At 47.5% G+C, this 259,739-nt stretch overlaps 14 protein-coding genes and 4 long non-coding RNA genes across 33 annotated transcripts; 9 read left to right on the top strand and 9 right to left on the bottom strand.

The window, feature by feature from the left end:
• The first annotated feature begins 44,761 nt into the window (after nucleotides 1-44,761).
• LOC120905593 (transcriptional regulator ovo-like) lies at nucleotides 44,762-76,708 on the top strand. Its single transcript, XM_040316534.1, has 6 exons — nucleotides 44,762-44,949; nucleotides 46,092-47,223; nucleotides 67,449-69,860; nucleotides 69,923-70,506; nucleotides 70,920-71,630; nucleotides 71,723-76,708. Exons 2-6 carry the CDS (start codon nucleotides 47,013-47,015, stop codon nucleotides 71,906-71,908), a joined length of 4,104 nt encoding a protein of 1,367 aa, XP_040172468.1. The 5' UTR covers nucleotides 44,762-44,949; nucleotides 46,092-47,012; the 3' UTR covers nucleotides 71,909-76,708.
• On the bottom strand, nucleotides 62,433-63,769 carry LOC120905962 (RYamide receptor-like). Its single transcript, XM_040317323.1, has one exon. The coding sequence runs from the start codon at nucleotides 63,719-63,721 to the stop codon at nucleotides 62,480-62,482; it is 1,242 nt and encodes a 413-aa protein (XP_040173257.1). The 5' UTR covers nucleotides 63,722-63,769; the 3' UTR covers nucleotides 62,433-62,479.
• Nucleotides 76,709-82,707: 5,999 nt separating the features above from the next.
• LOC120905492 (glutamine-dependent NAD(+) synthetase) lies at nucleotides 82,708-125,477 on the bottom strand. 3 transcript variants are annotated; one of them, XM_040316325.1, is made up of 4 exons: nucleotides 124,924-125,477; nucleotides 101,970-102,007; nucleotides 85,208-85,377; nucleotides 82,708-85,127 (listed from the first exon to the last, which is right to left on the bottom strand). In XM_040316325.1, the coding sequence occupies exons 3-4, from the start codon at nucleotides 85,351-85,353 to the stop codon at nucleotides 82,811-82,813; spliced, it is 2,463 nt and encodes an 820-aa protein (XP_040172259.1). In that variant the 5' UTR covers nucleotides 85,354-85,377; nucleotides 101,970-102,007; nucleotides 124,924-125,477; the 3' UTR covers nucleotides 82,708-82,810. The 3 variants fall into 3 exon arrangements, with proteins under 3 accessions (XP_040172259.1, XP_040172260.1, XP_040172258.1); XM_040316326.1 differs by lacking the exons at nucleotides 101,970-102,007; nucleotides 124,924-125,477 and adding an exon at nucleotides 99,759-99,937; XM_040316324.1 differs by lacking the exons at nucleotides 101,970-102,007; nucleotides 124,924-125,477 and adding an exon at nucleotides 85,517-86,107.
• LOC120905491 (cytosolic carboxypeptidase 2-like) lies at nucleotides 87,361-124,790 on the top strand. Of its 5 annotated transcripts, none has more exons than XM_040316321.1 (16): nucleotides 87,361-87,935; nucleotides 103,510-103,691; nucleotides 110,561-110,713; nucleotides 111,550-112,358; nucleotides 114,329-114,478; nucleotides 114,622-114,928; nucleotides 115,002-115,106; nucleotides 115,168-115,343; nucleotides 115,413-115,575; nucleotides 115,643-115,801; nucleotides 115,872-115,940; nucleotides 120,221-120,454; nucleotides 120,630-121,048; nucleotides 123,251-123,439; nucleotides 123,533-123,850; nucleotides 123,987-124,790. In XM_040316321.1, exons 1-16 carry the CDS (start codon nucleotides 87,905-87,907, stop codon nucleotides 124,480-124,482), a joined length of 3,960 nt encoding a protein of 1,319 aa, XP_040172255.1. In that variant the 5' UTR covers nucleotides 87,361-87,904; the 3' UTR covers nucleotides 124,483-124,790. The 5 variants fall into 5 exon arrangements, with proteins under 5 accessions (XP_040172255.1, XP_040172254.1, XP_040172253.1 ...); XM_040316320.1 differs by lacking the exon at nucleotides 87,361-87,935 and adding an exon at nucleotides 93,352-93,481 and having other exon boundaries at nucleotides 114,640-114,928; XM_040316319.1 differs by lacking the exon at nucleotides 87,361-87,935 and adding an exon at nucleotides 93,355-93,481.
• Nucleotides 125,478-129,758: 4,281 nt separating the features above from the next.
• On the bottom strand, nucleotides 129,759-130,208 carry LOC120906507. The gene is made up of 2 exons (XM_040318239.1): nucleotides 130,121-130,208; nucleotides 129,759-130,043 (listed from the first exon to the last, which is right to left on the bottom strand). The coding sequence occupies exons 1-2, from the start codon at nucleotides 130,192-130,194 to the stop codon at nucleotides 129,788-129,790; spliced, it is 330 nt and encodes a 109-aa protein (XP_040174173.1). The 5' UTR covers nucleotides 130,195-130,208; the 3' UTR covers nucleotides 129,759-129,787.
• A 6,053-nt stretch (nucleotides 130,209-136,261) lies between these two features.
• On the top strand, nucleotides 136,262-137,557 carry LOC120906006. The gene is made up of 2 exons (XM_040317395.1): nucleotides 136,262-137,068; nucleotides 137,145-137,557. Exons 1-2 carry the CDS (start codon nucleotides 136,485-136,487, stop codon nucleotides 137,374-137,376), a joined length of 816 nt encoding a protein of 271 aa, XP_040173329.1. The 5' UTR covers nucleotides 136,262-136,484; the 3' UTR covers nucleotides 137,377-137,557.
• A 362-nt stretch (nucleotides 137,558-137,919) lies between these two features.
• LOC120906005 lies at nucleotides 137,920-139,319 on the top strand. Its single transcript, XR_005739980.1, has 2 exons — nucleotides 137,920-138,094; nucleotides 138,186-139,319. It is a non-coding gene; the product is annotated as an uncharacterized LOC120906005 (long non-coding RNA).
• A 679-nt stretch (nucleotides 139,320-139,998) lies between these two features.
• LOC120906002 (39S ribosomal protein L40, mitochondrial) lies at nucleotides 139,999-141,548 on the bottom strand. The gene is made up of 3 exons (XM_040317392.1): nucleotides 141,414-141,548; nucleotides 141,079-141,333; nucleotides 139,999-140,985 (listed from the first exon to the last, which is right to left on the bottom strand). The coding sequence occupies exons 1-3, from the start codon at nucleotides 141,515-141,517 to the stop codon at nucleotides 140,673-140,675; spliced, it is 672 nt and encodes a 223-aa protein (XP_040173326.1). The 5' UTR covers nucleotides 141,518-141,548; the 3' UTR covers nucleotides 139,999-140,672.
• Nucleotides 141,549-141,895: 347 nt separating this feature from the next.
• On the top strand, nucleotides 141,896-143,047 carry LOC120906004 (cytochrome c oxidase subunit 7A, mitochondrial-like). The gene is made up of 3 exons (XM_040317394.1): nucleotides 141,896-142,031; nucleotides 142,207-142,323; nucleotides 142,415-143,047. The coding sequence occupies exons 1-3, from the start codon at nucleotides 142,020-142,022 to the stop codon at nucleotides 142,556-142,558; spliced, it is 273 nt and encodes a 90-aa protein (XP_040173328.1). The 5' UTR covers nucleotides 141,896-142,019; the 3' UTR covers nucleotides 142,559-143,047.
• Nucleotides 143,048-146,440: 3,393 nt separating this feature from the next.
• Nucleotides 146,441-148,103, top strand: LOC120906003. Its single transcript, XM_040317393.1, has 3 exons — nucleotides 146,441-147,214; nucleotides 147,326-147,431; nucleotides 147,507-148,103. Exons 1-3 carry the CDS (start codon nucleotides 147,138-147,140, stop codon nucleotides 147,738-147,740), a joined length of 417 nt encoding a protein of 138 aa, XP_040173327.1. The 5' UTR covers nucleotides 146,441-147,137; the 3' UTR covers nucleotides 147,741-148,103.
• Nucleotides 148,104-154,264: 6,161 nt separating this feature from the next.
• On the bottom strand, nucleotides 154,265-170,777 carry LOC120905903. 2 transcript variants are annotated; one of them, XR_005739954.1, is made up of 2 exons: nucleotides 170,593-170,777; nucleotides 154,265-166,643 (listed from the first exon to the last, which is right to left on the bottom strand). It is a non-coding gene; the product is annotated as an uncharacterized LOC120905903 (long non-coding RNA). The 2 variants fall into 2 exon arrangements; XR_005739953.1 differs by lacking the exon at nucleotides 170,593-170,777 and adding an exon at nucleotides 169,173-169,934.
• A 2,489-nt stretch (nucleotides 170,778-173,266) lies between these two features.
• On the bottom strand, nucleotides 173,267-201,466 carry LOC120905901 (ubiquinone biosynthesis monooxygenase COQ6, mitochondrial). 2 transcript variants are annotated; one of them, XM_040317216.1, is made up of 6 exons: nucleotides 201,236-201,465; nucleotides 200,724-201,154; nucleotides 174,355-174,636; nucleotides 174,084-174,277; nucleotides 173,727-174,009; nucleotides 173,267-173,645 (listed from the first exon to the last, which is right to left on the bottom strand). In XM_040317216.1, exons 1-6 carry the CDS (start codon nucleotides 201,441-201,443, stop codon nucleotides 173,616-173,618), a joined length of 1,428 nt encoding a protein of 475 aa, XP_040173150.1. In that variant the 5' UTR covers nucleotides 201,444-201,465; the 3' UTR covers nucleotides 173,267-173,615. The 2 variants fall into 2 exon arrangements, with proteins under 2 accessions (XP_040173150.1, XP_040173149.1); XM_040317215.1 differs by lacking the exons at nucleotides 173,267-173,645; nucleotides 173,727-174,009; nucleotides 174,084-174,277; nucleotides 174,355-174,636 and adding exons at nucleotides 187,928-188,304; nucleotides 188,386-188,668; nucleotides 188,743-188,936; nucleotides 189,014-189,295 and having other exon boundaries at nucleotides 201,236-201,466.
• On the bottom strand, nucleotides 179,263-185,242 carry LOC120905902. The gene is made up of 2 exons (XR_005739952.1): nucleotides 183,825-185,242; nucleotides 179,263-181,293 (listed from the first exon to the last, which is right to left on the bottom strand). It is a non-coding gene; the product is annotated as an uncharacterized LOC120905902 (long non-coding RNA).
• On the top strand, nucleotides 190,663-198,712 carry LOC120905899 (transient receptor potential channel pyrexia). The gene is made up of 7 exons (XM_040317214.1): nucleotides 190,663-190,976; nucleotides 193,905-194,017; nucleotides 194,091-194,644; nucleotides 194,707-195,913; nucleotides 197,501-197,645; nucleotides 197,728-198,221; nucleotides 198,305-198,712. The coding sequence occupies exons 2-7, from the start codon at nucleotides 193,991-193,993 to the stop codon at nucleotides 198,683-198,685; spliced, it is 2,808 nt and encodes a 935-aa protein (XP_040173148.1). The 5' UTR covers nucleotides 190,663-190,976; nucleotides 193,905-193,990; the 3' UTR covers nucleotides 198,686-198,712.
• A 2,790-nt stretch (nucleotides 201,467-204,256) lies between the features above and the next one.
• On the top strand, nucleotides 204,257-206,946 carry LOC120906598. The gene is made up of 4 exons (XM_040318386.1): nucleotides 204,257-204,633; nucleotides 204,705-205,128; nucleotides 205,193-205,494; nucleotides 205,580-206,946. Exons 1-4 carry the CDS (start codon nucleotides 204,342-204,344, stop codon nucleotides 206,767-206,769), a joined length of 2,208 nt encoding a protein of 735 aa, XP_040174320.1. The 5' UTR covers nucleotides 204,257-204,341; the 3' UTR covers nucleotides 206,770-206,946.
• Nucleotides 206,947-208,127: 1,181 nt separating this feature from the next.
• LOC120905779 lies at nucleotides 208,128-213,514 on the bottom strand. The gene is made up of 2 exons (XR_005739943.1): nucleotides 213,299-213,514; nucleotides 208,128-213,227 (listed from the first exon to the last, which is right to left on the bottom strand). It is a non-coding gene; the product is annotated as an uncharacterized LOC120905779 (long non-coding RNA).
• Nucleotides 210,599-220,249, top strand: LOC120905778. 8 transcript variants are annotated; one of them, XM_040316892.1, is made up of 4 exons: nucleotides 210,599-211,175; nucleotides 217,734-217,857; nucleotides 218,205-218,490; nucleotides 218,593-220,249. In XM_040316892.1, exons 3-4 carry the CDS (start codon nucleotides 218,277-218,279, stop codon nucleotides 218,997-218,999), a joined length of 621 nt encoding a protein of 206 aa, XP_040172826.1. In that variant the 5' UTR covers nucleotides 210,599-211,175; nucleotides 217,734-217,857; nucleotides 218,205-218,276; the 3' UTR covers nucleotides 219,000-220,249. The 8 variants fall into 8 exon arrangements, with proteins under 8 accessions (XP_040172826.1, XP_040172825.1, XP_040172821.1 ...); XM_040316887.1 differs by lacking the exon at nucleotides 210,599-211,175 and adding an exon at nucleotides 214,056-214,509; XM_040316888.1 differs by lacking the exons at nucleotides 210,599-211,175; nucleotides 217,734-217,857 and adding exons at nucleotides 214,059-214,187; nucleotides 214,270-214,509.
• LOC120905777 (probable Dol-P-Man:Man(7)GlcNAc(2)-PP-Dol alpha-1,6-mannosyltransferase) lies at nucleotides 220,194-224,236 on the bottom strand. Its single transcript, XM_040316885.1, has 8 exons — nucleotides 224,078-224,236; nucleotides 223,727-223,971; nucleotides 223,208-223,608; nucleotides 223,012-223,144; nucleotides 222,232-222,931; nucleotides 221,986-222,126; nucleotides 221,296-221,400; nucleotides 220,194-221,212 (listed from the first exon to the last, which is right to left on the bottom strand). The coding sequence occupies exons 3-8, from the start codon at nucleotides 223,331-223,333 to the stop codon at nucleotides 220,261-220,263; spliced, it is 2,157 nt and encodes a 718-aa protein (XP_040172819.1). The 5' UTR covers nucleotides 223,334-223,608; nucleotides 223,727-223,971; nucleotides 224,078-224,236; the 3' UTR covers nucleotides 220,194-220,260.
• Between the last annotated feature and the right edge of the window lie 35,503 nt (nucleotides 224,237-259,739).

Genomic DNA, 259,739 nt, shown 5'->3' with positions numbered 1-259,739 from the left:
AACAACGGCCGACGTTGACGCGCAGATTGTTGAGATGATCAGGGCGGATCCTTTCAAAACTTGCGCTCGTATCAAGCAGGAGCTTGGTTTGCAAGTTTCGGCGAAAACGGTGTCTCGCCGTTTACTCGCCGCTGGGTTCTGTGCCCGGAGACCGCGGAAGGTTCGTAAGCTGCAGCCGCACCACGTAGAAGCGCGCATTCGGTTTGCCGAAGAACATTTAGCTGCATCCATCTTTTGGTGGAGCAAAATCATTTTTTCGGATGAGTCCAGAATCAATCTGGATGGTTCGGACGGCATTAAATACGTCTGGCGCCTTCCTAATCAGGCGTATCATCCGAAAAATACGATAAAAACCCTAAGTCACGGAGGCGGCCACGTAATGGTGTGGGGTTGCTTCTCCTGGCACGGCCCGGGTCCTTTGTTCCGTATCAACGGGACACTGAACTCGGAAGGGTATAGAAAAATACTTAGTCGTAAGATGTTGCCATACGCCCGACAAAAATTCGGAGACGAAGAGCATTACATCTTTCAGCATGATAACGACTCTAAGCACACATCGCGAACAGTTAAATGTTATTTGGCAAACCAGGATGTGCAAGTTCTACCGTGGCCTGCGTTGAGTCCTGACCTCAACCCGATTGAAAATCTGTGGTCAACCCTCAAACGTCAGCTTAAGAACCAGCCTGCACGTTCAGCCGATGATCTATGGACACGCTGCAAGGTTATGTGGAAACGCATACCCAGAAGCGAATGCCGTAACCTCATCGGCGATATGGCCAAACGCTGTCAGGAAGTGATAGCGAATAACGGTCACCACATTGACCGTTAGAATGTGTTTTCGCTCTGTGGAACACCACAACACCTCCTCCCAACCACCACTTAAACAGTCCTTTTCAGGGCTACCAAATATTTCTGACAAGAACTCTGTCTTTCGGTCACAGAAAAAAGTTCCTATTTTTATGTCCACCAGTGTACCGTCTCCCCCCATTGCGTCCTACCGAAAGGGAAAACGGCGCTGCAGAGCTGGCGACGGCGCGATGTGGCCGTTCGAGTGTCGTGGGGCGAACGGGGAATAGTATATATATGTGTGTGAATTGTTTGTTTGAATTGTTTTTAGTTCCGGGACCAATCCATTCCAATCTTATGTACCAAACCAAGCCCTCTGAAAGCATTTTTTGTTTGTTTGCAACGTGCAAAGTTGGCCCATCTCTTGCGGATACCACCTCCTCCTCCTCCCTTCCCATCCCTTCCGCGTCTCGCACGCACCACCACATGTGCCGATTGCGATTGTACGCGATTGTAGTTAAAAAATATATACATAAAATCGTAAAAAAGTGAGCCGGTACCGAACGATGATAGAACCTGTAGGAAGGAATTAAGCCGCCCGCGCGGGCGTATTTAAATTAATATGAAAGCGTATTTTTATACACAAACTAACTCAATACACCAGAACGCGGAGCAGCGTATCGCGATATTTGTGCGGGTGTGATCGGCAGTGAGACCTGTTTTGACATGTCTTCTACAGCATAATCACAGCGAATGATCTACTATATTATCTATTGTTATTAATAATATTATTTTTTTACTATTAAATACGTGTAATACAGACATGCGTGCGTGTGTGCGTTTCGTGAATGTGCTAATGATTTTATGAAGCGAAAGAAATCGTAGTCTTGTAAGTCACAACTCGTCTAAAAGCGTCCTTTACATTACACAAAAATACTATTTAATCATCAAAGGCATCCAGTCAAAGTCAAACAACGTTACGCGAATTATTATATGCTTAAATACTTTCACTACTTTTAAAGCAGACAGTTAAAGTTACTTTAAGAGTTTTAATGGAAAAAAGCATATTTTTCTGTTGCAAGATAAGGTTTTTATTTCAATGTATCAAAGTCGAAATCAAAGTAATGATAACCCAGCATGTAAATATAGATCTTGTTAGACTGGCTTCCTCAGAGGGTCACAGGTGTTGGTATTAATCAATTTAAGCTGTTATCACAAGAGATAGCTACGGTTATAGTCTTGACCAATTGGTACGATTGACACGTGCAAAATATTAGCTAAAATCGAAAGCACGGAAGCTGTAAGGCTTGGGTGTAAATTAAAAAGCGTAATTTATACATTTTTTCACCACTTTTTGTCTTGTTATGATCAGCTCTTTCTGCTTTGGTGGCGAGTAGCGGAAATTGCTTGGGTCAACCGTCAATACTCTGACTCACAAGCTTAGCTTAACCTTCATTTCTATAACCACCTACCCGGGTATGTTTTGCTTATTCTTTTTATGATAACTTTTTATTGGATTATCGAATCGATCAAAAAAAAAAAAATTAGAATGCCTCGAGAAACATGTTTTAAAAAGAGGTAAAATAATTCAGATTTTTTCAATTTTTTAAATGTGCTTTAAAAAATAAAATCAACTTTTACCCCTTACTTCTACAACCGCCTACCAGGATAGGTAATATATACAATAAAGGATTTTGGTTTCGATTATCCGCTAATTTTGTAATGATATGTGTAGCAATGCATGTACAGTGGAGCGCCGTTTATCCGGGCTTCTCGGGACTTGACCTCGACCGGATAAGCGAATAACACGGATAATGAGTCAAATGATTTATTTTATCACCAATTTCTGATTAGTTCTTTAAAAAAATCCTATTTTTTGATAAAAATAACCTAGTTTTTATTAACTTCATGTTTCTTCCATGATAATATTTGTAATTTGCCATGAATTATAGTGTTTTTTGTTACGATAATGTGCTCTTATAACCGCTTTTTTAAATATCCTCCTCATAACGCAATGTCACCTTATTAATGAACTGTCATTTCTCAACAGCACGGATAAACGGAAAGCCGGATAAAAGGTACCCGGATAAACGGCGCTCCACTGTAATTATATTTATAGAATCTATTCCAAAAGGCTGTTGAGGGCCACTATGCACGGGGTGCAGTGCAAGGTGAGAGTGACGACGGAATCGTTCGAATCTCACCGGGGTCTGAGGCAAGGGGACGGAGTCTCCTGTTTGCTATTCAACATCGTTCTGGAAGGTGTCATGCGAAGCGCGGGCTTCGACATCCGGGGCACGATTTTCACCCGATCTCTCCAATTACTTGGCTTCGCGGATGACATCGACATCATCGGATGTACAACTGCGGCGGTGCGCGAAGCGTATACCCGACTGAAACGCGAGGCCGAGTGATAGAGCCCGACGACGGAAGCAGAGTATCAGTTGACGGCGATGATCTCGAGGTGGTAGAGGAGTTCTGCTACCTTGGTACGATCGTAACTTCGGACAACAACGTAAGCAGCGAAATCCGAAGGTGCATTGTTCAGAGAAGTCGTGCCTACTACGGGCTCCACAAACTCCTGCGATCCAGAAGACTCCAGCAACACACGAAATGCGCCATATATCGCACACTGATTCGTCCGGTAGTCTTCTACGGGTACGAGTCTTGGACTATGCTTACGGAGGACGCTAATGCACTCGCCATTTTCGAACGGCGGGTGCTAAGGACTATCTTTGGCGGTGTGTGCGAGCAGGGCCTGTGGAGAAGGAGGATGAACCACGAGCTTTACTGTCGATGTCAGAAAAAAAATCTGACTGAAACAAAATTCATATCAGCGTCACGTACTCAATTATGATAGTCAGAGGTGAAACTCCGAACGGTTGGTGTGACAAATACATGCTCATGACATGTTTGCGACCATCGCTTGGTCAGTCACTATTTCACGACTTTTTTTTGGTTGTGATCAGTTTTGCAAAATGTCACTGACATCTTCTTCTTCTTCTTTGGCTCAACAACCGTTGTCGGTCAAGGCCTGCCTTTACCTCTTGTGGGTTTGGCTTTCAGTGACTAATTGATTTCCCCCCATAGCAGGATAGTCAATCCTACGTATGGCGGCACGGTCTATTTGGGGCTTGAACCCATGATGGGCATGTTGTTAAGTCGTACGAGTTGACGACTGCACTACGAGACCGGACTCTCACTGACATAGTCATGACAAATTCCGGCTGAAACAAAATCATCTCAGCGTCACGAGCTCTACTGTAATGATCAGCGGCGAGCCTCAAACAGTTGGTGCGACCATCACATGCTTGGTGACATTGTGTGCAACCAACTCTTGGTCAATAACTTGGTCGCGACAGAACTTGGTCAATAACTTGGTCAATAACCCAATAACTTGGGTTTCAGTCGGTGATTATCGCGTTGGTCATGGGAGATTTTCGGTGCTGTCGTGACTATTAATTTCATGATTATCACCGACAGAAAATGTCGAGACCAAGTGAGTGATCAAGAGTTGGGTGCTAAACAAAATGTCACCAAGCATGTGATTGATCCACCAACTGTTTGAGTCTCATCACTGATCATCTCAGTTGTGTACGTGATCTGATTTGAGCTTCGTTTCAGTCATGCGTGTTGGTTCACAGCAGCAGTGTTCACAGCCAGAAAAAGCCATGATTATGATTGCGCCGGCATTAAGCTAAGCTTGTCAATCAGAAACAGCATGTCATGACTCACTTTTATTGACTATCAGCAATGAGCATCAATCTACCACGGATATGGTCATTGTTTTCGTTGGTGAAAATCTCGTGATACTCATGACATTTTGCAGCACTGTTAAAAAGCCTAATTTATTGATTTTTTCGCCATTTTTTGTCTTGTTATTATCAGCTCTCTCTCTGCTTTGGTGGCGAGTAGCGGAAGCTAGAACAAAGTATGTTTCAAAATTAAACTTTTTGTTTCAGTTTCTTCGTTTTGCATCTTGGATTAGCCATTGATTTTTTTTTTATTGAAAAAAAACGTGTGCCTTCGCACAGGCTGACCACTTTATTTTAAACGCAGAAGGAAAACAATCCGAGACGAGATACAGCATGACCGTTTGGGTTGAATGTTGAGTTGCAAGTGTGTTTATTCAAACTAAAAATTTTCGATTTTCGCATCCTTTTTCTTCGAGCATACCACACTTTCGTAGGCAAACTTCAACTGAGGTACTTACTTTGTTGTGCATTACAACTTGCATTTCTTTTTAGAAGTAAACTTTAAACTTCAGTTTGATACCATTGTTTCATTGGATTAGATTTTCACGGATCACGCTATTGACATTGAATTAAAGAACAACAGTTTGTACAATGAAAGTGTTCTTAAAACCGAACAAAAGGAAAACCGAATTTTATTTTTTTTGTAGATTTAGTTTGTTCCAAGCATGAGAATGTTGGTTTGTTTGACGGCTATCATGTTGAGACGCACTGTAACGCAGCGCCATCTGTGAGCCGCTAGTGCAACGTCCTTTCTGGACGTTCGCAGGCAAAGAATTAAGCAGGCAAAGAATCCATCGCTACACGATGGAGCGACACAAGCATTTTCTTGCAGTGCCTCTCAGCCCAACCCCTCCGCACCCTGCCACCACCCCCCTTCATTCCATTTTCCAGGCTGCAGCCTGTTCTTGGCAGGCAACCGGTTGCGTCAACAACCTTCTCTTTCCCCTTGCGATATTTTTTCTAAACCTCCCTCCAGCAAGGGAAGATGCTCCCGCAGCCCAAGAAGAACACCCCTCTTCCCCCCCCCCCTTGCTTGTCTACGCGTGCGTGCAGTCGTAACCGAGGCAAATCGTTCGGCTTGTCGCGAGAGCTACCGGCCAAACAGACGAGCATTTAAACGCGCTAACGACCAATAACAACAATGTTTTTTTTCTTCTTTCTTACTTACATGGACATTCCCAACCCGTCCCTTCCCTCCTGCACACTTGCACTTTGCGTACGTGACAGTGTGTGTGTGCGTGTGTATGTGCATGCGTCAACGGTGATTAACGGGACATTGGCAACACACGAACATCAGCTCGCGACATCAATCCGCGCAAAATCTTCTAGCGGGGTGGTGATGGTGGGTGTCAAATGGGGGGGGGGGGAGGGAGGGGGGGGTTGAGTTCTGTTTATCCTCCCCTGTGTGCATCCATCCCTCGGCTACGGTACGGCTTTGGTCGATGGTTGAGGTCACTCGCCAGCAGTGCCCTGCCAATGTCTGAACAACGCAACGATGGCCATGGTGTGACATCAGACGGCCACGTTGGTGACAAAACGGGCAGGCAGGGCGCGACGGGAAGGTGCCAATGTACGATACGGAACACTTAGATACGTGTTCCGTGAGCTCATAAACATTGCATGGAATCTCATAACTTACTTAACAACTTACCCGCAAGCCCGCTTGGTAGAAGCGGTTTAGGGAGTGTACACGTTACCGGTTAGGCCCCAAAAAAAAGGCAAACTCTGCGCAATTGGAGCACTTCAGGCAAAGCAAGGCACGTGATCTGTGAGCTCCAGAGATTCCGCTAAAGATTCCAATCGGAATTTGGCAAGATTAGACCAACACGTGACGGTTATTGCGCAATAGCGCAACATCAGCGTGCGTAAATCAAATTACAAAGCAACGACGGATGGTGTTGCGTTTGATTGATCCGATCGAATCGAACGTGAACCACCACCACCACCACCCCTAAAATTGGAGTTCGGACTACCTCGTCCATCCCCTGCCGCTCTCCCGAGCACTGCAGGTCATCGAACCCTGACGCACAGTGGCGCTGTTTTCGTTCTCGTGTGATGGCGCATTCTTCGGGCCCCCATCAGCCAGCCCCCCCTATCCCAACGTCCTCAGTTTTTGGCTGGTGCGATGTGTTACTTTTTTGGCCTTAGACCAACCTTTCTCTCTTTCTCTCTCTCTCTATCACTCTATCGCTTTCTTGCGTCCAGAAGCTCGGCAAAGGAAAGTGTAATGCGCAAAAAGGCCCCACCATCCTGCCGCCCTCCCCGGCACCTCGGGAGATGGGCCTAGGAAATTGAAGTTGAAAAACACGGGAAAACAGTTAGCGAGCACACCCGGGCTGTTGTTGTGTTGCGAGGGGATGTAACGTCCAGGATACTGCGCAGAACGTTCCGGAATGGTTACAGGATGGGACAACAACAAACAAACAGCTCGAAACAGATGCAGGACAGCGAAGGTCGATCCCAAAAGGCCGGGCCTGTCCCACATACCGATCGCCATAACAGTGACGTTTGTAAAGGAGAGAAAAAAAAACGGTTGTCAAGAAATGGGCCACGACGGCGCGACGAAGAGGAAAATGAAGAGCCGAAAATAAAATAATCAAAATATAAAACCCCCAATCCAGCACACACACACACACGTTGGTTCAGGCATTTCTCCATCCTCACCAAAATAACAACACCCACCATCCCCAACCATCTACCCACTACCACCCCTAGCAAACAAACGCCCCCCCAAACCCCCCCCCCCCCCCCCAAATGCTCATGGTCAGGTTATCCCGGGGGATCACTTTTTCGTAAGCAAATTATAAAAGCTCACTCCGCCGGCCTTACTCCCGTTCCCTTGCGCCCCCACACCTTCCCCATTTTAAGGTTTTTGTAGTGTTCTCGTAATGTAAACAAATTTGAGAAGTAAGAGAAAAACAACAACAACCCGGGGAAGGCTGAAGGCAAACAAAAAAAAACCCCCATTTCGGGCATGTAGGAAGGGCGAGACAAAACGTGGAAATAGTAAAAAAAAGGGAAGGGAGAAGAAGGTGGGAAAACAAGAAAGGCTTAAAACAGGCGAAGAAAATGGACAGAAAAGACTAGAAAAGCTTAACAAAACGCAATGAAAGAGAGAAAAAAGAGAAAGAGAAAGAGAGAGAGAGAGAAAGAGAGAAGGTAACAGCAAACGAACATGTTCCGAGCGGCCGGCGAGCGGTCGAAAAACAGGAATAAAACAGTAACAGAACAGAACGGAAGTTCGGAGCGGTGCGGCGTGAATCCCGTTGGTGGGAGGGAGGGGAGGCTCACCCCTATGACGGGGAGGGACACGGGGGTAGGTGAAAAAGTGGCAGCAAAACAAGGTACACAAAAAAACTGGAAATAAAAACCAGAATCCAGTCAACTGCGCGCGGCGAGATGGGGAGAATTCTTGTCCACTTCCACCATCAGCTCCTCCTGGGGTCGGAAGATTCGTCGGAATTGAAGAATCTGCTTCCCCTGTTGAGTTTTGTCCATTCCGTCGCTCGCGCCCTCCAACTTCCCCGTTTGAAGTAAACACTGGGAAATAAACCTAAAGAAATGTAGTCAACCGATCGGGGGGAAAGTGGGAAGCTTCGTGTGAGTGTGTTTGTGTTAGAATATTCACACAAGCGCACAGCAGCAGCAGCAGCAACAAAATAAACCATCGCAAGCGACGAACCCTGTGCGCAAAAAAACTCGCACGGCAAAAACGTGGCGCTGGCAATAAAGATGGTAAATAAGTAATTAATTTCCTGCAAGGTGGGCCCGTAGTAGCATAAAAAATATGACAATTTTGGATTCGCTTCATTATTCATAGTGCTTTAGTTTTGTTTTGCTGTTGAACTCACAAAACACACAGACAGACATAAAAACGTGCAGGCAAAAAAAATGAATAAAATGGTTGACTCTAAGGTGCAGAACGCAGGGTGCGTAAGGAATATTGAAATGACGAGGGGGGAGGGGGGGAGGGGGTAGGAGCATGAGTGAGAACGAAACGCAAACACACGGAGGCGAAGAATCTTGATTGACAAGTTGGACTCTCGCGGCGCTCTTCGATTGTAACGGTATATGATTTCATTTTCAAACGAACTCGGTGAACTGGTTGATGAAGAATGCCCTGCGTCGCCGCACGGTCCGAGCAACTTCTTGGGCGGTGTTAGGGAGAGGGTGGTTGGGGGCGTTGTGGAGACGTGTGGAAGAGGGAACGGGCCCGGGTAGAACGCACACACATGCGTGATGAAGCTGCATGTACGCGACTGACTGACTGAGCGTCTCCGTGGGCCAGGCACAAAATGGTTTCCTCCCGCTCCCCGGGGCTAATTGAATTCTTCGGACGGACACTACTAGAAACTGTTTTGGTGGTGACTAACGCCTCCCCTTCACCCCACCCGTTCCCTTTCCTTTGAGGTGAGTGATCTGGTCGAAGGCTACGCAAATGACACAGATTTATATGACGACGTTTTCGGCGTGGCGCTGTAACCTACTTCCGCTCAATATCGTCCTTAGCTGAGCAGTCACTATGGCGGGATGCACTATACCCTCTGGGTCGTTCAACTTGGGGCATATATACGACAAGTAGCTTAAGATCCTGTTACTCTGAGGCCAAGGGTTCTGTTGGATTCCGATCAAATAGGAACTTCCAAGATGTTATCCAACATCCAATTACGATGTGTTCAATCAGATACCTTGTGAAGATTGGATCTGAGCTGAAGATCGCATCCACTTGAAGTATTTTAGTGCGAAAGATGTCCATGAGAAGATGTCCGATCAAGCTGCTAGTTTGTTTGTTGTTGATGTAATTTCCAATGCCAGTTGCGGTCTTGTTCAAGCATCTTTCAAGTCAACGTCGTCTTCTCCGCTATTAATAGCTATTCTATTTTATTGCTTGAGATTGCTAGAGACTGGTCGATGCATCTATGTCAGTTGAATTCAGACTTGAATTCATTTCGGAATAGAATACTACTCAATCTTACTGCAATCTTTGCAAGGATCTGTAGTTACGATCAATCTCAGTATTACCTCAATTTCAATTTCTTGACAAACAATTTTTGTGGTTAGTTGGACATTTGAACATACGATTGTTGAAGACTCAAAGCTCTCGAGACTGGGATTTGCGTGGATTTTGGATCAGAAATGTTTGAAGACGCATATGTTGCATGATTCGGATGTTTACAAACTTTTCTACATTCTTCAACAAAATATCGCAACATTGTGGAGCTTTCAAAAACGCACCCTATTCCAGAAGCTCCAACCATTTTGGGCCATTTTGGGAAATTAGAGAACGGTCTGAAAGTGCCTCCACCATCCACAAACACACCACGTAATTCCCCAACCACCCGGTTCGGGCCCGGGCGCATATGTGTGGATGTGGAGGTAACAAACCTATGCTGATGCTAAGCTCGAACCAACACATACACACCAAAACCACCAGCACATCAATCCGGTCGCATTCTCTCGGCTCCGTTCTTGGGTACCGCTCCTGCGGAACCCGCCGCAACTACGCAGGGTACAGGTTCTAGTCAGGTTCTTGGCGATGATCCACCGTGGCAAGCGGAGAAGAAGCGCAAGAAGAAGAGAGAGAAGAAGAAGAAGAAGACCCTGTTCAGATGTCCGAACCTCCGGTTTGCTTCCACCTTTCCGTCTCCATCGCCGCTGTTGCTGTTACTGTATAACTGTAGTCTCCTCACCTGTGTACGTCTTGCCCCTGCAAGGCACCGATCGTTCTTGTCCTTCCTGCCCCAATGTATCTTCCTTCTGCCCCGTTCTGCTGCTGGTGCCTTCTATTTGGCTCTTTGGCACCGGCTGTGTGCTAGAGCGGGACGAGGGCCTAGGTAGCTCTCGTTCTACCTGGAGCAAGATTCCATTTTTGTTCCTTCCTGGCTGGAAACCCTGGAGCCGTAAAGTGAATAAGCCGTGCGTCCTCTACCGAACCTCTAACCCTTCACAACCCGTCCTATTTATCTTTCTCTCTTCTTCTCTCTCTCTCTCTCTCTCTCCTTCTCTCTCTCTCTCTCTCTCTATCTTATTTTCATGTTCTATCCCACCAGCATGGGCAATCGTTGATTTTCTTTCTGTTCTGTGTTCCCTTCTCCTCCACTTTCCACGTAAGCAAAAATCGAGCAGCTCCACGCTTTGCTGAAGATGTGCCGGGGTAGCACGAACTGGCCATTGGAAGTGGTTATGTGTGTGTGTGTGTGTGTGTCCGCGTGTAAATTAGTGTAAAAAGAAGGGTAGAACCCCCCCGGTAACCATAAGAACACTTCTTCTGGCTAGCTTCTGCGCGACTTTACAGTAACAGTGTGTTTGCGTGCCTGGGATCGGGAATAATGGGGGGGACGGGCCGACGGCGTCAGCTCTCCGCTGATGATGCTCCGTGATTTTTGCCGTAAGCCTGCTAGCGTTATATTTTGTGTGGTTCGTTCTTTCGTATTTTGTGCTCCGTTCACCCGTCCGCCTGCGATGACTTTGCAGCAGTCTCGACGGCGAATATCGAAAAGTTCTTACACAAACAGGCGCGCTTTGTTGCTCGCTTCAGTACATTATTTGATGGAATAGAAGTTAGATTCATTCATAATAGCACAAGTTGTTCTAGGTTTAAGAATTTTCTGATGTTTTTTTTTATGTTTCGTTACGTGTTATGTTAAGAGCTTACGTTAAATGTCACAGAATCATGGTTGCGTGTGGGAAAGTGCACGAATTTGAAATAAATTTACACCTCTCATGTATAGAGACATTATTCCTAAGAAATAATACACTCTCAACACCTACCTGTACGCCAGACAGTGCATTAAATTATAACAATTCTTCCTAACATCAAGCGCTCAAGGAGTTCGTCGCTTCAGCTTTGCTGTCCATCATCGTTGATCGAATTATTCGGCTTACTGTCATGCGTTTGTCACACGACCCCACGTCACTAGTCCATTTCACTCCCTCAGAACGGCCGAGCTCGGAGCTATCTCCCACCCATCACCCCTGCCCCACGAACGGATGACGCATAGCTTCTGGAAATGAAATTAGAAAGTTAACCAAGCCGAATCGTCCGAAAAGCTATTATCTTCCCACAAAAAAAAAAAAAACATAAATAAAAGCCCCACTTGAAGAACACCAAAGAAGGAACGTGCAGACGGTCCATAAAGCGAAAGAATTAAGGAGTGAAGCAGAGTGAAAAAGAGAACGAGAAGAAGAAACCGAACGCTAGAAAACTGCGCTGCACAAAACATTCTCATACTCCGGTTGCCCGGTTGCCCGAGAACCTTTGACGAACGATCGAAGAGGGGTTGGGGGTTCGTCGCCGTCGTACGCATTCAAGTTTTTTTAGTGTTCGTATTCAGCAAACGGGCTTCCCAGTCCCGGGGTCCCGGTGGCCGGCGGTTTGTCCCACATTTCCAATCGTACGCGTCCAGGAAGGAGGAGAAAGCGGGGGCGGTGTTGATTAAAATTCTAAAAATAACGTCCGGCACAGATCGGGCAAGAACGCAAGCCAACCGAGCCAACCGAATAAAAGGGAGAAGAAAAAAAGGCCATCGCTTATGTTTCGGGGGGGGGACAGTGGGAGAATGCACGAAAATGACAGTTCTTGGGCGGCATGTGTGTGTGTGTGTGTGTGTGTGTGTGTGCGCGTACTAGGAGTTCTTTGGGAGGTGGCCTAAAAAATAAGGGGGTTCGTCGCTTGAATGGGGTAGGAGGGCTAGCGCTAAACGCGGTCCACGCATGCGCTTACACTGCGCTTGGGGATTCTACGCACGTCGGCTCGATTGTTGTGCGATTGTCCTTCCCTCCATTCACTACCACCCACCCTTCGAGAGACCCTTTTTTGGGGGGAGTGCGTATTGCGCAACTACCGGTGTAGAAATCGCAGGTCCCGCAAATGGAGCAGGGGGGTCTTTGCCGTCTTGTTGGGGGCCTCGAACCTCGACGCATTGCTTACGCTCATCATCATTACCATCGCCATCAAAGTCGTCAGGCGTCAGCGTGGCCACGTCTTGGCGGTGCTGTTCATCGTCGCCGAAGCTGAACAGCATAATTGGCGCGCGCGTTCTAAAGCCTCTGGAGGGCGCAGCATGTGGCATGTGGCATGTGCCATTGGTTAGAATTTAAGTCTTGTGGTTCTGGATTATACCGTTTCGAGGCACAACTTGCACATCATTTATTGTAGAGGTTGAGCTGGTGCTATCCATGAACACTTAGCTCGCTTATCGCTACTAAAAACGCTTATTACTACAAACACTACAAAGTGCTGTTCCCGGGATTCGTTATTCGGAGTGAGTTAGGATCGCACAAAACAATTCGGTTGCCTCCAGAAAACAACCGAGACATCGCCATCGTCATCTAGTTTTCGATGTGTTACATCTTGTCTGTCAAATAGCGTAAACGTGTGCTTAACAAGTCAAGAGTTTGATGCTCCACGAGCAATAAGCGGCCCTGTTTGTTCTGGAAAATAGTCCTAAATCTATTCCAATAAGACATGAGCGTAGGCTTTATGAGCACAAGCTTTAAATGCTATCAGAACACTCTACGACAGGCATGAGCAACCAGAGCCTTACGATTTATAGATAGCAGTAACTCAATTAGATTACATACAACTGAACAAAAAAGAAACTGTTGAGGGAACAAAGAGCGACACATATGTTCCTTGGGAAGTATGGGCAGTCTTTTTTATCTGACAAGTCAATTCAAAAAGATCCAATCAATAGAAAAAGGGATTTAGAAAAGAATCATAAATTACTATACGAAACATCTTCTCAGAAATGTGGCAACGAAAAAAAAATGCAGGCACTTCTTTCGATTAAAGATAGAATTATGAACTCCAAGGAAAAGAAAACACCAGGAAAACTCATCGTCTTTTGACATGGAAAAGGCATTTGATCGAGTCGACCATACATATTTGTACAAAACCTTGACAGCAATTGGATTTAAAGAAAACTTTATAACACTCACCAAAAAACAAAATTACACAGTATCTACTTCAATATTGTACATAAATGGATCTCTCCAAGGAATACTTCATATAAAAAGATCAGTAAGGCAAGGAGACTCCCTGGCAATGCTTTTATTTACCTTGTATATACACCCGCTTCTATGCAAATTGGAAAACATATGAAACAGTCAGAATGATTTAGTCAACTGCTATGCAGATGACATTTCTATTATCACAACGGATCCGTATAAAACATTCAACATAAAAAAGCATTCGAGGAATACGAAACTGAGTCAGGAGCAAAGCTTAACACGACCACATCCCTTGCAATGGACATAGGAGTAGTCAATAATCACAATCCAATCAACACAGAATGGCTTGAAAACAGAGATAAAAAAAAACAAAATCCTAGGGATTCTATTCACAAACTCATTTCGTTTGACGATGAAATTGAATTGGGAAGCAACAGCACATAAGTTGGCTCAATTAGTAAGACAGCACACAATGAGGGAGCTCAACATCCAGCAACGGGGACATACTAGCCAACGCTTTTCTAACATCGAAATTGTGGTACATTGGATCAGTTATGACAATAAGCAAATACCTTATTGGAATATACCTTATAGGAATATTCATATCCTCTGGGCCAAGTGGAAGGCTTGCTTGCTGGAGAACTTGCTAATACCAGAACTCAAACGTAGAACATTATTGATCAACCGACACCTTGTTGAAAAATAACACTTGCCATTTACAAGAAGATTCTTCAAACAAACAGAAAATCCATCTTAAAACATTAAAGTTCATTAAAGATCTTCCATCATTCTATCCCTGTTAAGTGCCAATAAGAACTGAACTAGCCTATTTAAATGATAGATATAAAAATAATCCTTCAGTAAAAGAAATTTACAAAAAACTGACAGATTCGCTTCCTCTACCACTTATTCAATTCAAAACACCATCACTGGAATAGAACAAGATATGGCGTAATATTAATAATAACAAAATTAATTCATAACAACGAAGCTACAAGTATCTTTTGGTTAATGCAAAAAAATAGAGACAGAAGAAATTAAATTTAAATTCGGAATGAAAACAAACCCGAACTGTGAGAAATGTGGAATTATCGAATATCTCGAGCATACATTTAAAGAATGTAGGATGTTTAAAAACATATGGATATTGTTTACACAAATAGTCAAGGACGAATTGCATATACAGTGGGGCGCCGTTTATACGGCGACTTTTTATCCGGCTTTCCGTTTATCCGTGCTGTTGAGAAATGACAGTTCAATACAAAACTGACATTGCGCTATGAGGAGAATATTTGAAAAAGTGGTTATAAGAGCACATTGTCATAACGAAAAACACTATAATTCCTGGCAAATTTCAAATATTCTCTTTGGAAAAACATGAAGTTAATAAATACTGGGTTATTTTTATCAAAAAATAAGAAAATTTTCCAAAACCTAATCAGTAATTGTGATAAAATGTATCATTTGACTCATTATCCGTGTTATTCGCATATCCGGGCAAGGTCAAGTCCCGAGAATTCCGGATAAACGGTGCCCCACTGTAACATCAAAATTTCATGATCACTTCATTCATCAAACCAGGTGTATAATATAAACAAGGAAAAAATAGCTAAAATAATGTCATTGTTTATCAATTATTTCATGTTTGTAGAGAGATATAGAGAATTTCACCATTGGCAGAGGCAAAAATCAGTTGAAAAACATAATATAGTTAAACAACAAATAAAATAGAATTAAGCAAGTGAATAAGACACCTTTTACAAAAGTGTCAATAAACTGTTCTTTGTTTTATAAATAAATACGTCGGTTCATTGCGTGTACTTCAACTGAAATGCTCAATGAAAAGTCGGCCGGCTATACATCATCGGAAGGATATCTTTTTTCTCCGGAGATCTCGTGAGCAAGAGCACAAACTCGATAGCTGCCAGGCAATTTAAGACAGAATGTACTAAGCAATCATACATGCAAGGTTCATCGTTATATCGTATCGACATCAATAGTAATATGGGCCGTCAAGACAATGTTTTTTCTTTCCCAAATGCCTTGAATCTTGAAAAAGTTGCTCATCTCTGCTGCAAGAAGTTGGATGACAGAAAAGCGAAGGCTATAATATTGGCAACAATATACGACCAGATCAAAGGCTAAGACCGGGTGCGACAACCTTTCCCAACACAGTTCAACACATCCCGGAGTTGTGCCTTCAAATCGCAAGTTTGTACAAATTGTTTGATTTTAAAATTTCTGTCGCCAAACGCATTCTGTCGGGTTGGTTTGCAAACGGTAGATACACCCCCGAAATAAAACCCATTTTCGAGGTAAACCCTTTTTTTGTCGTTCGCAAAATCGATTTGTACGGTACGGTTCTTTGCAATAAATGTTGGCCGTACACTCACCCGCAACGTTTTGCTTCGCCCTGTTGTTTGCTATGCACGGCCACAACGACGATGGCCACAAAACAACATACCGAACACCATTTACAGCTTCTTGTTTTATGACAGTGAACGGTTGAAAGTGTTTTGCCGAAGTAACAAAAAAAAAACCCCATTATAACCCCCTTCTCTCGTCGCGGGAGCTTTTTACACACAGGCAGGGTACACGGCGTGCAGGCATTTCGAGAATGTACACAACCGTTCCCGGTTTAGGTCCTTTTGCGGGCCCCGAAAGGGATAAAGGGGACATACGCATATGCACCCACGAGCACCGATTGATTATCACCAATTTAGGCACCGTTGTTGTGCCGCTCCCTACCCGAAGAACCGTTCCGGGGGTGGTGTTCAGGGGTGTTTTGTTTTGCTTTGATATTTGCAAGCTAAACACAAGGCCTTGTTGATTGATTGTTTTATGGGACACCGAAGGGCCGGGAAGCGCAGGTAGATGCGGTGCTCTTTTTGCCTACACCAAAAATGTTGCCATTTTCTTAATGGAACAGACCAATGGAAAGGATGGTCCCGGGGGTAGCTTTCGAGGCTGTGAACGAAACCGATCCAGGCAGGACACTCCGACAGCCGAGGAAGGATAAAGGCGTGAGGGCGCGATGAGCAGTTGGCGAATCTCAATGGTTCGGCCTGCAACGGTGTACCTCCGTCAGCTACCCCGCTCGATTGTGGAGGACACTTTATTACGTCAGCTGGGGGCGGTTTGTTGATGGGATGGGATTTTTTAAAATTAATTTCAACCCGTCTCTGCGAAGCAGTGCTGCGAAGAAGGTTGGGCGGCCCGTTATCGATTTGTGGCCCCTTTTTTATGAGTCTCAATGCCTGCCTACCCGTCCGGTAGCAGTTTGGATTACTATGAGCTTGTTCTGCTGCCTCTTTTTCTGGTCCTTCGAGCCGGAATCGAGACGACAACAGGAGCGCAAGACACGAACCCGATCAACGCGCGCGCTCGCGCGCCTAACGGAAGCGCGGCTGTTTCTCCTCATCGTGCCTCACATCCGGTGGCTGATGCGTGTGTATGTGTGTATGTTCTTTTATGCACGGCAATTACTACTACCCCCTCATCCCGCCCTCTTTTGCTCAATTTCCTTGTTTTCTTGTTTCTTCTGCGGCTGCTGCGTGGCGAATCTGCGCGTTCTTAGCGCGTTGAAGCCGACAGATTCTTCCCCTGCTTGCTGCTGCTTCTGTCGATCCGTTCCGTTGCCTGTTGCCATAAGCTGTTCTTGGGGGTTTTGCCCGATGTAACAGCTGGATGTAGAGGCGCGCATCGCCGGCCGGAGGGTAGGCGGGGATAAAAATAGAAGCGAAAAGGCAGAGAGAGAACACACGACGTGGAGGAAAAATCAATCAAAAACCCATCGTCTCAGCTCATACCGCCGAAAAAAAAGGGGTAGTAGTCTTGTAGTTTTTTTTTTTTTTTGAGGGTCTTAAACTTTTCTTATTTATCACTATTCAATCCCGCTTCATCTTTCTGTTCTGGGGAGGATTTTTTATTTCTTCACTCCGTTCTATTCCCTTCGCTCGTGTTGGCCGCTTCGTGAAATTCTTCACCGATTTTCATCTTCTGCGGCTAGAATTTCATACCCAGCGGAAAGCTGCTACGTCACAGCGGTTGAATTAAAGGTGCAAATTAATTTTCAACCCAGCAAGCACGCAACAACAGGCAATGAAGGGTTTTTCGGGCGAAGCAGAGAGTGAGAGAGAGAGAGAGATAGCGCGCGCATACGCTCAAGAATGGAGGTTCATTTAAAGCGAAAAAGGTTAGTTAATTGTTGCACGTAAGTTTATCATATTTTCCCACCGAGCGTGGCGAAGCCTTTCTCGGAGCGCAGAGTTTTGATCGATGTAGAAGTTTTGCACCACACGTTGCAGAGGCAGGGGACAGGGAAGCAAGAGTGCGAAGAAAATTCTAGCCCGCTGCTGGTGCTGCAATTCAATCCCATCCGCTTCGTGGGGCTGTGCTGTGGGTGAGAAGATGATGCAGAGCCCACAAACACACCAAAAAAAAGAAAGCAAATGAGAGATGGAAAGAAAAGGTTGGTTCGAATTTCACACACAAGCGTAAGAGTGTAATAAAAGCGCGATGGTACCGTTAGGAAAAGCACCAGCACAAGTTGATTGCAACAAGCCGTGGGGTTCGGCTGAACAGGGGTAGGGCAGTGCAGGGGAGCAGGGGGTAAAAGCCACACAAGACAAGACGTACAAGTGTTGGAAAATTTGGGAAAACACGATGGGAGCTTTGCTTCTTGTTTGTTTTTTTTTTTTTTGCTGCTGCTGCTTCGTGGATGAAGATGACCGTTTGGGCGTTTGTTTTGATTCGAAAAACGAAATCAGAATATTATGGGTACCGTTGCTAGTACTAGGCAGCAACTAACTCTCAACAACCAATTGCAACTGTCGACCAACGAAAGCGAAAATGCTCGACTACATTAAGTTTAAACATAAGACTTCAGACGCTGGCTGCCATAAGCGAGGAACCCATATTTTTCATTAGTCGTACACGATTTGTTTTCGTTTTCTGTTATAATTTCCTTTCTAGTATGTTTCCTACACAAGGAAACAATAACTAACGCGATACAAACAAACTCAACTGTCGGCGAACGAAAACGAATGTTAAAATACATTAATAACTTCAATAGAAACGAAAGACTTGCTGTGCTCGGGATAAGCGACGAACCCATATCTTTGATTAGTATTCCTATTAGATTTTTATCGTGCACTACTTGTACTCACCTTCATGGAAGTAAGCAATATGCGCTACTAGGCGTATATACTATTTTTACTATTTACTTTATATACGTATACACTTTGTACACCAGCCAGATAGTACATTCTAGTAGCTAGTACACGCAACCAAAAGACCATGTCATTTTACAAAATGGCGCTCGCTTAGGATGAGCTACCATCTCCCCCAGGCGCTTCAAAAAGAAAAAAAAGGAATATTTGCTGACGGTGGCAAGCATTCTGCGGCGCGTGACTTCCACTGTTTTTGGAGTAGAATTTTTCCCCCCATCCACCTCATTGTTCGCCTCCTTCCCTTTCTCCTCGCGCTTTGTTTAAATTGGTGTGTGCGTGCATGTGTGTATGTGTGTCTGCAAAAGTTTGTTGCTCTGGATTTCCGCTATTTTCTCGTGGAGAACCGCGACAAATGGCTGGCCCGGCCGGGTTGGCGGAACAGTAATGGCGCACGCATCCATTAAAAAAAAACCCTCCTCTCCCCATTTAATGCTATCCATCCACCCCACCCGCTCCATTTGCTACTAGCTTTTGGTCGTGTGTGAAGTGCGGGTTGGGGTGTGTGTGTAGTGTGTGTAGTGTACCAGACCACCCGGCAGGGGAGGGTAATATTTGCAAGGAAGGGTTTTCGGCAAACGAACCCGAAATTGGCCGCGCGAATGAAAAGTTCAACAAACTAAAGCGCTGCAAGTGAGCGGTAACGGATGTGGAAAGAGGAAGAAAAAGACGAAAAGGAAGAAGAAGAAGAACAGCATGAAGAATAATCAGCATACATACACACGTACGCTGGTGCGCATTTTGTTACTTTGATTGCTTGTTCTGCACGGCTGTGATTGCATGGCAGCATGTGTGAGTATATGTGTGTGTGTGTGTGTGCGTGCGATTTTTTTATTGGTTCGTTTTTAGAGCTACGAACGTCAGTTGTGGACGAATTAATTTTATTGGCAGTAATCAGGCAGACCGCGGCCGCGGGGTTCCCGGCTCGTGTTCTTTGGCGCAATAAATGGCAAAGAGAAGAAGCGGTGCGCGCGTGTGTGTGTGACAATGGACTCGGCAGATGCAACGGTGCCAAGGAATAGGGAAGACAGCGGTTTGGTTGAGCGACCCGAGAGATTTAAGACGATGATTAAAAAAAAAAAACAAAAAACAGAAGACTTTAGTCACATTTTTATTTTGCATTTTTTACCGTTCTGTGGTAGAATTTCATTTTTTTAAATATCGAGTTGGTTGATTTGAAGCAATTGCATTTTACTCCTTAAAGTATAATGTTTGTTCGAAGAAATTCTGCAATTTTTCAACTTTTTTTTAAATATTTTATAGCTTTTTTTACATTTTATAATTATTCTTAGCTTTTTGCTCTTCTTGTTCATGCATTCTTACACTAACATATGCCCAGAAACCGATTAAAACGTTAGCCATCGCGCAATCATTAACAACCTTTAGTTTCAACGAAAGATTTTGTTTGTCTGTTTTAAGCGACGAACCCGTACCTTTAATTGGTCTTTTTTTGTTGTGTGTTTCATGTTCTCTTCCCTGCTCGATTGATTCATCAATATTTACTAGAAGGAAAACTTATTGAAGATGAAAATGTATTTCTACCTTACCAAACATTTAACCGTTTCCTGCACCGCTCGGCTCGCGACCAGCAGCGAAGCAACTGGTGCCCGGTCCGGGGCTGCCCTTTAAAGTTGTACCCTTTGCTACCCATTTACTGCCCCCCCCCCCCTCTCCTCTTCCAACACTTCCTCCTTCACTGTCCACCACCACCACTTGCTTTGGCTCACTTAACTCTCTTTCCGGCACCAGCTGGGAACCCCTTTTTGCGCTTCATTTCTTCCCCCGGCCGCCCGCGACAGACGCGGTCGCGCATTCTCTCGCACACGTTCGCGCAGGAAGTCCGCGCGAGCAGCAACCATACCCCTCCCTCCTTGCCCCATCGGCCAGCTGGCTATACCACTATGCGCGTCTATGTGTGTGTGTGTGTGTGTGTGTGTGTGTGTGTGTGTGTGTGTGTGTGTGTGTGTGTGTGTGTGTGTATCTTTGGATGTGCCAAACTATGTGACGTGGCTTGAAACGTCGATTTCCTTCGACGGGCGAAGAAAAGAAATGAAAAGAATGAAGCAAAAACCCATCAACAAGAACAACAACAAGCCATTCGCATGGAATGGAAACGAAGCGCACGGAACGGAACCGTTTGTTGTTTTCTCAAGGTGGAAGAAATACGATGGTGCTGGGGAGGAGGAGGAAGAAGGGAAGGGGGGGAGGGAAAGGGGGGTAGGAGAGAACGCAAGGGGTAGCAAGAACCTTATGGAAGTGAGTCAACGAACTCGCTGGCAGGCGTGTTCGGCCCAATTTGCCCCGAAGAGCGCGCGAACCCGCGGGGCCGGAACCACTTTGCCACGCCACTTTCGGACGCGCAACAGATGTCGATGGTACGGTACGGGCTGTTGCACGGCGGAGAGCGAGGAATGTGAGGGGATGGGAGTGCTGGAATGCTTCCGGAGTGTTGAAAGGGACTCGCTTCTGCCACCTTCTGCCACATTGCGCGAAAAGGATGCGTCCTTCTGTCGATTGCGGCTTCCGGCTGCTTTCCTGCTGCGTAGGAGAATTATATAAGAAAGCGAACAATGTGCGACGGAAAAGCTGTTACCGTTTGACTTTTAAACAATACAAAAAAGTGCTCTTTCTTATCTACCTCGATACTTGGAAGATCGAAGCAATAGAGCACGTGCTTAGCTCACGCTTTACTAATTGTTGCCTAAGGTATCGTTATTCTTTCATGTACAACTAGCCACCAATGAAAATTCTACACGCTACAACCCTCTTTGTGTACACTGTTTGAACAAACGACGAACCTTTGCAAATCTTCAGCTTTTTGAAAGTTTTCCTCATAAACTACAACAAACACTCTCACTGTATGGCGAAGCAAGAGCGATCGTAAACCGCTCTGCAAACCGTGCAGGTATGTGCAATTTTGCAAAGAAAATAAATATAAAAAAAACACACACAACAACCAACCCGTCAGCACCATACGGGCAATAGGCGACGAACCCGTTGAACGCCAATTGAGCCGTGTCGTTAAAAGAAATGGCAATCCTTGTTCTACAGGCTGTTTTACGACGTTTTCGGTATTGGCATATGCAAAAAATAGGAACACACACACACAAAAAGGAAGATTGCAACAGCACCTTCTACCCTTAGCATAACCCGTTGCCATTCGTCGCCTCGCGGGGGTGCCAACCAAAGGACACTGTTGCTGATTTTGGTTGATCCTTTCACACTGTCGATGCATGTGTGTATGTGTATGTGTCTGTGTGTGTGTGTGTGTGTGTGTGTGTGTGTGTGTGTGTGTGTGTGTGTGTGTGTGTGTGTGTGTGTGTGTGTGTGTGTGTGTGTGTGTGTGTGTGTGTGTGTGTGTGTGTGTGTGTGTGTGTGTGTGTGTGTGTGTGTGTGTGTGTGTGTGTGTGTGTGTGTGTGTGTGTGTGTGTGTGTGTGTGTGTGTGTGTGTGTGTGTGTGTGTGTGTGTGTGTGTGCATCAATATTTTATCATAATTGCCACAGGAAAATCCTTTCCTTAAACCTGCCTCGCGTTAACCTTTACTGTTTCTATGCTGTTGCTGGTTTTTTTTTATGACCGAGGGGAGGTGCAATATATGAGCAACACACTACCCGAGCGGGCGGGTTGAAAGGAACGGCGTAAAGCTTGCCGAAAAAAAAACCATTCCCTTTACGGTATTCGGGCATAAGGGTTTTTTTAGCTGTATTTCTGTTTTTGCGCAGGGTGCATCGTAAAAAGGGTAAAGCAAAGCAGCGAAGCCAATACACGGGGGGGGGCTATACAGTTTCAGCTAGGATCGGTGTGCTGTTTGCTTGATTGTGTCCCTTTTTTTTTTTTGCTGTTGCCGCTAACGACCTACCGCGCGGGCAAAGGTTTGTGTCCTGGCTGCCCGAAAGGATCACGTTACCATGCACGCTAGCGGGTGCGGATAGGGCAAGATTTGGAAGACAGTCGCGACCGCTCACGATAGACGCATACTGCTCTAGAGCTAGAGGTTCCATTCAGCAGCTGGCTGGCTAGCCTGTCCGAAGGACAAACATTTTTGTGGCTGGGTTTTTTTTTATCTTCTGTGACGCTGTTTGCGTTCATCTCCAGCGCTTACCTTTGGCGCATGGTTCTAGACGTGGCAGACGGTAAATGGCAATGTTTGGGCACCCAACAACGACAAAAAAAACTCTTCCAAAACGGGGTAAAACTTCGCTTGGTCGCACACAGCGCCAGCGGTGGCGTGTGGAGAAGGCAAGAACGCTTTCCTTCGTTGCACAAAATTGATAATAATAATCTAACCAGAGGACGCGCTGTGTCGGCTGGAGATTGCAAGCGGGGTGGGGGTGGGGGAGGGTAGAGACCGCGAGAGTGCGGTCAATGATTTCCGCGAACCCGCGCCCGGCTAGGGTAGAGAAAAAAGAGGGGAAGCGAAAGGCAAGCGAGCAAGTCATAGTTTTCCACGGTTCGTCATTTCCATCTTGGCGAGCGAGCAGTCTTTACCGTGCAAAAAGGAGTTTGTGGGGTATGAGGGTACGGGCAGCGGAGTGGATGGCCGTGTAGCTGAGGTTCGTTTTTCACGGCTCAGGTGCTTCCACGGTACAGTAAATTATTTTATTACGACTTTTTTCTTCCATCCGCTCCGCACCTTTGCTCTCCTCTCAAATCCATCCCGGGTGCACGGTGCGAAGAGCAAGCAGGAAAGCCAAGAAGACGACGATAATGATCACGAAGAGCGCCAGAACGCTATTAGAACGCAAATTGGAAGAAGGGGGTAAGGGGTGGGGGGAAAAAAGAACGAACCAAGCTCGAGCTCGTCTAGGAATGGGGCGGAAAAGCTAGCGGAAGCGGCAGCGGCCGCTCCGATGTAGTGAGCTCAATTGTTCTTTTGCGTTTATGTTTTTTTTTTTGCTTCTCCCAGACGTCAGCAAGAACTCTTTTTTCTTCGCCCGGCAGCAGTAGCTCGCCTCGAAGGAAACCGTGGGGTGAAAACACGAGAAAAAAGTAATCTTCTATCGTTGTCTGTGTATGTGTGTGTGTTTGTGTGGGGAGATTTTCAGGGAAGGTGGAATCAAATTCTGGCCAGCACTCGCTGCTGCTCATCAAGTGAATCTTCCCAGCGGTGGATCTGCATGCAATTAACTACAATTCGGCACTCGGAGAGCAGCCTAGGCAGATGAGTGTTGAGTGTCCATTTGGCAACGTACTAGTTGACCGTACGTACCGAAACGTTTCATAAACCGTGCGCAAAATGTGTTTTTTTTTCAATATTTTACATAAATGTAAAACGAAAGATTTCAACGCCATTTCGGGCAGGCGACGAACCTTTTTGCCCAATTGAAGTCTCTCGCGGTTTTTCTTTCTGTATATGCATATACGAAATGGAAAATGGAAAATGTTGATTTTGTGTAAGTAAAAAACGAAGGCGACTCACATTTATTGCTGTAGAACTAGGAACTTGCGCTTAATTTTGCTTTTGCGTTTAATACATTCCATTACTTGTTTTTTTTTTTGTAACTTCACCCTTCAGGCTCATCAAGTAGCAAGTTTTTGCTGTCGTTCACAGCCACGGTTTGCGTGCGTGTTTATGCACAGTTCCCTACCAAGCTCTAGCAGCCTGCGGGAATAACAAAACAAAAACGAAAAGAAGCGAAATGCAAAACATGCCTTCCCATGAGCTTGAGCCATTCTGTATTGTTTGCTAGCTTGTTGTAGATCTTTTCTTTTTTTTGCAAACCAGCTTCTTTCTTTTCCCTCTTTCTCCCGATCGCTCGTTCGGTCGGCGGTCTCACTTGTTCATTCGCCACACCAAATGCGCTGCTAGAGCGAAAAAGGGCAACCGGCAAGTCAACACTTAATTAGGAGTGTAATTAAAGCAGATCCGAATGGTTCTCGGGCGGGCTGGCAGGTGGGTGGGATGAAGCAAGGGAAGCCTGCCCAGAGCCTGCCCAAACCGCGCAACGCCGAGCGCGAGGTGCGCGGAAATAATAAAACCACACACACACACAAACATCATCCCAGTAACGGCGCTTCTCGGGCGCAGGCGAAGAACCCGAGTCGATCGCGGCTTGACGGCTTCACGCTCCGGCTGGCAGCCCCACCAGTTGGCCCATCATATTCATCATCGGCCGCGCGAGCAAAATCGCTGCAGCCACGGCGGCGATTGTGGTAATGAACCTGCCACCCGGGTCCCATCTCTCTCTCTCTCTCTCCGGGCCCCTTCGGTTCAAGATCAACGCGGAGCCTGCATGTGGGGTGGAGCTAGAGCCGAGCCGAGGTTGCGCAATAGTGCACGCGGGCGAACCAGCGGCCGAGCGGCTCCTGCGGGAAAGGCCCCAGCCAAAGGAACGGGGTAACGGGATTTAATTGTTTCGCGCTGCGCGCAAAGAACCGCGAAGCCGTAGCCGTACCGACGCACTCCAGAACTTCCAGCCCGGTGCCATGGTGGCGCTGGGCTTTCTAGATCTTTCCGTCCGCCCGCCCGGCCCAGGGAGCTTCTTGGACCGGAACGATCGTGGAAAGACATTGGCCGCGGACTGGGAGTCCCCGAATTCGGGCTGCTTATTGCTGATTGCCACCGTTTTGTTTGGTTTTACGTTGTTGTTGTTGTTGTTGTTGCTCTTTCTCTCTCTCTCTTCTTAGAGAGTAATAAAAGGCGCCGAGGCGCTCCCTGGGCAATGAGGAACGTCCCAACAGCTTTGCGCAATTCCACCAGCAACAATATGCTTCTCTGCCGTCCAGCAATCCTTCACACGATTTCCAGGGTACGGCGCGAGAGGCAGATCGATCTTTGGGCCGACAAAATCCCGCACCCTAACCTGGTCGATGCGGCGATGCTCCCACGCCAGGGCAAGGCATTGACAAGGGTCACAAGAACGGTGTGCACGGAGAAAGCACAAAACAAAAAACCAAAACCAACGATCCTCTAAGGGCCACAGGAAGGACGCCCGTCCGTCAAGCCGAAACACACACACACACACACACACACACACACACACACACACACACACACAAAAACGTCCTTTTTAGTTGCTGTGGGTCCTGCCTCGCTGGAGAGGCGCAAGAGTCGACGAAGGAAGCAAACAGTAAGGACGAAGGCAAATACCCCGTGCGAGGGCACAGCATCCACACAAACACGGCCACACCTGTTCCGAGTTCCCACGCACAAAGCGCAGCTCTAGCCGCGCGCTGCACAGAAACAAGCAGCAATAGACAACGAACCCCACCTCCTCCAGCGGCAACGGATGGCAAGCGAGTGTCCTGATCGCATCGCGAAGAAATTGAAGAAAGAAAGAAAAAAAAAGATTCAGGATCAAGGAACGGGGCGACTACGATCCAATAACAGACAGGCGGGAGAAGAAAAAACACACACACATCCAACCAATGTAACAGGCCTGCTGTTGTTAGTGCCTGACAGGCACAGCATTAGGATATTCGGTTTTTTGTTGTTGTTGCTTTTCTTCCAGAAGCTGCTTAGGATTCGCAGGATTCCGTTCGGTAGAGGTTTGGCTGGCAGGACATGTACGCTCTCAGGTTGCTTGTTTTTTATAGCTTTTGGTCCTTCGTGGTCGGGTTAGATTTCCACACGTCGAGCTCGCTCGCCATGTGTGCGATGCTTGGCTGGCTTGCGGTTCGTCGCTTCAGGTTCTAAGCGCGCTTCACCGGTGTGCCCGGGTCAAGCGAGCTAGTGAACTTGCGCAATTACCGGCTGTCCAAAACAAGCGAAGTACCGTTTTTTTTTTGGGCCTTCCTTTTTTTCGGTGCTTTGAAGAATATGCACACAACAACCAGCAGCCGCTACGCGACCAAACGGGCGCTTCGCTTGTCCAAATCGCGCGAAACCAAACACCACATGGCACCCCGGGGTAGATCCATTATGGCCTATGGAGGGAATGGGGGGGGACAGGTGGAAGGCAGCATTCCTGGCAGCCACCCCGGTTGACCACCCAGCGCACCCCGAAGGTCACACCACATACACACACACAATGGGGATATTGGCACCGGCAGCATTGGCAGCCTAATGGTGTTGTTGCCAAAAAAGCGAAGATAATAATGCCAAGCGACGAACCCCCGGTGGCATGAAGTGTAGTGAAGTGGGGCGCAGAGAAGTCAGATGAAGAGTCTGGGAATGCTCATCTCTCTCTCTCTCTCTCTCTCTCTCTCTCTCTCTCTCTCTCTCTCTCTCTCTCTCTGTGTGTGTGTTTATTTTTTTGGCTTTTTTCACCGAACGAGCCGGTAGAATTTCCCGTTTTTAGTTTTGTTCTTTCGGCTCGGTTTCCCCGCCAACCCCTTTTTCCCCCCCCTGGATGGATGGAGCAGCGAACGACCGGGAAACAAAGGAAAAAGGGTTTTGTTTTCGTTGCGCGCCTCCATCGAGCGGGCAGAGAAGAGCAGGGGGGGGGATGAGAGCAAAAAGTGCCGACAAAACAGCAAAACAACAGCATACCAAAAAAAAAAAGGAAGAAAAGAACGAAACAAAAAGAACATACAACACACAAGCTCTAACATACAGCAACGAAGCAAAGCAAAAAAAAAACCTACATGAAACACACAAAAAAGCTCGCACACACAACATATGCGTGTAGAGAGTGGAAATGGATGAAGCATGGGTTCGCAGGAACGGTGAAGAACGGGCGCTTGAAGGGGGTGGAGAAAAAGGGTGGAAGAAAAACATCTGCTCAAGCATGGAGCATGATGATGATCATAACATAATATCATCCTCGCTCGAAAATCGCTACTCTTCTACCTTCCTTCCACTCCAACCACTTCAACCCATCCCCCCCTCCATTCCTCTTCCCCCTCAATACCGCCCGACTTGCGCAACATAAAACTAACAATTTTCAACAACAATAATCCTTCCATCCTTTTGTGAACGGAGCGACCTAGAGTGAAAAAGAAAGAGAGAGATAGAGTGAAAAAGAAAGAGAAAGAGAAAGAGAGAGAAAAAAAAGGGAGAAGAAGCGAGAGGCGAGGTGCGATTAGAGATGGCTCCACGGTAGGCTGGCATTACCTATCTTTGCGCCCCATTAGCTGCCCCATCTTCCCGAATCGAAGCTACCAAAAAAAAGGAAACGAAGTAAGAGAGGCACAAACCATACGTTTGGTATTCAATCGAAAAGCGCCCCCCTCTCCCCCTGCTGAAGCAGACGAACAACAACGAAAAAAAAACGGCGATAGAAAAGACACAAGTACCGTAAGTATTTTCATTACTCGAATTATCATCGCGCTGCTGGCGTTTTGCTGGCGTACGAGGAAAAAGCATCCAGTGGAAGGGTGGGTGGACGGGGGGGGGAAGGCCACGGGGGTAGAATTTTCAGTGAACCGAAGTGGTTGACTAATGATGGATGTGTTCGGAGAGGAAGCGCGGAGGGAGCAATGGGAAGCCATTTCCAACAGAACCAAACACACACACACACATACACGTGTCGTGAAAGCAGAAGAGCAGAAGCCGCGGTAGGAGCGTGAAAGCGGGAAGGAAGGAGGTAACATATGGCCGATAGCCAAATGTTGTGCTTGGGGGCTGCGTATTATCGGGCCGTCGAACCATGGCAGCAGGCAAGATGCTGCCGGTGTGCCGAAGTGTCTTGGCCACTGCTTCGCTTCGCCAGGGTGCGACCACGGTCGTTGGGCAGAACGCTTGTGCGCCAGTGCACGGGTTTGCGCATCACAGATTCGAGCGGCACGAACGGAGAGCGGGGCAAATGGCTGCCCAGGGCAAACTGGTTGCTGTACTGTGCAGTGTCAGTAAACCAACGACCTCTACTAATCTCGCAAGCTCATAAAGCCTATTTATTACCTTCTGACGCTGATGGGGGCTGATGGGGAGGAGAGGAGAGGTGTTGGGGGTGTAGGGCAATGTAAGGCAAAGCTATGGCCATTACGCTCGGAATTGATTGTATTAGCTAAATAGCCGGTGCAAGTGCTGGGCGAAACGATATGACGTTTTTACTTCGGTGATGCTGCACGGAGCGGAGTTGGAGGCTACGCTTCGAACAGAACCCGATTAGAAAGGTGCTAAAGCTGAACCTGTAAAAGCCCGACCGGGGAAAAATGACAAACGATGACACCGATGCTGATGTTAAACGCACACTTGCATAGGATTCGATGATGAGTCTGTTACGTCATTGGGAGTGTTTCTTTGAGGAGATTGGGGGGCCCTTCACGATTCTAGTCAGCTTTTTGTATGGAGTTTGACAGTTGGGGGCTGAAATCATGTAAACACTCCATACAAAACCACACATAAAACTAGTCTGCAATTTTCAGTCTAGATTATTCTAGTCTCAAAGCTAGAATTAGATTCGAGTACCTGCTCGAAAAATGGCAAAACAAGGTGGTGTTTACATTTATCCCAAGGTGCATTAAAGAGATCACGTGGTGGAATCTAGAATCAAAGTGTATGTAGTCCAGGTGGTCTCATAGCATGTTTTTTAAAACCAAATTTAAATATCACTTTTTAACAGAATGGGTGAAAATTTTTGTTCAAACAAGCTTTCTTGAGCCATTCTAAAAATCAGCCTTCTAAATTCATGCACCTTGGAATAAGCCCACCTGTATGTTATACACGCTTAGATAGCTGCTCGAAAACTGCTATACAATGCAAACAGCTGACAGGCTGAAATTTCAGCCTACTAACTTACAACGGAAAGGTCCCCATTGTTGGACCTTCAAATTTAGATTCTTATTGACATCTGCCTCTTGCCTGCAGGCTCATTCCTGACTCGTGTGTAGTGAACACACTTTAAAATGAGCTGAGGAGGAAAAACTGCTCTCATGAGGTGAGAAACGAGCTAGCTCTTCCCTCACTCAAATCGAGCGATTTAGCTCTTTGTTCATCTACACATACAGTAATTCTGAGGCCTCATGAGCGACCTCATCTCTTTTCTACATATAATCATGATACTTAAGTGATACTCATATTACAAGTTCTTTGAGGATCAGCACTCATCAATCTTCAATATATTCTGAGATTTCAAATTCCGAAAGAACCGAAAGAATATAGTGTGTCCGATAAAGAAGAAGTTTGATAAAGCTCAACGTCATTGATCGAGAGCAATAGAGACATTACTGTGCAATGTGCTGGTCTAGGACGCCTCCACGCCATCTTGCCACCTCGACGACCTAAAAAGACTTTACGGCCTGGGTCGTCCGTTTCCATGCGTACAACATGGCCAGCCCACCGGAGCCTGGCGTGCTTGATACAACAGTGAGGTCGCCGTACATCTCGTAATTATAGAAGCTCCTCCATTGTCCTTCCACACATACGGGGCCAACGATCCTTCCGAGCATCTTCCTCTCGAACGCAGCTAAGAGGGTTTAGTCAGATGTCCATGTCTCAGAGGCGTATGTGAGTACCGGAACTATATAGGTACTATATAGTCCCAGCTTCGTCCGTCGCGACAGGTTCCTTGAGGTGAACTGATTTTTCAGGCTGTAGAAAGACCGGTTGACAGCCAGCATCCTTACGCGCAACTCAACTACAATGCTATTATCGTTGCTGACCTTTGACCCGAGATGATCTTTCATATCTGTACGTCTCGCTTACGTAAGTTTAGATTTGTTGTTGGTAGGGTCGCTGATGTTGCCACCATCAGTTTGGTCTTTGCCTCGTTTATCTGCAAGAGCCGCAGACCTTTGATGTCTATATCATCAGCGTATGCTATAAGTCAATCCAGATCATGGACTTATAGAAGATGGTTCTCGTAGTCTCCACCCTCGAGTTGCGGATGGCCCTCTCTAGCAGCAAGAAAAAGGCTCTGAAAGTTTTCCATCCACCTGATCTGACCTAACCTGGCCAGAAGATCTGATCTGAGTGGTTGATTTTCCGTTTCGGAATCTACTTTGATAGTTTTCGACTATCTCTTCAACGTGCGGGACAAGACGATCCTGAAGGATCGGGGAGAATATCTTATATGCGGTATTCAACACCGTAATACCCCTGTTGTTGTTGATTCCAACCTGTCTCCCCTCTTGTATATGGGGTAGATGATGCCGAGATTCCAATCACAAGGCATCGATTAGCTATCCCACACCTCAGTAAAAATTTGATGAATGGCACAGCAACAATTAAGTGGATGTCATGGGCCCATATGTAAGCCCACATAACACTCTCCAGAATTCAGTCGTATAGTAAAGCTTTGGACAAGATACAAAGGAAAATTGAAAAACTTATGCAAATATACCAAAATAGCTCCACAAATTCCTTATCACTAGAAAAGAAGACAATGCATAGGATTTAGCGGAAACTGAAAGGTGACAACGTACGATGAAATCCAGCAATAACATTAGGGTAAATGTACCAATAGTGGTGCAATTTGTAGTGGTACCGATGTGTTTTAATGGATTTAAAGTGTCAGAAAGGACATTTTCTGAATATTTTAACACATAGCAATTGTAATATGTTTTATCTTCGCAATCACAACCATTTTTACCATGAAATACATCAAATTTTCAAAAAAATACAAATTTTTGTGACTGCTTCGTTGTACCTATAATGGTGGTATGGTTCCTATAGTCGTCTTATTGTGTTCCTATAGTGGTGGTAAACAAAGATGCATCAAAAACGGTGTATAATATCAATGAAACTTAGTTTAGAAGCTGTTTTCGTATGAATAGCAAAGATTACTGCCATAATATTGGTTTCTTGCGTAATTTGATCGTGAAAAAATGTATAAATTTGATCAATGAAACTATTGACTAAAGTACTGCATCACACCTGTCGTCAACCTACACCCGGAAGAGTGTGCTTGATTTGAAGTCAATTTTTCATTCAGCCATATAAGCGAATTTTGGCCTGTTTTTGGTAAATTTCCTACATAAAACTCATTTCTGTTGCTTATTTTAGTGAGAACAGTACGACATGTCGAAAATATCCTCGAATAAATAGAAAACGACCTGTTTTTATTGATTTTATAACTATAACCACTATAGGAACATGCCTGTTTGGTGTACCTGTAATGGCACTATGGTAAAAAACACTTAAAAATGCATAAATATGGTCAAAAGGCAAATAATTTTAGTAAAACAATAACATTTCATAACAGTTAGGTTGAACAACTAGTAATTGCGTGGTTATGTGGTCATTTAGAACGTTAACAGAAAAATGAGTTTCGTTATGAAATCCTAAGGATTTTGGAAAAATGATAACACATTTCACAAAATAATGGATTTTTCGGTCACTAAATAACGGAATGGCCCCATTTAACTTTTAAAACCTTTGTAAAAGGCTAAATAACATTTCACACTAACGTAAATAACGTAATTACTTGTAATTTGCCGTATGAACCGCTTTTTAGTGCAATACCACCACTATTGGTACTACCACCACTATAGGTACATTTACCCTAATATACCTATCATTTTGTGAGTGAGGGGTACTCAGGTACTACTTGTAAAAGCAATATAACTCTCACCACCGTGCAGCGCTCCATTCCAGACTAGAACCCAGAGGTACACATGCTACCGGTCGTGCATTTGACAGCTGTACCACAAAGACGTTGTAATGAGCAGAGCTCTGCAGCTCCTATACATGTCACACTCCTCCAGCTCTGTACCGTCCATCTGTCTTCACGACTCGTTCTGATGGGGCCGCCTCGAGCGCAGCCACACACGCAGCGCGCGTCTGTCGCAGACGATATTCTCTGAATTCTGAAGGCCACTCCGTCTGCATATTCAACCCCTCCTCCTCCACTCCCCCCCCGCCCCCGCCTTTAGTACCAATTATCTTCCCCTTGTGTGCGTGCCGTCACCGGGACACGGCGGTCCTTCGCACCGGCGGCATCTCCGGATGTCTTGGAGAAAGAAGCAAAAACAAAAAATCTCGCCAGTCGGTCTTCGTAGCTCGTCGTTATCTAATCACACATGCGCTCCCCAGTTTCGTGCGTACAGGGCACGGAAAATGTTGCCCATAATTCCAGACCATTGTGTGCTACCCCCCCATGCATTGCTTTTTGTTTCGTTGATCTTTTTTTGTCTTATTTTTTGTTTTTTGCTCACAGTAGTAGCGTTCTGGCACGCAGCACTGCTCGAATTTCGACTGCCTTCTTGGAGAAGTCTTGGACTCTTGGAGCTAATTATGATAATGAAGCAAGCGCTCGGTTACCTGTTGTCGGGGCCCCGTCGGGCCCCCCTCCGGTCGGGTCCTTGAACTTCTTCCGAAGCTGCTCATGGGAAGCGGCCTGGGAAGCGGTCGATCATCACCGGCCCATCCTTCCCTCCCATCTGCCAGCAGACTGCAGCTGACATCCCCCTCCCCCCCCCATCCCTGGTAGGAAGCTGGAAAGCACGGGAAAGAACGGTAAAGCACTTGACTTTGCTTTTGGTTGGTTCAGAAGTTGCCCCTTCGGCAGCTCTGGAGTTGTAACGTTTGGATGAGATATTGTAATGGCAGTAGAAAAGGGGCGGAGGGGGAGAGGGGAGGAATATAAAACCTGCCTCCGATTAGATACCACACACACACACACACACACACATACACTCGCACAAATACTGATGGTTGATCAATTTTCTAAACATCATCATTACCGAAGCGAACGAACTGCAGCAGCGAAGACGCTCAGGTAGGCACACGAAACGGCAGATAATGAAGAACTTGTTTCCAACAGCATGCACGAAAAGAGGGAGAGAGAGAGATAGAAAGAGAGAGAAACACACACACACATCTAACGAAACGCCCCAAAGCATCGGTGGAGCCAGCTTCTAATGCCGAACGTGTACTTCGTTGCCCCATCGACGGTAGTGTGCGTCTGCCCGTATGAAGTAATTTTCATCGAAATCGAAATGTACCGTTGGTGGGTTCCTCCTTCCCGTTTTTTGGTTCAGCTCGCCATCTTGCCGGCCACAGCTCCGTCCGCTCAGGCCGAAAAACCAACCGACCGGTTCCTCCCGAAAACCGGTCCACCACGGTCTGCATTGGGGCGAGCGCAGGCTGAAAAGTTGTCGGCTACAATCTTAGCCACGTTATTGATGCACCTTAATTAGCAGAGATCCCTCCGAGCGAAGGGTTCGGGTGCTAATCACCGCACGATCCTAATGCGACTAGAGCTAACACTGCCTCCACTGCTCCCTTGCTCTCTACTCCTTGTCCCAGTAGCATGTGTGTTTGTGTGTGAGAGGGTCTCTCTCGGGAGTGAACGAATTCCGAAGGCCCCAGAGGCGACTGCCAAGATTCGGCGAACCGGAACTAATTGTCCGCTCCCCCCTGGACACTGGCCGGCAAAATCTCGGTCTCGGTCACATTCTCAAGATTCGCCACGGTACAGCGCGGACGGGCGAATGACCCACGCGAGCAGCGATACGGTGTGTTCTGCGCAAGAACGGTTTCCCTCGCGTGCAATAGGCGACGAACCCCCTGCGCAGATTTATTTGCGGTGCTATTTACTAACTTTGCCCGGTGGAGTATGTGTGGCCTAGGCCTCTGGGTTCTATGGCCGTAGCTATAAAGCTTAACACCAACCTCCAAACCAAATTTTTCTCGGGCATCGAGTGCTGCGGCAGGAACACCGCTGGCCACCCGAGCGAGGTCAATCTGGATCATTCGCGGCATCTCCGGCCTGCTTGCCTTTATCATTCCACTGTCACAAACCGTCCATCTTGCGGCTTCTGCCTACACCTCCGCTGCCAGGGCCCGACGATGCTTGAAGCCTGTTTTACAGCCCAGTAAATTATACATTCAACCGCGACAGCAGCGACATCGGGCGAACTCGTTTGACGAGGAGTTCGTCGCTTATGGGGTGTCTTCTCGGTCGCTCGAGCGGGCAAGGGAAGCGGGATAGTGCGCTGGAAGACACTTAACAGCAGGATGGTACAGTTTTACATCCCAGCCTCGGCGCAGAACAGACAAGAGCCATTGGATTCTGACGTCTGCAGCTTTCACGCACTCCCTCCGAAAGCCTGCGTGCGCGCGCACACAAATCTCTTTCCCAGGGGAACCACCGTACCGTGCCACCCGAAACCGGAACTCGAATCGAAGAGCTTTGCCTTCCGATCGAATTTCGCTTCCCAGGGCCGGCGCTTTTCTCTCACCCGCGCCTCGTTGTGCGGAAATGCGAATATCAAGCGCTAATAGACTAGCGCGCCACAAAGCGACAAGAGGACCCCGATCGCATTATGGGTCGGCTCACACAGTTTGTGGTCGTACAGACGCACACAACACTCACACACACACATACGCGTACACTGAACAAAGTGCAAAAATGGGAAGAAAAAACGTGAGATCTAACAAGATAATCCACGAAAAATCAGTCTGCGTAGCCGCGCGCGCAGGTAAGCGGGCGCAAACATTGACCTTTTTTTTTGTTGCTGTTGCCGCTCCTAGGAGTGGATGGGAAATCAAGGACATCACGAAACAGGGCTCCAGCGGAATGCCGAGCACACATCCTTTTTCAGACCTACCGTTTGCAGCACCTCCCCCTGCTACCCAACGGTCCCACGAATCCGATCGAATTCGTTCCAGTTTTCTGGTGAGAACTTTAGCTCATCCTCCTCCTCCAACTGGGTCCTGCAGTTGTACCTGCGAATGCGGAAAAAAGGACTCGGTTCGGTTTTGTGTTTTGCTTCTGCTGGTGCCCTTTTTTTCCCCCGCGTGCACACACAACCATCTCGCTTACTTTGCACAACGCACCAAAAAAAAAACAGAAAAGCAACAGAAGAACGGAAGCGAGAATACCTCGGGACCGTGCTGTGCTGCCCTTGCTGCGTTCTGTTTGCGGGTGCTCTTCTTCTTTTTCCTACTATTCGGAGTCCTTTTTGTGGTAGCCGTACCGGGCGGGAGGAAGGAGACGAAACGGACGAAGCAAAAAGGACCTAAAAAAGGTGTCCCAAAACACTCTACAGCGTTGAGAAAAAAAATCCTCATCGCTCGGTTCGGTTTTTATTTGCCTACTTCTGGGCGTTTAGTTGGTCCTTTTTAATCGGTTCTCGATCTTCTTGCTCTCTCTCTCTCTCTCTCTCTCTCTCGCGGTCTTTCTTTTCCCTCAAAATATCCTTTGAGTAGGAGCTTTCGATGCTTTCGGTTGCTCAAATTACCCGCACTCGGTGGAACGATTTTTTGGTTTTATTTTGCGAGCCCCGTCTATTTAAAGTGAAGCTAGCAAACGACCAACTCGGTTTGCGGCAGGTGCAAACGCGCAAAATTTACCCCAACACCCCCCACCGCCCCCGGCCAACCTTCACTTGTGCTATCTTCCGGTATCCGCTTGCGCAGATCGTGCCATTCTGCGCTCGGTGCGGCAGTTTAAATGGCGACGCGGCGACGCGGCTTTTCGCTGTTTGGAAAGGAAGCGTACATCCTGCATCCTTTGCTCGGCTCCGGGCCCCACCCGACTCCTCGCCCATTGCCATTGCCTTTCGTGGTCCGCCGAGCGTGGTTAACACCGCTTGCTACACCCATGATCCGGCTCGAAGGACCAAAACACAACTCGACACCTTCGGCATAAAGCGATGCGCAGTGCGGAAGAGTTGTACTCTGAAAAAAAAACGGTGTACAAATTCAGGTTTCCTCTTCGTCGGGTCCCAGCTGTGCCAGGCCGGGGCTGGGTCGCACTGGGTACCGCCTTTTATTAGACTATTCGTTAGCCCGAAAGCACAACAATCGACGGTTTAATGAAAAATGCCTCCTGTGATTTCCCAAAATTAAAAAAAAAACGGAAAACCAACCGAAATTCCCCGTTTGCATGGGAAAATCGATCGATCTATCTGGATCTCGGCATCCCGATTCCCACACGACAACTGTGCCAACATGTGTGTGTGTGTTTGTGTGTGTGTGTGTGTGTGTGTGTGTGTGTGTGTGTGTGTGTGTGTGTGTGTGTGTGTGTGTGTGTGTGTGTGTGTGTGTGTGTGTGTGTGTGTGTGTGTGTGTGTGTGTGTGTGTGTGTGTGTGTGTGTGTGTGTGTGTGTGTGTGTGTGTGTGTGTGTGTGTGTGTGTGTGTGTGTGTGTGTGTGTGTGTGTGTGTGTGTGTGTGTGTGTGTGTGTGTGTGTGTGTGTGTGTGTGTGTGTGTGTGTGTGTGTGTGTGATGCAATGTGCCCGCTATGCATGCTGGGCACAAATCAAATTGTGCGACCCATTAGAATCGTACAGTTACAGCCATTTATGACCCTTTTTCACCACTTTTTTTTGTTTCTGTTTTGCTGTGGTGCCATCGTTCGGCGTGCTGTGTCGTGGCAGTAAAGTGGCGGCGAAACGCAAATGGCGCCACATGCAAATGCGTCCCGGTGCGCGACATCTGTGCACGGACGGGATCTCGGATACATGGGTTGCCCGTTCCGATTAAATAAAAATCAATCAAGCGCTCGTAAAGGAATAATCATAAACCGGGCAAATTGCAGCACCTGTACGGGCACCGGGCGGCACGTTACGTTAATTAGAATCAAAAGCCCATAATGCCATCGGGCCGCGCGACACTAAACGCTTTGTGCTTCGGGCCGGAGAGAAGTTTTTACGCTCGTTGTTTGCGTTTAATTATGATTAAATCTAGCCCACGCCTGGCACCCAAACCCTTTGCGCTCGTCATCCACCGGGGAAGGGCGAGCCGGTTCTAACGGGTTGTCTGGCAGCGTCTCCAAACTGTGGCCAGAAAATCGAGCGATACCGGTCCTCGGTGGGGCCATTGACAGCGTCGCATTAATTCCACCTCAATAGCGGCTCGTTAAATCCTTACCCAATTATCCCATGGGGGGGGGGGAGGAGCGGGCTTTACGGGTCAGGATGAGCCACTAATGTGCGGCCGCTCGAGGATGTTAACAATCAAGACAATATAACAGTGGACTGTAACGAGCGATCGAGCGATGCCTGCCGGTGAAGATGGAACAGTGCAACTGGGGGCAGCCCAATCGGACTGTATGGACGAGGTACTCACGGCTGCATTCCTGTTCCGAGTGCTGTTACGAACGTTCGAGTGGAAGCATTTCGAGTGCCATTGCAACTATGTCACTGTGCTGATGAAGTCAACAGCAGGAATAATGTTCCAGCAGGCCCATCTGTCACTGGTGGCTCTAGTCGTAGCAACAAACTCTTCTACCGCTTCAAGTTCCTCTCCGACACCGACATCTCTATTACGTGAGGGATGTATTACCGTCGTTTCTGCAACAGAACGACGTCTACATATTATGTAAAATGCATGCTTAATATCCCACATCAAGCTTAAAGAGGCATTGATGGAGCAACCTTGCCTTTGGGAGAGTTTGAAGGTATTACAATGGTTCTTGCACAAAACGGCGCTGTAGTTACAGTTGAAAGAAGCTTTATATAAGAGATGAAATCATAACACATCAATGAGAGATACAAGTAAAATAGAATTTTCAGAAACTGCAGAAAATGTGCTCTGTTCTGCGCAGATCCGCTGATACTTATAGCCTGGATAGCCACAGTATTCTTTAGACTCATAGATAGTGATTGTAACAAGATAGTAGCTTCCGTAGTGTACGATCTGCATACTTCTACATCAGAGATGTCAAACTAGTGGCCCACAAGTTCTCTTGGTGAGGCCCGCGACCGCTTGAGCCAACATTTATTTGTAGAAGCATTTCTGCAAAAGTATGTGATGGACAATTTTTTAAAGAAACAACTCGCATTTTAGCTTCAATCTCATACTAATGTATAAAACCCGGAATGTCCGGAAGTATCTTACCCATCTGTATGTGGTTTGGGAACATGACTTTATTTTTATTTTTAAGCAAAGTAATACTCAAGGTACTTGGTGAAAGGACACGTAAATTCTATAAGAAAAAGACTTGGAAAAATTAACAAAATCACTCAACCAACAGGAATTTACAACGCAAGCTCTTAGCTTTTGTGGCATATTGTTTAGGGAAAGATTGAAGTCCTCTTTAGGTATCAATGCACCTTAGAACATTTTACTTCTGCAAAACGTTTAGAAAACAGATCAAATCGGGTGTCAAACGATCACAAGCTTTCCATGAGGCATCCTACCAAGATCTATGTGATTAGATAAAATACAGGTGGCCTTTGACGCTGTTCTTGATGGCCATAATGAATAAGGATTTCTATGGATATTAGCAAGACGGGAGTAACGGTTACGAAGGACTTGTTTAACACCTTAGACTCCCCGACTGTCACATGAAGATTTGTCCAGGTCTGCACTAGACTGGACGAACCAATATGTAGTAATTTATGGAGCATGGGCAGCATCAAATGTAAGAATTCACTGTTTTTAACGTACGCAAATGCTGTTCACAATTAATACCAACTCAAAAATATTGATAATTAAAATGACACCAATATCCAGATAAGATTTACTATTCTGTATTGGATAAACTAACGTAGCTGGTCGTGAGTCATGACCAGTTTTTGTCATTATCTTTGCGTACTTATCTTGTTAGTTTGCACAAAACTTTGGAAATGTAGGAAATATCAGAAGTCTATGCCACCCTGACTGAATTTGTCTCCTGATGCAAGCGTAACGCACTAAGCGTCTGTAATGATAAATGTGCCATAATCTCAAGATCTCCAGCCGTTCAAGAGCTCCAGCGCTGTTTAATTATACGCTTGATGGTCAGAACCTCGAAAGAGTGAATTGTGTAAAGGATCTAGGAGTCCTCCTAGATGCTAAACTCTCCTTCGAAGAACTAATAGACCAAGTAGTCGCTAGTGGCAATCGGCTACTTGGCTTGATCATAAACATGACGCGCGAGCTTCATGATCCTATGTGTTTCAAGACACTGTACTGCGCACTTATCAGTCCACTGCTGGAATATGCTAGCATTGTTTGGTGGTCAGCATCTACTCGGGCACTTGCGCGGCTAGAGTCCATCCAACGGAAGGCAACGTGCTTCGCCCTTCGTGATTGGCCGCGTCGTCTCGACTACAGGACTGGGTGTTTGCTACTGAGGATCCCGCCTCTCGCCGAACGTGTTGAGCACGCCAGGCTGGCATTTATCACGGGAATCTTAAACCGGAACCATCGACTGTCCCGAGCTGCTTTCAAGGATTCACCTATATGTTCCTGCCAGAATACTCCGTCGCCGGCCAATGCTGGCAGTCGCTGAAACCCGAACAACCCTCTTCTTTGTATGTGCCGTCTACTAAATTCAGCTGACAATATCTATGAGCCTGGAATGACGATAACGGAACTGACTTCACTTTAATGTCTTCGGAATGCGTCCAACAATAATCATATATAAATGTTCTGTTCGTTATCTAATATCTATTGTAAACAAAATTTGACTCGAGAGGTCCTTATAGTCCATCGATTAATATACACTAAACTAAACTAAACTAAACTATGGCTAATTGAAAATATTCTGATACATTTTGTACTTTATTTTACATTACAGATTTCAACTAATGCATCGTAATTGTTATTCCAAAATAAAATGGAACGAACTACTAAAGAACTGATTTTTTTATCATACTAGGCTGCGTCCCGTGCTACTATTTTATGTAGAATTTTGACCCGCGGAGTCAACATTGACATTCTTTATTTTTAACTACCGATTATTTCGAGTCTGGCAAAACTTGTCTCATGACAGACAGTGTTTGAAGATGGAATCATGAGCCGAAATTCGCATGTTGTTCGATCTGCGATTTGACATCATTCGAGTATTGTTTGATATTGGAAAAAGATACTTAGCGAACCTTGTAGATTTTACCCCTAGTTCCTGTCTTCGCACTATCTATTCAGAGATATATTTGGCTTGTAATTTTTTTCCCCCATTCTCAGTAAGTCGTTGAGAAGTGTGGAAGCAGCTTTTTGACATCCTGTTTGGTTTCTCGCTGTGTAGCAATTTTCGTGTAAAAGGGGTGAATAATTCCTAACAAGCACACATTGTTGATGATGTCTGGAGCAGCAACTGATAGGGTCATGGTGATATTTGAGATCGTTTCCGGTAGACTTCCGTTGTAGTGCTTGCGCCAAATTTATATCATGTTGCTGCAGATTCCTCTTCATTTGATGGCATATATGGGGCTATCGCTACACTTTTGCGTTCCATCTTTTTCTTCCATTTACTCCAACGGGTCAGCTGAATATCAGAAGATCATATTCCAGCGGAACAATTTTGTTTTGTCATCATTCTTCGCTGTTTGGTTCTGACTAGATTTAGCATAACATTAACAGTCACAAGAATTGTGCAGCCTAAAAGCTGCTTTAAATCTTTCAAAACGAACGTTGGCTGCAATTTGCGTTGATAATTTTCTATTTTTCCTTGAGAAGGACAATCCCCTCGAGGAAATTTATTTTGAGAATTATTATTTTCCCATTGCCATAGAACTCTTTAATGTACACACCGCCGAAGGTATGACAAATTGTATCGTTGAAGTGTGTATAATCGGGTTACGCCATTACAAAAATTGGCGTTACTATCGTCAAACCATTCATTCAAACCGTTCGGCAACTTATTCCTGGCTGGCAGTATTTCTTCTTTCTTTTCAGTGCAAGTGCAGCAATGCGAGACGTACAACGAGCTGCTGCAGATCGATACGCTAAACTGCTAGAACAAGGCAACCGTCTGGGATCCTGCACCGGCTGCCCGATGTTGTTTGGTTTTTTCCCAACCCCGCGGTCCTCCCCATTCAAATGGATTTTCAAACTCTTGCTCCTTGCTCCGGTAGTACGGTAATTACAGTCTTCCAGCTGATAACGGTGATGGATCTGCGCCACGCTCGCTGCGTAATGTTGCGCTGGCCGGTGTGTGTGTGTGTGCGTTTGCGTCGTGCAGGTGCAAGTGCGACCGCCGACAGGGTGTGTGGTTGCGCCTTGAAGCTGCATCTGCTGCTGGGGAATGCAGGCAGGCGCTCAAGCAGACGCTCCCGCATATGTTTTGCGTGCTAACAAAAAAAAAGCGCCGTTTTGCGCAAAGACAGCGAGCGCAAGGCTTGTTGGCAGGAGTTCGTCGCTTGCTAACATCGCTTGCTGTTTTTTGGATTTAGTTTTTTTGGCGATTGCACGAGCCTCCAAGCGCCACTACACAGCGGGGGGGTGTTGGCCATTGCCGTTTTGTGTGTGTATAGACCCGAAGGTTAGCGCTGCGTGAGTGCGCGTGACACTGAAAATGTGCACCCCGTGAGCGTGAGCGCGGCCGATCACAAACCCACTCCAGGAGTGCATCATCGCGAGTCATCGGCGGCGGCCGCGGCGACGAAGAATCCGCAAATCCCCCTTGCCCCCGCTTCCCGGACCGCCACAACCACCACCAATGTCAACCAGTGTGGCATCGTGTCGCTGCAGAAATGTAAAACCTGTTCCGTCTGCCAGGGCACACAAACACACACACACACACACACACATACATACATGCCGGCACGCAACGGCAAACACGGCCGACCACGGGGGCCACTTAGCCTTAGCCTTCAAACGGCAAAAGGCCACGCGGGCCCCTTGCGAGCGCGTCGGTGTGTGGGGAGAGCGTGTGTACGCGAGCAACAACAGCAAAACGACCCGCACTTGCGCTCACACCCCACGCACACACAGGCAGCGAGCAACGGGAAAGGAATCGCTCTATTCCCCCTGGTGGTTCGGTTGGGTAGGGAGAACGGCTCCGGTAAGGTAAGGCAAGGAGAGCGAGAGAAGATCAACAAAACGGTCCGGTCGTATGCGAGAGTGGACATTGAAAATGGACGGCCCAGCCAACGGTCGCGGTAAAGCTGCTTGAGTGCTTGAGCGAGAGAGAGAGAGAGAGAGAGAGCAAGAGAGTAAAACGGTGCGCAAGAGAGAAGTAGTGAGAGAGAGGGAGAGCGTTCTGATCATTTCGAGGGATGAAAACGTCAGCTATTGCGTGAACGACGCACAGCTCGATCGATACTATCCGCCACCTGTACACGCGTACGGGTTCTGATCAGTTCTCTCTTTCCTCATTTCTCTCTTTCTTTCTATCCTTCGCTCTCTTTTTGCCTGTATTTTTCCTGCTCAGCTCGATTCTTACTCGCCTTGCTACTAGGAAACCTTCGACCGCGTGCTCCTGTGCCAATGAAGGTCCGTTCGAGCGATGCAGCGACGCATCCGAAAAGTACACTTTCCTCGAAAGTCCCAATGTGTTGCCCAGGCTGCCGGCGACATGGCCCCTGCCCAAACACGCTGCTCGCTAGAACGGAATTGAATGGACGCATTCACTCGTCCCGTTCTCAAAGAAGAAACTTAAAACAAAAAGCCCTAATTACACCACCGGCTTCGTTTTGCAGGAACGAGCGTGAGTTGTACCCCCGCTCTACTGAATGGTGAGCGCTGGGTGCATCTTTTTAATCGACAGTTTTGCCACCTATATAGTTGTTTTTTTTTTTTTTGCAACAAGCATTAGCGCGCGTCCCATGCAGCGCGGCCCAACATACGCAGGGGTACGGGGTGCACCATAAACCAGTGGGCTGCAATGTGTACCCCGTTTGCGGGTGGGCTAAACCCAGAAGCATGAAACGGTGCGCACATTAGTTATGCTGAATGGAACTGATGCGCTGTTTATGATCTGCGCGAAACTGGTCATGATAAACGGTGGGATGGCAGGGGCAGGGGCTGCGCTGGGTAGGAAAGATGCTAAGGTAAAAGGCCGGACCGGCAACTTAGCCCGTGTGCGGTTGTAGCCGAGTAGTCGAGCTGCTGCTTTTTGCTCTTTCTATTCTTCCCCCCCCCCCCCCCCCTATGCAAAGTTTTGCTGAATTGGACATTTTTGCTTCGGCTCGCTTTTCACAGGAGGAGGGCGATGGGTTGCAGCGGTAGACTCTGTGCTAAGATTTCACACCTTCTTTTTGCCGCCACCATTGGGAAGGGGGGGGGTTCGGTATGGGAGCCAACTCCGATTGCTGCTACACATGGAACTTTTGGGCTGGCTAAAAATCCAACATTCTGACAACGGCCAAGACAAGAATCAAGTCCAAGCGCGATCGCCACGTTCCGGGTGATGAATTAAATAATCTGGCAATGGATTTGTGTTTTGAAGCCAAATCCATTGGATCCTCCATTGCATTTTAAATAAACCCCACATCCCCAATGCGTCCCAATGCTGTCAGATCTTCCTTTCGGTGCAGCGAAATTCCCCGAAATCGCAAGCCCAATGAAATGCCCAATGTTTGATTGATGACACACTTGCTGGAAAACATGTCTCGAGCAATTAAAGCTCCCATGTTGGACTGAGTTGTTTTAAATACAGTTTTTTTTTTCTTTTTTCTTCGAAAGTCTGGTGCATCGATTGGATGGGTGCACGGGGTGCGATGTTTTGTTGGGAGAATTTTACCAGGAAGTGGCCGCTGAAGTGTCTGCTAGAGCAGACGGTACACTAAAGGAGAACCTAAAACCAGAACTGTACTAACTGCCGTGGGCAAGCCACTACGATTTAAACGTCACTCGCTGACGGCAGAAACAAGTGTATAGGAGCTGTGTGTGTGTGTGTGTGTGTGTGTGTGAGTGTGTGTGTGTGTGTGTGTGTGTGTGTGCAGGAAAACGAGGGGAACGAAGCGAACGAAACGCAGAGAATCCATGCTTGGTGTGCGTGCGTCCATGTATCCATTGTTTCACGCGCTTAGTGTTACGGCAGCTCTTGTTCAGGTGGCTAAAGAAGAGCTTACTTAGTAGCGGCAGAATAGGGGGTAAGTAAAAAAAATCTACGCACACACACACACGCACACATGTGTAAAGATGAACCACGATGCTGGCTTAGTATCGACGCGTCCGCACATGCGCGTATGGCTACCATGGCTAGCGAAGTGCGCACCTTACTAAGCGTGCGAATGCAACAGCGCGAAAGCGCTCTCGCACGTGTGAGGGAGTGAGAGAAGACACGAGCGGGAGAAGGATTGTACGGGTGAGAGCGGGTGCACGAGTGTGCGGGTTTTCTGCGCTGGCTTCCGTTCTAGGTGGCGTGCGAGAGCGAGACGCCCGCACCCGTGTGTCCACTGTGGCTCTTAGTGCCGGAATGTGCGCCGTGCGGCAAAGAGCGAGCGAGAGCGTGCAGGCGTGCGAGCGAGAGCGGGCGAGCGCGCGCGAGAGAGAGCAGCAGCGAACGATCGTGCAGGCCGATCGTACGCCCGAGTGCGAGCGAGCAAGGAGCGCACGCAGCAGCAGCAGGCGGCTTGGCGAGCGTCGCGTTCGGTCGGTGCGCTTCAGTTGGAGGTAGAACGTTGCAAAGAATTAACGCATCCCATCCGCAGCGCTCCCAGGCGGCAGAATCGCTCCCAGGGAGTAACAGGCAGCAGTGTCACAAGTCAGTAGCAATCAGCAGCATCAGTGTGCGGCGTACACAGAACGCCCCCATTGCCCCAGCAACCTCAGTGTGTGCGCTCCCTTTTGCGGTGCAGTGTGTAAGGTAATGAGCCCGTGTGTGCGCGCAATACACAAACCGCTTCAACCAACTCTCTTCACCACCAACCAGCCCCGTTCCGTGTGTGTGTGTGTGTGTGTGTGCCCTTTCTGAACGGGAATCAGCGATCGACCGCGCTGTGTGTGCGTGTGTGTATGTGCGTGTTCTGAAGGCTTGCACGAGGCGCCGTCCCTTTGATTTGGCCAGTTGTGTGCGATCCGTTGTGACATGTGCTTTTTTTCAAGTGCACACAACAGTTGACCTAAACGACGGGGCAAACAACATGTGTGTGTGTGGTTGATGAATGTTTTGCAGAACTCTGGACCACCCGGAACGGGACGCTTTTCGGGCGAACAGGCACAGGACATCGGGGAATGTGTTTTGAAACAAAAAAAAAAAAACAAAGCAAAAAAACAGTGCATCATCTTCCTGTGTTGCGGTTTGAGTGGTTTGTGAAAAATAGAACAAAATAAGAACAAAGGGCAGAAATTCCACAGCAACAAAAGTGCTTCTCCCGTCGAAGTTGTGCGAATTGTTTTTTTTTTTAATATATTAGGCTTACTTGTTCAACACGCGTGTGTGTGTATTTGTGTGTGTGTGTGTGTAAAAAAGTTCCTTTCCCCCTCCGATTCCACATTTTCCTTTCTATTTTTTCAACAATAATTGCTAATCGAAAACAAAAAGAGTTTAAGGACCTTTCAGCAGAAGAAGAAGCGCTCTAAAAGCGCGTGTACCGTTGTGTGTGAGCATTGGAATGTCCCTGTTTATGTGTATGTGTGTTGTCCGATTGGCAAACCAAAAACAACGTAAAAAAACCCCAAACAACAATCAACCCACCTTCCACCTACACCTCCACAGGCACGCTCCTCCGCCGCACCAATTCTGTTGATGTGTGTGTGTGTGTGTTGGTAGTGTTTGTTGGTGTGTGGTGTAGGAAGAGAAAGGACACAATCAAACCGCCTGCTCTTCGTTTCTTGTTTTTGTTTGCTTGTTTGCCTTTTCCCTGCATGATCCCTTCCTTCTCCCCCACCACTCCCTTCCCCACCTCAACATTCAACTATCAACCGTGGGTGGTGGCGGCGGCGGCGGCGGCGGCAGAGCACGAGCGATACTGAGTTTCTTCACCTTCCATGTTCTTCTCTTCACAGTCTTCACAGCGCGCCAAGGATCCACCAACAGCAACAACAGCGTGGAAATTCAAAGCAAAAAACACTCACACACATCAACCAACAATCGATCCCAAAATTCAATGTGTGTGTGTGTGAGTGAGTGTGACGCGCGGGATTAGTGTTTTTTAAATATATTATTTGCGTTGCATTGCGCCTAATGCTTGCGTGCTGCGCCGTGTGTCCTTCCGCGCGCGCGCACCTGTGTGTGTGAGGAAGGAAAGCAGCGCGGAAAGCGAGTCTCTCCGGGAGGCTCCACAAGAGTGTGTACGGGGTTTCCCCCCCCCCAACTTCCACTACACACACTCCCAGTCGGTGGAGTGGAGAAGAGGGGCCATTGTGTGTGTGTGTGTGTGTGTGTGTGTGTGTGTGTGTGTGTGTGCGTGTGTGTGTAAATGAAAAAAGCGCACCAAGAGCATCAGCAACAGTGTAAAAAGATAACACACACACAACAACAACAAAAAAAAGCAAAAGAAAGATAATTTCCCCAACATTGTGAAAAGTTTCTGTGTGTGTGTGCGCGTGTGTGTGTATGCAGAGTTTTTTAATGTGTAGTTGTGCCCCCACCCACCATCGTCGGTGTGTTGGGAAAAATCTGGGCTAAAAGGACAGAGAGCGTGAGAGAGAGAGAGAGGGGTAGGCGAGCGGGCCTGCCAAGGGAACTCTTGTTTTCTTCTGTTGCTGGTTTTTCCCGGCTCTCGCCTTTCCTGTGCAGATACATTTTCCACCGAAGCACAAGGGCTGCGGAAGCTCTGCACTGGCGTGCTGGATGCGCCCCTAACCATTATCGTTTGTGTGTGAGCGAGAGAGAGAGAGAGAGAGAGAGAGAGAGAGAGAGAGAGAGAGAGAGAGAGAGAGAGAGAAAGAGAGTTGTGAGAGCAGCAGCAAACAACAGGCAACAGCATGCCGAAGATCTTCCTGATCAAGAACCGGCTGCACCAGCAGCAGCTGCGGCTGGTGGAGGAGGCGCAGAAAAACACCCACTCCGGGCCGGGCGGCGGCGGCGGCAGCAGCGTGGTCGACGATGCGGTCGGCAGCGGCGGCGGCAGCGAGGTCGGCAGCAACGAGCCACTGTCGCTGGTGTCCCGCAAGCGCGAGCACGACGATTCGGCCGGTAAGTGTTGTCGTTTTGTTTTACCTTTTCCCAGTTTGTTTGGCTGTTTGAGCTATTTAAGCCTTTTTCATGAAAGGGGAAAGAGAGCGGGGAGGGGGAGGGGGGTTGGCATTGAGGCGACATTTAGGAAATATTACAAGAAATGTAAAAATAATCCAGAATGAGGTTTGGATCTCATGGGGATTCGTTCCCGCAGAGAGTGTAAGGAACGGCGGGGCAAGAAGGTCTACTCATTAGGATTTATTCTTTTGTAATAAAATTTTATTTATTTTTTCCATTTTCAATACGTATGAAAATGACCTTGGAATTGCAAATTACGTACACCAAGTGTAAGAAAAAGATGTAAATAGCATTCTCTATCAAAAGCATTTCATGATACTAGGAGAAGACAGTATACGAGAACATAGAAATGATTCATTTCAAAATAGTTTTCAAATGTTTTGGCTATTCTGGTGTGGCTTACCAGAGGCCTTGACTCGTTTGCCAAAGCTCTTTCGTCTATTATTTAGATCGAAATGGTTGTTCCAAAAAAGCATTCTCTACAAAAACGAGTTCATTTCTCTTAGAACTCATCTTCTAACGGATATATTTGAATGAGTGGAGTTGAAATATTGCGGCAAATTATTAACGGCTCAAACGCATATTAAGGTATTTGCCGAGCTGACATGCTGGTGGTTTGATTTAAATTTCGAACGTACCCGCAATCGGACGGTTCCTTCGTGCCCCGTCATCTCGTTTTTTTTTCTTCTCTTTTTGGAATGGAAGTTCCAATTGCTTTTTGTATCGTTTTGATTTGTTTGCAAAATTCCAATTGGAAGTATGAAAGCAAAAACAGTGATAGCGTGTAGTTGTGTGCCACTTAGTCGAAGCAACTGATCTTCACCTTCCCACCTTCAGAACCCCCCCCCTCCCCCTTCTTTTGCTTTTTTGTCCGCGAGAAGGGGTGTCCCCCATACCTTGTTGCGTTCGATGTTGTCGTTTGGTCTAGTTAGAATTTCCCCTGCAAACCCTAATTCCAACGCGAACTACCTTCTCACCATCGCTTGTCTGCCCTTCGCTCGGGCTTCAGAACACAAAACAAAAACAGAAACACGCACTAAGAGGGGCAAACAAAAAAGGCCCCCAGAGTCTAGCTCCACATCAATATATGCAACGCAAGCACAGAAGCACCGTTCGTTCGCGATGAATTCGTTTAATTCCTCTAGTCTCCACACACACACACACACACACACACACAAACACACCCTCCTGGATGGCGCATCTTAATCGCGACCACACAGCGTCCTCCTCCTCCTTCTCCTTCTTTCGTCGCTCCCTGCACGTTTCTCGGCAGGAATAAATTCACGCGCTCAGTCAACCCCTCCCTTTTTCCGCCGTCCTCGGCACTGCGACGGCGAATAAGGTTGGTGTGTGGTGCACCTCGATGTTATGAAATTGTCTTCCACGTAAAAACGAGATGCGGGGGTAATGGGTTGGAGCGAGTGTGGCGTTTGGAAAGGGCGTCGATGCGACCAGATCCAGAAACATATTCTTCTCTGGTCGCCGCCGCCTCATCGTCCGATACTGTTCGAGAAGCCCGTTGGGGAAGATCGAAAAAAGAAGCTCTGTGTGTGTGTGTGTGTGATCATTGAAAATTCAGCACGGAACGAAGCGCCGATAGGGGGGGGGGGGATGGGGAGGGCTCGCGCGCCTACCGTTTCGATGCAATTTTAGCATAATCTGAATACACGTGGTTCAGTGTCCTCGGGCCTCTCCCGATCATACCCCCTTTCCTCTCAATTAAAGCTTCTCGAAAAATGCGCGGCGCTGTGTCCGTTGCTGACTTTTGCTCTCGTTGCGCTTTTATAGGAAAGAGGGGGCATGAGGAGGCTGGGGAAGAGATACGGAAGCGGCACCGGGGTGAAACAGGAATTGTGGAAAGTGTATTTTTGTTGTTGTTGTTGTTGTTGGTTTCTTCGCTTTAGGTCATGTAACAACCGTTGGTCAGAATTTGTGTGTGTGTGTGTGTGTGTGTGTGTGTGTGTGTGTGTGTGTGTGTGTGTGTGTGTGTGTGTGTGTGTGTGTGTGTGATCGCCTTAAAATCGAAATGCAATTGATTTATGTATTTATTAATTTATATTAATTTATGAAATTTTACAAGATATAAAAAAACGCATCACTTGCGAAGGGAAAACGGCGGAAAGCAGCAGCGCCCCGAATTCATGTCATTTTCTTTACAATGTAAATGTGTGTGTGTGTGTGTGTCTTTGTGGCGTTGATGTTGATGAAAAATGCATTCCCTGTCCTCGCGGATTCTGACTTCCAATTGGAATTGAATTGCGTTCGAAGCGCAAAGGTGCGGGACTGATCATAGCCAGAGTTGTCCGCTTGGCCCTCTCTCTCTCTCTCTCTCTCTCTCTCTCTCTTGTTTCCCTTCGCTCGGAGCATGTCCTCAATCTCTCTCTCTCGCTCCTACTTCCCGATCACCTGCCTGCTGTGTCCTGTTGTCGTTTTAAATTCGCTCAGTTCGGCGCTCTGTCCTGCATTTTCCTGCACCGAACATGCATTTGACTTGCACGCCGATGCAAAGAGCAACAAAAAAAAACATACACACACACAAGCACAGTTTGGTTCATTGTGCGACGATTGCACAATCTTGCGCGTTTTTTGAAAAATGCATTTGCGCTTCGGAATAAGAAATCGTGTTTTTGTATGCATTTTGTAACAATAGTAATGTTGCGCCTCGTTGACGACACACACACACACACATGCACAATAAATTTAATTTGAAATTTAACTTATGTGCAATTTGTGTGTGTGTGTGTGTGTGTGTGTGTGTGTGTGTGTGTGTGTGTGTGTGTGTTCTGTTCTGTTGGTTTAAAAAAAAGCAAAAAAAAAAATGAAGAGGAATTTCCATTTCAAATCGAGCGCCGCCGGTGTCGTTGTTGTTGTTTTTTTTTGTCGTATGTAATGGGATGCTGCACACGCATGGGGGATGCATTTTTCTCCTTGCCGAGAGCCGGTCGAATGGTCGGACAGAAGGAGACAGCGAGACAGCAGACCCCGTTACGGCAGCGCTCGAAAAGATGCATGCGAAATTAGCTCGCCGCCAATTCCGTTAGATAATCCGTTTCGTGCGCTGTGCTGGTAATGCATTCTGTTTCCGCTTAAAAGCACAGGCGCCCCCCCTGGGTGCGCATCCACACCGAAAGGGAAACCGTGCAGTGACGGTGTGCAGTGTGCGCTTTCGGGGCTTTGCTTTGTTTTTTTTTTAATTTAATTCAATTTAAAGTCACTTCAAATAATTGGGCAAACTAATAATGCGCAATTTGTAAGAATGGGAAAAAATGGGGAAAAAATCGTAAGCAAAGTATGACAAACGCGGCTGTCTGTTTTTTTTTTTTTAGTGACGACATCATCCCCCACCCACCGCCTGGGCTCCTTTGAGGCAGCTGATTTGATATTACTTTTTATTTTGGTTGTTTTTTGTTCAACCCATTCGGTTTCCACTTTCGTCGCCAATTGGGTTCAAATTTCCACTTTTGCACGCCACAAACACCCCTTGCGTGTGTGTGTGTGTGTGTGTATGTGTGTGTCGTGTGCAAATTTCGCCGCGCGTCAGCAAATAATTGCCCACCAGCGACACAAAAGGCAGCAGCAGTGCTATTGTGGGTTCAGGTTCGTCGCCAGTGTGGGGCCGTCGTTAAAAAGGGTTTGTTCGATTTCCTTATTTTCGCGGGTTTTTTTTATTGTTCTTTCTGCCAGCCCAATGCAAACGTTCCAATATTTCGGTCGCACGTTTCCAATTCGATTCCCCCGTTCCCCCCATTGCTTTGCATCATGCGCGTGCGTGGTGATTTGGGCGGGAGCTGAAGCGGGTTCAGAACGTTTTTCTTCCTTTTGATGCGTTTATTTGTGCGTGGTAGCGCGCGACAACACCTTTGCATAGGTACGATAGCGATGCGTCAGCAAAAAATTGCCCACTTTTGTGCGGAGCGGTGTTGAATTTATTTTCGCTGTGGCGTTCAACTTTTTACACAAACGTGGTGTGTGTGTGTGTATATATTTTTTAAATTCGTCGTTTCTATCAATGCATGCAGCGGAAGGCTTAGTGGAATAAGAAAAGGGGAAAAGCGTGGAAAAACAAATTTCCTTCATTGCGTATTTGTGTGTGTGTGTGTGTTGTGTTCCACTTGTGCCAGCGGTGGAAAAAGTGCCAATTCCATCAATTTTGCTTTCATTCTTTCCGTACGCTTCTTTAAGGCTTTGTGTGTTTAACCTTCGAAATCGGTAGAATATCGCGTGTGTGTGTGTGTGTGTGTGTGTGTGTATGTGTGTCCCGTGTATTTATTTTTAATCCGCTAATTTCAGCTCTCCCTTCTTACCCACGCGCGCAGGTCACCTGCTTTGGATAATGTTCTGATCTACTTTCTCTCTCTCTCACACACACACACACACACACAAACCAAAGAGAGACACCGAGATGTATATGCCATCGTCCACCGTTTGGTCTGGTTCGTCGCTCAGGGTCTCCTCCTTCGCCGACGCGCGCTTACAGCTATTTTCGCTTTTTCGTGGTCGAGGTGAACCCCTTCTACGCACAGCATCTCAGCATCGGCGCGCGCGGCTAGACTAAGGAGACACAATGCACACACGCCAAACCGTGTGCCCCTGGCAAAATCACGCCTCCCCCCACCCCCCCCCCGGGGGCTCCCACTCTTTGCCCCGCTTCAAGATGAATGTATTTTGCGTGCGGTGGCCCTGCCTGCCTGCCTGCCTGCTACTGGCTTGATCTTGATCGTTTCGACGGGTGAGGGTTATTATATCATTTCCCTCACGAACTCGCAAACACACACACACACACCGACCCACAAGTACAGGTGTAGAGAGCACCGTTGAGAATTCGCTCACAAACTCCCCCCCTCCCTCCCCTCCCCTCCTACTCGCCACTACCCTCCCGGTTTGCCTCGTATTACTTCTTCCTCGCTCGGTGCGCGCGTTCGTCGCTTACGCGTCGATTGAAGTCTTTCGTATTTACAGCGCGCGCGCTCGCTCGCCTATGAATCTCGTGCTGGCTTTGTGGCGGGGCTTTGAAGGAAGTGAAGCAGCGTCGTTTGGTGGGAGGAAGGAGGGAGGAAGGGATGGGGAGGGAGTTTGTGAGGGTCGCCAACTGTCACTTGGAAGGAAGAAAGAGCCAAAAGAGTGCGACACAGACGCGGGGGGCTGAACACAGAAAAAAAGCCGCCCAAGGAGGGGGAAAAGGGGGCAACAAGGCCTTGGTCTTGGCATAGATTCTGGCGGTGTGTGTGTGTGTGTGTTTTGACGGACAAAACAGCGCACTGTGCTGTGTGCGTTAGCGGTGTAAGTTTTATGAAGCTTTTTTTTTGGTACGAGGAAGTGGTGGGGGGGGGGGTACGAGATGTACGGTATGTTTATTTGTTCATTAACTGTGTTTTTTGGTTTCGGGGGGATTTTTGTTTTATTTTCGCGAATCTTTCGGTCGCTCCAATTGGAACTGATCTTTTCCGTTCGTGTTGGAAAATTCTTCAATTGGATTCTTCAAATAAAATAATTTTAGGACTTTATAGAAAAAATGACGCTTTTTTAAGCCGATTTTGTGAACTTGTATGTTATTAAGATACTTTTTTCAGTTGACTTTCCCACCCCCCCCTCCCCCCCCCTGCCGCCAACCCGAGAACCCGCTCTCCATCGATCGATTAAACACATCCAACCTGTGCATCCGTGTATCTGTGTGTATGTGTTTGCCATGAGCGGCTGAACAGTTTTAGGTCAGGGTTAACGACTCGCTGCCGCTGTTTTTAGCGTATTCATGGTTATGAGTGTGTGTGTGTGTGTGTGTGTGCTGCGTTTGCTTGCGAGACAAGGACCAGCTTCCGATCCGTTCCCCAGGCCAGGCAGGCAGAGCGACAACATGTACACAGTTAATCGGCAACTAAGCGGCCCTCCTTCTCCCTTGCTGCTCTCCAGGACACTATCGACAAGTGTCTCTTAAGCGACACCTTGATAGAGGTAGCAAGAGAGCGAGAGAGAGAGAGAGAGCGGGAGAGCAAGGCGACAGATTTGCATGCGTTTGCCTTGCGGTTGGCTGGTTAAGTTAAAAATGTTTGCTTTTTGCTTGGCTGTGGCTTGCTGGAGTGGACCTTTAAGGGGGCCCTTGTTCCTTCGACCTCCCTCTTCCCTTCCTTTTACACTGTTTGAAGAGAGTGCGCCGAGAGAGAGAGAGAGAGAGAGAGAGAGAGAGAGAGAGAGAGAGAGAGAGAGAGAGAGAGAGCGGGCGGCTCGGAAACAGCGCGAACCGGTACAAAATCTGCATAATCTCATAACCCAACTGCTGGCCGATCGAGCGTAGAAATACTCCAAAGCTTCTTACCTCGGTCGTGCGGTGCGTGTGTGTATGCGTTTGAGCAAGGAAACTCGATTGATTTATTGGCTTTGTTTGAAAAGCTTTAAAAAATGTTTCCACTTTGTGCAGTTGTTTTTTATGAGTGCTTTACTTTCCTCCAAGGAAATGGGGAGCGTGTTGGACTCTCTCTTTCTCTCTGTCTCACTCTCTCTCTCTCTCTCTCTGCCTCTCGCGCATAAATTTAGTGTAATTTGCAGTATTAAACCAAACTGTCTATGCTAATTCCATCCTCGCGGCTTTGCGTTATGCACACACACACACACCAACACAGAGATGCCGAGGGCCAAGAGAACCCGGATCGGCGAGACCGGTTCGCGACACGTCCGCAGCCCGGTAGGAGGGGGGGTGGCGCGCGGACGGTCACAACGAGCAGCAGCGTGCGCGCGGGCGAGCGCACCCCGAAAATCTAGGTCAAGTTTGGTGTCCTCGCCTACGCGCCTATACTCTCGGCAGCGGCTGGCGGCCAGTGTGCGGATTTTGTGCGTGTGTGCGTGTGTGTGTGTGTGTGTTGCGTGCTCAACACCGTCAACAGAACGGACTTGGAATGGCTGGCACGGCACGCGCTCGCTCGCTTCTGGCGTGTAGTGTGTACCGGGCGTAGTGCGAAGGGCATGCGCACATTGCAGCTGGACTGGAGGGAGGAGGAAGAGGGCTGGGAGAGAGGGCGAAAGGGTTTAATGTTTGTCACCTTCCAAGTCTGACCCACACACACACACAGACGCCCGCAGACGACCGAGCTGATATATGGCGTGCAATGAAGGAGGTAGGAGGAGGAGTCGCAACAAACGCAAAAACAAATGCAAACAAGAAAAAAAAAATCAGCAAGGAAGGGAACGCGTGGAAGGTTGGCGAGGATTTGTGAGTGTTTTTTTTTTGTCATCAGGGCTAGCAGGTTTGTGTGTGTTTGTGTGTATGTGTGTGTGCCATGGGATGCTCTTGAGCATCCCCCCAGCTCGTGCACATCAACAACAGGCCGCTTCTGGTTTTTTTTTTGTTGCAAAAACTCTAATGAAGAAAAGTGTTTAAATTTCGACCGAGCTGCGAAGGTGTAAAGGTGCCCTGCTTTGGTACTAACACAAGCAATTTCACATCCCCCCCCCCAACTGACACAGACAAAACGGCTAATTATGTTTGCAAGTGGCAGAAAGCCTATTGAAAAGTGTGAGTGTTATGTTATTTGTTGCATAATCGCGCCTTCCGCAAAGAAAAGTGCCGTTTTGTATCCCGTTCAATCCTTTCTGTCGGGCTGACGGGGCCTCCCTTCCCATACTCACAACAAGGTCTTTTATTTCCTCATTTAGTCGGCGTGATTTTTTTTTTCGTTGTTGGGATTTTTTATATAATTGCAAAATGTTATTATTATTATTATTTTTATTACTACTTTTATTATTATTTTATTATTATTATTTTTATTATTTGTACTATTATTATTATTATTATTATTATTATTATTATTATTATTATTATTATTATTATTATTATTATTATTATTATTATTATTATTATTATTTGCATTATTATTTGCATTATTATTTGCATTATTATTATTATTATTATTATTATTATTATTATTTGCATTATTATTATTATTATTTTTATTATTATTATTATTATTATTATTATTTTTATTATTATTCATGTTACATTCCGATCGCGTCATCATTCCGTTAAGTGTGTATGCTTCCTTTACTGTGCTGTTTGAGGGGGTACGCCCCCCTTCCTCACGTGACGCAGCGATAGGGGGGGGGAGGGAGCCTTCGTCTTTAGGTCAAGGATTCGTTCGCCTTTTTAAAAAAAAGAGGCAGTTGTTGCTTAGTTAGTAGCGGCTGCTGCTGTGTGGCCGTGAAAACGTGAATTAATCAGAAAGGGAGAGGAGGAGAAAGAGAGACAGAAGAGAGGAGAGGCTTTGGCGATACATTTTATGACAATTTTGGGTTCAATTTTATTTTTACTGTTGGTTTTGTTTTACACTCGGGAGCAGTCAATGTGTTCGAAAGACTTTTCTTCACTTTGTTTGTACGATATAATTAACGAGAGCCTGAAGTTAGTTACAGTAATCCAATTGGAACAAAATATTGTTGCTAAACACTTTCACACGGTACAACACTTGAATGTGTTCAAGAAACCTTAGCTTGAAGCATCATTATGCCTAAATGTCATGATTATGCAGATTAATTAAATTATTAAAAGCTTTCAAAACTTTCCACATTGCAAGAGACGCTTCTAAACATTTTGCACAAATTCTGCTTGAACTTGCATTTGTGTTTTTTTTATTTTAATTTTTTTTTTGTTTCAACGATTGCTTCTCGATCTCTTTTCCATCCCAAGAAGGTTACCCTTTTACACTGTCTGGTTACATAAAACTCTCCAGCAGAAGAAAGGCCGTGAACAAGCACACACACAAAAAAAACGCGCCGGAAAAGGTAAATTTAGCGTTTTATACTCCATTTCGATCTCTTTCCTTCGTTACAAAACCCCAATGGCTGACTTTTTTTTTTGTTTGGTTAAGAACCTTGCCAATGAGCGCGCGCCTGATCCCTCGCTGCCACTCTTCGCCTTTGCCCCACGCCTTCTCACCCCCTCTGGCAGACACTAAACAGCACACAACAACGTTACCTTCGCAAACGAGTTGCTGCTTTTTCCGTATGCTTCTTCTCGCGTATCTTTCTCTCCTCCGTTTTGCTTGTTTTTGTTGTTGTTGGTTTGCTTCTTCTCGCTGTGGTGTGGGGGGGTACCGCTTTGAAATATGTTCCGTAACGGAAATGTTCGCTCGCGCGCTTATTATGTCGCCGGCCGAACGTATGGTAGATGAGAGAGAGAGAGAGGGAGAAAGAGAGCGAGGATAGGAAGAAGAAGGAAAAAATCGCCGACCCTCACCTTCAACCCACGATCGCCCTCCCCATCCCACCCACCCATCAAGATGCATTTGCGATATTTAGTCACGCTTGGGGGGGAAGAAGGCACAAAATTAAAGCACAAATGAAGAGAAAAGGAAACAAAATGAGAGAGAGAGAGAGAGAGAGAGAGAGAGGGACGGAGACTGGTGGACAAGAAAAGGAAGACGAAGGAAACAAAAAAAGCGCACGCCGAGCCCGCTTGCAAACGGTACACCCGGGGTCTATACATCCACCCCCTTCTCCCCCCCCCCCCCACTTCTACCCGAAGAAACCGCTCGCGAAGACACACACACACACGAACGCGCGCTCCCCGCAAGGTCAATATCTTCTAAAAGTTTGACCTTGATAAAACCTGATTTTGCTCTCATCTTGGCGCTGGCCCTGTGTGGTGGAAGGTGGCATTGTTGTAATGTTGTGCTGCAATGCTTGTTTCCCTGTGCCAGCCACTCTCTCTCTCTCTCTCTCTCTCTGGTTCAACATTTGTCGCTTCGGCTCTCGGTTCACCATTGTTGCGACGTCTTTTCGCGAATCATCGCGTGTCGTGCTCTGGAGGGGGGTGAGGGGGGGAGGAAGTTATGCTGCTATTTTGAACAAGGAAAGAAAGGAACGCAAGCACGACCCAGACGCGAGCGAATTTTGCTTCCTTGCGCGTCGTGCAGCGGTTTTATTTATTTTCCTTTTTTTTTTGTGCGAGAGCATTTGTAAATTAAAATGTAACGCTTGTGTTTTAATGCGTTTTACTGCACCACTTTCGTCGTAACACCCAACATCAATCACAGTTGGGAAGAGTAAACTTGATAAAACAGTTGGCGCTTTATTTATGCAGCGCTGACAATAAACTCGCTAAACGATACCAACTGTATTTGAGCTGTATAGCTAGCCAAAGCTGCAATTACAAGTGCATAAAGCGCATGTTAAAACGACATAACAAACGAACGGGCTATGACCAAGATGTGTAATAACGCTCTGCTTTCCTCGCTTGATCGCCCGTTGAAGTCTTTCTTTTTGTACTCTCGCGCGCGGTACAAAGCGAACGCGCTGCTGCTGCTGCCCGTTTTATTATTCCCCCTTTGCTTTGTTGCGTTCTGTTCGCACACTCATCCATACCGACACACACACACGCACACACACGAACACACTTCCAGCCCTGAACGACTTTTTTAAGGAAGGAAAAACATAATACGAAGGATACAGAGAGAAGAAACAGGACACAAATATAACTTTTTCAGCCGCTTTTTCATCTCCGTTTTTTTGCTCTCTTGCTCTCGCTCTCTCTCTCTCTTTGCTCTTCTCCTTCTTCGACGGGACTTATATTTTCAAGCTATGCATCTTCCCATTCCCCCCGTCCCTCCCTCCCTTTTGGTAGCGATGATTCCTCTTGGGCCGTTTCTTTTGCCCACATCGATTGTTTCCTTTGTCGACTCTTCTTCCTCAGCCGCGGTGCCTTCTTCGTCGCGCCGTCATCCGCACACTCACACACACACGGTGTATCGAGATTTATGCTGGTGGGAAGAAGAGAAAGAAGACTAAACCACCAGCCACACACACACACACACACGCGCGCGCGCAGTTAGCTACAAAAATAGACTCAAGCGCGCGAAGAGGCGAGAAAAGCACAGCACGTCAAGAATAAAGAAAAATCAGTTCTACTCAAATTGCTTCCCACATGATGGGCGGCGACGGTAAGGTAAGGGGGGGGGGGGGGTGTAAGGGGGGTGTAGTCGTCCTCCGCTAGCTTTGCACTCAATTTTCATGTGGGATACGTGTGTTCGCTGCAGAGCAGAGAGAGAGAGAAAGAGAGAGAGAGAGAAGGTTGTTTTTGTGCTTTTCCGAAAGTGCGAACGCTTGAGAGAGAAAGAGAGAGAAAGAGAGAGAGAGAAAAAAAGAAGAAACACTATTTTTCTATTTTTCTCCCCCTCCCCCCCTTCTCACCCTTTATGCTTCGTGCTTGTTGGCCGGGTTAACTTTGGTCGGAATTAATGGGCCATGTATTTTCCTTCTATTCTGCTTCGTCCCGGTGCCTCCACCTTCCCCCCCCCCTCCACCCCTTCCCGTGCGAGTGAGTGCTGTGTGGTATTTCTTCCTTTTTTGGTTCTTCTTGCTCTGTGGTAAGATTTCCTCTCCAACGCGAAGCTTTTCCTGTCCACACCCGTTCACCCGTTTGAACCTGTTTGTTTATGTGTGTGTGTGTGTGTGTGTGTGTGTGCCGACGAGGGGAGAGGCACAAGGACGGGAAGCTGAAATTATGAGGAAGATCAGTTTTCCGATCGGCGGACGACGCGTACCGAGGGAGGGCAAGTGGGAAGTAACAGAACGGAAGAGAACAGAAACTTCATTCCTTTCCCCCCCACACACACACACTGTTGTTTTCCTCCCGGAAATGGTGCGCCTGGTGTGCAGGGCGGTGGGAATGTAATGTTATATTTTCCCTTTACCTCGCCCTCTGCTCCATTGTTTGAAACGCACACACATACATCTCATACCATCTCACGCAAGCTCACCAGACTAGAAAATGTTGGCAGAGGAAACCTTTCGGTTCTATTCTCCTCACGTTGCTCAACTGTTGCCGTTCTTCCCTCCCAACCCACTCCCGCTTAGGGTTCTCTTGGATCAGTTCTGGTCCGATGCAGAACAAGTCGGATGGTGTGTGTGTGTGTGTGTGTTTCTATGTATTCTCTAAGTCAGCTTTTGGAGAAGCGCACAGAGAAGATTCCTTGAGAAAATGTTATTTGTTTGGGTTTTTTAGCATGATTTTGTGAGATTTTTTTCTGCTTCGGAAAAAGCACTATTTTTCCCCCGTCCAAAAGCTACCCCTCACCCATTTTCTGTACTTTTTTTTTGATGGTTAAAAACATTTATTCTCGAAGTAACCTTTCATAAACATCATTTGACCGAGCCAAAACCCCTTTGTACTTTGTGTGGCAGCTTAGGGACGGGCCACGGGTCGGCTCTCAGCTCGGACATTTTTCACACATCAGGAAGCGGCTCGAAAAGCTGCTCAACCCCCCCACCCCCCTGCTTCCGCCAACGGACCCACCATCGTGCATAATGAGCAGCAGAAGCAGACGGCAGCGGCAGCTGAATTCCGATGAGCACACAAAAGCCCCTGGGACAGATGAGACAAATGGGGGGGGGGGGGGGGAGAGTTGTTGCGGGGATCAGAAACTAACCCAGGCACAGTTCCGCGAGCTCGTCTGCTTTCTGTGCTGCTTGGCACAAAGGCACAGAATAAAACAAGTCCTTCGAACGGTTCTTCTACGCGCGCGCGCGCGCGAGGGTTCGTCGCTTGCCGTCGTCTTCGGTGCGGAAACGATTCGGTGCGGGCAAAGTGGGGGGCTGAAACTGACCGGAGGGTGGAGGAAGCCTGCGCGCGCTCGCCGTTCGTGGCTAGAATGATGAAAAGTATTGCTGTCCATCTAGAGGAAGAGCAGAAGAATGTAGTTTTATAACAAAGAGAGTGTGAGAGAGAGGAAGATTGCTTTATTGCTATTAAAAGGAAGAGAGAGAGAGAGAGAGGGTGCGATACAGAGAGAACGGGTTTAGTGTGGTGGTAAAGGTAAAGGAAGGGAGAGGGGGTGACAGTTCTCCTTTCTTGATGCAGGTTTTCTATCTGTTTCTTTCCTTCCATTCCCAATCCATCGGCCCGATCATCATCATGATCCCGGTGGATTGGGAACACTCACAGAACACACTCACAGAAGAGTGCGATGAAAAAAAAAACAACAACAAAAACTCACACACAAAACGGCGATCACGCGATCAATGCGCAGGTTCGTCGCTTTACTTTTTAAGGGTTGATTTTTGTGTTCTTCGTTTTGAGTAACTAAAAAAAGCGTTATGGAGAGGGGGGGGGGGAGGGAAGGCGAACCAATACGGAACACACAGAACGCAACAGTGCCGGGGCGAAAATTAAAGTATGAATTCTTCAAACGAAAGACTTCACTGCCGCGAACCACATCCGCCGGCCGCAACAAAAGTCCGCCAGGCGACGAACCCGTGTCGAACCTTTTTTTTTTCTTTTCTTTCTTTCCTCTCTTTTCCTTCGGCGCCTGCGTTCGGCATTGCAGAACAAACGGAACAGAGGGGGACGGCAGTCGCGAGAGCGAGAGAATGAGAGACAGTTTGAGACGGAACGGATCTCGCGTGGATACAGTTAGCTCGGTCGCGCCCGGTGCGTTTGACGCGGGCGCGCGCACTCGCTCGCGGGACCTGATCGTTGTTTGCTACATGGTGTGATGGCCATGTGTGTGTGTGTGTGTGTGTGTGAGCGTTAGCTATGCTTCGCTGAATACCGGTTCTCTTTTTCTCCACCAGCAGCACACCGGCGGCATCACAGCAGGGCACCAGGCACCGTTGGGACGGCGCGCAACCGTGTGTGTTGTGACTGCTGTTGCTTAGCGTTCGTTCTCGTTCGTTCTCCCCTCCCCTGCGCCACCATTGCCCCCAGGCGGGTAGTGGGGTGCTGCTGTTGCTGTTGTTGTTGTTGTTTGTAGTCGGTCGTGTAAAACCGTAGCATAATAGAGGACTGGAAGCAGCACGCAAAGCGGCGGGGGGAAGGTGTTGCGTTCTTGTTCGTGGGGTGAGATATGCTGGAAAGAAGCGAAGGGAAGGAGGGAGGGGAGCAGATAACCTGTACCTTGAGCGGCGGGCAGTGTAATGAGCTGTTCTCTCGGGCGGTTTTGAATCATCGCTGCTGCTGGTTGGTTGGTTCGAAGCGGAACAAAATAATACAACGCACTACGAGAGCGTGTACAGCATCATGGGGGCACGGTGCAGCCTGGGCAGAGGCGCGTTTGAAGTGGAAAAACAAAAGGTGGCGCGCTGGAGAGGGTCGTGGAGGTGGTGGAGCAGCGCTGTTGTCTCATCGTTGTTGCTTTTATGGCAGTGGAAAATTCTTGCACCTCCTCTTCTAATGGGGCCCCCACCGAGGGAAACGGCAGGAAAGCGCGAAGGAAGCGGAGAGGATAATAATCTAAGCAATTTCACCTAGCCGATGGGCAAGGGTGCAGTGAGGGAGGGGGGGGGTTGTAGAAGCGGGATTGAAGAAGAAACAGAAAAGAACAGCGCAGCGTAAGGGCCTTCGCCAGAACTGGACTTTCTTGGTTGGGAGGGTGGAGAGAAGGAAGGGAGGGGTGGTTATATGGGGTCCGTTCTTTTTCTAGCTGCCGGAAATGACGGCAGCAAGCGAGGAGGGCTCATCATCATCATCATCATCATCATCATCATCATCAGCCACCGTCATCATCTGCTGTTTCGAATCCGAAAGGAAGTACACCGAGGGGTTTTAATGAGCCGGGAAGAGGAAGCAAAGGGGAAGGGACAGAATGGGTTTACAGCACTGCGCGAAAGGTTGTTGATCTTTCCCTTCCCAACTACTAAGGGGGGATAAGTTTGAAGAAAAGAAGAAAAACCCGAGAAGATCGAGCACACCAGAGAGAAAGGTGGTCCGTCCACACACTCACTTGACCGAAACCGGACTTTCTTGCACCGTGGACAGGGGAGTTCTTATTTGATTCTACATTAAGCTTTGTTTTTTTTTTTTATTTAATCGCTCATCGCTAGACGTAGTAGAAGAATGCGCGTTTTAGTTTCCAAATGAATGCCACATTCGCACTAATGTTCTCTCACGCAACGCGCAACACGCAATGCAACAAAATAAAAGCGACAATTAGTGGCCGCACTGTCGTACAGCATGAATGGCGCAATCGGTAGGACGGCGGTGCACGAACAGGGCGCGCTGCCGTTCGAGCCTTGAATGGAAGTGTCGCTTTTGATCAGCTTAAAACTGGTTTTTACTTGCCTAAGCGATTTATGGAAGTATTATTTACTACTCTTCACTACTTCTTTCACATTTGTAATAACAAGACACTCAAAAACACGGATACTTTTCAAATGATAAAGAAGGGGAATTGTTGTATTGAACCACTCACTACTACAGTCAACCAAAAAAAAAACCCTATAAATGCTCCTCCTCCGTCACGGATTCAATCTTTCTGCTGTGGGTCGTCGTCAGCTCGACGTTTTCCACTGCTGCTGCTGCACAACACCTTCCTCCTCCAACCGGCAACCGTTCGCTGCTGACCGTCATGCTGGCCCGGTGACGCAGGCAGCAGCCGCAGGTAGTGGTGGTGGTGCGTCCCCTTCTGCACACCACCGCCCGCATCAGCGGGCGCAGCAGCAGCGCCCGAAAGCCGGCCCGAAACTTTGCGTTCATGTAGCAGTAGATGAGCGGATTCAGGCAGCAGTGTGACATGGCGAGCCAGTGGCAGGCGAACCACAGGTACGGCAGCGGCGCCCAGCTCGGGTCGTCCAGCGGGGCGAGCAGCAGCGCATTGAACGGCAGCCAGCAGACGACGAACGCGGCGACCACGGCGAGCGTCATCTGGACGGTGCGCCGGCGGGCCCGGCGGAACTGGCGCCCCGAGGTGGAGGACGGCGGCACCAGGCTGGTGCGGTTGGTGCTGCGGGCCCACACGCGCCACCCGATGCAGGCGTACGTGTACACGAGCGTCGCGAGCGGCAGCGCGAACTGCGCCAGCGCAAGCGTCAGCGAGTAGGCCCGGTCGGCGGTCGCATCGGGCCACACCTCGGTACAGACGGCCTGGCCGCAGTGGGCATGCCAGGCGCTCGGCTGCACCAGCGCGGAGTGCAGCGGGATGGGCAGCGCGGTGGCGGCCGCACCCACCCACACCAGCCCGATGAGCAGCAGGGCTACGGGGCGGCGTGGCGGCCGCCGGCGGGACCGCAGCGGCCACATGATCGCCCGGTACCGGTCGGCGCTGAGCGCCACGAGCGTGTAGGCGGACACGAGCACCGACACGGCCTGGAAGTAGTTGACCGTCTGGCAGAGGGCCGCCCCGAACGGCCAGTACTGCAGCACGAACAGCGACACGGACGAGAACGGCACGCAGAACAGCGTCATCAGCAGGTCGCCGAGCGCCAGGTTGGCGAGGAACAGGTTGGTGACGGTGCGCATCCGCGGCTGGCTGGCGACGATCGCCAGCACGGAACAGTTGCCCACGAGCGAGGCGGCAAGGATGGCGGTGTACGCCAGCCACACGACCACCTGGAACTGGGCGCTCGCAATTCCTTCCGGGATGATCGTGGACGCACCGTCGCAGATCAGAATTTCGTCGTCTGCCGCGGATGATGATTCGTTCCATGGCGCGTGCAACGCGTGCTCGGTGGAGAAATTCATGGCACACACACACACACACACACCGTGTCCCAGTCGAACCTGGGACGAACGACGAGCACGACTGGCCGCGGTTCGGCCGTCGCTTTCCCAAGCAGCCACACAAATCTTCTCAACCGCTTGTTTTTGTCGCCGGCCTTGGCACCGGTGGGCTAATTGGTGTCGCGATGCGCGCAAGGTGCTAGTTGGCGTGCTGTTAGAATGCCCCTTCCGCTCTGGCCAAGGGGCGGGGGGGGGGGGGTGGTGTCCATTAGTCAAATGCACTGTAGAAGAAAAATATCCACTTCCCTGTGCACCACAAACAACTAAAATATTTGCGCAAACTACGAAACCCGAACTAATAACGTTGATTTGATGCGCGCATTGCATAACTTTAGGCGGGTAGTGTAACGGTGCGTCACACGGGAACGGCTTTTTGTGCAGTTGAGATCTCACCATCGCAAAATGTAATGAATGGGGATTGGGAACAAACATCAGCCTCCCCCCCCTCTCCTCCTTCTACTCCAATACACCCCCCCCCCCTTTTTAACACCCTTTTCTTTTGAAGTGTCTGTCAAGCTGTGTATGTGTGATTATGTGACGCCATTTCAAATGGTATTCTACTACCACCCACCTCCTCTTCCCCCTTCCCCCTCCCACCCTCTTTATCGTTCCGATTCTTCGCGGCGAACTTGCAGCCGGGTGCAACGAACTGTAAATGATGTGTGAGAGAGTATTCGCATTCATCTGGTGTGGAGAGGGGGTGGTGTGGTGGTGAGTGGGGGGAGAGGGGAGGATTTAAAGCATTTCTATTAAAGGGACGCGACCGATTCTTTAGTTATGGTAATGTTTAATTTTGAAAAAAAACTAACAATCCTGTATGTGTACATGTTTGTGTATGCGCATGTGTGTGTGTGTTTGTGAGTATACTTTTTTTCCAACAGGGAAAGCGAATCTAACAGGTTGATTATATTGTGAAAATGTTGGCTTATGCATCAATGTAAGGTTGTCGATTTATTTAGATTTTTGTGTTTTTGACGCACACGTAGGAAAAAAACGCACTGGCCACGCTTATTTAGCACACCAGACCGGGCGGAAAGAAGGGGACAGGGTGGGGGGAGGGGAGAAGAGTTACATTGTTTCATTGATGAGCTTTGCGGAAGGGGGTTTATTTTTTTCCCCTTCTTCTTCTATTGTCCCTCCAACCCAATGCTGTTTAACGCGCTTTAAATATTCTGCGCACAAGCATGGCTGGATTACCTTTTTTGGGCTTCGTGCGTGCGTGTGTGTATGCGTAATGGTACCGGCTAGCAGACAGTAGTCGGCTGCTTGTCAGATTTGCATTAGAATATGAATGGAAGAGGTTCGTTTGAATCGTTTTTTTTTGCTTTCTTTCTTCTTGTTTCATTCGTTTTTGTTTTGCCCATCGGGCCCCCTCTTTCCCATCGCCGTAATATTCCAGCGTTCAATACTTCCTTCTTCCGTTTTGAGTGTTGCGCTAGAATGTGTGTGTGTTTTTTTTTTTTTAAATGAATAATAACACTTTTCCCCCCACACACACATAAAATCAAAGCAAAAAAAAAAGCGTTTCCCATTAAAATGGTGCGTGATGGTGGACGACGACGTGTTTGGTGTATGTCATCATTGTCACCTGTTGATGTATGCTAATCACACATACACACACAAACACACTCACACCAAAAAAAAGGGGTACGTCACATACTGCACCGGAAACTATGCCCCCACAAACGACACGCAACAAACGGGCTAAGGGGTCGCTTTTCCAGCGTTAGCGGTAGTGGGTGAAAAGTGTTCACAACCCCCCCCAAAACAACCACTAGCTGGTGGCGCGGTCGCAGCGAATATTGCAGCACGAAAACGTGACCATGCCCCGCGCCCAAGACACTGTGCCGAATTGTGTTTTGCCATTTTCGGGTGGAAATCGATCGCGAATCGTTCATTCCACCGGTAAGGACACGTGGCAAATATGCAAAACAGATACGCTTGTCTCACATTCACAATCTTTCGGCGCACAGAGCGCGAGCGACGAAGCCCGCCCGCCTTCATGCCGAGGTTCGTTCAAGTTGGAAAACGACGGCGACGACATTCCCGAAGGACATTCGATGCAAATTCCGGTTGGATTTCGAGCGGATTCGCCGCTCCACCCCGAAAAAGCGCACCAAGCCGCCGCGCGAACGTCACGTTTCTGCGCCCGAAGATTCCCGCGGTGATGCCCGCGGAATATTCCATTCAACTTCTCCCTGCGTCTCCCAGCCCAGGACGAATGAAATGAAAAGCGAAATCGTAGTCGGTTTTGGGCGGTTGCGTCCGTTGGTTGCGCGCAAGATTTTCTGAAGGAATCTTTCGATTCTCGACCATTCCTTCTCCCACGCACGCGCGGGAAGGACACGTGAGTCACGCGCCGGGGGAAGAAGTGTCGTCATCCCCCGCACTTATTATGCGCCACCCCCCCCTGGAATAGGGTGTTTGCGCAGTCCGAAACATAACATTTCGAATGCAATTATTCCGGCCAGGAATTTGTTCACCGTGGTGTGTGTTGTCTTTTTTGGTTTTTGTTGTTTTTTTTTTCGGTGATGCCCCTCCCCCACTCCCTCTTGGGTAATTTTAATTCGTCTATTCCTGTATGTGTTTTTTTCTCCACACAAGCTTACTGGTTTTTGAGGCAGAGAGAAAAAGAGTTTGTGAATTGTTCTATCCGCGCCCCAGAGAGGTCATGCCTTGGGGAATGCGCGAAGGTTAAGGGGGTATTTTTGGCCCGCAACCTTTGCATGTGACACGAACTTTTGAACCCCTGTTGTGTGTTTTGTTGTTGTTGTTGCATCGCGAGACGCTCAGTGCTTGGAGCCGAAACGCTAGAAAAAGAAAATATACAAACAACGCTACTCCTGGCGGCGGTGTCCCAACCGCCCAACCGTTTGTGGGACCGGCGGGGTACCCCGGCGCGCGTTTTGCACAGGGTGTGAAATGTGAGAGGAATGGGAGAGCTTTTTTTTTTGTTTGTGTCCCTGTGCGGTTGAAGAAAGTAAAACAAAGTGAAGGGAAAAACACCTACTAGACAAATGATTCTTCGTCGCTCGTTCTTATGTGTTTTCGAATGGTTTTATTTTTTTCTTCCTTTTTGTTGGGAATTGTTTTTGAAGAAGTTGTGAAAGGTTCTACAAAAAGGTAGGGAGGACGGTAAAAAAATCCTGGTAAACTGGTAAAAATACACATCCAACACAATCAAATATTCGAATACTGCTTCGTTGGCCGTTCTTAGGCGCCTGACAGTATGCAATATGCATGTCCTTTTTGTTATTGTTTTGGCAGAAGGAAATTAATGTTTGTACACAAATTTGCATGCATTTGGGACTGACAATTGCAGGATTTTCAGGGTTTTCCCATAGATGTGGGACACTTCCTTGATTATTTCTAATGAGAAATAAACTTCATATGTTGGAAATTAGAATTCCTATTGCATTTGTCCCACAGGGGTGTTATAGAGTCCAATTCCCATTACATTAAGTTCATTTCACATAAGAAAGACTCAATAAAGTGTCCCACAGCTATGATAACTCCTGGAAAATCCTGTAACACACAAACAAGTCTGCACTTATGCTTTTGGCACGTGTTAGAGCCGCCAAGTACGAAATGATTGCTTTTAACGTTATTTATGAATATTGTAACTCTAATCAACAACAACTAATCGAACACTTCTTCTATTCTCTCTCTCTCTCCCCCCCCCCCACAGAGCACGACATATTTAGCGAAGAGAACCGTCTCAGCCCACCGTGCCGGAAGCGGGCGGCCTCCCCATCGCTGTCCATCTTTGCCAGTGCGGAGCGGCACGAGGCTGGCGGCAACGCGGCAAGCGCCGCCAACAGCTTCCCCGCCGGTGCCGGGTCGGCCTACAGCAGCACTGCCGGCGGCGGTGCCAGCAGTCTCGCGGCGTACCACCGAAACGCAGCGTTCAGCCTTTACCACAGCGGTCTCACTGCCAAAGAATCGTCCATCAACAACACCGCCGCCAGCCACCACCACCAGCCGCGGCTTTTCATCGGCGGCGGCGGTGGTGGTCGGCGCCCTCAGCCACTGCCGCCCCGTCCGACGGCGGCGGCCTTCGAGAAGAGCAAGGAGGAAGACGCGACCAGTGGCGACGAGCGGCCGGCAGCGCAACGGGCAGTGCCGTTGGTGAGTCAGCGCAAGCAGCAGCAGCCGCCAGCACCGGCCTCATCACCGGTGACACCCACCTCACCGTGCACAGTCCCACCAACACCAACGCCTCCACCGCCACCGCCAGCAACCGAGCAGAAGGATGCACGGCCGCCCACGCCACCACCGCCAGCGGCACCGCCCGTCGCACCACCAGCGACGGCGGCGGCGGTCGTGCCCAAACGGCGGCCAACAATCGTGAGCTCCTCCTCGTCCTCCACCACTACCACCGGCACGTGTCTGCGGGTAACCGAGGGGCCGGCACCGTACATCGGCCCCCGCCATGGCCACGTGCTGACGAACGCGGAACGGAAGGTGTACCCACCGACGCCGCCACCACTGCCGCCCACCAACACCACCCCCGCGGTCGACTCAAAGTCGGCGGCAGAGGACGAGGATGACGAAGAGGAGGAGGAGGAGGAGAAGGAGCAGCAGCAGCAGCAGCAGCAGCAACAGGTCCCGGTGGTACGAGAGGGAACGAGTGACAGCAAGAAGAAGGAGTCGTCCGGCAAGGTAATTGTGCGCGACGAGCCCGTTCCAACCATTCCGGGCGGCGAACAGTACCAGCGCCGGCTGCGACTACCCTCCCCGACACCGCCCCCGCCCAAGGAGCGCGTCCCATCGCCGGCGGTCGTGCGCTGCTCGGTCATCCAGCGAACGCCAGCGGTGCGCAAGAGCCAGCCGGCGGAGGAGCTCCCAGCAGTGCCGGCGGCGCAGCAACCACCGCCACACCAACACCACCATCATCACCATCACCAACCACCACCACCCACGCAGCTGGACGACAGTCCGCGGGCGGTCGATCTGAAGGTGCGCCCGGTGGTGGTGCTGACGGTGGAGCCGGAGCAGGAGCAGCCGATCGACTACCACATCGGTCCGAAGCGCTCGGCAAGCGAGAAGGAGCGGAGCGACGAGCGGGACGAGGAGCGCGACGAGCGGCAGGGCGGGCGGCGCGAGCGGGCGGCAGCCGTCGTCCTGCACAACCATCTGCCACCCTACCATCGGGGTGGGGGCGGTGCGTCGGCGGCTCGAGCCGCGGCGGCGGCCGCCGTCATCAGCGGCATCATGCAGGGGGCGGCCGGGCACGGTCGCTCCTCGAACGGGGGCGGCGGCAGCGGGGGAGCAGGCGGCGGTGGCCAATCGGGCGGCGGTTCCAATGGAGGCGGCGCGGGAACGGGCGGAGGAGGCGGCGGCGGAATAAACTTTTCCGGCGGCGGCGGCGGCGGAGGCGGTGGCGCCCTGGGCGCTGGCGGCGCGGGCGGCGGAATGGGCGGCCGGGATGGTCGCTCGAACTACGGCCCGAACAGTCCGCCGACCGGGTCGCTGCCACCGTTCTACGAGAGCCTGAAGGGGGGCGGCGCCAGCGGCGGCCTGAACGGGTACAACGCGAACGGCGGCTTCCTGACGAACAGTGCGGCCAGCTACCAGCAGCTGCTGAGTTCGCTCGAGTGCGACGGGCAGGATATGGGCGGGACGGGCGGCGGCGCCGGACTGGGCGGAGGCGTCATTCTCGGGCTCGGGTCCGGCTTTACGTACGGCAGCGCGACGGACGGCAGTGGCAACGGAGGCGGCAACGGGCAGCCGGGAGGCGTCAATGGGACGTCGGCGGTGGCGGCGGCTGCCGCCGTTATGAGCAAGCACTGCTCGCTGATGCTGCACAACCACTTCGGGCTGGCGCTGAAGGACGAGGTCGACCTCGGGTACGATGCGAAGGTCGACCCGACGCTGCTGTACGCGAGCGCCACCGGCGATGGAGGCGCGGGAGCGGGCGGTAACGGCGGAAACGGAGGCGGCGGTGGCGGAGGCGGCGGCTACGATATGGCCGACTCGATGATGGACATGGGCGACTCGATGCAGCTGACGGCGACGCTTACCACCTACCCGTCGTCGGCCGGCGGCAGCCCCAACGGGCTGCTCGACGGCTGCCTGAGCTCGACGGCGCGCGGCTGCAGTCGATGCAACGATCTCGAGCTTTCGCTGCCCGACTCGCGCGGCATCGACACCGGACGACAGCGGCGTCCGCGGCCGACCAGCAGCAGCAGGGAGCGGCCGGCTCCCGCGAGTACACCAACATGGCGGCGGCCAGCTTCGGGGCGGGCCAGCAGCTCGGCGGCCATCAGCACACGACGCTGCACTCGCTCGCGAGCAAGTACCACCACGCGCAGGACGGCGGCCAGCCGCCGAGCTATCTGCAGACGGCGGCCAATGGAGGGGCCGGCTCGTACGGCACGTTCCAGCCGCTGCTGCGCTACGACCAGCTGGACAGCAACCTGTCGCTACCGTCGCCTGGCGGCGGCTCGTCGCTTGACTTCGATCTGCACCAGAGCCTGCAGCCGCTGCAGGGCCCGTTCGCGATGAACCTGCAGCTGGCGGCGGGTGCCGCCGGTCAGACCACTCATCTCGGGCAGCAGCAGCAGCAGCAACCGTCGCACCAGCGCTCCGCCGGAGGCGTGCGGTCGCCCGGCAGCAACTCGACCTCGTCCGTGTCCTCGTCGGCGTCGTCCGCAGCGGCCGTCGCAGCGGTGGCCAGCCTCGGTGCGCACAACGTGCCGGTGGCCGGTCCTCCGCCCGCGGTGCTCGCCACCACGATACAGAATGTAAGTTGAAAGCGTCGTATGCTGTCATGTTGCGCCAGTGGGAGTTAGACATATCTGCTTATGATTCAAAACATTCTTAATTTTTCATTACGAAATGCATCAAAGTCGCAATTGCAAGCTTAAAATACACTTTCCTCGTTGTATAACAGTTTTTTGGAAACTGTACTACAGTGTATAACAGTTTTTGAAAATGTTCAGCGATAACATAGCTACTACTAATACACACAAATAGCCTCATATATGTCGTATAACAGTTTTGTGTGACGCGTATAACACTATTTTATGCACCCTAACCGCTTCTGCTGTTCCGATTGTGTCCCGAGCAAGATAAACTAATCTGCATTCTTCTGTCTCATTTTTGAAACATCCCGGCACCACCCCTCACCCACGGTACATTGCCGTTCTCCAAGCAGTTGGGACTTCCGGCCGACTCGGAGCTGCAGTTCGTCAATGGCGGCCACGGCATCAAGAACCCGCTCGCGATCGAGAACGTACCGCTGCGGATGCGCTCGGAGGAGCGGCACGGTGGCAAGCAGCTGTCCGGCTCTGCCGGCACGAAACAGCGCAACCATCACCACCATCAACAGCAGCAGCAGCAGCAGCAGCAGCAACAGCAGCAACAGCAGCAACAGCAGCACCACCATCAACAGCACCAGCAACAGCTGCAGCAGCCCCATCTGCAGCACCATCTCGAGAACGGTTCCGCCAACTCCTCGTCCGCGTCCTCCGTGTCCTCCTCGTCGTCGGCGTCCTCGCCCAACAGCTGCGGTTCGCCCGGCAGCACGGCCACCAGCAACGGCGCGAACGGAGCCGGCACCAACACGGACGACGACCAGAACCGGTTCGTCTGCCGCATCTGCTCGAAAACGTTCAGCCTGCAGCGGCTGCTGAACCGGCACATGAAGTGCCACTCGGACGTGAAGCGCTACCTGTGCACGTTCTGCGCCAAGGGCTTCAACGACACGTTCGATCTGAAGCGGCACACCCGCACCCACACCGGCGTCCGGCCGTACAAGTGCAACCTGTGCGAGAAGTCGTTCACCCAGCGCTGCTCGCTCGAGTCGCACTGTCTGAAGGTGCACGGCGTCCAGCACCAGTACGCGTACAAGGAGCGTCGTACGAAGGTAAGCCGGGTGGTGGAAGGTGGTACCCCTATCAGTTGATCGTTTTGCTAACGTGTTTTTGTTTCGTTTATTTCCCGTTCCCTTCCACGCAGATGTACGTGTGCGAGGAGTGTGGCCACACGACCAACGAGCCGGAGGTGCACTACATGCACCTGAAGGAGAAGCATCCCTACTCGCCCGCGCTGCTCAAGTTCTACGACAAGCGGCACTTCAAGTTTAACAATGCGGCGTTCGCGAACAACCTGCTCGGCTCGCTGCCGATGCCGGTGCACAACTAGAGTGTGGTGGCGCTGGCGTCCTCGTACATGGCCTGCCCGCGCAGCATAGCAGAGCGAGCGGAGGAGGAGGAGAAGGGTTGTTGGGGAGGGTTGCAGGGTCAGGTGAGAAATTATGAACTGAACGCGATCTAATCGGGGGAATGCAAGAACATGAAGTAGTAAAAGGGGAGCTGCAGGTGCCTCGATCGGGAGGGGCAGGGGCTCCGTAAGGCTGAATAGGGAAAGGGGTAGGAGGTGCGTGTGCAGAATAACCAACTATTTATTTCTTGATGCAATATATCGTATAATTCTACAACAAAAAAAACAACGTTAGCCACCTAAGCATATGCTCTACACTAGTGTTTAGGAGAATTAGCTTAGCTCAGTAAGAGAAGATCAATCATATTAAACACGTACACCACGTACATACACATACAGACAGATACAGCGACACACGTAACACACGCACAGCGCAACAAACATGCGAATAGTAGTAATAGTACGTATAGGGGCCTCATTTGCATTTGCGCTCCACTTTAAGGATATGATAGGTCCCGCGGGATGCATTTTTCGTTACGATCTTTTTTTTTTTGTGTGATTTTTATGATTTTTTTTTGCAACCATATTCAACTACTTTCGGTAAATAGTTCGATTATTGGCGACGCGGCACACTGCATCTGTATAGGCGGGCGGGCGTGTGCGTGTGTTTGTGTATTAGTAGCTTTGTTTGTTTACTTTTGGGTTTACGCACAATCCACAATCCAACAATTTTGCAATCCACAGACGGCTTAGTCGAATTAGCTTTCTTCTTTTTGTTTTGTTTATTTTTATAGCGTTTTTTTTTGCTTCTTTTACTTTTGGTGTTGGAGTAACGTCTTCTTATTTAGTGAAAAGGAAGCTAGAGCGAGAACTTTTGTACATAGCAAAGGAAGAAGGTGTGTTTAAGTAGAGAGAGAGAGAAACGAAAAACGTGTATAATGAAAAAAAACTGATTGATTTGTGTCAATTAGCCACTCGAATTTTGCGGGCACAATGCGATTGCCCTGCATTGTTTGTATAATGAAAATAATCGTAAAATTTGCTTAATTAGCCGCGGAAGCGAAACTCGATGATGCTAAAAAGATGAAAACAGATTTCGAAATCGGTAACGATACATTGTGGGAGCTTTTGTTTTACACAGCCCCCCACCCCAAAAGCCGACCTCGGAATGGGGAATGGATTTGTACTTACTTTAAAAGAAAAATGCTACAAAAATGCTATACACACATTTACCTTATTACCAAGCAGGGGGGAAGGAGCAGAAACAGATGAGAATATATGCATTTACACAAAATATCTATACGCAAGTAAAAAACACACTCAAAAAAATGAAGATATACACGCACACGTGCGCAGTCGAAGTGACCGAAGCCGCGTCGCCCAGTGTAAAGTGACGCTAGAAAGAGAGAGCGATTCGCGGAATTAACTAAGGAGAGGAGAGAAAAAAGTCTTGAATATATAAACGAAAACAACATACAAACTATACATTTACAAAACAAAGCAAATACACAATACATTTACACACACAGACACACGTACACACACACACATCTTAGCAAGGAATAGAAAAGCTTAGCTGTTTAAGGTAAAAATATCCGTGGAAAGAGATGCATTTATTTGATTTTGATGAATATTATTTTTTTTCGATTATTGCGAGAGCGACGATAAAGACAGGATGACGAAGGGTGGGTGTAGCGAAGTAGGATTTGAACTTGGGTTCGCAGAACCAAGGAAAAGTCTGGTTAGACTGTAAGGCGCAACTCGCCGCGAAAGCGAGAGTGAGAGTGAGAGAGAGAGAGATTAAAGAAAGTCGAAGAATGCGCGTAAGCTTTCTTCCGCACTTTCTGCTTCGCTCAACTTTAGCATATAATGTAACTCGAAAAAGGCATGTGTAATTTTCCATTCCAATACACGCAAACTCAAGTATGCGGCAGCGGCAGCAGCAGCAGCGCAACTGGAAATATGGATGTGAATTCGTTTTTTTATGTTTGTTTGTTTGTTTGTTTGTTCTGTGCAAAACTTAATGTAATGATTAAACATATTCTCGTTAGTGTTAGGGCGTGAGAGGAAACGATGGTTGAGGCCACAGTGGAGAACCACAACGCAATGTAACGAGGGATGAGAGTGTGTGTGTGTATGAATAAGTATCTGATTATAGCGATGAATGAAAGGGGTCGGTGTGAATGCGGAATTGAGACTCACCTACACAATCGTTACATTGCGTTGCACACGGCCAACCACTAGCGGTGCAGGGCGATGCAAAACGCACAGAACAGTTTGAGAGAAAGAGAGAGAGAGAGAGAGAAAATAAGAGAGAGAGAGAGAAAGAGAGGGATTGTAGGCAGAAATGCAGGCGGTAGAGAAGCGGAAGTAGACAACAGACCTGATCCGGTGGACGGAAAAAGGAAGCGGCAATAATAGCAGACACAGGTTCGAAACGTACGTTTGCCTTGTTTGCTCCCCTTTTGGGCTTTCTCCCCCACCCCCTCCATCGCGGGCAGTAGTAGGCGATAGGGTGGTGGACTGCCCAAGAGGGGGTACCTACGATTAAGTTAAACTCATAGCGTGTAAGTCGGAGATAGGATGCGCAAATCGCGACCGATCGAGAGGCGGCGGAGAAGGAGAGGTTAGCTGTAAGGAGACGAGCCTCGGGGATGCTGATGTGGGCGCCTTCAGTGAGCGAAGGTGTAGCTGTGTGGGGGTGTTTTGCTCAAACACACACACACACACACCTTCGATCACAAAGCGCATGCAAGACAGGGGTGGTGGTGTGCGTTGTGTGTATACGTTTTTTTTTCGCAAAATGGTTGAGTTTTTTTTGGTGTACACAAACACAGAGCCACATGTTAAGATGCGGACTGCATCTGTATCGGGATTGCATCCCAGTTAACACCACGGTACAGATCAGTCAATCGATGGTGAAAGGCTAAGAGAGATAAAGGGAGAGAGAGAAGGGAGAGAGTAGTAGGAGAGAGAAAGAGAGGCAGGAAGTGAACGCAAAAAAAACAACAACAACCACTAGGAAAACATGAGTATAATCGGGGTTTTTCGTGCAATCAACATTATTTTTCGTCGGTGTTGGATTAATTTAGTGTATAGTGTGACAGTAGGCAGCAGCGGCGACAGCGCAGCAACAACAGCAACAACAAAAAAAAAAGAGCAAAAAAAAAGGCAAGAAAAAGAAAACCGGAACAGCGCCGCTGTGTTAATCATCTACTAATTAAGCCGATTTATTAAGTAAAAACGACACATACGCACACACACACGCACACACACACACACATGGGAAAGAGTAGTGTGGGTGGGTGTGGGAGGAGGGTTGCGTGCGGTGCAAAACCAATTTGTGGCAGGAGAGAGGATGCATTTTGGGAGGTGGAGGTGGTTGGGAGTTGGGTGGTCACCCGCCGGACCCCCCACCCCCCCGCCTATGATTGAGTAGCACACATCCTTTGCATGATCAGGAGTGAGAGGAGCGAGAGAGAAAGAGTACCTCAAAGCGCAATCAAATACACAAACACACACACACACACACGCAAATGCATTTATCTCTTTCTCGCTCTCTCGCCCTTTTTTGAAGGAAGTGCGGGGCGCACACACACTCTTAACACATACACACATGCACAAACGCTCAGGAACGGAGGGGAGAGAGAGAGAAAGAGAGAGAGAGAGAGAGAGAGAGAGAGAGAGAGAAGGCGGCGTAAAACACGCGTAGCTGGCTCTGTTTGTGTCTGTGTGTGCGTGCGTGTATATGTGTGCGTGTGTGTGTGTGTGTGCGTGTGTGTGACTGAACGACGAACACGACGAATATCTTATCTTTTAAGAAGTAAACTATATGATGGAGTACCTTTTTATCTAGTTTTGTAAGACAAAGCGAACGATACTATTTGCTAGGAAAACACGAATATTATAACTATGGCAAAAAAAAACAAACAAAATAACAAGAGAACAAACACACCGACACAGATTGCTCTAAAAACAAAAAAACGAAAACAAACAAAAAACATAAAAACATACCACCACCAGTACCAGCCGCGAAATGCAAAAATAAAAAATTATCAAAAAACGAACACACACACACTTAAACCGAATATTACAACTAATAGATGAAACAACAATTATCAAAACAGGAGAGGGGGTGGTGGGAGTAAAAGAATAGGAAAGGCTCACACACATAAGCGCTCCCATCGAAAGAGGGAAACGGAAGATGCAAAATAGTGGAACGAGATTGACACAACTCCGCTTCCGAGTGCTTTCGGGCAAGGAATTCTGCTTCGGTCGTTCAAAAATTTGTTATTGAACAACTTTTTTTTTCTATAATTTATTATAAACTTTCCAACAGTTGCATAATGAAATTTCTCCATTCCCCTTTTCTTATGCAATCAGTCTTTCTTTTTGTCGTTGTTTATCTGTTTGTGCAGGCATTGCCAATTCATGTTGCATTTATGTAGAAAGGTAAAAATGTGAAGAAGAAGAAGAAAAAGAAACAAAAATGAGCGATACAGTCGAAAGGTAGGAAAGAAGGCGGCGATAGTATAGTGTGTATGTGTGTCTGTATGTGGGACGAACGAGAATAAATAGAAATGCCTCACAAAAAAACAGGAAACAAAAACAAAAAGAGCGACTCAAGAGTATGTGTGTGAGTGCCTTCCAGGGCCATGGCTACCAAACCATGAGTAATACACGCTACACCCCTACCCGACCCACTTCCCACTTCGGTTAGTAGCAAAATAGATATGGAACAATGTGGAAATAAACAATCAATTATATGTGTTAAAAATCTTACTCCAGTTTGTGTTGATGAGGAGGTTCACCTCTATTTTTTCTTCTTTTTTTGTGGGTTTTGGTCTTCCGAAACTGTTTGTTGAGAGTCGGCTGTGTATGGTAAGTTGGTTAACAGGAAACTAATTTACCAACTATACATTATAATCTGTTGAAAGGCGTAGATGCAGATAGCAGTCATCTAGAAAGATTGGTTGTCGCACTAACCTCGCCAAATTCTGATCACATTTTATTTTTTCATCAAATTCTTTCTTGCATACCGTATTTTTAATGATCTCGCCATGCTACAACTTACTTACTTATCAGGCGCTACAACCGCTATGCAGCCTCAGGAGTGTTCGAAGTTGCTCACGGTCTCGCGCCTTCGTCTGTCAGTCCGTTATCCACAGTGGGGTCGCCATACGTCCTCGCGTATAGCTCGTCGTTATAACGGCTCCTCCATTGTCTTTCCACACTTCCTCTCGAACGCGGCTAAGTGGGTTTCGTCAGATTTGGACAGTGTCCATGTCTCAGAGGCGTATGTGAGTACCGGTAGTATATAGGTGCTATATAGTCATATTCTTTGAGGTAAACTGATTTCTCAGGCTATAAAATGACCGGTATACAGCTAGCATCCTTGCGCGCAACTCTGCTTCCATGCTATTGTCGTTGCTGACCATTGACCCAAGATAGTTGAATTCTGGGACGACTTCAAAAGTGCGTTCACCTATCTGTACATCACGCCTACGTAGATTCGGAATATTTATTGGTAGGTCCGCTGATGTTGCCACCATCAGTTTGGTCTTTGCCTCGTTTATCTGCAATCCGAGGCTCTCTGCCGCCTGCTCGATCCCTTGGTAGGTTCAGCTACATTGGAGAGCCGCAGACCAATGATGTCTATATCATCAGCGTATGCCAGGATCTGGGATGACTTATAGAAGATGGTTCCCGTAGTCTCCACCCTCGAGTCGCGGATGACCCTCTCTAGTGCCAGGTTGAATAGGAGACAGGCAAGTCCGTCCCTCTGGCGCAGACCTTTGGTGGTAGCAAAAGACCCTGATAGTTTTCCCCTGGCAAGTGACGCTCGTCATAGTCATTCTAACTAGCCTTATCAGTTTGGCCGGGATTCCAAATGAGCTCATAGCGTCATACAGTTTTACACTGGCTATGCTATCATATGCGGCTTTGAAGTCAATGAAGAGATGGTATGTGTCGTGTCTGTATTCAGCCATCTTCTGAAGATCTGATCAGTGGTTGATTTTCCGTTTCGGAATCCTCTTTGATAGTTCCCGACTATCTCTTCGACGTGCGGGACAAGACGATCCTGAAGGATCAGGGAGAATATCTTATAGGCGGTATTCAACACCGTAATACCCCTGTAGTTGTTGCAGACCAACCTGTCTCCATTCTTGTACATGGGGTAGATGATGCCGAGATTCCAATCACAAGGTACCGATTCGCTATTCCACACCTCAGTAACAATTTAATGAATCTCGTCTTCTAGTTGTGCACCTCCATTCTTGACCAGTTCAGCTGCAATTCCGTCGGTTCCGGGTGCCTTGTTATTTTTCAGCCGACGGATAGCCTTTTGTGTTTCCTCTATGCTAGGTGGCAGTAGCATGACACTATCTGCTAGTGGCGTTTCTAGCTGTTCGTTAAACTGGTCGTTGAGTAATTCATCAAAGTACTGAGCCCATCGCGAGAAGACCTCTGGCTGGTTACTGACCAGATCTCCATCCTTGTTGCGACAGCAGGTTACCTTAGGTACAACGTTGTTTCGGTGACCTACCATCGCTTGGTAAAACTTTCGTGTTGGCCCGTACGCCTCTCTGGTTTGCTCGAGTTCTCGCATGTTTTCCTCTTCCCGTGCATGTTTTTTCGAGCGGTGAACTCGTTTCTCTTTGCGTCTGAGCCGTGAATATTCCACTGCGCATTCCCGCGTTCTATGCCGTTGCTGCATTGCTCGGTATGCAGTATTCTTACGTTCGGTCACTTGTCTGCATTCATCGTAGAACCAGCCAGATTTGGTGGTGCCACGACGTGGTGGAAGTATATTTCTTGCACAGTTTATTATTTTTGTTTTCAGAGCGTTCCACCTCTCGCTCGTAGTTTCATATCTGTTCTGACATTAGATTTATTCTGACACTTAACAGACTCGACTGTCGTCGGCGGCTTACTAACACGTGGTCGATCTGGTTGAAAGATTCTCCATCCGGGTGCGCCCAAGTGATCTTACGGATGTCTCTGCGCGAAAATTTTCTACTTCCGATACAACCAGATTGTTCATTGCGGCGAACTGGACCAATCTAATACCATTATCGTTACTGTGCTCATGCAGACTGTGACAGCCAGTGTATTGGCGGTACATTGGCCCCATACCGACTTTTGCGTTGAAGTTCTCCAGGATGATTATGAGGTCATGCCTGGGGCACGCATCTATGGTTCTAGCGAGGCGGCCGTAAAACAGGTGCTTCTCCTCTTCCGCTTTCCCTTCGGTAGGGGCGTGAACGTTTATGAGGCTTATGTTAAAGAATTTGCCTCGCATGCGTAGGGTGCATAGCCTATCGTTTATAGCCTTGTGTGTTGTGCACACCGTTCCCTAGCCACCAAATCTCTTGTAGAGCTGCGAGGACCATGCTCAGTGTGGCTAGAGCGTCATCAAGTTGTTTCAAGGCTCTTGTTACCACTCTGCACGACGAGGACGTGTCGGAATAGGAGTTGGATGGGAGAGCCTATATTATCCCTCAAAGGGATTCGGGTCCCATGCCATGCTACAACAGTCTTCTGTTTTTTTTTAACACTCCATCAGATCATCGGACCTCCTGAAGATTAAAATTGAAAGTATCGTAACATGAGATCAGCCATATCAGGAGGAAGTTCTATCGATCTTTCTATTAGATCCTGTTTAACCCTTTTGTCACGCTCTCATCAGTGTGAGAGGAGTCCTCTGGGTCCCCTGAGCTCTCAGAGGACCTATAGCTTACTCTCTCTCTCTCTCATCATACGAGAGAAAAGATTACATTTCTCTCACTCCTTCCGCTACCTCCTTCGATTGAATGTATCGTAAGGCGTCATCCATCAATTACGAGACGCAAACACTGCAAATTTGCGACCCTCACCCTCAAAAGTGTAGCAAGCTGTACCCGTTGGAAGAAATCGACGTGTGGTATGTAACGTAGCTATCGGACACCACTATTGTTGGAGTTTTTCGCGTTCCGAACAGCTCAGAAAGCTTTTCGTCCTTCCAGCTTGAGTGTCACTTTATGAAAAAGGATACGACGCGATCGTTCGAGGACCCACAAGGAGAGCCCGTACTTCAACTAGCAGCCGTCGAACACTGAGTGATATTTAAACAAAGTTTAACAGAAAAAGGAATTAATAAAACGCATCGACACAAAGCATCGCCTACGATTTGCAGGGGGAGTGTTTCCGTGGTTCGTTTTGTTTCTTTATTGTTGTCTTCGTTAGTAAAATTGCATTTTAAACTACTACGATTTGATGACTGACTTCGTGTGATAGAGTGTGTGTGTGTGTGTGTGTGTGTGTGTGTGTGTATGTGAGGGTTCGCGTGTTGTACTGGGCCAGGGAGCGAAACGTCGCATCCGTAACAACAAGACACACACACACGGTAACTATTATTAGAAGTATATATAAAGCCAAAAAGAGAGTGTGTGTGTGTGTGTGTGTGTGGGATGTGCCTAGCGCGGTTTTTGTGTATCTAGAACTTTTGTTTTTTTGTATTTTTACTGTTCGTTTACGTTCGCTTATTCTACAACAGCGTTCATTTTAAACGTCTCTCTAATGCCGAGTGTGTGTGTGTGTGAGAGCTGTGACAGGTGGTTGCGTGCGCTTGGTTTAGTGCCTTTCGTAAACGCACTAACGTTCCGTTTTAAAGTGATTCGCGTGTTTTATCTATTTAATTTTTTTTTGTTGGTTCATACAGTAAAATTACCGCTACGCCTTTTCCAATTGTTTTCTTCAAACGACCTTAGAATTATGATTTGTTCCCGTAAGTTGTGAAGATGTATTTACTTTCTCGTTCGATTTTTTTTCACTCTCCTCCTTTTTCTCCTCGTATTAATTATTTGTCGCGTTCTTTCCCGCCACCCACCTTTCGAACGGTTTGAATAAGAAGTTTTCTTTTTGTATGCCAACGGTGCGCGGTTAGTGTGAGTAACTTTAAATCTGCTCCCGTCCCCCTTCAATTCCCTAGTTTTTCATCGCCCGTCTCCGTTTTAAAAAGACCATTATCTAACACGATAGAACAACACAAAAAATAAAACCCGTTTTCCCCCCATCCGCGAAAAAGCGGAACGATGGGATGGAGGGAAAAAACAAAATGCAACGGCCGCCCACCAACCTCACGCACCATGCCCGGGTCGCGTTCGGGTGTGCGGAGAGGGGATGGCTGCGAGCCTGGCCCGTGTGTGCGTGTGTGTCGGTGTGCGCTCTCGTGAACGATTTCGGGACCAACTGCACACTACCACACTGCTACTATTACTACTACTACTACCTATCGCTAAACCAGAAGACGCTACGTGTAACTTGCCGTACTTGAGGAGTATGAGGTTTTATTTTTATTTTATTTTTTGTATCGTGCTTTCCCTCTCTGTCTCGGAACGCTTGGTTCGCGGTTGAACGGTACCACTACCTGAGCTACTACACCACAGCGCCGGTTTTTGGACAAACAGCTCCCGACAATTCCCGTGCGTGCGTTCTTAACCTAATCGTCTCTATATAAAAATTATTTAAAAAAATAAAAACAACAGCAACACGTGCCACTAGGTCCTGCTTTGCTTGGAGCGCCTGCAAAGTATGCAACGCGCACTCCGTGCTCCGTGTTTGCTGCGACCCGGAGCTTGCAAACGCCTGCCGTGCGGCAATCGCACACAACGCGGATTGCATACGAACAGGCGCACAGGTGATGCCGATCTAGCGCTAATGTATAAGGTGAATGTTTGTTTTGGTTTAGTATTGAGCACGCGTTATTTAAAGTAAGCTAGCTGTGTACGCTATGTGCCAGGCAAATTGCTGCTTTGGGACCTACTGGGTAAGAGCTAGGCGCGGTGAGGTTTCGACGCATCAACGCGAATGTGGTGACGAACTACTCTGTGACGAACACGTGTTCCTTTTTCAAAGCAGTTGGAAGTGTTGGCTAATGCTCTACCGTACACTAAACTAATTCCGTTATGATGCTTTCCTTTTCTGCATGTGTGGGTGTCTTTGTATTGGGTTATTATGTGTTCGATAAGAATCTTTCCATCTCGAAACTGCGCAAACTACGCCAGGGCTCTGGAAAACTGGTTTGGTTCGTAGTCGAGCGCTCGAACGGTTGGACTGTGTGTGTCCGTGCGTGTTTGTGAGCATGTGTGTGTCTCTGTGTGAGCATGTGTGTGTCTGTCTGTGTGAGCGCGCGCGCGCGTGTGTGTGTGTGTGTGTGTGTGTGTGTGTGTGTGTGTGTGTGTGTGTGAGTGTGTGTGTGTGTGTGTGTGTGTGTGTGTGTGTGTGTGTGTGTGTGTGTGTGTGTGTGTGTGTGTGTGTGTGTGTGTGTGTGTGTGTGTGTGTGTGTGTTTGTGTGTGTGTGTGTGTGTGTGTGTGTGTGTGTGTGTGTTGTGTCCTGTGTCCTCTGAATGTTTACTTCTTCCTTTTCCGGTGAGCAAAAACCAAACCTCATTAAGGATATGTGTGCGTTTTCCTATCTCACTCGTTCTCACTCGTTCTCTCTTAGTGTCCCCGCGAGAGTTCTCTCTCTCTCTCTCTCTCTCTTTCTCTCTCTCGCTCTTTCTCTATCTCACTAGCACCGGACTAGAAGGCAACCCGGATGACACAGCTCCACACTACAGCTAAGAAGGTGCGTGCGCGCTTCTCTACTTTGACCACACTGTGTGTGTTGTGTTCTTTTAGCTCAATCCACCAATAGGAACTACACGCGTTAGCATCTAATGCAGAAGAAAATAGCGCCCCTCGCCCCTCGCACACCCGCGCTCGTCGTCATTATTGTTACACTGGAGAGGCACCCTTGGTAAGAGATGGAAGGGGGCGTCGTGTTTATGTTCGTTCGTTTGTTTGTCTGTTGGATGTGATTTCGCGTGGGTGTAGCAGCATTTCCTCCTTCTCCCTTCCCTTTTACACAGGCACACCGGTACGGTCCTTGATCTTGCCCAGCACGCTGGAATGCATCCGGCTGTAGCCGCCGCTGCTGTGCGACTTGGTCAGACCGACGGTGAGCTGGCCGGGACCGTCGGCACCGCCCGTGCCGACCCCACCACCACCACCAACACCGGTCAGATAGAGGCCACTGGATTGCCGCACGAGCTGGTACGCGCTCGTCGCCGTGGTCATGTGGCTACCGCCCCCATTCCCCCCATTGCCACCGGCGGAGAAGAACGCTGGCTCGCTGCTGCTGCCGGCCCCGTTGGGCGCCACACCTCCGACCGCTGATGCGCCCTCCTTCGCCCGCTCCTCCTCCTGCCGGGCCTGATGCTTGGCGAGCAGCTCCAGCTCGGCATCGATCGCCCGGAACTGCCAGGTCCAGTTCGCCCGGTACAGGAACGGCCGGTGATCGAACCGGTTGTCGTCCGGGCTGTACGACTCCGCGTGGTACGAGGGCGTCAGCACCGTCATCTTGTGCCGGTTGATCGCGTAGCAGCGGAAGAAGTGCTTCACCCGGTCGGCCACCTCCCTCGGGTTACGGTTGCCGTCGGCAACGGCCGCCGCCGCCAGCTTGCAGAACATGCTGAACGGGCCGCAGAACGCCTGCTTGCGCAGCCGACCGAACTCGCTCAGCTCCTGGTAGGTGAGCCCCATGTCCTCCTCGTCCGTCTGGGCGATCGCACCGTCGACGAGCGGCTCCAGCTCGGCGGTCGGCGGGGCCGCCACTATCTCCGCCACGATCGGCAGCCCGAACTCGACCTGCGCGTAGGCGAGGAAGCGGCGCAGATCCATCTTGGAGATGCCGCCGATCGGGTTGACGTCCGCCGACGAGCAGTCGTACTTGGTCATGTACCCCCGCAGCGCCTCGTCCACGTTGGCCGACCCGAGCACGAGCAGACCGCCCGGCCGCTGTCTCACCCACAGCATCAGCTGCGCGAACAGGTACGCCAGCACCATGCGCGTCCGGGCCTGGATGTTCTGCAGGGCCAGGTTCTGGCGGGGGCAGCCGCCGGCCGCCCGGAAGCGGGGCCGCATGCCCGTCGCCAGCTGGAAGATGCCGAGCAGCGCGCTCACCGCCCCGTCGATGCCAATGTCCTGGTGGGAGCTGCCGATCTGCGCCGCCAGCGCGGCCGCCCGCTGGCGCGTCTCGCGGCTCGAGTTCTCCGTGCCCATGTAGCAGGTGAAGAGCAGCCGGCCGCACAGCTCGGCCGCGCTCGCCGGCACGTACTCCGGATCGGCCAGTATCTTGCGGCAGTCGTCCCGCACCTGCCGGTCGCCCTGCCCGATCGCTTCCACCACCAGCCGGCACATCGAGTGCACGATGATGGCGGTGCTGCTCGAGTCGACGCCGCCGCTGAGCGGCAGGAAGAAGCCGCCCTGCCCCGACCGGCGCAGATAGTCCCACAGCCAGCAGGCCGGCCCGAGCGCGATCTCCTCCTCCGGCCGGTGGTACACCCACTCGCCGAGCGGGCTGCTCGCCGGCGTCCCCGGATGGTCCCGGTCCGACGCGGCCAGCTCGAGCTGCAGCTGGATGCGCGGGTAGGCCGGGGCCGAGGCGGCGACCGAGCTGCGGGAGCGCAGCGCCCCCCGGTACGCCCGGATGTCGTGCAGATCGAACGAGCCCACCGTCACCTCCACCTCGCTCAGCGCGAACTGCCGGCCGCGGGCAATGATCGACCCGTTCAGCGCTATCGCCGAGCAGCCGTTAAAGTACACCCGCTGCCCGTCGCAGCCGCGCATGTTGCTGAACAGGTAGGCGCCGCCCGCCTTGTAGCTCGCGTTCCGTATCAGATCCGCCGTGATGTGCGCCTTCCTCAGCTGCATGTAGCTGCCCGAGCCGTTCACGATGATCTCGACGCCGGCGAGCGACATGTCGATGTGCTTGCTGCGCGGGTTCCACAGCTCCTCGCAGATCTCGTACCCGAGGCAGGTGTCGAGCGTTGCGATCACCGCATCGCCGATCGGTACCGTCTCCTGTCCCAGCGCCTGCGCGGCGAACCGCGGCAGCTGGTACTCCTCCGTCTGGCGCTCCTTCGTCCACGGCGAGAACCAGCGCGTCTCGCGATAGTTGCCATCGTCGCACATCGTCATCTTCGGCCGGATCAGCACGACGCGCCCGTTGTGGAACGCGACGCGACAGTTGTACGCCACGTTGCGGTGCTGCACCGGCATGCCCACGTCGATCAGCATACCGGGCGGGCAGCAGGGCGACTGTATGATCTCGACCAGCGCCTCCCAGCAGTGCATGTACGTGTCCGGCTCGTGGAAGTGGTCCTCGCAGCTGTACCCACTGCAAAAAAAACGAGTGTCGGCAGCCGTTACAGAAAGTGCCGTTACGGTCGCACCGCCGGGTGCACCACCGATACTCACCTAACCTCCAGTTCCGGCCCCGTACGGTAGGTGGCGCCATTTGCGGCGGCCAGCCTGATCGATAGCAGGATGCGCTCGACGTTCCCCTCAAAGTCCATCGCCCACTGGTTGAGGGTGGCCACTGCCACCTGCACCGTGTGTCCCATCGTGCGGCGTGCCTTCTTGGAGTGCTGGTAGCAAAGGGAATAGAGAGAGAGAGAGAGAGATAGAGAGAGAAACATTAGAAACAGCCTCCAAAAAGTACTAAAAAAACAACGCTAACGCTTTTGGAAACCCCTTCGTAACGCTACGTAACCACCTACACGTTACCTGCGCGTTAGTGCGACTGCTGCTGCTGTCTCCTTGGTGCTCCATTTCGGACGCGCCACGCGGACCTGAGTGAGACCTTGGGGCGCCGAGATTTATTATGTAAACGACACACACACAAACACACACACGGACTGCGATTTTTTGGGGTGGTCTCTATTTACTTCAAACGCGTTTTGTCGTTCTGCCAACACACGCACATACACACACACACACGCGCGCGCAAGGAAATTCGAAATCCCCCCCAAGAAGTAGCAACAACAAAAAAACGCTCTCAAAATTTTTGGGGACCTCACTCGAAGGACTCTGGGAATGGTTTGCGCCCACAATCGCCGCTCGTCCGCATCAACAACGCAGGTAGAGCACGCTTCGTGGGAGAAAAAATAACACAAAAAGTGTGTGTGTGTGTGAGTGTGTGGGGTGAAGGCGTGTTTCGATGCGAGAGCTTTTTTATTCCCGAGCGGAGCCCAAACTATCGCGGTGGGTCCTTATTGCAACGGGGGAGAGGTGGCGCAGATATTATTGATCAAGCGAAGACTTTGTGCTAGTTTAGCGGAGAAGTTTTGAGCATTTCTCTGCGTCCATTTTGCGCCCAAAGAAAGAGTTCTCCGAGCAGAGAAAGAGCGAGAGAGAGAGAGAGAGAGAGAGAGAGAGAGAGAGAGAGAGAGAGAGTACGAACAAGCGAGAGAAATACGGGAAGGGTTGAGGTACTCCACTGTTAGTGCCCGATGTTGGACGTACAATGGGTACATTCCAGCAATATTTATAGCTCCACCAATAAATCTAGACCGGATGACTTCGCCCCTGATTTAGCATTCTCGGGGCGGTTCCGGTTGGGTTCGTTCACCTTCCACCTGAGGACAGGCACATCCTGCGGGAGGGACATCCAGAGAGGGAAGAGTTGAAGATAAAACAGCGCTGTAGTTGCTGCAATCGTGACCTACCTTTACGGTACACTTAGAGCCCAAGGATACCCAAGGTTCGCACGAAGATCTTCAAAACTTCAGACTACAGTCCCCAATATCTTGGCGTAGATGTAAACGATGCCGGCCACGGAATCAAGGATTTCGGAGCTCCAAAAATTCCGGTTCGCGTGCCAGTATCTTCCATTAACCCTGCGGGAAGCTAATGAACAAAAGTCCTCGCAAGTCACCCGCATCTCCCGATCGCGTGCACTGCGCCCGCGATGACTGGTCGTCGCGCTGGTTGGAAATACCCCATACGTCATCTTCGCGTACACGGCCCCAGCTGCCGACACGACACGTCAACAGTGTCTCGGCAACAAGCCACATGCAAAAGCCCTCGACATTCACACACACACACACCCCAGGCAGCGTTCTTTGTGTCCTGTGTCAGCTTGTTTCTGGTTCTTCTTCCTGCTTGGTTGCTCCTTCCGGACAAAGCTTCCTCCAAAATGCGACGCGAGACACAAAGCATACGCGAGGTCTTTTGCACGACACGGACGAGCGCGTGTCGAAACTGGCGGTCGTGTCTTCGTCCCATCCTTTCCCCCCGGGACACACACACACACGCGCGTAAGCTGCACCTGTCCCCCCTTCTCTGCAGGTGTGGCTGTGGTGGCCCAGACCACACCAGGCAGTGGACCCCCCGCGGAGAGAGAGCCGAACGACAAAAAAAAAACAGAAGGAAGTTTGGCCAACACGAGGCGTAGCTGAGGTCTGGCCTGAGCGCCGGAACGAAGGCAAGATAGAGACAGCAGCGCGTGCGGTGCGCGAGCGAGAACAGTGCGCAGTGTGGTGGTGGTTGCCACGCAAGTTGCCACTCTGCTCGAAAGCTCCACCACACTCTCGGCAGGAACCGCAGAGGAGAGATGCGCGAAAGTGGTGGGATGGGGTAGCGGTTTGCGGAGGGTCTTCGTCAGTCAGTGGCATCCAGTGGCAAAGCAACACCGCGTTACCGCAGCAGGACACAGCACCAGGGACCACTGGCACTGCTCTGGCACTCTGGCAGTACCACGGTAGCCATCCCAGCGTGCGGAGACGTCACAACGGTCCGCAACGTTTGCATCTGGATGGTTCTCGGTGCTGGTGCGTGCGTGTTACTGTGATAGCGGCGTGATTACCATCCTCAGAACGCGTGGGTGCGTGTTTGTGTGTGAGTGATAGAGTGTCCGGTGTGTCCTCGTGTCCTCGTGTCCAGGTCTCCGATCAACCAACAGCAACCTCACGGTCGGTTCAGCGAGTCAAACGAAGCGATATTGATATGCCCGGGCGCACCAGAGATGGCTGAGAGGTGCCACCGCGTGTGGACTGCAGTGTCTCCAGTAGGGCCGTAGGTAGCGTTCCGGCCAGATAAAGAGATCTCCCGAGCAATCCCAACCCTCCTCCAACATCCTGCCGTTTAGCTGCAACACCTCTCCCGAGAAGCACGATGATGGACGCACCCTTGAACCTCAACGAAGGTAAGCGACCACCGACTCCCAAACCCCCGTCTGTGATATCTAGGATATCACTCAATTAAAATCTCCCGAAACGAAGTATCCCAACCATTCCAAATTCCCTGTCAATGCGCTTCAACAAACTAGGTTGGCTACAAAACCGCAACGAACGAGCGCTTTCGAAACATAAAATGGGGCGTCTTTTTGTGTTAGTAGGGCAGCAGCAGTTGGAGAGGGGTTGTCGGCACACGAGTCGTCCATAAATCAGGATCCAAAGCGAGCAACCCCCCCCCCCCCCCCCCCTCTGCTAGAATAGTCTAGGCGAGCCTTAGTGTATGCCAATAGCCTCAAAAAAGCGATGCGCGCTGGGGTTAATGGATTTCCCGTTTCGTTTCTCTTTGTACGAAAGTCCTTTTGCTTGTTCCGATTATTGTGTGACCTCCTTCGATCCTGCGGATGACATTTGTAACTGCCACGTGGGGTGTACAATCCGCGCACACACACACACACAAACACACAAAGAAGCGTGGCAGGAGGTTCGTGTTATCCAAAGCAGTGTCCCGCCATGCGCCCGGGGGAGCGATGGGCGAGGAGCAGCAAACGAAACGAGTTCGTGTGTTTCGCGTGATGTATTTATTTATTTGTAGTAACAAATAGAAACAATATAAATCAAAGCCACCACCCTTTCCCCGCCTCCCCCGGAGCGGCACGAAACCACAGGAAAAATGTCACGCGGTTGCTGGGAGGGAACTGCTTGTCCATGGATTGACAAGTTCCTGTGAGAGAGAGGAGATCGTCTCGCAAGCACACGCTACAACGCGTTGCAACAAGTACGTTTGACAGCTGTCAAACTTTCTGGCGCGCTATTTTTAAAGCAAACGGTTCGCTCGCTCGGAATGGACACAATGCTCAGGAGCTATTTTAAGACAGTGCCACATCCGTCCCCGCAACGTTACCTATCAATCCGTGGGAAATGGCAATTGTGCGAATAGCAACCCCTTGCCCGCATTGCTGCCGTGACGTGAGGAATTCCAGGGCGCAGGGCTGGGTAGCTCGTTCGTGGAATCGCTCATCCTCACGGGCTTACAATTCGCCAGGTAAATTAGACCACAACGGGGTACGCCACGTAACACGGAAACCTTAGCTCACACACACACACACACACACACACACACACACACACACACACACACGTGAAGTTATTACTCCTACCAGCGTTGAGGCTTTGCAAAGGGCAGAGCGAGACAGAGAGCCAAGAAGGAAGTGATCAGGTTCATTTACCTTCCAACGACGGCGAAGCTCGCTCGGAGCAGGCTGAGTTCAAAGGAGCTTTCATAAACCGCGAAAAAGGCCTTTTCCGGATTGTGTGTGTGTGTGTGTGTATGTTTGTAAATTTAGTATAGAATAATTGAATACTTTAGTATGACGGCGATCGAAAGGCATAAAGAGAAGAAATAGCAAATGAGTATTAGAAGGGTTAGGTGTGTACGAGAGTTTGAGTGGCATTCGCTGTTGGAGTTTTCATAGATTATATTTCTATTATTGGGGCCCTTGACGATTCTAGCCAGTTTTTTTTTTGTATGGAGTTTGACAGTTGGAGGCTGAAATCATGTAAACACTCGATACAAAACCACACCTAAAACTAGCCTGCAATTTTCAGTCTAGATTATTCCCCACATAGACACACAAAGCTAGAATTAGATTCGAGTACCTGCTCGAAAAAATGCCAAAACAAGGTGCCCAGTCAGACAAATCGGACTTAATTTACCCCTATCTTACCGCTAAATTACCGGTAATTTAAGAGTTATTTAATGGTAAATTGGCAGTCGTTCATTTACCCATTCAAAAATGGGGCCCATTCCGTTTTAAGTTCGCATTCTGAAATTTCAGCCTGTCAGCTGTTTGCATTGTATAGCAGTTTTCGAGCAGCTATCTAATTGAGTATAATATACAGGTGGGCTTATTCCAAGGTGTATGAATTTAGAAGGCTGATTTTTATCGCTTCTGCTTCTGAATGAAGATTGTAAGAGTGTTTTGAGTATTCGTCAAGCCTGCAGAAAGCTTGTTTGAGCAAAAGTTTTCACCCGTTCTGCCAAAAAGTGATATTCAAATTTGGTTATTAAAAACATGCTATGAGACAACCTGGACTACATACACTTCGATTCTGGATTCCATCACCAGATCTCTTTAATGCACCCTGGGATAAATGTAAACACCACCTTGTTTTGCCATTTTTCGAGCAGGTACTCGAATCTAATTCTAGCTTTGAGACTAGAATAATCTAGACTGAAAATTGCAGACTAGTTTTTTGTGTGGTTTTGTATGGAGTGTTTACATAATTTCAGCCTCCAACTGTCAAACTCCATACAAAAAAGTGACTAGAATTGTGAAGGCCCCCAATGGCAACAAGTGTCAAACACCAACAAAGAAACTTTTCCGAATACATGAAACGTTTTAAAAAGGATTAAAAAACTAATTAAGAAAGTTTGATGACGCGGCGATAATAATTATCAAAGCAGAAGGACCAATAAGTTACAAGCTGCGTAGCTTTACTAAAATAGGGCTGACAATCTGTCACGCACATCCGCTTTTGTCTTTCTGTTCGACTGGCTGAATAGCATAAAGAGTTAACGCCCCACTAGCAGAGCAGCCTAGTGGTCGAATGGGTAGACGAGCCGGCTCCTACAAGCCCGGCCGTGAATCGTTTCCCAATCCCAATGATGTGAAACCAACGCTCGGGCGCGCGCTTTTCACTACTACTTTACTTCATTCACCCTCTGCTGCACCACCTTTACCCCTCTCCCATCCAACCAAGAGTTATTGGCGGCACGATTGGCCCAGGTTCTCACGCGCTCTCGTGTCTCGATCGGATTACGACCAGATTCCGGTGAATGGCACACTACATGATTATATATATATATCTCCACGTCCAAACCGTCCATGTTCATGTCCTAATCTTCACGAACGCGAAAGGGTACACCACCACCAAAAGGATATGTGTGTGGCTGTGTGTATGTGTTCCCCCGGTGTTTCACCCGCAGGAGACGACACACCACCACCGACCGCTCCTCGCACGCGCCGGAATGTTGTTTGTTCAATATTCTATGCAGCAGCAAGCGTAGCAAAGGGTAACGCTCCCCCTCGTTTGATGGCGAGCAGCGAATGGGAGGAGAGCGTGTATGGGGAGTGCAGAAGTTTCCCTTTGGAATGAGGTGGGTTGGAAATGTGTGAGAGGCGCGAGCGGTACCGGAATGTGCAGAGAAGAAATCTTTTTACAGTAAACCCCGGGAAACCGTCCGCTTGGTCCTTTGTGCTGGATCGCGTGCAATATTCTCCCCTTATTCTCAAGAGGAGGAGGAGGATGAGGAGGAGGAGGAGGAGGAGGAGGAGGAGGAGGGGGTTAAACCGTGGCAGTGGAGAGGGGAGGAGGGTTTGTTTGGCCAACCGATGGGATGGAGGGGTTGGAGTTGGAAGATGAAGTGGAAGAATGAAAGGAAATATGAAAAAAAAGGAAAGACTGCCGACTAACTTTCGCTGCTAACGGCACTCGCACCGTTCTGCCTTGCCCTGGTGTCCCTCAATTCTTTCTCTCCCCCCCCCCCCTCAACTTCAAGTGGCAAACGAATGTTTTAGTTGAGTTGCAACAAAGCGCGAAAGAATATTCAGCGCAAGGACAGAAACGAACCAAGCCGAGTGAAGCGATTCAAGTTTTCCCGCTTGCTGTTTTCATCGTTTCCCTTGTGCACTTTGTCGAACTTTACTTGACACAGCTCGGAACAGGTTTAAATGCAGCTCATGCTAGAAACGAAAGCCATCGCGCGCTACGCAAACGTCTATTTCGGGGGTACAAAGCGGCTCCCTGTGCAGCTGGTTTAGCAGGCCGAGTCCGCACCGAGTCCGAGTTCAAGACAAAGGAACGGCAGGACTGAACGGCAGCAACGGGAAGGGAAAACACACCCCAAGATGAGTGCCTCATTAGGTCACGGTCTGGGCTAGAAAGCACACAGCCAACAACAACCAATCAATGCCTTGAACCACTCGAACGCTGCTCCGAACGTGTTCGTCGCTTGGCGCTTGATGTTCCAGCGACTGCACACACATACACACACAGGGCCAAAGAAAACACATCGCGCCGTCCTGTGACGGGAAATCGATGGCTTTGAGAAGAAGCCCCCCTGTTGTCTGGATGGTCTTCCCAACGCCTTCTCCAGGGGGCACACGAAATGAAAAGCAAGCACACAGCACACCTTGTGCGTTGGAGGGAAAACAGCCGCCGGTCACAGACCGGGCAAAGGACGTTACCGTTGTCCAGCTTGGTCGCTTGGTCGGCGATGCAATGCTGAAGACTCACTCACGCACAGCAAACTGCGCATACGTCGTGGCGACCGCCCGATACCTCGCAGGGGCTCTCCCGCGCGATGCCTCAACTCCGACAACACCACCACCAAGACCCGGCCCGTTTTCACGGGTAGATTGAAAAGTGGAATTCTCTGCCTCTTTCTGTGTGTGTGTCTCTCTCTCTGTCTATCTCCTTTTTTTTGCATACATAAAGAGCAAAGCGGAATGGAGGGGCACCAAGCGCAACCGAGTCTTTGATGTTTTGCTGCCCTGGTTACCTGATTTTTTGAGCTTGACTCCGCCGCCGGTTGGTTGTTGCCGCCCGGCGGGCACCATTATTAGGGTTGGGGTCGGCATCAGACGGATCGGGGATCCCGCCGTGCCCTTCTCCCTCTGCCGGGGTGTTCCCGGGGCCTGCGTACAACCCGCGTGCGGTTGGGAAGCGAGCCCGACGGGAGAACTGGCGGCAGACATGGGAGTATAAGGGAGTATAGTTAATGTACTCGGGGAGCGGGTGTGGTTTGTGGATGAAAGAGAAAGCGAACGGTGGTGGCGGCGGTCGCGGACGTCTCATACACACGTCCCACACCCTCCCCCTTCTAAAACGCGAATGGTGCTTGGGGGTAGAAAAAAAAACCCGGTAGAACTGGGGTTGGGACCTTGGACTGAATTTGATGTGTCCTGCACTGCCGAAGCGAAGGCAAGGGGCGATGGGGTGACGGGCGAATGGGAAGGGAAGCGGCCCGGCGGACGCGCAAGCGGAAACGAACCTCTAGAACCGCTCGGCCGTACCACACAGACCGGGGTGCAGCTGCAATGCCAGAGCCAAGCCGACCATTGTCCCGTGCTGTCCTGTGCTACATGTGCTGCTGCTGCTGCTGCTGCTCCAGGGTGCATCCGCGTAGTGTGTGCGTTTCGTGTGTGTGTGTGTGTGTGTGTGTGTGTGTGATTGGTGCGCCTCCGCGTGTGTCCCCTTTAGCGCGGCGGCCCTTGCGGCGGTTTCGTTTCCCGCGCGAGTGCGTAAGGACATGTGCACCGGGCGGGTAGAGACGAACCAAGACGACGACGACGGGGAGGAGGAGGAGGAGGAGGAGGAAGAGGAAGCGGAAGAGGAGGAGGAGGACGACCGGGACCAGCGAGCACCATCATGAACTGGAGCCTGGCGGCAGGCGATCGGGTTCGCTGTCTGCAGACGCAGCTATTTCCCGTCTGTGCCACACTCGCAGCAAAAGGTTAGAGTGACCAACCACAGTGTGTGTGTGTGTGTGTGTGTGTGTGTGTGTGTGTGTGTGTGTGTGTGTGTGTGTGTGTGTGTGTGTGTGTGTGTGTGTGTGTGTGTGTGTGTGTGTGTGTGTGTGTGTGTGTGTGTGTGTGTGTGTGTGTGTGTGTGTGTGTGTGTGTGTGTGTGTGTGTGTGTGTGTGTGTGTGTGTGTGTGTGTGTGTGTAAGAGAGAGAGAGAGATATATGTATTGGAGAGATGCAGTGCATTAAAAGATCCTGAAATGAGTTCCAGAATATTTACACTTCTTCAACTGTAAAACGAGACGAGGGTTTCTTCCCGAAGAAAAGGCTCCAAATAGACGCGTGACTCACCCGCGCACACGTCCACCATCCATCAATACCGGCAAACAACTGTACGACATATGCACAGCACGCTGCTGGGCTGGGCGGGAGGGAGTTGTGGGCTGTGAAAATTATTTTCGCCCGTCACTCAACATTCCACAGCAGACAACAAGGTGCCAGCCCGGTAGTTGCTATCCTTCCACTGCCACCGGCCCTTTTCCTCGGATCCTTGTGCGGGGGGGAACAAATAGGGATGTGTCTAGCAAAAGGAAAGTTCGCCACCAACCTCGAGAAGGCGGGCAATTGTGTCTGTGTGTGTTTATATTTATATATTTCCCCCCATGCCTGGATCATCTATTGCAGGATGTTCTTTTCTTTTTGCTGAAATTGTTGAAGTCCGTGTGGTGGAATACGACGACACACACACACACAAACGGGTATCCAAAAACTGGAAAAAAAACCTGCCCGAAAATGAGTCAACAAACGGAACCCTCGGCACCCCCGGTAAATAACCACATATACACACCACCGGAGGGCCAACAAAAACCAAAACAAATCAAGGTGGAGCGAGTGGCGCGTCGGCGTTTTGCACCAACGCTCGAACCCCGCCGGTTTGTCTGTGCTGTTGCCTGCGATGCCCGTTACCACCGCGGGTGCGGGTTGAAGGAATGACGACCAAACGCCGCCCGTTGTTTAGCAATGGAGCAAACACAAGATGGTGGAATGTTATTGTGCAGGAGCGTCGTAGCAGGTCCGCTGTTCCGGCATGCCCACTGTTCCCGGGTCATTAATGCTTCAATTACGAATGCATTGTTGCACATTTCGGGTGCGTTGGGCAGGCGCTCGGTTGGTCCACTGCTCCAAGATTTTACGTAATATCTTCAAAGACACTGAGGGTTTCAAAACTAGCCACAAAAACATAGCAATATCCATGATACTCATACACTAAGCATCCCAACGTCGCAGTCAAGGATTTATTAGTGTCTGTGATATTCTTAGATTGAGTCGTCACCTACTAAGGACACTCAAGGGTCCATCTGTTTTATTATGGAGTTGGTGTTTTGAACTTCTTAACGTGTTTTGAGGAAACAACGGTTGGGTTTCAAGAGTCTTGGAGTACAATCTTGATATCTTCTCGGCAAAACCCAAGGTGCACAATCGATCAATATTCTTGATTTTATCAGCTAAAGGTCTCTATCCCAATGTCCCAACAGGACCGATAGGCTCAGAGGTGATATGTTACTGTTTATTCACCTATGTATCAAACTCTTTCAAATTATTACATAAAAAATGGTGTCTCAAAGGGTTCTGGATCATCTTACACACCATGAAGATTCTGTATTTCGCTTGCAGTATTATCTCGTTCAAGTTTAAAGATAATAATGAATATAGTACCACGAGTACAGAGTTTTCAATGATATTATTGACATGTTCAACGAGTTGTTGATTCTTTCGAGCATATAATTCTCTTACAGCGAGTTATTGAATTGTTCGACAGCAGGCGTTGACATGTTCGGCGATACTATAGAGCTGTCACTTTCGTACCCCTTGGACTGCAGCTTGGATCTTTCCCATCAGAAGGTAAACAAACGGTTTTAAAGAAAAAATATGCTGGTTTTAACTAATAAATCTATTAAAAAAGCTTTGGGAATGGCTATTTGCAAATTTTAGGACATCTAAGAACGAAAAATTACACGCTTCGGCACAGGGTGTAAACAAAACAAACGAGAGCTCAATAGTATCGCCGAACATGTCAACGCATGTTTCCGAACAGTTCAATATCTCGTTGAAAGAGTCAATGTCAATAATATCATCGAAAACCCTGTAACCGGCACCAAGGAGTCTATCATTATCTTGACGGGTTATTGTTTTACGCTTCTTAGCCAGTATTCCTGCTCTTTCCCTAGTTGAGGTAGTCTACTGGAAGTAGTAGATGTTGCAAAAAAAAGGAGATTGAGACATCAAATGATTGGAAATAATTGGACAGCATCTCACTGCAGATGGTCAAAGTATATCCAATTCAAACCAATGTCCGTGGCGCGAACAGGTCTGGTGTCATCTGTAACGCTTCAAGCTCTGATCAAACAGGTATAAAGGATCTTCCTGGTATTTTAGATATTCCATTACTGCTGAATGTCTTAATATTGTTACTTCTTACTGACTCAATCTAAGGTTCAAACAAGATCCGAGCTTGCTGTCTTCCCCCGATGGAAAGCTTTCAAGGCAGAAAGTATTTTCAGCTCCTCAGAATCATTGCTGGTAACACGACGCAGAACCGCTCGATATATCCGCGTGGCAGAATTCCGATCAGCTGAGAAACGGCGACATCGACCCGACCACCAGCTGATCGTTCGCATTAGTAATAGCACAAACACACACCCACACACTCCCCACTTTCTCTTGCACACGGCCGAACGCTGATCGACCTTCAAAAGAGCGTTCAGTGACAGTTTGCAGTCAACACTTGCGTACTATAGCCAAGCATCCAAGCCAAGCACTAGCCCCCATCATATGTGCATACGTCATCCCGAGACTGAAGCTACCCGTAACACACCTCACCGTAACCGTTCCGCCCACGTAATGGTGTTGCGTGATGATACGATGTCACATTCTTGCACCCCGGCAAAGAAGCGTTGTGCATCGACGACGACCGCGGTCGGCGACAGTGGATTGCGCGATCGAAAGGCAGCCCCAAATCATCGATCGCTGGTCGCCAATCACGTGCAGGAAGCGCTATCATTCGCCCACCGATAAAGAGACAAAGAACGTAACGTAACGGCGTGTGAGCTATTAATACTTGGGCAGCCCTTCAATGCCATTCTGCTAAGGGCTTTCGCTTTCGCGCGCGGCGGATAGTTGTCTTCCCGGGTGTGCCAGATCAATTAGAGCGCTCGCTCGACCCAAACCATCTTTCTAGCACCACCCACCACCTGGGTCGACTTATTTACAACGACCCAACGCACACACGGCGTTTGGAGGGACGTTTTTTGCACACCAGGAAATTACGCCAACTGCCAATGGATGAAAATCAATCGCCACCCGGGTTGAACGCGTACGCCACGTCCCGCGTGTAACCAAGATATGGGACGTTCCAAGATTGGAAACAGTGTCGGTGACATGTGTGTGACATATAAACAAGCCCGGCTGCGCGACGCGGCAACATTCAGTAAGACACACGCCTGACCATAACTGTGTTTTGTTTCTCTCGTTCGTTTCTGAGGAGCCGAAAAATAAACAGAAAAGTTACACGGATAGGAATCGGCAATTTGGCGCACCTTTGGCGAAAATCTTACGGCTAAGGACAGAGATAGAGGAGAGGAGGAGAGAGAGAGAGAGAGAGAGAGAGAGAGAGAGAGAGAGAGAGAGAGAGTAGCAGGATAGCCCGAAGATTGTTTTCCATTTTTCCGTACGAAGAAACCGGGCGACCAGCAATGAGCAGATATATTTAAAAACACGAGTATCTTCTTTTTTTGGGGGGATTTTCTTCCACAAAAGAATGGCATGAAGCGAACTGTGTGGCGACATTGGACTTTTTTTTGCTACGGAGAGGTTATTTACTCCTCTGGAATGCTTCATACTTCAACCCCTTTGATGTTTGCTCCAATAAGATAAGGCGAGCAAGTCAGTAATGAAATAAGTTTACACGATAACCATTCTTCAGAGCTTCCACGGATGGACGACCTGTTTGTTTCGCGCTGCATGTGACAGCATGAAATGAGTATGGTCGTGCACCTGCTTCTATGGGCGGGAAATACAGGAGAGAACGATACGACACAGAAAAGCCATTTCCATCCAGCTCCAGTTTCAAAGGAGGACAAATCAACATTGGATCTGTTTGATCTTGTTGAAGCTTTCCTTTTTTATGCGTTGCGAGATCTGACGACATCACCAGATATTATGCGGAAGCACAAAAACACAAAACCTGTCACTACCACCCCTGCCAAGGTCCGGTTTGAGGAAATCAAATGATGCGTAGGCAAAAAAAAAAACAAAGCAAAAGGAAAAACAAACCCCCTGGAGGACGTACTTTGCTGCGGGTGTTCGGTGTCTTCGCTCCAGAGCGCATCACCCGAGCATTTGTGCTTGCCAAAACTCTCCCGTCGATTCCCAGTTTGATCTTGCCCTCCTCACCGGTGCACAAACAACCTGTTTGAACTGGACCAAAACGAGGGGTGGCGCCGCATTGCAAGGGGCAAAAATAAGCGGCCTGCACCAGCTGCCAAGTGACATTTGTTTTCCATCGACCATTTTTCGGTCAGCTTTTTACACGGGAGTTTGGCTTGCCCCCCGGGGATGATGGACGCGAGATGTGTTGCCCTCACACACTCGGGTCGCTGCCATACGATCCAACGTACGTACGTACCCACCTACATAAATCTGCCCTCTCCCCGCGCCATGTTGTTTCTCACGCCCACCTCGTTTTGGGTATTCGTGGAGTGTGTATCGTATATCATACGCCAATTGCTTGTCTCATCGAGGAGCTGTACTGCTGCGGTTCTGCTTGGTAGTTTATTTGCTTCAAATTGGATCAGCGCAAGAGGGAGAAAGAGAGAAAACGATCTGCACAGTGGGTGCAGATGGGTTCAAAAATAGTTTTTCTTTTATTTAATTTAATTTATTTCATTCATTGACTATCTCCAGGGGTCTCCAAACTACGGCCCGTGATGGTTTTTTGTAAAGGTCAAAACAAATTGATACATATTTTATAATAAACAATCAATTTTTTAAAATTTAAGTTTTAAACACAAAAATCTAGGTTAACTAATATGAATTCGATACTACATGATACATTCAGTTAATATTTTCTTTAACAAACGTGATTTAACGTTCACGCATTAGCTGCGGGTAACTCAAAAATCCAAAGTTATTTATCGCAAAGGGAAAAGTTTGGATACCCCCCTAGACTAACCCAATATGATTCTTATTGACTACAGTACAGATAGTAAGATTGAACTTCCCAAGCAGAAGCTGATAACAGCAGTGAGATGCAGATAAGCCGAAGGATCAATGCGACCATGTGCACGTCAAGTGTCAATTTCAATTACGGGCTTATCATGGTTTTGCGCTTCATATTTTGCTAGACACTTCAACTGTGGCGATAAAACACATCATTGACACTGGAGAAATGCAAACCTACAACTCGATATTAGATATTATAGATATTATAGTATCTATAATTAAGAGAGATAATGTTGAAAGCAACCATCATGGGAAGACTCTTCTTGAAATATTCATGTCAAAATATAACAGTACAACCGACATACAGTCGTTGCCACCTAATTTTGGCTTTAAGGCATCAATTTTTGATAGTGCGCATCAATTTTTGCCTTTAAGGCATCAATTTTTGACTCTAACGCACCTATTTTTGTCTGTAAGTCATCAGTTTTTGACTCTTGTAGGAATCATGACAATTTTACTAGGTATTTAAGCAGATTTATAACAATTTCACATCTCATAAACCATACAAAAACTGTGTAAATTGATTTTTTTTTTGCAAAAAAATGATGAAATTTTATACATTTTAAAGCCATTGTTTAATTTTAAAGCAAATTGTTTTATTTTAAATTCTATCAATAAAATTATTCACTTCTTAACTTAATTTCAATAAGTTCAGAAATAGTTTCAGAAATTACGTAAAATTTTGTAAGATTTAAGTGCTTCTGTAAAATTTAACATACGTTTAATTGTATGTAACTTAAAGTTATAAGTCATAATGTTATAACAAAAAAAAAAACAACTATTATTATCATAAAATCATAAAATAAAGTAAAATTGCGGTTTTCCACTAGAAAAATGTAAATTCTCGTATACAATGTATGGCCAACCAGGATAGATGGTAATATAGGTTAAAGATGATGTAAGATCGCAGTATATAGGGAGATGAAATTTTACAAACTTGACACAAACAAACGCCGTTCAGAAATTTGCTCACGAATCGAAAACCACCTTTACGAACCGATGCACTAGCGCACGAGCGATGCAAACCACCGAACACCAACCACACAGCGCCCACACGGTAAAACCTTCCCGCAAACGATTGCAAAATTAACTCCTGTCCACCGGTGAGCCCATGGTGCACGACACGAAACGAACCGCTTCCTCGTTCGGGCAGCCGGGTGCTGCTGCTGCTGCTTTGCGTGAAGCGCGTACGGACTGTGAGCAGCACGAAGCGCAAAAAAGCGAGCGCGTTCACTATGCTTTGCATCTCCCTCTATCACTCTATCTCTCTCTCGCTTTCGTACACTTTCCCGCTGCTCCTTTGTGCGCGCGCCTCATACGATGACATACATTGGAAGACTTTTCCCCCCGAGTCTGAGAAGAAGCGAACGAGAGAGAGAGAGAGAGAGAGAGTGAGTGAGTGAGTGAACAGACACATAGAAAAGCGCATCTGCCTACCAGGAGGGGTTGGGAGAGTATTTTTGAGGCAGAAAGAGAGAGATAGAGAGAGAGAGCGAAAGACAGGTGCAGCGAGGTCCTGTTGGAGATTGGGGGAACCGCGTGCACATTCCCATACAGTCCGAAGGCAACCAACCAACCAACCAGCCAGCCAGCCAAGCCAGGCCGGCCAGCCGTTCGCTTGGCACATTTAGTCGCACGGTGAAGACGCTCGTCAGTGGACGTACGAACGCAGAACGCGCTTTTTTTCGCGGGCCAGCCCACCCACCCCTCATTAGACAGAAGTCTTGACCGTACTTCGGGGGTTTGTTGTCTAGTGTCGCCTGCCTTTCACCGTCGATCATTTCGGAACTGTGAGTGAGTGTGCGTGTGCGTGCGTGTGTATGCGTGAGGGGTGTGTGTGTGTGTGTGAGTGTGTATGTGTGTGGGTGCGTGCAAGTCAGTGTGTGTTCCGAATGTTGGGCACATTCCTGGCTAATTAGTTAATTAGTGTCAACAATCAACCTCGCCGCGAAACCTCGCCAAGCCGACCGCAACGATCACAACAATCATTCCGTACGCTACCAGCAGCACCGGTAAGGGGCAGTAAGGTCGATCGTAGAAAGGAAAAACCCTTCATGTTCCCGCGGCCCAATTCGCCCTAAGATCAGCACAAAAGATCAAATTAAATGCTGCTTCCGACAAAAAAGGGGGAAAAATACTCGCGCCGCTTGTTTGTTTTGTATTTACAAAATAAATGCCGCTGGCCTGCACAAACACACGCACGTAAACAGTGGGGTAGGATAGCGACAAAAAAAAAACAAGTGCATCTTGCAACAGCAACGACACCAAAAACCTGCGAGGATCGTACCCGTGGCGATTGCGGCTGCTCTGATGCCATCATCATCATCAACGCCAGCGGCCTAAACAGCTGATCGTTCGCAGTTGTTTCGCTTGGCAGCTAACAGGGGGGGGGGGGCTATGGTGAAGGGGGGGTTGCCGAGGTGGATCGTGCACCAAACGCAAAAAAAGACCCGTGCCAATCGCGATAGTATGTCGCGTTCAGGGTGCGGTGGCGACGACACGGTGCGCGGTGCGGTATGTTTACGTTGTCTTTACCAAACGTCCGCCTGGCGACGCTGTAAGATCACGCACACACACACGTAGCATTATGTGTTGTTGTGTACCAATGTGTGTGTGTGTGTGTGTGTGTGGGCGTTTTTGATATTTGCACGCATCAGGTGCACTATGTTTGTTTTCTCTTTCCATCTGCCACTCTCCTCAAACTCCCCCCCAGATGGGAAAGAATGGGATTGGGGTGAAAATTAATGATGCTGCTCTTTAGCGGTGAGCAGCTTGGGTACATGCTACCCGAACATTGGGCCCTGGAATGGGAAGCAAAACAGCGTCAGCACTGTTCAAACTGTTTCGAACGAATGAATCAATTGTCAAGAGAAGAAAAAAAACAAACTAAAACACAATTTTTCGCGACAAGAAAGCGCAAAACAGCGAAAAATCCGGCTCGAAGGACTAAAAAAAAAAGATGTTTAAAAAGAACATTTCTTGAACCGTTTTGACCAAGCAATCCATCACGTTTATGTTGAAGTGTGCAGGAAACCTTTTCAACGGCCGACTTTACTTTGCAGAGCTGTTTTAATAAAAGCGGAAAAATCAAAGCCACCGCCTTGGCTTTGTTACTTGGGCGCGTGGAGTAGGGCGAACTTTTAAATGAGTTACTGTCTGTGCAAGTGCAAAAAAAAAACACAAAAAAAGGATACTTACTCACTTATCCCTAGGCCTGCTGCCGAAGCGTCCAAAACCTAGAATAAAATAAGCACAAAAGAGACTTCAGTTAGTAAAAATTAGAACATCACCGTGGGAATAAAAAACGGCTCGAATCAATACACGAACGATTCAACGAACTTGAACCATTTAACTGTCAGAACATCAGATTGATGAGTCAGAGAGCAGTATCATAATTAATCAACGAAGCAAGATTGGTTGCGTTTGCGGCACGAGAACGAATGTCACCGTGCTGGAGATAGATCCCTCCTGCCAATGGCGCACATCACGATCCATCCAACGGAAAAGAACATTCATTTATCGGCAGAATGCAAGCAGCTAAGAATGAGATAGGATTTTGGGGGCAGATTTGTGGAATGAAATGAATGTACTCTTTCCCCACAAACCAAAAAAAAACTCTACCCCATCCTCTTATGATTAATATACCCCCAATACCACTGAGTCACATTGCACACACTCACACACAAAAAAAAAGGGAAAATCTCATCTGCTTCCTCCCGAGAAGGTAGAATCATGGTGCGGTGGCAAAAGGCGGATCAGCGAAAGCGTACAAGCACCGCAAATCTCAAGAAAATGAGCTTTCCGTTCCGTTTTCATCGACAAAGACCGGCGAATAAGTTCTTACCTCGCGAAATCCGAGGGAATGGGGGTTTGTGTGTTCGTAACGAAATAATAATAATAATAATAACAAGTACAGTAGCGGCGGCAGCAACACAAAAAAATCGCAAGCTCATTAGGGCCTTATGAATGTTTAATCAGACTGTGAGTGGGCGGACGGGTGCAGAAGGTAACCTCATCAACCTTTCGCCCGGCTTTCTGCACACAAGTGCCTTGTTGGCCTCGTTCCGATGGCACGTTTCGCCCTCACCGTGTCTCCGTGGCTGTGTGTGTACGTGTGGCCCTTTTTCCTATCGATGAGATTTCGCGTTCATTTCATCAAGGACACGGAAGCGAAGGAGGAGCCCAACATCATCAGCGCCCATGTCTTTGGCACTTTTGCCTACGTACGTAACGTACTTTGGCCAACCTCCTCTCGCGCCAACTGGTTTCGTGCCGACCCAGCAGAGCCCTTTGGCGGTGTATCGTTTCTTAACGCGAGTGGCTTACTCATGCACACACACACACACAGAAGTACACAGAAAAGCTTATGAAAGAATCGCATCGCCAGTGGGAAGATTTATTTTTACCCACAAAGAGGTTTTTATTTCGCCCGGTCGTTTTTTCTTCTCCTTCTTCTTCTTCATTATTATCTCCATTCAACCGCGCTACTCGTTGTCCCTTTTCGGGCTCGTCCTTTATTCCCGCCGTAAGCCCGCTCCCTTCGTTCGGTGCAATAACTCTCAAATAAAGCTATTTGCGCTTAAACAAACCAAAATAAAAAGCAATTCACTCTAATTCTTGTATCCTTTTTTTTTCTTCCTTCCAATTCCTCCCTCTCTTCTTCTTCCACTTGCTGCGCTTGTGTGCCGTGCTGTTTCTCGCTTTCCACAACCGTCCGGGCCCGGGAATGCGCATGCAGCCGGCTACTTGGGCAGCTTTCTGTCGAACAGCCTCAAAACGCATCAGCTCGAGGTGAACACCGACTCGAAAACGCTACGCCCGATCGCACGCCTGAAGGAGCCGCGGGAACTGTTCGCACTGCCGAAGGAACGAGACTATGATTGCCCCCAGCAGGCCCCCCGATGGCCCATCGAGTGTCAGGTGGGTGAACAAAGCATTAGCAAACAAAAAAATAACCAAAATGAAATTAACAAGGAACGAAAGCAAAAAAACAGCCAGCTTATTATCGGGAGTGTCAAACTAAGCCTCACCAGGGACGACAGAAAGTAATTTTGAGGGAATTTGTAGGTAAAGACGGACACGTTAAGGGAAATGGTAAAAATCTAGGAATATGTAAGTGCAACACGACCATGAAAATGTGCATACTTTACAGGGTTTCCTACGATTTATTGGTCAGTTCTCATAATTTTTTGGTGCGTTCCCACGATTTTTTTATCGTATCCCATAGATTTTTGGTTCTTCCCCATAATTTATTGGTATTTTCCGATTGGATGTCAAATAGAATTGAACCAAAACATTATGGGAATCGGTCAAAAACTCGTGGGAATCGGCCAAAAACTCGTGGGAACGCCCCCAAAAAGTATGGGAACCCACCAACAATTGATGAAAACTAACCAATAAATCGTGGGAAACCCTGTACCTTACACTCATGTTTTATCAGAAAATGTGTTGAATCTTTTATGTTTCCATCGATTTTTGCGTTTTTTTATGAATGAAAAACATGATTTTTTTCGTGCAGTTTTGAAATGTTCGGGTAAGACGGACACCTGCTATGGGAAAGATGGACACCATGAAGGGTAATATAGACACCTTTAAAAACGTTGGAAAATGAAGAGATTTATAGTATTTTAACATATCCTATTGGTTTCCACATTCTGGTACGTATATAAACCAATTCTAGGCCAATTGGAACGACGGTTCGCTCAGTCATGAATTTGGGAATTGTAAGCGGCGCTTGTAATATATCGTAGAATGCAGCATCTAAAGCATTATTGAAATATCGCGCACTAACAGCTGACGTTGCTCCAGCTGTTACAGAACAATAGTCTAGAACTTCCTTTTAGGAAATTACTGCGCGAAAAGTCCACGACCCCAGTACTTTTTGAGGGACTTGTTAATAATTTAAGCCATTTTCCACCATCTATTCCTGAACGATGTCGTAACAATGCCGCATCTGTTGAGTTAGAATTTTATTAGGAGACGCTAAAAAATCCGTCACGTGTCTCGAGCTAAGGCGAAAAAGTGAACTTTCTTCTCTCCCGTAGCCCCGATCGTGAGCCTTCGGGAGTACTCGGCCCGATCAGTGTTGGACGTTGCTCACACTAAGCATTGACCGCGTCGCCCTCTGTCGGCAATTACAGGGAACAACACCTTCTGTGCGAATCGGTTGTTAATAATTATTATCAACCGGTGTTTCATTTCACGCTTATTTCAATACTCTCGCTAGTTGCTGCTTGGTTTATAGCTTCGGAATATCTTTATTTAAAACTGTCCGTCTTTTCCGCTTTGGTGTCAGAATGTTTAAACCACCAAAAAACAATGTATTGTATTATTTTCATTCTCATTCTTTCGCCAGTTTTTTTCATTAATGAGCACGACAACTCATTCATGAAATAAAACTTCCAGAAATATAACAATACAAGTTGTAGAGCTTAAGATCCGCAGTAGTCAAATCCATATCCACAAGGGTGCACACGATTGATTTCTTTTTTCGTGAATTTAAACAATTTTGCATATATTACAGCATTTCCCATGATTTTTTGGTTGGTTCCCATCAATTTTTGGTGGGTTTACATATTTTTTTGGTGCGTTCCCACGATTTTTTGGCCGTTTCCCAGCCGTTTTTTCCAATTGTATTGATATCCAATCGGAAAATACCAATAAATTATGGGAACGAACCAAAAATCTATAGGATACGATCAAAAAATCGTGAGAACGAACCAAAAAATCATGGGAATTGACCAATAAATCGTGGGAAACCCTGTATGCCAAAAATGTTGTCAAATGTTTTGTTTAACTTTAAGTTAGGATGCTGCATTGTTAATTTTTCTTTTTTCGAAAAAAAAGGTATTTTCATGATTTTGTGAGAAGTGTCTATCTTACCCGCAGTGTCCGTCTTTACCTACCTTCCCCTATAACACACGATTTAATAATCCACGTGCAGCTTAGTAGTAGATAGTAGATAGCTAATAATAAGCTATTGTAAATTGTTTGTGCTTTGATTTGAAAATGTTTAATTACAAGACAATTTAATGGGAGTTTTGTCAGCCAAAGTCATGAGCAAAAACCTGTGTAAACTGGCATGCCAAATCCCACTGGCGTATTGTTTCAAAAATTCATCTCATTTTTTTATAATAATTTGCCAGAAACATTTAGACAACCCTGAAACCCCCCAATCGGAATCAATTTTCGAGTGATGAAAAGCTAGCGCTCTATTCCCATTCCACTCACACGAACACACCGACGCCTACAGCCCGCTGCTAATGTAGAACATTGACCCTTTCCCGTACATCCCCTAGTCCGTGTGTTTGAACTTTTTACCCTTCCAACGACGGACGGGGAGTGATGGAACGGCGTTCTCCCTCTTCCCCAGTATGTTCTTCCCCGAATATGTTTTTGCAACGCGAAAAAAAAGAAACACCAACCGAACGCAAACATTCACCAGGAATCAACATCAAACAGCGAGGCCCTCAAACGGCTGTTCGAGGCTGGAAATGTTCAGCACCCGATGGAGGCGCCCGGTTGTTTATGCGTTTGCGCCACGGTTGGGGTGAATGGGAAGAGGCGGGGGGGGGAATGGGTCTGAAAGAGCGGCAAACAGTACGTGCTTCACCGGCATCGATGAAATCAAATGCTGGAAAGCAAAGGGCGCGGAGTGTATATGTGTGAGGCGTCTTCAAGTGAAAAATCCCACCCCCGAACACGGTCTGAGACTAGATTTTTCCACAAACTGGAAGAAAGTAAACCGAAAATAAGGACAAAATCAACAGACACACACACACACACACACACACACACACACACACACACACAAAAAGGTTCCAGCAATAGCATGTTTCAAAGATTGGTACACTCGATTAATGAATTTCATTTGGCAACCGGCCGGCCGTACCCTCCCAATCCCCAAACCGCACCGCGGGCAAACCTTTTACGAATCGCAAATTAAAGGCACCAGGTGTTGAAGTGATGGCGTTGGCGTTCGTTCGTTCGTTCTTTGTATATTTCTTTTTTTTTTGTTGGGCTGTTTTAATTACCATTAATCGAAAAATATTACTCAACGGAAAAGTTGCGAACGAAAAAGCTGGCGCCCAATCAAGATTCAAAATTAAGGGTGAAGGTGGGCCCCGGTGCGCGGGCTGCGGGTGCGGAGAATGTGCGGTATGGCAATTAGCTTCCATTTCCGATCACTCGCACCACCTTCCCACCTCCCTACCCTGAAAAGCACACACACACACACAATCAGAGGGACAGCTGGCTAGACACTAAATTTAGCAGTCCTTTTTTATTATTCCACCGCTTCTCCCTTCACACACCGCCTAACCAAAGAAAAAAGTTTTCAAGGTTTTTGTTGTTTTTGTTGTTGTTGCTTATGTATTGGATTGCTTCCACCCCCTCCCCCCTCCCCCCTCTTTGAGTGCGTTTTGACAAGTGTGTTTGCGCGAGTTGATTGCAGGGAGAAAAGCCTGCCGCTCCCGAAAGTTGCCCGCGCTTCACAAGTGGCTCCTGGTCACGGCACCACGGTGTGTAGATGATGTTAATTGGTTCATGGCAGGGTGTGCGTGTGTGTGTGTGGGGGGGGAGCGAATTTCGGAACGAAATTTTGAAGCACCGAGAAGCCTTGAAACTTTGCCTTCTTTCTTTCTGTATATTTTTTCTGGTTTTTAGTTTTGTTTACCGTCCTTGCCCGTGTTGGCTCACCAGCGCGCATCCGGCGAAAGGTGCGGGTGATATATACGGGTGTGTGTACTGAATGTGTGCTACCTTTGCTTTGCTAGTGGGTAGTGGGTAGTTTCATATGTGGCGTGTGTGTGTGTGTGGGTGTGTTTGGGGTGGACACTACGCGGTGAAGTGACTTCAGTATTAGGCGGAATTGTGAAGATCAAAGGCAGAGTTGCGAATAACAAACACACACACACACACACACACAAACAACATGTTCTCTGCAGGACGCAAAGCAAGTCCGATGGCGATGACGTGTGCCCGCCCGGGGGAGGTGCCGAGGGCACGAGAGCCCGTGTGGTGTTTGGGCTTGTTCGTCTGGCAGTGAAGGGAAATTAATTTCTTTACCCAACGCTCTGGTCGTTTGTGTTTTTTTTGCTGTTTTGGTATGTGGGAAGTTTGTTTTTTTTTCACATTGTTTTTTTTATGAAAGCAGCTCCAAAATAACGCGAATTCTCGCGTGTGTGTTTGTTTTTTTTTTGCATTTTTTCCCTTGTTTGCTAACATATTGTTTGCCTCGTTTGTTTTTTTGAGTGAGTGTGTGTGTGTGTTTTTTTTTGTCCCACTAGCGAAAATTTTCTTCCCCCGCAAAGCAGCCAATCAAACAAAACCCATCAGATCGATGCAGCCGGCATTTTACCACCGTACTCTTTCAATTGGGAAGTAGTCCCCTCCCTGCTGCCCATTTTCCAAAGCCCCAAAACCAGCTCGCTCCCAGCGTTACGTCACCCAAGTGAGGAGAGGGTAGGGTTCACCAATCAAGCGGAAGCACGCAAGTGGAATTGTACCGAAATTCCGCCATCGATACCTTCGCCTCCTCCCCCTCCCGCGTTTCAGCCGCGTCCTGATGAAGTTATTCAGGAGGTACCACCGCGTTCGTGCAATGAATTTTCAGCACACCCAGGCGCGGCCCTGGCAGGCCGGAACCCCATTTCGCCGCCACCGCGCTGCTTTCGCTGCTTAGTTGGTTAGTCGCGCGAAAGAAAGTCGAATAACAAGAACAACAACAAAAAACGGGCTTTGTTCTCTCCAATCCACCTCACCATCCCCTTCACCATGTCCTCACTCTCTCTGTCAGAGTATGTTGCCAATCTAGGATGGCTTTTCACTTTGTTTTTTTTTTTTTTTTATGTTGTGCTTCGAAACCTAAGGTACAATGACTCCTGTTTGTTATTCGAATCCTCGCCCACCACGACACAGGAGCCACACCGGTGCTGCTAAATTTAGACACCCATTCCCAGCCCCCCCCCCTTCCCTTTGCTGGGGGTGGATTTTCGTCCCAATTTGAGGTTGGGGAGGGGGATCGATTTGATTTTCTTTCCGTTTTCCCCCGTTTGCTTTGCTTTTATGATGAATAAATATCCCTTTTCGCTAAGTGCCACGCAAGCGGTGGGCGCTCCCGGTCGCCGGCATTGATTAACCTTTTATCCTCTTCTCGGTGGTCAACCCAGCCCTGAGCGAGCGCCATTAAATTTATGTTCGTCCCCCCCCCCCCCCGGGGCGCCACACCGGCTGTTGCTAAGCGCTGGTGGTTTTGTGCGGAGAAGCTTTTAATTGCTTGCTCGATGCGGCAAGCGGTGGCGGGTTACCCGGCAGCCGATATGAGCTAGCAAATGTCACATACATTGTAATTAACGTCTTGCTGTGCGGGGGGGGAGGGGTCACGGTAACAAGGAGTAATGGGTACGTGGCAGAACACCGACCGACTCCATGCTTAATGGGATGCTATCGACTTTTGGACGCCAGCGAAAGGTCGAGTAATTCCAAAGTGAGGCGTCAAAAACGAGGTTTTTTGCGTTTTTGAGAATAATTTACGCGTATTCACAGTAACGCCTACGCACGACGTGGTAGAAGCTTTATTGCGTTCCACGGCCACATCGGGTGCTCAGTGATAAATCTTTTTCCAATTTGATTGCGTAAGTTCCAATCCTACTTTTACGTTTTTTCAAGGATGTATGCATCCATTTTGTCCCGGTTAGCTTTCAACGAATTTCTGGTGACGTTTTTGTACGATTCATTCTCATCAAGAGAAGTTGACTCATTGAGCAAATATGAAAAACGATCACTAAAACACCCAAGTGGAAGAGAATTTAAACGTTGCGATGTTAATTCTTAGTTCGACAGCTAGTTACGTTGGGATCTGCCAAACAATTGCATCTAGCTACTCCAGGAACCTCAACATCTAGTTGTTATCTTGGTGTTTAACATCTTCTTAACATCTTAACCGTGCAAATGTGTCGAGCATTCCAACACATGATATCCCCCATGTGACAAATAAAATCCAATTCTTGGCGAAATCCAGTCTCCAAGTGTTGAAGTTTCATGTGACGATCCACTTGGGATGTATGGAGCCGGTGAGGAAGTGATTCTTCGCATTCTTCGCTTTTTGAAATGGAATTATCAAAGGTTTCAGGGAATAAAGTAGATGTGGAAAAGCAGAAATAGGCATTTAAAGTTCCTTGCCTGTCAGCTTCGCCGAAAGAGGCCTAAACCTAGAGCCTAAATCCTAGACAGTGTCCTAGCCAACAAATTTCAAATCCAGAATATCTCCCAATATCCCTGGGGGGGGGGTCCCGTGGTACAGTCGTCAGCTCGAACAACCCAATAACATGCCCGTCATGGGTTCAAACCCAGAATGGACCATCCCCCCGTAGCAAGGATTGACTATCCGGCTACGTGGTAATGAATTAAGTCTCGAAAGCCTGTATAGTACGGCATGTCCGCGTAGGACGTTACGCCAAATAGAAGAAGAATATCTCCCAATCATTGGAAAGTTATGAAACTCCAAGCATTAAGTGATACACACATACAGTAGGTTGTGTCAATGTTTGTTGTAATGACCCAAAACCTGAAGTAATAATGTTGTATTCCTTCTATTTGCCTGTCACTTCCAACGCAAGTGCACAATCTAAGGAGGCAGGCATAAAACAGAGCAATTTTAACTTCATTTCAATTGTAAGAACCATTCCAAGTCGCTCCAAATCAAGAGTAGGAAACAAAAAGGCTGCTTTAAGCCGCCTCCGTGAAAGCATCACTCATTATTGCACTCTCTCTCTTTTTCTCTCGCTCAGGTGCTTGAGGAGCGCGTGTATCACCTGGACGACGCACCGGAAACGCCGGAACCGTACTACCAGCCGACCGGCAAGGAGCTGCAACCGCGCCCGGTAGGCGAAGAGAATGGCATCATCGTGTACAACTACAACCCGACCAGCGCCGTGCACTACGTAAGTACTTCCGCTCCTGGCTCGCGCTAACCCGCCTAATTCCACCACCGTGCGCGGTTCTAGATAACTTAACACATGCTGTGCCGCTTGTGCGTGTTTGTTTGTGTTGTCGCAGTTGTTGTTGTTGTTGGTGTTGTTGTTGTTGGTGTTGTTGTTGTGTGGCTGCCTCATCTCGCCATCGACCATCGAGCTTCGCTTTTCCCCGCAGGCGACTGTAAAAAAAAACGAGTCCCATGTACAAGGACATGCAAAACCAAACTCCAGGCAAGGAGTCGAGTAATCTCGTCGCCATAACTCGGCAATGGGATGAAGTCGTCCATACGTGTGCTATTTCACCAACCGATGCAAAGCGGATGCTCTCGTACTGCCCGCCTAGGGGCACTCATCTCATCTCAGTGCGTGTACTACATCAAGCAAAGCAACGCCAGACACCCCAATGCACAACACGTTGTTGTCCCGTTTAGAAGCGTAAAACCCTTTACTGCGGCTGCAAAAGAACACGATGACGCACATCTCTAATACTGCAGAGCAAAATGCCCCCCCCCCCCCGCCTCATTGCTAACCCCTCTACCGGCCCACTCTTTAGCTGCAGCTTTGAGTCCTTCCCGAGCAGTTTGGAGAGCGAGCGTGGACTGGAAGCTCATTAACTGGATTTCTGTGGCGCACTTTTTCTGTTTCTTCCATGCTCATATTTTTTTATATTCTTTCTATGGTCTGTGCTACTTTCATGTACCTTCATCCCCACCCCCTTCCTCCCCTCCTACCCCTTTCATTGTTTTTTCCCTCCCTGTCCCGGTTCCGTGTTCGTTCCTTTTGCCGCGTGTGGCGCCACACAGTTGCCGGTGGATGAGGAGGTAACGCAGCCCGACCCCGAACCCGTACCGTGCCCGGGGAAGGGTGGCGGGTCGGTGCTTCGGCATCTTCGGCAGCTTCGCCGGCGGCTCCAGCGCACCCTGCTGCAGTGGGAGGCGAGCGAGTACGTCGACCGGGACTACTCGTACGAGGAGATGAACGATGCGGGCGAGATCCTGCCGTACGACGAGGAGAATCAGACCGTCCATCAGGTGGTGGAGGAGTCACCGACACCCGATCGGGAGCTTGTCGCAATGCATTTGCGCAAACAGGCGTCGGCAGGCGGCGCATCGAGCGAAGGGAATGTCCAGCAGCAGGTCGAGAGTAGCGCAGTGTGTGACAGGGAGGCAGTGAGCAGCAGTCCCGACAGTGATCGTGACGGTTGCCAACCACTCCGACACGTGGATAGTACCAGCAGCACCAACAACGACAACAACAACAACAACAACAACAGTGACGAGTCGGATGACTCCGACGGCGAACAGACGGGGTCGTCGCCTGCGGTACCGGCCAGCATGACCAAGACCACCACTAATCGCACACCCGATCTCTGTCCGCAGTTTAGCCGCTCGACGGTCGGCGGCTCGAAGGCCCAGCCGGCCGCCCATCCGACGCCGCTCGATCCGGACGATCTCGTGTTCGAGTCCCGGTTCGAGAGCGGCAATCTCGGGCGCGCGATCAAGATCACGCCGACCTACTACGAGCTCTACCTGCGGCCGGACATGTACACCAACCGGCACACGCAGTGGTTCTACTTTCAGGTGAAGAACACCAAGGCGAAGGTAGTGTACAGGTGAGTGACCACTTCTTGTCGTCCTAGCTAACGCTCCTAGCAACTCCAATCGCAGACATACTGCAGGGAGGATGAGAGACATAAGAACACAGTTGCTGTGCCGTGTGCAACACGACGTCGGCCCGGAGCATACGGTGTCGATGTCCGATCCGGGTTTCGGGTTTACGAGCACGCGCGCTCATCATTTTGACGACCCACGCGCAAGATCCAACAAGATCTGCAACAAAACCAACAAACCAAAAAGACACCACCGTTTGGACGATATTTTCGATTTCGCCGTTTCCATACATCTTTCACACACACGCGCGCGCGCACACACACACAGAACACTAAATGGTCCCAAAATCTCGCCATTAATTACTGAACCTTGTGGTTTTTGGGTGATATTTTCGCTCCCATCCCCCTTTGTTCGATGTATAAATATACACCGAATTTTCCAACGCCTTTACTGGGCCCGTCGTCGTGACACACACCGTGAACGCGAATGATCAAACTGCGTTCGCACTTGTGGGCCCAGCTGGCTTGAGGCAGGACGAGCGGGGCCGTGCGAAATGAGCCGATTATTATGCTTAACGACCGGGCGTTGCTCCACACGCGCGGGTACTGCTCCGGGTGCTCCACGATCTGTTCCGACTCTTCCGAACGGGAAGCAACGGCGCCAGCAAACACAACAGCAGCGCTTACAAACAACCAACGAATCTTCAACGCGTGGACCTTGCAAGTCCACGCAAACCAATTAATGGCCCTGCTTACTTTGGATGCACACGCAGGGTACTATTTGGCCAAGAATAGCGGTTTACTATTTCGCGCAAGGCGGCCGATTTGAATGTTTCCGAAACGGAATCAAACGGTTTGGCTGTAGTTCTGGGGAAGTTGTTGGTACGGTTGAAGCATGCACTAGAAATAGCGCAGAACATCTTGGATGCTGCTACGATATTACAGGGTTTTGCATGAGAGACATTTTGGAACGATCATGCGGATATACCGGAGGACCCAAATATCTCTCCAATCATACTTCAAACATTTTCGGGAAGGTACGCTACAACAATGACGACCTTTGCTTTTATAAATATCTAGATGACCTAACCTCAAACTCACGCTCCCAGTGTTATCTTCCGCTCGCACGCTCCAAAGATCTTCCACAGCAACTGGAAGTTGGCGAGACAACTACAGTGCGGGTCATTATTTATCCAACAACCCATGTCATCCGATAAACACAAAGCACCGTGTCGAACGTGTTCGAGGAAGCAATAAAAAAAGAACACGCCCGATGCACAACGACCATCCCCCCCATGGGAGCGCTTCTTCCAGCTGTCGACACAGTGTTGACGCTTCCGAGGAAAAAGCAAACTATATTTTTCTCTCTCTCTCCCCGCTCAAGTTGGTCGGTTCGCTCGTCGGTTGGTGCACTACGCTCGCCAAATGGGACAGTTTTAGACCGGCAGTAAAACAAATATGAAATACAGGTCCCGAGGACCCAGGGTAACCAATTAAGACGGCACAACTGTTGGTTGTTGCGCTCCGGTGGTCCCCAACCCCACGCGGAACCTCTTTCTCGCCGTTTATTCCGGGATCCGGAACGCGATAAAAATAATTCGAAACAGGCGGTCACAAGGCCGCAAGGGTGTGCGCGGGTGGGGACAATGTTGCCGCGATTCGGTCGTGTATGTTGCAACAACTTCAACAGCTTCGGTCAACAGCTGCTTGCACCATTCTGCTGGCTAAGGTTTTCTTGGAGCATCATCAGTGAGGTCAAAGAACCTTGTTTGTGTGTGCGTCTCTCTCTCTCTCTCTCTCTCTCTCTCTCTCTCTCTCTCTCTCTCTCTCTCTCTCTCTCTCTCTCTCTCTCTCTCTCTCCCTCTCTCTCTCCCTCTCTCTCTTCCTCTCACTCCCTCTCTCTCTCTCTTTGCTGTCTGTGTGTGTTTGTTTCGTAGTTGTAGTTGGAGTAACGTTTCCTTCTCCTTTCACAGATTCTCCATCATCAATCTAACGAAACCGGACAGCCTCTACAAGGAGGGCATGCGGCCGCTGATGTACTCGACGATGGATGCGGAATGCAATCAGGTCGGTTGGAGACGGTGCGGCGACAACATTGCCTACTTCCGAAACGAGGACAACAGGTATGACAATTGTCACGCGGCTATTTGGGCCCACGTAGTAGTAGTAGTAGTCGTCGTCGTCGTATAAGAAGTTCGTCCTAGTCTCACGTCACGCTGCGCGGCGGGATGTCTTCCATTTGCTATCTCTTCCCCTACCCCTGCAGCAATGGATACAATTACAGCCACTACCATCACCGGCCGGCCGACGACGACGAGGACGAGTACATCGGCACCAGCTCGTTCACGCTGTCGTTCAACATCGAGTTCAAGTACGACGGCGATACGGTCTACTTCGCCCACAGCTACCCGTACACCTACTCCGACCTGCAGGACTATCTGATGTGCATCCAGCGCAACCCGGTCAAGTCGAAGTTCTGCAAGCTGCGGCTGCTCTGCCGGTCGCTCGCCGGCAACAACGTCTACTATCTCACCGTCACCGCGCCGACCACGCACGAAGACGACAATCAAAAGGTAGCGACCAGACCTGGGAAGGATACCGCGCGGAAGATCCTAACATCTCGAACGTCTTGTTTCTCGCACGCAGAAAAAGAAAGCAGTCATTATCACCGCACGTGTTCATCCGGGTGAGAGCCCGTCCTCCTGGATGATGAAGGGTCTGATGGACTTCATTACCGGCGATTCGTACGTGGTAAGTATGGGGTCGTGCTCGTTAGCGTTACGGTCCCAACAGCCTCTCACTTCTATCGCAGGCAAAGAAGCTACGGCACAAGTTCATCTTCAAGCTGGTGCCGATGCTCAACCCGGACGGCGTCATTGTGGGCAACACCCGCAGCTCGCTGACTGGGCGCGATCTCAATCGCCAGTATCGCACGGTGATACGCGAAACCTATCCCTCGATCTGGAACACGAAGGCAATGATAAGAAGGTAGGTAGCGTGTAGACTCTGTGCACTTGCCGTACGCTTCTAACGCTCACCCTACCCGTTGCGTTACAGACTGATGGAGGATTGCGGAGTCGCGATGTACTGCGATATGCATGCGCACTCGCGCAAACACAACGTGTTCATTTATGGGTGCGAGAACCTCAAGCGGCACCCGGACCGACGCCTGCTGGAGCAAGTCTTCCCGCTGATGCTGCACAAGAATGTGGCAGACAAGGTACAGGCGAAATTGGCGGAAAGGATTTGGTCCTTTTTTTTCATACGCACACTTCTCTTGCTTCTAGTTTTCGTTCGAGAACTGCAAGTTTAAGGTGCAGAAGAACAAGGAAGGCACCGGCCGGATCGTCGTGTGGGTGCTGGGCGTCACCAATAGCTACACGCTGGAGGCGTCCTTCGGTGGCAGCACGATGGGAGGCCGCGCCGGTACCCACTTTTCCACTGCGGTAAGCAGATTACATAACGTTACGTAGCTCCCCTTTGGCCTAACGCTCATCCCATAATCTCCACCCGCAGGATTACGAGCACATCGGACGGGCGTACTGCGAGACGCTGATGGACTATTACGACGATAATCCAATCAAAGTAAATTATTACCTAAGACGCATTAAGAAGATACGCAAGAGGGAGAAAAGGCTGCGGAAGGCGCAGCGCACAGAGCAGCAGGAAAGCTTCTGGTGGCTCAATGAAAGCTGAAACCAGTTCGCAAACGCCCTCGTTAGCTACCCCTGCCAACGACGACGCCAACCGAACGCACCAAACACCACGTCACGCACACAAGGCCGGGACCTCTCATCCCATTGGTTGGCATGCGGTGCTCAGGGTGGCGTCGCGCTCTTCCCAAGCTTTCTCTCCGCTCTGTTTTATTTCCCTCACACACCTACGTATTATCTTCGCTAGTTGCTCACCATCTTGTAGACACTCACACACGTACAGAAGCGCACTCTGTTTAATCTGTCCTGTTTAGTACACCTATCCCCAAACCTCCAATTAGTAAATAGTACACCTTAGTGGTAACTTTGAACGCAAAAGTGTTGTATCTGACATTCAGAGTCAAAAAGCTGGATGAATCATTCAATCAAATCAATGAATCTGATTTTCTAACACGATTGTTCAGGTATCCCCAAAGAATCATGAATATCAAAAATTTTGCATTCGTTCAAAGATTCATGGTCTTCTAAGAACTAACGAGTCCTTGACTACTCTTGAACTGTGTTCAAGGTGTTAAGACCTACGCGTTGATTAAGACCTCACCTCAGGCTTAATTTTTCCTTTTCATGTCATGACTCCTGAAGTAACTCCTTAGGATCTGATGTTCTTAATAATAATGAACTTTTGAAGCGTATTCTATGCCTCCAAACGAGTAACTTGAAGTTGAGTTGTCCAATTGGAATCGGTTTGTATGTATCGGATCGGTTCATGATTCTTAATTCTTAATGATATTCATAATCCTGGAAGTTGCCTAGCTCCCGAGATTCAGATTTGAATGTTTGATTCCCGATTTCATTGAAGATTCAAATGACTCATAGAGCACGACACATTTGCGTCTTTTCTCTCTCTGTAGTCTTTTAGAAATCCAACATGTTCTCCACTCGTAATCCCATCTCCCATATCTCACGTTATCGCCATTGCAATTATTCGCGTAGTTAAGTATCATTGTGTGTATATGCGTGTTGTATGTAGTTGTGAGTGTGCGTGGCAGGCCACCTTAGGCACACCTTAAAAAAAGCAAACCAAGAACAATCGTAAAATACAACCACAGCGTTTGACAACTGTACTAGCGTTGTGCACTATTTTTTAAAGTATTTATCGCAACAACAGCAAAAACACCCACTCATACTGTTGCCTTCTGTGTTGAAGGTAAAGAGTTTAGTAGTCGTAGTTTGGGTTCAGCTGTGATGTGTGCTTTTGTTGCAGATTGTTGCGCACCATTCCATGTTTCGTTTCCTTTTTCATTTTGTTGTTTTTACTGTTATACTTGGGTCCCGATGGCCCGACTTCTGTCTGCGTAACAAAGCTGTATGTGGAATTTATCTGTATGTATGTATGCATCTGTGTTCATACTGTGTTGATGTCTCACATAAACACCACCCCTCAGAACACAAACCTCTCAACGAAAAACTACTCTTTACTCTCCAACAATACCCAACCAACCAACCAAATAAAAAACAACAACCCCTGCGTGCTGACACACTCCAACACCCATAACACACGCCGACGTGTACCCATCCTGCCCAACGACAACAGCGTGGCTATCGGCAGCTGGTTCGGAAGTATCTCTGGTACATACTGCACCTCCACAATCCGGACGGATCGCCGCCGTCCGAGGGCGCGATCAACATGAAGCTGCGACAGTTCACGCGCATTCCCGTGCCGCGCACTGCCGACGAGATGGAGGCCCAGCGGGAGGAACGCAAGCAGGAGGATCTTGAACGGTTAGAGAAACGGCGGAAGCTGAGCGTCACCCGCCCCTGCAGCTACTATCCGCTGCGCGAGAAGCCCGAAAAGCCGTTCCTGTTCAACTGGCGCAATTGGTTCTGGCCGTGACACAGGAAGCGTTACGTTACGTTTCGTCACGTTACGTTACTTTGAGTTACGACACGTTACTTTATGTTACGTTACGTTACTTTTCGTTACGTTGCGCTGCGTTACGTTGCGTTACACTACGTTACGTTTCACTAACACCTTAGGATAAGGGTTGATTGACACAGGGCTGTTAGAACGTTCTTAGTATGTTAACAATAGTTACTAGAGGTGTCACCAGAGGGCAAGCAGGACGATACAATTCCAGAAGAAACACGCACAGGCCACGGACAGCCATTCCGCAACCCAAAAATTCCTACTGAAACGCCTCCTCACGGAAACACCTCGACACCGTGACTAGCCTTTTCTCTTCTTCTTTCCCTCCATACGTTTGCCGCCCTTACTTGATGGTTCGTGATACTAACGTTCTCTTAATGTCGTGTCCAAAACATACACGCTTACAACCACGAACACATACACCACGCACCGTTTTCGGGCTCACCTTCAACACCCGTTAGCGTACATACCGGCGTAAGGTGCGCCAGTGTCTGTGGTTCGTGCTGAATCTCTACCGGCCGGATCTGCCGCCCCCGTGCGATGAGGCGATCGAGCGCCGGTTCCAGCACTTCCGCTCCATACCGGTGCCCCGGACGCCCGAGGAGCTGGAGGCACAGCGCAAGGCGGACCGGAAGGCGGCAGCGGGCAAACCGAAAACCGTCAAGCGCAAGGTGGTGGTGGTGAAGCGGCGCCGATCCAGCATACAGCTTCCAGCGCTTCCGTCCGGAAAGGAGGAGGAACGAGCGATTTAAATAGATTTTTTTACTGTTACGACTCCTTTGTGCGGAATGTTAAAAAAAAACCCCCCAACGCGTCTTTTAATAATAACATCTCGCTCCCTCCGGTGCCGACACACGGGTAGAAAGTATTTTTATGAGTTTGTGTTTTGATTTTATTCTGTTTGTACGCTTGTATTTAGCACTATTTTGAATGTAGAGGACGCTGTGTGGTTTAGTAGGTAGAGTAAGTAGATTGAGTGTGCTTGGATACTAAGTAGCTCTGAGCTCGACCCCTGGGTCGATACATGCAAAGGTGTTGTATACATCGGTAGATCTGAAGAACGTTACGTTGGTGTAACGCGTAACTCCTGTTGCATTACAGGGTTTTCCAATTGAGTTTAGACTAGCAGCATACTTTTTTGAATAGTCGCAATAGATTCTTGACTAGCATCCTCTATTTTTGATTACGAGCAATGGATTATTCACTAGGAGCAATTGATTTCAGCAGGCCGATTGCTGGCGCGGAGTGACCAGATTGTTTTTAGAGGTTATCGGTAGGAAATCTAAAGCGAATTCGGTAATTTTCGGTAAAAACAACTTTTTATTCACTCACAAAATTTATTAAATTCTAATTTTACGTTAAACGCTGAATACTTAGAAAAACATTTGATTTTTGGTTAGAAAAATTGAGTTATAGTGCGCTGAATTGTAAACCGATATTCGATCGAAAATCGATAGAACCACATATGGTCACTCTGAAAAACTTGCCCAATCTAGCTTTCGGTTAGGTTATGCCTGTGGGTCCACTACTGCAAATTTCAATTCAGCCGTTAAGTGCTTTTGTGTTGTATTGTGCATTAATAAAATCAAAACAATAGCACCGAAAACCTATCAGATAAAATATATCTGACTTTGTGGATGATATATAGTAGTAAAACAAGTGATTTAAACGAATTGGCGGATGAAATTAAATATTATCCACAGATTATTATTCAAGTCGATCTGTCACACCGGATGTTATAAACGCGACGCTCTTAGGCTGTCAAGCAGGGACCTGCTGAAATCAATTGCACCTTTTCAAAAATCTATAGCGCTCAACCCAAATTATATGCTGCTGGTAAAAAAATCAATAGCGACAATTTAAAAAAAATATGCAGGAAGGGTACAATCAATTGTAAAACCCTGTAATTCCCATTGATTTAACTTTTTGTGATTATTCCATTCAATGACAAAAGTGAAGTAAGAACACGACTTGGCAATTGAATTTGGTACGTAACGCTTCTCAAAAGTAACGTTACAGCTAAAGTAACGGCTGTTCTTCAGGTGTACCGATAAATCCATCAACATGTTCGTTAAAGTTGGTTCCACTTTGATCCACCAATGCACTACACGTGCGCACTACTTCAATGTACCAACGTTGCATTGCATACGATCGGATCCAAACTTAGTTTGAACATAGGTTTGCACCTGTAGCGTACCAAACATGTATTTCCCGGTTCACCAGTTCAAACCATTCGTGACGATAACATCCCAAACCAAACCCCCCCCACAATCAAACACATACAGGAAAAGCTGCGCATGAAAATTCTCACACGCCTGTCGAAGGAAGGCTCGAGCGCGGAGGAGCCGCTCAACATACCGCTGTCGGACTACTCGAGCGACGAGGGCGACACGAGCAGCAGCAGCTCGGAGGACGAAGGAAAGGACAGCATGGCCGAGCTGGAGGGTCCGTGCTGTTCCACGCTGAAGGTGCCCCCGTCCTCGCCGGTGCTGCCGCAGAAGCTTAAGGGCAACAAGAAGGTAATAGCCGGACGGACGGCACTTTTGAGCTGTACAGACTAGTGTGGATCTTTGTTTTTCTCCCCCTCGTGGATCTATGTTTATGTCCAGAAACCTTTGTACAGTAGAGCTTTGTGTTTGTCTGAGGATCGAGTCTGTTTTGCCATGTTCTAACCACCTACCCGTCGGTTTGCAGAGCAAGAAACAGTCCGTCCCGCTGGCCCGACCGCCGACCTACCGGCGCAAATCGCACAGCGTGCAGCGGATCGTGCTGGACATCCCCACCACCGAGCCGGCGAGCGACTTCTTCGAGTACACGTCCGAGGACGAGCTGCTGCTGCCGCCGGCGGCCGCCTCCGACACCGAGAACACGGTCAAGCGCACGTTCCGGCGGCGCAACCGGCCCCGCCGGACCGACAACATACGCAAGCTGACGCTGCTCGGCTGCGAAACGCAATACCTCATGCCGCCGGAGCTGATCGTGCGATCGGCGGCGAACCGGTACCAGTCGGAGGACGAGGACGAGCAGAGCAAGATGGTGATGAGCATCATCAAGGAGTTTCCGCCGGTGCTCGGGAAGGAGCGGGTCTGGCAGCGATCGAGCGGCAGCGAACGGTAAGCTAACTCTTGATTTTGTTCATTCATTCCAGCGGAACTTTTTTTAGTGTTGAAGAACGAGGCAGTACCGCAGAACTAGTTCCACAATGTCTTGTTTTTCTGTTCCACTGTTAGCCGTAGCGTATGACTATTAGTAGCCGAGTTTGTTGTCTATTAAAATAGTATACTATCTTAGTGAATACGTGTAATCTAAGTCAAGGATTTATACACAGTACTAGTGTTGGCTAAAACAGATTCAGATTCATAAATCTGAATGAATCTTTGAAATGAATTAATGAATCTGAATCTCGTTTGCAAAGATACATGATTCTTGAAAGATTCACGAATCTCTAGGGAGATCTATTCGTGAATCTGAAAGGATTATTAAATTTCCAAAGATTCATAGAGCATGAGCTTCTTATTATTCTTCTTCTTGGTGTCACAACCTACGTGGTCATGACAGACTATGCAGGCTTTCGAGTTTATTTTGCTCCGGCAAGACGGCCCATGCGAGGCCAGCGGTCCAACGGTCTTTAGAGATTCATGTATCCTTGGAGATTAATAAATCCTGAGAGATTCATCATGATTTCATATGAATGAATGTCAACGATAGTTTTGGCGTAACAATATACGAGCTCATGCCAGCCTGTACAGGTTTTTGAGTCTGATTACGTACCTTTACAAATTACGTGGAGTCTTGCATGCATCCTAATGCATTGAGGAACTTGGAATAGAACATCAAAACGATACATCAAAACGACAGCTTGTTACCCAGGCAGGAAAAATGAATCGATCCAAGCCAATTCAGATTCTATCAAATCACGGCAAACCATCAAATTCAAGTCAAATTATAACGTCAAACAGTGCTCTTGCAAAACAACTTCTTCGACATGGAACTAGTGTTGGGTAAATCTGATACAGATTCATGAATCTGAATGAATCTTTGGAATTATTCAATACATCTGAATCTCGATTAGAAAGATTCACGAATCTCGAAAGATTCATGAATTCATGAATTTATTTTAAAATATTCTTACATCTCGAAATCTTTAAGAATCTCAAGGGTTTGATCAATCTTTAAAGACCCTATCACATTGGGGAATTTGGAATGGAATTGATATGTCAAACGGCGTTTGACAGCTTTTACCTCGCCAGAAAAAAAATGAATTCATCCAGACCAATGTAGATGGTGTTAAGATGGAGAATTCCACTATCAAGGTGTAAAACGGTATATTTTGGAATCATACACGTGAAGCAGTTCCGAAAATGGCTGTGTAAAACAACTCCTTTATCCAACAAAAAATATTTTATTCCGTTGCGTAATTCCGTGCGTGTTATTACATTAGCGAAGCGGATCTTTCTGTCAAATGTGGCCAACGACAGATGCATTCCGGAATTATTCCTGTAATGCAATAGGGCCTTAAAGTATCATAGAGCTTTAGCTTTTTATTATCCTACTTCTTGGCGTCACAACCTTCGTCGTCATGGCAGCCTATACCGGCTTTCGAGACTTCTTGGCAATACCACCTAGCCTGATATTTTGTTTTGCTATGGGCAGACAGTCCATGCGAGGCTTGAACCTACGACGGGCATGTTTTAGGTGGGATTAACGAAATTTATTTTTTTTAAATCATACATCTCTAAAGATTCATGAATCCCTGGAGATAAATGAATTTTAATGAATTTATGAATCTTATCGATTCAAAAATCTTTGAAGATTCGTGAAAGTTTCTAGATTTATGAATCCTTGGTGATTCAGGGATATTTAGAGTTTTATTAATCTATGAACATTCATGAATCTTTCGAGTTTCATGAATCCTTGAAGATACATATATATTTAGAGATTCATGGATCTATGAACATCCATGAATCTTTGAAGATTTGTGAATCTTTAGAGATTCATGTATCTTTGAAGATTCGACTCGAGATGCGAATCACTCATCGCTGAAGATTCATATGAAGGAATCTCAACGAACGATTCATGAAACCCAACACTACATGGAACTGTTACTAGAAACATGGAGCGATGTTTTACACACAAATCCACTTTTTTGCTTATTGTAATACAGCGTAACGCTACCAGGAACGATGCTAACTCCCTTTAAGAGCGTTACGTCATTTATGGATGGATTAATTGTGATATTAGTATTGATTTTCCCTAGCTGAGCAACAACCTTACTGATCCAACCATTAACTTTTCCCCCATCTTTCGTCGAACAGAACGGTGGAGGTGATGAAATCGGCCAGCCCGGACCACTGCCAGGTGCGGTTCTCGCTCAAGCGCTCCATCTGGACCGGCACGCACTCGGACGGGTACGTGAACGATTGCTACAACCCGCGCCCGATCTCGTGGGGCGCACCGCCCACCCTCGTCAAATCGACCCACTACGACAATGAGGCGCTCCTCACGTAAGTCGCGATCGCCTCCATTCTTCCTCCTTGTTTGCTTCTCCACCTCGCATCCCCACCGGCCTGCCTAATCGTTTCGCCACATTTTCGCAGCGCCTGTTCGCAGAAGCTGGCCGCCTGGAAGGACGAAAAGCGCAGCATGAAGGAGAAGCACCACAAGAGCCTGCTGAAGCACCACTCGCACGTGCTGGGCGCGCACAAGGACAAGGAAAACCGGAGCGTCCGGGTGAAGATCACGGTCGGGTCGGAGCAGTACGCGGCGGCGGCGGCGGCGGCCGCCACTAACGGCACCCCCGGCGGCAAGCACAAGCTGCCCGGCGACAAGAAAGCACCCGACCAAACGCCGGACGGTGGACCGGCGGGCGGTGGCGGTGGAGGCAGCAGCATATCGCGCGTCAAGCGAAAAACGCGGTACGGTTGGCAACTTCCACCCCGAAAAGGATTTCCCCCGTAAGGGCGCTTTTGTTTCATTTCCATTTCCGTCTGCTCTTCTTCCTTTTTCTCGCTCTCTCTCTCTCTCTCATTGCCGTGCGGACACCGACACCAGCTCGACGCTGAGCAAGATCGTGGAGAAGGCGGAAATCATCACGCACCTGTCGCGGTCGGCCCGGGTCGGGCAGTCGCGCCGGCTGCTCACCACCAGCAGCTCCCTCTCGACGGCCGGCTCGCCCCGCAAGGCGCTGCTGAGCGTCCCGTCGACGGCCGGCCCGCTGTCCGCCGGACCCAACGGCACCGGGAACGGGGGCGCCCCCGACCGCCCCAATGGCGTCCCGTCCCCCGGCGTCAAGCCGGGCAGCAAGTTCCGGACGGGCGGGATCGTTGTCACCGCCGCCCAGCCACTGCCCAAGATGCGCAAAGCGTACGCCGGCCCGCGGGGCAAAAGTACGGCCTCGCCGATCAAGCTGCCGACGACCAGCATCGACATCCAGCTGACCACGCTCTGCTCCGAGACGGAGTCGGAGCGGAACGTGAAGGTGATTACGGGCAAGAAGCACAAGAAGAAGCGCACCGCAAAGGAGAAAAAGGATAAGCTGCCCTGCTAGGGGGTGGTTCACTGCACTCCCCCCCCTCAAGTGTGTGTGTGTGTTTGTGTGTGCGTATGTGTGCGTGTGTGTGTGTGTGTGTACATAGCGTTGTATTTCAAGCGTTTCTTTGACGCGTTCAGGCGTGCTCCGTTCCCTTGGCCCGCGAGCGCGAACGGAAGTTCAGTTTTGTAAGCTAAGCAGCAGCCGGGTGGTGGGGAAGGTGGAGGGCACACGCAAGCCGTACCATGATAAGCGAAATGATTTATAAGCCATTCTCAAGAACGACACACGTAGTGATGAAATAAAGCTGAAATAAAACAAACATACAGCAATGATGGGGAACGCATTAGGGGGAGGCAAGGGGGTACTTTTTTCGCGACACAGCTTCTCCACTGCTCTCTCTCTCTTTCTCGCTTTCTTGGTGGTTGTGTTGGATGGTTTACATTACGTAAAACTTACCCACACGTCAGGATAGGCCGCTGGCAGGCGGATGGGGCAGGTGACGGTCCGGACGAGCAACAGGAGCGGCTTGAGGACGATTGATTGTGGCAACCCGTGGTGGAGCGGGAGGCTCCGGATTTTCTTTCGTTTTCCTACCGAAAGCACACACACACACACGCAAACGCACACACACACACACACACACACACAGAGAGAGACTTGCTACGCGCGCAACACAACGGAACAACACGACCGTGTGCCTTACCGTTCGGTTACATCAAGCATCATACATTGGAGGAGCAAGAAAATGGGAATGAACCAAAAAGAAGAAACCGCTGGCAAAAAACAATACACTACACTTTCTGGACAAACAAAACTGGTTTTTACAACTGTTTTCGGATGGAGGAGGGGTTGTAATTGCTGGCTGGGGCGCTTCTCCCTTCGCCGCCGAGAGCGAGGCCAAAGCGGATTACGATTTGCGGGCGGGCGGTACGGGCAGCAACAAGAACAACAACAGCGGAAACCGAGCAAGCGCGGCCACAACAACAAAAAAGCACACACACACATGTACACATACACACAGCGCATGGGAGGGTAAAACGTCAAACGTACGTCGCTGGCAACAGATGTTCGAGCAGCAGTTCGAGCAGTGTGTGCGTATCGTGAAATCAGGGTTGATGGAGCGGTTTCAGCTTGAATGCAACGTTTGCCAGCTCCAGGAGAATGAAAATATTACAGCGATAGTGGTTGGCGGGGGTTTGTTTTCGGAAAATACAGCAATTATCCGCAGTACGCGATACTCGATATACGCGATTGCTCTAAATTTGACAGCTTCATGTGTTTCTTGCAAATATTTTAATACTTTGAAATATTTTATGCTCTCTTTGAATTTCCTTAATATTCTTTTTGCATTTTGCATTAAATTTGTGCAAAAGATACCTGTTTTACTACAAAAAACTTTAATGCCAAACCCTGTGGCGATATTTTTCAACCCTCGAACTGGTAGTGTAAACTATTTTTCCATACAAATCCGCTATACGCGAAAACTCGAGATACGCTATTGCGCTAGGTCCCGTACGATAGCGTATATCGGATAATGACTGTAGATCGTACAGTTGATGCACAGTAGTGATGGGTCATTGGAATCGCACCCACGGCTCGGAATCGTTTCCGAGCATTCCCAGCACAAGTAGCACAATCCTGTTAAGAAACCGTTAAAGTATGCCTAAAAGTATTACTTTTAGCTTTCCATACAGCAGTAATTCCGGGGCTTAAAACACTGCGTAACGCATTCCTGGCTTCGTCAATGTTTCGTTAAAATTTAAAATTTAGCCGGTATTTTCAACGAAAAAGATCAAAATTAACGAAAATATCGACAGGGATGGCTGTATTGCTGTTTCTCTTTCTATACGAATTTTTTAGATCTTCGTTAAGTTACAACAATGAGTGTTATTATTTCATGGAATAAATGCACAAATCCCAAATAGCCAGCACGTACTTTATAGCTGATTTAGGGCTGTTTAACGAAAAATCGTTCCGATGTCGTACTTTGTGGCTGATTAAGAGATAGACGGTACTTTGCGGAACTATAGAGCTTTTTAACAGGCACATGGTACTGTTTGGAACTTTGCGGCTGATTAGCACTATCTGTAGGGTTCATGATGGAACTTGAAGGCTTGTTAAGAAAGGGTACTGAACTTGGTGGAACTTTATAGCTTTTTAATGCATGACATCGGTACAAGGTGGCTCTTGTCAAAGTGTCAAAGACGGACGCCGGCAATAATCTCATTGCTGCTGCACAAGTTAGATTCGTTAATTGAAGAATGAATATTGAGTGAAGTGATTGTGAATTATCAGTAAATTGTGTAAAATTGTGTGTAATTCATCAATACAAAAGATTTAGAAATATACATATGTGATTAAACGAAACAAATCTTGTTGTTTATTTCATCGATGACGCTTGCTTGAAAATAAAACACAAAGAAAAAAGTTAATCTTTATCTAGGCCGGTTGGCCATAAAAAAAGATTTTTATTTTACACAAACAGGATTACTCCTGACTAAAGCTAAACTATGATCTACACACTTAAAAATGTTTGCCGAATCTCGGTTAATTTTTGCCGAGATCTGCACAACTGAGATCTCGGCAAAGATCTCGGTTAAATTTCTGTTGCCGAAAGCTCGGTTAAAAATGCAATTGACATTTTGTGTTGACATTTACGTTTAACCGAGATTTTCGGTTAGAGCAATCCGAGATTTCAGCTAATTATAAAAACAATCTTTTTTTAATTTTAGTGGTTTTATTTGCGTAAAAAGTTAGTTTGAGTTATAAAAACAAACACAATTATTTATTGAGCCACATCCATAACAGCCAGACCCGATGCTGATTGCCGATGTACATTTTCTGCAGCATGATACCACCATCGTATCTGTAGTTCACACTAAAAAATATTTCACGACCTCGGTTAAAAAAACTGCCGAAATTCGTCGGCTCTTTCGATTCTTGCTGATATGTCAGTTGAAAATTTCCCAATGCCGATAATCAGTACCATTTAAAACTGAAATATCAGTTAAACAAATATTTTAACCGAAACTCGGCAACACAACATGCCGATTACGTACGTTAACACTGCTGTCACCGAGGTCATCCGTCAAAATAACCGAAATTTCGGCCATGCTATTTGAGTTAGCCGAGGCTCGGTTTTCTATCTGTCATTCATCATTTAGTCGATGCAGAAACCTTTCGGAGTGATTTTGTGTTATAAAATCAATAGTGTGAAAAATAAATGAAAATATGACACCCAGCGTGAAGAAACCGATCATCAGTAGCGTACGATCGGACACGGGTGGGCTACGAAGCTCTGTCAACGCACGTAGCCAGTGCACATAAGATCGTCGCTCGAAGCAGTCCTTATCCAAGGATTACCGGATGCTAATTCGATTGGACCAACCTTTGCCGGCCCGTTCGGACTTCCAGGTTTCATTTCCAGTTACCTTCACGAGGTAAATATCCAAATACTCGACCACGTGACTTCCAATCAGGGTTCACTCAGGCTTGTTTCACTCTGCCCGCTTTACAGAACCGTGTCTGTACCGGTGTCCGCTCTATGCCCGGCCCATCTTCCTGCACCCTTACTACATCCAGACGCTGTACACCATCTGGTGTTGTATCGGCGCCCGTCCCTGCGCTTCCCATCCCACCACAACTCTCACAATTGGGGGGAGGTGACTTCCTGCCGTCCAACTACAGATACGATGGTGGCATCATGCTGCAGAAAATGTACATCGGCAATCAGCATGGGCTCTGGCTGTTATGGTTATGTCTCAATAAATAATTGTGTTTGTATTTATAACTCAAACTAACTTTTTACGCAAATAAAACCACTAAAATTAAAAAAAAAAGATTGTTTTTATAATTAGCTGAAATCTCGGATTGCTCTAACCGAAAATCTCGGTTAAACGTAAATGTCAACACAAAATGTCAATTGCATTTTTAACCGAGCTTTCGGCAACAGAAATTTAACCGAGATCTTTGCCGAGATCTCAGTTGTGCAGATCTCGGCAAAAATTAACCGAGATTCGGCAAAAATTTTTAAGTGTGTTGGACGGCAGGAAGTCACCTCCCCACCCCCAAATAATGAGAGTTGTGGTGGGATGGGAAGCGCAGGGACGGCCGCCGGTACAACACCAGATGGTGTTCAGCGTTTCGATGTATTAAAGGTGCAGGAAGATGGACCGGGCATAGAGCGGGCACCGGTACAGACACGGTTCTGTAAAGCGGGCAGAGTGAAACAAGCCTGAGTGAACCTTGATTGGAAGTCACGTGGTCGAGTATTTGGATATTTACCTCGTGAAGGTAACTGGAAATGAAACCTGGAAGTCCGAACGGGCCGGCAAAGGTTGGTCCAATCAGACTAGCATCCGGTAATCCTTGCACACTTAAAAATGTTTGCCGAATCTCGGTTAATTTTTGCCGAGATCTGCACAACTGAGATCTCGGCAAAGATCTCGGTTAAATTTCTGTTGCCGAAATATCGGTTAAAAATGCAATTGACATTTTGTTTTGACGTTTACGTTTAACCGAGATTTTCGGTTAGAGCAATCCGAGATTTCAGCTAATTATAAAAACAATCTTTTTTAATTTTAGTGGTTTTATTTGCGTAAAAAGTTAGTTTGAGTTATAAAAACAAACACAATTATTTATTGAGCCACATCCATAACAGCCAGACCCGATGCTGATTGCCGATGTACATTTTCTGCAGCATGATACCACCATCGTATCTGTAGTTGGACGGCAGGAAGTCACCTCCCCACCCCCAAATAATGAGAGTTGTGGTGGGATGGGAAGCGCAGGGACGGCCACCGGTACAACACCAGATGGTGTTCAGCGTTTGGATGTATTAAAGGTGCAGGAAGATGGGCCGGGCATAGAGCGGGCACCGGTACAGACACGGTTCTGTAAAGCGGGCAGAGTGAAACAAGCCTGAGTGAACCTTGATTGGAAGTCACGTGGTCGAGTATTTGGATATTTACCTCGTGAAGGTAACTGGAAATGAAACCTGGAAGTCCGAACGGGCCGGCAAAGGTTGGTCCAATCAGACTAGCATCCGGTAATCCTTGCACACTTAAAAATGTTTGCCGAATCTCGGTTAATTTTTGCCGAGATCTGCACAACTGAGATCTCGGCAAAGATCTCGGTTAAATTTCTGTTGCCGAAATATCGGTTAAAAATGCAATTGACATTTTGTTTTGACGTTTACGTTTAACCGAGATTTTCGGTTAGAGCAATCCGAGATTTCAGCTAATTATAAAAACAATCTTTTTTTAATTTTAGTGGTTTTATTTGCGTAAAAAGTTAGTTTGAGTTATAAATACAAACACAATTATTTATTGAGACATAACCATAACAGCCAGAGCCCATGCTGATTGCCGATGTACATTTTCTGCAGCATGATGCCACCATCGTATCTGTAGTTGGACGGCAGGAAGTCACCTCCCCCCCAATTGTGAGAGTTGTGGTGGGATGGGAAGCGCAGGGACGGGCGCCGATACAACACCAGATGGTGTACAGCGTCTGGATGTAGTAAGGGTGCAGGAAGATGGGCCGGGCATAGAGCGGACACCGGTACAGACACGGTTCTGTAAAGCGGGCAGAGTGAAACAAGCCTGAGTGAACCCTGATTGGAAGTCACGTGGTCGAGTATTTGGATATTTACCTCGTGAAGGTAACTGGAAATGAAACCTGGAAGTCCGAACGGGCCGGCAAAGGTTGGTCCAATCGAATTAGCATCCGGTAATCCTTGGATAAGGAGTGCTTCGAGCGACGATCTTACAGGGTTTCCCACGATTTATTGGTTGGTTCCCACGATTTTTGGTCATTTCCCATAATTTTTTGGTAGCAACCCACGATTTATTGGTCGGTTCCCAAATATTATTGGTCGTTTCCCAAATATTATTGGTCGGTATTATATTATATTATATTTGGGAACCGACCAATAATATTTGGGAAACGACCAATAATATTTGGGAACCGACCAATAATATTTGGGAACCGACCAATAAATCGTGGGTTGCTACCAAGAAATTATGGGAAATGACCAAAAAATCGTGGGAACGCACCAATAAATCGTGGGAACCAACCAATAAATCGTGGGAAACCCTGTATGTGCACTGGCTACGTGCGTTGACAGAGCTTCCTAGCCCACCCGTGTCCGATCGTACGCTACTGATCGGTCTCTTCACGCTGGGTATCATATTTTCATTTATTTTTCACACTATTAATTTTATAACACAAAATCACTCCGAAAGGTATCTGCATCGACAAAATGATGAATGTCAGATAGAAAACCGAGCCTCGGCTAACTCAAATAACATAGCCGAAATTTCGGTTATTTTGACGGATGACCTCGGTGACAGCAGTGTTAACGTACGTAATCGGCATGTTGTGTTGCCGAGTTTCGGTTAAAATATTTTTTAACTGATATTTCGGTTTTAAATGGTACTGATTATCGGCAATGGGAAATTTTCAACTGACATATCAGCAAGAATCGAAAGAGCCGACGAATTTCGGCAGTTTTTTTAACCGAGGTCGTGAAATATTTTTAAGTGTGTATATCTGGCTGACTCTAGACTTCGACTTCGACTGACTAAACCTAACGAGCTAATGTTCTAATGAGGCCGCTGGTTGCTGGCTGCATTGGTCCGTTCTCACGATCGGTCTGCGTGTCGCATTACTTGCGCATGTCGCCGTTGTCCGCTCGTGGCCGGTGTAGCGTTACATCTTCGTCTGCTCGTAGCCGGTGTGGAATGCCAGCTTGCAGTCTGGTTTCTAGCGGGTCGGTCTAACTAAAATAATCCCCAAATAGCCAGAATTGCTTAAGCAGCTCATTTTGGCACGCTAAAGATCGCTGCTCTAATTCGCCTTTTGCAGTAGATAAACAGCATCAAAGTTCCAGGCGGTCCTTCTAAATAGCGCCTAAGCAGCTTCCTTAAGCTACGGTGCCGGGGATTATTTTTCTTTGTGTTTTATTTTCAAGCAAGCGTCATCGATGAAATAAACAACAGGATTTGTTTTGTTTGTGTACATGTGTATATTTTTAAATCCTTAATATTCATAAATTACACGAAACGTATCACAATTTACTGTACAATCACAATCACTTCCTTCAAAATCCCTTCTTCAAAGAACTAATCTAACTTGTACAGCAGCAATGAGATGATTGGCGGCGTCTGTCTTTGACACTTTGACAAGACCCACCTTGTACCGATGTCATGCATTAAAAAGCTATAAAGTTCCACCAAGTTCGGTACACGTTCTTAACAAGCCTTAAAGTTCCATTATGAACCCTACACATAGTGTTAATCAGCCGCAAAGTTCCAAATAGTACCATGTGCCTGTTAAAAAGCTCCATAGTTCCGCAAAGTACCGTCTATCTTTTAATCAGCCACAAAGTACGACATCGGAACGATTTTTCGTTAAATAGCCCTAAATCAGCTATAAAGTACGAGCAGGCTATTTGGGTCCCTGGCATCGTGGCATAAGGAAGCTGCTTGGCCGCTGTTTGAAAGACCCACATAGAACTTTGATGCTGTTTATCTACTGCAAAAGGCGAATTAGAGCAGCGATCTTTAGCGTGCCAAAATGAGCTGCTTAAGCAATTCTGGGTATTTGGGATGCAACACGAATGCTTTTATTCGACACTTAATCATTTTGCCACTGCATATTGTCACTGTATCACATAAGTTTCATTCATTCCATGGGTTTCTTCCATCAATTTAGCATGGAGGTTAGCTGCAGCCGTGGACGGAAAACATGATGTTCAAACGCTATCCGAATCAAAAATGCTGCGAAATATAAAACTTATCCCAAGCGCCACAGATTAAGCTTAAACGACTGGAAAATTGAATATCCATAGAAAAAAAAAGAAAGCTCCACAGCTTCATTGGTTTGATCAATAGATGGCGTATTACAACTCCTCATTATATTGCTATCCTTTTCTTGTAATGTGTTTCGACAAGTTTCATCTTATCATGACCTACCCAAGTGCCACAAATCCACTAAACGACCACTAAACGGCTTCTAAACGACTCAAGCACTCTACCTAAACGGAATATAGAAAGACTTCGTTTAGCAGACAGCAAACGACTCATGCATTCTAAAAATTGCAAAAATGCTGGTGGCGCCATCTGTTTGTGGGATACCCAACCAGTTGAGCTTCCTCGCTTGGAGGAGAGCTTTCTCATTTCCTCTGTACTGTTGTATGGTTTCTCATTGAAGTTATGCATCGCTAGAACTAGAACGGCGATACGATTGTTTAAATACTAAACTCCAATGGAAACCACCAGCATTGAAGCAAGTGAGATTTGAGTAATGGTCGTTGGTGTTGATACCCACGTATCCGACCACACGACCATTCATATAGATTTTTGCTCGGAAAGTTAGAAGGCTATATAGGTCATGATAAGATGAAACTTGTCGAAACACATTGCAAGAAAAGGATAGCAATATAATAATCAGTTTTAATACGCCATCTATTGATCAAGCCAATGAAGCTGTGGAGCTTTCATTTTTTTTTCTATGGATATTCAATTTTCCAGTCGTTTAAGCTTAATCTGTGGCGCTTGGGTATTTAGCCATCTAACTTTCTGAGCAAAAATCTATATGAATGGTCGCGTGGTCAGATACGTGGGTATCAACACCAACGACCATTACTCAAATCTCACTTGCTTCAGTGCTAGTGGTTGCCGTTGGAGTTTAGTATTTAAACAATCGTATCGCCGTTCTAGTTCTAGCGATGCATAACTTCAATGCGAAACCATACAACAGTATAGAGGAAATGAGAAAGCTCTCCTGCAAGCGATGAAGCTCAACTTGTTGGGGTATCCCACCAACAGAGAGCGCCACCAGCTTTTTAGCTATTTTTAGAATGCATGAGTCGTTTGCCGTCTGCTAAACGAAGTCTTTCTATATTCCGTTTAGATAGAGAACTTGAGTCGTTTAGAAGCCGTTTAGTGGTCGTTTAGTGGATTTGTGGCACTTGGGATGTAGCTCATGTGTAGAGATTGGTAATATCGATACACTGATCTGTTGTAAAAGCATGATGATACACAAATTAAACGATAGCTGATAGAAATTATCGCAGACGCTTGGTTTTGTTGTCATCTACACACAATACACACGAAGCTTGACGAACTTTTTGACATAGGAAATGGAGGCGCCATGTACGTGACCATGTACAGTATGTCTCAAAAATTATCGTCATCAAGAGTATATTATTTTGTACAAAAAATATTTTTTTTATAAACATTTATCTCATATCCTTCATCAAACTCATTGCATATAATATTAAAAAAATTTAAACATATTTTTTATTATTTTTTTTTTTATTTGCGCCGTAGATTCAAGTGAAGGAAAAAAAAGAAAAACATATTTTACGTACCGTTAAACAAACAAATATATTGTTGTGACAATAAATGCGCATTATTACATAAATAAGTATAAAAAAATAATTTTCCGAATATTGAAACAATGAAACTGGTGTACATAAAATTTCAAAAACACTGTGTGTTATATTGGCCCGAATCGAAAAAAAACAGGGTAACGGAATACGTCGTTATGCTGTGACGCTGACAAATGTCACATTCTCTTAAGAAATTCTATTTGATTTTTAAAGGCTTTAAAACACTGTTAATAATCAAATAAAGTTTCTTAAGGCTACTTGGGTTGCTACTCCGGTTCCGATTCCGACAAATTCAAACCGTCTATTCGCCCGTAGCCGTCTGGAGTCGGTCGGAGCCATCCAGAGCCGGTCGAAGCAGTCGGAACCGTTGGAGCCGTCGGAACCGTTCTAGCTCACGGAGCCGGTTGGAACCGTCTTAGTCGTTGTAACTGAAGTCTGAACGACTCCGACGGCTTCAACCGGCTTCGACGTCTCCAACGGCTCCAACCGGCTCCGACGTCTCCAACGGTTCCGACAGCTCCAAAATGCTCCGGCTGCCGACTAGTGGCTCCGGACGGCTCCAAGTTCGGAATTTTGCACCTACCTTCCGGAACCGCTTAAAATTTTGGCGGAGTCATTCGGAACCGATTCCTGATTTTTGTTGAATGTTACCCATTCCAAATCACTAATGCACTGCGAGCCGGTCTGGTGGTACAGTCGTCACCTCCAACGACTTAACAAGATGCCCGTCATGGGTTCAAGTCCCGAATAGACCGTGCCCCCTTACGTAGGACTGACTATCCTGCTATGGTAACAATAAGTCACTGAAAGCCAAGCTCACTTCGCTAGTGGGTACAGGCAGGCCTTGACCGACAGCGGTTGTTGTGCCAATGAAGAAGAAGAAGTGATGGTGTAACTTTCAATACCACTGATGCTATTCCCAAGCGCCACAGATTAAGCTTAAACGACTGGAAAATTGAATAGCCATAGAAAAAAAGCTCCACAGCTTCATTGGTTTGATCAATAGATGGCGTATTAAAACTGATTATTATATTGCTATCCTTTTCTTGCAATAGGTTTCGGCAAGTTTCATCTTATTATGACCTATGTAGCCTTCTAACTTTCCGAGCAAAAATCTATATGAATGGCTGTGTGGTCAGATACGTGGGTATCAACACCAACGACCATTACTCAAATCTCACTTGCTTCAGTGCTAGTGGTTTCCGTTGGAGTTTAGTATTTAAACAATCGTATCGCCGTTCTAGTTCTAGCGATGCATAACTTGAATGCGAAACCATACAACAGTACAGAGGAAATGAGAAAGCTCTCCTCCAAGCGATGAAGCTCAACTGGTTGGGGTATCCCACCAACAGAGAGCCCACCAGCTTTTTAGCTAGAATGCATGAGTCGTTTGCCGTCTGCTAAACGAAGTCTTTCTATATTCCGTTTAGGTAGAGAACTTGAGTCGTTTAGAAGCCGTTTAGTGGTCGTTTAGTGGATTTTTGGCACTTGGGTTAACACGTTAAGCCTGGTGGCAGGCCCTGGGGCCTGCCATTGGTATTTTGCTAGGGAAAGAACAAACAAACAAATAAAAGAATGGTGTTCTAAGAATAATTGCGGTTGATAAAAACCTCATCACACACACAACAGTTAAAACTCATTTTTTCTATATGCATGTTTGATTCAAAATCAACTGCTTGCGTTCTAGATGCCGGCGGAACGGAAAGTTGAAGAAAATCAGTGCCGGGAGGAACGTGTTAACGACCCATATAAAACCACATAATTCCATACTATACGTTCTATAGAAGCGTGAACAAAATATGCGCTTCAAAGTTATCCGGTTCGAATAAATCTACAATTGACGCCAAAACATCTACCCTCACGTGCAATAGCTCAGTAATGCCAATAGGAATGATGAATCCCCGTCAAACATTGCGAGGGTTGCGAGTTCTATCATCTGCTTGAAATCTTATGGTATTTTCAACAATATTTATTTTTTATTCATAAATTATATTTTTGTCGTGTTATTCGTCGAAAAGATAACCATATCCAGTTTAGTGGATTTTTGCAAAATAAAATGTCAAAATTCAGGTGTTTAGTATGCTACAAATCGCACTGTTATGCCTGCTCTTGGGGTGCTATAATTATAACTGCTAAAACTAGGGGTGAAGAAACTACCAAGGCTCGCAAGCTCTTTAATGCGAGGGCTCTGTGGCGGTGAACTTGTATGGCGTGCGAGCCCTCGCGCGCCCTCGCAAATCGCTGTCAATTGCATGGCGGGTCACACCTCGTTCTTTTCTTGTCCTTGGAAGGAAATTTTTTACATACATTAAGGCGCTTAAAATGATAAGCAATGCAAGGTTTGCATACAAAGGTTTCAAATGTTCCCCAAAGCAAATAACGTGCACAGAGTGCTGTTCGAATCATCATCGAAGGGTTACCCATGACGACAGCGGCGGGACAATGCTGCGATCATAGTAGCCACTTGCGTTCTTTTCGCCAACCATGGTCATACACTCGCAACACTTGCATTTTCCAACGACCAACCGGAGGTGTTAGTTCACTGTTAGGACCTGCCAAGTACAGTTTTGTTCGTGATTTGATAGTGATTTTGTGTGGTTTGTGCCGATAGTACGTAGCGATGGACAACAAGGCGGCCTTAAAGCGGGTGGGCGACCGGTTGCGCGCAACTCGCAAAGCGAACCTTGCATTTCTGGAAGTTTGCGGCGACTACCTGTGGCACGGATCGGACGACTACTGGCCGGTGGATGTGCCGTACGAAATCGGTGTTGATGATGCAGTGAAGCCGGAAGTGTTCGACTCGTTCGCCGATTTTCTGGCAGCGCAAGAAAACACGAAGGTGCCGGTGGACTTCTTGGAGGAGTTTGTACTGTGCGAAAGGGCGCTCGCCGTTATGAACGACTTCGACGCAATGGAGTACAACCTAAGGCCGACGATCCAGCGGGCCGGCGAGCAGCCGGAACTGCTGCAGGGCAACGAGCGGGGCCAGTTTGTGCGAGTGGCCCGCGTGCTGCGGGAAGTTTGCCACCGTCGGCAGCTATTCGAGCAGCTGCGCTACGAACTGATGGAGCTATACATTATGATGAATAATGACCCAGCATCCACCGACGACGATTCGGATGATGACGGCGATGTCGGTGCGGCAGTGGGGCGGGCCGTGCAGTTCGCCTTGAATGTCCATTCCCCCGTCAAAGGGAAGAAAAGGTAAGGGCTGAGCATTTGGTTTTGCTCCAGCATGATCAGCTGTTTGTTTTTCTTTCGTTTCGTTTCATTTCCATAGATTGTGGCTCCGTACGCTGAATTTAAAGATAACGTCACTCGTGCAGGATGTGGACTATTTGACAAATTTGCTGGCGTTAATGGAGACGGGAAAGGGAACGCCCCATTTCTCGGCCTTCTCCTTTTCGTCTAGTCCAACTTCGCGCAAAGAGGCGAGGAAAACAGTTCGACACAGTGTTGCAAAACGGATAAAGTTGGAGGAACAGAACATGAACCCGGTCGGCACTGCGTAGGCGAAGGGCGTTACTTGTTACATATTATATAGAGCATTATGTTATTCATTATTCTAACTCGTTCATAACTTCGTTATGATGCGTTGCCAGCATGCCTTAACCCAACATTGTAGAACGACGCGGGTCTAGATTTTAACAGATTTTCCATTTTAATAAACTTCGGACACGTTACATAAATAAAGGGCAATGCAAAATGTGTTTTCATATATATTCTTTACCACAAGTTTAGATAAACATGCACCCAACGGCCGGTTTGAGTTTAAACCCCCAATCGGTCCCGTATTCGAGCACTCCGTCTGGCCGCAATCGAGCAGAAATTTGTCAACAAACCACAGCCGCTCACGGTGTGCAAGGTGCAGCTATGTTTCTCCCCCCTCTAGCGAAGTCAGTAGCCAAGTGTTTTAGCCAAAAAGTAAGCATCAATAAGCGAAAGGCCACGGGAGTGACAAAATGCTGACAAATTTTTCAAAATGTGAGCTTTTGTCACTTTTTTGAGCTTTTGTCAAAATTTTGTGACCTGGAGCAGCCAGGAAAAAAAGTTGACAAAATTTGACGTTTGTGAAAAAGCGTAAACAAACAGCTATTTGGCGCAGTTGTGACCCATTGTTATGATAATAATGCTAAAATGCATGATTCTAACTGATGTATGTACCTAGTTAGTGCTTCTTAAACAAAATAACGATGATATTCAGATGTTGGAGCTTTTTGTCGCTCTTGTGTATGTTTTTGGTGCGGCCACGAGAAAAGCTCTTTTTTGCAGTTGACAAGCAATTTTGACAAAATTGAAATTTTTTTCAACATTTTTTCAGCTCCGTGGCCACGCGCTAAATGGTACGATGGGTCCGTGGCGTTTGATATTCGAAAAAAAAACTGATGGGCAAGGATGGCTAGCAGCAGCAGGATTACATGAGCAAGGACATGAAAAAGTGGCTGAAGATGGAGCAGCTCGAGCGACTTGGAGGAGGAGGGGCGAGCAGACGGTGAGGATGGAACTGCGCTCGAGGATCTGGCGGTAGAGTTTAACGGCCAGCTGGGCCAGATCGTGATTGATAGTACGGACGAGATGATATTGATGTCGGAAGCGAGCACGTGGAATAGCTGGAGAAGGTAGACCCCAACGACCTGTCGACGGACGACGATGCAGATGGAGCGAAGCGGAATCCGTACATGCTGCACACGGCGTTCAACATGAGATGAATCTGCACGTGAAGTTCTACGCGTCGGACGTGATCATCGCGTCGCCGCTCGGGACTACGACTACTCATCGCCGAACTGGCGGAGGTACGGAGTTCGAGAAACCCAGAGTCGGGAGTCGTGTGGGGTTATTCGGAGTCATCCGGTGACGTCATCATTCGGAGTTGTCCGGAGTCGTTCCGGAGTATATGGTCTATAGTCTAGTAAATCTAATAAATATGAATCTATTTTCTCTAAGACTAGTAGGCTTTGAGTCGATCCAAGTCTGCAGGAAGGAGACGGAGTCGGAGATGAAATGCCTGACCACAAAAACATAGCCCACTTACGAACGGCTCTAATCCTGATGACTTCAGACTAGTGATAGGAGCTTGGAATCGGACCTACTTAATTCCGATTCAGTGTTGGGAATAAATTCCGTAGGCAATTCCGATGCCGGAATCGATTCCGATTTCGGAGTCGATCCCGAAGTTGGTTCTGGAGCCGTTTCTGGAGTTGGTTCCGGAGCCGATTCCGGAGTTGGTTTCAGAGCCGATTCCGGAGTTGAGTCCAGAGCCGATTCCGGGATCGACTCCGGAATCGATTCCAGGATCGGAATCGGCTCCGAAATCAGAATCGTCTCCGGAATCGGCATCAACCTGGGAATCGCAATTTGCTCCGGTAACGGAACCAGGCTTGGCTCCAGGAATGGAGTTAGCTCCGGGATGAGAATTAGTTTTTGAATTGAAATAAAAAGTGTGTAGCGTCATGTAGCATGTAGCATCATTGGATCCAAACGCTTATCCCCATGAAGATGCCGAAACCGACTCCGTTTCGAAGCCAATTCTGATTTCGGAGTCAATTCCAATGTCGGAGCCGATTTTGATTCCGGAGCCAATTCCGGAACCGATTGCGACTCCGGAGCTGATTCTGATTCCGAGGCCGATTCCGATTCCAGAACCAAATCCTGAGCCAATTCCGGAATCAAATCCGGAAAATGATTCTGGGCCTACTATCCGGAATCGATTCCAGAAATCTTCGGAGTTAGCTGGAAACGGGTTCCGACGAAATCTTCATTTATCCCATCACTACTTCGGACGACTCAAACTCCGGACAACTCCGACTCCGGACCACTCCAGACGTCTCTGGATCACTCCGGCCAACCCCGGATGACTCCGGACGCCTCCAGACGATTCCCAATAGCTCCGAACAATCCTGTATGGACCTACGTTCCGGAATCGGTTCCGAAAATTAGGGAGTTGGTTCGGAGTTGACAGTGGATTTTTGCGAACTTTCCCCATCATTAGTGTACAACGCAGTACGACACGCACGCAGCTACCGAGATGGTCGGGATGGAGCGAGGAACAGTGCATTTTGTAACTAGTTTCAAAGTGCACATGGAATATTTTGTATTATGTTGAACATAATGTTGATTAAAAGAACCTTTAAAGATGAACATTTCAATGGAGCATGTACATTTGTACCAAAAAGTAAAATAAAATTAAAGGATTCTTCTCGATAACCATGGAAATCGAAGGGACGATCAAACAATTTTGTTGTCAGTTTTAGAACGTTTGTAAGTCGCTTTCTGATGTCCCATTGTTTTTTCCGAGTTGAAATATGTAAGATTGCCAAGCGATGATGAATCTTGTAACGAAGATTCATTCATGTGTATCTTCAAGACACAAACATTCAATCCTCGATGCCCCACAAAGTCTTAAAAACATTAAAATTGTTACATTTTTTAACAGTTTTGGGATTTTTAAGGTTCCACCCGTTCTGTACAACTAATTTTGACTAAAACTGAGCTTCAAAACAATGGAAATATTTTGAAACAAGTAAAAAGGGACATACATCCTATCACTAAGTGGTTAAACCTACCTCAAGAATGGAATATTGCTCCAAATTCTCAATGACATCACCGATTGATTTAAATCCTTTGTTTGGTAATAGACGCATATATGTTTGCCTGTTTCTGTATTGCGAGATGCAAACGAACGCTCACCCTCGCCGGCCCCTAATAGAAAGTTCGCACACTAGTGGTAAGGTAAAATAATAATCGCCGCGATAGTTTCGTACCATAGAAACACCCAACACTCCCAAAATCCTAAACCCCCTGGCCCACACTATTCCCACTTCCGCGACACGTCGATGTACTCGCCGTCCGGTTGCTCGTAGTCTTTGATCGGCGGGGTAGAGACGGGACCCTGCGCCACGAACGGCAGCAGGGCCGGGTCGGGCTGTATCGCCCGCTGGTACAGCTCGTCCGACGCGAGCTGCAGCTCGCCCAGCGCCTTCGCCTGGGCCGCCACGATCCGATCGAACAGCTGGTAGTCGGCCAGCTTCTCCTGCATGCGGTACTTGGCCCACTGCTTCTCGAGCAGGGCGCGGCTTTCGAGCAGCTCGGCCGTCGGTTTCGAAACGTTTCGCTTCCGTTTGCTGGCGGTAAGACAGCCACAAGAAAAGGGAGGAAAAACAAACACTTTAGAATGTGTGGGGGAGGAATTAGTGGGGACTGTCCGGGGCGCTAACCTTTGCTCGTCGATCAGCTCCATCGGCACCTCGAGCTCCTCGATCGGTTTGAGCTGGCGGGCGTTCTTCTCCAGCCGGCGAATTTGCTTCTCCAGCCGCTTCCGTTTGCGCTCCTCCCGCTGCTTCACGATCTGTGGGTCGAGCTTTTTCTTCTTCTTGAGCGGTTCGGCACACAGCACCGGTGTGCTGCGGAACAGCAGGCCGGTCCCGCTATGGACGGATCTCGCCGCCGATCGGCTCACGACCGGCAGCAACCTAAAAACGCAGAGAGGTTAGATACCGGGGGGGAGGCGGGGCATGGGACGGGGCAGCCACGATCGGGCTAAACGCCTTACCGGCTCAGCACGGGAAGCAGCGACATTCTTTCGTACGGGAAAACTAAATTTGCTGCGCTAAATTTTACGTAAACAGAGCGGCACCACACTGACAGCTGTTTCATAACAGACGCAACTGACAGCTGCTGGCTCGCGTTGGCTGTCAAACCGGTGCTCGAATCGGTTTATGTAACCCTGATGGAATGTGCATATGGCACGATTATTAATAAATTTATTGAGAAAAATAAATCCAAGCACAACACTTTTTTCACGTGCTTTGGAGCCGCCGCTGTAGAAGAATAATTATTTTTCACCTCACAGTGGCATAAACATGCCGGTTGGTGTTCGAATATGAAAATACGGTTATTAATTTTTCCATAAAAATGCCGCGTGCTATAAACGCTTGACAGCCGCGGCTTTCCATGTGCGGCTAGCGCAACACAACAGGTCAGCTGTCACCTTTTCGGGGCCGTCATATTTTCTTATTATTTTTTTTTGCTCTCCAAAACCCCCCTTGGCACTGCAAAACGCCATTCTGTTCTGCGAGGCAAACTCGGACGCAGGTTACGCAAATAACTTCACCTTTTCGCAGCTCGAGAATCCCAGTAGATCTCACCACCATCAACCATGAGCTACAAGGTAAGCAAGGCAAGGGAGAAAAACGATCGAATCACGGGCGCATACCAATCAACGGGGGAAACGGGCAAACCCGCCGAGCCCCGCTGACTGTTTGGTGTGGTGCGCGTTCGGTGGCAATCACAATTACGTAAGTTCATGGCAATGCTCAATTTTCGCTCAACTCTCGATTTGGCAGAATGTCGCCCGGCTGGTGCTGCAGCAGAACCGCCAGTTCTCCCGCACTGCGCCCGCCTCGTCCAGTGAGGTCGCCGAGGGCTACAAGCAGCTGAAGCACATCCAGGAAAAGTTCCAGGTAGGTAGGAGGGTGGGCATAACCCGCACGCGTAGACCTCCCGAACGCGGTCAGCATCGTCTACACTGCACTGGTTCTCTTTCTGTCCTAGAAACCGGATGGCAAGCCCGTGTTCCTGAAGGGTGGCCCGATGGACAACGTGCTCTTCTCGCTGACGATGGTGCTCAGTGTGGCCGGACTGGCCGGTATCGGCAAGCTGTTCTACGAGCTGAGCTACCCGAAGAAGGACGACTAGATAGGATAGAGGTCTTTACCCCCCAAAAACGAAAACTAAAGTGACCAGAGTTGCCGTGTGCCCATTACACACACACACACCCCGTGTCATAACATCGCCCGCCACACCAAAAACAACCCGTGTGACACCAACGAGCAGCGGCAGCCGTAGTTCAAACTTGTCTGGCCTCGAAACCAATATTTATCTGCGCGGCAAATGGATAAGGGAGTAGCAGTCGGTGGCGATGGTGGCGGTGGTGGGTAGCTGCGTAGTGTGTAGAAACCCCCACCCATTAAAAAAAAAACTAACATCCCTCCTCCCCGAAAGTGTGTATTTGTGATTAACCCTGTTTTTCATGCGTGTGTCTCCTATGGTTCGATATACGGGATGCTCCAAATTGTACGGAAACTGAACGAAACGATTCCATTAACACGGATCCCGACGTTAACACATTTACTCTCTTGCATTTATCAGCAAATAAATATGTGTTTTGAGCAGTAGCCGAGAGAATTTGGGCAGCGTGAGGAGTTATCCGATGTCCGAAAAGCATCAACGGTGAAATTGTGCCGGATTTTGCTTGTATCTCCTTGCCGGGAAGGAGACAAATGAGACGACCGGCAGGAACACTTTGATTTCAGATATTGGTGGACTGTGAGCTATATTTGCTTGCGGGAGGTTCTGATCATGAAATGGGACCAGCTGGAATGCGTTGTGTCACATTGATGGCGTGACTTTTTTTTGGGATAGGAAGAGGTCATTCAGAGCGCTGCCTAACTCGGAGACATATCTTTCTAGCAAATTCTGCCCAACACCAAAAACACCCAAAACGACAGTGTTGTTCCGGATTTAACGGAAAGTGGGCTCGATGGCCTATTGAGCAAGTGAGCGGATTCGAACACTCCTGCAATAGGCCGAGACCGTAAAGCAGCTGTAGTTGCCGAATAAGTAAATGCACAAAAATCACCCTGACAATGACGTCATTCAATTGGAGTGGGAAAAAAGGCTTATTATTGGTGTTGAGTTGCCTTCAATCACTGACGATGTAGCAAAAACGTCCCCTGGTCGTCAACTCGCATAGCTTAGCATCATGCTCGTCGTAGGTTCAAGCCGCATACGGACCGTCCCCCCGTAGCAAGGACTGACTATTATCCGGCTGCGTGCATTTAATGAGTCTCGAAAACCAAGCAGAAGAAGATTATATTCATAAAAGTTATAGCGAGAGATCAGTACAAGGGTTATCAATAATTGATTTTACTTCTGGAGGAATCTGGCAAGACGAAGGCGAAGATAGTTCCAGAGGGTCCCTAACATTTGATTTAAACCCTTGAGATAACTGGACCTAGAACTGTAAGCAATACTCGAGCGATACTCGAAGATCCTCGACAAAAAAATCAAGAAGGGTGTATTTAGTCCCCCAACTGAAGCTGTGCGAGACGTCTCTCTCTCTCTCTCTCTCTCTCTCTCTCTCTCTCTCTCTCTCTCTCTCTCTCTCTCTCTCTCTCTCTCTCTCTCGCTCTCTCTCTTTCTTGCTCTCTCTCTCTTCTTGGCCTGCTCTCGATAGAGCAAGTCGATGTGACATGGCCCAGTCAACATCAATTCTCCAGGAAGCTTGGTCCCTGGCTGCAGCCTTCCATCCATCTACATAACCCGATCTCCGACTGGTCTCGCTTCACCGGATCCAGTCATCGAGTTCGCTGTGCTCCCCTGCGCCTTATGCCGAACTGGGAATTGCTGTCGAACATCTCATTGGTGGAGCTTGAGTCATCCGGCATCCTTATAACATGCCCCAGCCATCATGCTCCGAGTATCCTGTCAGCCTTCGCCATCGTCATGAAGCTCCTTTCACCGTACAACTCAGCAGGCTCACGTGGTCCATCCTTCTCCTCCACGCTCCATGCTCGAACACACCGCCAAAGATGGTCCGGAGTAATGATGGGAAAAATGAAGTTTTTGTCGGAATCGATTCCGGCTAGCTCTGCAGTTTTCTAGAATCGATTCCGGATAGTAGATCCGGAATCAGTTTTCGGAATCGATTCCGGAATCGGCTCCGCAATCGGCTCAGGAATCGGAATCGACTCCGGAATCGGCTCCAGAATTGATTCCGGAATCGGTTCCGGAATCGACTCCGGAATCGGAATCAGTTTCGGAATCGGTTTCGGAATCTAAATCAGCTCTCGAATCGGAAATGGCTCCTAAATTAGAATCGGCTGCCAAACGGAACCAGTTTCGGCATCGCCATAAAAATATGAGCTTGGGTCCAATCACATTACGTATTGATAACCGCAAAAAATCAAAATGTACTTGTAAAAGATCCATTCTCATGGAGATTCCCGGACTGATTTCGCTTCTAAAATTTATTTTTTCAATTCAAGAACTAATTTACATTCCGGAGCTAATTCTAATTCTGGAGTCATTTATGATTCCGTTATCGGGGCAAATTGCGTTTCCCAGGTCAATTCCGATTCCGGAGCCGATTCTGATCGCGGAATCGAATCCAGAGCCGGGAATCGGCTCCGAAGTCAACTCCGGAATTAGCTCCGGAATCGGCTCCAGAATCGACTCCGGAATCGGAATCGATTCCAGCAACGGAATCGGCTCCAGAATTGATTCCGAACACGGAATTGGAATCGGGTAGGTCTGATTCCGAGCTCCCACCACTAGTCCCACTAGGAGGATGCGTCGCTCATACACGCCCAGAGAGTTGCATCCTTCGCTCGGATGGTCCGGGGCTCGTGTCCATAGAGGACTACTGGGCGAATCAATGTGCGATATATCGCACATTTCGTGCGGCCCATAGTATACCCGATTCCTCTGCACAATGCGTCTCCGGATTTCGCTACTGAACGACATCTGTGACAAAGTACTGAAATTAGAAGTTTATTCCACCCACTGTACAAATTAGACATTGATCTGTTGGATTTAATGTTTGCTCTAGTCGATGAAGCATGATCTGGCTGGTCAGAACGTTTCGATTTACAATTGGAATCTGTACATCACAAAAAGTGTCCATCGTTTAGGAATGAATAACGAATGAATAAAGGAAAGGAAAAACTAAAGACGGAAAATACGTTGACCATTAAATATTTTACCAAATTGTCTAAGCAATGCAGCTATATTTGCTAGTAAACCACGAAATCTTATGTATTATGGAAAAAAATTCAAACTTTGCAGGAATGTTCCCAAGCACACAAAAAAAAATCTAAGACACTTCACCAATTTCCAATATGAATATCATACTGAATGCAAAATGAGGTCCCAAGAATTCATGGACTGTGGGAAATTAACATGCATTCTGGAAAACTGCGGTTTGCCAACGCTCCAAACGCTAACGTCAGCAAAAGGACAGTTCAAGAGCTTGCACAGAGCTCTCCTAGGAGCAGCACTTTAACACTGATTCGCTGGACGATTTGACACGACGATGCTTTGTTTGCTGATGGTGTAGTTTGAAACGACGAATAGAATTTGATTGCTGTTCCACGCATCCCAACTCTCTTTCGAATCATTCACAAAAATTGGTTTAAGGTTGAACTAGACAACTGAGCACTAATGCATCAGGAGCATTACCCGTTTAACGCGCCTGCTTGACCCGAATTTGACGGTCCGTCTCCAGTTATTAGGAAATTTCTCATCGAATACGTCAGTAGCTATTAGATTCAGCGCGTTCGGCTGCGCGAGTGTAAAAGCATCCAGAATAAACCGCACGCACCTAACGACTTCTGCAAAACCTAACCCCAACGTAGGGCCCGATCCTAACTAGCCAAACCAACGCTGCCTCCGGTCGGTCGTCCATTTTTCAATGTCCACGCGCACCAGAGAAAAAGAAAAGCGAAGTGAATAATTAATGCAAGCAATTGATGATAAACTGCTGATTAAAATAACATATTTATGCCATTCTCGCTCCTTGGCTCTGCCAGCTTCAGGGCGGGGGAAGGCGCATCACCGAGTTTAGCGGAAGAAGACGTCCACCAGACCAGAGCGAGCTGTCACTTTGATTCGTGCGCATCCACGGTGAGAGGCGAGATCCACGCGGTCCGTTCTAGCGCGGGATGGCACCAAAGATGCTAATGAGTGCCATCCGAGACTCGCTAGCCGGCCAGCCAAGGATGTCCGAGGAATCGCGCGTGACCTCGAACGATTGCATGCATGCGGGATGACGTTAATGAACCGTTTGGGTCACTCGGCCCCAGGGACAGCCAGGACGAAGGCGAGGGCGCAGGCCGATGGACGGCGGTCTAGTCTGGGACGCCCTCGCACACCGAGGCGGTACCGGGCAAAAACGGGACGTTCCCAAGGTGCTATAAAAAGCTTCGGCCGGGTCGGTCAAGCCATCCAGACACAGCCTGCAAACCGCCTCGAGCAGTACGATTCCGGCATCCCGGGACCGCTCCTTAGTGTAATTAGTGTGTAGATAGGAAGTTGGCCGTTTTCACCATCACCATCAACCTGAATGTATCAGTAACCTTTCGCCAGGATCGTACCTGTGTGCCTGCGTTCGTCTTGCCGTGTGCGCGTCCTTTGAGCCAGTTGCTTGTCCGCGGTCCTGCTGTGATTAAGTGTTCTTTTGAGTGTCTCTGTGTGTAGTAAAATAGTTCTAACAAAAATGGCAATGTCGTTCGGAAACGTTCTGCTGCTGGCCGCCCTGCTCGTGGGATACTCCTACTGGAGCTTAGCCCAACCGTTAGTATCTCAGGGGCACCTGCACCTGTCTGGCTTTTGTCCCCTTTTTCTATGGCTATCTCTGCTAACGCTGTGTCTGCTCCATTTTTCTCCCCCTTCTCGATGCTGCAGAACGAACCTGATCGAGATCCGGTGCAAGATGCAGCGCGATGAAGACATCAGCACGTGTAAATACGGCTTCTACATGACCACCTGCAAAACGTTTGCCTGTTGGAAGGTAGGCCCTCGGTTTCAGTGCACTCTCGTACAATCTTTCACCGTCCCGAATCGCCTCTTCCTCCACCCCCTTTAGGGCCCGAACGAACCGTGCGGCGGCGAGCTGAGCAACAACATGCTGTACGGCAAGTGCAAGTCCGGGCTGCGGTGCTGCAACGGCCGGTGCACCGGTTGCCTGAACGGGGTGTGCAGCGACTCCTGCCACCCGTCCAAGCTGCACAGCTTCCAGCATCGCTCCGACCCGTACATGGTGGAGGAGCGCCACCTGAGCCCGCTCTACCGGTTCTTCGACTACTACAGCAACGAGTAAGGCGGCTACAGTCCCACTCCGCACGATCAACCCGATCACCACAGTCGTCACACAGTCACCCGCACTACCCCGATACTTACGCCGATCGAGCAAAAGAAGAAGAAGAAGAAGAAGAAAGAAAAAGATAAATAAACGCTTCGCAACACAACGTGTCGCAATGGTAGCCACTTCAAACGATGCCAGTGGGCTTTGCCATTCCGCGCAACGATCTCCGCTCTCCTGTCCGCTGTCCGGAGATCCTGGGAACATTCCAACCATCCGCAGCCCCTCTAGACAGTTTGCTTCTACTTAGATAAGAACACGTATAGCCCTTCAATAAAGCAGAAAAAAAGTAATGTAACATCTACATGAACCCCAGTGAAAGCACGCTGAACGTTTGGATGAGAGTGTTGACGTCATCCGAAACATCTAGAATTGATGGACAGCTCTTTTGGGTTTGCTTCTATTGGGGTTTCAAACATAACCACTACCTGGACCACCAATTAAATACACTCCTACACTATTTCCTATACTGCACAGATCCTGCCGAGTATGGTTTAATGGCCAGCGGGATCAGGTAACAGGAACTGTAATGGTTCTAGACCTGGACCAAGTTTGGTTCCGAATTCACAAGCTCCGAATTCAGGTTCTATTTCATGAACATAAAGCTATTTCAGGATGGGTATGGGTTCAATATCAATTTCTGGACTGATATTGGATCAGTATCGGTTTCTGGAACGATATCACTTCCAGGAGCATGTGTTCGATATCGGTTCGAGGACTGCTATGAGTTTAGTATCAGTTTCTGGACCAGTATGGGTACTGTATCCGTTTCAGCAACCATTCTGGGTGGACTCTTCACAGCAAAGAGTCGTCAAGTGTACCTGCCCGTCATGGACTGAGCTCCCAATAAGTAACGCGAACTATCCTGCTATCGGTAAATCAATAGTAAATCCTCGATATGTGGCTCAAGCCGATGCCAGACCTATTCAGAACTCTTGTAAGGATAAATGGATGAAATAATTCAGTATCTTTGTATCATGAACAGGTAGGTGTTGATTTAAAGCATGTCAAACTGGCGGCCCGATTTTGAATGCGGCCCGCAAGAATATTTTGAGAATCGCTTAAAGCACTGCAAACCAAAAATCGGTTGTTGGGGCCCTTTCCGTTTTAAGTTGGTAGGCTGATATTTCTGCTTGTCAGCTGTTTGCATTGTATAGCAGTTTTCGAGCAGCTATCTAAGTGGGTATAGGCTGATTTATATCGCTTCTGCTTCTGAATGAATATTTTAAGAGTGTTATGTGTAATCGTCATGCCTCCATAAAGCTTGTTTGAACAAAAATTTTCACTAAGCCTGTCAAAAAGTGATACTCATATTTGGTTATAAATAGACCACCTTGACTACATACACTATGATTCTGGATTCCATCACCTGATCTCTTTGATGCACCTTGGGGTAAATGTAAACACCACCTTGTTTTGCCATTTTTCGAACAGGTACTCGAATCTAATTCGAGCTTTGAGGCTAGAATAATCTAGACTGAAAACAGCAGGCTAGTTTTATGTGCAGTTTTGTACGGAGTGTTTACATGATATCAGCCTCCAACTGTCAAACTCCATACAAAATACTGACTAGAATCGTGAAGGGCCCTATTACTATTTGTCGAAGAGTATTCAATTTTTTAGAGAAGAACAGTTGTGTTGCTATGTTCTTCGAAATTAACATTAATGTACCCATAACATCTAACAAACTAATTCTACACGTACGTACAGAACAACCGAGACCCTTAAAAAACATTAAATCGAATGCAAACTCAGTCGCATTATGTTTTGATGAAATTCTGAATATAAGCATAATTTTGTGCAGAATCGATTGCACATTATATATGGAAATACAGATTTGCGTCAACTGTCTAGAAACGAAATAGGAATGAAAATAACTTGATTGACACACTTGGTCTAGAGCCATTCGGAACCTTTGGAGTCATCGGTAGTCGCACGGAACGGCTAGTCTGCAGTCAGAAATGGCTCTGATCGGTCTCACCGATTTTGACAATCTCAATGCCTCCGTCTGCCGAGTAAAGGCTCCAGTCGGCTCCAAATTGTTCCGTACGGATCTGCACGGCTCCGAACTTAGAATGTTACATTTTTTGATATTCGATTGGAGCCACTTCTGTTTTTTTTTCATAACCATGCATAAACCAGCATAAAATGTTAATATCTAATATTTATGGCTCACTGAAAGCGTTTGTAGCCAAGTTAAAATTATGTGTACTCCCATTCTACAATATGAATTAATGTACTTTCCAACCTCGCCAAAAATCAAAACCAAAATGAAATGATTACGCTTAAGATAGAGAGATTTAGATTAAGGATTCAAATAATCGATAGCTTATTAATAGATTAGCTTACACAGTCCATACTTTAATTCGCGAATCATTCAAGACACTTCAAGTGCCAAAAAATATTTGCCGATCTTTATGGGATCACACATCACGAATCTTCGTCAGATAAAATTATCGTAATTTACCAAAAAGTTTCGTATAATACGAGGTCTTGTTATAAGAAATGAATATACCACCACTTGGAACTTGGAAATTAGTGAAAAATAAGGTTTAAACACGTTATATTACAATTTTTCTCTTGATCTGCTGAAAAATTGCAGGCCAATATTTTTGTTATTCATCCAGCGATGGATAGCTTCGATTCCTTGAACATGATTCGCAACAGGCTGCTAGACTTCCCCTAGCTCAGTGAAAGAGTGTAGTTGAGCGATATTTTCTAACAGAACTGCCGTGGGAGAACGCGACTAATGAAAATTTTATTTTTCCTATTTTAATAATGAGGATAATAGAAATTGCATGTGACTTTAAAAGTACATTAAACATTTATTTTTTCAAATAAAAAAGAGCACACTGAAAAATAACATCGCAAATTTGTAAATAAGGAACGATTCCAGATTTGAAGCGTGGAGTACAAAAAGTCAATTTGTGTAACAATGATGATTTTAAACACTATTTTATATAAATATTAAGGTATATTTTTTATTCTCAACATTGCGGTCCGCGAATCACTGAAAATCTGTACTTGCGGCCCTCTGATGAAATGAGTTTGACATAGCTAATTTAAAGCATCGTACATTTCTATCAAGGTAAACTCCCGTGAAGTATACTTTGGAAATCTCATCTCATCGTCATCTGGCACTATGTTGTTTTATTGTTTAGCATTCGCCTCTCGTAATTGACAGTTGAGAAACTACTAATAATATTTGAGATAAAAAATAAAAATGAATAAAAAGTTTAAAAAGAAAAAAAATACAAGATTTTTCATTACTATGATGGTGAAAGGTGAAAAGGTTTGTTAATTCTGATGCTTTTTCTCATCGCCAGCACAGCCAGCAGAACTATTGTAGACCGAGCCATCAGTATAAATTTTATTATATATTTTATATTTGTTTCCGATGAGCATTTGATGGTTTTGTACTATTTGTTGTTCGTGTTTGCTTGGTTTTCGATTTTGGGAATTTTGTCGTAGCAAGATCTAGTCGAACAGCTTGTGAGTTTACCTACGTTTGCATCGATTTCTTTTTCAATGAGTCTGCCAGCTAGGTTTAAATAACAAACTACATAAATAACTGAACTAACTCTAAATTTTTGTATTCAACGTATTTCAGTGCATCACAACCACTGTTAATATATTATACCCTTTGCTGTAAATCTTCATTCAGTATCTATATCTTATCTCTACTTTTATTTTTAATGATTTAAACACGTTGAACACGATTGACCGCTACAAGCTACTAGAGAAAACCATCGCAAAAAGAAACATGGAGACGCCCAGTACTTTATGTGTGGCAGGCATGTCAAACATACGGTCCACTCGGAAGCCTTTTAATTTGGTCAGCAAAATGTCTGTCTGTCAAAAGGTTTATAGGTCCATTTTCCAACAGGTATTTTCTGGGTGGTGGCCGTTCAACGAACGGATGTGCAGGTTGAGGATTCGTGGCAGATTCTTCAACCTTAGCATTATAAATGTGCACAGTCCACACCTTGGGAGCACCGATTCACGAGAAGAAGGCCTGCTATACGCAGCTGGAGAAGGAGTACGACCGCTGCCCAAAACATAATTTAAAGATCGTCATCGGAGACCTTAACGCTCAGGTCGGACAGGAGGAGATATATAAACCAACGATCGGAAGATTCGGCGTCCACCAGCTGACAAACGACAACGGCCTCAGGCTGATATACTTTGGCTCCTCCAAGCACATGAACATCCGCCACACCGTCTTCCAGCATTCACGACGCCTTAGTTACACCTGGAGACACCCCAAGGGTGGTTGATGGAAGGCACTTTTTGGATATTATCGACGTCAACACCTAAAGAGGCGCAAACGTCGACTCAGACCATTTCCTGGTTTTGGTAAAGCTACGCTAGAAACTCTCCGTGGTTAACAACCAACGGGATCCGCCCGCCCCAAGGCTCAACCTGGACCGGTTGAAGTGTGCTGATGTGGCGGAGGGGTACACGATGCCCCGCACAGACCACTGGCGTAGGGTGGAACGAGCCATTAGCAGTGTAGAGAGAAAAAGGAATGGTTCGAGGCAGAGTGCAGACGAGCACTATCCGAGAAGAATACAGCGCTCGCCCAGTCAGAACGTCGACAACTACAGACGACTTAGGAAATAGCAAGCCCTGCTCTTCCAAGCCAGATAGTGTCGTTAAATGAACAGCTGTTGGAGCAGCTAGCCCAGTTGGGGGACACCCACTTATTTTACAGGAAATTGAAGGTGGCACGGAACGGGTTTGCTCCTAAAACCGTAATGTGCCGAGCTGTTCAAGAAAGGGACAGAGGTCAGGCTTACCGTCAAAATTAGTGTTGGGTTTCATGAATCTTTCGTTCAGTGATGAGTGATTCGAATCTCGAGTCCAATCTTCAAAGATTCAAGAATCTCTAAATATTTATGAAGCTCTAAAGATTCATGAATCTGTAATGTTCATGAATCCATTAAAATTCATATATCTCTTGGGATTATGAAGCTTTAGAGAGGTATGATCTCCAAAATATTGAATTTGCCCAATCCCACCTACAACTTGTCGTTCAAATGTTGTCGGTTCAACTGCGTGTTACTTTCCAAGAAGTCTCAAAAGCCTGTATAGGCTGGCATGACCACGTAGGTTGCTACGCCAAAAAGAATAATAATAAAAAAGCTCAAGCTTTATGAATTTTAGAGATTTATGAATCCTTAGAGTGTCAGGAATCTTTGAGATTCATGAATCTTTCTAATCGGGATTTAGATTCATTGAATCATTCGAATGATTCATTCATGAATCTGAATCTGAATTACCCAACACTAGTCGAAATGCATCCGCTGATCGAGAAAATCTGGGCAGTAGGAAGAACTACCGAATGAGTGAAAACTTGATGTCATTCATATACGTTCGAGTCATCTTAGTCTTCAATGCCGCCTACAAGAGCATGTTCCATATCTTGTTCTGCAGACTTGCGGCTGGGTTTGTTGGAGGCTACGCATCACCTGCTCATCGTCTTCAACTGGGAGGCAGTGTATTAGTTGACGGCGACAATTTCGAGGTGGTAGAAGCATTCTGCTATCTTGGGACGGTCGTTACTTCGGACAGCGACATCAGTGGTCCTGTATAGACACGATTTCTGGACCATTCCAGTGGAGGATCGTGTCTAGGCGTGTTTAAGCAACGGATCCTCCGGACCATCTTTGGTGTGTTCGAGCATGGAGTTTGGATGAGAAGGATGAACCACGAGTTTGCTGAGCTGTATAGCGAACCAAGCATCCTTTCGGTGACGAATGCTGGGGCATGTTATGAGGATGTCGACCTCGTGCCCCACCGAGAAGGTGTTACAAAGCGTAGTTGAAAAATAATTGTACTAGGCGGCAATAACTCCCGAAAAGTTATGGATCTATATTCATAACAGATGCCGGTATCGTAGTACAGTCGTCAACTCGTACGACTTAACAACATGCTCGTCATGGGTTTAATCCCCAAATAGACCGCGCCGCCATACGTAGGACTGACTATCCTGCTATGGGGGGGAATCAATTTTTCACTGAAAGCCAAGCCCACAAGTGGGTACAGGCAGGCCTTGACCGACAACGGTTGTTGAGCCAAAGAAGAAGAAGAAGAAGAATTCATAACAGATCTAAAAAAAACCAAGCTCCAGAAGGAAAACACTAAGCGTGACATCAATGTTCAACAACGTCCGATAACTTACCTTACTTACCGCACAGAAGCCAACCCTTTTCCCTATCCTTATAGCGGGTTGTCATCGGCCAAAAATAACCAACACAAACATAACAATGCTTGCCCGTTTGAGTTTTGCTTAGAACGTAAACAAAATCCTTTATTTAACCTTTAAGCCCGACGATCGAAGGCAAATAATAGCAGAATAGCGGATATGATTTAAAGATTATCATTTTTTTTATTTACCCGCCCTCTTCCCACTTGTCCTTTTATCGGTTTTTGTTTTGTTTTATTTTTTTTCCGAGCGGCAAGCAAGAGTGCTGCCGCCCTTTCCGAGTTGTTTTTTTTTGTGTGTGTTCTTTTATCGGGTGTAGCTTTATCGGGTGGATTGTTTTATGTTGGTAGTTGTTTTTTTCTTCGTTTTATTCTTTTTTAAATGTATATGTACGTGTTTCTTTTTCTCTTCTTTTTCGCTTTCCTTTGTTCGCTAGAATACTCGCTTCTACTTCGTATCGATCGCAATGCATTAGACGTCTTACTCGACCGGTATATGCGCACTGCGTGTCAGCGCGATTTTTGCGTTTTCTCTGGCGTTGCACGCTTTCTTTGTAACATCCGCAGACTTTTGCTTTCTTCTCTTTACCCGGTTCGAGGTGGAACCGCGAGCGCGTGTTTCGAATGCTTTTGGCGTTTTGTGTATCATCGTTAGCGCGCTTCGTTTACTGTTCGCTTTTCGAATAACGATCGGAACCCCGCGTAGTGCCTCACGGAGCCACACAGGAATGGGGAGCGATCGGAGGTGAGAGAAATGTAAGGGAGGGCAGAGACCAAGAGCGGGAGGAGAGGCTCCGTTGTGCTCCACAGGCAAAAACCAGAAAAGGGTAAGTAGAAATCAGGCCGAAAACAGAAAAAAAAGTGTGGTGTGGGTGATGGCACCGTGCTCCAACGTATTTCCCAATGTCCCAAAAGCTTCCAGCGAAGCCACCCAGCGTTGACCGGTGCTGCCCAACAACCGGCCGGTGTGACCGTGCGCCGTCCCGCGGTGCACCCGTGTACCGCCTCCCGAACCCGGTCGTGGCGGATAGTACGCGACGTGATTTGAAGGCCGTGGGCAGGGAGGAGGGGAAGGAGCGGCAGAAAGCGGGTCGCAGTCTCGTGTAATTATGTTGCGGATTGTTTGTTGTTGTTGCTTTTTTTTTTTAACGTAACGCTCGGTGTACCTGTGGCCTCTTGGCCGTGCAATGTACACCATACCCCCTTGTGTCGACCGTCGTCACCCTGCCCAGGCGCGCGGCACGGCAAAATCGGAACCGGAAAGCTGCTGCAGGAGGCACGCACCGACAGAGGAGGAGAAAGGAACACGCACTCGGAGGAGAGCACACGCACGCACACGGTGAGAGAGCGCAGTCCGTGCAGAAGTGAAAGGTTGGCAAGTTTTTGGAAAATAAAAAAAACGATCGAAAAAAATTGGTAAAATCGCAAAAATAAAAGGTGGTTTGACCCCAAATGGTAGGAGTGCGGTTGGGGCACCGGGACGGGACGACAGACGGCGACCGGGTGCTAGGTCGCGGTTGGAAAGTGCTCCGGAGCGTTCAAAAACTGGGTGGCTGGATGCTTTTGGCAGCGAGTTTACGTTCGAGCTAGGCGCCCTGATGACCCGGGAAGCGGAGGAGTGTTGGGGAGGGATTTATGGATATTTGGAACGGGATTTGGGAAGTCCTCCATACGTCTAACCTTGCCAGAATGCAGCCCGCAAGCGGACAAAGGTGCCCTTTCCGAGGGATCGACAGAATTCGCCGCGGGAACAACGGCCGATGCTCGCGCAGAAGGCTGGCGAGAAGTGGAGAGAGGTGGGTCACGTACGTACCCACCCGCAAAAGGCTCCACCCGGGCAAACCAGACGCACCGGGCTGGGCTGCCGGCCGTACCGATCGCATTGCCAAATTGAAAAAAAAAATACGGAAAAAAGAATACGCACTAGGAAAAATGAAACCGAAAGTTGTTTTTGTTGTTGTTGGTTTTTTGTCGTTGTTTTGTTGGCTGGCTGGCACGGTCTTACGATCTAGCGGTAGGAAGGGTTACGACGCTGGCGAAGAATATGGCGGTTTGCAGCAGGCAGCTTAATGTATATACGCTTTAGTTGCGCCGACAGTAGGATTAGAGCTTAAAGATAGGAGGTGAGTAAAGAGAGTCCGGTATGCGTGGTTCGTTCTTTGTTGCGTAAAGTAGCGAAAGATACCGTCACGGCACACATTGTGGAGCATAGAGTAGAGTTATGTTTTTTTTAATTGTTTTTTTTTTTTTGCATTTTCATTTGCACTATGGATCCTGGAACGGGTCGGGACTAGGTGGGGGGCGCAGACCGTTGCACAAAACAGCGAGAGCAAGCATGGGTAACACGCTTGCCCCTCCCGGCGCGAACAGACGCCCTCCACTGGGCCCGATCCGTCTCCTCGCTGTTTCAGAGGGAGATCCTTTGCTTCCCACACACACACATACACACACTCGCGTAGCGCACGTACACGTCATTAGCGCGACGGTAGATCGCAGACGCAGCCCACCGGGCGAAATGGTACCGCCATCGTGCCGAAGCCGTTGAAATTCTGTCGATCAGAAGAACGCACGTGCGCATCTGGGCACTGTTGAGACGAGTGGGGGAGAAAGGAGGGGAAGGAGAAGTGGGAAAACGATTTTTAACAGCATAACGCAATGTAACGCATTGTAACGCTATGTAACACATGGTAACGTAACGTTTAGTAACGCTATGTAACGTAACGTAACGTGTTGTAATATAGCAAAAAAAAAAAAGAAATGATGAGAAAAGGAGAAAAATCCTGGTGGAAAAGGGAGAAATAGTCCAGGAAAAATGATAAACCTTGTTGGTCAAGGACCATAATCATAACGTTTAAAGTAAGAGGTCAGCGTAATCATCGACCACGGACCAAATTCCCTTCGGCGCTCAGCCGTGCCCCATGCTTGAGACCGTGGTAGTGCAATAACACCCGTTCGTTAAGTCACACCTGATTTTCTTTTGGTTTTTCAACTGGTGCCGTGACCAGGATCGTAATGGCCCGCGTGTTGCGTACGCGCACCTAAACACACCGACACACACACGTACACGCACGCGCAAACACACTACCGTTTGCTGCCGCCCGAGCCAGCTCGCAGCGGCCGCGCCCGAATGCAGCAGCGGCACGGACCGGTCGTAGAAAAGTGAGCGAAAAGAAAAAAAGAAACCGTTTAACCGCTTAATCGCTCGCTTCTGAGTCGCTGAGAGAACGCGCGCTGGGTTGGGGCGTTTGTTTTTTTTTTTTAATTTATATATATCTATCGTAGGTGTTAGGGCGCCCCCCTGGCCCGCTCCAAAGTGTCCGCTCTCGCGCAGCTACGTCGACTCGTGATCTCGGTTGATCGCCGGTTTGGAGCGGGCGTTCGGCGAGCGCGTGCAAATTGTGGTTTCGTTTCGTACTGTTCTCTGTGGCTGTGGGGGTCGTAACATTATACGCTATATAACTGCACACTGGAAGGTTGTTAGATCCATTTGCGGAAAGGGGCGCCGCGACTGTGCGAGATTACCCGGCCTGCCCGGAGACCCACGGCCGGGCGGTCTCGCAGCGGTGCTTCCCGCCAGGGGGGGGGCGCCAGGGGGGGAGGCACGACACTATGCTCCGGCACTGCGGACCCGCTGGCGTCGGTCGAATGTGGCGATCGTGGAACACGCGCACACACGCACACTCACAACACTAAGGGGCACGCACACATGGACACACTCACACACGCATAGCGACAGGCGCACTTACAGGCCAGGTCGGCAGGCCAGAGCACCCCTCAGACGCAGGACAGCACCGCCGGAGGGATCGTCGCGGACGTGGGCCGGCCGCGCCAGCACCGCACAGCCGCTCGTGGAAGCGCCCCGTCTCTCGCCCGCAGGCGACAGACACGGATCTAGCCGCGAAAAGGAAGAATAAGAAACTTAGTCTATGTAAGCTAAATGTACGCGCCCGCACACTAGCACCCCCCGCGTAGAAGGGACGGGGGGGCCAGCGGAGGACGCTTCTCGTTACCGGAGATTCGAGGGCGCGGCGTAACGCGTGCGAGTCGGCGCTATGGGACGCATGGCGGGGGTGCAGAAGGCACGTACACAACAGCACGGGACGGTCGGGACACTACCACGGAGAGGCGACGGGAACGGGAGTTGGGAACGCTCACAACCACTCGGTCACACACCACCACCACCACACAAGGATAGGACGGAACTACCCGCTCCGAGGGGCCACTCCCAACCGAAAGCCCCCCAGCTGCTCCAGCGCATTCCCAGCCCCTTCCCGAGCAGGTGCGTCACTGACCATGACGGCATGATGATTTGCAGGAGTAGTTGTTGTTGTTGATGTTTGCTAATTCCTGATCTACATGTAGATTTGTTTGACGGAGCACGCGCACACTTGCACAGACACACACACACACAACTCCACAAACTTGGCGCACACTCGGTTGTCGGGGTGGCGGCGTGGGAAGCTGGCAGTTGAGCTGCTGCTGTTGCTGTTGCCGCCGGAACCATCCGGGCCGGACACAAGCTGCAACGTTTGAATAGAGAGAGAAAGAGAGAAAAGAGAGAAAGAGAGAGAGAGAGAGAGAGAAAGAGAGAGAAAAAGAAAAAAAAGAAGAGCAAAGTACAGAAAAGATGTGTTTGAATGTACTGGCGGCTGCCGTGTGACGGCATACCCGCGCAAGGATGCTGGTGATGGTCTCTCCAACGCCTCGACACACACGGCAGCACACACACACATACACAAACACACGCACATTGCCACACGGATCGCGATACGGGGCAGGAAAATCGAAAATAAAGTGAATGTATGCGCGCGCGAACGCGAATGAGTGTTTCAAGGAGTACACACACTTACACCCATGCACACACTTTCCTAGGACCCGCTTCGTTAGAGGGGTAGGGGAGGGGGGGGGAGACGACAGCACGGGATATTTGACAATTGGTGTGGGAGTGGCTATCAAGATAGAAGGAGACGCAGTTGGTGGTTCACGTGACCCATATATCAAGCGCGGTGGAGCATGTGACCTTTGTGGGTTTTTAAAACATTATTCAAAAGCTTCTTCTTCTTGTTTTTCCTTTGGAACCACACAATTACAACCGGGCCTTTCTAGAGAAGACCCTCCTGCACTTTTTAAAAGATCCACACACAGGTGGACAAAGAAGTTAAAAGTCCTTACCGGGCCACAGTTCGGAGAGGGAATCTATCCCATCCGGCTTTGTAGAAGCCGACGCTTCTAGTGAACAGACTACGGAGCCACTCGAAACTAAGGCACGCAATAGCTGCATATAAACAGCTATTCCTTCTCGATAGTATCTATCATCAACGCATCTAGTGGAGTAATCTTCATCCTTCATCTTACATCCTGTATCTTCCACTTACAGTCTCACTCCGCACCACTCCTTCCTGCTCACGCATTCGTGCGCGCGCTTGGTCTAGTTTCCGTTTCTTCTACACCGTAGTTTTCTCCTTCATTTCTTCGTACGTCTTTAAGTTGTTTGCGGATTCGAAATCGCGCTTCGGTCGGACTACTTTTCGCACGTATGTAACGAACTCCCTTACGGTGTGTATAGCATCTGCTGTGCTGTTCGCTGTTTTTTGTCCGCAAACGTGTGATCCTCACAATAATCACCACTAATTGACCAAACGTGGGCAAACGTGCGCACACACTACGCATTATAATTAAGCGCCAGATACTAAAATCGAAACAAAATTGGTAACAGAGTGTAAGTTCACCATTCGGTGGGGTCTTTTCGGTGGGTTTTGTGCGCCCACTAATGGGACACGTTTCCTGCGCTTCGTTCGTGCAGCAGTCACAGGACACACCCTTGCGTCAAAACTGCGGGCGGCTTACTTTTCGAGCATTTCGTGCAAAACTAGTGTTTGCCTGTTTCCTCTCTCTTTCTCTCTCTCTCTCTCTCTCTTCCTGTTCCGCTTGGGACCGCGGCTGTTCGCACACGCACTCACACATTGCGTTTCGGAACCGTGATTTGGCCAGTTTTGGGCAGCAAACTTTTCCTCTTTTCTTCTTTCTTTAAGACTACACGATCGTTGCCTATCACCGCTCTCCTGCGCACACAGCTTAGCAAGCACATGCAACACCCACACACACACGCATCGAGACGTCTCGAGCGACCGAATGGCCATACCTGGGGCGGTGCCCGCGAGCCAGAGAGAAAAAAATGATGGAAAAGGCGCCGTCAATACAACCAGCGTGTTGGTGGGTTGGTGAACAGTACACTTCGAAATGTCAATGCTAGAGCGCCGTGTGCACCTTGGTTTTTGGTATAGGGTTAAAAATCAGTTTAAAAAAACGAACAATTTATTGCGAATAATTGAAAAACAAAACAAAAAAAAACGAAAGCAAACGAAAAGATTTTACCAAACGCAATACACGGCAAATACACGACACACTACTGTCCAATTGTTTTGGGCAAAAAATTTCTTCAACAAAAAAGAATCGGTTTCGGTTGAAAATGGAATTTGTAGTTTTATTCGAGTCCTTTTTTTTTTCTTTGGTAATTGGTTTGTTTCAGTTCTGCCCCTTCGGTTGAAGATCCTCCCACCGCCCGGTAGAGTAATTGGTTCTGGTTTTGCACCACCCCCTTGGCCCGGGTATGTTGGAGCACGAGGGTGTTTTCCGTGACGGATATGAACGGGAGGATACGGGGCAACATCAAACAGTTTTCACAAACAAGTTAAAGCAGAAAATGTTTAACACACAAAAACGGCTGCTTTTTAAATGTTTTTTTTTCTTCTTTTCTTGATTCTGTCCTTCTTTTTACAACAACTCAACTAGGCTCAGCATTGCCCAAAACCTCCACGACCCCGGGAGAGGGGGTGCGGGGATCCTGCAAAGCGATTGCAATTTATTCTTTGCCGTCGATAAACAATGCGTCCGTAGCGGGTGTTTTCGTACATAAAAAACGATCGTTTTGAGCTTAAGCTCCCAGAATGTTTGATTCTCGCACATCAGAGATAATGTCAATCTGTCACCAGTTGAATCGTAATGGAGTTCTTTTATCCTTATTTTCACTGAATCTTTGGTAAGTACGTTTTCTTAAAATAAAAATAAAACTCATTCCGCTTTTTTTCGTTTGCCCGCCCGCATTCCCACAGGTCCTGTCTTTGTTTGTTTGATTGTGTTTAGATTCCATTGTGTTCACTTCACGTTTTCGCTTCAGTTTGGTACGAGAGCTTCAGAATTGCTAATTTTTGTGTTCACATATCTTGCCTCGCGGTTTCGGTAGAGTTCGTATAGATATTTCAACATTCGATCTATAGCTCCAACCGTCCTGCTTTACTCAATGCCTGCTAACACAGTACAACAAAGCATTTTTCTAGTCGTCTCGGCAACCTTCAATGTAGTTTTTTGTTTGTTTTGGCATGGGAATAAATTCCTCTTCAAGTTTGAAAGCATTTCTAGAGGTAGAATGGTTTTTCTAGGTCACCCTGAGGCGGAACCTAATCGCGGAAAAGGTTACTAATTACTTCATCATCGTAATCATTTTGCAATCAATGTTTTCTGTTATAGTGTACGATTCTTCAAAGAATTTGCAGCAACGAGATGCATATGCTTAGGCATTGCACTATCAATCTTGCTCGTTTCCATTTCTAGATTACAGTATAGGATCGTGTTTTTGTTTATAGACTTTGGGAGCATCTACATGATGGCAACTCTATCTTATGGTGTACAAATCTGCATAAAATTGGCAACAACTGGCACCACTGTGCTGACTATACTTCGATTCACTTGTGTTCACTGGTTTTGTGTGAGTAGATATACATAATAATACGCATCTTCCTCTCGCATGTTTGATTTTGATTATGTCAGGAAAGAATAGTCATGTATCGATAAGATAATACAAGAGCCGACAATCGAAACATCTCTAGCCATCTCTAAATGTGCTTCGGTTGAAATTATTGCAACGTAAACAACAGTACAAGGTTCGCAAGATATTCGATATGGGTCGTAACAATCATTTCAAAGTTGTGATAAGCCGTGGTACGCCTTTCAAGAATGAATTGGAGTAATGTTCAACTTTTTCGCTTTCGTTATACTTTCTAGATCGTAGCAATGATACTGTCAACCATTTCAAAGATAATGCTCAGAAATGCCGCATTCAAATCATTTCCAACCCATTCCGGTGACACTAGTGGCGCGCTTATATCTTAAAGCGCATTCGCACAAAAATGACGTCACCATTCGCGTTCGAACAATCTCGTCAAAAAGGTTCGAAACGTACTCCGCGCCGTCTGGAATCAAAGCCATCGTTGGATTTTGCTCTCTTCTCGCTTTGCCACCAGCTGGCACACCGTCCGTGTCCAGAGGCTCTTCGCGCTTGCCGAGCAAAACCGTCGCCGCTGGAACCCTGAAGCCTCCGCCTCCGCCGCCGCCGCCGCCGCAACCACCACCACAGGAACCCGCCATCCCGCCGCTCTGGAACCGAAAACCCTAACCGATTAGCCCATCTTCTCGCGACTTTCTGCATCCTCTTCACGCTTGCCTGGGCTTTCGACAACAAATACTGCCTTTCTGCCGCCTCCATATCAACAGCATCCAGATGCACATGGAAACAAGACCGAAGTGCATCGCAAGGCTCTGCGCAATCGACCGTACAAACTCGGGAACAGTATCATCTGTGTGCGGCCGTGGTGGGTTGAAGGGTACCACATGGACATCAAAGATGCTGATGTGACTTCTCCTTCCAACGAGGACGACAAAGTGTGGCAAGCTCACCAGCAGCTTTGAACTCGTTATGATCCGATCTCCATTCTGTGAGCCCTTGGGCGGGAACATCCGATCACTTGCGAGATCTTCCAAGGAGGAAAATAGCCCACACGCATTCGCACACACACGGTCCTGTTGTCTAGCACGAAACGATCGAGCTAGGACAACTACTTGTTGAGCACACGGGTTGATTGAACTTGAAGCGCCTTGCAACAAAACAAAACTACACCATCTGCATAGCAGCGGATGGTCACTAGTCAGGTTGAGAAGCCGACGTCAATCTTGTATCCAATTGATTCTTGATTGCTGGATGATATTTGGCAGCACAATGTTTCGATCTTCTTGGTGAACGATATCGCCTGTCCTATAAATGTATGATCAGGTATCCGCTTACGCAGATGCAGAAACACCTAAGCGCGCGTGGAACCGTGTTCTGAAGTTGTTGTAGATCTCCCTCCCGTACGTGAATCTCAGAGGAATGTGGAACCCATTCTGTACGCCTAAGCGTATTATTAGCCTTTCTCCAGTACTCTTGCGTGTTTGCAGCAGCTAGTAACTGATTTGCTCTTCCAGAGCTTCCGATCTTCAAGGTGTATGTTTGCACGAAACTTGTGAGAAGCATATGCTGATAAGATTTTGAACTTCGATGAGCAGAAATGAAAGCCTCGGAGATTTTAGAAAACGTAACGTCGAGTGGCATCAGAGCTGCCCCAATCTATAGGCCGCATCCACAGAATTCGTTCTACAGGTCTGGAGCACTCGCATGTACTGCAGACACGATTGATTGTGCAGGTAACCAACTTGGTCGTCTATATGTGTGATGTCATATCAGGGGTAGAGAATACATTCCAGTCGAAAATCAGGGGCAATGTGTGCATCGCAGTACATCTTCGGTGTCGTAACAGCGCAACAAACTAGGATCATCAACATCATCAGGGAAGCGTTTGAAGATGGTGCAACATTTTGCAACGCTCGGAAATATGGTTGCTAGAATGTGTGCCGTAGCTGAAGCTAGCTTGTATCTCTGCAATTGTGTTCGTCTAGTGTGCTGGGGTACACATCAACCAAACGCTGGTGTCGTGTTGCCACAAGCGAAACAGGAAACATTCGCATGTGTCAGAAAGCACTTTTTTGTAGATGATCCATCTTTACATTAAAGCTTTATCCAATTAGTTCCTTAAATCGTGTTATGTCACTGGTTAAATCTCTTCCATCCGACGCTGGATCTAATGTTCAGTTTCTTTGCGCTACGTACGCTCTACGCCATAGCCATAGATACTGTCGGCCGTTAGGATAGAGTTCAGAAATATCCCATTCAAATCATTGCCGACCATTCGGTGACATTGGACCGCGCACTTGCATCAAAAGGGCAGTCGCGCAAAAATGACGTCACCTTTCAAGAGATTCTGCCGTAGTCTGCCATCTTCTAGAATAAAAGCCGTCGTTGGATTTTGCTCTCTTCTCGCTGGCCACCTGCTGGCACACTGTCCGTGTCCAGGGGCTCTTCGCGCTTGCCGAGCAAAACCGTCACCTCCGGAACCCTGAAGCCGCCGCCGCAACCACCACCACAGGAACCCGCCATCCCGCCGCTCCGGAACCGAAAACCCTAACCGATGATGGGCCCATCTTCTCGCGACTTTCTGCTTCCTCTTCACGCTTGCCTGGGCTTTCGAGAGATACTTCTTGCGAAACGCTGGTCCGAGCTACAGTCAGATCCAACGTGAGGGGAACTAGCGCCCAAGTGCGCATCCACAGGTCTCTGGATGGACCGCGCAAACTCCTATGGCACACATGCCATGGCACATCGACGAAACATCTTCTTCGGTGAAACATAGCAACATTCTAAACGTTGCCAGGAGTGATGAAGTAGACACAAAAGCTGGGCGCTCGTCGAGTCAGGTCTCCACCAGCTTCTTCCAACTGGAACAGCGTGAAGACGTTTTTCTATACACGTCGTAGCTTCTATTGCATGTCTGATGCCCGTCTTCCGAGGAGACAAAAAAATAAGTGAAGAGAAAAATTGGCCAGACAGCAAGCTGCAACGAAGCGATGGGCAGGTTGCACCATCGCTGACGTCTCCAAACCGGCCATCACGCAGCGACCATACGCCTTAGAAGAATGCAGTAGACACACACGCGCGGTTGTAGACCAACTCCATTCTCCGCCATCAGATACTTTAATCCACAGCCACTTATTGCCAACCAGTGGCCCAGTTGGAGTAGTAGTGCAGCTGGATGAAACTGACCAATCGTCTGGACGCAATGGTACGAAGACGATAGGCATCTTTGAAAACGGTCGCTAGTAATTTGCCAAACTGGAAACAGCTTCCATATCTTTCCCGTACGCAGGTACGCCTAAGCGCGAGCCAGGAGTTGTCTTCGGCGCGTTGCACAATTCTATGATGAGGAGATACAATTTTATGATGAGGGGCCCGGGTATTGGATGGCCTAATGAACCGATTGGAATGAGCTGGAGCAATCCCTTTTCCTACAGACGTAGCAAATCCAGTACAGTGTGAGCAAAAATTCGTTCCCCATCCTTCGCAACTGCGTGTATTCTGAAGTGTGAAGGCAGTGGTAGTCCAGGCAATGGAGGAGCGCAACCTGAGAATAGGGAGGTGATAAGCAAATCTACACCACACCAACAGTTGCACCTGCTCGCTGTCTCTGGTCGGGATCAAATCGTCTTCACAGCGGGTCGCCACCGCTTTTTAGCCGAACGGACGTCCCTTGAGGTCTCGCCGAGCTCTCTCTCTCTTTGTCTGTTACACATGTGATTGTGCGTCCTTATAGTTCTATGATTGTATCCCATCTCAATACGACGCTGTATCCTAAAAAAAGGGGGCGAAGCTAAACAGCTCGGTGTGCATTAAGCGAGTCAGCACGACTCGAAATGGTTTCGCAAATCTACTCTTCTGGCCGTTTACTAAAACGCCATGAGGCATCACTCGGTGAGATGTGAGAAACGTACGTGAAGGAAAAAGTGTTACGTATTTTCTTTTTTTTTTGCGCTCTATTGCTGCACCACATGGCAGGTTTTGCTGAGAGGAAAAACAAAAAATATCGTTGAAATTAAGTACGATTGCAAAAGATACCTTTCTTCTTCGGAAGACTGCTCTGTCACGCCGGCTAGCCGGAAGCTTCTCCATCATTGGGACACGGTATGACGGGCCTGTTTCCCCACTGTTTTTCCACCCCACCGAGGTGAGGTATAATACGACATCTTTTTTTCCTGTCACAAAATAAGTAACTCACTTCTCACCGAGGATTGGCCCAACACTCAAACCCATTTGCATTTGATACTTAGTGTAGAAAGGTCGAAATTGATCCCAAAGCCACGAATGTCTCACGTGGGCCCCGCGTGGGCGAAATATTCGTCAGATCTGGGTGAACAAAACGGGGTTACCCGTTGCCGTGAAAGCGCAGCTGCTGGCCCTTAAGTATACAGTGGTAGTGCCGGCGGTTCTCATAATGGTCGAAAGACGGATGGAGGCAGTCGAGAGGAGGTACGGCTGTCAAAGAAAGCTAAGATTTGCCCGATTTTGCCACGAAAATACTTTGCATATGATAGAGAGAAAAAAAACAAAAGTACACCCATTGTATACCCGCCTGGAAGCTTGGGTAGAAGATGTGGCCTTCCTTGAAAGGTTTTCCATCAGTGCCATTCGCTTTCCTCGTATGTCTCTCTCACTCTCTGTTTTTTTCGTTCGCCTCCTTTGCTTTTGCTCGAAGCAGGAATGCAAAACGCCGCCGCTAGAACCGTCAAATAGAAAAGTGCTCTCCAGTACCGTAAGCTTCTTTCGCCCTTTAGTGAAGGATGTACATCCATTGGCCACACTCTATAGTAATGCAAGTCAGGTCCCATAAAAAATTCTGGCAAGGAAAAGCAGAGTTAAGATGGGAGAAAGATGCGTAGCTGTCTCGACCGGTGCTGAAAGTAGAAGAGAAAATGCAACGAAATTGTTAATACATACAACATACAGAAGACATGGTTGGAATGTGAAAATCGAATCAAGATAGTCTAACAATGATATCGAACAAAATATAACAGTCAGTAGAGAAGGGTCTCTTTTGATTGCTAGTTATGAAAGAATAAGGCTAACCGATCGAAATCTAACATTGCTCTCACTTCCGATGAACACTACCTATGAGTCATCGAATTATGAGTGAGTAACAAAAACTTTTGTAGCGGCGCAAACAAATAAATTTAATTATAAGATGGGATTTCCATGACTCATACGAGCTTCAAACACTCATCACTAGAAATTACACGCAAATATGTATAAATCGTGTATAATTCCATTGAAGCCATAACAGCTACCAGTCTCTATCCGATATGATTTAAAATACTTATGAGTTTATACTTATACTTCAAATACTTATAGTATGAGCTTCAAGTTTTCGAAAGTGTTTCTGTTCCTGCAAAGAAACCGAACCAACTAAAAAAGGAAAACCATACGGCTTTGCTTTGCTGAAGCATCAGCAAAACTGCTTTTGGTGTGGAGAAGGACTGAAGTAGCAACCGGAGCAAAGCAATGCGACATACGTCAAAGCGCAGAGCAGACGTGACCGCCAGTCGTGACTCTGGAAATCGATGGAAAACTGGTTGCTCCCTTGCAGAGTTTTTTCCTCTTCATTTTCCTTTTGCCTCTTTTCAAAGCAGTTTGCTATTCCGCAGTCTGGAACGCATGAGCTCTAAAAATAAAACCGCCCACTTTCACTTTGCCACGATCGCTCCAACTCTGGGGTAGAGGACCGTCACCACCAGCACCACGGAAGCAGCCCCAGCGGCGTGGCAAGGCAAGCCACTCGGCAAGATGGCAGACATTGTGGATCGGTAAGTTGGCACCCTGGTGGGAGGGAACGGTAAGGTTTCCAATCGCTTCGGGAAAGGGAGACTAGGTTATTGGCCGTTCCAATACCTATGCAGCTAGTGGTGGGAGGTCTTTCGTGGAGTGTTTACCACACACAACAGATAATTTTGTTTGAACAATTGCAAAACATCCCCATTGCTTCGAGGCTTAGGGGCATTACATTGCTTGAATGGTAATAGGTTCCCTAGCCATACTGCTTGAAGTAGCCAGCATTCCTGGTTTTCGTATGCCGTGTATTTCTCTACTCCAGATTATAATTGGGACCTTGCTATCGCACGATCATTCCCTCAGATGTCATCTCAGACATTGAAATTTGAAATTGGAACAGCTCATCGCTTGAAGGCGGTGGTGAGCGACCAACTAATATTTCAGCTCCCAACCTTCCCCCCCCCTCCCTCTTTGTTTCCCTCATATCTCCACCATAATGAGCACATCAGGGGGTAAGAGGGAGGAGGGGGAGGCATTTGATCATCACCAGTGCACGTCGTATCGCGTCTTTGCCTTAGTAGGCGCATAGGAGTGAGGGTACCCGTACCCAAAAGCAAGCTGTGCAATGACGCAATACGGTAGAAGAATAGCGCTGCACACACGACGCGGTCACAATGGCGCCGTACGAACCAACAGGTATCGGTCGTCGCCATTAGACGCCCGTCGACTGTTCTCGCAAACGGCGTAGCAACCATTTTGTGACGTGTTGCGTCGCAGCTTCATGGTCATTTGTCTTTTCATTATTTTTTTTTTCGTTCTCCAGCGACGCGTCATACGCGAAGCATCTGCTGAATGTTCGACCCCGACGAATGGAAAAACGGATTGTACCGTAAGCGGTGCCTGCAAGGGGGAGCAGCAGCGAACGTGACAGCGCAACACGAAAACCGTTGGAGAAAAACCTCAATCCTTCTAGACGTTACGATCTACCTCGACCTCGCGGTTGGAGTCGCGGAAGCCAAACAGCGTTGGTCTGTGTCTATTTTTTTCTGAAAAGGCTATTTTTAGCTATCCCCAACCTTAACGATAGGCAACATGCGGTTGGTAGCGAGATAGACGATTAAAACAACAACAGCGGGTTTGATCAAGACAACGGATTCATCATCGCATAGCGCCTCTCTCTCTTTCTCACTTGTTCTCACTCTATTTCGATATCTCTTTCCTACCAACATCTGTAAAGCCATTGCTTCCCATGCCCAGTCGCCCGACTCGTTTTCTGGGCCGATTTTTGCTCTTTCCATCATGGCGACAGCAGTCAATTGTTTCCTGCATTTTGAGCGTCAGGCAGTCAGGCCACAATGAGGCCACGACGAGGCTTTGACCTTATTCCCTCACCCCTACCTATAGCCTCTTTCTAATACGCTGCACGACAGTCTACAAGCCTACAGTTTTGCGACGCCATTTCCTATTGCGTCTTTGTTTTAGTTTTCTAACCTCAACTGCGCGTCTGTGTTGCCTTTGTAACTAGGTTTTTTTTTTTGCTTTTTCCTATCCCTTTCCTTTATAAAATGCATGGATTTTAAGCTAAATACATTTCCATTATATCACAATGCCTACTACTACACACACACGCGCACACACATCTAGAAACGCCAACGCACCTGGTTTTCCGTGCATCGTGAAGCTGCTACTGTCACAATGAAGAAGAAACAACATCTCGTTCATTCTGCATTCACACAAACGCACACACACAAGCACTATTTCTCGGCTAGCTTGCTTTCTCGCTTTCAAATACAACGACACGTCACGTACGCCACGGCGTTCAGCAGACAGAGGAAGCACAGGGCAAAAGCAGCACCAGTCTCGGTCGACGGCTCGCACCTTTCTGAGCGTAACGGACGTCGCTTTCGACGAACTAACCCCTTGCGCCAGCGACGACGATACACGCTATTGGTATGTGTGTGTGCGAGCGAGCGAGCGAGCGAGTGCGAGTGTATGCGTTGGTAGGGTGCATGCGGATGCACTGCAACGGTCAAATGAATGTAAATGTATGGTGGTGATTGGGGAAACGGGAATAATAGATGGTAATGCAACAACAAAAAAAAAAAACGGTTGCTCGAGGTTGGAGGTAAAGGTACAAAAAAAGACCTTTGATTTTACTCACAGCGCTTACACCACTACAGGAGAGCGTGGAGAATGGATGGATGAATGGCTATTTTCCCATACAGAGCAAACGCTTCGCACGTTTTTACACAAATACTGTGTGAGGAGCAAACGGGCATTACATTTGCAGTGCAATCAATAAAAACTGCTGAAATTGTACATTTAATCATACATTTTTAAAAGAGCTCAATTTGCTCGTTCCCCCGTGCTAGGTTCATTTTTTCGCTCAACACATTTTCGGTGTGACACATTTAAAAAGAAAAAAACGGGTTGATTGCAACACAAACGAAGCGCAGCAAGGCCATGTGGAAACGGAGCTGGGATTGGTGTTGGTTTATCATCAGCTGGCCTTCAACGGCCGTACAAACGCACACCACAAAGCGAAATACCAGAGCAACTCTACTACCAACAAACGCACACACACTGAGCAAACGTTTCGAAACATGTCTCGACAAGGTAGCAGCTCTGTTATGTGTGTGCTTTTGTGCTTTTTTTAAATATAATAAATTGATTTCCTCGTACGTCTGACAGGACCGAGTACCTTATTATTCGTCTCTGTGCGAGATTGCACTGAAGTCGATATTTAATTGCTGCGCACGTCGCAAGCATATCTTTTTTTTTTTTTGAGCGATGAAGATTATGTATTGCGTCTTTGTCCGCTGTGATTTACACAGTACGTCACACAGTAGCCAGGGCTGGGGGTCTGGGCAACGAAACGCCACGGGGGTTAACTGGGTGGTTTGATTGAAGCAGGAAGTCATCGACGATCGAATTTCGGGCAACATTTTGGCATAATTAAAACGTGTACTTGTGTGTGTGTGTGTACCTTGTCGATGAAATAAAATGGCTCTTTCTAGAGAGCTTTTGTTTGCCAAAAGGAACTAATATTTGTATGTAAATGTATACCCAAACACGTACCTGCTTTTCCATGCATCTTCGTAGTTAGACACTTTCACCTCAACACCTCAACTCACTCACACTCACTCACAAACACACACACGCACACACTCATACAGATAGAACAAGTAATGGCGTGCTGGAGCGATGGGCAAGCAGCACCAGTCTCGGTCGACGGCTGGCACCTTTCTGACGCTGAACTCCGCTCGATGGGCCGTCTTCTAGCAGTGTTTCCCCCCATCCCGGCCCCACCGTTATTCAGTGCGCGGGCGCAGCGTCTGTGTGTATGTGCACGCACTAGCAAAAGTGCATACTTGTCCCGGTGTGCGAGTGTGTACGTGTGCCACACGGCGGGAGGCCAAACGTGGCAAAGCCGAAAATGCATCGGTCGCGATCGGTTTCCCCGTGCAGCCGAAGCAACCCTGGGGCTTGGCAGGGGTTTTCTATTTCAACTTCAATCCGCAACAGTGGGCAACCCTGGGGGGGGGGGGAGGAGTTAGGTAGAGGAAGACTTCGATAACACATTTTACTTATTTTGTATGTTGATACTTTTTTTTATATTTTTTGAAAAATATTTTTCACTCAACTTCCATGCATTCCGTCGTCTGCGCACGTACCATCATTGTGGCGGCTGTTGGCTTTGTTTAGGACAAAGATGTTTATTTTATCCGTTTTCCACCATGACACATCATCTAGAAGGTGGCACTGCAACGCCACTCTGGTGGGGTCAAGTTTGCCAACGGTCTGGACGGTAAAGATCAAGTGGGTTCTGTCCAGTTGGTTCACGTGCGTTGCTTAAAAGTTGTGTTTACGCTTGATACTGTTTTGAGACCACCAATTGGCAGGTTTTGCAATGCGGTATGGCGGTCTCTTCCTATTTTGGTTCCACGAAATGAAGTTGTCAGCGATCACGTACTGGGTCTCGTACGCGCGGCGGCAACTGCCATGCTCAGTTGGCAGGCTAGCCAGGGCAAAACCTTCACTGATGGTGACTTCCAACAAACTCTGCTCCACGTACGCATCAAAGCTTGGAAGTCGTGCAACATTTGTCTTTTTTTCTATAGCTGATCAAGAGTTAAAATCACAGCTCGGAGGGCGAGTTGGTATTATCTATTACCCCTTCCAATGCTTGAAGAAGATAATTCCGATGATTGAAAAGGATACTTCCAACTTTCACGGTTACTCAGATCTTCAAGCTTTTCATGATTTTCCATTGACGTATTCCTGCTTATTATCATCCACAAAATTGGAAAAGGTCCCTATCAAATGCTCTCTGCAAGCTGAAGTTGAAAAAGGGGAACTATTGAATACTACAGGGCATTGCTAATGCGTACCTGATCCAGTTCAGGAATCGTTCTGACCACTCAACTTCCAAATTCTCACAATAGATAACCTGCTCGCTTGTACTAGGTATCGCCATAGAAGAATCCGTATCTTTCGTGAAGCCTGAGGTCATTCATGTACGTACAGAACAATCATAACCTCTGTAAACTAATAATAAACGACCATCACTAATGATATGGTCGGTTTTCTAATTATTGTCACAGTTTTTGAGCGATTGTTTGAAGAAAGATAATAAAATTGCATCTGATAAACTAATGGATTAAAGTTCCCTATTTTTAGCGAGTTTTCGTTGCACATACTCCTTCCATAGACATTAACAAGAACAAAACACCATTTACGAGTAAAAGAAAAGAATATAAAAAGCTTTTGTTAGAGCGCTGTCCCATGAATCGTGTGACTCACGAATTCCATGGCCATCTTCTGGAAAAGTTTGCACACTCCTGCTTGAAAGAGCTCGTAAAATCCAAAGCGCACATCAAGAACGCTCAAAGTTCGTCGTTTACAGGGTTTCCCACGATGTATTGGTCAGTTCCCATGATTTTTGGTGCGTTCCCACGATTTTATGGTCGTATCCCATAGATTTTTGGTTCGTTCCCATAATTTTTGGTATTTTCCGATTGGATATCAATACAATTGGACCAAACAATTCTGGGAAACGACCAAAAATCGTGGGAACGCACGAATAAAATATGGGAATCCACCAAAAATTGATGGGTACCAACCAATAAATCGTGGGAAACCCTGTATGCTCACTATCCTGGTTGCGATGCATTTTTATTACCTATTGCTGGTTTCTGTTCATTGCAAGGGTACTTTTCTCTTATCCATTGATCCTTTGCACTGTTCTGTACTGGTATCGGTACTTGTGTGTGTGTGTGTTTGTGTGTGTTTCGGAGTCCTATCCATCCCATGTTGATGTGATCCCGGTTCTAATGGAAATCACTTTACATCTACTCTTTTACTGCCCTGTTCTGGTTAGTTTATGACCAAATGCGAGTGATTGCCCTGACCTTGGACTGAGAAACCGGCACTCCAAATAACTTAGACTCCTGGGCAGTGATGAGACGTTTGGAGTTGGAGTCAAACAACGTCTAGGAAGAAAATTCAACCTTAGTATTATAAATGTTTGACATTTTAGAGCAAACGCTGAGTGAGTGAGTTTTTTTTTTTTTGGTACAATTTTTGGACTCTAATGCTATTAATAACAAATGATTTTCTGTGATTAACGACTAAATAACGATAGAGCAGCAGATCAACATTGCAAACAGAAATTACTCTATAATAACGCTTTAAATTTCCACAAACAAACATTCCAAGAATATTTTCAAATGTCAGATAAAAATGCCTTCAATAAGTTGATTTACAAGTATGACTATATTTATGAAACCTTGTTAATGCATAACCGCACGAATAAAAACGATTCGTTCTATCAGTTACGCTATGAGGTTAGTTAAGTAAAACAACCTTCACAACCCAAACAACTCTGCGGTGCAACGTTATCAGCTACATAAAGTAATACAAACGCTAATAATCGCTCTTATCAACGTCTCTCATGTTCATTTCAGTTCATAATCGGTACTACAATATAAATTTCGATTTGTTTCGATCGTACGTGGAACGCATACATAGGAGAAAAAAAACACAGCAACACAATCCTCCACTGCCTCTTTGGTACCGTCGCTTCCAGAGTAGCACAGCTTCTAAGACATGGCGTAGTTCATCAAGAATTTCTGCAAAATAAAACCAAACCCATTTAGTTGAATGAGCACCGCTTTTTTTTTTTGAAAGATATTTGAGCCCAGAATCAATACCTTGACCGGTGGCAATGCATTGGTCAGTGTTAGCCCGATGCTGCGCAGGGCGACGGTCGGTACGAAGTCGGTGGTGTAAAGCCGCTGCAGGCTGTGCGTGGTGAGCAGGACGGGCACGTTGTGCTTCAGCCGCTGCTGCTCGTACTTGAGCAGCTCGCTGACGTTGCTGATGCCGAGCCCGGCATAGTTCGCGTCGGCCAGCACGTCCACCAGCGTCTGCACGTCGCCGAAGCCCAGATTAACGCCCTGCCCGGCCAGCGGATGGACCCGGTGCGCTGCGTCACTGCAAATGAGAAGGGTAGAACGGTCGTCAGCTACTTGTTGTCGTCCCGGTGCGACGCATTTCGTTGCAGTTACCCAATCAGACAGACGCCCTGCCCAACGTAGGTGCTCGTGTGGCCGAGTCCGAGCGGGAAGGCGGCCCGCGAACTGGCCACTTCCGCCTCGACAACTGGTGCCGCTTCCAGGCGCTGCCCGGTCGTTTGTTTGATCAGCGAGTGGACACCCTTCATCACATCGTCGACCAGCGTGTTCCGAGGCATCGGTTTGTGCTGTACGGAAGAGGAGAGAGAGAAAGCGAGGGTGTGAAACTCGTTGACAGATCTGTGCCGAGTGGGACAGGACTTACGAAGGCGGCATTGACGGCCGCAATGAAGGAGTCGCCGTCCAGCTGAAGCAGTCGCTTCGCCTCCGCCACACCGGTGGACCACACGAGCGAGCTGGTGTCGTCGCTTAGGGGGAGTAGTGCGATCGGGCCGGTCGGCAGGAAGCGCTGCCAGGCGGTCACGTTGTCGCTTGGCGCGTTGGCCAGCCGAAGCGTTGCCACCACACCCATCTGGTTGTAGGCGAGGGCAAAGTTTTGGACGCCCATCTGCCGGCGCACCAGGGAGTTGTAACCGTCAGCACCGACCTGAAATATACGGAGAGAAAGAGAGAGATAGAGTGAGTAAGAGACAGATGTGACAGAGAACGAGACCATTACTCATCTCGACGGTGGACAGAGGAATGGAACGTGTCTTAATTATAACAGCTTGACAAATGTGATGTTTCTTGCCGCTCGACCCAGCTAGCAGACTGCCTTCCCCCACAGACAAGATCTCCCAAAGCCAGGGAGGTGTACCGGATGTACGCTTGTTGTCTCCCGCGCGCGCGCGGCACTCTGCAGCGACGAAACCAATCAACACAGGCTCGTTAGAATCCGCTGGGTGTCGCTAAGTTCCCGGGATTCGCGGCGAATCACTCATCCTCGCGAGGCGAGGCGAAGAAATGACGAGTGCTAATTAGCAACACTGCCTAACACATACACACACACACCTCTCGCTCTTCATTCGCCATTCCTCCCATTTGGTGTTTTGGAGTACGTTCCCCACGAGGCAGAAGAATACGCTCCACGCTCAAATGTTCGCCCCATGCGTAACCTTTCTATCGCTCACTCTCTAAGCAAGTAGAGGATCATATCCTTCCTCTAGGCCGCAAACGGCCTTTTCGTACCACGCCCCCCCCCTCTGTGCCTTAATGGCGGGCGACGAATTTCCATCTCAATTTCACCATTCCGCCATGTTCTTCGGCGATGGTGTCAGAGATTTTCCGTTTCGAATTGGATTTTCCCTCTCAGTGTGTTCCACTACGATTTTGGAGGAGAGGGGGTTGCTCTTTCTTGCTCATTCCCACTCTAATTGGACGAGGGTACACACTCCATTTGGTGCTTATTTTCCGACCCATCACTTCCCCCCCCCCCCCCCTCAAACCACTAGGGGATGTTCGTGAGGGTGGACGCAACAACACAAAAAAAAGAACATGCCGCCTGTGCACACACACACGCCTGTCCCTGGCATGCTTGTTCGCACCTTGCTGAGATTCGCGCCGAACGAAATGAGATGTGTGTTTTGCGCAGTCAGCCGGCGCCCGCCGCCCTTTATCCCGCGATCGAATGCAGCACGCAGTTTTCCGCCCATCCGGTTCGCGGCTGTGATCTTACGTTTGCTGCTCTCTTTCAATCTCTCGCTCGCTCGCTCTCTCTCTCTCTCTCTCTCTCTCTCTCTCTTTATCTCTCCGCATCTCTCGCACCGTGTTGTTCTCCGTGGTTCGTGTAACATGGATTTTTCTCACCATTTCAATCCCACCGGGGCTTAGAAAAACCGGCGCGGGGAAACCGCTCGATCGTCGCTGTTGCTCGGAAGGTGGGAGAAACCGGGGGGACGCCCGGGGGACGAAGGAAAGCGCCGGCAATGCTGGGTCGCAAGGGGAGGTAGGATCGGCGGTCGTCCTTGGGTGTCGGTTGGGTTTCACCGGCGTCCAAGCTGACGTTCAGTCGGCGCGTGGTGTTCCAACGGTTCGGAAGAGAGGCATCAGCTTTCCAATCTTTTTGTTGTAGTTTTTGTTGTTGTTGTTGTTGTTGTTGTTGTTGTTGTTGCAATTGCTTTAACAGTGCACCTGGAGTGGCTACACAGGCAACATCGTGTCGTGCATATATAGGTGAACCGTGTGGCAGCCCCTTTGTGAACCGCCGAGTGCCGGGTTACAGTCAGATCAACCCCGCACGGCTAACAGACACACAACTTTGCGACGTTGACAGCGTGTACATCAGGTAAGGCTGCAACATAAGCGTCACACATTTCTGGCACGGGTTCGCTTCAATCAACCTCCGTTTTGTTTTTGTGGAGCTCCAGCAACATCTTCACGCTACCCGACGACGCACGTCATCAAACGCTCAAACAATTCAAACCAGCAAAAAGCTGCCACTGACATCTGCCCCGACAAGGTGACAAGGTCCCAATGAATTCCAGAACAGTGCGCCATCAAACGCTTGAGAGATGATGGTACAAGATATTCAAAAGGAGACAAAAAAAAAACTGCACACTTGCAGCCGTGATTCACACAACGTTCCGGTGGGGTAGTTTGAGGATCTCTTTCCAGAACTCTTCCGCTCCAGAGCGAAGAGGTTTACACATTTCTTCTTTTAAAACTGCCCTCCCCATTCGGTACAACCGTTTTGCAACAATCTTCACGACCGAACGGTATCGGTTACAAGATTTATGAATACCGTGGGACCATTATCGGACACCATAAATATTGCTAATTAAAATTGCATCAGCATTCAGCACCTCGCGCCCATCGCCCCGTAGCACACGTCCCTGCGAACGGAGGGGCGCGGCACACGCACTCAAAACCTCATTTAGCCGGATGCCGAAAAGCTGAATATTTTGTTTACAAATTCCAACCACCGCAGCCGCAGTAGATCTAGTCCCCCGCCGCTCGGGTTCTTGCCTGGTTGGTTGCCGTGTAGGGCAAGTGTGCCGCCCGGTAGAATACGCCACTCAAGAGAGTAGTGTTTTTTTTCTTATGTCGATTTTTTTGTTGTTGTTCGACGTACTTGGGCGTATCCGATGGGGAAGCATTGATTAGATCCAGACGGTAATGAGATCGTCAGCAAGACATCAGTTGGCGTTGGATGATGTTGTTGTTCGTTTTCTTTCAAATTAAACCCATTTTAGATTGAGTAGGTATCTGCTCTCGTTGCCCGTGTCCCATCCTCGGGACTCCATCATCCAGGTCGCTCAAGTACCTTGGCAGTGGATCCAAGATTATGGCCAAACTCCAAGTGTCGGCGAACCTGCGGTGAAATTGGCTAGGAGCGTGTGATACACTAAACAAATCATTCGTTGCCTGCTTAAATAACGCTCTACCCACGCTAATCTCGGCTCCCTTGTGGGGCCGTGTTGAATGGATATAGTTCGCCCCCGGTCTCCGGTCGCAATGATCTTGTCGCTCTTCCTTCCTCGGCAAGAAGGCGGTGAGGGGGAGTGACCATATATTGTGTTTCAAGGAACCTAACACACTGTTACACGGGGGATCAACACCAACAGCCACTGCCAGCGCGGGGTCCCATTAGATCGATTTTTTGTTCGTTTCGGCTGCATTGCAGCGCGGTTGTGTGCTGCGCTTTTTGTTGTTCTAGTGGGCCAGTGGCAAAGTGTGGATAGGCCCACTCCAAAATCCGCATCTACTGCCAGACCATGTAAGGGGGCGGGAGGGCTGCGACGTTGATGTTTGGTGGCAGCGTTTACATAAACATTCGCGCGCGAAACAATTCCTCTCCCCCTCCCCGAGAGGGAAGTGGTCCCAGGCCACTGAAACGGTCCCAAAACAAGGGACCCGGCGGGTTCCATGGATTTCCACCGAAGGGTTGTGCCGGTTGCGCCGCGCGAATGCGTGCAAGCTGACGCGTGGCCCGACGATCATCTCCTGCGCCTGTCCGGGTGCAGGGTTTTCCCACAGCTCCTGAATACAAATATTTTGCATGAATAATGTTATACTAATTGATTAAGTAGCTAAAGTAAATAACAGACCACCACCTCGATACAAAATCTCACAGAAGAGGAGCCCCGCACAACGAGTTTCATCCGTTACAGTACGAAAAACTCGTTATGCGGGGGAAACTTTTCCCCATAAAATGTGTATGGAAAGTGCAATAATTGCAATAACGTTTGGTGGGTTACCATTTTTTTTTTATTGCGTTACCACGATTTTTTGGCCGTTTCTCAGAATTTTTCGGTCCAATTGTATTGATATCTAGTCGGAAAATACCAATAAATTATGGGAACGCACCAAAAAATCATGGGAACTGACCAATAAATCGTGGGAAACCCTGTAAGCCTGATCGATTGATTTAGTGTTTAATATTTCCCCATTACACATCAACCAAACGCTGGTGTCGTGTTGCCACAAGCGAAACAGGAAACATTCGCATGTGTCAGAAAGCACTTTTTTGTAGATGATCCATCTTTACATTAAAGCTTTATCCAATTAGTTCCTTAAATCGTGTTATGTCACTGGTTAAATCTCTTCCATCCGACGCTGGATCTAATGTTCAGTTTCTTTGCGCTACGTACGCTCTACGCCATAGCCATAGATACTGTCGGCCGTTAGGATAGAGTTCAGAAATATCCCATTCAAATCATTGCCGACCATTCGGTGACATTGGACCGCGCACTTGCATCAAAAGGGCAGTCGCGCAAAAATGACGTCACCTTTCAAGAGATTCTGCCGTAGTCTGCCATCTTCTAGAATAAAAGCCGTCGTTGGATTTTGCTCTCTTCTCGCTGGCCACCTGCTGGCACACTGTCCGTGTCCAGGGGCTCTTCGCGCTTGCCGAGCAAAACCGTCACCTCCGGAACCCTGAAGCCGCCGCCGCAACCACCACCACAGGAACCCGCCATCCCGCCGCTCCGGAACCGAAAACCCTAACCGATGATGGGCCCATCTTCTCGCGACTTTCTGCTTCCTCTTCACGCTTGCCTGGGCTTTCGAGAGATACTTCTTGCGAAACGCTGGTCCGAGCTACAGTCAGATCCAACGTGAGGGGAACTAGCGCCCAAGTGCGCATCCACAGGTCTCTGGATGGACCGCGCAAACTCCTATGGCACACATGCCATGGCACATCGACGAAACATCTTCTTCGGTGAAACATAGCAACATTCTAAACGTTGCCAGGAGTGATGAAGTAGACACAAAAGCTGGGCGCTCGTCGAGTCAGGTCTCCACCAGCTTCTTCCAACTGGAACAGCGTGAAGACGTTTTTCTATACACGTCGTAGCTTCTATTGCATGTCTGATGCCCGTCTTCCGAGGAGACAAAAAAATAAGTGAAGAGAAAAATTGGCCAGACAGCAAGCTGCAACGAAGCGATGGGCAGGTTGCACCATCGCTGACGTCTCCAAACCGGCCATCACGCAGCGACCATACGCCTTAGAAGAATGCAGTAGACACACACGCGCGGTTGTAGACCAACTCCATTCTCCGCCATCAGATACTTTAATCCACAGCCACTTATTGCCAACCAGTGGCCCAGTTGGAGTAGTAGTGCAGCTGGATGAAACTGACCAATCGTCTGGACGCAATGGTACGAAGACGATAGGCATCTTTGAAAACGGTCGCTAGTAATTTGCCAAACTGGAAACAGCTTCCATATCTTTCCCGTACGCAGGTACGCCTAAGCGCGAGCCAGGAGTTGTCTTCGGCGCGTTGCACAATTCTATGATGAGGAGATACAATTTTATGATGAGGGGCCCGGGTATTGGATGGCCTAATGAACCGATTGGAATGAGCTGGAGCAATCCCTTTCCTACAGACGTAGCAAATCCAGTACAGTGTGAGCAAAAATTCGTTCCCCATCCTTCGCAACTGCGTGTATTCTGAAGTGTGAAGGCAGTGGTAGTCCAGGCAATGGAGGAGCGCAACCTGAGAATAGGGAGGTGATAAGCAAATCTACACCACACCAACAGTTGCACCTGCTCGCTGTCTCTGGTCGGGATCAAATCGTCTTCACAGCGGGTCGCCACCGCTTTTTAGCCGAACGGACGTCCCTTGAGGTCTCGCCGAGCTCTCTCTCTCTCTGTCTGTTACACATGTGATTGTGCGTCCTTATAGTTCTATGATTGTATCCCATCTCAATACGACGCTGTATCCTAAAAAAAGGGGGCGAAGCTAAACAGCTCGGTGTGCATTAAGCGAGTCAGCACGACTCGAAATGGTTTCGCAAATCTACTCTTCTGGCCGTTTACTAAAACGCCATGAGGCATCACTCGGTGAGATGTGAGAAACGTACGTGAAGGAAAAAGTGTTACGTATTTTCTTTTTTTTTTGCGCTCTATTGCTGCACCACATGGCAGGTTTTGCTGAGAGGAAAAACAAAAAATATCGTTGAAATTAAGTACGATTGCAAAAGATACCTTTCTTCTTCGGAAGACTGCTCTGTCACGCCGGCTAGCCGGAAGCTTCTCCATCATTGGGACACGGTATGACGGGCCTGTTTCCCCACTGTTTTTCCACCCCACCGAGGTGAGGTATAATACGACATCTTTTTTTCCTGTCACAAAATAAGTAACTCACTTCTCACCGAGGATTGGCCCAACACTCAAACCCATTTGCATTTGATACTTAGTGTAGAAAGGTCGAAATTGATCCCAAAGCCACGAATGTCTCACGTGGGCCCCGCGTGGGCGAAATATTCGTCAGATCTGGGTGAACAAAACGGGGTTACCCGTTGCCGTGAAAGCGCAGCTGCTGGCCCTTAAGTATACAGTGGTAGTGCCGGCGGTTCTCATAATGGTCGAAAGACGGATGGAGGCAGTCGAGAGGAGGTACGGCTGTCAAAGAAAGCTAAGATTTGCCCGATTTTGCCACGAAAATACTTTGCATATGATAGAGAGAAAAAAAACAAAAGTACACCCATTGTATACCCGCCTGGAAGCTTGGGTAGAAGATGTGGCCTTCCTTGAAAGGTTTTCCATCAGTGCCATTCGCTTTCCTCGTATGTCTCTCTCACTCTCTGTTTTTTTTCGTTCGCCTCCTTTGCTTTTGCTCGAAGCAGGAATGCAAAACGCCGCCGCTAGAACCGTCAAATAGAAAAGTGCTCTCCAGTACCGTAAGCTTCTTTCGCCCTTTAGTGAAGGATGTACATCCATTGGCCACACTCTATAGTAATGCAAGTCAGGTCCCATAAAAAATTCTGGCAAGGAAAAGCAGAGTTAAGATGGGAGAAAGATGCGTAGCTGTCTCGACCGGTGCTGAAAGTAGAAGAGAAAATGCAACGAAATTGTTAATACATACAACATACAGAAGACATGGTTGGAATGTGAAAATCGAATCAAGATAGTCTAACAATGATATCGAACAAAATATAACAGTCAGTAGAGAAGGGTCTCTTTTGATTGCTAGTTATGAAAGAATAAGGCTAACCGATCGAAATCTAACATTGCTCTCACTTCCGATGAACACTACCTATGAGTCATCGAATTATGAGTGAGTAACAAAAACTTTTTGTAGCGGCGCAAACAAATAAATTTAATTATAAGATGGGATTTCCATGACTCATACGAGCTTCAAACACTCATCACTAGAAATTACACGCAAATATGTATAAATCGTGTATAATTCCATTGAAGCCATAACAGCTACCAGTCTCTATCCGATATGATTTAAAATACTTATGAGTTTATACTTATACTTCAAATACTTATAGTATGAGCTTCAAGTTTTCGAAAGTGTTTCTGTTCCTGCAAAGAAACCGAACCAACTAAAAAGGAAAACCATACGGCTTTGCTTTGCTGAAGCATCAGCAAAACTGCTTTTGGTGTGGAGAAGGACTGAAGTAGCAACCGGAGCAAAGCAATGCGACATACGTCAAAGCGCAGAGCAGACGTGACCGCCAGTCGTGACTCTGGAAATCGATGGAAAACTGGTTGCTCCCTTGCAGAGTTTTTTCCTCTTCATTTTCCTTTTGCCTCTTTTCAAAGCAGTTTGCTATTCCGCAGTCTGGAACGCATGAGCTCTAAAAATAAAACCGCCCACTTTCACTTTGCCACGATCGCTCCAACTCTGGGGTAGAGGACCGTCACCACCAGCACCACGGAAGCAGCCCCAGCGGCGTGGCAAGGCAAGCCACTCGGCAAGATGGCAGACATTGTGGATCGGTAAGTTGGCACCCTGGTGGGAGGGAACGGTAAGGTTTCCAATCGCTTCGGGAAAGGGAGACTAGGTTATTGGCCGTTCCAATACCTATGCAGCTAGTGGTGGGAGGTCTTTCGTGGAGTGTTTACCACACACAACAGATAATTTTGTTTGAACAATTGCAAAACATCCCCATTGCTTCGAGGCTTAGGGGCATTACATTGCTTGAATGGTAATAGGTTCCCTAGCCATACTGCTTGAAGTAGCCAGCATTCCTGGTTTTCGTATGCCGTGTATTTCTCTACTCCAGATTATAATTGGGACCTTGCTATCGCACGATCATTCCCTCAGATGTCATCTCAGACATTGAAATTTGAAATTGGAACAGCTCATCGCTTGAAGGCGGTGGTGAGCGACCAACTAATATTTCAGCTCCCAACCTTCCCCCCCCCCTCCCTCTTTGTTTCCCTCATATCTCCACCATAATGAGCACATCAGGGGGTAAGAGGGAGGAGGGGGAGGCATTTGATCATCACCAGTGCACGTCGTATCGCGTCTTTGCCTTAGTAGGCGCATAGGAGTGAGGGTACCCGTACCCAAAAGCAAGCTGTGCAATGACGCAATACGGTAGAAGAATAGCGCTGCACACACGACGCGGTCACAATGGCGCCGTACGAACCAACAGGTATCGGTCGTCGCCATTAGACGCCCGTCGACTGTTCTCGCAAACGGCGTAGCAACCATTTTGTGACGTGTTGCGTCGCAGCTTCATGGTCATTTGTCTTTTCATTATTTTTTTTTCGTTCTCCAGCGACGCGTCATACGCGAAGCATCTGCTGAATGTTCGACCCCGACGAATGGAAAAACGGATTGTACCGTAAGCGGTGCCTGCAAGGGGGAGCAGCAGCGAACGTGACAGCGCAACACGAAAACCGTTGGAGAAAAACCTCAATCCTTCTAGACGTTACGATCTACCTCGACCTCGCGGTTGGAGTCGCGGAAGCCAAACAGCGTTGGTCTGTGTCTATTTTTTTCTGAAAAGGCTATTTTTAGCTATCCCCAACCTTAACGATAGGCAACATGCGGTTGGTAGCGAGATAGACGATTAAAACAACAACAGCGGGTTTGATCAAGACAACGGATTCATCATCGCATAGCGCCTCTCTCTCTCTTTCTCACTTGTTCTCACTCTATTTCGATATCTCTTTCCTACCAACATCTGTAAAGCCATTGCTTCCCATGCCCAGTCGCCCGACTCGTTTTCTGGGCCGATTTTTGCTCTTTCCATCATGGCGACAGCAGTCAATTGTTTCCTGCATTTTGAGCGTCAGGCAGTCAGGCCACAATGAGGCCACGACGAGGCTTTGACCTTATTCCCTCACCCCTACCTATAGCCTCTTTCTAATACGCTGCACGACAGTCTACAAGCCTACAGTTTTGCGACGCCATTTCCTATTGCGTCTTTGTTTTAGTTTTCTAACCTCAACTGCGCGTCTGTGTTGCCTTTGTAACTAGGTTTTTTTTTTTGCTTTTTCCTATCCCTTTCCTTTATAAAATGCATGGATTTTAAGCTAAATACATTTCCATTATATCACAATGCCTACTACTACACACACACGCGCACACACATCTAGAAACGCCAACGCACCTGGTTTTCCGTGCATCGTGAAGCTGCTACTGTCACAATGAAGAAGAAACAACATCTCGTTCATTCTGCATTCACACAAACGCACACACACAAGCACTATTTCTCGGCTAGCTTGCTTTCTCGCTTTCAAATACAACGACACGTCACGTACGCCACGGCGTTCAGCAGACAGAGGAAGCACAGGGCAAAAAGCAGCACCAGTCTCGGTCGACGGCTCGCACCTTTCTGAGCGTAACGGACGTCGCTTTCGACGAACTAACCCCTTGCGCCAGCGACGACGATACACGCTATTGGTATGTGTGTGTGCGAGCGAGCGAGCGAGCGAGTGCGAGTGTATGCGTTGGTAGGGTGCATGCGGATGCACTGCAACGGTCAAATGAATGTAAATGTATGGTGGTGATTGGGGAAACGGGAATAATAGATGGTAATGCAACAACAAAAAAAAAAAACGGTTGCTCGAGGTTGGAGGTAAAGGTACAAAAAAAGACCTTTGATTTTACTCACAGCGCTTACACCACTACAGGAGAGCGTGGAGAATGGATGGATGAATGGCTATTTTCCCATACAGAGCAAACGCTTCGCACGTTTTTACACAAATACTGTGTGAGGAGCAAACGGGCATTACATTTGCAGTGCAATCAATAAAAACTGCTGAAATTGTACATTTAATCATACATTTTTAAAAGAGCTCAATTTGCTCGTTCCCCCGTGCTAGGTTCATTTTTTCGCTCAACACATTTTCGGTGTGACACATTTAAAAAGAAAAAAAAAAACGGGTTGATTGCAACACAAACGAAGCGCAGCAAGGCCATGTGGAAACGGAGCTGGGATTGGTGTTGGTTTATCATCAGCTGGCCTTCAACGGCCGTACAAACGCACACCACAAAGCGAAATACCAGAGCAACTCTACTACCAACAAACGCACACACACTGAGCAAACGTTTCGAAACATGTCTCGACAAGGTAGCAGCTCTGTTATGTGTGTGCTTTTGTGCTTTTTTTAAATATAATAAATTGATTTCCTCGTACGTCTGACAGGACCGAGTACCTTATTATTCGTCTCTGTGCGAGATTGCACTGAAGTCGATATTTAATTGCTGCGCACGTCGCAAGCATATCTTTTTTTTTTTTGAGCGATGAAGATTATGTATTGCGTCTTTGTCCGCTGTGATTTACACAGTACGTCACACAGTAGCCAGGGCTGGGGGTCTGGGCAACGAAACGCCACGGGGGTTAACTGGGTGGTTTGATTGAAGCAGGAAGTCATCGACGATCGAATTTCGGGCAACATTTTGGCATAATTAAAACGTGTACTTGTGTGTGTGTGTGTACCTTGTCGATGAAATAAAATGGCTCTTTCTAGAGAGCTTTTGTTTGCCAAAAGGAACTAATATTTGTATGTAAATGTATACCCAAACACGTACCTGCTTTTCCATGCATCTTCGTAGTTAGACACTTTCACCTCAACACCTCAACTCACTCACACTCACTCACAAACACACACACGCACACACTCATACAGATAGAACAAGTAATGGCGTGCTGGAGCGATGGGCAAGCAGCACCAGTCTCGGTCGACGGCTGGCACCTTTCTGACGCTGAACTCCGCTCGATGGGCCGTCTTCTAGCAGTGTTTCCCCCCATCCCGGCCCCACCGTTATTCAGTGCGCGGGCGCAGCGTCTGTGTGTATGTGCACGCACTAGCAAAAGTGCATACTTGTCCCGGTGTGCGAGTGTGTACGTGTGCCACACGGCGGGAGGCCAAACGTGGCAAAGCCGAAAATGCATCGGTCGCGATCGGTTTCCCCGTGCAGCCGAAGCAACCCTGGGGCTTGGCAGGGGTTTTCTATTTCAACTTCAATCCGCAACAGTGGGCAACCCTGGGGGGGGGGGGGAGGAGTTAGGTAGAGGAAGACTTCGATAACACATTTTACTTATTTTGTATGTTGATACTTTTTTTTATATTTTTTGAAAAATATTTTTCACTCAACTTCCATGCATTCCGTCGTCTGCGCACGTACCATCATTGTGGCGGCTGTTGGCTTTGTTTAGGACAAAGATGTTTATTTTATCCGTTTTCCACCATGACACATCATCTAGAAGGTGGCACTGCAACGCCACTCTGGTGGGGTCAAGTTTGCCAACGGTCTGGACGGTAAAGATCAAGTGGGTTCTGTCCAGTTGGTTCACGTGCGTTGCTTAAAAGTTGTGTTTACGCTTGATACTGTTTTGAGACCACCAATTGGCAGGTTTTGCAATGCGGTATGGCGGTCTCTTCCTATTTTGGTTCCACGAAATGAAGTTGTCAGCGATCACGTACTGGGTCTCGTACGCGCGGCGGCAACTGCCATGCTCAGTTGGCAGGCTAGCCAGGGCAAAACCTTCACTGATGGTGACTTCCAACAAACTCTGCTCCACGTACGCATCAAAGCTTGGAAGTCGTGCAACATTTGTCTTTTTTCTATAGCTGATCAAGAGTTAAAATCACAGCTCGGAGGGCGAGTTGGTATTATCTATTACCCCTTCCAATGCTTGAAGAAGATAATTCCGATGATTGAAAAGGATACTTCCAACTTTCACGGTTACTCAGATCTTCAAGCTTTTCATGATTTTCCATTGACGTATTCCTGCTTATTATCATCCACAAAATTGGAAAAGGTCCCTATCAAATGCTCTCTGCAAGCTGAAGTTGAAAAAGGGGAACTATTGAATACTACAGGGCATTGCTAATGCGTACCTGATCCAGTTCAGGAATCGTTCTGACCACTCAACTTCCAAATTCTCACAATAGATAACCTGCTCGCTTGTACTAGGTATCGCCATAGAAGAATCCGTATCTTTCGTGAAGCCTGAGGTCATTCATGTACGTACAGAACAATCATAACCTCTGTAAACTAATAATAAACGACCATCACTAATGATATGGTCGGTTTTCTAATTATTGTCACAGTTTTTGAGCGATTGTTTGAAGAAAGATAATAAAATTGCATCTGATAAACTAATGGATTAAAGTTCCCTATTTTTAGCGAGTTTTCGTTGCACATACTCCTTCCATAGACATTAACAAGAACAAAACACCATTTACGAGTAAAAGAAAAGAATATAAAAAGCTTTTGTTAGAGCGCTGTCCCATGAATCGTGTGACTCACGAATTCCATGGCCATCTTCTGGAAAAGTTTGCACACTCCTGCTTGAAAGAGCTCGTAAAATCCAAAGCGCACATCAAGAACGCTCAAAGTTCGTCGTTTACAGGGTTTCCCACGATGTATTGGTCAGTTCCCATGATTTTTTGGTGCGTTCCCACGATTTTATGGTCGTATCCCATAGATTTTTGGTTCGTTCCCATAATTTTTTGGTATTTTCCGATTGGATATCAATACAATTGGACCAAACAATTCTGGGAAACGACCAAAAAATCGTGGGAACGCACGAATAAAATATGGGAATCCACCAAAAATTGATGGGTACCAACCAATAAATCGTGGGAAACCCTGTATGCTCACTATCCTGGTTGCGATGCATTTTTATTACCTATTGCTGGTTTCTGTTCATTGCAAGGGTACTTTTCTCTTATCCATTGATCCTTTGCACTGTTCTGTACTGGTATCGGTACTTGTGTGTGTGTGTGTTTGTGTGTGTTTCGGAGTCCTATCCATCCCATGTTGATGTGATCCCGGTTCTAATGGAAATCACTTTACATCTACTCTTTTACTGCCCTGTTCTGGTTAGTTTATGACCAAATGCGAGTGATTGCCCTGACCTTGGACTGAGAAACCGGCACTCCAAATAACTTAGACTCCTGGGCAGTGATGAGACGTTTGGAGTTGGAGTCAAACAACGTCTAGGAAGAAAATTCAACCTTAGTATTATAAATGTTTGACATTTTAGAGCAAACGCTGAGTGAGTGAGTTTTTTTTTTTGGTACAATTTTTGGACTCTAATGCTATTAATAACAAATGATTTTCTGTGATTAACGACTAAATAACGATAGAGCAGCAGATCAACATTGCAAACAGAAATTACTCTATAATAACGCTTTAAATTTCCACAAACAAACATTCCAAGAATATTTTCAAATGTCAGATAAAAATGCCTTCAATAAGTTGATTTACAAGTATGACTATATTTATGAAACCTTGTTAATGCATAACCGCACGAATAAAAACGATTCGTTCTATCAGTTACGCTATGAGGTTAGTTAAGTAAAACAACCTTCACAACCCAAACAACTCTGCGGTGCAACGTTATCAGCTACATAAAGTAATACAAACGCTAATAATCGCTCTTATCAACGTCTCTCATGTTCATTTCAGTTCATAATCGGTACTACAATATAAATTTCGATTTGTTTCGATCGTACGTGGAACGCATACATAGGAGAAAAAAAAAACACAGCAACACAATCCTCCACTGCCTCTTTGGTACCGTCGCTTCCAGAGTAGCACAGCTTCTAAGACATGGCGTAGTTCATCAAGAATTTCTGCAAAATAAAACCAAACCCATTTAGTTGAATGAGCACCGCTTTTTTTTTTTGAAAGATATTTGAGCCCAGAATCAATACCTTGACCGGTGGCAATGCATTGGTCAGTGTTAGCCCGATGCTGCGCAGGGCGACGGTCGGTACGAAGTCGGTGGTGTAAAGCCGCTGCAGGCTGTGCGTGGTGAGCAGGACGGGCACGTTGTGCTTCAGCCGCTGCTGCTCGTACTTGAGCAGCTCGCTGACGTTGCTGATGCCGAGCCCGGCATAGTTCGCGTCGGCCAGCACGTCCACCAGCGTCTGCACGTCGCCGAAGCCCAGATTAACGCCCTGCCCGGCCAGCGGATGGACCCGGTGCGCTGCGTCACTGCAAATGAGAAGGGTAGAACGGTCGTCAGCTACTTGTTGTCGTCCCGGTGCGACGCATTTCGTTGCAGTTACCCAATCAGACAGACGCCCTGCCCAACGTAGGTGCTCGTGTGGCCGAGTCCGAGCGGGAAGGCGGCCCGCGAACTGGCCACTTCCGCCTCGACAACTGGTGCCGCTTCCAGGCGCTGCCCGGTCGTTTGTTTGATCAGCGAGTGGACACCCTTCATCACATCGTCGACCAGCGTGTTCCGAGGCATCGGTTTGTGCTGTACGGAAGAGGAGAGAGAGAAAGCGAGGGTGTGAAACTCGTTGACAGATCTGTGCCGAGTGGGACAGGACTTACGAAGGCGGCATTGACGGCCGCAATGAAGGAGTCGCCGTCCAGCTGAAGCAGTCGCTTCGCCTCCGCCACACCGGTGGACCACACGAGCGAGCTGGTGTCGTCGCTTAGGGGGAGTAGTGCGATCGGGCCGGTCGGCAGGAAGCGCTGCCAGGCGGTCACGTTGTCGCTTGGCGCGTTGGCCAGCCGAAGCGTTGCCACCACACCCATCTGGTTGTAGGCGAGGGCAAAGTTTTGGACGCCCATCTGCCGACGCACCAGGGAGTTGTAACCGTCAGCACCGACCTGAAATGTACGGAGAGAAAGAGAGAGATAGAGTGAGTAAGAGACAGATGTGACAGAGAACGAGACCATTACTCATCTCGACGGTGGACAGAGGAATGGAACGTGTCTTAATTATAACAGCTTGACAAATGTGATGTTTCTTGCCGCTCGACCCAGCTAGCAGACTGCCTTCCCCCACAGACAAGATCTCCCAAAGCCAGGGAGGTGTACCGGATGTACGCTTGTTGTCTCCCGCGCGCGCGCGGCACTCTGCAGCGACGAAACCAATCAACACAGGCTCGTTAGAATCCGCTGGGTGTCGCTAAGTTCCCGGGATTCGCGGCGAATCACTCATCCTCGCGAGGCGAGGCGAAGAAATGACGAGTGCTAATTAGCAACACTGCCTAACACATACACACACACACCTCTCGCTCTTCATTCGCCATTCCTCCCATTTGGTGTTTTGGAGTACGTTCCCCACGAGGCAGAAGAATACGCTCCACGCTCAAATGTTCGCCCCATGCGTAACCTTTCTATCGCTCACTCTCTAAGCAAGTGGAGGATCATATCCTTCCTCTAGGCCGCAAACGGCCTTTCGTACCACGCCCCCCCCCCTCTGTGCCTTAATGGCGGGCGACGAATTTCCATCTCAATTTCACCATTCCGCCATGTTCTTCGGCGATGGTGTCAGAGATTTTCCGTTTCGAATTGGATTTTCCCTCTCAGTGTGTTCCACTACGATTTTGGAGGAGAGGGGGTTGCTCTTTCTTGCTCATTCCCACTCTAATTGGACGAGGGTACACACTCCATTTGGTGCTTATTTTCCGACCCATCACTTCCCCCCCCCCCACCCCTCAAACCACTAGGGGATGTTCGTGAGGGTGGACGCAACAACACAAAAAAAAAGAACATGCCGCCTGTGCACACACAAACACACACACACGCCTGTCCCTGGCATGCTTGTTCGCACCTTGCTGAGATTCGCGCCGAACGAAATGAGATGTGTGTTTTGCGCAGTCAGCCGGCGCCCGCCGCCCTTTATCCCGCGATCGAATGCAGCACGCAGTTTTCCGCCCATCCGGTTCGCGGCTGTGATCTTACGTTTGCTGCTCTCGTCTCTCTCGCTCTCTCTCTCTCTCTCTCTCTCTCTCTCTCTCTCTCTCTCTTTATCTCTCCGCATCTCTCGCACCGTGTTGTTCTCCGTGGTTCGTGTAACATGGATTTTTCTCACCATTTCAATCCCACCGGGGCTTAGAAAAACCGGCGCGGGGAAACCGCTCGATCGTCGCTGTTGCTCGGAAGGTGGGAGAAACCGGGGGACGCCCGGGGGACGAAGGAAAGCGCCGGCAATGCTGGGTCGCAAGGGGAGGTAGGATCGGCGGTCGTCCTTGGGTGTCGGTTGGGTTTCACCGGCGTCCAAGCTGACGTTCAGTCGGCGCGTGGTGTTCCAACGGTTCGGAAGAGAGGCATCAGCTTTCCAATCTTTTTGTTGTAGTTTTTGTTGTTGTTGTTGTTGTTGTTGTTGTTGCAATTGCTTTAACAGTGCACCTGGAGTGGCTACACAGGCAACATCGTGTCGTGCATATATAGGTGAACCGTGTGGCAGCCCCTTTGTGAACCGCCGAGTGCCGGGTTACAGTCAGATCAATCCCGCACGGCTAACAGACACACAACTTTGCGACGTTGACAGCGTGTACATCAGGTGAGGCTGCAACATAAGCGTCACACATTTCTGGCACGGGTTCGCTTCAATCAACCTCCGTTTTGTTTTTGTGGAGCTCCAGCAACATCTTCACGCTACCCGACGACGCACGTCATCAAACGCTCAAACAATTCAAACCAGCAAAAAGCTGCCACTGACATCTGCCCCGACAAGGTGACAAGGTCCCAATGAATTCCAGAACAGTGCGCCATCAAACGCTTGAGAGATGATGGTACAAGATATTCAAAAGGAGACAAAAAAAAAAACTGCACACTTGCAGCCGTGATTCACACAACGTTCCGGTGGGGTAGTTTGAGGATCTCTTTCCAGAACTCTTCCGCTCCAGAGCGAAGAGGTTTACACATTTCTTCTTTTAAAACTGCCCTCCCCATTCGGTACAACCGTTTTGCAACAATCTTCACGACCGAACGGTATCGGTTACAAGATTTATGAATACCGTGGGACCATTATCGGACACCATAAATATTGCTAATTAAAATTGCATCAGCATTCAGCACCTCGCGCCCATCGCCCCGTAGCACACGTCCCTGCGAACGGAGGGGCGCGGCACACGCACTCAAAACCTCATTTAGCCGGATGCCGAAAAGCTGAATATTTTGTTTACAAATTCCAACCACCGCAGCCGCAGTAGATCTAGTCCCCCGCCGCTCGGGTTCTTGCCTGGTTGGTTGCCGTGTAGGGCAAGTGTGCCGCCCGGTAGAATACGCCACTCAAGAGAGTAGTGTTTTTTTCTTATGTCGATTTTTTGTTGTTGTTCGACGTACTTGGGCGTATCCGATGGGGAAGCATTGATTAGATCCAGACGGTAATGAGATCGTCAGCAAGACATCAGTTGGCGTTGGATGATGTTGTTGTTCGTTTTCTTTCAAATTAAACCCATTTTAGATTGAGTAGGTATCTGCTCTCGTTGCCCGTGTCCCATCCTCGGGACTCCATCATCCAAGTCGCTCAAGTACCTTGGCAGTGGATCCAAGATTATGGCCAAACTCCAAGTGTCGGCGAACCTGCGGTGAAATTGGCTAGGAGCGTGTGATACACTAAACAAATCATTCGTTGCCTGCTTAAATAACGCTCTACCCACGCTAATCTCGGCTCCCTTGTGGGGCCGTGTTGAATGGATATAGTTCGCCCCCGGTCTCCGGTCGCAACGATCTTGTCGCTCTTCCTTCCTCGGCAAGAAGGCGGTGAGGGGGAGTGACCATATATTGTGTTTCAAGGAACCTAACACACTGTTACACGGGGGATCAACACCAACAGCCACTGCCAGCGCGGGGTCCCATTAGATCGATTTTTTGTTCGTTTCGGCTGCATTGCAGCGCGGTTGTGTGCTGCGCTTTTGTTGTTCTAGTGGGCCAGTGGCAAAGTGTGGATAGGCCCACTCCAAAATCCGCATCTACTGCCAGACCATGTAAGGGGGCGGGAGGGCTGCGACGCTGATGTTTGGTGGCAGCGTTTACATAAACATTCGCGCGCGAAACAATTCCTCTCCCCCTCCCCGAGAGGGAAGTGGTCCCAGGCCACTGAAACGGTCCCAAAACAAGGGACCCGGCGGGTTCCATGGATTTCCACCGAAGGGTTGTGCCGGTTGCGCCGCGCGAATGCGTGCAAGCTGACGCGTGGCCCGACGATCATCTCCTGCGCCTGTCCGGGTGCAGGGTTTTCCCACAGCTCCTGAATACAAATATTTTGCATGAATAATGTTATACTAATTGATTAAGTAGCTAAAGTAAATAACAGACCACCACCTCGATACAAAATCTCACAGAGGAGGCCCGCACAACGAGTTTCATCCGTTACAGTACGAAAAACTCGTTATGCGGGGGAAACTTTTCCCCATAAAATGTGTATGGAAAGTGCAATAATTGCAATAACGTTTGGTGGGTTACCATTTTTTTTTTTATTGCGTTACCACGATTTTTTGGCCGTTTCTCAGAATTTTTCGGTCCAATTGTATTGATATCTAGTCGGAAAATACCAATAAATTATGGGAACGCACCAAAAAATCATGGGAACTGACCAATAAATCGTGGGAAACCCTGTAAGCCTGATCGATTGATTTAGTGTTTAATATTTCCCCATTAGATCGTTTTCAACATGACCTATTATCGTTTTCTGATTAGGAAAAGTTAGTTGTTCTACTGTTAAACATTTCCTACTAGACTCATCTATTAACATTCCTATTAGCAAGAAGCTTTTTCTCATTTACCTGAGCGATAATCAAAATCAATGAAATGCTTAATGTTACCCAATCGAGATCTTGATTTCAGATCTGCTCTAAAAAAAAATAAATGCCTAACAGGATCGGCGAAAATCTGTGCAAAATTTGAAAAATTTCAATCAAAGTATAACCCACCTTGAGAAGAACAATTTCAACCACGGCGGAAAACCCCTGCCTTTTCGAGCACGGTTTGGAGTGGCGGGAAGACACGGGGAGGAAGAAAAACCGCTCGCCTTCGAAACGATGTTGCTGCCTGTTTTTGTGTGTGTGTGTGTGTGTGTTTTGCTTAATTTTGGGGCCACGTTTGCTTCAATACCGTGCCCCCCCCCCCCCCCCCCATCCGGTCCTACTCACCGCGCACGCTCCACACCGTGCCCGCACTTTGGCAGCCCATTTCCGCTCACTTATTTTTATGCTTTTCCACTCACCCCGGGGGTTGCCGGCCCGGGGGTTGTTTACTTAATGCGGGGTGAGGCGGTGGCGGGCCAACAGGATTAACACCGAAAACACCTTCGAACGATGTTCGTGATGCTACTAAGCACACCTTCCAGGCACGACGAAACACGACGGACCCTCCGCATCGTCTTTTATCGATACTGACTTGGCTAATTAACCTTGATAGCATTCCCATCTTCGAGCGCACTTCGCTACATTGTATCTTTCACGCGATCTTTTGCTGCTCGTTCTAGCCCGGCAAAGCGTTTGCGGCACACCGAACTAGAGAACAACCCCACACGGACGCGCGCTGGTCAATGTGCCCGCCGGGGCACGCGGCATGGATACGGTGCGCTTTTCAATCATAGTACGTCGCCTGACCGTTCTACGCCTGACTCATCTGTCTCACATCCATCTGTTTTTTTTTTTTGCGGCGAAAGGAAAATGAGATGCGCTGGGAGGATGAGTACCGGATGTACTACCAGGAGGAGCAGGCGGACGAGGGCAGCGAGCCGACGGACAGTGCCGGCCGCTTCCGGCTGAGCATCTCGAGCGAGAGCGACGTCGGTGGCGTCGAGATTTCGTCCCCGAACCAGCCGCACGATTTTGGCAGCGGGCGCGAAGGGCAGGAAGAGATCTGGGCGTACGCCGACATTGAGGCGGGGCTGAAGGAGCTGCCCGGGGGTGATCGGGTGGCCGAGCTGCTCGGCTGCAGTGTGGTGCCGGCCGGCGACATCCTGCAGGACACGGGCCCCGACCAGCGCGACACGGTCGTACTGCTGGCGGTGTGGTACAGCAAGCACGACCTGCTGCGCAAGCTGCTCGCGCTCGACGGCGTCAGTGCGGGCGTGTGCGATGCGGCCGGCCGGACCGCGCTCCATCTGGCCTGCTACATCGGCGACTACAAGGCGACGGAGGTGCTGCTGCAGCACGGCGCCAAGGCACAGTGCTGGGATCGGGAGAAAACCGCCACACCGCTGCACTGTGCGGCCAGGTAAGTGTGTGTGTGTGGGTGCATTTTCCTTATCCGTATTTGAGGTATGAATTGTTTGACAGCTGCGGCAGCCTCGAGTGCGTAACGCTCCTGCTCGCCCAGAGCGTGGACATCAACGCCGGCATCGAGAAGCACTCCGCGCTGCACTACGCGGTCATGCGCAACAGCAAGCGCTGCGTCGAGTATCTGCTCGCGCACGGTGCCAACCCGAACACGCCGCAGGTCTACACGCAGACGCCGCTGCACGTGGCGGCCGCCCTCGGGTACGGCGAGTGTATGGAGCTGCTGCTGGCGCACGGGGCCGACGCCCGGTCCCAGTACGGGCAGAAGAAGATCACCGCCCTGCATCTGGCCGCCTCGGAGAACTATCTCGACTGCGTGCGGCTGCTGGTGGCGGCGGGCGCCAACATCGACGCCCGCAACCGGGACCAGCAGACGCCCCTGCACCTGGCCTGCCTGTCCCAGTGCCACGAAACCGTCACGTACCTGATCGCCCAGCGGGCCGACGTGCACGCGGTCTACCGGGACGGGCGCACCGCCCTGCACGCCTCGATCGTGAAGGAGTCCCGGTTTTGGGACTGCACGCTCAGCCTGCTGAAGGCGAAGGTGGACGTGAACCGGGCGGACAACTTCGGCTACACGCCGCTCCACATTGCCGCACTGAACGAGTTCAGCACGTGCGTGTACATGCTGATCGAGTACGGTGCGGACATCACGGCGCGCACGAACGGTGGCGTATCGGCGCTGTCGTTCATCATACGCCGCACGCCGGAAATAATACCGCGCTACGTGGACAAGCTCGATGCGGCGATCAGCGTGAACAGCATACACGAGATCGGCGACGTGGACTGCGAGATACGGCTGGACTTTCGGCTGCTGGTGCCGAACAACGACCGCGGCGAGACCGAGCTGCTGCTCGCGTTCATCGAGGTGGGCCAGAAGCGCATCCTGAAGCATCCGCTCTGCGAAACGTTCCTGCTGCTCAAGTGGCGCCGGATACGGAAGTTTTTCATCTTCAGCCTGTTCTACCACGGGCTGTTCGTGCTGCTGTTTACCGCGTACGTGCTCGGGGTGTACGTGCGCGACTGCCGGGCAGAGCCGTGCCCGCTGCCCGCCTACATACCGGCGGTCGGGTACGTCATCATCCTGTTCAACCTGGTGCTGCTGACGAAGGAGATCTTCCAGATGATGCACGGCTTCGTCAGCTACGTCCGGTACTGGGAGAACTGGCTGCAGTGGAGCATCGTGATCGGCATTTTTCTCTGCACGGTGAGTACTGGTGAATGGTCTTCTGAAGCACACGTGCCTGTTGTTGCGAATAGAGTCCATTTCTTCACAGTTTTTCAATTACGGGACGTACAGCACTGCAGTGAAGTTACTTGATACAGGCTGGATCTTTGAATTGCTTTGCCGTTCGACACAAGAGTCCTAGCAGATGATCGGATCGCCTCATTTACTTGTTGCTTAAATCTTAACTTGAGTATCGAGTATGACTCCAATATCCTTCATGTGGCCAGTGTGTCCAATTGAACTTCTCTAACTTCACCATAACCATCAAGTTTAAGCTTATTTTGAACCAGAAAGATTTTCTTATTATAAAAATACCTTTCGTAAAACTAATATGGTAATGCTGCAAAATGTCACTGTCATGTCATGTCATGTCACGTCATGTCATAAAAAATTCTGAAACAAAATCCATGTCAGCGTCACGTACTCAACAGTGATAATCAAAGGAGATACTCAAAACTATTGGTGTAATCAATGCATGACATTTTTGCATGACATTACCTTCGTGACATTTTTGCGACCAACGCTTGGTCAGGCACTATGTCATGACTTTTTATTACTGTTATCAGTTCTGCAAAATATGACTGACACAGTCATGACAAATTCTGGCTGAAACAAAATTAAGTTAGCGTCACGAGCTCTATTGTGATGATCAGAGGTGAGACTCAAACAGTTGTGGCGACCATCACCTGCTTGGTGACATTTTGTACAACCAACATGGTCAGTCACTTGGTCGTGACATTTTCTGTGTGTGGTCATCACGATAGTCAGGCGAGATATGCGGGGCGTGGAAGTGGTTCCAAGAAACAAAATGATCATGGTTTCTCGCTCTGTTTGACCCGCCAGACCAGACAGAGCTTTTTCGCATGCTCATTTTGTTTCTTGAAACCACAAGCCAAGTATATTCCAAGAATGTCGTGATTATCACCGACAGAACGTTTCGTGACCGAGTTAATGACCAAGATATGAGTGCTAAACAAAATGTCATCAAGCATGTGATTGGTCCACCAAATGTTTGAGTCTCACCTCTGATCATCTCTGCTGTGTACGTGAGCTGATTTGAGCTTCATTTTAGTCATGAGTGTTGATGACTCAAATAGTGGCAATTGGCAGCAATGTTCACAGCCAGAAAAAGTCAAGATAATGCTTGTGACGGCATTAAGCTCAGATTGTCAGTCAGAGTATTGGGTTTGACTCAAGCAATTGCACGTCATGTCATGACGCACTTTCATTGAGTATCAGCAATGAGCATCAAGCTACCACGGATAAGTTCATTGTTTTCGTTGGTGAATATCTCGTGATGCTCATGACATTTTGCAGCACTGAGTATGGCAATGGTAATCTTCCACATATGTATAAACTTTTGTTAATTGGTGTAGAGCTTTTGTATTGATTCTTCACTTATCTATGTCATTGAAGCATTGACTTTGCTCTGTGGTTTGTCTGAGGGGCAGCATGTATCGATATTTTTCGTTATCCTTCTGACTAAAGTATCTATTTAAAAGATGTGTAACCGTCTTCAAGTTCCTTTAAAACAACTGTTTCTCTTTGAATTGCGCATCCTCCCAGCACAACACACTGAACGAATCGAACGCCATCATGAACTGGCAGCACCATGTGGCGGCCGTCGTCATCTTTCTGGCCTGGCTCGAGCTGATGATGTTGGTGGGCCGGTTTCCCATCTTCGGCCTGTACGTGCAGATGTTTACCACCGGTAAGCGTGTGGGCTCCGTTCGAGCTTCGAGCGCCCAAGAATCGAAATACCGTCTTTTTAACGTGTCTCTTTTTTTTTGCAGTGGCGGTAAACTTTTCCAAATTTCTGATGGCCTACTGCTGCCTGCTGGTCGCGTTCGGCCTCAGCTTCTGCGTGCTGTTCCCGAACTACATCGCGTTCAAGGAGATACCGCGCTCGCTGCTGAAAACGATCGTGATGATGGCGGGCGAGCTCGAGTTCGAGGACATCTTCTACGGGGAGAATCTGAAGATCGAGTATCCTGCCACCGCGCACGGCATGTTTCTCGCGTTCGTCCTGCTAGTGACGGTCATCCTGACCAATCTGCTGGTCGGTCTGGCCGTCAGCGACATCCAGGGGCTGCAGCAGTCGGCCGGGCTCGACCGGCTGTCCCGCCAGGCGGAACTGATTTCCCGGCTGGAGAGTCTCATGTTTTCGCGCCTGCTGCGCAAAGCGCCGATCCGCATCTGGGCCATCTTTCAGAAGATCGCGCTGCTGAAGACGTCCCGCTGCCGGTTACACTTTCGCGTCAAGCCGAACGATCCGCGCGAGAAGCGGGTACGAATAGTGCTGGCGAATGGCGAATGTAGCCGCGGAACAAATTTAACCCCTCTCTTTGCTCTCCCCATTCTGCAACACAGATTCCGCGGGAGCTCATCACCTCGATCTACAAGCTGGTGGCGGAGCGGCGCGAGCGCAACCAATCGATCAAGCGCCGGCGCACCTACCGGAACATGCAGACGTTCAACCGCTTCCTGCTGGACGATGCGGACGACGATGGGGCCGTCACGCTGCGCCGGAAGCACTTTAAAACGGTCAACAAAAAGCGCACCATCTCGGAGCACCCGCACGGCGGGATGCGGCCCGACACGATGCCGCCGGTCATGCCGGGGGCGCGCATTTCTAACACTAACGCCGGGGCGCTCAAAACGCTCGAGGACAACCAGAAAGCCATCCTGAAGCGGTTGGACGAGCTGGGCAAGGACCTTGACATTCTTAAGGGTAGAATAAAAAAGCCTTAGGACACTACGGCATGTAGTGCGAAATAAGCGTGTGTTTCTCTGTAAGATAAGGGTTTAGGTAAGAGCTATAACTGTATGCTGGTAGGGCCAAACACCACTGATCAGGCCATTGGTACCCACGGGTGGTTCTAGGGTGCTATCTTCCAAACCAGGAGAATTCAATATATCTGGAAATGGCCACTGACAATCACCAATGATTGAATCTCGTTGTGAACTCCCAGGTTGAACTAAAGAAACTAACGAAAAGCTTATCAACAACATTATGCTCATGATGACATCTACCTTCGTCCGGATATCCTGGCAACAGGGCTTTTAACAGTTTAAAAATAGAAACAGCATGATTTAGAACAAAATCCGCTGCTCTACTGAATATTAAATGGAGAATAACCGTAGACGGCGCACATTTATTTGGCACTTAAGCGCACCAGACTGTGTGAGCGTGAGACAACACGTCGTCTACAAAAACCACACAGTTTTGGCCTGACGGACGTGGGAAGACATCAATATACATCAATATTTGTGTCTTGTTTCCTCTGTTCTCTCAAATACGATATCTGGATGCCAAACTGATGTCGTGTACATGGACTTTAAGGCTGAATTCGACAGTTTACCGCTTGACCTTCTAATTGGCAAACTCTGGTTTTAGTCCTATCTGGGCCGAAGATCGTATAGAATAAGTGTTTCGTCCTGCTTGTCAGAATGTTTCGTGGGCCTCTTTGGAGTCCCTCAAGGAAGCGTTGTTACTCCCATTCTTTTCCTTTCATTTGTTCATGACTGTACCTCTATACTCCCTCCCGATGGCTGTCTGCTGTACGCCGAAGACGTCAAGATTTTCCTACTTGTGTCATCATCTACTGACTGTGGTAATCTCCACAATCTGTACCGAATTCCTTTGGTGTTCGGCCGAAAACCGAAATGTTTGGTGTAACAATAATGGCCTTCACCTTTATCCAAAAAAGTTTTGCGTTTTTTTGTTTACCAGATGCGCGTTGATTCCGTTCAGCTACTCCCTATTTGATACTGTCATACGTCGAGTATCGCCGGTAAAGGATCTGGGAGTGTGGCTGGACGAGATGCTGTCCTTTAATACACATGTTGATCATGTCATCAACAAGACCAATAAGTCACTAGGACTTACTAGAAGACTTGCGTCCGAAATCCGCGACCCCCTATGCTTAAAGTCTCTGTACTGCTGCTGGGTCCTGGCTGCTTGGTCTCCTCCAGGCTCAACAGCGATGACCAGAGTGAAGAGTGTCTTGCGTAAGTTCACTCGAGTGGCTGTTTGACGCTTCCTTCCCGGTTCTCATCAATTCCTTCCTTCATATCCCATCCGTTGTCGCCTTCTTGGGTTACTCCCCATTCAAGAAAGACATTCCCACATCCGTGCAAGATTCATCTCAGCTCTCCTGTTAAATGAACTTGATGTCCCATCCCTCCTATCCGCCATTCCTCTCTATGTCCCCTCTCGTCGGCTTCGTGACCGACCTCCCCTATCTATATCTCCCGCCAGACCCACTACGGTTCGAAACTATCCTGTTCTCCGCGCTCTATCGGTTTTCAACAACTTCTGCCATTTGTTTGACTTCAATGTCCCAGTGTCCCGTTTCCGTTCACGTCTTCGTGATTTTTCCTCTCTCCAGTACATGCCATCTGTGCCCGTCAACCTTATTTCCTCTCGACAACTAGCATTTAGGACACACTTTGTTAAGCCACTTTGGCGGACAATTTTAAATAAATAAATAAATAAGTAAATTGATCAATAAATATATAAATAAATAAATGGGAAAATAAATAAATATGCGATATCCAAAAAAGCATCTGTCCGATATTGGATTGGCAGATTCGTTGAACCATTTGAGAGCCTAGATGCTCATCTCGATCGCATAAATGGCAAACAACTAAGACCTGCACGTGTGGAGTGCGTTATCGTGACTTGGACCACATTCTCCGGTCTTTCAATGTCTTTTTCATTTTATAAAAGGATAAGCGGGGTAACAAATGCATAAATAAATGAGGGTGTAACTGGCATGTCACTTACCAGCAGGTCGCATTTGAGCGTCTCGCCATCGGCCAGCCGTACGGTGCTGCGGTCCGCTCCGTCCCGTATCAGCTCGCAGCTGGCAAGCTTCGAGGAGTAGCGCACGCGCACGTTCGGGACGCCCTCCAGCTGGCGGTAGATGCTGGCCAGCAGCACATCGTTCTCCACGATCCAGGAGATGTTTTCGGCAAAGTCGTCATAGTTGAACGTGATCAGCGCGTCCGAGCAGGCGTCCCACACCTGCATCTTCAGCACCGGCTTGACCCGGGTGCGCTCGATCTCCTCCCACGCGCCGATCGTCCGCATCAGCCGGTAGGTGCCCTTGCTGATCGCCGACACCCGGTTGCTGTACTGCTCGGTGGAGGGTTGCTTAAACCCGGCCGCTGCCTCCAGCAGCAGGATGTTTTTGTTCTGCAGCCGGGAGTTTTTGCCTGCAGGAGACATCCCCATCGAATGGGTGGTTAGCGTGGTTCTGATGGTTCTTTTCGCCCTCCCCGTTTTGCCCAGCTTACCCAATGCACAGGCTAGTGCAGTGCCGACCATCCCACCGCCGACGATGATGATGTCGTAGTGCTGGGCGTCCGTTGTGGTCGATTCCGTATTTGCATGCCGGTTGCTGGCCGTTGTCGCCAGGGTGCGAGGCCACTGGACGGCCCGGCTCGGTAGAACCACATTGCGGGGCGAGTATTTCACCAGAGTTGTACAGAACAGCCGGTTCATTTTCGTTTCGAACTGCACAATAACAAAACAAAAGGCTGCAGCGCGCTGACAGATCGGGAGGCGTTTGACAGCTCTCGGGGGTTTTATAGCACCAACTGACAGCACGATAAGCCAGCTCGGGAGTGTAGCGTGCACATAACACCGAATTTACAGTCTGCACTAGTGATGTGCTCTTTGGAGCGCACACACGACTCCGATCCGACTCCGGCCATTATTAGTCCGATTCCGACTCCGGAAAAATGGGAACAACTAGTTCCACCCGGTGTTGTTCACCCAAGTAGCACAATCCTGTTAAGAAACCGTTAAAAGTATGCCTAAAAGTATTACTTTTAGCTTTCCATACAGCAGTAATTTCAGGGCTTAAAACACTGCGTAACGCTTTCCTGGCTTCGTCAATGCTTCGTTAAAAATTAAAATTTTGCCGGTATTTTTAACGAAAAATGTCAAACTCAACGAACAAATCGACAGAGATGGCTGTATTGCTCTGTCTCATTCTATATGTATTTTATAGATCTTCGTTAAGTTACAACAGAAGGTGTTAATATTTCATGGAATAAATGCATAAATTCACCACAAATACTTTTATTCGACATTTCATCGTTTTGTCACTGCATATTGTCACTGTATCACATACGTTTCTTTCATTCCATGGGTTTCTTCCATAATATCAGCATGGAGGTCAGCTGCAGCAGTCGACGAAAAACATGATGTCCAAACGCTATCCAAATCAAATATGCTGCGGAATATAAAACTTATGTAGCTCATGTAAAGATATTGGTAATATCAATACTCTGACCTGTTATAAAATCACGATGACACACAAATTAAACAATAGCTGATAGAAATTGTCGCAGACGCTTGGTTTTGTTGCCATCTACACGCAAGCTACACGCACGAAGCTTGACGAACTTTTTGACATAAGAAATGGAGGCGCCATGTACGTGACCATATAGAGTATGTCTCAAAAGTTATCGTCATCAAGAGCATATTATTTTGCCCAAGAAAATATACATTTTTTTGAAAAAAATTCTCATTTGCAAACATTGCATACCCTTTATCAAACTTTCACATGTATTATTGAAAATATTAATTTTTTTTAAATTCTTTTTTTATTATCACCGCAGATTCAAACAGAGGAATAAAAGAAAACACATAGTTTTCAAACAGTTAATAAAAAAAAAGTTTGATGTAAAAATAAATACGCATTATTACATAAATAAGAATGAAAAATGATTTTCCGAATATTGAATAAATTGGAAATGGTGTAGATAAAATTTGAAAAACACTGTGTGTTATGTTAACCCGAATCGAAAAAAACGAGTGTAACGGAATACGTCGTTATGATGTAACGCTGGGAAATGTCATATTCTCTTAAGAAACTCTATTTGATTATTAAAGGCTTTAAAAAACTGTTAATAATCAAATAGAGTTTCTTAAGGCTACTTGGGCAGAGTCGCCCGGAGTCGTTCAGATTAGGAGTCATCCGGAGTCGTTTGGATTCGCATTCGTTCAGAGTCGGCCAGAGTCGACTGGAATCAGAGGTATTCGATGTCGCCCAGAGTAGAGCGGAGTAGTCCGTAGTCGAGTAGAGTCTACTGGAATCAGAATTATTCGGAGTCGTCCAGAGTCGACCGGAATCAGAGTTATTCGGAGTCGTCCAGAGTCGAGCGAAGTCGTCCAGAGTCCGGAGTCGACCGGAATCGGAGCCGGTCGGAGTCAACAGGAGCCGTGCGGTGCAATGTACTTGTGATCAGGCATTTCATTTCGTTGTGTTTTTTACTTTTACTTTGCGCATGCACTGCATCTACAGGCCTTCGACCGATCCCGGACGACTCCGAACGATTACGAACGACTCGGGATGACTCCGACTCCCAACGACTTCGAACGACTCCGGACGACTCCGGATATTGCTGGGTGGACAGATTTGACAGATTAAATGTCAAATCAGTACAATTTGCTTCAAGTTAGGTATAAATGGCATTTTGGCTAACAAATTGAAACCGCTTAAAAGCCAGAAATATTAGAATTTTCTGCACCAATTATCTCAAATAAATGATAAAGTGTAGAAAAGCACTAAATTAAATAAAAAATAACTCCGAGTAATCAATGGTATTTTAGTCAAAACGTGAAATTCGACATACGCGGATATTCGAGTTACGCGGATTCGTCGGGAACGCAGAAACCGCGTAACTCGGGAACAGACTGTATATGGAAATCACTAGCAACCAGAACCAGAAGTTCAACAGAGACAACTAAGGCCCGTGTCTGCACTTCATGAAGTCGAACGCGCTGATAAAATTGTATATGCAATTTGACAGAGAATGTAACCCGGAGCTCTAGCAGCAATAGAACACGACATCGAACATGAAAAATGCATAGGACTTCACATGTTCGATTTGTGGGTTATCACATCGAACATGTAAAATCCCATATATTTTTCATGTTTGATGTCGCGTTCGATTGTTGCTAGAGCGTCCCAATCATTTGTTGGGTTAAATTCCCTAGTACAATTTTCAGATCGACACTTCAGAAAGGCCTCATTAGACTGCTATGAACCAAATCTAAACCAAATCTCCTTTAAATAAATGAAAGATGTTATTTTCTCGTGCTGCTATTCATGGGACAGATTAGCTTCCATCTCCGACAACCCCCCCCCCGCTCACACTTCAAAGCCTACCGAAAACTACCGAAAAAATCTTAAACTCCTACCGTAAACTACCTATAAAATTTTGATGCGCCTACCGAAAACCGCAAAAATAATCTGGCCACTCTGCTTCTGGTAGCCCAATCTGTCAGACGGATGCATCCGGTGTTACCTGCCGTTTCGTGTGCCCATACTCGCCCGTCGATCCTGTGCGAGCAGTTGAAAGTGCATCATAAAACTGTAAACATTCGAAAATGGGCGACAACAAAACGTTCCTGGGGGCGCTAAGGCCAGATCAAGTCAGTGCGTTAGCGAGCGCGGTAGCGAGAGTGAGGGGAAGTTTGGAGGCATATTTTCGACATATGAAAGAACCCGTCAAGCGAAATGGGCTGGTGTATATCCGTGGATCGCAAGCTTACGAGCGGCGTATTCGTAAATTGTATAATTGTACACCCCACCGTGGCAGGGTGCGAGCACCCCCTTCCCACCCACGCCGCCCCTTCCCACTCGAGATCGCTCCAGAACCGGAGCAAACGGAAGCGGCAGGTAATGGGTTTAGTGGAGGGATAACGCCGCCAATGCGCCGTTCCGTAAAGCATGTTGTTTTCATTTTGTAGCCAACCTTCTCCGGCCGGCTGAGAACGAGGATGCGATGGAAGAGCAGCAGGAAGCAGAAGCGGTGGAAGAGGAGGAAGAGGAGTGGGTCGCACCGTACAGCAGTGTGGAGCGGGACAGCGAGCCGGATGATGATGAGGATGATGCGGTGCCGCCCGAGGCGTCCGACACCGATCGCCCGTACGGTGACGCTTCGCTCGCGGAAGGCTTACGGCTGTGGGTGGCGGAAAATGGCGTGCCCGATCGCACGGTGGACCGGCTGCTGGGTCACTTACGGCAGTGTGCACCGCAGCTCGCATTGCCGCGCAATGCACGGTCGTTCGGTGGCACGATGCGGTCGCCTTTCGTCCTGTCCAAGATCGTGTCCATCAGTGGAGGCAGCATGTGGTACCAGAGCATCGCCGAAAGCCTGCAAGCGTACTATCGGTAAGCACACTGGCAACTGGCTTCTTCTGCATTGCGTACACGTGGTTTTGTTTGTCTGTTGCAGCTTCGTGCAGCCGACCGAAGATGGTCTCATCCTGGACTTTTGCGTAAACGGTCAGCAACTGCGCGATGGCACCCACTTCTGGACGATGCTCATGAAGGTGCACAACGTGCCCGGCACGCCCGTGATGACGGTTTCGCTTTACAGTGGCGACACCGCGCCCGGCAGCGCCGAGGAATATCTGCGCAAGTTCGTGGACGAGCTGAACGAGCTGCAGCGGCAGGGCCTTACCATACGCGACCAGACGTACTGGGTATGCCTGCGGGCAATCATTGCTAACAAACCGGCCCGTGCCTTTATCAAGGGTAGGTTGGAGGTAACCGGCGTTTGGAGGTACAATGCGCAAGCACGTACCTAATGGTGCCACTGTGCTTCTTTTGCTCTTTGCAGGTGTCGACGAGATCGACTGCTGCCTCAAGTGCACCAGCGTGCCGGAAACGGACGGTAAGCTGGTGTACTACAAGTACGAGACGGCGTGCGAACCACGCACGGACACGCTGTTTCGTGACGAGCACTACCCGGGGCACGTGAGTCACTGGACGCCGCTGCGCGAACTGGAAAACTGCGATCTCGTCCTGGACATCGTGGTGACCGAACGCCGGCAGCTAACGGAGCTGGGCGTGCTGGCCCAACTGCTGCAGTTGTGGGTGAACGGTTACCAGGGCATCGACTGTAAGCTGCTGCCGTCGCAGAAGCGGGCAATCTCGGCCCATCTCGAGCGGCTCCAGCTGCCTACCGGGTACGAACGGACGCTGCGCGACCTACGCTGCGTGGCGTTGTGGACGGCAGAGGAGCATCTGGCGTTCCTGCAGTTTGCCGGGTTGGCCGTGCTGCGGGGCCGCATGCCCGATGGAGTGTACAGCCATTTTATGCTGCTGTTTGTGGCGGTAACGATGCTGTCGACCTCGTACTACAAAGCTCGGTGGCAGATGGCGGCCGCTCTGCTGGACATTTTCGTCACCGACTACGCGGCGGTGTACAGCCCGCGGCTGGTCAACCAGCACGTGCACCATCTGCTGCACATGCACGAGGAGACGTGCCGGTTCGGCGAGCTGCACACCATCTCGGCCTACCCGTTCGTGCGCCGACAGCGCGACGCTAGACGGTGGATGCACTCCAGCGGGTACAGTCTGTCGCAGACGGTCCACCGGCTGCTGGAGCTGCAGCAGGTCGAGGTGAACCGGCGCTGGGATACGGCCTGCGAGGATGTGCCGTCGGTGCAGACGGTCGGCCACGACCCGATCGCGACCGTTCGACGAGGGTTCCAGCTGCGTCGGAACTTCCGCGACCAGTTTGCCTTGACCGATACCGGCGCGGTGGTGATGTACGAAGATGCCACCAACTTCGAGGACTCGGGCCTGGTTGTGCATGGGTACACCTTCACCAGACAGGTGCCGGCGTTCTCCGATCCGTTTTGCTCGACCGAAGTGCACATTTACTCTGCCACCATGGACAGCTTGGAGCGGCATGTGCTGCGCGATTTTCCCACCAGCATGCTGCTGTGCAAGGTTGCGGCGGTGCAAACCGAGGTCAGCGATGAATACATATTTGTGCCTGTGCCCGGTACCTACCTGGCGTGAGATGAAGCGGTTTAGTAGAAGGCGGTCGTAAGAATTTCAAGCATTACTTATTTGCGTTATGCAGAACATGCGATATTTGATTTAAGATTTTACGTATTATGTATCATTCGTGCATTATTTCACACTTGGAACGGATTCCAATAAAACAAAACTATTTTGAACTATTTTCAACTCCAACTCGTTACGAAACAGTTACTTGTCGTTCGCAAAAAACGACGAAAAGTAGCAAAATGCATTGGCATTTGAACAAGGATATTCTCAATATCCTCCGTTTGATGGAAACCAGAATCGATCGAAATTCATCACGTGAGGATCGTCATTGGATACCTTAGTCCCTTACTGTTCATTCTGTTCCTCAATGACTGTACTTCTATCCTTCTTCTTAACGGCTTCTTGCTATATGCGGATGATGTTAAACATTTTCTTCCTGTATCTTCTACAGCTGATTGTTTAGTCCTTCAATCCTGGCTCTGTAAATTCTCTACATGGTGTGCTTGTAACGGTTTAGTCCTGTGCCCTGCAAAAATGTTCTGTCTTATCTTTCTTCCGATCCTCTACAAGTATAACTCATGCGTCTGTGATGCCCCTATTCCCCATGTGTCCTTGCCTAAGGATCTTGGTGTCTTCTTTGACCCGAGTCGCTCTTTCAAAGAGCATACGGACTATGTCATCAACAAAGCCAACAAAAGTCTTGGTTATATTTGTCGCATGTCCACTGCAATTCGCGATCCTTTATGTCTTAAGTCCCTTTATTGTTGCTGAGTCCGTTCCGTACTGGAATATGCCTGTATCGCCTGGTCTCGTGTCCAAGTATCTCTGCTCCAGAGGATTGAGAGGATCCAGAGACGTTTTACGAGGATTGTATTTCGTAGGTCGCTGGGTCATCACTCTTTTCCGCTTCCTTCGTATGACGATAGATGCACTCTATTAGGCCTTGCTAAGTAGGAGCGCCGCCTCTCGGTCGCTCAGGCTTTTTTCGTTGCTGGCATATTGCTTAATACGATTGATACTCCTTCCCTTCTGTCGCGTTTTTATTTGTATGCGCCTTGTCGCACCTTACGTTATCGTTTTCGTCTCCAGTTACCTATATGTCGTGCACGTTTTGCTCGCAATGAGCCTTTTGTAAGAGCTATTTCGTCTTTTAATAGTAAGTCAGATCTGTTCGATTTCAACCTATCCTATTCTGTCTACCGATCCCGTCTTCGCTCCTTTTTCGCACCAGAAACTCCTTCCATCTCTCTTCCGGCCTCTTCTTACTCCCGAATAATTATACACTTTAGTCAGTAAGCACTATTGGCTGTAACCCAACGTGGCCGAGCAATTAATTGAAATAAATAAATAAAGAAATAAACAAATACTTCAATGGTCAGTTATGTAGAAACCTTGAGTCTATTCGGCTCTACTTCAGTACGAATGTACTGCAGGAATAATAAAAAAGACTTATTTTTATAGCTGCAGTGCGTTCCTGCTGTCCTGGTTCGTAGAAATCGTGCTCAGTCTCATCAAATCTTCGATCAAATATTCAAACATCCAAGCATCCATATAACCTTCGTGTAACATTCGGCTCACATTACGTCCTTCTGAGGATAATCACAGTCAACATATGCCAGCATCTTCAGCATTCATTTCGACGATCATTGAAGTCGGAATATTTATGGCTAAATGTGTCTCGACACTTCACTTCAATCTAGGCCAGAAAATCCCGGTCGCCAACAACCTTCGGAGTCAGCCCATTTGCGGGTTTCCAGATGAACCTGTTGAAGCTTGCTAGCGTGGACAAAGCAGTTATGACGAATGACAGCATTCGGGGAAGATCCGAGCAGAATACACCCACATTTGTTTTTGGAACCTAAACTTATCCTAAACCCACACCCTTCAACATTTCTGAGATCACTGCGCTACTGGACCTAACCCAATTCACATTTTCGAGTTCTAAAATCGGGGTTTCGAGCTATTTCCCTTAAACTGGCACCTTAAACTTCTCTTAAACTGCACCAGTTTAGAAAAAAGCTCTTTAAAATCGACTGTGAAGTGTATTTTTCGATACTTTCTTCTCTATCCTTTGGAAAATAACGTTTCCAATGCTTATTACTGGTCGTATAGTTTATTTTATACAACAACAAAAAACCCATCGAATTTTCACCAAATAACGCCGTACGAAATGTACCTTCGTTTTGCGCCAAATATTCAAGCAAATTAATCTAAAACAAATTGGACGGCATCTTCATCCAATAGAAGAAGGTCATTCGCACACACAAACGAAATTTAGATACTTTCTACACGGTTTATCCCACAGAAATCCATATTTTTTGGTTTCTGGAGCACCATTCGAACAGATCATGGTTAAAAATTTAGAACAAATGTTACCTGGGAAAACTGATCCAGATTCCTAATCGATTCTGGAACTTATTCTTACCTCAAACCACTCCTTGAACTGATCCTCAACCCGGTCCTAGAGCTAATGCTGAATCCGATCGGTCCATGTTTCAGGGCCCCAAAGCCATTCCGGGACTGGAACTGATATTAAACCCGTACCTGTCCTGAAAAAAGTAGTGTATTGGTTCCTAAAAACCTTTCCTAAAACGGATCTTCAACCCATACCGAACCTGGAACATATCTTAGAACCATTCCAGGCCTGGAACTGATCCTTACCTTATACCGGTCCTGAAATTGATCCCGGTTTTGTACCGTTGAATCCCAAACCTCAAACTGATGCTTAACCCATAGCCTTTCTTCAATTGGTTCTAGTACATAACGGAGCTGGAACCTTTCAGGAACCCATACTCTTGTGGAATTAATACTTGATCGATAGCCTGGTCCTGGAACTGATCATAAACCCATATTAGATCTGGAATTAATCCTAAATCCAGAGCATTCCTGAAACATATTCTGAAACCACACCATTCTTGAAACTAAAACCGATCCCATGCCATTCCTGGAATTGATCCCAAGCTGATATGAGTTCTTAATCTATTCCTTTTTTAATATTATTTGAGATAGTAATACATGTGTTCTATTCATTTTCTGAATACGCTCAAACTTCTTTTAAAAATTACCATCCACGTGTTTGGAGCCTTCAAGATGCGCAATTACTTCCAGTCTGGGTTGGATGTTGGACCCCGATGCTTGATCTACGTTTCTCTCTACACTGCGCAGAAAACGTAACTATCACAATCCGATCTCTCTCGGCGCACATCGTTGGCCTCTCTCTCTGTTACTGTCTCTTTTTCTCTCTCGTCCAATCGTCTTCTGACCGTTGCACAATTTTAAACAACTCCACACACTCGACAGACAGACGGAAGGCCACCATCTAATACCTTCTGAAGGGTGTGCGCGGGGAAAAGCCTACCGTAATGCCACCGGAGAAAGATATAAACCAATAAGGAGGAAATTTTTGACCATGCGCCATAGAATGAAAGACACACTCACACACATATGCGGGGAGTCATATGACGCACGTTTAAAGCTTTGTTGCCGTCTCCGGCCGAGCAAGCGAACTCGAGAGCCCGATGCCATAACGTGTCGCAAAGCCGATTAAATCCATAACCACAGGAACGCCGGATTCTTCCGGTGTTGTGTGAGGAAGCCTGGCCAGTGAAGGTCTTCTACCCACTGCGCCCAGATCTCCTTCCCTACCCACAGTTCTCCCTAATTGATTGCGAAGCAGTGCAGGACGAAAAACCCTCCTCCCGTGGGAAATATCTGCGCACACACACGCACGTTGAAGACGGGAGCATTACGACACACGGTGGCGTAACAGGTCGCACATTGAGCCGCTCGGTCGCATCACTTTCACTTGGGGCGCGTTTGGCAAACGTGTCCGGTCGTTGGTCGTCCGGAAAATTCACCCCCCAACACACACACACACACACACACACACATACGCAGGCAGTCGTTGGCGTCGGCGAGTTTCACGCAGGCGGCTAGTCAGTGGCGGACGATACACACGGCCAACCACAGCTCACAGGCTTAGTGCAGTGCAAACCGTCCAGCAGGACACAACACAATCATCTAGACTAGTCTAGGCCAGTAGTAGCAGCAAGTAGCAGCAGCAGTTCTCCAAAGATGGACGGTGTTGGTGACCAGAAGGCGGCCGAGCCGCTGTACGCCCGCGATGCCGAGACGGCCGACGGTGGCATGTTCGCGAAGAAAAAGGAGGAACCCAAATGGGTCCGTGTGATCGTGGTGTGCATCTATCTGTTTACGGTGTCGTTTGCCGCGCTGCTCCTCTCGCTCTACTACATCTTCTTCTGGACGCCGAAGATTGAGCCGTACGAGGACGACAGCCCCGAGCGGTTAACGGGGTGCGATCAGGACGATTAGCGCGGGAGTCGGCGCAGTCACACTCCCCACCAATCAATCCTTTCCCGGTTGCGGATGCAGCAGAGCAGTTACTTAGCTTTAAGGTAAGCTGGCTGGCGTAGGGGGGGGGCTACTTCAAAGCGCTTTTTAGGTTGTTTTATTTTTGTGGTGAGAAGTAACAGTAAGAATTATGCAATTCTATGCATCGTGTGTGTGCTTGTTTGGAAGAATTTGTAGAATCCATGACCCGTAATAGGATTAACGGCGGCACACAACGTTACATAAAACACAAGTCCTCCCCGGCCCCTCGATAGTGGCAAAGTAGTGGACCGGCAAAGGACACATTACCGAGGTCGGCAGTCCGTCAAGGGAGTGGATTATTGAAAAATTGCTTAGCAAACAACATTCCAAACGTCGAGCCGATCACGGTTCATTACGGTCCAGCGCTTTTCTTTGAATGGTTTGCGTACGATGCGGCGTGTTTTATTCCCCCCCCTCTCTCTCTCTCTCTCTCTCTCTCTCACTGAAGCAGCTTTTCACATTCAAAAACAAATATGGAGATGTTTTCCAATGAGATTGGAAACCGTCCCAATTGGCTAAAAACCTCACATGCAAAAGTCACATGATGGAGCAGACATTTATTTAGATTATTAATCATTGCTTACTTTGAATGTCCAACGGGAGGTGTGGGGTTTGGGTGGCATGGGGGTAAGGCTAGGTTTAATGGCATCAAGGAAAAACCCAGCTCACTTAACGGTCCGGATTAAGTGCCAGGCGAACAATGGATGTAGGAGCAGCGCCAAATGCGTTTGCTTGCGTTTGCACTGACAACTACGCTACAGGGGTTTTGTGGATTAATTTTATTATTTTAAACCTCATGCATTTCAACATTTTTTTTTGAAACAGACTAATTGGTTCAATGTTCCTGTTTTGGGCATACATAGTTTTGTTGTTATTTTACGTTGATACTGATCAATTGCTATGACTCCCTGATCCAGCAAGAAGGTTTGTTCAGTATGGTAAAAAGCTACTAGCTTCAGTAAAAGGATACTAGCTCTATGAAAAATCCTTAAGAAGTTCGGGAAATAACAAAATCGGTCGTTCTGACAGCATTTACATGTTTTTGTTGCTTCTGGATCGTTTTTTCTTTCGTCGTGTCATCGTGCTTACAATTTATTGGCATTGTTCAGGCATTTTTGAAACAAGTTTGACGAACAAATTTAAACAAAACTTTTATGGAAAACGCTCAACAAATCGTGGCATGAGTTAACCAGATTGTTGAGAAGCTTTCAACACCCAGGCAAACCTTGGAAATATTAAACCTTATTCTTCTTCTTCTTCTACTTCTTCTTCTTCTTCTTCTTCTTCTTCTTCTTCTTCTTCTTCTTCTTCTTCTTCTTCTTCTTCTTCTTCTTCTTCTTCTTCTTCTTCTTCTTTTTCTTCTTCTTCTTCTCCTTCTTCTTCTTCTTCATGGCTTATCAACTTACGCGGTAATGCCGGCCTATATACACTTCCGAGACTTTTTTTTGATGCTGTCTTTAGTTATTTTCCTTTTTCTATTCCTCCCAAATCTTTTTGGTTTCGTCCCTGTATCAGTATCACGCAGCCAAATAATCAGTCCTTGCTTTGGTCTGGGAATTGATTATGTCTAGTTATCACACCCGGTGTTTAATTTTTAGACTCGAGTCTCTCGATACTTGTCTACGTACCTGCTCGTCTTTTAAGAAACTATAGGCTGCTAAGAGTTAACCAAACTAGACGTGCATACAGCGATAATGAACCTTTGACTGCGATGGCTATCAGATTTAATGCACACTATGACTCTTTTGACGGGAATTCCCTGTATTAACCTGCATTTCTTGCTGAGATACATTGTACCGTGATGGTGTATGTTATTTATTGCTACCCTAGACAACTTAGATAGTTTATAAGATCAGTGACAAGGCTAATGATGGCCAATCACTTAGCAAATACAAATATACAAATAAATGTCGGGCCTTGTTATGACCAACGCATCTATTGGATTGCCCAGGCCAGGTAGTCTCGTCTAAAGAGAAGCCTATACCAGATAAGAATAGGCCTTGTGATTGCGATCAATGCACACAAATGTATAGTTTCAATGTGATGTGCATTAGGGAGTTTCTGGGAACAAGATGCTAGAAAAAAACGTGCCTTAGATGAGTTTTGAAAATTACCCTTATCCAGATCTACCCATGTTAATGCTTACACATGCTAACATCGTTTAGATTTTATCTCATCCAGTTGACTGTAGTCGTCCAGTTATCACATTATTTTTTTTTGTATTTGAAAATATTGTTTTTGCATCGTCTGCATGTTGGCTTGAAAAAAAAAACAACATCAAAACCAATCAATTTCAACAACCCAATGGGAAATCTGTCGCTAAACAGAAACCCACTAACCCTGTCTTTTGGAGCGCGCCATCGTATCTCCGTCGAATCCGCTCTTTTAGCGACCTTTTTGACCTTTTGTGCATGGCTTCCTATAATAGTTTTATAATTTCATTTAAAACAGTACCATACACACACACACACACACCCGTTCGATTAGGTCGTTATAGGTAACATTAATCCCCATGAGCCAAAAACGGGGGAAAGAAACCGCGACCGCGTGTGCCTTGATTTTCCGCTCCGCTCCGTGTGTGTCGTTGTCCCGAGAACGCCGTGAACTCCAATCTCGGGACACTCTCCGTCCGCCCCAACAAAGAAAGGAGCCAACATTGTAGTGCTCCGTGCGTGTGTGTGTGTGTGTGTGTACGTGCTGCATTGATTGGGAGGGAGATTTTTCCGACGCCAATGCTCAAATCTCTCCCGCGCGCTCGTGCAGGCTCGGGCCCCAAGAGCGAGAGAGCGCGCACGTACCCGAGCAATGGAGCGGACGTTCGCTAAAAGTGCGGGGATGGAATGTAGGGAAAACAATTGGCATATCCTAGCCATGATTTCCACCATCGGCCACTGTTTAGTTCCGATGGACGTGCCCGAGCGAGTGGCGTTTTTCTTTTTGTTTACCCGCACAGCAGTGGACTAGAAAAACGGAAAAAGGTGCAAATCGAGCGCACGCTGGTGCTGTGTTTCGTGCGCGTGTGACCGTGTGTGTATGTGAGTGTTTTATTTTCCACACGGAAATCGTGTTTTTCCATCGCTTCAAAAACAAAACAAAAATCCATCGCTGCGGCAAAAGCGGCACAATTCGTTCCAGGCGGCGGCCATCCCGGGCAAAGGATGTAACACGCCACGGTGCAGTGGAAAGCGACCTCGGAAAACTCGGCGCCATCAACCACTGTGCTTCTCCATCAATCGCAACTTAACCGCGGCGGGTTCGGTGACACACTGGAAAAGGGGCAGTACAGGACCTGCCGAAGGGAAAGACGGCACCAAGCCCCGTGTGCTCTTTGTGCAAAGCGCGCACAAAACGTAAAATGTAAATTTATTACCATTAGGCGCAAACATAAAACAGATAGCGCTCGATGAGAGGGCGTGTGTGTGTGTTCTGAGGGTGTTTGCTTCGGTTTCCTCAATAAAAGCGAGCTCGTAAATCCAGTCCGCTGTGTGTATGTGGCGGGGCAGGCAAATGCATTTTCCGATCAAAGCGCGCATCAGAGCCGTCTCAGGTCATGACAGACATTCCGAGACTATAAATTTGTGTATGTTTTTTTCCCCCGTGTTTCCCGACGCTCTGTGTTTGTGTTTTTCCTCACCCACAAACCACAACCATCATATCCCGTCAGGTATTTATGAGTGAGTGGTAATAAAATCCGCTTCTGGCAAATGGATCAGTGTGGCACCGAGTGTGTGTGTGTGTGTGTGTGTGTGTGTGTGTTGAAAGGCTGGTTGGAAAATAATTAACTTGCTTTCATCGCGCTGGATGCCGCGGGAAATGCTTAACCTAATTTTGTTGCCCCCTCCACCAGGCAGCACACTGACCTACGGCATATGGGAAGGACCAGCCAGTGCCAGTGCCAGTGTGTGTGTGTGTATCTGCTTGTATTTGTGCGCCGTTTAATTGCCGTAATCCATTTAGGGAGCGACAAATCGAATCAACGCTATCTATCAATTTGCGTTATTAGACATACGGAAAAAGGAAGGAAGAAAAGAGGAAATAAATTAAGCAAAAGCATGGTGAGAGAGATAAGCTATGTTGGTGGCTGCTTATCTTGAATCAAAAAGACAGGCAACGGTAGGATGAAAAGGAAAAGAAAAAAGAAAAACAAACGATCCGCAGGAATGAAGCGCACGGAACCCACGGCAGGCCACATGTATTGCCTTTACCCCAGCTTTGCGCTACCATCCCGCGCTCAGTGAGCGGTTGTTTGGAAAAATCAATATTTATTTCCACGCGTTCGTAATTAGCCGCCCGTCCTGTGCGCCCTCCTGCCATATGGCGAAAAAATAGCGCACACAGTTGTTTGTGCAGCTCTGCTTTTGGCCCGAGCGCGCTCGCACGCCCGCACTCTCGCGCGTGTTTACATTTAGCCGACACGAACGGCGTGTTTTGTCTCGGCAGGGCAGCAGTGGCCAGGGATCGGCAAGCAACCGATCCGGAGTTTATCGCACTTAAAACACAAGTGGCTGATGGTAGTTCTAGCAAAATTGCGTTGTTATTGTGGCGGTGGGAAGCATTTTTGGCTCCAAAGGATATTTTGCCAGATGCCCAACATTTCTTGAAAAAGAGCGCTATCAGCTGTTCTGCACTAGACTCGTTCAGGTTCTAGTCTGTCTCAGGAGTGTCCGAAACCGCTCACGGTCTCACGCCGTTCAACTGCCAGTCCTTGCCACCTGAATTTGGGCCTCTATCCTTTTGGACGGCCTAAAATGACTGTGCGAGCTGGGTCGTCAGTGAGGTCGCCGCACATCTCGTATAGCTCGTCATTATAGCGGCTCCTCCATTGTCCTTGCACACATACGGGGCCAACGATCCTTCCGAGCATCTTCCTCTCGAACGCAGCTAAGAGGGTTTAGTCAGATGTCCATGTCTCAGAGGCGTATGTGAGTACCGGAACTATATAGGTACTATATAGTCCCAGCTTCGTCCGTCGCGACAGGTTCCTTGAGGTGAACTGATTTTTCAGGCTGTAGAAAGACCGGTTGACAGTCAGCGTCCTTGTGCGCAACTCAACTACAATGCTATTGTCGTTGCTGACCTTTGACCCGAGATGATCTTTGATATCTGTACGTCACGCTTACGTAAATTTAGATTTGTTGTTGGTAGAGTCGTTGATGTTGCCCCTATCAGTTTGGTCTTTGCCTCGTGTATCTGCAATCCGAGGTTCTCTACCGCCTGATCGATCCCTTGATATGCTTCTGCTACATAGGAGAGCCGCAGACCAATGATGTCTATATTAGTGTTGGGTGTATCTGATTCAGATTCATGAATCTGAATGAATCTTTGAAATGATTCAATGAATCTGAATCTCGGTTGGTAAGATTCATGTATCTCAATAGATCAAGGGATTCATAAATCTCAAAAGATTCATCGAGCTTGAGCTTCTTACTATTCTTCTTCTTGGCGTAACAACCTACGTGGTCATGCTAGCATATACATGTTTTCGCGACTTCTTGGGAAGTACCACGCAGCCGTATAGTTAGTTTTGCTACAGGGAGACGGTCCATGCGAGGCTTGAACCCACGACGGGCATGTTAGGTGGGATCGCGCAGTCAATATTTGGAAAATAATACATCTCTAAGGATTCATGCATCCCTGGAGATATGTGGATTTAAATGGATTCATTAATCTTTCGAGATTCATGAACCCTTCAAGATTCATGGATATTTTGGGATTATTGAAGATTGGATGCATGATGCATGAGTTTTTTTTGAGATTCATGAATCTTTGAGGAGTGGATTCGAGATTCGAATTACTCATCACTGAAGATTCATATGAATGAATCTCAACGAAAGATTCATGAAACCGAACACTAGTCTATATCATCAGCGTATGCCATGGTCTGGGTTGACTTATAGAAGAAGGTAACAGACTTATAGAAGATCGCGAAGTCGCGTTTGGGCCTCTCTAGCGCCAAGTTGAATAGGAGACAGGCAAGTCCGTCCCCCTGGCGTAGACCTTTGGTGGTAGCATAAAGTTCTTGAGAGTTTTCCATCCACCCTCACCTGGCATGTGACGTTGGTCATAGTCATTCTAACTAGCCTTATAAGTTTGACCGGGATTCCAAAAGAGGCTGAAGAGGAAGATCTGAACAGTGGTTGAGTTTTAAACCAACAGTTTTCATTTAAAAGCAAGAAAGAAAACTACCATTTTATGCCATTTGTTGGACAAACACTTCTAGCGAGATTAGGCTAAGCTGCCTGATTTCTTCGCACGAATTTTTGAGGAATGAGTAGTGTTGCGGAACGGAGAGCATGCTTGGTAATAATATCTATCTATAATATATAATATAATATCAATAACAGGAAAGGCTATCCAATATAATCAATTGAGACGACTGTCTAAACTGTAATATACATCATATCACCCGACCAATGGCCAAAGAAAGGTTTGAAACATGCCACGCCAAGATTGAAAAGTCTTAGTTCACGTCAAAACGTTCTGAAATTTCAAAGGAATTATTTAAAATGCATCTCCTGCTAATTTTTGTCCTTTTTTATCATGTTTTGGTCTATTTGCTGTCTTTTTTGTATTTCATCTAGGAGTTTCAATTCCAAATTCCACTTCAAAACTGGCAAAACATCGCTCATGATTTATTTTCCCGCCAGGGTTCTGATACCGAGCACTAATGCTGATGATTCGCTTCTCGTTATTTGTCTGCTAACGGTAGATAAAAGAAGACTGTTGTGGAAACCAACCAACATTTTGTGGAAACCTTGAAGTCACTCAGAAATTGGCGCTAAAAGCTTTAGTTACACAAAAACATTTTCCACAAAGAAATAACTATATCAATCGTGAAGTAATGTATCCAATAACAAAAAATTGACCCTTTTGCTCGAAAACGGCTTGCTAACCCCTGCGCTACAGAACGATTCTGCACACTTGAACACATATTAGCACGCCCGTCGCCTCAGCGAGCCGTGTTGAGCAGCTGAACAGTAAACAAAAATGTAACAGTTGCCTAATTTAACCCATTCCCCCTCCCCTCCCCCCACCCCCCCCAATACATGCAGAGACACACTGACACACCGAGCGGGGTTCCGATGCGATAGGCGGCCAACGGGGGAACGGCACACAGCAGCAGCATGAGCTACACGGCCGAGGAGAAGATAAAGCTCGCGGGCGAAGACTCGAAGGATCGGCTGTACGAGGCGAAACAGAACCAGAAGGCGATACGCATCCTGACGGTGGCGGCGTACGTGCTGTGCGTGTCGCTGGTCGCCATCATGCTGTCGCTCTACTACATCTTCTTCTGGGATCCGAGCACGAACCCGATGCAGCAGAAAACGCAAACGATCGGTCGGTTTCGGGGCGTTTGCGACAGCCGCCGGGGATTATCACCGGAGTGTATCACTAATTTGTGCTTCTCTCTTTTTTGTATCTCCTCTTTGCACCCTCCAGATACCCTTATCATACCGGACCATCTGGCGATCCGGCTGGCGAACCGCAGCGAGGTGCCGGCGAGCCGCTTTTTCCACACCTTCTACCAGCACCTGGTGCAGGATCGCGTTGTCAAGATCCGGAAGGAGGTGCAGATCTCGGAGTCGACCAATCTCACCAAACTGATCGAGCTGTACCATCAGCAGCAGCAGCAGCAGCACCGTCCGGGCAAGCAGGTGCCGCCCGACGGTCCACTCTCCTACCAGGTGCAGGCGGAACAGCAGCCAGGCTCGGCCGCGAGCGATGGGCCCCGGCTGCACACGGACGAGGACGACGGTAGCGACGATTACGAGCAGAGCGGCAACTACGAGCTGTATTCTAACCACACCACCATCCAGCTCGATGCCGACGAAACCGGGCCGCAATGAGTGGCCATTCTCACTGCATTGCTTGGCGCCCGCAACAGACGCACCACCCCCGGCTTAGTCACGACTCACACACACACACACACACACACACACACGCATCTCGGTGCGGAACTATACATACAGGAATTGCGCGCACACGTTTTCGTACGATTTTAATGCACCAAACACCACCCCACACACGTAACTGCTACAAACTGAGGAAGAAGAAACAAATATTATATACCTATATATATACATATATACACGGCACCGACAGCAGAACAGGGAAGGTATGCGCTGCATGTGGTGACATGAGGGACGGACGAGCGCGGGCGCGTATCCTGCGCATGGTTTGTTGTGCGCCACGTGCTGACGCACGCAGATGGGGAGAATGGTACCAGTGGAGCAGTGTAACTTTGTGGCCTAAAACCGAATTAACGTGCGTGCGTGTGTGTGTCACTAACCCAACCAAATGTGTAAAATGCAAAACAAAAAACAAATCTCTAAAAACGGACACTCTTTCCCAATCCATCCGAGCGGACCGTGCCAAGGCCGCGCGGTGTAAGGCGAGTTGGGCGGTGTAACTCTTGCAATCAACTGCACACCCTGCAGGATGTACAGGGAAGGTAGGGAAGGGAGCACACCATACAAAGACAGCAGCTATCGGTTGTACCTTCCCCCCCACGCGCCCTTTGGGCGTTTTCCTCTCGCGCGAATGTTTTAAACGTGAAGATATTTAACTATATTAACGGATAGCGTTTTAGTACCTTTTGGACGAGCTAGCAAGTTTATAGCGAGCGAGAGAGAAAGAGAGAGAGAGAGAGAGAGTATAGTTGTTCTCCTGTTTGATTGTAGAGCCCTCTAGGAGCACGTGGTTAGGATAGTAGACACCACCGAAACAATAGGTCTTTTCTGCATCCGCTGCCTGTCGTCCGGTTCGAGCAGAGAGTGATTGCAGCAGACCATTACACCAAAGACGAATGCTTTAGGGAGCTTTGTTGAAAGTAGCACACATTTACCAATGGAGGCACACTTGATTGATTGAGGAGCTCGTTCGACAGCAGCAGCAGCAGCAGCAGCAACAGCACTTCAGCATGATTGTATATCTATTTAGCCTATACACACCCACAGACACACATACACATAGGTATCACAACCCAGCAACAGCAGCATGGAACCCCAACAATGAAACCGAACAACAAACCGTACTCAACATTTGACTTGTATGAAACAATAAAGCGTTTTTCGTTTTTACTCTGCACCGCACAGTAGCAGCTGGGCGCTAGCGCCCGCCGTCGCCTTCCCCTTGCTCGTCGTCCAGCTCGTCCGCCAGGGTGCCGCTGTCGTCGATCAGCTTCTTGAGGCACTCCTTCATCGAAATCCGGTCGAGGTTGCACTCCTCGCTGAAGCTCGCCCGGGTAAGTTTGCTCGCCATCCGGCGCATCTTCTCCTCCTTGATCAGCTTGCGCGCCTCCAGCTTCAGCTTGCCGGTGTACTTGCCGCCCGCCGATCGGGTGGCTGCCGCGCCACCATCGTCCTGTTCCTCCTCCTCATCCTCTACCTCCTCCGCTTCGGCGTCTTTTGCTGTGCTTGGTTGATTGGTGGTGCTGCTGCGGTCGTCGCCGTCGTCGTCAGCGTCCTGCAGCGAGGGCTGCAACCTTCCGCCCACCCGTCGCAACTTTGGCAGCGGGGGGACAGTGCCGGCCGCCTTTCTCGAATACGTCCGGTGCGGCACTTTGGTGAACAGGCTTCGTTTCCGCTTTTCCGCCCGTTTTTCCTCCTCCGCAATTTCCACATCGGCAGCATCGGGTTCGTCGTCTTGCCCGTTGCTGCCTCGCCCGGGCGGCTCCTTCTCGATCGTTTCAGCTGCATCGTTTTCCTCCTCCTCCTCTTCTTCTTCTTCCTCTTCTTCCTCTTCATTGTGTAGCGACACGGAACCGGTTGGCTCGGGCTCGCCGCTACCGTCCAGCACCGCCGACCACCGCAGCCGATCACCGGCCAGATCGTACCGGCGGCGCATGATGAAGATGCACGGTCTGGTTTTGATCTTCACCGGCAGCACCGACCGGTACTGCAGCCCGATGCTGCTGAAGCACTCGACAAACTCGACGATCTCGTGCGTCTGCGACAGCAGCCGCATCTTGTCCGAGTATTTGTCCTGCGCCTCGGTCAGCAGATAGTCGAACCGGTGCAGCATCTCATCGTCCGGCCGCAGGTTCTCGAGCTTGCTGTAGCTGCAAAAAAAAAAAAAAACGAAAACAGAACGGAATGGTTTGTGTTAGTCGAGATTCGAAAGGGAAATGGGATTTGTGCTTACGTCCAGTCGGAGTTGATCTGAGCGAACCGCGAGACGCCGCTCTGCGCAGACAGGTTGTCGATGTGGACGGACACGTTCATTTCTCCCGCCGCAAGTCGATGGAAGCTGAGGAAGAGGGATAAGCGTTGCGTATTATACGGTGTAGTGTTGGGTTTCATGAAGCTTTCGTTGCGATTCATTTATATGAATCTTCAGTGATGAGTGATTCGAATCTCGAATCGATTCTTCAAAGATTCATGAATCTCTAACGATTCACAAATCTTCAAAATTTCATGAATCTTCAAGGATTTATGAATCTCCAAAGTTATATGAATCTTCAAAAATTCACGAATCTAAAGTTGCTAAGAAGTCCCGAAAGCCTGTATGGGCTGGCATGGCCATGTAGGTTGTTGTTTCAAATAGAAGAATAATGAGAAGCTCAAGCTCTATGAAAAGTCTCGAAAGCGCCCTGTATAGGCCGGCATGTCGTCCTACGCGGACATGCGAACATGATTACGTCAAATAGAAGAAGAATCTTTTGAGATTCATGAATCTTTCGAGAATTATGAATCGTTCCATGAATCTGAATCAGGTTTACCCAACACTATTACGGTGCCTAGTGAACGATTGCCTAGACCAGCAGCTTTCGGGTGAGAATTTCTGCTAGCTGCCCAACATTCTGAGACAGCTTATGGGCTGTGACCGACTTACCGAGAGATGGCCACTCCGCCGGGATAGTTGGTGCCAGCGACCAGCAGCAGAAACATTGTCAGCAGCGTGTTCCCGAACAGATGGCCGATGCACACGAACGAAAGAAACTTGTTCCACAGACTTTTCTGCCTGTTTAACCATCTGAAAAAACAGTGGGGTGGGGGAAACGGTACGCAAACATGCAATTAATGCCGTGCCCTTTCATGTGCTCAGTCACACACACACACCCTCCCCCCGTCGACTTACAGTCGATTGCACGCGCAGGCTGCTGCCACGTTAAACAGCGGAAAGACGTAAATGATGAAGCGCAGCTCCTTGTGGGGCAGGAAGGAGAACAGCAGCACGAACACGACCGCCGGCACCACCAGCGACCGGATGCGCGTCTCCAGGTAGAGGCCGAGCGGTACGAACACGATCGAGAGGCCCATCGCGCGCGGCAGCGCGGAGTAGACGTACCACAGGAACGGCGAGGTGCCCCACTCGGAGCTCTTGTTCTGCACCGTGTTGAACCAGAACACCTCCGCCTCCGGCCACAGCAGGCGGCGCCAGAAGTAGCTGTCCACGGTGACGGTCAGCGCGACCAGCAGCACGCCGGCCGGGATGGCGATGCGCAGCAGGGCGGGCAGCGAGATGCGCTGGTAGTACAGATCGTACAGCAGGTACAGGCCGAGCAGCATGGCCAGCTCCGCCCGGAAGATGATGATGGCCGCGCCGGAGCAGACGACGAACCGCTTGACGCTCCGGTTCAGCCAGTAGTCGATCGCGAGCAGCACGAGCGGCAGCGCCATAATGTTCGGCAGCGGGCGGCTCATGTAGAACATGAAGTGGAACTGGGTGGCCGTGATCAGCATGAACCAGACGCCGACCGTCACGCCGAACCGGTGCAGGATCGTTTTCTTCAGCCGGCTCCAGGCGAACACGACCGTGCCGGCGAGCGCAAACCGAACTGTGGGCAAGGACAGACAGAACCGTCAGGGTCAGGGTCGGGGGTAAGCCTGGCGCAGCATGGCGCACACCATCTCCTACCTGCATACTGCATCCAAAACTTGTTGATCTCGAACAGCTCGAGCAGCGTCGCGATTGGCGTCACCAGCAGCGTGATGAACAGCGGGGCCAGAAAGGTGCGTGGCACCACGCCCGGGAACTCATGGTGATCGTACTACAAAGATAAATTTTGCAACAGTTGCCGTACAATGGCGCTCCACCCTCCCAGTCCACTCACCTCGGTAAGGTTCGTCCGGTGGTAGAGCAGATCGTGGATCGCCTGCAGGTTGAAGCTTTCCTCCACCTTGGTGAACGGCGTGTACACGCAGTGGGCGGCTGCAATCAGGAACACCAGCACCGACATCGCGCCCTCCCCACAGTGTGTATGTGTGCGTGTGTTGCTGCTGCTACCGAGCCCCAAACATAGAACGCACTAATCCGTGGCCGGACGTCGTTTCGCCGGAAAAAGGGGTCCTTTCGAGCGGCTGCTGCTTGAATGGCTTCTGCTGACCAGTCGCTTCGCGGCTGACACTTTGTTGGCACTCTGTGTGTGTGTGTATGAGTGTGTGTGCGCTCCCACGTACGACGCGCGTACAGCGAATTGTGTCGGTCGGCTATTTTTACTAGCGTCGAGTAGATCTAAAATAAAACCGCAACAGGCGCATCAACGCAACGGGCCGGCTGTGGTCTGTGGGCAGGGCCGGACGGACGGACCAGATCCGTAGGCCGGACAGGGGGCAAGAGAGGCATAACTCACATCATCTATGCAAAAAATTCACGTCATCGCTTATTGGTTGGCGATTCGGTCAAAAGGTTTTTGGCACAGCTTCAATCGTTGCAGCAGCAGCAGCAGCGATTGTTTTCGTATTAGGCCAAATTGAGAAGCTGCTCTCTCCGCTCCCGGCACGAAGAAGAAGCAGGATCGTGGCGACGGCTCTGGACTCGACTCGTATTTTCAGTCACCCGACGGTTGTGTTGTGTTGTTTTGCAGTGTTTGCAGAGCTGAAACAACAGAACGACTTGTTCAAACGGGCATTGCGTCGCCTGGAGGATGCTGACACAAGTGCGTCGAAAGTACTTGCGAGGCAACCGGGGCAAAACGACTCACCTGGCCGGCGGGCAGCTCCACAGCTTCTCTAGGGCGAGGGCAAAGCTCAAAATAAATATCACAACAAACGTGCACCGGGACCGGCTGATCCTCGTCCGCGGATCGTGCGCCCGCTGTCAACTGCAGCTAACGTCAGTGGTGGCCGCTTCCCACCAACAGCGCGCTGTTGGCGTCGACAAAGATGACGTTTTCACCTCGCTGTGTTTGTTTTGATATCGACCCGCACAGTGGGCCCGGCCGGGCGCCCCGAAAATGGGCTTGATTTTGGTATGCGGAGTCAGCCGAACAAACGGTTGGTTGGCTTATAACTTTTCATTCGCCTTTGAAATGCTAACTATAGTGATTAGGAAAAAAAACACATCTCTCAATCAGCGTTGCTTGCGAGCGCCTAAATGTATGCAATTTGTCAAGCAGCGATGATGTTTATAGATTAGAAGGCATTATTCATTAGTTCCGTAACACCTGCAGAATATGTTAAACTGTTTTAATAATTTTAACAAATTATTACTTTTTTTCAGGATCCCGTTAGTATTGACCCACTTAAAAACACAGTTAAAATATACATTCACCATTGCCGATGTTCTACTTGTATGGATTTAGCAATTCTTAAGGTCTCATTAGACGGAGGAAAATACTGTCATGCGATTTTGGAATCTATCCTTCAAACAGGGTTTGACAGATAGATGCCAGTCGGAAAATCGGAATTCGGCATGCTCATTTCCGATTTGCTTCCGAGTAGATTTTTTCTCTCAATGTCGATAGAGCGAATTGAATTTCCTGATAATGGGGCCCTTTCCGTTTGAAGCTCGTAGGCTGAAATTTCAGCCTGTCAGCTGTTTGCATTGTATAGCAGTTTTCGAGCAACTATCTAAGTGAGTAGAATATACAAGAGGGCTTATCCCAAGGTTTATGAATTTAGAAGACTGATTTATATCGCTTCTGTTTCTGAATGAAGATTTTAAGAGTGTTTTGAGTATTCGTCAAGCCTCCAGAGAGCTTGTTTGAACAAAAGTATTCACCCATCCTGTCAAAAACTGATATTCAAATTTGGTTTTAAAAAAACATACTATGAGACCACCTGTACTACATACATTTTGATTCTAGATACCACCACGTGATCTCTTTAATGCCTTGGGGTAAATGTAAACAACACCGTGTGTTGCCATTTTTTCGAGCAGGTACTCGAATCTAATTCTAGCTTTGAGGCTAGAATAACCTAGACTGAAAATTGCAGGCTAGTTTTTTGTGTGGTTTTGTATGGAGTGTTTACATGATTTCAGCCTCCAACTGTCAAACTCCATATAAAAAACTAACTAGAATCATGAAGGCCCTCAATGATGTACAAGAACAACAAAACTGAGAAACAACGAATGATTCTTTCGGATAAATCCAAAAAAATCAATAAATTAAATAATAAACGTGAAAGTTGACAGAACAATTCTCTTGCCTTTTTTGGCATTTTTGTACCAAACGAGAGGCTTTTTTGTACCAAAGTCTTAGTTTGGCAGATAAATGCCAATCGAGAAATGATAGTGTTTTCCTCCGTCTAATAAGGCCTTTAGACTACCAAAGTTGATGTATTACTCTAGTGAATGCTTTTTCTCCAACAGTTTTTGCTAGAAAGATTTAAAATATATATTTATAACATGTTTAAAAAAACTATTTTTTTCATATCTCAGATCAGTGATGGTCAGAGATTCATGAATCTTTGGATATATATGAGTCTTTATATGGATCTCTGGAGTAGTGATGAGGAAAATTAAGTTTTCGTCGGAATCAATTCCAACTTGTTCCGCAGTTTGCTGGAATCGGTTCCGGATAGTAAGTCCGGAATCAGTTTCCCTAAATCGAATCGGCTCCAGAATTGGTTCCGGGATTGGCTCCGGAATTGTAGCCGCAAATAATCAAAATTTATCTGTAAACGATCCATTGAAGATTCTCGGACTGATTTCGCTTCTGAAACTTTGTATTTCAAACGGTGGCTACTTGTCTCGGTTGGAGAAGAATTTTATCAAAAGGCCCAAAGCTCTCTGGAGTTTTCGTAAGAAACACAATAGTAAAAATGTGACACCTAAATCGATTTACCACAATGGCCGAGCTGGTTCAACTGCTTCAGATATTTGTGACATATTTGCGTGTAGATTCGAGGAGGCATACACAATCTCAACTACTGACGACAATATTATCACCAACGCTTTAATAAATACTCCTAATGATGTCATCGACCTTAATTTAACTAATATATCGCAAGAATCTGTTCTAAATGTGCTCAAAGCAGTCAAGCCCAAAGCTAGTCCCGGCCCAGATGGTATTCCTGCCATCATTCTCAGCCGATGCTGTGAGTCCATTGTGCCGATCTTCACCAAAATTTTTAATTTTTCGCTGCAACAAGGAGAATTCCCCTCCATTTGGAAGAGTTCATGGATTGTCCCCATATTTAAAAAAGGTGACAAGGAAGATGCAACCAACTATAGAGGCATAACATCACTCAGTGCTGGAGCCAAAGTTTTTGAGAAAGTGATCCAAACAAGTTTACTCACGGCTTCATATCACTATATTAGCCCTCAACAACACGGTTTCGTTCCAAAGCGGTCGACGATTACTAACCTTGTTGACTTTACATCACAATGTCTCCGTAACATGGATAGCATCGATCACAACATCCTTTTAGCCAAGATGAACAAGTTGGGACTTGGGCGAAATTTAATATGCTGGTTAGAATCGTACCTTGTCAATCGATCGTATGCTGTATCTTTCTCACGGTGCCATTCAAGGCCTTTCATTGCATCATCTGGTGTGCCACAAGGTAGCAACCTGGGTCCACTACTGTTCGTACTGTTCATCAACGACCTATCGTATGTAGTACCAGCAGCGAATCATTTAATGTATGCAGATGACATTAAAATCTACATGACGATAAAAAATGACACAGACCACTCCGAGCTACAACAATACCTTCTCGATTTTCACCAATGGTGCAATCGAAACCGCCTGAGCCTCTGCATTGAAAAATGCCGAGTCATTTCATTCACACGAGCACGAGAAATTAAGAATACCAGCTACACAGTTAACGGTTTACCAATAGAACGCACTAATACTATGAAGGATCTCGCAGTCATACTTGATTCAAAGCTGTCATTTGACCAGCAAACAGAGGAGGTGATTACCCGAGGTAATCAATTGCTTGGCATGTTGTTTCGGATAACAAAAGATTTCAAAGACCCAGTCTGCATCAAAGCGTTATACTGTGGTATTATCCGCCCGGTACTCGAATACGCCTGTGTCGTCTGGAAGCTCTCAACCCAAAGACTTTCTGAGAGAATGGAATCGATACAGCGTCGCTTATCCCGATACGCAACACGCTTGTTACCTTGGCCACCTGGCAGTCAGTTACCACCTTATGAATCGCGACTTCTGCTCCTCGGACTGCAACCGCTCCACATCCGACGCCGTACCGCACAACAACTATTTGTGGCTGGTTTACTGCAAAGTAACATCGACTGTCCTTCCCTACTCCAGCAGTTAAACTTTTACGCGCCTGCTGTTCAGCTTCGCTCTCGTCCGTTACTTGCCCTGAACCGTAGTCGAACTGGATATGGATCTAGAGACCCCCTCAACTCCATGATTAGGGAGTTTAACGAAGTTCGTCATTTGTTTGATTTTGGAACCTCAGTGCAATCCTTTAAAAACTGCCTTAGAAGCGAATTATTAAGATGATCTTACTACTTATTTTAATCTAATGTTAGACTTAAGAACATTCACACGGATCCATTGTTATCCATTGAACGAGTAATAAACAAATTAAACAAATTAAACAATTCAAGAACTGATTCTCATTTCGGAGCAACTTCCATTTCTGGAGTCAATCCATCCATATAAATGAATCTCAACGAATACATGAATCTCATTGAGACTCTAGAAGGAACCTTCAAATTTTATATTTTACCATCCAAATGGTAAGGTCGTTATAGATGGACACTAAGACCGACAACGATGGATTTTTCTAGAGATCCTTGAAAAAAATTGCGTTATTTAGTACAATAGGTTAAACCATCTCGAAATTGATAATGCCTTCAACACTGCCAATCCAGACTATATTTGAACGTAGTACTGGAATGTACAGCAGTCCGTCGACATAAACTCTTCCAAACGTGCAAACGTTGCTTCGGCCTGAAGATTTGTATGCAATGCTGTGTACAATATAGTCTAAAGCATTTTAGATTAGTTTGCCATAAAATATATCTATCTTTTTTATAATATACTGATATAAATAATGTCCAATTGAACTAGCCAATCTTCTACTTCCAATAAAAAAGGCTAATTTTCAAAAAAATATCATACACTGGCAATGGATTAGATGAGCTGGGACATGGAGGTGGAATTTCAACCGTCGGGGGCACACTCATCCCATCGCAATTTCACACCCCAAACCCGTCAATTTACACTGTTCGGCACGTAAGATAATAACTCATGTCCACGGGACTTCCTCCCTCAGCTCCCGGACGACCTCCAGAACCAGTACTGGGCCCAAACAGGAACGGCAAGGAATGTAATTTTCAAACCGATGCATTTATCTGAATGCACCAGTGACGACGTCGATGGAGGCGGCCGTGGTCCGAGGCAGAATGAATTATTGCCGTTGAGCGAATTTGGAATCGCATCCGTGCCGCGGGCGTGGTGTGTTTCTTGCAGCAGCAGCAGCTCCCGGAAACAACTCACCTCTCCAACCCTCCCCTCCCCCTCACCGCCACAGCATCCCTCATGACACACGCGCACACCCGTCGCTCGTTCGCTGGTGACTTGGTCACTCAATCACACGCCGGATAAAAAGCGCATCGGGAGCGGTAATTGAAAAATTCAAATTTTCTAATACTTCCGGCGTGCGCGCGCGCGTGTATGTTGGAGTTGACACCGGAAATAGGGAGAGGGAGGGAAGGAGACCGAACAAAAAAAAAAAACTATCTGCAGAGCATACTGGTGGCGGGAAGGGAATTGTAATTTCCTGGCCTGCTGGCTGGTGGTACGCTTCGTGCCATCCACACCTGCCACACTTGGGTGCGCTGGAAGTTCGGCCGGGAGCAAAACGTATCTTTTGTAGTCAGCTTTGGCATGCAAACTCAAGGCACAATCTTACAGGGGTTTCCCAGGAGTTCTCGTAGCTGTGGGAAACTTTACTGACTCTTTTTTACATGAAATGACCTTTTTGTAATGGGAATTGGACTCACTAGCACCCTTGTTGGATAAATTCAATAGGAATCTCCAACGAGCCTGTCTTAAAAGGGTGCCATAGAGTCGAATTTCCAACATATGAAGTTCACTTCCAATAGGAAAGTGTTTAGGAAGTGTCCCACGACTATGAGAACCCCTGGAAAACCCTGTAAGGTTTGAAACATATCGTCTAATTAACAGCAGCGACCCAAAGAGTGCAAGAAAACATAGCAAACGGGAAAGAAACGAATCGCTGCTTCCCCACCAAAGGAAAAGTCATTTTCGTTTTTTTTTTCTCAAAAATTTGCCTTTCAATCATGCCTGGCAATCCAATCGCTGAGGCAATCATATCGTAGCGGCTCAGCGTTTGCACTACTAAAATGTGCCTGCCTGCCAGCGCTGATACAGGAGGACATGAGGCCGGTGGAGGTGGTGGGTGGTGAGGGTGAGAGATGGTGTGTAATAAAATTTACCATTCCCGGGGCCCTCGCTCAGCCGGCCGGAGAAAATGTCACCCTCGTTGTAACTCATTTTTTATCAGCCCAGAAGACGGTTACGTTTTTTCCCATTTCCTTTAGGGTAGCTACGTATGTGTGAGTATGTATGTGTGTGTGTGTGTGGTTATAAAATCTTCCTCGCTTTACCCTCTCCTTACGCTGCTTACGTCGTCATCATCGGCTATCCCAGTGGTTTCGTGGCGCTCTCCTCCCCCCCCCCTCCCCCCTAGGAACCCGGAAGGAAAGGTAAGGATATTTCATTTTTCCGAGCCTTCCCCCTGCCCTCCATGGTCTCCCCCCATCCCCTTTCACAACCCCCTTTGCGAAGCGTATATCCTGCCTGCCTGTTTAAGGATGCACACACACACACACACATGTAGGAAGGCAGTGAAGCGTAATGATCACTGGAGAGGACATAATCTCTTTCAGCTGCGCTACAAAACGCTTTCGCTTTCCGTTTTTCCCGCACGTTTGATGGCCGACAAGCGGTGGGCTGAGCCAAGGACTTGCTCGAGGGGGGAACGGAGGGGGCGGCAGGCAATGCATCCTTTCATGCCTGCAAATTGACACGTGCGTGCGTGCGTGCGTGCGTGCACCACTCCCCCCTTCCCTCCAGTTCGGTTGGGTGTGTGTGTGTGTCTGCGTTCGTTTAAATATTTTCTTCCAATGTTTTTTACCGAGCTCGGTATGGTGAGAAATTGCCTTTGATTTGTTTCCCTCCTCCCCTCCCCCTGTTCCCCACATATTGCCGTTTCCTTACCATAGATGGTCCTTTTTTTTGGGTTGGTATTGCTCACCAAAGTTTGTGCCGTCTTCTTTTTTAACCCCTTTTTTTGCCTTGCCGCTCGTTAGTCCACTCCTAGTGAAGGTGCGCCGGCAGCTACTAGATGCTAGGGGATTGTGTGTGTGTGTGTGTGTTTCGCAGCAGCACTACCGCCAGCACGCTAGAAGGCTCTGCGCAAGCATTCTTTAAGATCTCGAGATACGAGTGTACAGGGCTATGTCGCTTTATTTGAACTTCCGGTTATGCTTATGATTTGGGGCAGCATTCCAACTTGGAGGTACAAGACCAAAGAGAAAAAAAGCGAGAATAAAGCGCCATTTTACTTCCAGTGCTCAAGCTCGTTCCAACAATTCTGGTTTAAAGCTTGTGTTTAACAAGCTCCTAGTAATGCCGTTGGAAGGAGATTTTGCTAAGTAGATTGCATAAGTTTTGGCGCCAAAAGCCACTGAAAGTGCTTTTTTTTTTGTTCCTGTCAACCAATAGCTGCCCTAAACATAAGGGTAAAAAGCAGGCGTCCAAAAATGACGTAATGCTTCAACGTAATCTCGTTTCCAATGGGCGATGCAGTAGTCCCCAATTAGCCAGCAGTTACATTTTTCGTGCGAAACATTGTGCTTTTCCTCAAAATAAATTTAACGACCTTTGCTGCAAAAAAATGACACATAAAAACACCTCCAACGCTTGCAACAAATTTGCCCCCACGTATGCAAATTGCTTCTAAAAAAGGCGCCTAAATGTTTGCTCTTTGCATGACAACGCGTACCTTGCAACTCGAGCGTCGCGTAGTGGCGATAGGAACGTTTGCCTTTAAAACACCTCCACGACCCTCGGCCCTTTTTATCTTTTATCCTGTACGCTCTTAAACCTCCCGCCCCTCTCCTTCCCACCTCGTTTTTGTCACCTTTGCCGCTCTCCATTCCGGTATCGCTTCAAACGCAGCACGCAACGCGCCATTGTTTCATTTCATCGCTTGGAGTGTGTGCTGTCGGGTTTTTGGCTTGGTGCACACACAGTCACTAATAACATCCTTTATTATTCTCCCTTCTTTGCTGCCTTCTTTTCGATGTGTGTGTGTGTGTGTGTGTGTGTGTGTGTGTGTGTGTGTGTGTGTGTCCACCTCAAAAGGGGGTCGAAAGCGCAACCCCTTCATCCGCGCCGAGAAGAAGTGAAGGCGGATGCTGCTGGGGACACAATTTTCATGCTAAATTATGTAGGGAAGCGTAAAATGCTTCACTCTTCAGAGACGCAAAAAACCAACCGTAACCACGTTTGCAGCGAAACGTTGCAGAGGGCCGTTTCGGGACCTTCCCACATCCTCTCCCCCAAACGTTGGCCGGACCTGCCGGGCGGCTTGGGCCGAACCCCAACATGGATGGGTGGGTTCAAACGAAAAAAAAAAGAAAAAGAAAAAAAACCGAACGACACAAAAGTACAAACGGGCAGCTTTCGTACACACTTCACTGCAGCATCCACGCACGCATATCATCCAGAGGCGTCGCAGGCATCATCATTGCAGCATTTCGGGGGCCAACATTTTCTTTTGCTTCCCTTTTTGCTCCCTCACCCTAGGAGGTGCGCGCGCGTTTTTGTGTTAGAACTTTCCCTTTGATGCGCTCTTGATGCTGCTAATAGCGGGTGTACGACGGCCATACTCCAACGATTGGGTGGTCCATCCAATCTTTTGCTCCGTCACCCTTGCTCCTACACGTACGCGCGTGTGTGTGTGTGTGTGCTTCCAATTTGGCCGGCCATTTGCGCCGTCCTGTCGCTCCGTCCCCGGTGCGATGCACCGAGGATGAAATTGTGGTGTTCGCCTGTTCAAATTAAGTGAATTGGGAAGGACAGCTTTTTCTCATCACTTGAGGTCTGCGATATTAAGGGTTAATTAGGGTCTCAAGTAGATAGTTAGAGAGCTTAGGAGATAACGGGAGAGTCGGGCAGGACACGCATAATGAGCGCGAGAAATGCGTAGCCTCGCGAAAGTGCGTAGGTGCGTGAGAAAGGACAGGTGCGCGAGAAGGAATAGGCGCGCGAGCGTAAGGCGAGAGAGAGAAGGTATAAAAAGGAGCATCCGATCGGATAAGCTCTCTTTCTTAATACTCCGGTATACCGCGACAATACTGTTCTCCTGCGCACGATTAACATAATAAAGTGAATATAATTGTAGAAACTTACAAATTGGTGACCCCGACGTGATCTGAACACGCAACCTTCTGATTTGATCTGATCTGATTCTGATTTGATCTGATTTGATTATTATGCACCCATGACTTGATGGCCCAACAACCGCAGGGACTGGGTGTCGCACTCGAATTAATTATCTCCTTGGCCGGCTACCGGGTGGGGCCCGCCCGGTGTGAAGGACTTTGATTCGGCGGATTGATAAGTTTTGCGGGCAGAGCACCATTTCGAGCTGCCCCGTGCGCTCGTGCCGTGTGTGTGTGTGTGTGTGTGTGTGGCGTTTCCGCTCAATTTCAGCGGATGAGCATTTGCGTTACGTATTTTTTTGTTTGTCTTACTTTGCTACTACTCCAACAGCAGAGAGAAAGCAGGCGAGAGAGAGAGAGAGAGAGAGAGAGAGAGAGAGAGAGAGAGAGGAACGGCGTGAAAATGGGAGAAATCGAAACCATCACGACCGCTCGAACGGTACCGCTAATGGGGCATATTATATTTATCTTTTGCAACAAGTTGACAGCGTACCATCAACTGTCATCAGGATCGTTGTGTTGCGCCAAACTACCGTAACCCTGCAGCGTTCGCGCACCATTGCCGTGGGTCTTCCAACCCCACCTCCCATTATGCCGTGCGATGGATCCGTGGATGAAGCGTTCGGGGCGCATCGGGGCAGGCACGCACCATGATCTATGAGGTTGGACTAGCTGGACAAGCGGCGGGTCTGGCGACGTGGCCGCGGGCAGGATATCTAGCCGTTGAGGTCGAGACGAGATTAAAATAACCGTAATGGCATGCGGTGCAAACATTCGCGGACGCAGGCAAACGTCCCGAACGTGCGCTCTTGGCGACATGGGGGGAGAGAGAGAGAGAGTGCGAGAGAAAGGGGGTATGGGAAAAGGATCTTAATAGCGAACTAGTTGGCGGTGGGAACTTCGTCCGTCCGGTACGCTCAGGTCTTGCTTATTTCTAAAGCTATGGTTAAATGGTCATTGCAGGGTTTACCTTCGGGGTTTGTTTTTAATACTGTCAGATACTACGCTCCTGATGTTGATAGAGTCCTTCGTTACTTTGCAAAATTAAAGAGGCGAATCAGGCCAATTGGCTCAAAGTCTCTATAAAAATAAGGAAAAATAAAAAAAAACTTTGCAAAATGTGGCGAAAAGAATTGGCGAGATGTCAGTGGTGATGTTTCTGGAAGATGTCAGCTTCTGGAGCTGAAAGTCACACCAAGATATTCAAATCTAGCGTTGCAGTGCTAAATCTATATTGAGATGTCAATTGTGCCTCTTTGATGTAGAATGTAGACCTTAAATGTTACAGAAACTTCAAATGTTTTGCAAGTCACCTGCTATAGAACGATTGGGAATTCAAAGTTATTTTTAATGGTTTTTTAAGCGGTTCAGACATGTGACTTCAATTCTGGAATCCAGTGGATCGTTTCGTATGTTGTGTCCTACCAAGTGCCAGACACACATTGATGAGTCTAATGTCTTCTTGTTCGTGCTCTAGGATATCATCTAACATTGTACATAACGAGAGTATTCTTTGTAGTTCGGTCGAATCAGAACCATGTCAAGTGTTGCAAAATGTCACTGTCAATGTCATAAAAAATCTGACTGCAACAAATTCCATGTCAGCGTCACGTACTAAGGTTGGTAGCGACGAGGTTGGTTGGCGAGAATAGCACGTTTGGAATGTGAGGTTAGCGAGTTTAGCGAGTTTAGCGAGTTTGGAAAGTGAGGATGTCGAGTTTGGTTGGCGAGGATAGTGAGTTTGGTATGTTAGGTTAGCGAAGTAAGAGAGTATGGAAAGTGAGGTTAGCGAGTCTATTAAGTTTGAAAAGTGAGTTTATTGAGTGAGAGAAGAGAGAGTGAGCTTTTTTAGTTTTTTCAGTTTGAAAAAGTGAGTTGAGTTTGAAAAGTGAGTTTATTGAATGTGAAAAGTGAGTTTAGTGAGTTTGGAATCGTTTAATATGAAAGAGAGCAGATGATCGTGCGTTGCAGACCGAATGGCACAGAGCGCTGAGAGAAATAAGTCCATATTGAACCTGGATGTTTTGATAACAGCAAGCCGGCTCATCAAATCAATGAGAGTAGAATGTCGAGCGTTCTAAGCCGGATTGCAAAGAGTATTGAGAGCAACCGGACCAGCACAGATCACAGAGTACGCTGAGAACAGCCGGTTCCGATCGGACCGATAAGATCGTTGATAGCAGCTGGTGTAAGCCGGATCGCATAGAACGGTGGGAGCAACAGGTTCAGTTTGAACCTACTTGGATTAAAAATAAGGATCGTGGTGCGGATACTTGCATGCTGGAACGGATCGCACCAGGCAGGTTCGGAACGCAACGCATATCACTAGTGTAAACTATAACTCAGCAATAAAGGTGCATCTAACCTTCTTCATTTTGCCTTGAAGAATCTGACGAAAGATGGATTCATTCAAACCATAGAGTTTTGAGCTAGTTGTCAGCTCCAGGTATCATCAAAGCTTCGGCCTAGTTCCAGGAATTCCTCCAGAGAAGGCAACATTAAAAAGAATAAAGGTATCTTAGGCACTGGATTAAAAATGTTCTGCAAACCCCGCTGTAATTGTCTGTCTAAAACCCCTGCAACTAGCCCGTACCGAGGGCAATGCAACTCTGCCACACTGCCCTAAGCGCACCGTACCTCTTGCGAGCAAAAAAGATATTTTGGCATCCGCCGCAGAAGCACACACACTGTTGCGGGTTCGGCAACCTGACAGATCGACAGTTACACAGTAGCGCACCCCGCTGGAAGTCACACACGGGCTCGCGAAAAGGGGTGGGACCGGGATGGGGGGGGGGGTCACCGGGCGGGGCGTTTTGTTTCGGCGGTGGAAAATCCGAAGTTAATGAGCCGCAAGAGCTAAGGCGAGCACGGACGCGTTACACACATCCCAATTGCGCTCGCTCGAGTGCTGCACCAATTGCGACCAAAAACAAGAACAAAAAAGGCCCCCCAACTCCACCGCTAAACCCTTTCTACTTGGTCTTTTTTTTTTTGTTTGGTGGTTACTCTCTTGCTTCTCTCCCTCGCATCCCCTCAAACCTGCTAAATCGTTTGCCCTTGTCCTAGCCCTCGTCGCACGCGTACCCGTAGCGAGGGCGAGCAGTCGGGCGAGCCGAAGCGCAACAACGGCAAGCGCTCGGGGTCCGGGTTTGGCCACCGGCAGCGTTTTCCCTGCACGGTTGGAAAATCGTCCCGACCCGGCCCGGAGACACTACTGCGCTGCAGCAACCCATTGACGGAGAACGGTTCGGGCGGCGGTTACGTGTGTGCGGAACGGCGAGAAGAAACCTCGCAAATCGATCGTCGAACCGCGAATAACGTCTTCATTCGCGTTTTCCGCTCGAACGGCGAAACGGCTTTCCACTCGGGGGTTTTTAATGGGCACGACACACACACACACACACACACACACCACACTCATATCCAGGAGGTGAGGGGGGGGGGGAGGGGGAGGGAGGCAACGCGAGGGGGTCGAGCTAATCGAGTAGAGCGAGCTCCTTCGGTTGCGCACCGCTTTCAAGCACCGAAATGGGAAACGTGCAGGGAAAAACAAAACCACATCATCGTGGTGGTGGAGCAGCGAGAAAAGCGTGGTGGAATGTAATTTTCCGTTTGATCTGCGCTGAAAATGGGCGCCCCAGCCTGTATGGTTGGCCGAGAGCCGTGGCGGAGGACCAGCCCGACAGGATTTTGGTGCACAGGAAGAGCGCTTGTGACAAATCGCCCACGTCGTCGACGTCTTTGCGACGAAGTTTGCCGAGCAGCCAGTTTCCTTCAAGAACAATCGCAAACGAGCGCGTTCTGAGAGCATCTTTATCTTCTGTGCCGATATATTGACGGATGATAACAAGGTGCTATGTTGAGGGAGCTATGCGAGTACGATTGCCCAAAATATGGTTATGTTGTTACGGATTAAACGTATCAAAGAGATCTGACAGGTTGCAGATTCAAGATTGATTAAACGACTGCTCTTACAGTAGGTGCACATGCTTCTATTTTACAGTTAAGCAGTAAGGGATTGGAAAGTATTGAAGAACATCTTAAAAAGATTGTTTTCTAAACATTTACTTCAATTTGACAATTTGTTTAGATGAAGAACTCATCGCAAACTGTTTAAGAATAACAATCTCATGACCGCAATGAAACCCTCAAAGCGATAAAACAAAGTTGACACAAAAACCAAGCCACACCAAGGTGACTCTAAAAGTGAGGCAAATTAATTACTTACTGATTTGTAGCTGTCAACGGTAGTTGCTGGTGTACCGACCTGAGTCATTGTGCAACATCCGCCACCTTTATAAACATCATGCCGGCACGCCTGACGCCTGCTTCGAATGAAGGTGGCAAGTGGAAAAACCGGAAGACAAAACAAGAGTTGGACAAACGGCGTACTTGTTACCCTGTGTTACAACAATTTGAGCCCATAAACTAAAAAAGATCAGGCAGAGCTGTAGGAGCACTGCCTACGTCGGAGGTTGTATAGTAACCAAACATACTAGCACAAATATAATATGTACTAAATAAAATATTATGCAATGAAAGGTACCTTTCAATCATCAATGAAAGGTACTGCATTACAGAAAGCCCTTACTGAATAGTACCAATTACATCGTTAAGGATCCATCTGTAAAGTAGCACATTGCATCAGAGTTCATCCGTTGTGTATTCTCCAAGTTCACACTAACACTCAGTCACGATGGCGCCAATCAACTTACATTTTCGAATCAACATTCCCAAACCAATATTCTACGACACTTCAAATACTGAGACACTTCGATGCCTTAGTGAACGGTACTACATCATAGAAAGCGTGCTACGAGCATAAACACATAAATCGTATTAACCCTTTCTATGATGTGGCACATGCCATCAGAGTTTAACTGTTGCGTCTTCTCGAAGTTCACACTAACACTCAGTCACGATCACCATTCCTAAACCAATATTCTAGGACACTTCAAATACTGAGACACTGCGATGCCTTACTGAGCGAGCGGTACTACACGGTTGGCGCATCAATGAAAGGTACTGCATTACAGAAAGCCCTTACTGAATAGTATCAATTACATCGTTAAGGATCCATCTGTAAAGTAGCACATTGCATCAGAGTTCATCCATCGTGGCTTCTCCAAATTCACACTAACACGCAGTCACGATGGCGCCAATCAACTTACGTTTACGAATCAACATTCCCAAACCAAGATTCTACGACACTACAATTTCTGAGACACTTCGATGCCTTACTGAACGGTACTACATCATAGAAAGCGTGCTACGAGCATAAACACATAAATCATATTAACCCTTTCTATGATGTGGCACATGCTATCAGAGTTTAACTGTTGCGTCTTCTCGAAGTTCACACTAACACTCAGTCACGATCACCATTCTTAAACCAATATTCTAGGACACTTCAAATACTGAGACACTGCGATGCCTTACTGAGCGAGCGGTACTACACGGTTGGCGCATCAATGAAAGGTACTGCATTAAAGAAAGCCCTTACTGAATAGTACCAATTACATCGTTTCGTTTCAGGATTCATCTGTAATGTAGCACATTGCATCAGAGTTCATCCATCGTGGCTTCTCCAAATTCACACTAATACGCAGTCACGATGGCGCCAATCAACTTACATTTACGAATCAACATTCCCAAACCAAGATTCTACGACACTACAATTTCTGAGACACTTCGATGCCTTACTGAACGGTACTACATCATAGAAAGCGTGCTACGAGCATAAACACATAAATCGTATTAACCCTTTCTATGATGTGGCACATGCTATCAGAGTTTAACTGTTGCGTCTTCTCGAAGTTCACACTAACACTCAGTCACGATCACCATTCTTAAACCAATATTCTAGGACACTTCAAATACTGAGACACTGCGATGCCTTACTGAGCGAGCGGTACTACACGGTTGGCGCATCAATGAAAGGTACTGCATTAAAGAAAGCCCTTACTGAATAGTACCAATTACATCGTTTCGTTTCAGGATTCATCTGTAATGTAGCACATTGCATCAGAGTTCAACCATCGTGGCTTCTCCAAATTCACACTAACACGCAGTCGCGATGGCGCCAATCAACTTACATTTACGAATCAACATTCCCAAACCAAGATTCTACGACACTACAATTTCTGAGACACTTCGATGCCTTACTGAACGGTACTACATCATAGAAAGCGTGCTACGAGCATAAACACATAAATCATATTAACCCTTTCTATGATGTGGCACATGCTATCAGAGTTTAACTGTTGCGTCTTCTCGAAGTTCACACTAACACTCAGTCACGATCACCATTCTTAAACCAATATTCTAGGACACTTCAAATACTGAGACACTGCGATGCCTTACTGAGCGAGCGGTACTACACGGTTGGCGCATCAATGAAAGGTACTGCATTAAAGAAAGCCCTTACTGAATAGTACCAATTACATCGTTTCGTTTCAGGATTCATCTGTAATGTAGCACATTGCATCAGAGTTCATCCATCGTGGCTTCTCCAAATTCACACTAACACGCAGTCACGATGGCGCCAATCAACTTACATTTTCGAATCAACATTCCCAAACCAAGATTCTACGACACTACAATTTCTGAGACACCTCGATGCCTTACTGAACGATTGTACACGATAAACGGGGCATTTACGAACATCCGATTGAAACGTAAACTCTCCTCTTATCGTGTTCAATTCAACAGATTTTGTCACTTTTGTGTACGTCGTGTTTATCACATATAACGTAAACAAACATATTTCAGCAATACACACATCTTTTCCAACTTCAAGACTGGAAGCTTCTAGTAGGCAGTTGGCGCATCAATGCAAGGTACTACATTGTAGAAATTGTGTAACGAAGAGCAGAAATTAAATCGTTTTCACCCTTTCTACAATGTGGCACATTGTATTCATTGTTTCTTCGTAAAGCTCACTTCAGCACTGAGCCACAATAACATAAACATGACACTTCAAATACTGAGACACTTCGATGCCTTACTGAACGGTTCTACATCATAGAAAGCGTGCTACGAGCATAAACACATAAAACGTATTAACCCTTTCTATGATGTGGCACATGCTATCAGAGTTTAACTGTTGCGTCTTCTCGAAGTTCACACTAACACTCAGTCACGATCACCATTCTTAAACCAATATTCTAGGACACTTCAAATACTGAGACACTGTGATGCCTTACTGAGCGAGCGGTACTACACGGTTGGCGCATCAATGAAAGGTACTGCATTACAGAAAGCCCTTACTGAATAGTACCAATTACATCGTTTCGTTTCAGGATTCATCTGTAATGTAGCACATTGCATCAGAGTTCATCCATCGTGGCTTCTCCAAATTCACACTAACACGCAGTCACGATGGCGCCAATCAACTTACATTTTCGAATCAACATTCCCAAACCAAGATTCTACGACACTACAATTTCTGAGACACCTCGATGCCTTACTGAACGATTGTACACGATAAACGGGGCATTTACGAACATCCGATTGAAACGTAAACTCTCCTCTTATCGTGTTCAATTCAACAGATTTTGTCACTTTTGTGTACGTCGTGTCTATCACATATGACGTAAACAAACATATTTCAGCAATACACACATCTTTTCCAACTTCAAGACTGGAAGCTTCTAGTAGGCAGTTGGCGCATCAATGCAAGGTACTACATTGTAGAAATAGTGGAACGAAGAGCAGAAATTAAATCGTTTTCACCCTTTCTACAATGTGGCACATTGTATTCATTGTTTCTTCGTAAAGCTCACTTCAGCACTGAGCCACAATAACATAAATTAAGTTTTATTTCCACAGCAACATTTCAAAACCAATATTCTACGACACTTCAAATACTGAGACACTTCGATGCCTTACTGAACGGTACTACATCATAGAAAGCGTGCTACGAGCATAAACACATAAATCGTATTAACCCTTTCTATGATGTGGCACATGCTATCAGAGTTTAACTGTTGCGTCTTCTCGAAGTTCACACTAACACTCAGTCACGATCACCATTCTTAAACCAATATTCTAGGACACTTCAAATACTGAGACACTGCGATGCCTTACTGCATTACAGAAAGCCCTTACTGAATAGTACCAATTACATCGTTTCGTTTCAGGATTCATCTGTAATGTAGCACATTGCATCAGAGTTCATCCATCGTGGCTTCTCCAAATTCACACTAACACGCAGTCACGATGGCGCCAATCAACTTACATTTTCGAATCAACATTCCCAAACCAAGATTCTACGACACTACAATTTCTGAGACACCTCGATGCCTTACTGAACGATTGTACACGATAAACGGGGCATTTACGAACATCCGATTGAAACGTAAACTCTCCTCTTATCGTGTTCAATTCAACAGATTTTGTCACTTTTGTGTACGTCGTGTCTATCACATATGACTTAAACAAACATATTTCAGCAATACACACATCTTTTCCAACTTCACGACTGGAAGCTTCTAGTAGGCAGTTGGCGCATCAATGCAAGGTACTACATTGTAGAAATAGTGTAACGAAGAGCAGAAATTAAATCGTTTTCACCCTTTCTACAATGTGGCACATTGTATTCATTGTTTCTTCGTAAAGCTCACTTCAGCACTGAGCCACAATAACATAAATTAAGTTTTATTTCCACAGCAACATTTCAAAACCAATATTCTACGACACTTCAAATACTGAGACACTTCGATGCCTTACTGAACGGTACTACATCATAGAAAGCGTGCTACGAGCATAAACACATAAATCGTATTAACCCTTTCTATGATGTGGCACATGCTATCAGAGTTTAACTGTTGCGTCTTCTCGAAGTTCACACTAACACTCAGTCACGATCACCATTCTTAAACCAATATTCTAGGACACTTCAAATACTGAGACACTGCGATGCCTTACTGCATTACAGAAAGCCCTTACTGAATAGTACCAATTACATCGTTTCGTTTCAGGATTCATCTGTAATGTAGCACATTGCATCAGAGTTCATCCATCGTGGCTTCTCCAAATTCACACTAACACGCAGTCACGATGGCGCCAATCAACTTACATTTTCGAATCAACATTCCCAAACCAAGATTCTACGACACTACAATTTCTGAGACACCTCGATGCCTTACTGAACGATTGTACACGATAAACGGGGCATTTACGAACATCCGATTGAAACGTAAACTCTCCTCTTATCGTGTTCAATTCAACAGATTTTGTCACTTTTGTGTACGTCGTGTCTATCACATATGACTTAAACAAACATATTTCAGCAATACACACATCTTTTCCAACTTCACGACTGGAAGCTTCTAGTAGGCAGTTGGCGCATCAATGCAAGGTACTACATTGTAGAAATAGTGTAACGAAGAGCAGAAATTAAATCGTTTTCACCCTTTCTACAATGTGGCACATTGTATTCATTGTTTCTTCGTAAAGCTCACTTCAGCACTGAGCCACAATAACATAAATTAAGTTTTATTTCCACAGCAACATTTCAAAACCAATATTCTACGACACTTCAAATACTGAGACACTTCGATGCCTTACTGAACGGTACTACATCATAGAAAGCGTGCTACGAGCATAAACACATAAATCGTATTAACCCTTTCTATGATGTGGCACATGCTATCAGAGTTTAACTGTTGCGTCTTCTCGAAGTTCACACTAACACTCAGTCACGATCACCATTCTTAAACCAATATTCTAGGACACTTCAAATACTGAGACACTGCGATGCCTTACTGCATTACAGAAAGCCCTTACTGAATAGTACCAATTACATCGTTTCGTTTCAGGATTCATCTGTAATGTAGCACATTGCATCAGAGTTCATCCATCGTGGCTTCTCCAAATTCACACTAACACGCAGTCACGATGGCGCCAATCAACTTACATTTTCGAATCAACATTCCCAAACCAAGATTCTACGACACTACAATTTCTGAGACACCTCGATGCCTTACTGAACGATTGTACACGATAAACGGGGCATTTACGAACATCCGATTGAAACGTAAACTCTCCTCTTATCGTGTTCAATTCAACAGATTTTGTCACTTTTGTGTACGTCGTGTCTATCACATATGACTTAAACAAACATATTTCAGCAATACACACATCTTTTCCAACTTCACGACTGGAAGCTTCTAGTAGGCAGTTGGCGCATCAATGCAAGGTACTACATTGTAGAAATAGTGTAACGAAGAGCAGAAATTAAATCGTTTTCACCCTTTCTACAATGTGGCACATTGTATTCATTGTTTCTTCGTAAAGCTCACTTCAGCACTGAGCCACAATAACATAAATTAAGTTTTATTTCCACAGCAACATTTCAAAACCAATATTCTACGACACTTCAAATACTGAGACACTTCGATGCCTTACTGAACGGTACTACATCATAGAAAGCGTGCTACGAGCATAAACACATAAATCGTATTAACCCTTTCTATGATGTGGCACATGCTATCAGAGTTTAACTGTTGCGTCTTCTCGAAGTTCACACTAACACTCAGTCACGATCACCATTCTTAAACCAATATTCTAGGACACTTCAAATACTGAGACACTGCGATGCCTTACTGCATTACAGAAAGCCCTTACTGAATAGTACCAATTACATCGTTTCGTTTCAGGATTCATCTGTAATGTAGCACATTGCATCAGAGTTCATCCATCGTGGCTTCTCCAAATTCACACTAACACGCAGTCACGATGGCGCCAATCAACTTACATTTTCGAATCAACATTCCCAAACCAAGATTCTACGACACTACAATTTCTGAGACACCTCGATGCCTTACTGAACGATTGTACACGATAAACGGGGCATTTACGAACATCCGATTGAAACGTAAACTCTCCTCTTATCGTGTTCAATTCAACAGATTTTGTCACTTTTGTGTACGTCGTGTCTATCACATATGACTTAAACAAACATATTTCAGCAATACACACATCTTTTCCAACTTCACGACTGGAAGCTTCTAGTAGGCAGTTGGCGCATCAATGCAAGGTACTACATTGTAGAAATAGTGTAACGAAGAGCAGAAATTAAATCGTTTTCACCCTTTCTACAATGTGGCACATTGTATTCATTGTTTCTTCGTAAAGCTCACTTCAGCACTGAGCCACAATAACATAAATTAAGTTTTATTTCCACAGCAACATTTCAAAACCAATATTCTACGACACTTCAAATACTGAGACACTTCGATGCCTTACTGAACGGTACTACATCATAGAAAGCGTGCTACGAGCATAAACACATAAATCGTATTAACCCTTTCTATGATGTGGCACATGCTATCAGAGTTTAACTGTTGCGTCTTCTCGAAGTTCACACTAACACTCAGTCACGATCACCATTCTTAAACCAATATTCTAGGACACTTCAAATACTGAGACACTGCGATGCCTTACTGCATTACAGAAAGCCCTTACTGAATAGTACCAATTACATCGTTTCGTTTCAGGATTCATCTGTAATGTAGCACATTGCATCAGAGTTCATCCATCGTGGCTTCTCCAAATTCACACTAACACGCAGTCACGATGGCGCCAATCAACTTACATTTTCGAATCAACATTCCCAAACCAAGATTCTACGACACTACAATTTCTGAGACACCTCGATGCCTTACTGAACGATTGTACACGATAAACGGGGCATTTACGAACATCCGATTGAAACGTAAACTCTCCTCTTATCGTGTTCAATTCAACAGATTTTGTCACTTTTGTGTACGTCGTGTCTATCACATATGACTTAAACAAACATATTTCAGCAATACACACATCTTTTCCAACTTCACGACTGGAAGCTTCTAGTAGGCAGTTGGCGCATCAATGCAAGGTACTACATTGTAGAAATAGTGTAACGAAGAGCAGAAATTAAATCGTTTTCACCCTTTCTACAATGTGGCACATTGTATTCATTGTTTCTTCGTAAAGCTCACTTCAGCACTGAGCCACAATAACATAAATTAAGTTTTATTTCCACAGCAACATTTCAAAACCAATATTCTACGACACTTCAAATACTGAGACACTTCGATGCCTTACTGAACGGTACTACATCATAGAAAGCGTGCTACGAGCATAAACACATAAATCGTATTAACCCTTTCTATGATGTGGCACATGCTATCAGAGTTTAACTGTTGCGTCTTCTCGAAGTTCACACTAACACTCAGTCACGATCACCATTCTTAAACCAATATTCTAGGACACTTCAAATACTGAGACACTGCGATGCCTTACTGCATTACAGAAAGCCCTTACTGAATAGTACCAATTACATCGTTTCGTTTCAGGATTCATCTGTAATGTAGCACATTGCATCAGAGTTCATCCATCGTGGCTTCTCCAAATTCACACTAACACGCAGTCACGATGGCGCCAATCAACTTACATTTTCGAATCAACATTCCCAAACCAAGATTCTACGACACTACAATTTCTGAGACACCTCGATGCCTTACTGAACGATTGTACACGATAAACGGGGCATTTACGAACATCCGATTGAAACGTAAACTCTCCTCTTATCGTGTTCAATTCAACAGATTTTGTCACTTTTGTGTACGTCGTGTCTATCACATATGACTTAAACAAACATATTTCAGCAATACACACATCTTTTCCAACTTCACGACTGGAAGCTTCTAGTAGGCAGTTGGCGCATCAATGCAAGGTACTACATTGTAGAAATAGTGTAACGAAGAGCAGAAATTAAATCGTTTTCACCCTTTCTACAATGTGGCACATTGTATTCATTGTTTCTTCGTAAAGCTCACTTCAGCACTGAGCCACAATAACATAAATTAAGTTTTATTTCCACAGCAACATTTCAAAACCAATATTCTACGACACTTCAAATACTGAGACACTTCGATGCCTTACTGAACGGTACTACATCATAGAAAGCGTGCTACGAGCATAAACACATAAATCGTATTAACCCTTTCTATGATGTGGCACATGCTATCAGAGTTTAACTGTTGCGTCTTCTCGAAGTTCACACTAACACTCAGTCACGATCACCATTCTTAAACCAATATTCTAGGACACTTCAAATACTGAGACACTGCGATGCCTTACTGCATTACAGAAAGCCCTTACTGAATAGTACCAATTACATCGTTTCGTTTCAGGATTCATCTGTAATGTAGCACATTGCATCAGAGTTCATCCATCGTGGCTTCTCCAAATTCACACTAACACGCAGTCACGATGGCGCCAATCAACTTACATTTTCGAATCAACATTCCCAAACCAAGATTCTACGACACTACAATTTCTGAGACACCTCGATGCCTTACTGAACGATTGTACACGATAAACGGGGCATTTACGAACATCCGATTGAAACGTAAACTCTCCTCTTATCGTGTTCAATTCAACAGATTTTGTCACTTTTGTGTACGTCGTGTCTATCACATATGACTTAAACAAACATATTTCAGCAATACACACATCTTTTCCAACTTCACGACTGGAAGCTTCTAGTAGGCAGTTGGCGCATCAATGCAAGGTACTACATTGTAGAAATAGTGTAACGAAGAGCAGAAATTAAATCGTTTTCACCCTTTCTACAATGTGGCACATTGTATTCATTGTTTCTTCGTAAAGCTCACTTCAGCACTGAGCCACAATAACATAAATTAAGTTTTATTTCCACAGCAACATTTCAAAACCAATATTCTACGACACTTCAAATACTGAGACACTTCGATGCCTTACTGAACGGTACTACATCATAGAAAGCGTGCTACGAGCATAAACACATAAATCGTATTAACCCTTTCTATGATGTGGCACATGCTATCAGAGTTTAACTGTTGCGTCTTCTCGAAGTTCACACTAACACTCAGTCACGATCACCATTCTTAAACCAATATTCTAGGACACTTCAAATACTGAGACACTGCGATGCCTTACTGCATTACAGAAAGCCCTTACTGAATAGTACCAATTACATCGTTTCGTTTCAGGATTCATCTGTAATGTAGCACATTGCATCAGAGTTCATCCATCGTGGCTTCTCCAAATTCACACTAACACGCAGTCACGATGGCGCCAATCAACTTACATTTTCGAATCAACATTCCCAAACCAAGATTCTACGACACTACAATTTCTGAGACACCTCGATGCCTTACTGAACGATTGTACACGATAAACGGGGCATTTACGAACATCCGATTGAAACGTAAACTCTCCTCTTATCGTGTTCAATTCAACAGATTTTGTCACTTTTGTGTACGTCGTGTCTATCACATATGACGTAAACAAACATATTTCAGCAATACACACATCTTTTCCAACTTCAAGACTGGAAGCTTCTAGTAGGCAGTTGGCGCATCAATGCAAGGTACTACATTGTAGAAATAGTGGAACGAAGAGCAGAAATTAAATCGTTTTCACCCTTTCTACAATGTGGCACATTGTATTCATTGTTTCTTCGTAAAGCTCACTTCAGCACTGAGCCACAATAACATAAATTAAGTTTTATTTCCACAGCAACATTTCAAAACCAATATTCTACGACACTTCAAATACTGAGACACTTCGATGCCTTACTGAACGGTACTACATCATAGAAAGCGTGCTACGAGCATAAACACATAAATCGTATTAACCCTTTCTATGATGTGGCACATGCTATCAGAGTTTAACTGTTGCGTCTTCTCGAAGTTCACACTAACACTCAGTCACGATCACCATTCTTAAACCAATATTCTAGGACACTTCAAATACTGAGACACTGCGATGCCTTACTGCATTACAGAAAGCCCTTACTGAATAGTACCAATTACATCGTTTCGTTTCAGGATTCATCTGTAATGTAGCACATTGCATCAGAGTTCATCCATCGTGGCTTCTCCAAATTCACACTAACACGCAGTCACGATGGCGCCAATCAACTTACATTTTCGAATCAACATTCCCAAACCAAGATTCTACGACACTACAATTTCTGAGACACCTCGATGCCTTACTGAACGATTGTACACGATAAACGGGGCATTTACGAATATCCGATAGAAACGTAAACTCTCCTCTTATCGTGTTCAATTCAACAGATTTTGTCACTTTTGTGTACGTCGTGTCTATCACATATGACTTAAACAAACATATTTCAGCAATACACACATCTTTTCCAACTTCACGACTGGAAGCTTCTAGTAGGCAGTTGGCGCATCAATGCAAGGTACTACATTGTAGAAATTGTGTAACGAAGAGCAGAAATTAAATCGTTTTCACCCTTTCTACAATGTGGCACATTGTATTCATTGTTTCTTCGTAAAGCTCACTTCAGCACTGAGCCACAATAACATAAACATGACACTTCAAATACTGAGACACTTCGATGCCTTACTGAACGGTTCTACATCATAGAAAGCGTGCTACGAGCATAAACACATAAAACGTATTAACCCTTTCTATGATGTGGCACATGCTATCAGAGTTTAACTGTTGCGTCTTCTCCAAGTTCACACTAATAGTCAGTCACGATCACCATTCTTAAACCAATATTCTAGGACACTTCAAATACTGAGACACTGCGATGCCTTACCCAACGTAACAAAAAAATTATAGTTGAGGTGGTGATTGAAAAACCAGTCGCGTGGTACACTTGTCAACTCGTACGGCTCAACAACATGCCTGGGTTACATCATGAGTTCAAGCCCCGAATGTACCGTGTGCGCCATACGTAGGACTTGACTTATCCTGCCATGGGGGGAAATCAATAAGTCACTGAAAGCCAATACCACAAGTGGTACAGGGCAGGCCTTTTGACCGATAACGATTGTTGAGCCAAAGGAGCAGAAGCTGAGTGAAAATCCGAATCAAACATAAATTTTCCCTTTATCGTGCTGTTCAATTCAGCAGATGCTGTCACCTCTCGTTTTATTACGGAACGCGTTCACGAGATTCTTTTCTTTTAGAACGGAAGTGCATCAACCTTTAAGCCAAAGTCCATCGAACCAGTCGATTGAAATTTATGATAAAAATATGTGTAACGCGATAGCCTCTGTGGTGTTTTGCATCCGCATAGTCACTTGCAGGGTTTAACTCACTCACTTTGAGTGCCGAATAGTGACTCACTCTTTTAGGCTTCAAATCATTCGCGCTAATAACAGTTCTCGCCGGCGCAGTTTGATTTTGGATTGACTTGAATCCGAAAAGAATGAATAACTAGATTCGGCGCAGAGAATAAGTGAGTATGTGAGTAAAACACCAATGTAATAGTTAAAGTATTTTTTGTTAATGAATCTTTGAAGAGTGGGCTCAAGGCTCAAATCTCTTTCTCTTCTTTTCTGATTCAAAATTCATCAAAAATGAATATTCACATTACTGTTCAAAACACGCATTGTTAAATGGGAAGAGAGAATTAAAAAAGTGCTAAAAGTTTATGCTGAATGCACGCCATTCGTTTCGTGTGATTCGAGTCCAAACGAATTGCTGCCGTCGTAACCCTTATTCTTCTCCTACCGATTCTTAGTCGGTGAATATTGGATGAAATACATATTACTTGGTTTGTTGATTTATTTTGCGCCCATGCACTAATGAACGATCACACAAAATGAGGAAACATTAAGCGATACAAATAAATTATTATGCTCGAGAGCTCTTGTGAGGACAGTTTCTAAGTAAAAGTTTCAGTAACTACCATATGGGGTTCTCTCCGGGCGGAGCGCGCTTAGAACCTTGCGCACTCTACTTGCTGCTTTGCTCGAGCAGTGAGCTTACCGTTTGCGCTAAACCACCTGGTCAGCCTTGCTAGCACAAACAAGCCATACAACGATTGACCTAATGGCCCGGTGCAACGCGGAACCGTCGAGCGATCAAAGCAATCAACGATGATTCGATTATCAAACTTTGCTCAAGACTGTCACACTGTCGTCTGCCCCGTCATCTCATTCGTCACCCTTCATCATTGCCTGGAGCTGCTGATAGTTGTCGGTAGATGCGCGCGCGCGCACGCATGTGCCTATCGGGCAGTGGATAAAGTCTCTGCACAGCAAAAGCGGGACCCATTTTCCCCCTTGGGTTTGACATATGACCCGAAGGCATAACCAGCTCGCCGGTACTGGTGCCTGTGACCGAATGCCGTCACGGAGGGAGAGCATGATGATCGCGTCGATTGCGTCGAACGATCGCACAACAGGGGCCTGTCCTACAAGTTGAACGCGCGGGAGCTTTGTAACCGAACCCTGTTTGCCTGTTCTGCCTTTCCCGCTACTCCCGCGCGTTCCAATCCGGACTTCCCGCTAGCTGGTCTGACTTCCTCCCGTTCTTAATTTCCCTGTTTCTCGCTGCCCTTAACGAGCACCGGAGCCTTAAAAACCCCGCGACCGATGACCGATGACAGGCAGGCAAACGACGACGACATCTCTTTAGCAGCGAAAAGAGAGAAAGAAAGAAAAAAAACGCACCCGCCAGTTTGTCACACAGCGCGCGGGTGTCAATTTCGGGGTTTTCGGTTCCTATTTTGCTTCTGACCTCCACGCCCCGCGCGCTGAACCCTACAATCCCCTGCACAGCACTTGTCCCGAGCGGCGCATCGCCCTTTTGCGCGACTGGGTCCGTGCATCTACACATAAAACCGGGGAAAAAACAAATGAGCTTCAAATGGTCGCTCGATGTCACTGTTGTTGCGCGGCCCGGAACAAACGTTGCGAGTGTCTCGGGTGGCTCAGTTGTCCTCCTCTCTACCTCTCTTTCTCTCACTCTCTTTGCGGGATGTGTCAACAAAAAAAAAAAAACCCCGGAATCGATGATGGATGTACACGTTCAGCGATGTCCTTTTCCACATGTCCTCTGCGATGCGATTTGGCGGCAGTTACGACACTTCCAACTTCATCCCCAGCTCCCACCTTCCCCCGTTATCCTCACGTTTGCTGTGTCCTGTGGGTCGGAGTCTTAATTTTCGGGCCTTGCGACCCTTCGCGTGTTCGTGGTCGGGTGAAGGTTTGCTGCCGTGACACGCACGACGCAGTAGTCTTTTCTTTACTTTTTTTCTTCCAGAGATGGTGTGTGTGTGTGTGTGTGCCTCGGTCCCGGAACCATATGTGACGGAGGTTTTCAGGGCATAGGCTTTTTTCGGCCTTCTCTAACGCGGCTTCTCTTTTCCCTTTGCTGGGTCTGGTGGGGCGCGCGTGAAGCAGCGTGTGTGAGGTCGTTCAAGGATCGTTCGGCGGAGAGCAGAACGCACAGCAAAGCACCAACCAACAAACCAGCAACAACGAGAAGCGAACAAAAAAAACCATAGATACCCCTTATTCGGACTTACAACACAAAAACCTCGGGATTTCTCGTGCAGATCATTGGCCCATGCGCAATGATCCGGCAGACTTTTGTCTTTTCCGAAACTGCATTGCAAGGGGCCGCCGCCGAGGGGTTTCCTCCGTGGCCCGAGCAAAGTGCGCTGGCGCGCAGCCGAGCTGGCGCGGCGTTTGCCGCAGCACAACAAAGCACACGCACACAGCCATCGAAGGGTACGGTTTTAAGTATATTTTCGGCTAAGCCGTCGGGCCCGTACCGAAACCGGCGAGCGAGCCTTTACCGGTCGGCAGGGAATAAAGGTCCCGCAAGCAGGCCAGCCGCAGCAGCGGAGGAGCGGATCACTTTTTCTATCCTTGTTCGGCAGCGCAGACCCAGCTATTTGGCAGCGGAAACTGTTAGAGCAGTTTCTCCCTGGAGTAACATTACAACAACAACAACAGCAACAACAACAAAAAAACGCACATTAAACACTCACATCCGACGTAGACAATATTGTTGGTGGCAGTGCACTGGCGGTATCGCGATCATCGCGCGCTTTTTTCCATCTTCCTTTTTTCGCACACGCAATTTGTGACCCGAAAGGGAGGGAGGGCCGGTAGGGCGACGACGTATAGCAATGGCCTTTTGTCCCTGGCCGATCGATTCTCGGGGCGAAAGAGATTATTTGACGTAACACAGCTATTGGTGGGAAATGTAGTTTTCCTATTGTGCCGCGCGCGCCTAATCGTAACCTGCCGCGGCTGGCGGTCTGCTCGCAAAAACTTTTGGTAGGATTAGGATTGTATCGCTATTGTTGTGTGTATGTGGATTAAGTCGTGACGCACTTTGTGATGTGCAGCGCGTCAACGCTTTGGCGGCTTTTAGCAGAGCAACAGTGCCGACATTCTCGGCCGAACTAAACGTTACTAGCAAACATCTTAAAGGCTATAAGAATTGGATTTTTTATAACTGAGAACTGAACAGAATTAGGTTTTGTTAGTTTGCACTGTAGATGATAGTTATAATTGTTGTATCGCAATGTTTCGAGCCTTAAAACGGGCTCCTTATTCTGGCAGTCCTAGGGAGTTTTTATCTATTATCTAATCAATCCGATCTAATCTAAGTCATTTAATGTTTTCGACTGTATTAGGTGAGAGTGAGATTAGCTGGATGCACTTTACGCCCAGGCGATTGCAGCATCAGAGTAGCAGCTTTTGTAAAACATTAGCATTAAGCTTGTCATTTGATTTCCCATGGTCCCCATGAGCTACGAATGAAGAGTTAGATGAAGAGTAAGTTTGAAACATATTTGGACACAAGATGTGGATGTTGCAAAACAGGGAGAATAGCTTCCATTGCTACACTTTATTGTACTAATTGGTAATTTTACTGTAGCTTGAATAAAACAGACTAAAGCTAGTGAGAATACTCACAATGTTAAACTGGAAATAACATTCCTGGCGCTAACAGTGGCGGATTTAGGGTGTTGCGGGCCCTAAGCGATAAAAGGAGTTGAGGCCCCCTGTTGATGTCGTACGAGGAGAGGGAGGGATATTGCATTTGGCTTTGATTCAAACTCACCGTAATGGTTCCCTCGACTACTGGGGAACTTTGTTTGGGGAACGGCCCCTAAAGTTTGTTTATTTATTCAGTAATTAATAATTTTACTTTATTTATTTAGCTATTCTACACATAACCTCTACCTTATTCCCCTAACATCTGCCTTAATCCGGTGTCGCCAAAATTGGAAATTACTAAAATATTCTCTTTAAATGTGTTACTCGTTAAATTAAAATCAAAATGATTAGCATGTATTGAACCATGTATTTAATTGCTAGTAACGGCTCATTATATCCATATAAGGTACGCCTGTTCTCGCCGACAAGCAAGTTACGAGAGCGAAAAGGTCTCAAAGGCACGTAGATGTTGCTCTTTTCTAACAAACAACTAATTCGATTTTTTGTTTAATTTTTAGCAACAAATATACATTGGTTTACCTTAAAACGGTATTCGGGCGTCTGAAGACCAAGCAGATGGCAACGCGAGCATTAACCTATCATGGTTGTAAGTCCTCTGAATTGGTCGCATTTCAAAGCAAGTCTTGTAAACTTCCGTTGTATTGCCTCTAATGTGTTAATCATCGTAGTGCAAATTCAGAAAAACCAAAGAATTGAGCATTACTCCACGCACGAGCGCAAAAGACCAGTAAACAACGACTTAAGACGTAATATATCATTACATTCATGGAATTGTCGAAAGATAAAACCTAGCATCTTGTATGCTTTGTTAACAGTGTTGTCAATGTGTAAACGGATATTTAAACTAGAATCTAGTGTAACACCTAGATCACAAACTTCCTGGCGACGATAGTACACACTGCCTAACAACGAATAATTATACTTGATTGTTTTTTTAAGTCTATGAAACGACTTCATAAAAAATATCAAGGGCTAGCTCTAGATCATGTTTGGACACCAAGTACCAAACACCAATTATGAGTCTCTTCTTCCGTGGGGCTACTATTGGGCACAGAAGTTCTCGATTTGTGTACACAGTGTTGTATATGCTGGAATTACCATCCACGGGGCCCTTAAATTGACGGGGCTCCCCGAGGCCGCTCAGTCCACGTACTATTAAATCCGCCACTGGGCGATAACATTCCAATAATGTATTTAAGCTATGCAAACCCAATTTGGGGGTAAATTTTGTAATTCTTTAACTGTAATTTTTAGACAGCTTGTCTCCTACATACGCTATCAATCAGAATTTTACAAAGAATCGCGTATCTCTAATTTCCACGGGAGTCCAATTTTGCGATTTTCGTCCAAAGTATAGATTTTTTTTTTTTTGATTATTTGAACTGGGTAGTTTGAGCCACTGACTCAAGACTACAAATTGTTTACGCCCTAGAATGGTTTTAAAAACTTAGCCAATGCGTATTTATTGATGTCCCTATGCACCGAGAGTTGTCAGAGCAATCTTATCTGATTCCAATTTCTATCAAAAGTTTAGTGAATGTTTTGCATTTTGAAAAAAAAAAAATGCACAGGTTCAATCAAATCTCAAGATGACTTGAAGCATACTTTTGAAATAAATACAAATGTGTTTGGATCGATTGGCTCTTTTTGAAATTGTTAAGAAATTAAAACTATTTATTGTACACTATGCTTTGTAAGGCAATTCTACCTAGAAGCTCTCTGGGCCCTGGGAAAACTCTGTTAAAACACTTATTTTATTATGTTGATCTTGCATGCCTGTTGCTGCTCATTTACTTGGAGAACCTCGTAAACGCCAACCGAATGCACATCCTATGGGGTCTTTACCATTCGCGCTCAAATCTATCCAACTGCGATGGCACACGGCGGCAAGGATACACACCGTCCGCTTGTTTGTGTGCCGCCGCTCGATTGATGGTCGGTCGCTGGGTGGATGCAGCGTCAAGTAGCGCCGGCCAAAAGGCCACGAGCACAACAACAGAAAACCCTCCATTTCCTGCACAAACCCCAACCGGACATGGCAAGCACACATATTTGCCAAGCCATTGAAAAGCGCCATCGGGGAGTAGAGACGAAATAATAATAGTAAAACAAAAAAATGAACGACAGCAAAGAAACGAAACCCAACGGACACGGGGACAGAAAAGAATCGAAAACGCGTATTAGCTCAGCGGCTCATTGCAGTGTCACTTGCGGGTGGGGTATGGGGAGCAAAGGGGGCATATGCGGTTGAAGCCACTTGAACACCTTCCCGCAACCCCGGTAGAATGGGGGAGTCTTGGCAAGGCGAGGCAAGGGCAGGGTGTAGACGGAACTGGTAGCGTCCGGAACTGGCCACTCCATCGGTGCGAGGCCAGTCCAGATCGGTGCACCACACCCTGGGCCGCACCACACCAGCACTTTGCCGGCGAAGGTGCGAGCGTGTGTGTGTGTGTGTTGACACGAGATGCATCTTAATGGCGCAGAAGAGAAGAGGCGAACCGATTAAAAAACGGCGCAACGAAAACACTTGACACTATTCGGAAGCCCTTTTTCGAGCGCGGGGGTTCGTCGCTGCGTTGGACAGGGCTTTGATTAAACAGTCGTCGGTGTCGGCCCCGAACAAGAAGTGTGGATGGCGTTTGTAGCGCTGCCCATGGGTAGATGGCGCCACTGAACGACAGCGAGGACGACAAAACGAAAACTCAAGCGCGTTCGCACCGGAATAACGAAATAGAAAACACATCGAACACGCAGACGGTAGCAGCGGGCGAAATGGTTTCCCTCCCGCTAAACTGCGTTAATATAATATTGACCATAATTGAGCCAAGTGGAAGGTAGAAGGCGTGCAGCTAGGGCACAACGACACAATAAACAAAGCTCCCTAAATGTCACAGCAAAAAAAAACAACAACAAAACAAAGTCCCAAGAAAAGCTGAAACTTGGGAAATATTGGTCATTGGCTACGATGCCGCCAAGACGACGGACGGCCGTCCCCGTCCAAAATCGCATTTGATTAGCGGGCCATACACACAGACGCACACCAAGAACACCGTGCCGTGAAAAATGTGGAATGGTCACATTTTTGGCGATCGGGGCGCGTATGGGGCGACCGTGTGCACGCTCGGAGTGACTTTTCGATGGTTCATCGTAAAAAGTCGCCAACCGTGGAACCTCACCATTGCTTTTGGGGGAGAGTGTGGCAGCGAGAGAGACAGGGGAGGATGCCGAAGGGCGGCAACTTTTTTGTTTTCGTTCAGTAGATTGACTGTTTTCACCACATTTCCGCCCCAAACGCGGGTGTAGCGCGGGCTTGGCGATGTGGGTGGTTTCTGCTTGATGAGCGATGCGCCCGTAATTTTAAGGAGCTGCTGCAAGCGCATAATTTAGATGGCGCATCATACATAGTTGCTCTGTTGTTTGAATTGTTTAACATTGCATTTTTTTTTTCGTGGGAGAGCAGATTTTTCCTGTATTCTCGTATACATGAAGCCTGAACCTGTATACATCATATAAAACACATCATTTTGGCAAGATGACAGTGGCAAAATGGCTACAAAATGCGGGTATTTCATTGGTTTTGGAGGAATTATATCGGAATTACTTCTCCTTTTGTCGTCGTGTTTACGCTCATGTCTGAGATGAGAAATTGCTGTGTTATCTTGGCATACGTTGCGAAAAAAGGTCAAAAGATTTATCAACTTGATTGTACTGCATGTTTGAAGCGTTTGGTTTGAATTTTGAATGCATCTTACCATTAATTTCATTAACTGTTAATTTTTTAATTCGAATGCTCTTTTTTTCAATGTAATCAAGCTGGAATGATGTGTTGTTCTATGATTTTTTTTTCTTGTTTTTGGCAAAGACCCATCCCAGTTCTTAATTTAAAAAATGCAAGGAATTATGTGAATGTTTTAACATAAAGCTAGTGAAAAATTAACGTAGTTCTCATGTTATTACTATGACACACGCCGGATTTCTGTTCCTATAGCAAAAAATACCAAAAATTAAGGAAAAATGAACCAAATCGCAATTATTTTAAGAAAGCGAATGCCATTACGTAGTAGTGATGTAGTGATAGGAAATACGAAGTTTTCTTTGGAATCGATTCCGACTAGCTCCAAAGTTTTCGGGAATCGATTCCGAATAGAAGACCGGAATTAGTTTACGGAATCGATTCCGGAATTGACCCCATAATCGGAATTTGATTCGGCTTCGGAATAGGAATCAGCTCCAGAATCGGATTCTGTGTCGGAATCGGAAAAGGCGTTTGGATCCAATGATACTGCGCATAGATAGCCGCAAAGAATCCAAATTTACTTTGAATCGATCCATTCTTATGGAGACTCCCGGGTTGATTTAGCTTCTGAAACTTCTTATTTCAATTCAAGAACTTATTCTCATTCCGGAACTAATTCCAATTCTGAAGTCAAGTCTGATTCCGTTACTGGAGCAAATTGCGATTCCAAGGAAGATTCCAATTCCGAAGCCGATTCTGATTCTGGAGTCAACTACGGAACCGGCTACGGAGTTAACTCCGGAATCGGCTCCGGAATCGGAATCGAACTTCTTGAGGAAATGGTAATCCTTAGCATTTCATAAAATAATTGATATTGATTGAAATAGTTTGAGAATTGCGAGCAGTAGCTGACGCCTTTTCGGATGAAGGATTTGAAGATTCCTATTTTCGGATGCTTCTACTTGTCCAAAACCACTCGTCCGAACCAATGTTGTGTGTTTTGGCTTCCATCTATTCGGTTTCCGAAAACGATGCGCGAGAGGTGGTCTTCAGCCATACTGTAATATGACCAACCCTTGCCCAACATAGCCTAATGGACTGTTGCAGCAGCGCCGGATAACGCAAAACGTCACCGGCCGTCAATGAGCTGTAAGTCGTAAAGTTCTTGATTAGGACATTGGCTTACGTCTTTTTTATTTCTTTTAAAGAAGAAAATCGAAACTCAACGAGCACCGTCGGATATTGGCTACACTCATAAACCGTCCGCCCCTTTGACTTCCCGGCCAAACGCCCTCCCCAAACCCCCAACAGGATCCACAAAATAATGCCATAATGCTGCAGCGGAGAGCGAAACACGAGAAACACCTCAAACAAAAACGCTACAGCGGCCACCATTTATGTACGCAACACATTTGCACAACAAATCTTTGCCGGATGTCCTTTCCCCTTTCTCCCTTTCCCGTCTCTGGCAGCGCAAAAAAAAAAAAAAACCCAGTGCTAGTGGCAGGATGTGCGCGCCAGGCCTGGCCCGGACTGGATATTCAACTCCGTTCCGCTCGTGCCGCTCAACGATTGGAAAATTGAGTGTGTAATTCGTGTCTCGTCAGACCAGAACGCACACAGCCACACACACACACACACACACACACACACATACAGGGGGCCCGTTTTTCCTGACCTCTTCCCGCCACGGCTGACCGACCGAGCAAAGGGACCGGGCACAGCCGGGAGCAGGCAGGCAGGCAGGCAGCCAGGCAGGCAGCATCACACAATGGCTAAACGAGCCGAAACGCTGGTGACAGCCACAATAATAGAGTCACCACGGGGTCGGAGACGGGGCGGGATGGAGATAAGGATGAAGGATCTGCAGCAGGAGCAGCAGAGGAAAGGAATGTGGGGGTTTCCTTTCCTTTTGCGCCCCGCAGAACAGGAGGTGATTGAATCTTCGGTCGGCCAGGGGTCGTTGATCGTGCGCCTGTCAGTCTGATCGAATCTGGAAAAAAGGTGGTGCGTGTGTGTTTGTGTGTGTTCGGTTTGGCGGAAAATCCGTGAATTAGTGTCCCTCGCAACATAATAAAAGCCGCCCGAATGAGATCGCGCCTACTACACCCAATCGTACACATCGGGTCAATCGCACACACACATCCATTATCCTTCCTGTCAGCTGCACGCACCGTGGTGTTACACCGTGATGGGTTTACGCGTTCGACAACGTTGCGTTTTGTTGCGCTTTGCGCGCAGCCATTTATCCTTTGCCTTTCCATCTCGGCCAGGATTTGTGCTTGGGGTGAAGGTCGCCATCATTTAGCCGTTAACCGGAATATGGTAGAGGTGTGCAAGAGCATAACAATGAGGCGGAAGAGGAGCGAGCGGAGGGGAATGGATAAAGAATGTTTGAAACAGCACAACACACCACGGAACAGGGAAATGAGAATCGGATCGGCGATGCGGTTTTGTGCATTGATGTGTATCTTCCGCCACAACACTCCCCCCATTCCCCGGCAGCAGTACACGGCCAGGCAAGGGTCTCGTTCCCGTTCTTTCCCTCGTCATCTCGGCTTGTAACGCAACATAACAGCAACAACAAAAAAACTCATTTAAAAATGTGTTTAAAACGTGTCAACTGAAGAAAGAAAATGGAACAAAAAAAAACTGCTCACGCTCAAGTGAAATAAAGCAAAGGCAAACTAGAAAACAGATAGCAGATAGCAGAGAGTAAGAGAGACAGACAGCCCCGGAACCGGAACCGTAACAGTGCAACGGCTGCTAGGAAGAACACAGCACGAAAAAGATTAACAACGAACGAAAATGTAAAAAAAAACGAGAGGAAAAAACAAGTTGTCAATAAAATGGGTTTTCGGGATTCGGAAATTGTGTGTGAAAAACTCGTGAACCACAGAGCACGGTTCCGGCTAAGGTAGTTGAACACATGGAAGAGGGGTGGGAGGGGGTGAGCTGAAGAGGGGAGACGCCCGAGGAACAGGGGAGTGGTAAATGGTAGATTTTGAAGGGCGTCGTGCGTCAAATACGCGCCATCCCGAAATCGAAAACCCGCCGCGCCAAAGCGGGAGCGCAATAGACAGGGAGAATGCAGTTTTATCTCGACGTGAAGAACGAAAGAGAGAGAGACACAGAGAGAAAGAGCGAAAGAAGCAACCCAAAAAAAAAATGGATGGCACACCGCAGTTTGTGCAGCACCCGAGGACAGAGTGCTGGACTGCTCGCACCAACGGACGGGCAAAGCCATTTGCTCCGCCCTGTTTTTTGGTTGCGATGGATGAACTTGGCCAGCTTTCTCGTGTTCATCGGCATTCGATCGCTGCGATAGCAATCGATTCATTTGATTCAGTGCCCCCCATCAGTAGGGTTCACTTGGTGACACGGGCACGCGAACACGATTGTCCCGCGAGAGCGTGCATCTGAAATGAACACTGCCGGGATGATGTGATTCA

This window comes from Anopheles arabiensis, chromosome X (assembly GCF_016920715.1).
Source record: "Anopheles arabiensis isolate DONGOLA chromosome X, AaraD3, whole genome shotgun sequence".
Classification (NCBI taxonomy): Eukaryota; Metazoa; Arthropoda; class Insecta; order Diptera; family Culicidae; genus Anopheles; species Anopheles arabiensis.
Note: the sequence above shows the minus strand (reverse complement) of the source record. Positions and strands in the feature narration are given on the sequence as shown.

Bases quoted from the DNA above. Each gene is read 5' to 3' on its own strand.
- LOC120906004 (XM_040317394.1), top strand. The intron at 142,324-142,414 runs GTAGGTAGGAGG...TTTCTGTCCTAG, and splicing joins ACATCCAGGAAAAGTTCCAG to AAACCGGATGGCAAGCCCGT.
- LOC120905492 (XM_040316324.1), bottom strand. From the start codon at position 85,561: ATGGAGCACCAAGGAGACAGCAGCAGCAGTCGCACTAACGCGCAG. The intron at 85,378-85,516 runs GTAACGTGTAGG...CTTTGCTACCAG, and splicing joins GCAGTCGCACTAACGCGCAG to CACTCCAAGAAGGCACGCCG. The intron at 85,128-85,207 runs GTGAGTATCGGT...TTTTTTTTGCAG, and splicing joins GGGCCGGAACTGGAGGTTAG to TGGGTACAGCTGCGAGGACC.
- LOC120905491 (XM_040316319.1), top strand. From the start codon at position 93,397: ATGAACTGGAGCCTGGCGGCAGGCGATCGGGTTCGCTGTCTGCAGACG. The intron at 115,576-115,642 runs GTACAGGCGAAA...TCTTGCTTCTAG, and splicing joins ACAAGAATGTGGCAGACAAG to TTTTCGTTCGAGAACTGCAA. The intron at 123,440-123,532 runs GTAAGTCGCGAT...ACATTTTCGCAG, and splicing joins GACAATGAGGCGCTCCTCAC to CGCCTGTTCGCAGAAGCTGG.
- LOC120906002 (XM_040317392.1), bottom strand. From the start codon at position 141,517: ATGAAACAGCTGTCAGTGTGGTGCCGCTCTGTTTACGTAAAATTTAGC. The intron at 141,334-141,413 runs GTAAGGCGTTTA...CTGCGTTTTTAG, and splicing joins CTGCTTCCCGTGCTGAGCCG to GTTGCTGCCGGTCGTGAGCC. The intron at 140,986-141,078 runs GTTAGCGCCCCG...TCTTACCGCCAG, and splicing joins GAGCTGATCGACGAGCAAAG to CAAACGGAAGCGAAACGTTT.
- LOC120905899 (XM_040317214.1), top strand. From the start codon at position 193,991: ATGGATACGGTGCGCTTTTCAATCATA. The intron at 194,645-194,706 runs GTAAGTGTGTGT...ATTGTTTGACAG, and splicing joins CCGCTGCACTGTGCGGCCAG to CTGCGGCAGCCTCGAGTGCG. The intron at 197,646-197,727 runs GTAAGCGTGTGG...TTTTTTTTGCAG, and splicing joins CGTGCAGATGTTTACCACCG to TGGCGGTAAACTTTTCCAAA.
- LOC120906003 (XM_040317393.1), top strand. From the start codon at position 147,138: ATGGCAATGTCGTTCGGAAACGTTCTGCTGCTGGCCGCCCTGCTCGTG. The intron at 147,215-147,325 runs GTTAGTATCTCA...TCGATGCTGCAG, and splicing joins TACTGGAGCTTAGCCCAACC to AACGAACCTGATCGAGATCC. The intron at 147,432-147,506 runs GTAGGCCCTCGG...CACCCCCTTTAG, and splicing joins AAACGTTTGCCTGTTGGAAG to GGCCCGAACGAACCGTGCGG.
- LOC120905901 (XM_040317215.1), bottom strand. From the start codon at position 201,443: ATGAACCGGCTGTTCTGTACAACTCTGGTGAAATACTCGCCCCGCAAT. The intron at 189,296-200,723 runs GTAAGTGACATG...CGTACATTTCAG, and splicing joins CGCTCAAATGCGACCTGCTG to GTCGGTGCTGACGGTTACAA. The intron at 188,669-188,742 runs GTAACTGCAACG...TCTCATTTGCAG, and splicing joins CAGGGCGTCTGTCTGATTGG to TGACGCAGCGCACCGGGTCC.
- LOC120905962 (XM_040317323.1), bottom strand. From the start codon at position 63,721: ATGAATTTCTCCACCGAGCACGCGTTGCACGCGCCATGGAACGAATCA.
- LOC120905593 (XM_040316534.1), top strand. From the start codon at position 47,013: ATGCCGAAGATCTTCCTGATCAAGAACCGGCTGCACCAGCAGCAGCTG. The intron at 69,861-69,922 runs GTCGATGCAACG...ACCGGACGACAG, and splicing joins CTCGACGGCGCGCGGCTGCA to CGGCGTCCGCGGCCGACCAG. The intron at 71,631-71,722 runs GTAAGCCGGGTG...CCTTCCACGCAG, and splicing joins ACAAGGAGCGTCGTACGAAG to ATGTACGTGTGCGAGGAGTG.
- LOC120905778 (XM_040316891.1), top strand. From the start codon at position 218,277: ATGAGCTACACGGCCGAGGAGAAGATAAAGCTCGCGGGCGAAGACTCG. The intron at 218,491-218,592 runs GTCGGTTTCGGG...TGCACCCTCCAG, and splicing joins GCAGAAAACGCAAACGATCG to ATACCCTTATCATACCGGAC.
- LOC120905777 (XM_040316885.1), bottom strand. From the start codon at position 223,333: ATGTCGGTGCTGGTGTTCCTGATTGCAGCCGCCCACTGCGTGTACACG. The intron at 222,932-223,011 runs GTAGGAGATGGT...CCTTGCCCACAG, and splicing joins GTTTTGGATGCAGTATGCAG to TTCGGTTTGCGCTCGCCGGC. The intron at 221,401-221,985 runs GTAAGTCGGTCA...CCTCTTCCTCAG, and splicing joins GGCGGAGTGGCCATCTCTCG to CTTCCATCGACTTGCGGCGG.
- LOC120906006 (XM_040317395.1), top strand. From the start codon at position 136,485: ATGGACAACAAGGCGGCCTTAAAGCGGGTGGGCGACCGGTTGCGCGCA. The intron at 137,069-137,144 runs GTAAGGGCTGAG...TCATTTCCATAG, and splicing joins CCCGTCAAAGGGAAGAAAAG to ATTGTGGCTCCGTACGCTGA.
- LOC120906598 (XM_040318386.1), top strand. From the start codon at position 204,342: ATGGGCGACAACAAAACGTTCCTGGGGGCGCTAAGGCCAGATCAAGTC. The intron at 205,129-205,192 runs GTAAGCACACTG...TGTCTGTTGCAG, and splicing joins AGCCTGCAAGCGTACTATCG to CTTCGTGCAGCCGACCGAAG. The intron at 205,495-205,579 runs GTAGGTTGGAGG...TGCTCTTTGCAG, and splicing joins GGCCCGTGCCTTTATCAAGG to GTGTCGACGAGATCGACTGC.
- LOC120906507 (XM_040318239.1), bottom strand. From the start codon at position 130,194: ATGCTAATTCGATTGGACCAACCTTTGCCGGCCCGTTCGGACTTCCAG. The intron at 130,044-130,120 runs GTAAATATCCAA...CCCGCTTTACAG, and splicing joins TTTCCAGTTACCTTCACGAG to AACCGTGTCTGTACCGGTGT.